Below are 286,248 nucleotides of genomic sequence, written 5' to 3' on the forward strand. Positions count from 1 at the left end.
GGGCTGACAGAATTCAGTTGCAAAACTAGAAAATATTACTTTCAGCTTCTTATGAGTAAAGCATCTCTCAACAAAACTTTTTGCTTTCTGTTTAATTTTATCAGAGTAGGGCAGTAGTGAAATTCAATTTTTTTTACTACCCGTTCTCTGGGCATGACTTGGTGGGTGTGGTGTGGCTTGGTGGGAGTGGCAGGGGAAGGATACTGCAAAATCCCCACTCCCTCCCTACTCCTGGGGGAAGGATACTGCAAAATCCCCATTCCCTCCCCACTCCAGGGGAAGGATAATGCAAAATCCCCATTCCCTCCCCACTCCTGGGGGAAGGATACTGCAAAATCTCCATTCCCTCCCCACTCCTGGGGGAAAGATACTGCAAAATCTCCATTCCCATCCCACTCTGGGGCGAGCCAGAGGTGATATTTGTCGGTTCTCCAAACTACTCAAAATTTCCACTACTGGTTCTCCAAAACCTGTTAGAACCTACTGAATTTCACCCCTGGAGTAGGATGTTTTTTGGGCCAGAAGCAGCAATTTAAAATTCTCCTGTCTCCTAAAACTACCACTAAGCCACTCGACTCCTTTCACTGAACATGTACAAACTTTAGTATTTTGAAAGAGAATCAAGAAATCATTTCTAACTACACTATTTTTTATATATCTCCCATTATTCCTTCTGCCCTTGCAAAAACTACTCAACTTACTACAGTTCGTTTAGTGAACGTTTGAAGTTACAACAACACTGAAAAAAATTAGTTATGACCCTTTTTCCATACTTAATGACCACTGCAACATCCACATGGTTACGCGATCAAAATTCTGATGCCTGGCAATTGACTCATATTTATGATGGTTGCAGTGTCCCAAGGTCACGTGATTGTCTTTTCCGAGCTTCTGACAAGCAATGGGGAAGCCAGATTCACTTAACAACTATGTTACTAACTCAACAACTGCAAAGGTTCACTTAGCAACTGTGGCAAGAAAGGTCATAAAATGAGGTATAATTCACTTCACAATTGCATCACTTAGCAACAGAAATTTTGAGCTCAGTTGTGATCATAAGTTGAGGACTACCTGTATTCTTAAAATATATATATTCAGAATGGTTTTCAAACAGGCCTACTTCCCATATGTGGTATGTGGAAATGGATTAGGGGTTGATGGAAGAAAATTCAATTTAGAAATGATTTTTTTCATGCACTCCCTATGAATTTCTTTTAATCATCATGACCTGCCAGCAACCAAAACCGAGATCACTTAACCTTCTTTCAGGTGATAATTAACTACTAAGCTGAAACTGATAAAACTGCATATGTCTCAAAAGAATAAGCAAACAGGTAAAATCCTCTAAGATACTGGACTTTTCTGAACATGCAAATGTGGCACCCTAAAGTTAGCATACACAAAAGGGAGGAAACTCCACACACTCAGCAAAATAAGATGAAAACCTTTCTACCAGAGCTGCACTTCCACCAAAATAAATATTTCAGAGGGCACATTCACACACCTCCCAAAGAACTTTTCCTATAAATATCACCTACCTCAGAACCCGTAATGGTAGCGATCTCAAGTGCTGTTTTTATGTTCTCAAATAAACTTCTTCCTTTTCATATATACTGTCCAGTGTTGATCTTATGGAACCCTGGTTCAGAACCAGGCCTCTTATTCTTCTAACAGGGTTCAACTATCCTTTTTTCTTACAGAATTGTTTAATATTTTCTCAGAGGCAAAGTAGTCCAACTGCCTATTTATTTTCCAACCCTAGCGGGTCCTATGAAATGGAGTAATCAGAATAAGTAGCATTAATAATCAGTCTTTAGTTTTAGTTTTTAGTTTTAGGAAATGGTTGGAAACAAACTATTGTTTAAAGATTCTTTTTTGGTTTTTGAAAAATGTTTATTAAAAATTATGTTTAAAAAAATAATCAGTCTTTAGTAGTCTTATCTATATACCACACTAAAACATTACAGGGTTTGTTTGATTTTGGCTTAGGATGGTACACAATGTCAGGCTCTTATGATTTTTAAGGCAAAATGTACAGCTTAGTATATTAGGCAAACCCCCCAAATTGTAGTTTATTTAATATATGCCAGTTAAGCAAACTGATAGATGAATTCAACTCTTGTGGTATTTAAGCACACTTTACCATTGCATTGGCTCAATAAATTACAATTTATTTCATCAACTATGAGTGAGCAAACTGGTATAACTCTATGTGATTTCCACAGTGTTTCAAGTATGCCACATACTAACTACCCTTTGTTAGCATGTTAAGATGATATAGAAGTGATAAATAGTTTCTGTATTTTAGAATCAGCTATCAATAGTAATTAGCAGTCAAGAAATATACCACACCACAGCATTTGGTAGAACATCTGTGAAGACCTTGGGGAAAATATTCAAATGCTGTGTCTCTACCTACAAAAATAATAGCACAAGCAGTGGCATTTCTCTGTAAAACTCTATGGAAGTGAAAGTTGGACATTGAAGAAGCAAGCTAGGACGAATATTGATGCTTTTGAACATTGGTGATGGAGAAGATTCCTCAAAACATCATGGGAAGCCAAGAAAACGATGAAATGGATTAACAAATGAATCAGACCAGAGTTCTCACTCAAGAAACAATAATTAGGCTCAAATTATCCTATTCTGGAGACATTACACAAAGATCTAGCTCTCTGGAGAAGGCTTTGATGGTAGGAAAGGCAAAAGAGAAGATGACATTAGATCTTAACCTGAAAGATCAGGTTAAAGGGAGATCAGAATTGAGAAAATCTACTGTACCTATCTGGTTGGTACGAGCTGACATTTATTTGACAGCACATAATCAACCAGCACATTGAGAGCCAATACACCTGTTAGAAGTTATGAAACTACTCTTAGATAGTAAAAGCCTCAATGACGCTTTCTAGCCAGACCACATCTTGGGCATGTTTGACCCCAGGAAACCCTAGGTCACAAAAATAAAATAAAAAAACAATTGAGTCTTTCAGCCCAAAAGTTTGATACTTTGGATGAAGCTGGTAGGAAGTTGGCAGACATCTCAACCAAAACCATTAGAAATCCCCTCAGGTTATAGAAATTCTTTATACACACACACAGGCCAAAGATTAAAGCTATTCAGGAAAACCTTCCTTTCAGGATTCCAGAGATTATACCTATTAATTAAGAGCCATGGTGGTGCAGTGGTTAGAATGCAGTACTGTAGGATACTGCCAGCAGTTCAATTCTCATAGGCTCAAAGTGGAGTCAGCCTTCCATCTTTCCGAGGTCGGTAAAATGAGGACCCAGATTGTTGGGGGCAATAGGCTGACTCTGTGAAGCGCTTAGAGAGGGCTGTAAAGCACTGCTGAAGCAGTATATTAGTCTAAGTGCTATTACTATTGCTAATTAAGGAAAGATCCTTCCTCTGACTGCCGGTGGTCCTTTTCTGCTGTCAGTTTTTCTTGCACGTTTCTATGTAATAGAGGAAAGGGGGTCTTTTGGGAGATATGTGAATGTGCCCTTTGAAATGTTTAATTTGGCAGACATGCCACTGATGGGTTGATGTTCTTATCTAACTTTACTGAGTGTGTAAGATCTTTCTCATTTTTGTACGTGCCTATGTGCTGACTTTAGGGTGCCACATTTGTGTATGTTTGTGAAAGCTCTGCATCTTGAATGGATTTTACCTGTTTGCTAATTCTTTGAGATAGATGTGGGCTTATCAGTTTCCGCCTGGCTGTTAATTATCATCTGAAAGAAGCTAAGCCTCAACATTGCTTTTTTTTTTTTGCACAACATAGTTTCTTTCAGCTACTGGCAGGTCATGTTGAAAAATTCACAGTGCATGAATAAAATTATTTCTGAATAGAATTTTCTTTCCACAGTTGACTCAGTGGACCATAACAATATAAAAGGATTAGTATTACTATGCAATTATAGGAGGAGGAGAATTATAAGAGGCGGGGGAGGGGGGAGGGTTGCTTGTTTCATTCTCAGATGGAATTTTGTTTTTTCTCTTCAACAGCTAACATCCTGAAAAAAATTCAGCCCCTAAATCGTTTTGACATCATGGTACCTGCAGGCTGAACTTCTCACCTCTAGAAGCAATCAAAAGGAAGCGCGGGACAAAGGCAGCTATTTGCTTTTTGTGAGATAAGAGAGCTTAGCGTTGCTTTTTGACTGGTGGTTAAGACAATACTTTATCTTTAAAATTGTGTAGAGACGGGCAGTGCGGTTACTTAACAATCGTGGGCAAGAAAATATATTTGAGTATTTTATCTTTCAGATAAACCGCCGTTATTTGGCGTAAAACCCTGGATTTAGGAAAGTCTCGATGGCAAGAGACACTGCACAAATTTACGTAGCTCTACGGCGCTTTTTTAGATTGAAAACTTCCGGTTAAAGAAAATGACTTCCGGCGACGGCCATATTTTAAATACGCGAAGAAACGTTTTAGTCCGGCAGAGTCTGAAATTACTTCCTGTTTTTTGAACACTTGAACCAACTTCCGGTCGAGAAAGAAAAGGGGCGGCCCCGTCTAGATTCCCATCCTTGTACAGTTCTACATTCATTATTGGGTTTTGATATATTTCCGGTTTGGTTGTTTCAGTTTCTCTATTAGCTGTTTGGGGGGGGTGGGGGGGAGAGATTAAGGAAAAGCGGACCCTCGAAAGGTGAGGCGGACGCAGATGCGCATGCGCAGAGCGGGACGGAGTGTGCTAATTCAGTCATTCTCCGGCCGAAGGGGATTTCTGCCCTCAAGCTATCGAACTGCCAAGGAAGGAGGAGCCGGTTAAGAGCCTGCGAGCTTTTCGTGCGCCTGCGCTGCGAAACCCCCTCCGTTCTCTTCCCTCCCCCCTCACGCTCTTTAGCCGGTTCATCTCCGAGGTGCGAAAAAAAAAAAAACAGAAACAAAGCTATGAGAGACAGAACGCAGGAGCTGAGAGAGGTGAGAACGCCGCCCGCGCGCCCCTTTTCGACGCACGGCTTAACCCCGCCCACAACGGTCGCGCTTGCACCTCCCTTGGCGCCACTGGCCGCTCTGGCTTCGCGTCGCCGTCCGCCGCTTCCTCCAGAGCTGTTCTCTCTTTTCCCTCCTCACACCCACTCACCTACCCCCCGTCGCAAATTGATGGCTTTTCTTACCATCCCCCTCTAATGAAACCTACGGCTCATTTCCTTTTTCCCTCATGACTCGCAACTTCCTCTCATCCTCTGGACCCCATCCACACATCCTCTTTTCCCCACTTTGACTCTGGGTGGCTCCCTCAGTTGCCCTGGGAGGTAGAAGGTCCTCCCAGGCTGACATGGAGAAATGCCTCTTCTCTCCCAGCACTGGAATGGGAAGAGTTAACTATAATCCTGTTTAAAATGGCGGCCTCCCCCTTTGCCTTTGCCTTTCCACCTGGTCTCTCTCCCCCCATCACGTCTGGACCCCCTCAGCTGCGGTTTCTGCTACCCTCCATACATGGGAGGCTGCTTAAAAAAGAAGAATTTGATGAGCAGAACTAACAGTAGCAGGCAGTTCTGGGGCAGCTTGACCCCCTTGGCTTTAGGCATGAGTGGATTTCTATAGGGATCTTAGAGATGCTCCAATGTTAGTGAGTGAGCGAGCTCTGTGCCTTTTGCAATTTTAATGGGGGTGGGTTATGTCCTAAAGCTCATGCCCTTTTTCTTAGAATTGGGGGTGGGGGTGTACATTCTTAATCCCATCAACTGGAGCGGAAGGTGTTTTATGTATGAATAGATTGGCTCAGTCTTTCTTAATAACTGCAAAATATCCCTCTCTAAAAGATTTCAGACATCTGCTGGAGGCTGTTTTCCTATAGGAGGAAGACAGGATGCTTTCTGCTTTAAGAGCATGTTTCTTCACTTCTCCTTTTAATATTCCCCAAAATATTGGGGCTTCCTACATTCCACTGTACTTCATTTCCTTCTCCCATCCTCTACAGACCTATAGCCTTTATCCCCCCCCCCCTTCTCCATAGTTACTTTTCTTGGCATGGTTGCTGGCACCACTGAACTCTCAGTGTCACTCCAGAGGAAGTTTAATGCAGGGGAATTCTGGGAATTGAAATCCACACATCTTTAAGGTTGCAAAGTTTGAGAAACTCAAGACAATGGCTGTCAGCCTGAAGTGACAGAAGTTGAAACAGGAAAGATATGGGAGCCCCGCTCAACCTGGGACATTATAATTCCCAGTGGCAGATGCTGGCTGGGCTCTGATAGGAATAGTAAAACCATCAGGTGGTACAGGCAGTTCCAGGTGGCCAAGGATCAGTTGCTACTTCCAAAGTTCAAATCTTTACTGCCAGTGCACAACATATGTACAGTGAGATTGATTGAGCTTCCTCAGTGCACGCCCCCCCCCCCTTGCAAAACAATAAAACTTACAGTGGGGACAGAAAATCCCTAATCCAATAAATCATATTAACAAAACACCCAGTCCTATTGCACCAGTGTGAATGTGTTACACATTGCACCGGCCCTGGAAGTCCATCGTATTACATAGTTATGATATTATTTTGCATTCAGGAGTCCATCTGACATGGATAAAAACTGTTCTTCAGCCTGTTTGTGCAGCTGGCTATACTTCTATATCTCCTTCCAATGGTAGGATGGTAAAGAAGTGATGACCAGGCTGAAGAGTCCCAATCTAAACTAGACCCAAGATGACTGATTAACATCAGGGAAAGTTGACCTGGATTTCAGAATAAGAATGTGAGCCTGATTGGTTCTTTTGACTGGAATTGCAGCAGAAGGGCAGATTTTAATTTTGTCTTGGAGGAGGAGATTTGCAAATGTGTTGGTATAAAATTATTTACACGTGTATTTATGCATGTTTTTTTTTGTCTCAGCAGTTGCCACTAAATTTATATTCATTATGACTGTGTTGTGGACTTTTTTTTTTTTTTTGTCCCTTTGACTCAGTCTTGTCTCCCGACAACTGTCTGGAGAAGTTATTGCAGTTTTCTTGGCAACACTTTGGAAGTGGTTTGCAAATGCTTCCTTTGTAGGCTGAGAGAAAATAACTGGCTCAAAGTCATCCAGGTATATGTGTGCCGAAGATGGGACTAGAAATCAGTCTCTCATTTTCTAGGTGATGCCTTAAGCATTACCCCAAACTTGGCTCTCTGGACTTTCCTTAATCTTCCAAAAATCTTAAATCCCTGTGTAGCTGAATTAAGTATTTTACTAAATACTGATTCAGCATGGCTGCCCTATATATCATTATTTTAAAACATCCATTTTTTAAAATATGATTTTTTAACCCCGAAGAGGACTGATTTCAGCTGCCTGTGGTTTTTGTTAGAAAAGGCACCTGTTTCACAGTTTGATGAAAAATACTTTTATCCCAATTAAGAGAGAGCCTTCTAAAAATTTGTAAAGGAAGGAAGAGAGTTGGTTCAACTATTCTCAGAACATAATTGTGGTTCTTAGAGCAAAACCCTACTAATTAAGCAGGGTTGGATAATTGTAATACATGGTTAAAGTTTTAATTGGTCAAAGCTTTTATCTCTAATTAAATAGTAGCAAATGTTTATTACTTTTTCTTACATTTTGAAAAAGGAGACTTGTTTGCTTTTGAAAACTCATTATTCCCTAAGACCTTTGAAAGTGCTGTGCCAGTTCTTGATGTCCTCTGAAAAACATGTTTTTGACGTGACCCCAATTTGAGGACCACTGAGTTATAGCAGTGACAGAGAATTTTCAAGGAAGGAAATTGTATTGTGTAGCTAAGGAGTTTCCAAACTTGGCAACTTTAAGATTTGTGGACTTCATTTCTTGGAATTCCTGAACCAGCCATGCCAACTTGCCAAGGTCAGCTTTTTCTCTCCAAATTCTATAAAATGATATACGTTAAAAGTACTGGTTAGCAAGATGGACTTTTAAAGTTAAGCAGTAGGATTAAACTCTGAATCCACACACAAAAGCCTGCACAAACCTTACAAATTATAGCTACGTCTTATACAACCAGGAAGAGGTAAACCCAGTTTCATTTCAGTCATCACAAGTGAATTCTAAATTAAAGATTAAGCAAGTAATGCCTGGGGCTGGGCTACTCTATTTGGACTGCAGAGTCTGGATAGGCATTACATGATTGGAAAGACTTTACATTTTTTGCATCCGTTGGCGTTCCAGATAGTGTAGCATTCAACTACAGATAGTCCTCAACCATTTGTTTTGTGACTGGTCAATATTTCAACAGCACTGAAAAACGTGACTTATATTCCTTGCACTTGTGTCCCTGTGGTCACATGTACCTGCCACACATGAGGTATATGTACTTTCTGAGACATACTGTACCTGATTTTCTTTTATTTTTTTCCACAGAAAGATGATGAGTCAGATAATGAAGATGTTGAACGTGTGGCTCTTGTCACACAGCATGGATTAGCAAAACACAGTAACTTCCCTGACCCTACTGATGGATTCTTCCAAATGGTATCATGATCTTCTTTCCCAGCACTTGGGGGTTGATAATCCACTTGTTTCATTCTCTCTCTGTGTGTGTCCATGTATAGCTAGATAGATAGATAGATAGATAGATAATAGTGAATGATTTTTTATATCTTCTGTAAAAACTCTCCATCTCTGATTTCTCTTCCTGTAGTGATTAAAAGTACCCACTTAAATATGTCAACTGCATTCCCTACTAAAGGTATAAGAAACCTCCTCCACTTCTACACGTGAACTGCTTAGAGTCCCCTGGCAATGAAACATTCACAGCAAACTGAATTGATCCTGGATGGCAACGGGGAGAATCAAACAGGAACCAGTAGCCCAAATAACTCAGATTATTTATATTCACTGGCTGTATCTCAAAGATAGTACAGGTAGCATGCTGACCTATTAGGAAAGGATCAGTACTGAGAAGAGCATCAAGATGTGTTTATCGAAAAACATTCCAATCCCATGCTGTAATTAACACTATGTCTTCCTCTCTCTTTATCTGGTCTTTGAAAAGTAAAAGACCAAAGGTGTATCAGCTGTAGTTCTGCTTTTGCTCAGAGCTGCTCATCAAGTAACAAGTGGTTTTCTGGAAGCCTGATGTACACTGTGGTTATGCTTAATGTTATATCTTCAAAGCAGTTTGGTTGCTCTGGTGAGCCAGGTTGTGGCCACAACACCATATTGCTTGGTATCTCCAGGGTTGCAAAAAATAACAGTTTTGCTGCTCTAATACATTGGGAGGACAAGAAAGAAAATGATACTTTCAAAGCCATACATGATGTAGGTCTCATAACTGTTGATGATCAGATAATTTTTATGGGATCATAAAGATATGGATTACAGTAATAGCTGCATTTTGTTTTTATAATTCCTTTTGAATACTAATTACTTGGAAAATTTCTAAAACTTTTAAACAGTATCCACTAGTATCTTGAATCTATTGATACACTGCATCACTGTCCTAACTGGTGGGGTGAAGGCAATACTTTGTTGGCTTGCAAGATAGTGTCTAGGATAGATAAATCTTATATAGAATAGTGATTTTAGTTGCCACTGTTAGCATATCTGTCCAGATGTTCCAAAACTTAAAAAAAAGTAATTATGCTGTTTATGAAATCAAGAGAAAAGGAAAGAATTCAGTAGACCTGAATGGATCTTGGGTGTGATCTTAAAGAGCCATGGTGATAAATATATGGATGAAAGTGAAGGGGTGGGTTTAATTATGAATGACAGAGTTAAAATGTATGTTAGCAATTATGTATTGGTATCACTGGATTGCCATCAGTAGGTATGAAAATAGCTTGCATGCTACAGTCCATAGAATGGTGATAACACAAAGAATCCAGAATGAATTTGGGGGAACATTTGAACAAGGTACATACAACACTACCTCCCCCACCAAATGAATGGACTATTCAAAGACCCAAGAATATATTAGGGAATATCTGCTTAGGAAAAGATTTGTATGATTATGTTATTTAAGAGTAGATCTATTTTTGCATATGCATGAACAAGAAATAAAATCATGGGAAATGCAGGTGAAATAAGAAAATGCTTGAAGGAGCATTTCATAGATTTGTATGGAAATTACAATAATACATTGAAGAGTTAAATGCTTTTAAAGTTAGTGCCCAAGAAAAAAAGGTGAGAAGAAAGCTGTAAATCGTTTGAGAATGTAGAAAAGTAGTGAAGCTGCCCATTAAGATGGTGTTCCTGGGAAAAATTAAAATATGACCATTCAAAATACTTAATATGTGAAAATAGCATTCAAATCTGGCTGTTAAGAAAATGTTATTGTTCTATACCTAGAGAAAAACTCAACTATGTAAATGCAATAGCCCTCCCCACAGCAGGATTAGTTTAAGTGCTTGGGAAGATGTTTAGCAGAATTTTGATAGAAAAGATATGTGAGCAAAGTGCATTGATTGCTGGGGTAAGTAGATCAGTTTTATGATTTTCAGCAAGACATTGAATAGTATGTGAATAGGAAAAAAATATGTAGGTTTAGAGAAAAGTCTTATCATAAAGTAAATAACTTGCATAATGGAATATTTTGCTTGAATGAGTCTAGCATAGTCACCGCAGTCTATTCGTGGCAAGTAGAGCATATCAAATTTTTCAGCTCTCAGTTTCCAAACATTAGGGGTGCTCCAAAGTTGTGACATGCTTTGGGGATTGTAAAAATATTTTGGTTACTTTAATGTAATTTAGATGTGCTTGGTAAGTAACTACGTAAATATTATTACTTTTTAACATTTTTTTTGTTTCAGGAAATTCAACACGGGATAATTCAAGAAAGGGACAAGTGAATTGCAGTGGGACCTGGTCTTGTTTTAGATTTGAACCTTTTCAAGTCAGACATCCTCGAGGCTGGGATAAACCAGAATGTGGAGTCACTTGTTCCTCTTGTCTCTCTCTTGAGTTATCCTGCATTGAGTTGTCCCACAGCAAGTTTTCTCACGGTGAATTGTCCCGCAGCGAGTCGGGTGGGGGCGAGTTGTCCCCTTCTTGAATATGGAGTTGCAATTTGCATGATATATATTTGCCAAATACAGTTAGAGTGATATACAATAGAAGCATGTATTTAAAAAAAAGCTTGTATAAAAAGAAGCATAAAAGCCAACACAGTTCTGGATTGCATAAACAGAGGGATAGAATCAAGAACACGTGAAGTGTTAATACCAATTTATAATGCCTTGGTAAGGCCACACTTGGAATATTGCATTCAGTTTTGGTCGCCACGATGTAAAAATGATGTTGAGACTCTAGAAAGAGTGCAGAGAAGAGCAACAAAGATGATTAGGGAACTGGAGGCTAAAACATATGAAGAACGGTTGCAGAAACTCGGTATGTCTAGTTTAATGAAAAGGACTAAGAGAGACATGATAGCAGTGTCCCAATATCTCAGGGGTTGCCACAAAGAAGAGGGAGTCAAACTATCCTCCAAAGCACCTGAGGGTAGAACGAGAAGCAATGGGTGGAAACTAATCAAGGAGAGAAGCAACTTAGAATGAAAGAGAAATTTCCTGACAGAACAATTAATAAGTGGAATAACTTGCCTGCAGAAGTTGTGAATGCTCCAACACTGTGGAAACCTTTTGGGGAAAAGTGTATTTTCTAAAACTAGCTAATAATATCACTTTTTTGGAGTAGTACCATAAAATTATATATCAATGGAAAGATAATTTAATCAAGAATGTAATGCAGTAACTTTTCTGAAGGATTTGCTATTAGAATAGCAGTTATAGTATAAAAAAGAAAAGTGAAACACGTAGAATAAATGAGATATACAAAAATTATCACCATGTCAGTTAATAGTTGGGTAACCTTTAGCATGAATTATGGCTTTACAACATCTTCCCATGGCTTGAACCAAGTCTTTTAGTTCTGCAGCTGTTATAAAGTGAAACCAAGATTAAATGATTTCTTCTATTAACTGGGTTTTATTGCTGGGTTGCTTCCAACTTAGCAAGTTTCTTTAGTCAGCTCCATAGCCTGACTTAGGTGGCTTAGTGGCTAAGACACTGAGCTTGTCGATCAGAAAGGTCAGCAGTTCGGCAGAATAAGATCAGGACTCAATAATTGCTACTGACATTCTTGTTATATCATTTATTCCCTTACAGACACGTGACATCCGTGAAGCCTTGAAGGTACTGGAATGCAAAGTGAAGGACCTAGAAAAAAATCAGACTACAGTCCTGGCTTCACCAATCCCCGATGACAGTAGGTTTCCAATGATCAAGCTTCAATCTGCCAATATATATCTTGTGGCTTAAATCTTTATGGCATTTTGCAGGCTGTTGCTTACAAAGTTGCATGTTCCAAACTTACAAACATAAAACTAAATGCTACAATCCCTCTTTAAAGTTTAGTTAAATTAGAACTGAGACTTAATTAAAATGACATGGTAAAGGTGACAGAAAATACCATCTTTGAGAAGAAATTAGTGGAAAAAGGAAACATGCTTCAAGCAGGAGACTTACACAAATGAGGCAGCAAGGAAGATTAGTCATTATTGATCAAGAAAACAAGAGACCTTTGGTCAGTTGATAGTACGAGTCAAGAATAGAAACCAGCCTATTTTAAATGTGACGAGAACTGAAAGAAAATGACTTGCACTTACTTTAAAAATAAGGGCAAGGAATTTGTGCTGTGAATAGTCAGAAGAATTATTTTGGCAGTAGAATTTGTAGTAGAGATATAAGAACTAAGGTTCGGAGAGAGAGAGAGACTACTGAAGAGAATTAACTAAAGTACAGGTAGTTTCACTTTCTGACTGCCTTTCTTTATGACCATTTAAAGTTATGACAGCATAAAAAGGTTTTGCAATCAATCAAGGCATTTATGGCCATCGTAATCAGGTGATCACCATTTGGGCATTTCAGAACTGGCTTGCAACAAGCTGTGTTAATAGAGAAGGCAGAAATAAAATGGTAAACTCTGATCACATGATATTTTGCTTAGGCAATTGCAGCACTTAGCAACAGAGCTGCTAGTACTGAATTGCGGTTACTAAGCAAGAACTACCTGTACAGAAGAAAATGAGCAGTTACGAATCAGACTTTCAGCAAAGGCATAAAGAGGTAGTTTTGCAGAATTGTTCTGCAAAACTATTCAATGGCTCTGCAGTCCATTAAAAACAATTCAATGGATTGCAGGTAACGATAGCACTTAGACTTACATACTGCTTCATAATGCTTTACAGCCCTCTCTCTAAGTGGTTTAAAGAGTCAACCTTGTATCCTTACGATTTATACTGATATTGATTGTTTCCTGATTGCTTTTTTTGTAACCTATGACTATCATTAAATGTTGTATCATTAAGTGTTAAATTTGTACCCTATGACTATCATTAAGTGTTGTAAGTGTTGTACCTTGATGAAGGTATATTTTCTTTTATGTACACTGAGAGCATATGCACCAAGATAAATTCCTTGTGTGTTCAATCACATTTGGCCAATAAAAAACTCTATTCTATTCTTTTGCCCCCAACAGTCTGGCTCCTCATTTTACTGACCTCAGAAAGATGGGAAGCTGAGTCAGCCTTGAGCCAGTAAGGATCGAACTATTGGCGGTTGGCAGAATTAGCCTACAATACTGCATTCTAACCACTGTGCCACCATGGCAGTCTTTGCTTAATAACATTCCTAACTACAATGAAAAGTAACTGTGACTAATGCCTGCATTTGCAGCTTTTACACTTTTTAGGGGTGTCCTGTATAAAATCAAACAGTGTTCAAAATCATAAACATAACAGTTACGATCACATGATTTTTCACTTTGTGACCGGTTTGCTTAATTGGGTTGATGGTCTATAATGCTGTCACTAAATGAGGACTAAATTTGTTCCCATCATATACAGATGGTTTCCCAGAAAAAAGATGGGAGGTGGGGCAGTGTAGCTCAGTCATAATGCTCGCAAGAATCAGATCTGATGAAAATTAATACTATTTTTGCATTTTTAATGTGTTTTCTAGATACGAAGCAAGGCCTACAAAAGCTGCGTGAAGAGATCAAGGAGTTGGCAAAAGACACCAGAGCCCAGCTGAAGAGTGAGTGTGTGCACAACTTATGAGGAAAACAAAGAGGGTTGTATTTTGACTCTTCAGCTTAGGAATTAATATCTAGTGCTCTGAAAATATATCATATTTTAGTCCCTGGAGGTCTTTTTTATGAAATAAGCATTACAATTTCACAATAGCTACTTCTTAATTATGTAGGAATTGAGCCTACAAAGGAGGAACAAGATGAGAACAGAAATTCGTTCAACAACCGAATGAAGAGAAATCAGGTGGGAACCAAAGCAGTTGGTTGCCTTAATGGGGAAGCAAGGTGAGGAGGCAAAAAGGGTCGGCATAACTCATTATATATATTTCTGCTTCAGCATGGAATCCTTTCCCAACAATTCATGGATCTCATCAATAAATGCAACTCTATACAGTCTGACTACCGAGACCGCAATCTGGAGCGCATCAAACGACACCTACAGATTAGTGAGTACTTGTGATTGTCTTTGTTAAGCACAGAAAATGCTGCGTTTTAATGTCAAATCATCTTGTAGAATTGAGATAGAAAGATTCAGATAGCCAAAGTTATTTGGATATTTTATGGCTAAGGAAAGTCCCAGGTGGTGGCCAGTTAGTTACTGGGCCAAATTCAAAATTTTAGTTATTTGGGACAAAGATACATGTTAGACAATCTCAGTTATAGATTATGTTCAGTCACTGAGATTATCATGCATTTATTGCGAACTCTGGCAACTGCTCACAGATGGGCCTTCTTAATAATAGTGCTTCCACTCTAGAATATTCTCTCTCTGGACATTTGAGAGACACCTGCTATAGCAATTTTTAAAGTTTTATAAAAAATACATTACATTCTTTTAATATATTATTTATCACTAAATTCCTTTTATTGCTGCTTTTGTTGTATTTTTAAAAGTAATTTTATTAAAGATTATAACTGCAACAATAAAAACTAATATAAACTGGAAGAAAGCAAAAAAGTAGAGTCAAAGTGCCAAGGAAAAGAAAGAAAAGAATAAAGAAAAAGAAGTGACTTCCAACCTTCATCATAAAAAATATAAACAATTTTAGTAATTTTTCACCTCTTGCTTTACAACCAATGATCTCTTTGTCCTGTGTTCCATTTCTGATCTATAAATAAATCCATAAATTTATTTCATTATCATTTCAGTCCTGGTGTCAGCAAAAGTCCATTAAAAGTTGACAGAAATAAACATATCTGTTTTTACCTTGATTAAATAAACCAGCTTCATGTTCCTTTCCTTTACCTTTTCCTTTACGTCTAACAGTCTTAGTTTTAATCCACTCAAGTACTCTTGTAGAACTTATTTCTTTTTTACCCTTTCCCACAAGATTCACCCAAGCTTTAACTAACCTTTTTTGTAAATCTAATATGACACAATTATCCAGATCACTTTCTTCATTTATTAATCATAATTCTCTTTTGACTTTTAAAACATCAACAGATTACATTTCTCCGTTATGGTGGAGACAGCAGTCAGAGTGGGTGGAGCTCCTCTGTTCAGATTGGATAACTGAGTCTGTTGAAGCTGAAAGTCCCGCCCCTTGCTGCTGGGAACCCCAGATTTTGACTCAGTTGTTCAGCCTGGACGGTTGCGTTGTGGATTTCTCCCTGCCTGACTTGCAGGATACATATTTGTGATCTCCCTGCCTGACTTGCAGGATACATACTTGTGAGTAACATTTTTCTTATTTTTTCTCCGCTGGCTGCAGAAGTGATTATTACTTCTGCTTCAATCCTGTTGAGCTGCAGGCGTTCCAGGATATTTTTGGTGGGGTTTTTAGCGCCCCCGAAGCCAGCAGGGATTGGATGAGTGGAGTTATTCACTCCCGGTATCGTTGGGGCAGCTTCTAGCACTGCCGAGGGCTTGCTGGGCGGTATAGAAATTGTTTGGATTAGTTTGCCGCCCGGCTTTAATTATGATCATTGAGGAGTTTGGTTTCCGCTCCCACAGGGTAGCCTGCAATTTACCCAGCCCTCCGTCTCCTATTTCGCGCGATCTGATTTTTCCCGCCCAAAACAGTTTAAATGGATTGCTTATTGCAGCTGCGGAAGGAGACGCTTAGAGCTTAGTGCTCACTCCGTCCCTCCCCTATCCAAACTCCGGCGGCCATTTTGAGCACATTTGGAGTGAGTCTTCAGAAGATTAGTCCTGAAGTTTACATTAGGCGGAGTTAGGGGCTAATTTGGGCGTGGAGCTTTGTGCTCTCATTATTTCAGCTGCAGTTCTCCTCCAGTTCGGACTTTAATAGTCAGTTTCTCCCTCTCTCTATTGGCGGCCGCCATTTTGAATTTTAAAAAAAAAGAGGAGAAGTGATTCTTTGGCCTTATTGAGGTCTAGAAACTTAATATTTCATCATGCCTAAGGCCTTGGCAAAATCCAACAAACGCCAGGGGTCTCCATTGCCGGAGGAGCAAGGTCCATCAGGAGGGGTCTCTCCCAAGGCCCCTATTGCAAAGTGCAGCCGTGTTTCCAAGCAGAAAACCAAGGCCCCACCTACTTCAGGCCGCAGTAAGTCGTCTAAAGCATCTCTGAGGGATGAGCAGAGAATATGTAGTAGGGCAGTCTCTAATTTACCCTCTTCTTCAATGGCCAATCCAGAACCCAGTACTTCTGCTGGGTCTCTTATTCGAGAGGGTATTATTTCTACCTCTCCTGGTCAAGCTTCCTTACAATGTTGCCCAGTGGATATTCCTACAGACGCATTATGGGGGGGATCCCTTCCTCCAGTTTCTCATACAGTTGATGCACCAGTTATTGAGTCTCCTGAGGAGTTTTCTCAGATAGTTCCTTCTACTGCAACCCACGTTGTTGGTCAGGGGGCAGAGCCTCTTTTGCCTGTTTCGCCACATATTCAGGCAATCATTGAACAGACGATTCAAAGGACCCTTTTATCGGGCATGCAGATATCTGAGAGGGCTTCCTTGTCCCATTCAAGGCTATCAGTGAGGGAGGAGGATCCTGAAGAGGAGGAAATGCAGTCACAGCTGGGTACAGTCTCGCCTACCCACTCAGTAACTAGCCATCCCTCTCTTTTGGAGGGATTAGAAAGGAGATCCTGATCTGTCTGAAGATGAAGGGTTATTACCTGACCAGCCGGCATTTACTGGTCTTTTTCCTCCTAGTCTTTTTAAGTCCTTGCTTTTCAAGGCAAAGAATGTGGCTCAATTGAGTTCTTCCTCGGATCAACCTGTGGCATCATCCTCCAAGGGTGCATCTGACATTCTTTTTTCTGAACCTGACCGAGTTCAGTTCTATTCCAGCACCCCACTTTTCATGGGCGTAATCAAACGCCAGTGGACAGCCCCTGGTTCTTCTACGGTTCCTTCCTCAGCAGACAAAGCGTTTCTTCAATGTGGACCCCAAATTAGCTTCAGCTCTACAGACACCCACTGTAGATGGTCCAGTTGCAGCTCTGGCATCTTCCTCATCCATTCCGGGCCAGCCTGAAGAGAACCTTCGTCCAGAGGATGAGCAGGCGGAGCAAGTCCTGCAGAGAGCTCATCTAGGTGCAGCTTGGGCAATCCGGTCGGCTTCTTCAGCATCTTTCTTTAATAGGTCCACCTTGTTGTGGCTCAGACAATTACAGGATAAACTTCCAGCAGAGGATACTCGTATCCACCAGGACCTGAATAAGATAATTGCAGCTGTTCAATTTTCGGCGGATGCCACTTTACATGCCATACGTTTTGTTTCCAAATCCATGGCTTCAGCTTTGACGGCTCGACGCTTACTCTGGCTTAGACATTGGCAGGCGGATGCCTGCCACAAATGGAGGCTGGCATCGGCTCCCTTCGCAGGGGAGCTACTTTTTGGTGCTGCGTTGGACCCTCTATTGGTCGAGACTAAAGACAAAAGAAAGATATTACCTTCAGTCTATCGCAGAGGGGAAGCCAGATTTACTCCCTTTTCTCGTCAATCTTCCTTTCGAGGTTCTGAATGGGGGGCTGGTTCTTCCAAGTTCCAGGGGTCCTGGGCTCCTAGACAAAGAGGAGGTCATGATAGAGTTTCACGGGGTAGGCCCTTTCCTTCCAAGCGGCCCTTTCGTGGAGGAGGAAGTCGTCCATTCTGGCGTCATCGATAGGTGCATTGCTAGTCCTCCCATAGGGGGCAGGTTAGCCCATTTTGCGGATCAATGGGAGTTCACTACTTCTGATAATTGGGTTAAGAATACAATTCGATACGGTTTGTCTCTGGAATTTGTTTCCTTTCCAAAAGATTTTTTCATTCGCTGTCCGGTATCTAGGAACAGGGATAAACGGGTCCATATGGCGGCAGCAGTTAAGCATTTAATGGAGATTAGGGCTATTCAACCAGTTCCCGTAAGGCAAAGGGGACATGGGTTTTATTCTTTTTTGTTCCTAGTTCCCAAATCTTCGGGGGGCTGGAGGCCCATTTTAGACCTCAAGAGACTAAATTGTTTTATTGTTTATCATAAGTTTAAAACGCACTCTCTTCGTTCGATTCTAGATGGCGTTCGGAAGGGCGACTTCCTCACTTCCATAGACCTCAGTGAAGCTTATCTTCATATCCCTATTTTCCCGGATCATAGGAAGTTTCTCCGGTTTTGTTATAAGGGGGTTCACTATCAATATAGGGCACTGCCCTTTGGGTTGTCTTCTGCCCCGAAGGTTTTCACCAAGATCTTGGCTGCTATGGTAGCTCATCTTAGGTCCATACCTATTCGACTTTATTGTTATTTGGATGATATTTTAATTTTATCATCGTCAGAGTCAATGGCCAGAAGGCTGATTGTAGTTCAGACTCTTTCTTTACATGGCTTCTCTATTAATATAGAGAAAAGTCATTTGACCCCCTCAACCTGTTTACTTCACTTAGGAGCAAATATTGATTCCATATTAGGTAGAGTCTCTTTATCTCAGGAGAGACAGAGTAGTTTAAGATCTTTAGCTGGTTCTTTAATAAAGGAAAGCAGAGTTTCCTTGCTGTCATTATCCCAACTCCTGGGAAAGATGATTTCAACCATTTCCATCGTTCCATGGGCGAGATTTCATACTAGAGACCTCCAGTGGTTCCTGTTGCCATTCCAAAGAGCGGGCACAGGCAATTCCACTTCCAAAGTCCTACTGCCCAAGGAGGTTCGCAAGTCCTTCTTCTGGTGGTTGTCATCGGCGATTTCCAAGGGATCTCCTTTGCACGAGCCTCATCGTTTGGTGGTAACTACGGATGCCAGTCTTTTCGGTTGGGGTGCACACCTCAAATCGCTGCTGGCTCAAGGGAGCTGGTCCATCACTGAACGCCGTTTTCCTATCAACCGGCTAGAGCTACGGGCTATTTATCTAGCTCTTTGTTTTTTCCAGAACCATCTATCAGGCAAGCATGTACTGGTGCTCACGGACAATATCACAGCCAAGGCTCATGTCAACCGACAAGGGGGCACCAGATCCAAGTCCTTGATGAAGGAAGCAAGGACCCTATTCCTGTGGGCAGAACGGAATCTTCTGTCCTTGACTGCAGAACACATCTCAGGGGTGTCCAATATTCAGGCAGACTGGCTCAGTCGTCAAGTCATCGACCAGGCGGAGTGGCGTCTGCATCCAGATCTGTTCAACGACCTCTCACGTCGATTTGGCACTCCAGTGGTGGACATGTTCGCAACACGGCAGAACACGCAGCTTCCTCGTTTCTTTGCCAGGTTTCCAGATCATCTAGCAGAGGGAGTCGATGCTCTTCGCAGTCCATGGCCAGAGGGGGTACTCTCGCGTTCCGCCTCTCTCAATCATCCGAGTGGTCCGTCGGATTCTGGAGGAACAGGCAGAGGTCATCTTAATCGCCCCTCACTGGCCTCGGAGGTCTTGGTTCGCAGATCTCAAGTCGCTGTCAGTGGCTCCCCCCTGGAGGATTCCTCCCAGCAGAGTGTCGTTATCTCAAGGGGCTCTGGTTCATCCAGATCCTCTATGGCTCCAGTTGACCGCCTGGCGCTTGAGCGGGGCGCCATGAGAAGAGACAATATGTCTGCCAGGCTTATCCGGACTATGTTAGCGTCGCGGAGGCCTTCCACTGAGCGCATTTACTCAGCCTCTTGGCGGGCTTTTTGTTCCTGGTGTCAAAGGCGGGGTTTCTCCACTCCGGGTTTCCATTTTGCATATATTGGAATTTTTGCAGGAAGGGTTAGACAAGGGGTTAGCTCCCAACACACTTCGTAGACAGGTAGCAGCTATTTCCACGGTTTTATCCTGTGATCCACTGACTTCCTTGTCTCAACATCCTTCTATCAGGAGGTTTTCAAAGGGCCAAAATTTATGTCCTCCCGTGGTCCACAGATATCCCACTTGGGATCTTTCGCTGGTCCTAAATTCCCTAACAGGGCCTCCTTATGAGCCATTGAGGTCTACCTCTCTGAGGCTATTAACTTGTAAGGTTGCCTTTTTGGTGGCTATCACCTCTGCCAGAAGGATTTCAGAATTAGCTGCCCTCTCTGTCCGCAGTGATCTTTGTGTTTTCCATCCGGATCGAGTAGTGCTCCGTTTGGATCCTTCATTCATTCCTAAAGTAAATTCAGTTTTCCATCGCATGCAGGAACTTAATTTGCCTAATTTTGCCCTCACCCAGTCCACGGGTTAGGCGCCGTTGGCATACTTTAGATGTTCAAGAGCTTTGAGAATTTACATTAAGAGAACAGCAGAGTTAAGGAGAACAGAGTCCTTGTTTGTGTCTTTCCTTCCTGTTTCTTTAGGGCGTAAGTGACATCGTCCACTATAGGCAGATGGATTAGGCATACGATAGCTAAGGCTTACGAGATGAGATCCTGCCTAGGCCCCGCGTTTAACAGCGCATTCCACTGCAGTGCAGCTACCTCAGCGGCCTGGTCTACTCAGGCATCCTTGCCAGAGATATGCAGGGCAGCCACCTGGTCGTCGCCCTCTCCGTTTATTAGACACTACAGAGTGGACAAGTATGCTTGGCTGAAGCTGCCTTTGGCCGTGGGTGCTGCAGCAGGTACTTGTATCTGAGGTTGAATCTGTCCAGACCGATCCCTCCCGTAGTTAGGGACACTAGGCTTTGGTATGTCCCACTCTGACTGCTGTCTCCACCATAACGGAGAAGGGGCGTTGGTACTTACCTGAGACGCACCTTCTAGTTCAGTGGAGACAGCAGTCAGCCCCTCCCTATTTCGGTCTGGATCCTCTTTTGTTTGTTTGTTTTGGATAATAAAATTTGTTTCTCTATTTTCCACGACGCATTGAGTCTGGTTTCTCGCCTTCATCAAAATCTGGGGTTCCCAGCAGCAAGGGGCGGGACTTTCAGCTTCAACAGACTCAGTTATCCAATCTGAACAGAGGAGCTCCATCCACTCTGACTGCTTTCTCCACTGAACTAGAAGGTGCGTCTCAGGTAAGTACCAACGCCCCTTTTATATCCAATGAAACATCTTTTTCCATGTCATTTTTGTAGCCTGTCATTTGTAGATCCACTTTCAGTGTCTCTGTCTTGTCAGTTAAAACTTATTTCTCTTCTTCATTTCTTCCAAATCCCCCCTTTTTTTTGACATAGCCTATCTATAGAAGCAAACATCGCTATCAAAATTGTTGGTATTAATTTCTGATTTCATTTTTCAAAAGCGTCCACAGTATTTCCAGTGTTAAAATGTTTTGCATCATTCTGTAGTTGTTAAATCAGGTTTATGTATTTTCTCCTTTAATTAAACCTTTATAGTCCAATTTTTAAAATCTTTTTTATCTCTTTATGTTCAAAACAAGTTGATTTTTCTTATGGGAGAAATTCTTATTAATTGCAAAGTATCATTTCCAATTTATCTGGATTCTTTCTAAAACCAGTTTTTTGCTGTTTATTTCAAATTCCTTAAGCTTGTAGTTAAATTTTTCTTTCATTAACAATTGAAGGCAGACTAACCCACTATTTTTAGATGTATCGATCCAAAGGTTCTATTAGTAGTTAATACATAATCACATGTGAATTTAGTATCTTTTTAAAACATACAGTTTGAGCAAAACATCTACCTCACCTCCCAGTACTCAAAACCCACCGGAGACTGTTATTTTGAGGTCTCCTCATAAGGAGCAACTGTCTGGAACACTTGTGGGAATCACCTGTCCTTTCTTTGTCTGGAGAGATTTAAAAAGCCAATGCTTCATTGTTTGTCATAATTGTCTGTTCTGTTTTTCACAGAGCCATCTTCAGTCCACCATTTTGTCCTCGAGAAGTTACTACTTTATTTGTAAACTGCTTCCAGATGCTTCAGTATAGGAAGCAGTATAAAAAAATACATGAAATAAGGGAGAATGTCCACATGTGATATCCTATTTTCTATACTGTTTCTCTTTAAAGAGATAGCAGAAAAAAAGCAGAGATCTTGTGTTCTATTCCATGAACAGAATGTCCATTAATTTAACTGAAAAAAGTTTTTTAATTCTTAGTTGTGTCAGTAAATATAGAAATAAAAAAATAATGCAGAACAAACTAGTATGCAAATGTAATGTGCATAATGCCTTTTAAATGCAGATTTTTCTTCTTCAAAAAGAGGGTTAGAACGGCTTTTTAAAAATGCATGGCCCTGTAGCCCAAGGCACAGGAACATACTATAATGTAACTCTGAGACTTATCCAGTTACATCTTCTGAATATGTAAAATGGGATGGCTAGAGATTATTTAATCCCTCCCCAAATATTAGGTTTATCTACCAAGCGAGCTGATCAGGCATTTTATGAGCAATTCTTTGAAGTACTCTTGCCAAAACAATTTGAGTCATACTTCTGAAACAGCACAAAGGCTTCCCAGAACAACTGATTGATATATTCTGAGAAATTAAGGGAACTTTCTGGAAGGAAAATGAAGCATTCCACTGCCAGCTTGTTCCATTTTGTAATTTGCTGTGAAATCCCCACCAATATAGATGTTTGGATGTACATGTGTGAAAAGAAATGTGAACTCCACAGTTGAATATCACATAATTTTCCAACCTCCTACAGCTGGCCTAAGTAGTTGGTTTAAATTCAGTGTATACATCTGATACGTTCTTTGTAGCCCTGGGTATAGTAAAAGACAAAAGAGCATGCGCAGAACAGCAACAACAACAACAACAACTGGGCACCTTGCTCCTGTGAAACTCAAACCTGCCTTGGCAGGTTTCCATTTGTAAAAATGTCATGTTCATCAGTAACCCTTATGAGGAAGAAGATAGATACACTGTTACTTCTTTGTGGCTGATTTCAGGCATCAGCCTAACAAAAATGGGAGAGTGTACCTCCTAGTGTATTCTCCATCAAGGTGAAAGGCATCAGACCCACAAGAAAAGGGTAAATGCCTGTTTTATAGTTTAGTACCTGGGATCCTCATTCCCTGGTTTTTAAAAGCAAACTAGGGAAGACAACCTAGAAGGGACCTTGGAGATCTTCTAATCCAAACCCCTGCCCAAGACAAAAATCCTTAAAGCATCCCGGACAAAATCTTTTCTAGAAAATCTGCAGCCCCAAAGTTGCATGTGCCATTAGTCTCCTATTTGTAGCCCTTGGAAGCCCATGATTTCTTGAAAACCAAAAACACTGTTTCTCTTTTGAGGAGAAAAGTAAAAACTTATCCAATGTAAGCGGTAAAAGAGAGAGATCACAATTAATTGCCTGTCCCTTCTCAAAAAGCTTGATACAGTCTTCCTGGAAGAAGTTTACTAGAGTTTACAGGGTTACCTTTTATGTTCCACCTCTGAATGTTCAGTTTTATAAAGCCCTTCAGCAATGTGTGCTATTTATATATTAACCAAGTCATTATCCCTCAAAAAGGTAGCATCTGAGGGATAATGCCATCCTTTAAAGCATGTTTCTTAACCGTGGCAACTTCAAGGTGTGTTGACCAACTTCTAGCATCAAAAGTTGAAACAACTACTAGTACAATCACATCACAGTCATTTCAGCATCTCTGTAGCAAATGGAAAGAAAGCAAACAAGCAAAAAGTTATCTGATGATATCACCTAGTTGTGAAATATGGAGGGTTTTTACCCCTAACTTTATCCGTTTCTCTGCCTTTCAGCTATGCAGTTTGCCATGAGAGGGCATTGTGGTGCCAGCACAGAGCAGATAATTTCAGAATCCCAGTGCACCCCTTGACGTTTGGGTCTTATGCTTCAGATAGAGCCCCTAAATTTTTGGATCCTGTTCATAGGCCAAAACAAGTGTCAGAGTGCTGGGAAAAAGATACTTTGAACTTCATTTCCTTTTTCTGATGGAAGAGTGAAAAAAACCCTCTTGCTAATTGATATTGACACTGTATTTTTATTCATTGCAGCTGGTAGCACAGTGGTATCTGATGACGAGCTGGATGAGATGCTGGAGAGTGGTCAAACAGAAGTATTTATTTCAAATGTGAGTATCAGAATATTGGGGCCTTTGAAAGGAGGAAAAGGCTCTAAACAAGGGGATTCATCTACATCTTTTTTGTGCAGCTCATGAAGGACACACAAGTGACAAAGCAGGCTCTCAATGAGATCGAAACCAGGCACAGTGAAATCCTGAAATTGGAGCGCAGTATCCAGGAGCTACATGACCTGTTTATGTTCCTGGCTACAGAAGTGGAGCTGCAAGTATGAAGTGGAAAGAGAAAAGCAAGGAGATTGTGCTTTGGTCAGATTTTGTTGAATCAGACAATCAGCCCAATTACCTTAGTAAGGTTTACACTGACCAGCTGTAAATCTTACTAAGGGTAAGGTAAATGACACTTTTATGGTGTCATTTCCTAGCTTCTTTAAAGATGTTAACCACTGACCTTTGGATTTCTTGCATGAAAAGGATAGGCAATACTTCCCCAAAGAGAGAAAGGAATCTTCGTGCAGTCCTCTTATTCCCCCTTTTTACCTATTGTAACTCTACAAGCATCCAGTCTCCTTCCTATCAGTACTGTTGTCAAGAAGACTTTCTAGGAAGTTTTACTCACCAAGAGCTGTGCTGGTGCAGTGGTCAGAATGCAATACTGCAGGCTACTTCTGCTGATTGCCAGCTGCCTGCAGTTCGACAGTTTGATCCTCACTCAGCATTTCATCCTTCCAAGGTCAGAAGATTGTTGGAGGACCCAGATTGTTGGAGGCAATATGCTGACTCTGTAAACTGCTTAGAGTGGGCTGTAAAGCACCATGAAGCAGTATATTTATTTATTTATTTATTATTTCAATTTCTATACCGCCCTTCTCCCGAAGGACTCAGGGCGGTTTACAGCCAGCTAAGAACAACAAATATAAACATTAAAAACAAATTTAAAAGATTAATTTAAATAGGCTGAAAATTCTAAAAACTGCTAAAAACCCTCATTAAAAAACTATTAGGCCAGTCCTGCATGATAAAATAAAAGAGTCTTCAACTCATGCCGGAAGGCCCGGAGGTCAGGGAGTTGGCGTATCCCTGGGGGTAGCTTGTTCCAGAGGGCTGGAGCCCCCACAGAAAAGGCCCTCCCCCTGGGGGTCGCCAGTCGACATTGTCTGGCCGACGGCACCCTGAGGAGACCCTCTCTGTGGGAGCGCACTGGTCGATGGGAGGCCACCGGTAGCAGCAGGCGGTCCCGTAAGTAACCCGGTCCTAAGCCATGGAGCACTTTAAAGGTGATAACCAATATCTTGAATTGCACCCGGAAGGCAACCGGAAGCCAATGCAGCCTGCAAAGGATAGGTGTTATATGGGAGCTTCGAGCCGCTCCCTCAATCACCCGCGCGGCTGCATTCTGGACCAGTTGAAGCCTCCAGGTACTCTTCAAGGGGAGCCCCATGTAGAGAGCGTTGCAGTAATCCAGGCGGGAAGTGACAAGGGCGTGAGTGACTGTGCATAGGGAATCCCGGTCCAAGAAGGGACGTAACTGGCGTATCAGGCAAACTTGATAAAAAGCTCCTCTGGCGACGGCTGTCATATATTCTAATGACAGCCGTGCATCCAGAAGGACGCCTAGATTATGAACCCTCTCCGTGGGGGCAAAAGACTCGCCCCCCACAGTCAGCGATGGCCTCATCCTTGTACCGGGATGCCAGCAACCACAGCCACTCAGTCTTGGCTGGGTTGAGCTGGAGCCTGTTTTTCCCCATCCAGAGCCGTACGGCTTCCAGGCACTGGGACATCACTTCAGCAGCTTCGCTGGGGTGGTTTGGGGTGGAAATGTACAGCTGCGTGTGAAGCAGTATATCAGTCTTAAGCGCTACCACTATTAATGATGCAAACGTTGAGCCGCTACATTTGAACAGTTTTGAACTGCCATTTGCTTGCTTTGTTTTCACTTTGCTACTAGTTGTCCCATAATCCTGCAGTGGAACCTCTTAGTCCACTGCTTTTTCTGTTCTGCCCTCCCAAGAACTGTTTATCTTCACCCGAAAGCTCCTTACCTAAATGTCCCCTTTTGATTCCATTCAGGGAGACATGATTGACCGGATAGAGAAGAACATTCTAGACTCTGGGGACTATGTCAAGAAAGGGCAACTGCACCTTCATCAAGCCCAGGAAAATCAGAAGAAAGCTCTTAAGGTAAACTGCCCCCATCTGCAGCCCTCAACTTTTCACCACAGTGGAGCCCAAAATCTCGGTTGCTAAGTGAGACAGTTGTTAAATGAACCACTGCAGTTGGTTAAATTAGTAACATGTTATTAAGTGACTCTGGTTTTCCCCATCGACTTTACTTGTCAGAAGCTGGCAAAAGGGGATCATGTGACACCCCATGACATGGTGACTGTCATAAATAGGCGTCATTTGCCAAGCATTTGAATTTTGATCCCGTGACCCTGCGGAGGCTGCAACAGTCGTAAGTGTGAAAACAGGTCGTAAGTCACTTTTCTCTGGAGTTTGAATGGTCACTTAAAAGAACTGTTGTAAGTCGAGGATTACCTGGATTCAGTACACACATTCTACCATGTTTCCCCCAAAATAAGACCTAGCCTGATTCTTACGCGTGTACCTAATAAGGGCCCTACCCCAAAAATAAGCACCCTAGTGAAGAGGGTGGCCGGTCAGCATAGGAGGTGGCAAGCACATGTGGGCCAGCGGTGTCCAGCAGCAGCCCACCGAGCGCAAGTGAGTTGATTATCTGTCCAAGCAGCAGGGGCACATGATCTGAACTCACCACAAGCCCCAGGAAAGCTGAGAGGCTGGAGTGGCAGCTGACTGCAGGAGACTTGTCTTTGTGTGGCGGCACTGGAAGCAGATGGCAGAGGCGCAGGAAGAAGGCAGGCGATCCAGATGCACTGCGGGAAAGCCGAGAGTCAGTGGGATGGAGTGGGCAGCCGGCCAAGGGAGTTTTGTTTTAACATCTCTCGACTGGTCTGTGGCCATCCAGCTTACCACCCACCCACCCCCTGCACATCTGCCTCCATCTACGTCTTGGACAGGGAATCAATTTACCTGTGCTGCATGGGCTGCACAGCCCCAGGGTGCGCCAACCATGGGACTGGCGGTCTATAGCTGCTGCCGGATACTGTCAGTCTCCGGATGCTTGCCGCCTCTTGTGCGTATGCCAGGAATGGGGCTCCCAACCGGGCTGATCATCCTGAAATTGTGTTTCCCCAAAAATAAGCCATAGTGCTTATTTTAGAGCCCAAAAAAATATAAGACTGGTTTTTATTTTCGAGGAACACGGTATAAAATGAAATACCCTTCTGCTGTATCTTACAAGAGTTAACTCCTGGGAGTTTCTGCTTTGAATTGTGGGGGGGGGGAGGCATGGCAGGGTGGGACAATATTTTGAATCCTTGCAGTCCAAAATAGCTAGTAGCACATGGTGAAGTCTCAGGGAGATGAAAAATGCATTGAACAAGTAGGCTGTGTGTGAAGAAGTTCCTTTTTTATTCCCTGAAGTTAGCAGAGAAAGAATCAGTATAACAGGAATGGAGATGTTTTCTTATCTATATTTTTTTACATTTTTCTGCCTTCTCTATTTGCCTTTGGGGCTCTGCAGAAGAAGTTCATGATTGGCATCTGCTTGACCATCACAGTAGTCATCATTATTCTCATCATCATCCTGGCCCTTACAATTTAGAAGGACTTCCCCATCCCCTTGGGTCTCCCTTCATGCTGCATGATCAAAGCCTGATGGTACGTACAAGGAGATGAAAACCCAAGGTTAAACTTGGGCTGGGTTAAACCTGGTTGGCCCACTAAGCAGGCTTGAACAGAGACCTGGTGACGAGATACATCCCTAAAAGTGCTTTATCTTATAATGTATTAAACTTGTATTTAAATTATAAAGTATATGAATATATGAGCAAAAGAAAATGGTCATAGCCATTTAACTAGACACATTGCTCCTATATGCACTTTTTCTGACAGTTAAAGGATGCAAATCTTTTTGGCATTTCACAGAGATAGAGATGCTTTCTTAGTGTCCCATGTCTCCTGGAAGGAAGTGAAAACCTTGGAAAGGCTTATTGTACATGTTAGGCAACTGGGAAGGCTATGGGATGGCCAGCATATTAGATCAGGGTGGCCCAAACTATAGCTCCCTTACAACCTATGGACTTCAACTCCCAGAATTCCATGCTGGCTCAGGAATTCTGAAAGTTGAAGTCCACAGGTCATATATTAGAGCTTTTCAGTTGGGGTCAGAATGGAAATAGTGACTCTCTGGAATTGTTTTTCGTTTCTTTTTAGGAGTTCCCTCAGGCTGCATTTCTATCCTGGAACTGTTCTCCTTTCACTGAGGAGGCCTTTGCACTACAGATGACTGGTGGGGCTCCTCCAGCCCCTCCATTCCTGGAAGCACATGCTGCCTATGCCTAGAAACCTTCCCAATGTTCAAAACCATGTCCAGGTGCCTATAACGGTCATAATCTAGAAGACTGTCTCTGCTGCTTTGATTTTGACCTTTGTGGATTATTTTTGTAAGATTTTCCTCAATGGATTCTGCAGTCCTGACACAGAAACGATGATCATGAAAGAATCCTCAAAGAAAGAACCCTTTGTTGTTGTTGTTGTTGTTGTTGTTTATTCTTGTAAAGACACAACAAAGCAACACCATGAGCAACCCTAGTTTTCCTTTACTGATCATGGCACTTTTCCCCCCTCTAGTTCTCTCCCAAATCCTGCTTCAGCACCTTCCTCAACCTATCATAGCTCGTGCCATGTCACTTTAAAAAAATAGGCTCCTCCCCACCCAAAATATTCTGTGTTCACCAGAGAGCAAAAGAAGATAATAATATTCTGCAGAGGTTGGAGCAGATCTTGATCCTTCCCATCCTATGCTCAGCCATGCAGGGGGAAGTCTACTCTTCATCCTGAGATGATCTGTTGGATTTTTCTCCTTGTTTTAGAGACACAACCTAGTTTGATAAAGATTGGAAGATGAACACATCCTGGTCCATTCTTAGCTGAAATATTGGGGTTGCCAAGCTATTTTCCAATTTCCTTTAGAGCTGTAGCTGTGTCTTTTCTCCACCTACGTGCCTTAGGAATTGTGTGCCCAACTTTTGGTCGTGACTACAGATTACTTTATTCTCTCCCTTGGATCTTTTGATCCTGATTAATATCCCAGTGCCAACTTTAAAAGGATTGAGAGTGAACTATACAAACTGTCCCTTGTGAGATTTGCACAGAGACCAAAATTTGCACAGACGGCCTAAATATGTTCAGAGGACCAGGTTAAATCAAGGTCCAAAACAGTCTAGCAAGTCGAGTCATCTGGTGTGTTTTTCCATGCAAGTCCAGCTAAATTATTTTGGGAAATCATGACGCAAGTGGAAATTAGGATCTCCTGCTCCTGTTTTTAAAAATCCAATACTTTTATATTTTGGGGGGGAAATATCAGAGAATTAAGCTTTCCCCCACCTACCCCAATTGCTTTGAAGTCTCAATGTACTCAAAAGCAGGCTGACTATATTTTGTAATATAAAATAAAAGCACTTTTAAAAACAGTTACAAATTAGTTTGTCTCTTTTCTGAAGATATGTGCTTCTTCTCAATCATAGATCTTCAGAGGCCTTGGCTTTCGGCTACTGCTACTAAATGCTAGGTTGGTCTGTAGTAAGGTCTCCCTCATCTGTGATTTAAAAATGAGATGATTTGATCATAGATGTGATGACCAACCTGGCATTACCAAGAACTATTACCAAGACCTGGCTGGGTCCAGAAGTGGGAATGGACGTTTCAGAAATGCTTGGTATCAGCCAAGACAACATGACTAGCAACGTAATGGTCATCTGGAAGTTTCTTAAGGCTCTCTGAAGCTTTATTCTACAAATTGCTGGATATGAAACCCTGTTCATTTATGTCAGGGTTTATGGATCATTTGGGATTTGTTGCTGTACCAGCTATCCTCTTGCATAGCAACCCCTGTACCTGAGCTACTGGACTCCATTGCTAGATGAAGCTTGCAAGAAGCCATAGCTGGATCTACAAATAGACATCTTGTCTTTTTACAATTTGAGCAAGATAAACTAAAAAGTATGATACAATTGCTGCATAAAAAGGCTCTCAAATTTAACAAAACATCGCCTGAACTAGATGTTGACAAATTAATTTCAAGGATAGGTCCTGGGATTTGAAAGTTACCTGATGTTCAGCATCAGTCAGAGATCAAAAGACACTTAACTGAAGATGAATGATTACTTGAATTTAGTGGCTGGGAAGGCAGGACTTCATGCCTTCAACCAGCTCCCAAGTTTTAAGATTTGGCTACTTCAGAGAAAGGTTGAATAGATCATTATAGAATGGGCTCTGCAAATTTGGCAACTTTACGACTTGTGGACTTCAGCTTGCATGCTGGCTGAGGAATTCTGGAAGTTGAAGTCCACAAGTCTTAAAAGTTGGCAGAGCCCCTGTTCTAGAACAAAATACTTTGCTCTGTAGGCCAGTAGGGATGTAAAAGGATGCTGCTAGCATACTTCATCTGAATGCAATGTTTTACATGGGATGGGCAATCTTGAGGGCTGGGACCTAAATTTATGTCGATGTACCATGGCTATGATACAAATGTGGGTGAGATCTGATATTGTTACGTTGAGTAGGTTATAGATTTTTTTTATAGATTATGTTAAAGCTATAATAGAATGTTTCCGGATCTCAAAATGCATGGATGAAATCTCTTGACAACTGTAGGCAAAGACGTAAAAGTAGTTTTGAAATTGTGCTGCACCGCACCCATAAATTATCTCCTTATTCATTTATTCCTCCTTTTGTGGAATTCAGTGGAATTCAATCTTACAAGAATCAGTGTGCATACTTTTTTTTTTTAATCCAAACTTTCCCCCTGCTAGTTAGTGATAAATAGAGTTATATTCTTAAATATCTCCCAACCTGCAAAATGGCATTTTAGTGTAATTCTGTGTGTGTGTGGGGGGGAACAAGTGCCTCTTAGAATTAATATCTAGCTTTTTCCTGTGCAGGATTGATAGCAGAAGAGTAGTAACTGGGGAGGGACTTCCAGTTGACATCGGGCTGAGAACGGCTGGAAAATAGCAGGCTCCACCAAGCACTGCAAAATCATGTAGGCAACTGCTGTTGGAAGACCCTACAGGACCCAAGCCCCCTTGTAGAGGCATCGAAGAAAGGAGAAAGTGTGAACCATGAGGAACTTGCAATTTCCTTGTTAGGTCCGAAGCAAACTCTCCTGAGTGGCAGCAGGGACAACAGCCATTTTTGGCTAGTCACAAGCTGGGGCAACTGAGACCATAAGATTTGTGCTGGAGCGGTCCATGGATAGAGCATAGAAGCTGGGTGAGATAATTTCCAACTCTTACCTTAAAGACTTACCAGTAACTTAGGTACAAGAATTTCAAAAAATACTCCAAACGTTAAGGAAGTGGCAATTAGACATACAGAGAAGATTAAAGACTGAAAATTAGGAGGTGAAATAAATGCCCAAAGGAAGCTTTAAAATATAGAAAGCTGGAGAAAAAAAACTTAAACAATTTGAAAGGTAAATTTTGGAAGAAAGTATATTTTTTATTTGTATTTTTAAACCCCCTGGATTTATTAGCGAATCAGCTGTTTTTGACATACTATTTAATGTTGGAATTGGGAGTAGAAGAGCCATCTACTGGAAGAAGAGGAGCATTAAAGCAGGAGAATTTTCAATGAAAGTGTATTATGTGTAATACACATAACACAAGAATCAGCACTTGGAAGGCAACTTGACCTTGATTTTATTTTAGAAGATGATTTGGATATTTTGAAATTCTCAGTGAACTTCTTTTCTTTTTTAAAGATTTTTAAGATGAATTGCAAATAATTAATCTCTATTGAAAGTGGTTATTGAATTGTGGATTTGAAAGATTGGAGGAAACCTAGTAGATTAACTTGGACTTCGATTATTAATGCTATTTGATAGAACATTCTACAAGGCAAAAGAAGAAAGATGACAGAACAAAAGAGAATAGAAAAGTTAAATAAGGTTTTAAAATCTGGACAATTGGGAAGATAAATGGAAAATCAAAAGGCTGTAAAATATTAAAGAACTTGAAAGATTATAAATTTAGGGGATTGGAGTAGTGCTGGGTTGTGGTGGGAGGTTCCGCCCACCTGCCCAGACATCTCTGCGCATGCACAAAAGAAGTGGCACTTGCACACCCACAAGTGAACCAGTAGAAGCCAAAATTGAAGCCCACTACTGGATTGGAGGTAGAACTATGGGATTGACTAAATCTTACTAATAATTGGCTTTGTTGGAGTTTTTAAACACTAAGATGTTGGAACTGTAAAGGGATATTGAATAATTTTTATCAAATTGTTACAAAATGGACTATCAGAAGATAATAGAGGGATATGAAAAAATAATTTTGATGCTCAAAAGCATGCATAAAACTATAAAGAACAATAAGGAGACAAAGGGATTGTCTAAAGATAAAGAAATGAGTAAGAAACTTTTCAACAACTGGGGGGAAAAGAAAAATATGATATTCAGAAAATAGATAAGAAATTAAAAGAGGCAGTGGAAAAGAAAAATCAAGAAAGAAAATGGAGGTGATGAAGAGAAACGATTGATAAGTAGGAATCAAATAGATAATTCTTTAAAAGTTTATAATAGAACAGAAAAAAGGGAAATCTCTTAAAAAAGAACGGTTTAAAGAAGTAGAAAATACAAATAGGAAAAATAGTATATATACTAATAAACAATATAATTTATTATAATTAAAAATAAGGTAAGGTTAAAAGATGAAAGTTTATAAGATTAACTGTGTTAAAATATATTGTGAATTCAAACTTTTAAGGATTAGAAATTGTGGGGATTTTAAGATATAATCCCGGGATTGATTAAATTTTGTTAATATTTGGCTTTATTAGTAGTCCTAGACCCTGCAAAAGCTTGCGGGACGGATATTATTAGTTCGGAGGTAGAAGAGGAGGCTAGAGCTTGAGATCATGAGGGTGGTTCCATCTGTACGGTAATCGGGAGGGGTAGATATGGCGGAAACGGGGGGCCTGTATCATGTTCAGGGAGTGCGTGCTCGTTGTTTGCGAACGATCACGCGCTCCGGTCCCCCTGACTTCTCCCGTGCTCCGGGTGGTCTAAATCCCCAGAGCCTGGGCCTCCAGCTGATGTTATGCAATGCCAGGTTTGTGGTTAATAAAGCCCCCCTCATTTGTGATCTTATTCGGGAGGGGGATGCGGACCTGATGGGCATTTCGGAGACCTGGTTGGGCACAGAAGGGGAGGAGTTCCCCTGGTAGAAATGTGCCCACCGGATTTCCGTGCATTTCATTGGCCGAGGGCCCAGGGTAGGGGTGGGGGAGTAGCGATTATTATAAACGAAGGCCTAGAGCCGAGGGAGATCACTGTACCACAGATAGCCAGATGTGAGACCCTCTTTGTGAAGTGGGGCCTGGGGATGCAGGTGAGTTTGCTGATCATGTACCTGGCTCCTTGCTGCGTGACAGAAACCCTGCCCGAACTGTTGAATGCGATCGCCAGGATGGCAGTTGAGACCCCCAGACTTATGGTTATGGGGGATTTCAACTTGCCGTCGGTTGGTGGGGCATCCACTTCGGCTCGGGAGTTCATGGCTTCCATGGCAGCCCTGGACCTGACCCAGTTAGTAAATGGTCCCATTCACTTCAGGGGAAACACTCTCGACTTGATTTTTCTCTCTGGACAGTGGTTGGATGGTCTGGAGTTAGGGGATCTAGTCATTAAACCCCTGACATGGTCAGACCATTCACTCCTTCAACTCGACTTTCGAACCGCCGACCCCCATCGCAGGGAGCTGGAGCCGGTTCGCTGGTTCCATCCCAGGTGCCTGATGGACCCAGAGAGCTTCCAAACGGAGCTTGGGCCACTATCTGAGGATTTAGCCCACGGCTCGGCTGGAGACCTAGTCGCCGCCTGGGAAAGGGCGGCGGCGGGGGCTCTAGACCGCGTCGTGCCTTTGCGGCCTCTGACCTGGTGCCAGTCTCGATTAGCTCCTTGGTATTCCGAGGAGCTGAGAGAGATGAAGCGCCGGAGAAGACGCCTAGAGAGTGACCAGACACTAGTTAGGTCTCAAATTCAGACCTATCTAGTGGCGATGAGAGTGGCAAAACGGGAGTATTTTTCCGCTCTCATTGCGTCGGCAGATAACCGCCTAGCCGCCTTGTTTAGGGTGACCCGCTCTCTTCTTCATCAGAGAGCGGTGGAGGACCCCTTACATGGACATGCTGAGAAGTTTGGGCAATATCTGCATTATAAAATCGCTCAGATTCGGGAAGGTTTGGATTCCGAGTGGGTAGGGTCGGGTGGGATGGCGGAGGCTGGTCTTGAGGTTACTATCTGGGATGAGTTCGATACTGTGGCTCCTGAGGACATGGACAGGATATTGGGGAGACTGAATGTGACCACATGTTTATTGGACCCGTGTCCCTCCTGGCTGGTGCTGGCCACCCGGGAGGTGACACGAGGCTGGCTCCAGGGAATTGTCAACGCTTCTTTGATGTAGGATGTCTTCCCTACCGCCCTAAAAGAGGGGGTGGTGAGGCCCCTCTTCAAGAAGCCCTCCCTGGATCCAGTAATTTTATTAAATTACCGTCCTGTCTCCAACCTTTGCTTTGTGGCGAAAGTTGTTGAGAGTGTGGTGGCACGACAGTTCCCCTGGTACGTGGATGAAACTGTCTATCTTGACCTGTTCCAGTCCGGCTTCTGGCCTGGGCACAGCACAGAGACGGCCTTGGTCGCATTGGTAGATGATCTCTGGAGGGCCCGGGACAGAGGTTGTTCCTCTGTCCTGGTCCTTTTAGATCTTTCAGCAGCTTTTGATACCATCGACCATGGTATCTTGCTGTGGCGGCTCTGGGGGCTTGGAGTGGGGGGCACCGTTTTTCGGTGGTTCTCCTCCTACCTCTCGGACCGTTCGCAGACGGTGTTGGCAGGGGGGCAGAGGTTGGCCCCAAGGCGCCTCCTGTGTGGGGTGCCACAGGGGTCGGTTCTTTCGCCCCTTCTGTTCAACATCTATATGAAGCCGCTGGTCGAGATCATCCGTGATTTTGGGGTGGGGTGTCATCTGTACGCTGACGATACTCAGCTGTACATATCCACCCCTAACCACCCCAACGAGGCCGTTGAAGTGATGTCCCGGTGTCTGGAGGCCGTACGTGTCTGGATGGGGAGAAACAGGCTCCAACTCAACCTTTCCAAGACCGAGTGGCTGTGGGTGCCGGCATCCCGGTACAGCCAGCTGACTCTATCACTGACTGTGGGGGGCGAGTCGTTGGCCCCCACGGAGAGGGTTCGCAATCTGGCCGTCCTGGATGCACGGCTGTTGTTTGAAGATCATTTGACGGCCATCGCCAGGGGAGCTTTTTATCAGGTTCGCCTGATACGCCAGTTGCATTCCTTTCTAGACCGGGCTTCCCTCTGCACAGTCACTCATGCCCTCATTATGTCCCGCCTAGACTTCTGCAACGCTCTCTACATGGGGCTCCCCTTGAAGAGCACCCGGAAGCTCCAACTGGTCCAGAATGTGGCTGCGTGGGTGATAGAGGGAGCACCTCGTAGCTCCCATGTGACACCTCTCCTGCGCAGTCTGCACTGGCTTCCGATGGTCTTTTGGGTGCAATTCAAGGTACTGGTCACCACCTTTAAAGCGCTCCATGGCAGAGGACCGGTGTATCTATGGGACTCCTACTACCACTGGTAGCCTCCCATCGACCACTGCGCTCCCACAGGGTGGGCCTCCTCAGGGTGCCGTCGGTTAAGCAGTGCCAGCTGGCGATCCCCAGGGGGAGGGCCTTCTCTGTGGGGGCCCCTGCCCTCTGGAATGAGCTGCCTCCAGGGCTTTGTCAACTCCCCGACCTCCGGACCTTCCGCCGTGAGCTGAAGACTCTTATTCCATCGTGCAGGGCTAGTTTTAATATGATTTTAAATTTTTAAATAGGGTTTTATTTCTTTTTAAACCTTATGCCACATATTGAATTAGTTTTTAAATGGTTTTTTAACTTTTGTTATATGTGTTTTATTCGGGAGAAGGGCGGTATAAAAATCTAATTAATCTAATCTAATCTAATCTAATCTAGACATTTGGGATATCAAAATTATGGTGGAATAATGAGTAATTTTAAAGTATTAAAATATTAGTGACTTAGTAGGGGATAACAAATTAATGGTGCAAAGAAATGTTATTTAGTTTTAAATGTATTAATGGGGAAAAAACGCTAAAGAATTATAAAGAGAGAATAGTATTGGTAAAGTTGAAAGATTAGGACTATGTATACTTATTTTTATACTTACTATTATTGTTAACATTGTTTAAAAAGGACATTGACCCAGTCAACACACTGTTCACAAAATATGTATGGTATGGATAAAATAAAATAAAAAACTTGGGGGAAAAAAGAGTAACAACTGGGTTATGTTGGAGAAGATAAACAAGCTTTATGTTTTAAAAACCGATTTTCTTCAACACTTAGTTGAAAAAACAATTCTTCCACCAGTAGGCTCTTGTTTTTTTGGTTTTTTTTTTTTTTTTGTATTTCTTTCCACTTCCTGAGTTGGCCTCATGCAGGATACACAAGGCGTGAAATAAAGTGTGATATGGGCTTTTTGGTTTCCATTTGATGCTTGTAAAAGAGGCACTGATAACAGTAATTTCAAATAAATTGTACTTTACCTCGCTCATTTAATGTCCCCCTGTGCTTAATGTTCAGAAAGGCCTGGATGCGTGTAATCATCCTGTATCTGCGAGGTGGTTCTGATTGTTGTCCTTCAAGCAGTTGTGTGACCTGGTTAGTATGATTTATTAATGGAGGCTGACATCAAAGAAAGATGGCAATCTCTGGGAAGTCACCGTCTTGTCATTTGGTTCCCACTACCCAAGGCAATTCTGCAGGAAAATTTGAGTAAGCACTGCTAAATGTTAAGAGCAACTGTTCTTCATAGGTTTTAGTCTTCAAGCTTTTAATCACCTTAATTGCGCTTCTCTGTACTATTCCCAAACTCTCAGCAAAAAAACTCTCATTTTTTTCCTCAGTCTGACTGAATTAATTTTAAATTCTCACACATGAAATGCAGGTTTCTGCCATGCTTCCTTCCCCATTTGCAAAACCGAATGATTTTATACCCATCTTTTCATGTTCTTATTTTGCATAATCCCTTCCATCCTCCTTCCCTCCCTCCCTCCCTCCCTCTCTCTCTAAGTTACATTACAAAAAAAAAATGCTGAGAGTTTGGGAATAGTACAGAGAAGCGCAATTAAGGTGATTAAAAGCTTGGAGACTAAAACCTATGAAGAACAGTTGCAGGATTTGGGTATGGCCAGACTAGAGAAAAGAAGGACTAGGGGTGACATGATAGCAGTATTCTAGTATTTGAGGGGCTGCCACAAAAAAAAGAGGTCAACTTATTTTCCAAAACACCAGAAGGCAGGACAAGAAATTCAGCAGAAACTTCCTAAGAGTGAGGACAATTAACCAATGTAACAACTTGCCTTCAGAAGTTGTAGGTGCTTCATCACTGGAGTCTTAAGAAGAGACTGGACAACCACCAATCTGAAATGGTATAGGATCTTCAGCATGAGCAGGAGGTTGGACTAGAAGACCTCCAAGATCCCTTCCACCTCCATTCTGATTGATGGATGTGTAGCCATGATTTTAAAAATAATGGGGAAAGCCGGAAAAATAAATATGATTGTAATTAACTTGCATTAAAATTAAATCAATACAATACAAAATTAAAGGAAGCTAAATACTCTGATGATTTAGTAATTCTCATATTTCTGTCACATTAAAAATAACCATAGGGTAACAGCTTTTGCAGGTATCTTGAGACCACACCTAAATGTAAAAAGACAAGAAATGGATGTTTAAGACCACCAGTGACCTAGATTAAATTTAGCCTATTCTGCAGTTTTTGAGTGCCCTGCATAAGCACACTGCTGATGTAGGAATTCAAAAAGGCTTTTTAAAAAAACTTTATTGAAATTCTACATATACAATAAACATTAAAAACAATATAGAACATAGTATAGAAAATTAAACCTGCAAATATAAAACTAAATATGTAACTTAGATCTACAGTCTAACTCAAGCCTTCACTTTTCTCATGGATCCATTAACCCTTTCTTATTGTTTTAATCACCATTTTACATTCTCAGTATTCTCCCCTTATTCATCTATAAACCCATGATCATCAAGGTATTTTTCTCCAATTTTGTAATATAATCCATAAATGGTCTCCAGTCTTTAATAAAATCTTCTGTAAATTTATCTCTTATTGGACATACCAGTTCTGCCATCTCTGCCAAGGGCCATAACTTTAAATATCCAATATTCAATATTTCGAACTTCTTTATTTTTTCCATATCTACACAAATAATAATCATGGTAGTCTTACACAACAATAAGTCACTGTTCTTTCTATTCAGTTCTAATAAGAACAATTCTGGTTTTATCTAAAAAGGGATTCCTATAATTTTGACCCACGATCTGTGGATCACCAACCAAAATCTTTTGGTGTCTTCACAAGTCCATCTTATATGATCATAGGTTCCATCTGCATTTCCAACAATTACTCAAAATGCTCTTATATATTTTGGTAGTTACTTTCAGAGGTGTCAAATGCCATCATTTTGCAACATTTTCCTCTTCAATTATTGCAAAGTAAAAATATTTTACCCATGTTCGCCCCCCCCCCCAAATACCATGCCCCTATCGTGCCAAGAATTTAGCATCAATGTAGCATTACATTCTTTAACTTGTTCGGCTTCTGTGTCATAATTTAACAGCAATTTATATAAATTCTTGCAATTACATGTTTCTTCATCTTTACACGATTCTATTTCAAATTCATTCATACTGCCAATCTATACCTCTTTATTTCCCATCTTTTTCAAATTGTGCCCAAAAGGGGTCAAATATCTGATGCAAAATGAGATAGACCTTTTTTAAAAAATAAAAAAAACACCTCTCAGCTGCATTTAAAGTTTTAAACATACATGTTGTACAGTTTAATCTTGATATGGTATTTTTGAAGATTCTTAAAATTTGTTTGCAGAGATTAAATGTATTATTTTGGTAGTTTACTTGGGAAAATTATTTCCCTTGCTCCTTTTTTTTTAATTGCAAAAGCTATATTTGTTGTTTCGTGTTTAAGTTTCTGACTTAAAGCACACTTTTCAAATCAATCCAGGATAAGTTTTGCCTGTTAAAATTTAATTTTCATGGGTTATCTTGTATTTTCCATTCTTTATAAATTGTATAATACAAGGGTGCAACCACCTTGAAAAGTTCAAATATTCCCTTCCTGTGATGTGCGCTTTAGAATACAACTACAAACTCATTATAAAGATGAATTTATAAAGTATATTTTCTAGATCAGTTAACTGGATCAAGTTACAAATTATTTTGTTTGAGGACTCGCAATTCCAAGCAGTATTTCATTTTGGCCAAAGCACAAGGAAGCCATAAAAAATACCTCTTAACATTAAGTGAGGCCTATGTATATTCTCCTAGCAATAAGATATCAAATATGCCTCTAATAGCTAGTTACAAAATTAGATGTCTCAGATTATAGGGAGACAATAGGTGTGAAATTTGAATGCCTGGTATCCAAAGATGAGTGGAAAGCCATTGGTAAAAAGTTAATTAATAGGTTCATCTAACTCAAAATACAATATTAGCCTGTATGATGTATTTGTGTGATGGTACGTGGCTTATTTATGGAGTGATAAGTTATTTCATACTGAGCTTTTGCCAGAAGATTTAGTTTTTCCAAATGTGATTTTTTTTAAATTACATAGGAGAGATAGGAAAATAAGTAGGAGGGCAATGAAAAGGAATATTGTGAATGAAGATGAAATTTGAAAAGCATTCCTAGCAACTATGTATGTCTTGTGCTCCGTTGGAAGCACCTTTTCCAAGAATTGCATAATTCTAATATTGCAGGCTGATTTGATTGAGACCACAACAAAAATTATTTCCATTCTCCATCATGTATACAGGACAATCTGGAAGACCTCTCTTTCTACATGCGAAAAAGCATTCAACATTGTCTCTAGGATCAGTTTTGTTTGCATGGTACATAAACCAGTGGTGGGTTGCTACAGATTTGCCCCGGATAGGGCAAACCTGTAGCGGCAGCAGTGTGAGGCTCTGCCCACCCGCCCAGACGCTTCTGTGCATGCAGAAACCCACCCCTGACATAAGCAATGTGTTCTGTTTTCTGTTCTCTGATTTAGCTTTTGTACATAGATTTACAGTAGTATAGCTCAAACTTGGTGACTTCAAAACATGTGGACTTTAATTCCCAGAATTCCCCAGCGAGCTAAGGTAATTAAACAAGAAGTTATATAAAGAAACCCAGGGCAGGCTTTAAAAATAAGCAGGAGCACGAATACAGGTAGTCCTCGACTTACAACCATTCATTTAATGACTGTTCAAAATTACAATGGCAGTGAAAAAAGACACTTATGACCATTGCAGCATCCCACAGTTAGAGGATCAAAATTTGGGCACCTGACAAGTGGCATAATTTTATGATTGTTGCAGCGTCCCAGGTTCATTTGTGACTTTCCCAGCGGGCTTCTGACAAGCAAAGTCCAGCGGGAGGTGGCGGGAGCCAGATTCGCTTAATGATCCCATGATTCACTTTACAACTGCAGAGATTTGCTTAACAACTGTGACAAGAAAGGCTATCTATGGGAGCAAAACTCACTTAACTACTCGGCGACGGGAATTTTTGGCTCAGTTTGTGGTTGTAAGTTAAGGACTACTTGCAGCCTTTTAACCCCCTTAAGCAGCCTCTTTCTAGCACGGGTTCACTTTGCTCCACGTTGTAACAAAGCAACCCTGTGTGGCTGCTGAGGGACATACTCCAAGCAGTAGGGCCCTCCTAAGAAGGGGCCACATTCCAAATTATATTGAAATTCAAGGCGTCCATGGTTTAAGTAACACACCTCGATATGAGGTTTCCCAGATCTGGGAGTTCGGTCACATGTCCCCAGCAGATCATCATCATAACGGTTGTCTTCATCCCAAACTTGTATTCGGAGCCTACTGGCTTCTCCCAAGCCCTGGACCTTCCCCAGATCCAAGTGGGCCATCCATACCGGGTTATCATTATTCCACACAGTGGATGTCCGGCTCTCAACCCCATGGAAAAATACCTTGACATAAGCATCCGTTTTTGTGGAGTAGTCTCCCCAGAGATCATAGGCACGTTGAATTGTCACCGTTAGCTTGCTCTGGCCTCGCTCCCGAGAGCAGCACATGGAGTTAGTGGTGCCGTCACTGGGACATACGCAGGAGCAGGGATCTCGGAGGCTGCGTTGGGAGCCGTGAGGACAAGGCTGGCTGCAGTTTCTCCAAAGGGCCCTTTCTCTGATGTATTCACTCACTGCCTGCTGCAAACTGTCCCGCTTTGGGTGACCCTTAGGCAGCAAACTATGAATGGGCTTCAGGGAATAAGAAAGGAGCGCAGGGACAGATTTGAGGCTTTCCAGCCACTGCTTATAACCTTCAAGGTTCTGCTCATTTGAAAAGAGCAAGTCAGTATGTTGGTCCCCTCCGACTACCTCAGTGTGTCTCTCGTTGTAGGTCTGGTGGAAGCTTCCTTTGAAAGTCTTCTTCTTCTTCAGCTCTTCACATGTGTTGTAGGCTGCACTGAGGCTTCCTTTGCCACCCCCAATGTTGGCCGAGGCCTCGAGTGTTAGGCAGTCTTTCACTTCATCAGCAGACGCACCGTCCAAAGCTGTCTCGCAGACCCGCAATGCTGTCACATCCCTCACGCGGCCCCCCAAGTGCAGATGCTCAATAAAGTGGGTCCCATAGGTGCCAATGAGCTGCCGATATTCCGGAAGGGAGTTGGATCGGTACTTGTTAGGGAGACTGTGAAGGGAGCGCTTGAAATGGCTGAAGAGAATGTACTGGTTGATACGGAAGCTGCAAAGGAAACAGAAGACCACATAGGTAGGGTAGACAGAAACAGCGGGCCTTTAGATCAAATCATAAAGGAGTGGTTTGGGATCAAAGGGTAGTAATCTTGCAGTATTGGTGAGTAAATAGATCAGGGTTTCTCAACTATACAACTTTTAAGAACGAAGCTATCAAAGTGCTGTCCCGGTGTCTGGAGGCCGTACGGGTCTGGATGGGGAGAAACAGGCTCAAGCTCAATCCCTCCAAGACAGAGTGGCTGTGGATGCCGGCATCCCGGTACAGTCAGCTAAATCCGCGGCTGACCATCGGTGGCGAGTCATTGGCCCCGATGGAGAGGGTGCGCAACTTAGGCGTCCTCCTGGATGAACGGCTGTCTCTAGAAGATCATTTGACGGCCGTCTCCAGGAGAGCGTTCTACCAGGTTCGCCTGGTGCGCCAGTTCGCCTTTCTGGACCGGGAGGCCCTATGCACGGTCACTCATGCTCGTGACGTCTCGCCTGGATTACTGCAACGCTCTCTACATGGGGCTTCCTTGAAGGGCATCCGGAGGCTACAGTTAGTCAGAATGCGGCTGCGGGTGATAGATGGAGCCCTCGTGGCTCCCGCATAACACCCATCCTGCGCAGGCTGCACTGGCTACCTGTGGCCTTCGGTGCGCTTCAAGGTTTTGGTGACCACCTTTAAAGCGCTCCATGGCATAGGGCCGGGTTATCTGGGACCGCCTACTGCAACCAGATACCTCTCACCGACCCGTGCGCTCTCACAGAGAGGGACTCCTCAGGGTGCCGTCAGCTAGGCAGTGTCGTCTGGCGACGCCCAGGGGAAGGGCCTTCTCTGTGGGGGCTCCCGCCCTCTGGAACGAACTCCCCCCAGGACTCCGTCAACTTCCAGATCTTCGAACCTTCCGTCGCGAGCTCAAGACTCATTTATTCATCTGTGCAGGACTGGCTTAGATTTTTAAATTTAGAGGGGTTTTAAATTGATTTTAATATTTATATTTCTATTTTTATTAATTGGTATTATTAATTATTGGCATTAGAATAAGTTTTTTAATGATTATTTTAATTTGTATATTGATGTTTTTATATGCCTGTAAACCGCCCTGAGTCCTTTGGGAGATAGGGCGGTATATAAGTTTAAATAATAAGTTTAAATAATAAATAAATAAATAAATAAATAAGATGTCTGGACTTCAACTCCCAGAATTCTCCCAGCCAGCACTCTGCCTGAGAAATTCTGGGAGTTGTAGTCCAGACATCTTAAAGTTGCTTAAATTGAGCATTCAGTTAGATACTGAAATGTTTTCCATAGCTGTTATCAAGAATCAAGAAAGATGATTCAATTCCTAGAGCCATGATGGCGAACCTATGGCATGGCACACGTAGCCGTATCAGTGGGCACGAGCTCAGCTCCGGCGCGTGCCACCAGAAGTAGGGAAACATGCTGTTTCCTGCCTCCAGAGGACTTGGGGAGTGGTGGAGAAGGCCCGTTTTTCTCTCTCATCTGACTCCAAAGCCTCTCTATGAGTCTGGGGAGGGCGAAGAGGGCCTTGGGGGGGATTTTTCTAACAACCGGAGAAGGATATGTTTTCCATGAATTTGTCAACTCCTTAAAATGGGGGAACTCTCAAATCTTGTCCTTTTCAACTCTATATATTGGTTTTGTTCAGTTTGTATAGATAAATATCGTCTATCTGTGCATCATCATATATGATTCAACTATTGATCACTTAGATGACGTCTGCTATATTATCAGGGGATGGATACCTTCACATGATAAATCCCTTTTGAGGTTTTATTCCAGCTTGTCAGAATTAAAACTGGTTGGCAATTTGGCCCAGGATGGATAGTAGGGGGGTGAAGGTGTTGAACAAGGAGCAGGAAGACCCATATTCTGAGCCACCTTCAACAAGGGCAACTCAGTGAATGACTTCGAGCCAGTGTCTCTCTCTCAGCTGTCCCAACCTCACAAAAATAGGTCTTGTACCACTTGAAATATAAGCATATATCAAATAAAAAATACCACGTGTTACCAAGAGATAGTGAAGGATCTGAATTCCAATGAATCTCAGGCAAGATTCATCAAGAAGCCTAATTTGAACCAAGTTTGATGGTCAACCAGGTAAAGTTGTCTGAAGGTTGAGTCAGGGCAACTGGATTTATTTTCTTGTTAGTTTGAGACCTTTTGCTGCTCATCCAAGCAGTTTCATCAGTTAGAGAGAGCTAGTTCGGCAGATTAACAAGAGAATAAGCCCAGTTGCCATGACTTCAGACAATTTAACCTGGATGATTGGAAATCCTTACTGACGTATTGCAATTGCCATGACTCAACCTTCGGATATATTTGAACCAAATCATACTTTTCCCTTTTCCTTGCTTTCTCTTTTAGTCTTTTTTACCTTTTGTACTGAAGGTGTACAGGTAGTCCTCGACTTACAACAGTTTGTTTAGTGACCATTCAAAGTTACAACAGCACTGAAAAAAGTGACTTGTGGCCTTTTTTACACACTTATGATCATTGCCGCATCCCCATGGTGACGTTATTTACATCCAGATGCTTGACAACTGACTCGCATTTATGACGGTTGTAGTGCCCAGGATCATGTGATCCTCCTTTGCGGCCTTCCTTGCAAGCAAAGTCAATGGGGAAACTGGATTCACTTAACAACCATATTACTAATTTAACAACTGCAGTGATTCACTTAACAAATGTGGCAAGAAAAATTGTAAAATGGGGCAAAATTCACTTAACAAATTTCTCACTATGCAACATAAATTTTGGGCTCAATTGTGGTCATAAGTTGAGGATTACTATATCACTTTTTTAAAGCTACCCTGGAAATTGGTGCTGTAGGAAAAGCAGCATAATTATTTTTTCAAAATAAGTAAATGGAAGCCAACACTACAATGGGACCCTGAAGTTGGGAGAGAGAAAAATACCATTGACTCAGTTTTCCACTTCTGATGGAAAGCATGTCTCATTTCCATCTGGTGGCAGAGTTATGGGTAAGACAAATTATATTATTAATTAATACTAATTATCATCCAGGCCTTAGCAGATGGAAACATCTAGCTGACTCAAGCCTGGTTAATACAGTTAGTCCTCGATGTATGACTACAGTTGAGCCCATAATTTCTGTTAAGTGAGCTTTGCCCCATTTGCGACCTTCCTTGCCATAGTTGTTAAGTGAATCACTGCAGTTGATAAGTTAGCAACCCGGTTGTTAAGTGAATCGAACTTCCCCATTGATTTTGCTTGTCAAAGGTCACAAAATGTGATCATATAAGCCTGGGACACAGAAACGGTCATAAATATAAACCAGTTGCCAAGCATCTGAATTTTGAGCACATAATCAAGGAGAGGCTATCAAGGTCGTAATGATGAAAATCAATTATAATTCTTATCTTTCAGTGCCATTGTAACTTTGAACGATCACTAAATGAACTCTTATAAATTGAGGACTTATAATACTTGGGATAGAAATTTCAGAGCTGCTGGTTGGATTAAGGCAATGTTTTTCAAACTTAGCAACTTCAAAATGTGTGGACCAACTCCCAGAATTCCTCAGCCAACATGGCCTGCTGGGGAATTCTGAGAGTTGAAGTCCACATTAGTGAGTTATGATCACTTTTCATACTTACAACTGCAGCATTCCCACAGTCACGTGATCAAAACTCGGACACTTGGCAACTGGTTCATATTTATGATGGTTGCGTGTGCCAGGGATCATGTGATTGTCTTTTGCAACCATACGACAAGCCAAGTCAATGGGGAAACCAGATTCACTTAACAACCATGATACTAATTTAACAACTGAAGCGATTCAGCTATGGGCTGTGGAAGGAAAGGTCGTAAAATGGGGCAAAACTCACTTAACAACCATCTCCCTTAGCAACAGAAATTTTGGGCTCAGTTGTGGTCATAAATGGGCTACCTGTTTGTTACCTGTCAGGCAAGAAATCTAGACTTGTACACTTCCTCGTAAAGTGCCCTCAAAATATTTGCCATACAAATGGAAGATTGTGGTAAGATTGTGACCTTTCGCCATGAATTGAAAACGCACTTGTTTATCCAAACGGGACTGGCTTAATTTTTTAAACTTTTGAATTTTAATAATTTTAATTGGGGTATTTATGAATTTTATGGGTCAAATTTGACGGTTTTAAATTTTCGGCCATTTATAGAACATGTTATTTTAATTTTTGTTTTAATTTGTATATTGTACTGGTTTTTAATCTGGCTGTAGTCCTTCGGGAGAAGGGCGGTATAAAAATCTAAATAATAAATAAATAAATAAATAAATAAATAAAGCCCTGGAAGATTTCTCAGCCATTATCCCTCATCCAGGCCTCTTTCACCTGTAATAAGAGCAGGAAATCTCATGACTTGCAAAAGTGTACTTGTCTTGGTTATTCTTCTGCATAGTGAAGTCTGCCACTGTGGAGTGAGTTCCAGCCAAAGTCATCTGGACCTGTTGCTCGGGTTTTGGCTGTACGTCCAGTCCAACTTTCCAATCATTCTTCACATCAGATGCTGCGGCATGAAGCACATCGATGCCCGAGCTTTGTAGGGAAGTGTGAACCTTCCTCTGACAACTCACTTTGGCTGCCCAGTCAGCGGCCACCAAGGGAAGTCTCTGAAGAGGCCTATCCTGCAGGAAAGGATTACGGCATAGGGTGCAAGTACCATCAGCTTTCTGCCACTGACTCAAATCCAACACCTGGGCCTTCTTCTCCAGCGTGGTGATATCAAACCCTTCTCCAGCGATGCTGTAGCCAGGCACAAAGTCCTTTTGCTCATCGCATTCATCCACTGTACCGATGTGGCAATAGGGAGAGACTCCGGTCAAGAAAAGGAAGAGAAAGAGAAATTGTAGGGTGAAGGCAGCCAAGATGGACTTGGTTCTCAGCATGGTTGATCCTACATGGGAAAGAAGAACAGATTGTGAATTCCAGAAGCGGCATAAAAATGAGATTTCGTTTGCTGGAAATGCAACCGGGCTCCAGGCACCTACTACTACATGTGGTGGATGTGTAGTAAAGCAAGAAAATACTGGAGAAAAATACATAACTGGTTGGAAATGATAACTGAGCAAAATATTGAGTTTATACCAGAAACATGCCTTTTAGGTATACTATCAGAAAGTTATGATAAAACAACCACATATGTAGTGTTACATATACTGACAGCAGCAAGATTATATATGCTAAATATTGGAAAAATGTGAACATGCCACCGGACAAGAATATAATTAGGAAAATTTGGGATTGTGCTGAAATGGACAGGCTAACTTTAAAAATTAAAAGTAAAGAAGACTCAGAATATTATCAGACATGGAATAAATTTTATGAATGGATAGAGACAGGAGGTAGAAATGAGAGTAAGTAAGATTATGAATGTTAATATTTGCTAGTATGGAAAATAAAGATATATAACTATATTAAGGGATAAAAATGTAAATAAGCTAATGCAAGAAGAAATTTAGTTTAAGGTTTTTTGATTATACTATTATAAATATTGTTATTATATTATTGTTATTAGCTTGTGTGTTAAGATTTACTATCAATTTTTCTTTGGTTTTGCCCTATTTGTAAATGTTATCTTGACAAGGGACTATTTTTCAAAAATGTGTATGAATAAAAATAAAAAAATAAAAACGAGATTTCAAAGTGCAGCAACATTCATCAGCTGTAATGCTGGGTGAAAAACACATTTTGTAATTAGTTTAAATCCCTCCCCCCAATCATGATGTGGAAATGCCACTGTTTTCAAAAGGGTCATGGGAATTCTTAATAATTATTAGGCACTTAAAGTAGGGGTTCCCAATCTTAGCCACATGTGGAGTTCAACTCCCAGAATTCCCCAGCCAGGAATTGATGTCCTTACATTTTAAAGTGGCCAAGATTGGGAATCCCTAGTCTAAAACATCTAAATTCAATCAAATGCAACCTGAACAAAACATCTAAATTCTGTCTAGATCACTGAACTTCTCAATTTTATCAGATTTAAGAGATGTGGACTTCAACTCCCAGAATTCCCCAGCCAGCATGCAGTTGCTTCCTCATTACCACCAGCCGTATCAAGTAGTTTTAAATCTGAATTTTGCACATTTGGAAGCAGAAGCTTCCATATGGAGCTCAAGAACTATCTGTAAACTCTTCCAGTTCTCCCTCCTCCTTGACTTTTTTAAAAATCAAACATATTACTAAGAATGTTCCTTGTGGGAGAAAAAATGCATTTATATATATATATAACAACAGAGTTGGAAGGGACCTTGGAGGCCTTCTAGTCCAACCCCCTGCCCAGGCAGGAAACCCTACACCATCTCAGTCAGATGGTTATCCAACATTTTCTTAAAAATTTCCAGTGTTGGAGCATTCACAACTTCTGCAGGCAAGTCGTTCCACTTATTAATTGTTCTAACTGTCAGGAAATTTCTCCTTAGTTCTAAGTTGCTTCTTTCTTTGATCAGTTTCCACCCATTGCTTCTTGTTCTACCCTCAGGTGCTTTGGAGAACAGCCCGACTCCCTCTTCTTTGTGGCAACCCCTGAGATACTGGAACACTGCTATCATGTCTCCCCTAGTCCTTCTTTTTATTAAACTAGACATACCCAGTTCCTGCAACCATTCTTCATATGTTTTAGCCTCCAGACCCTGTAAGCGAGAGGATCCAGAGAATTCAAGACCTCTGGAAATGACATCACTAAACTAAGGATAACTCCAATTCTCACACAAAGGAAATCTCAGCTACTGAGCCAATGATAGCATCATGGAATGTAAGGATTCAAGTGGATCCTGGATATCAATTTTCTCAATCTCAGCTACTTTGAATTTTCTGGACTTCAAGTCCCAGAATTCCTTAGACAGCATTGTAGGAAGAAAAATCTGGTCCAGTTCCAACCTGGGAGAAAGATGCTGGAAATAAAATGGAGGCTGGCTAGTTGGAAAGAACGTCTCTGTTTATTTGGACGCCAGAAACATCAGTGACAGCAGCATGTTTCTGGAGTGGCTGACAAAATGGCTGGATTTTATTTATTTATTTATTTATTAGATTTTTATACCGCCCTTCTCCCGAAGGACTCAGGGCGGTTCACAGCCATAATAAAAATAGAACAATATACAAATAAAACAAAGATTAAAAAACTTATTATATATTGGCTAAAATTTAAAAACAATATACCATTAAAATTAAACTCTCTAAAATTTATAAAAATTATAAAATTTAAAAATCACGAAGCCAGTCCCGCGCGAATAAACAAATAGGTCTACAGCTCGCGGCGGAAGGTCTGAAGGTCAGGCAGTTGACGTAATCCAGGGGGAAGTTCGTTCCAGAGGGTAGGAGCTCCCACAGAGAAGGACCTTCCCCTGGGGGCCGCCAGTCGACATTGTCTGGCCGACGGCACCCTGAGGAGACCCTCTCTGTGGGAGCGCACTGGTCGATGGGAGGCCACCGGTAGCAGCAGGCGGTCCCGTAAGTAACCCGGTCCTAAGCCATGGAGCACTTTAAAGGTGATAACCAACATCTTGAATTGCACCCGGAAGGCAACCGGAAGCCAATGCAGCCTCCAAAGGATAGGTGTTATATGGGAGCTTCGAGCCGCTCCCTCAATCACCCGCGCGGCTGCCGCCCCTCTCTGTGTGAGCGTATGGGTCAGTGGGAGGTATTCGGTAGCAGAAGGCGGTCCCGTAAGTACCCTGGCCCTAAGCCATGGAGCGCTTTAAAGGTAGTAACCAACACCTTGAAGTGCACCCGGAAGACCACAGGTAGCCAGTGCAATCTGCGCAGGAGTGGTGTTACATGGGAGCCACGTGTGGCTCCCTCTATCACCCATGCAGCCGCATTCTGAACTAACTGCAGCCTCCGGATGTTCTTCAAGGGGAGCCCCATGTAGAGAGCATTGCAATAATCCAGACGGGAGGTGACAAGAGCGTGAGTGACCGTGCATAGGGCATCCCGGTCAAGGAAGGGGCGCAACTGGCGAATCAGGCGAACCTGATGAAAAGCTCTCCTGGAGACGGCCGCCAAGTGATCTTCAAACGACAGCCATTCATCCAGGAGGATGCTCAAGTTGCGCACCCTTTCCACTGGGGCCAATGTTTCACCCCCAACAGTCAGCTGCAACTGCAGCTGCCTGTACCGGGGTGCCGGCATCCACAGCCACTCCGTCTTGGAGGGATTGAGCTTGAGCCTGTTTCTCCCCATCCAGACCCGTACGGCTTCCAGGCACCGGGACAGCACTTCGATAGCTTCGTTGGGGTGGCCTGGGGTGGAAAAGTACAGCTGCGTATCGTCAGCGTACATACAGATGATCTCACCCAGCGGCTTCATATAGATGTTGAACAGGAGAGGCGAGAGAATCGACCCCTGCGGCACCCCACAAGTGAGGCGCCTCGTGGTCGATCTCAGCCCCCCTGTCAACACCATCTGCGACCGGTCAGAGAGATAGGAGGAGAACCACCGATAAACGGTGCCTCCCACTCCCAAACCCTCCAACCGGTGCAGCAAGATACCATGGTCGATGGTATCAAAAGCCGCTGAGAGATGTAATAGGACCAGGGCAGAGGAACAACCCCTGTCCCTGTCCCTCCAGAGATCATCCACCAACGCGACCAAAGCCGTCTCCGTGCTATAGCCGGGTCGGAAGCCGGACTGGAACGGGTCTAGATAGACAGCTTCATCCAGGTATTGGGGTAGTTGACGTGCCACCACACTCTCAACAACCTTCGCGACAAAGCGAAGGTTGGAGACCAGATGGTAATTTCCCAAAACAGCTGGGTCCAGGGAAGGCTTCTTGAGGAGGGGCCTCAGCACCGCCTCTTTCAAGGCGGCAGGGAAAACCCCTTCCAACAGAGAAGCATTGATAATCCCCTGGAGCCAGCCTCGTGTCACCTCCTGTGTGGCCAGCACCAGCCAGAAGGGGCACGGGTCCAGTAAACATGTGGTGGCATGTAACCTCCCCAACAACCTGTCCACGTCCTCGAGAGCCACAGGGTCAAACTCATCCCAAATAATCTCAACAAGACGAGTCTCCGCCCTCTCACCTGGATCATCCCAATTTTGATCCAGACCATCCCAAAGCTGAACGATTTTATCGTATAGATAACCACTAAACTCCTCGGCCCGTCCCTGTAAGGGGTCATCCCGCACCTCTTGATGAAGGAGAGAGTGGGTCACCCAAAACAGGGCGGCCGGGCGGTTATCTGCCGACGCAATGAGGGAGGAAGCGTAGGAACGCTTTGCTTCCCTCAGTGCCACTAGGTAAGTCTTAGAATAAGACTTAACTAGTGTCCGATCAGCTTCGGAACGGCTGATCTCCAGGCACTCTCTAGGCGTCTTCTCCGGCGTTTCATCTCTCTCAGCTCCTTGGAGAAGCAAGGGGCTGGTTGAGATCTACGCCGGGTCAGAGGCCACAAAGGCACGACCCGGTCTAAATCCCCAGCTGCGGCCTGTTCCCAGGCCGCAACTAGTTCTTTAGCCGTGCCGTGGGCCAGATCCTCAGGGAACGGCCAAGCTCCGTCAGGAACCTCTCCGGGTCCATCAGGCACCTGGGACGGAACCATCGTATTGGTTCCATCTCCCTGCGGTGGTGGGTAGCGGTCCAAAAGTCCAAGCGAAGGAGACAATGATCTGACCATGACAAAGGCTCTGTTACTAAATCTCCTAACTCCAGATCATTTAACCACTGTCCAGAGATATAAATCAGGTCCAGCGTGCCTCCCCCAATGTGCGTAGGGCCATCAACTACTTGGATCAGGTCCAAGGCCGTCATGGAGGCCTGGAACTCCCGAGCCGCCGTTGAGGACAAGCCGGTCGATGGCAAGTTGAAATCCCCCATGACCATAAGTCTGGGGGTCTCAATCACCACCCCGGCCAGTACCTCCAACAGCTCGGGCAGGACTGTAGTCACGCAGCAAGGAGCCAGGTACGTGATCAACAAGCCCATCTGACCTCTATGGCCCCACCTCACAAAGAGGGATTCACAACCGGCTATCTGAGGCACAGTGGACTCCCTCGGCTGTAGACTTTCCCTAATAACAACCGCCACCCCCCACCCCTACCTTGGGCCCTCGGTTGATGGAATGCTCGGAAACCCGGGGGGCACAGCTCAACAAGGGGAACACCCCCTTCCGTGCCCAACCAGGTCTCCGTAATGCCCATAAGGTCCGCGGACTCCCCCTGAATAAGATCACAAATCAGGGGGGCTTTGTTAACCACGGACCGTGCATTGCATAACATCAACCGGAGGCCCAAGCTCTGAGGATCCTGGCTGCCCGGGGAACGGGTGAAGTCTGAGGGGCCGGAGCACGCGATCGCTTTTAAACAGCGAGCACGTGCTCCCAAAGATAGATGCGGCCCCTCGCTTCCGCCATACCTGCCTCTCCCACTTACCGTACAGATGGAACGACCCTCTAAACCAGGAACATACCCCTCCCCCCTGCCTTCGGAACCGATAAAGTAACGCCGTGAGCAAGCCCAGGAACTGTCCCCGACGAGTTACCCCCCACACCCGTCCTATCCCTCCCCCCCTTTAAAAAACCTTTTTCTAAAAAACCCCAAAGATTCTTCCTCGACGCATGCCATCTCTCTGGGTCCCAAAACCCATCAATAAGGCCGGCCCTCGGTAAAGTGGAGGGCCATTCCTGCGAGGCGGGGGTACCTCGCAGGCGCAAGAGTTCATGTGGCAAATAATGCATGAAATCGATCGACAGCTGACTGGATGGAACTTTATAGGATTCCAGGATTAGATGATTGAGATGCTCCAGGGGGTTTTGCAATATAGTGAGCCTTGTGTCTTTTACTATTCTAATTCTACAGAGGAATTATTGAATCTGTCATTTGCACCTCTATAACTGTCTGGTTCGGTTCTGCAACCCAACAAGAAAAACACAGACTTCAGAGGATAATTAGAACTGCAGAAAAAATAATTGCTACCAACCTGCCTTCCATTGAGGACCTGTATACTGCACGAATCAAGAAGAGGGCCGTGAAAATATTTGCAGATCCCTTGCATCCTGGACATAAACTGTTTCAACTCCTACCCTCAAAACGACGCTATAGAGCACTGCACACCAGAACAACTAGACACAAGAACAGTTTTTTCCCGAAGGCCATCACTCTGCTAAACAAATAATTCCCTCAACACTGTCAAACTATTTACTGAATCTGCACTACTATTAATCGTTTCATAGTTCCCATCACCAATCTCTTTCCACTTATGACTGTATGACTATAACTTGTTGCTGGCAATCCTTATGATTTATATTGATATATTGACCATCAATTGTGTTGTAAATGTTGTACCTTGATGAACGTATCTTTTCTTTTATGTACACTGAGAGCATATGCACCAAGAAAAATTCCTTGTGTGTCCAATCACACTTGGCCAATAAAAAAAATTCTATTCTATTCTAATAATGGTGGGTTAATCCTATTATGTCCTAAAGGTCGTGTCCTGTCCTTAGAATTTGTGTGGGGGAATGTAAATTCTTAATCCCATCAGATCCAGCTGTGGGAGCTGAAGGCATTTTGTTTATGACTAGGCTGGCCTGGATTTCTTAATAGGCACAAAATGTCCCTCTCTAATGACTTCAGGAGGTTCTGCTAACCTCCTGCTCAGTCTAACAGATCCAATCTCCATTGAAACATGTTTAAAAAGGTAGAGCTTCAAATTGTGATTAGCAGACTTTCTGCTACTAGAACATGTAAGCTTTTCTCTTCCACATTCAGAGTGACAGCAAGAGCAAAACCCTTGGCAGGACAGCCTAGACACATATTTTTGTTCTCCTTGAGTTTTTTTCAAGGGGAAAAACATTTTTTAAAGTATTATCAATATCCAAGATCATCAGAAGTTTTATACACTAATTTTATTTGCACATTCTTTGCCTGAAGAATTTTTGTCCATAAAACCTGCAGGGCACCCCGTCATATCCACACATGGGTCACCTCTCACCCTTAAAATTCTTTTTAAAAGAAACATAAAAAACATTGTACAATGTCTGTGTAAACTAAACAACCAGACATTGTGGCATGTCTCAGATTTCCTCCTCCTGTTTTTCTTATCACAGCCCTACCAGATAAGCTAGGCTAAAAGAAAAAAATTGGCTCCCTTTTATGCAGGTTATGGATCCATGGTTGAAGTTGGACTAGAACCCCCTTCCTAATCCAGCATTTTAACCAGCATGGCAGGTCTCAATCTGGCCAGAAAAGAAGACCTATTTTACATGCAGAGATTGGCAGATAGAATGGGGTTTTTCGCATCAGGAGTGTCAAGAAATCACCACAAAATCGCCCCAGATTGACCTGTTGCTCAAGGCACAGCTTCAAAAAGCCAGCAAAATAATTCAGCCTCACAGCAGTGAGTGGATGCTTGCTAAAACCGATCAGGATTCTCAAACTGGTTTCTGCCCATCTCAATTAGAGCAAAGTATTAGAATAATTGAACCATTCTGCTGATTGCAATGATACTTCCTTACTTCTCCCCCACCCGTTCTAACCATGGATCTAAGCATGGATCCATAAATATATCTCCATAAATACATACCTTAGCAGGAGAAGGAGAAACACATGTACACACACCCTCTGAAATCTATCTGGTGGTGACAGGCTATCACAGTCAAGAAAGCTGAAAAAGAAACTCAGGTTTTCTATGACACATAGTTGAAAGATGAAAAGCAGAGGGGGGATATGACTCTGAGGTTTGCACACAACCTCCCATGGGCGACAACAAAATTCACACCTCCGCTTGCCTTTTGCCCACCGATTAACTTGTTTATTCATTTTTTTACTCCAAAGAAATGAGTTTACACATTGTTCCCTCACATGCTTGTATCTTCACCACAAGAAAGGCTGAAAAAAGAGATTTTGGTGGAGCAGGGTGGGAGGTGGGGGCGTTGAAAACTGGTCTGAGAACACTTTAACTTTTGTTTCTTGTTTGGCCTGTGTCACGAAATACAAACCTGTTTCGAAAAGATAACCTAAACCAAATGCCAAAAGCAGAGATGTTTGCAGGATATCTTGGAAGCAACGCTTAAATGTAAATTTAAAAATAATTCTGAGACACATTAATATATATTCAAAATGCTGACAAAATAAGTAATCAGGATCGCTTTTATTACTAAAAGTATGATGAACTTATTTGCAATATCAAAAAAAGTGTTATTTTGAAATTTTCTTAGGCCTTGCAGATTGCAAGGTCTTAAGCCCTATCTTATTTAACGTATGGCTTAATCTAGCAACTGGCCACAGCATCTGGAAGGAATGATACCTATTAATCCTTCTAATGGGAATTTGCCCAGGATTAAGTTTTGCTAATCATTTCTGGGATGCAAAATTTATAATGACCACCAGATGGCAATAGAGAGATAGAGAAAGTCTCTTTGCTAACATCTCAGGCTCATCTGGAATATAACAGCCCAAAACAGAAGCTTTATATTTGGGTAGCACTAACTTCTTTTTGCTCCACTCTGCTGATCCAGCATTTCGGAGAGAACCCAGTGAGGAAAAGGAGAAGGAAGAGAAGCTGTAGAAAACAGCAACAAAAATGGGGGGGAAAAAGGGACTGTGAACTTCAGTGAAGAAGTCCGAAAGGTGCTTTTTCAGGAGGCAACTGGACTTTCTTGTTTTTTTCTTTTGAAGACGTTTCACTTCTCATCCAAGAAGCTTTTTCAGCTCTGATAGGATACTGGGAAATGGAAGGATTTATATTCCTTGCAGATAGCTGGTCATTTGTATTCTTTTAGGTTGTTGAGGCCACCTGGAGGTTTATCTGTGTCCTGAGTAGTGCTCCTGGTTCCTGAAGTTTGCAATTTTCCCATTTTTGTGGGAGTAGGAATGGATTTCCAGAGGAAAAATTGCAGACTACAGGAATGAGGAGCACTACTCAGGTCATCTGTAGAGAGGGTTATAAAACACAGTGAAGTGTTGTATAAGCCTAAGTGCTACTGCTATTTTTAGCGATGGTGCAGAAAAAAGCAACTCAATAACCAGTCTTTGCACTTACAACTGTTGTAGCATTCCCATGGCCACGGAGCAAAGTTTGTGCCCCTGGCAACAGGCATATATTTACTCTGGTTGCAGCGTCTTCCCAGGGCATGTGACTAGCATTTGCAACCTTCCCAACTTGCTTCGAACAAGCAAAGTCAATGGGGAAAAGATGAATTCACTTAACAACCACACCAACTCATTTCATGACAGCAGTAAAAAAAGTTGTAAAATTGGCCGTGTCTCACTTAATGACCAAATCATTGAGCATTACGTGTTCCAATTATGGCCGTAAGTCGAGGAGTACCTATAGTGATTCTTGTTAAATAAAAGCAGGGGTAATTTTCATGATGGTAGTTCTTCTGGGCTTCACAGAAGCACCTTGTGCTCCATCTTGTGTGGGGTTATCTATCTATCTATCCATCCATCCATCCATCCATCCATCTAATCCAATTCCCCCATTTTTCTTCCAGATCAGTCTGATCACAGAAACATTAGAGATAGCTAGTTAGATTGAGATTGATTGATTAGATGATAGATAGATAATAGATGGAAAATAGATAGATAGATCGATCGATAGATAGATAGATAGACAGATAGATAGCAATAAAGGAGAATATTTGTAGCTCAGGATTGACATGAGGGTTCCTTGGTACTCTCAGAGCTTGCTTGTTTTCTTGCAAATGTTTCATTACCCAAACTAGGTAACATCATCAGAGCTCGTAAGGAGTGGTATTTACTGTCAGTTTATATTCTGGTGACTTGCCTGTCTGAGTAGGTGGGGATGATCTTAGCTGAGATCCTTTGGTTGGGCTGTTTACTAATGGCTCTTTGGAAGTTTCTTTATTGGGGTATTGATTACTTGATTGTGGGTCTGATGTTGACCTTGGAGTTAATCTATGCTGAACTGAGTGTCGATTACTGGTGATAGACAGATAGTTAGATAATGGATGGATAGATGGATGGATTTCAATTGTACCTGGAGTAAGGTGTGTTCTTTTTTACTCCTTTAGTTGTGTAAGATATGTTTGCATACATGAACATATCTTACCATGATTTTAAAATCAATTTCCCAGTGAAGTGATGACTCAGTTATTGAAGAACAAAGTATGGACAATAAGTGTGATTCTGAGAGGTAAATTCTTATCAAACTTCACACAATTATGGAAACTTTTATTACTGTAAATACTTGTGGGAAGAGCAACAGAATTCACACTTCCAGCCTCATTAAAATGGCTTTCTTGGGTTAACTTTACTTTCTTCAAAGCACATCCTTCTGGCTCCTTTTCCGTATCTTCACAGAAACCTTGTAAGTAGGCCGAGATGATGAAGAGTCAATTGTGGCTGTAGGACAAGTACTACCTAATACACTACACTGACTCCCATAAGTGTTCTATAGATACTCATGATACTTCGGTTGTTTGTACATCATAGGATAAAAACTTCATTAAGGGCCATTCCCGTGCCTCCCTTTTACCTAACCTCCTCCCCTAGCCAATTTACACATGGCTTCCTTAATCCAATTTAAATGCTTTCTAAGTTAACCGATCCTGGAACAGCCACCATTTTGTGTTTTCAGAAGCACACTTTGGATCCAAGGCTTGTGCATGTGACATTTGGATAGTGGCCAATTTAAGTGTGGGCTGTGGTCAAAGTTAGAGGGCTGTGTGTCATGGAATCAAATTGTGATCTGTGGGTTATTGACCAAGCTTTTCTGCAAAGTCATGTGTGCAGCCTTTCAGTGGTTTATTTTTTTAACATCAGTGGCCGCCGAGTTTCAGGAAGGGTAATTGTGGGATTGATTCTCACATTCTTATTTCGATTACCCTAGAGACAGAGGTGACTAATGAAAACCATTGAGGAAGAAGCTGTCATGGTTTGTATCAGGGATGTCCTACTTTGGTGACTTTAAAGACTTAATAGAATAACAAGAATTGGAAGGGACCTTAGAGGTCCTCTAGTCCAGTCCCCTACACTATTCAAGACAAATGGCTGTCCGGTGTTAAAAGCTTCCAGTGATGGAGCACCCACAACTTTTGGAAGCAAGCTGTTCCACTGGTTAATTGTTCCCACTGTAAGGAAGTTTCTCCTTAGTTTTAGATGTCTATGGAGATTCTCATTAATCCAGGTCATGGTTATCCCAAAGGTGCTTTGTCAAGAGGCAACTGGACTTTCTGGTTTTTCGCTGAAGACGTTTCACTTCTCACAGCTTCTTATCTTCAAAGAAAAACCAGAAAGTCCAGTTGCCTCTTGACAAAGCACCTTTGGGATCCTTCGTTCTAGGTTACTTCTCTCCTCGATTAGTTTCCATCTGTTGTTTCTTGTCTTGCCTTCTGGTACTTTGGAAAATAGGTTGACCCCTTCTTCTTTGTGGCAGCCCCCCAAATATTGGAACACTGCTATCGTATCACCATGGTCATTCTTTTCACTAGACTCGACACACCCAATTCCTAAACATGCTGGCTAGGGAATTCTGGGAGTTGAAGTCCACAAGTCTTAAAAGTTGCCAAAGTTGGACACTCCTGGTTAATATAGTCTGAACCTAAGAGGAATAAAAACCTAATAAGTTGGAACAACTCTTAATGCCAATATCCACAAAAAAAACCCAGCTCCCTTCTTGGTTAGTTTCCCTATCATTCCTTACGTGGCAATTACAAGCGTGATATCTCGTCTCTGGGGGATTTTAAAGAAAAAATGGAAGCAGATAAGGTATCCTTCCCCAATAGGGTGCCCTGCCCACTGGATTTGTGAACTTAAACACCCAGAAACCTCCAGCCAGAAAGACCATTGCTGAGAATTCTGGGAGTTGAAGTCCATCCAACTGAAAGCCACCTCTTTGAAGATGCCCATTCAATCTGGTGCCCTTTAAATGGCAAAACTGTAGATGTTTATTCCAAGTTGCTGAAGACTGGGCCAGGAGTAAAGTATTCCCTTCCCCCCCGCCAGATATGTCTGAGAGTGTACTCCGTCTTCCTTCAGCCATTCCCTGGAGGACTGTCAGGTCGTGATGTTGCCATAACAAGATGACACCAAAACAGGATGTCCCAGTCAGAGTTACTGGAACTCCGTCTAAGATACCCACCCATTCCTTCCTGCCTGTATGTCAATAAAAAAAATATCTGTAGCTCAAGGACGAACTGTGGACACCTTGGTGGTGAGCTTGGTTATTTGCTTGCAGACACTTCCTTACTTGCCTAGGTAACCCCATGAGTGTTCACCCCTTCTGGTTTTGTTTCCTTACCTTTTGCCCATCTAACATTCCTCTTGGTTCCTCCTTCTGTCAATCAGCTGCTGATTCTCACATTTTATCCTGGACTACCTAGCCCATCTTCTACATAAATTTTCCCCACAGTTGGACATACATGGACACCTCCCAGCCAGAAATCGTCCAACAAATCTTCTGATCAGAGTTGAAATCAAAGATATCTCTGAAGAACCTCTTTTTGAGAAGACTGGCCAACAAGAGTATTCATCTTTTCTTGATTTCATTTTTCCCTTTTTTTCTTCTCCTTCTGGCTTTTCTTAGCCACAATTAGCATGGCTGCTGGTGATGGAAGCTATGATTCAACCACACCTGGAAAGTCCACAATTGAGAAGTGCTATTCAGCAGGTTTTGAAGAACTGGTAGCAGAAATTTTGAGTAGTTTGGAGAACCGGCAAATACCACCTCTGTCTGGCCCCAGAGTGGAGTGGGAATGGAGATTTTGCAATATCCTTCTCCCAGGAGTGGGGTGGGAATGGAGATTTTGCAGTATTCTTCCCCTGGCATGCCCACCAAGCCACACCCACAGAACCGGCAGAAACAAAAATTGAATTCCACCACTGCTCCAATTCCTAACATCTGGCCCAGTAGTGGGTTTCAATTTCATTCGCTACTGGTTCACTCGTGGGTGCGCACGCGTGACCCATCTGCACATGAGCAGAAGCTTCAGCACATGCACAGACAAGTCCACGTGGGTGAGCAGAGCCTCCTGCCGCCACCGCTACCAGTTTGCCTGATGGGGGTGAATCGGTTGCAACCCACCACTGATCTGGCCTATGCATTGCCCCCTTCTTCTGGTCCTCTTCATTCCACCATTCTGTTTTTTAATTTTTCTGCCTCTCAGAATCTCTTCCCGAGAATCCCATGGGTGGTTTAAACCCTATTCCCACTAATAAATATACCTACACTCAGAAAAGATGCAAGCGGACTACACTGAGCAAGTGAACCTTCAGTGACATCACAGCAGGCCAGCCAATCAGAGTTCAGAGGCTTCATGGACATAAATAGTTGGGAGAAGGACCAAGACTGAGGGTTTTTCCCCCTGGAAATGTAGTGGGAGAAGAAAGGAAAACAGGAAGATTTTCAAACCTTCTCCTCAGAGGTCAAACAGCCTTTATTGCTGAGAGGCTTTTGATAGCAATGGTAAATATATATAATAAATACAGGAATAAAATAAAACTTGAAATGAAATTCAATAGGCAAGATAAATTTCTATAGGTGAGATAAGGATAATATAAGGATTGTGTCCCCTACGCTAAAAAATTTGCATCTCCCACATGCAATCCAAGTCAATTTTTCCCCTTTAAAAAAGAGCAAGCCATTTATTTTAATCTTTTCTTACAAGCAAGGAAACCCTCAGATAATTTAAAAAACTCTCCAGGAAGAAAAGATCATTGTTCTTTGCTTCCTCCCTTAAAATTTCACAATTTAGTTCTTCTTGCCCTTAAAAAAAGTCCTGGAGGTTATTTTCTTTTTCTTTAAAAAAAAACACACCAGCAGTTCACAATGGTTGCAGAAACACCTCATAAGATGAATGCATCACCCTGCAAACAATAAAAACACACCTCCCCACATGCAGACATGTGCAAACTCACGAGATGTCGTCCTCCTTTTGCTAACCAAAGATTCAAAAGCATTGAGTCTGGTTCCTCTCTCTCTCTCTCTCTCTCTCTCTCTCTCTCTCTCTCTCTCTCTCTCTCTCTCACACACACACACACACACACACACACACACACACACACACACACCAGGCACATTTAATTTCCCACTGGGCAGGCAAGTGGACATCTGGTGTGGGCAACAATGGAGGGTGGGAGGAAAGGCAGCCACACACAGCCAATGATAAAGCACATCAAGCCCTACTTGGAAAGAAATGCTGGAGAGCCATGCTGGACAGGAGGGCCCTGAAAGAGCGTGGTCCACATATCACATTCACAAGGCAAGACTGAGTAATCATCAAAGTACGCAAAGAGCTTTTAAGCAACTGAGTTGGCTTCTTTTCGCCCAATGGCAGGCTGGGCAAAGGCGGGAGGGAGGCGGAGCTTACGAGGGTTCCGTGAGGGGGTCAGGCAGGCAGTCTGAGGGAGAGTCCTTGTCAGTTTCCGTCCCATCGTCATGGGGATGGAGATGAGCAGGGAGGAGGGATTCGTAGGTCATGATGGTGGCAGTCACCATGGTGTCCTCGGTGCTCCTGTTCTCTTGGGCCACATGGGTCTTGAGGTGCTTGCGCAGGTCTGAGGCACCCAGGAAGGCTTTAGAGCAATGGGGACAGGCGTGGGGACGGACTCCCGAGTGGATCCGCTCGTGTTTACGCAGGCCAGCCCGGTCTGAGAAGCCTTTGCCACATTCTGGACACGGAAATGGGCGCAGGCCAGGATGCAGCAGGCGTTCGTGGCGCCGTAGTTCTTGGGTGGAGGCAAAGACCTCCCCACACTCCCCACAGGCGGGCACCACGGTGGCGACCACAATGGCCGATGGGTCACTGAGGAATGGGTCCTGGTTGCCTGCGGGGGTGGCCTTGTCCTCGCTGTTCTCGTTGCCATGGGTGCGTTCGTGCTTCCGGAGGCTGGACGACACCACAAAGGCTTTGCCGCAGCGGCCACACTTGAATGGCCGCTCGCCTGAGTGAACACGGTAGTGTTTGGTCAGGCTGGCCCGTTCAGCAAAGCTCTTGCCACACTCCCCGCACTGGTGAGGGCGCTGGCCAGAGTGCACCAGCAGGTGGCGCTTGAGGTCCCACGAAGCCACGAAGCTCTTGTCACATTGTGAGCACTTGTGGGGCCTCTCACCCGTGTGGATGCGCTGGTGCATGGCCAGGTCGGCCGGTTGGCGGAAAGCCTTCCCACACTTGTCGCAGGCATAAGGCTTGAGGCCCTGGTGGGCTCTCTGATGCCTGCGGAAGCTGGAGGGGTCGCTGAACATGCGTCCGCACTGTGGACAGAGAAAAGGCTTCTCGCCAGAGTGGGTCCTCTGGTGGCTCTGGAAGGAGGACAGCTGGGTGAAGCCTTTCCCACAGAGGTTGCAACGGTAGGGCTTGTGAGCTGCATGGATGCGCTGGTGGCAGGCCAGCGATGAGGACCGGGAAAAGGCCTTTCCACAATCCTGGCACAAGAAGGGGCGTTCGCCTGTGTGGGAGCGCTCGTGATTCTTGAGATCCTTCAACTCAGCGTACGTCTTGCGGCACACCTCACACTGGTAGGGGCGGAGACCAGCATGGGTCCGGCGGTGCTTCCGGAACACCGAGGGGTCAGCGAAGCGCTTGCTGCATTCACCGCAGGAGTACGGCTTCTCTCCCGTATGAGAACGCTGGTGGATCTTCAGCTTGGAAAGAGTGCCATAGCCCTTGTGGCACTGCTGGCAGCGGAAGGGCAGGTCTCCAGTGTGCCGGGCCATGTGGACTCGTAGGCAAACGGGCTGCATGAATGCTTTGCCGCACTCGTGGCAAACAAAGGGTTTCTCGCCACTGTGGCTACGCCCGTGGTTCCGCAGCTCGGGGGCGGTTTTGTAGGCCTTAGCACAAAGCTGGCATTGGTACGGGCGCTCCGTTTGGTGGCTGAGCTGGTGCTTGCGAAGTTGAGCCCGGTCAGGAAACTCTTTCCTGCAATTAGGACAAGTGAGTTTGGCAGCTATGCCATCCACAGTACCAACCACGTGAGACTTTAAATGACGCAATACCCGTGGCACGCTAGGGAAAGTTTTGCTACAGGTCAGGCACCTGTAGCGCCTCCCAGATTGGATGTAGCCGGGCTCTTCATCTTCCTCCTCCTCCTCTAGCTTCACATCCACGCCAACCTCTCCTTCTTCTGCTTCAGCCATCTTTCCAGATGATGCTGCCTGAAATATACAACAATGGTCATCACCTTTACAAACTGTCTCTTTGCGTGGTTTATAAATAAAGGTGAGAGAGGGACCGGTGGGGGTGGCATGTAGCCTCCCCAATTAATTTGTGTGGTCTTTCTAGAGTCCTTGAATGTTTGTGACTGAACTCTGTTGCTTTCCTTCAGTGACAAAATAACCAGATAATACCATAAAAGAAAAGGAAGGAAATTACATAGGTAGTCCTCATCTTACGATCACCACCGAGTCCAAAATTTCTGTTACTGAGACATTTTACGTGAATTTTTCCCCCCACAGCTGTTAAGTGAATCACTGCAGTTGTTATGTTAATAATGCAGTTGTTAAAGTGAGTCTGGCTTCCCTGTTGATTTTGCTTGTCAGAAGGTCGCAAAAGGGGATCACATAATCCCAGGACAGTGTGACCGTTATAAATCTGAGTCAGTTGACAAGGCTCTGAATTTTGATCATGTGACCCTGGGGATGATGCAATGGTCGTAAATGTGAAAAACGGCCATATGTCTCTTTTTTCCGGTGCCGTTGTCACTTCAATCAGTCACTAAATTGTTGTACTGGGAGAGAGTCCTCAACTTATGACGGGTTGCTTAGCAATCAAAGTCACCACAAACCTCAAAAAAGGCACTGATGACTCAGATTTGAAGTTTCAACAGCTGCACCTTACATGACCACATTTGGGGTGCTCAGCACCAGCTGTCACATGACTGTGTTTTATATTTTTGTCAGAAACCAATATTTATTTTTGGTTTCTGGCAAAAAATGCCCATCACGAACAATAGGTTCATTTTTCGACCACCTCATTCATTTAACAACGGCTGCGTTCGTTTAACAGTCTCTGTAAAAAAGGTTGCAAAATTAGTTGTGGTCACTTGATGTGCTGCTTAACAACCAGCAGGCTTTACTACCATAACTGCAGGCTTAATGATGTTTTAGGTCAAGGACTACCTGTAGTGCAGAAACAGCAACTACATTAGCCTGTGTCCATGGGACATTTTCATTTTCGTCTAATTACACCTACCACTATTGCCATATGGACCTCAACACAAAAAATATGGCCAAAGCTTGCTCACCTTCTGGACCAAGCACTGACCTCAGTTCAAATCCTCCTGAACTGCAAGTTTTACCTCAGACCAGCAGCCCCCAACTCTTTGGGCACCAGGGATCGGTTCTGTGGAGAGGTTTTTCCGTGGATCGGAGGGAAGGTGGTTTTGCATGTTGGCTCCATTCCGCGGATGGGGCTTCGCTTGTTTGCCAGTTTCTGGCATGCTTCTGGTTGGGGACCCTTGCCTTAGACTGTTCATGAGCTCTTCATGCAAGCTTTTCTTTAGATTTCAACAAGGAAAAAAGATGGGAAAAACTTTCCTGGAGGACAGACAGCATCAGAACAAGCAAGATATTTTTTTTAAAAAAAATAGAGGACCTTCTAAAATTTGCAACCAATTACACAAGACGGTGAGATTTTGAGCAAGTGGCACAGTGATCCAGTAAGGATAAGAAAGAAAACTCCCTTACACCCAAAGAGAAGAGAAGAGCAGCACCAAACATCTAAAGTTGTGAATATTTGCAACTTATAGAACCTTCAGAAAAACTGAGGTTTCTCTCAGCTAAATTTCAGCTTCCTGCTTCATGGTCTGAGTACGCAAGCCAAAAATTGGATGTAAAACCACAACTTAGAAATCTGTCAACTAATACTGGCACTTCAGGCACCAGCTGAGTGGTATGCTAGTCCTGCACATTCAGGTGTTTCATTTTTTTCCAGTTTGAAAAGGCCTCTCCATTTATTGGAGCTGGCTTCTGTCTTTACAGACCTCCAAGTACATTCAGTTGAAGCTCAGCCAGCCCAATGGGGATGAGCTAAAAAATTCTAGATCGAGCCCCAAAGACATTCTGTAAGGCAGATTCCCTCCTCTTTCAATCTCACAGAGACAGCATTTTTGTGGGAGTCTTTGAGTGGGAACAGACAAAAGCAGATGAATAAGAAAGCTTCATTAAATAGTTATTGGAAGAGCTAAGATAGTCCTGACCAGTCTTAGGTGGATTGGGGAGAGGAAATCTATAGTTCTATTGGAGTTAGCAACTTCCCAAAAATTGGGGAGCATAACTCCCACTCTGAACATCCTGGAAGATGAACAGGAAGAAGGATAGTGATGTCTGTGTAAGGTTACAACAATGTGTTTGTTTTGTACCCTACCTTTATTATTTTTACAAACAATTCAAAGTGGCAAACACAAACGATACTCTTTCCATCTCCGATTTTCCCCATCACAACAGTCCTGTGAGGTGGATTGGGCTGAGAGAGACTGACTGGCTCCAAACTTACCCAGTTGGCTTTCATGGCTAAAGGCGGGACTAGAACTCAGGGTCTCTTTTTTTGTAGGCGGGTGTCTTAACCATTAGACTAAATTAGCCCTCTCTTCTTTGCCTCGTTTTGCTTAATTCAGGCCTATTTGGAGGGGCTGGAGGTTGTATGAGTAGGGATGAACTGCTAATCTTCTAGGAAATTAACTGTTCCCATTTCCAATCTTCAAAATCCCTGGAATTTGGTGGCAAAGTAACTATATTTTGTCAGTAGAATATTGGGAGATTGTGGGGCAGGGAAAGTATTTAGGAGTGGAACTTGGGACGATCCCAAATTTCTGTCTATGGATATTCTCAGTCATCCAGATCATGGTTGTCCCAAAGGTGCTTTTTTCAAGAGGCAACTGGACCTTCTGGTTTTTCTCTGAAGACATTTCGCTTCTCATCCAAGACGCTTCTTCAGCTGAAGAAACTTCTTGGATGAGAAGCGAAATATCTTCAAAGAAAAACCAGAAAGTCCAGTTGCCTCTTGAAAAAAGCACCTTTGGGAATCCCATGTTTTTATTTTCACCTCTGCTTTTGGTGACCTTGTGTCACCAAAACTGGGGATGTTATCAATGTCACAACTGCCTCCTCCCACCCAGTTAGCACTCTAGCCTACATCTTTTGAAGGGAAACAGCTTTGAAAGAGAAACAAAATTAAGGCAGAGGAACAGATAAAACCAAGAAGGGGGTGGTGTTTTTATATGACCCAACATACCTGGCGATCCATAGCTATTTTTCTTTTTCTTTTCCCTCCTCCCCCTCCCTCACTTCCACGTTTTACAGGCCACATGAAATGAGCCCGATGGGGGTTGTAATCCAACACAACTGGCAGGTGCAAAATTGGGAAAGCTGTCATCTCTTCTTCAGGGTTATGTGCAAAATTTCCTAAGGAGGCACCCTAATGTTTACGAGATGCAAGACGTTGTATGCGGTTTTGTTTTTAAGAGTGTGTAACTGACCGAAAAAAATCAAGCAGAAGGAAAAGGTACATAAGTCTGCTTTGCATTCCAGAATCAGATTTTTTTTTTAAAAAAGAGTCTGTAATATAAGAAGTCAGCATCTGTAACTCAGGGGTGGGGTGGGGAATAGAAAGAAAAAGCTGCTTTTTCCTCCACTCTGCCAAAACAGATAGTGGGGAAATTGCCTGCTCTTTGCAAAATGGTTGGATTCAGGATCTAGAGGGAAAAGGGGAGGTGGAGGATAAGGAAAGCCATCAAAAGCAGACAGAGCTAGAATTACAGGAGACAGAAGGTTTCGGAGGAAGGTAAAATAAAATCACAAGCCTCTTACAAGTGGAGTGCCTGGAATTTTCCAAGCAGAACTTGGAATTGTGCACCAGGTCCTTTCATTTAGCACTGAAGAACTTAAAACCTGGAGCTGTTAAAGAGGCTCTCGGAGAAAGATGGCAGGTGCAAAAACAAGGCAGAACTGTTTCCTACTAGGGTTGGATGGAGATGCTGCTGAATAAATAACAGACCGGAAAAGAAAGGTTGGCCCAGGGTTTAAAGGTACACCCAGATGCATGTCTAGGAATAGTATGCATAAGACTATGCAGGAGTGCCTCTGAGCACACCTGGACTGGTGGCTGACAGAGGAAGGGGAGAGAGAAAGGAGAGAGGGGGGAGAGAGGGAGAGAGAAAGACGGAGAGAGGGGGAAAGAGAGGGAGGGAGGGAGGGGAGAGAGAAAAGTGGGGGGAGAGAGAGACCACCTCTGCTCTAGAAGGGAACTTGGCAGTTGTGATATTAGAAGGATAGGTGTTCCTTGTTTCTTTTAGAAAGGTAAAAGAGACCACCTACAGAAGGTTTAGCAGTTATTTCTGGTTTTTTGTAATTCTAGAAAAATGAACAGCTCAATACTTATTGCAGTCTTTTGCTGCCAAGGGTCATCTTCATGGTCGATGAGGGAGTGCTTTGGGGACTGGAAAAACAAGGCTGGGCAGCAGAAGTCTAGGGCTAAGGTCTCTCTCCCCACCCCCCACCCTCGCTATGGGGTGCCTGGCCAATGAGCACACACCAGCACAATTTGGGCAGCAAAATTTGCAGAGATTCTTGCAGGGCAGCTTAGGCCTTTCCCGTCTCAGAAAAATCTATCTGAGCTTGCCTTGAAATCATGGTCCAACCCCAGAGGAAGGAAGGAAGGAAGGAAGGAAGGAAGGAAGGAAGGAAGGAAGGAAGGAAGGAAGGAAGGAAGGAAGGAAGGAAGGAAGGAAGGAAGGAAGGAAGGAAGGAAGGAAGGAAGGAACATAGGTAAGAAATAGCAGTGTAAGATGGAATATGGAGATTCTCAGTCATCCAGGTCGTGGTTGTCCCAAAGGTGCTTTTTGAAGAAGTTTCTGGTTTTTCTTTGAAGACATTTTGCTTCTCATCCAAGAAGTTTATTTGTGTTGTCAGGGTCATCTGAGCGGTGCAAACCCTTTCCCTTTATCAACAAAGAGGTCTGAAATGCTTTTCTGTAATTTCCTGTTTTTTTTAATTTTAATTTTATTTTTTTATTTTTTTATTTATTTATTATCTTTTCTATACTTTCCTTTCCATCAGAGAAGCCCAGAGCACTTCGTGTAGGAATTGTAAAAGCACAATTAAATAAAAATACTCCATGTAAACCAACCATGCTTAAAACAATTTTTAAAAGAGCCATTAGAAAGACAATTCGGTCCCGGGGCAGCCTTTTTCAATTGTCTCTAGTCTAAAGCAATGTTTCTCAATCTTGAGAACTTTTTAAGATATATGAAGTTCAACTCCCAGAATTCCCCAATCAGCATAGCTGGCTAGATGTCTGTGGAGATTCTCAGTCATCCAGATCGTGGTTGTCCCAAAAGGGAACTGGACTTTGGTTTTTTCTTGAATGTCAGCTTTGGAAGCCATACTAGGCCGAAGGCTTCCACACGCTGCCACTTTCTCCTGTGTGGAGAGGTGGTGGTACAAGGGATTATTGGACACAACAACATTCTTCCTGCTGGTCAAGATCAGGCTGGGCTCGCATCTGGAGACCGGAGTGATGTCTTGAGATGGGACAGTTGAAGATTGGAGCATGTGATCGGCAGAGGGGTCAAGGGTGTGTGTGTGATTTTGGAGTTTGTCTTACTGAGGAAAAACCCGGATCCCCAGATTGTGCTAGTAAAAGAACTTTGAAAGATGTTTGCTTCGGAGTCTTTTCTGCAAGGAGGGTTTTCTGGAACGCTGACATTGAAGCTGTTTCGCTTCTCATCCAAGAAGCTTCTTCCATTTTGACGAAATGGTGGAGGATGGAAGGATTTATATTCCTCCACTGTTTGGTCAGAGCTGAAGAAGCTTCTTGGATGAGAAGCCAAACATCTTCAAGGAAAAAACGAAAGTCCAGTTCCCTTTTTTTTTGGGGTGGGGGGAAGCAGTTTTGGGACATGAGTGGCTGGGATATTCTGGGAGTTATCTTAAAATGCTCAAGGCTGAGAAACACTGATTTAAGGGCAAAGCAGCGTGGTCAGCCACACTTCCCTTGGGAAACTGTTCCATGCCAGGGGTGCCACGACAAAGAAGATCCTGTTCCTGTCCAAAGGCCGTTGTGGCGCAGTGGTTAGAGTGCAGTACTGCAAGCTACTTCTGCTGATCACCAGCTGCCAGCAGTTTGGCAGATCGAATCTCACCAGGCTCAAGGTTGACTCAGCCTTCCATCCTTCGGAGGTGGGTGAAATTAGGACCCAGATTGTTGGGGGCAATATGCTGACTTTGTAAACCGCTTAGAGAGGGCTGTAAAAGCACTGTGAAGGGGTATATAAGTCTTAAGTGCTACTGCTATTCGTAACAAAAGGGATAGGATAGGCTGGGCATCCCCAGAGGATCCTTACTCCAGCGATCGGACGGCAGGGGTCACAATTGCGCCAGGGAGTAGATCTAGTGAAAACCGTCCCCAGGAGAAAACTCCATGTGCTGTCTTTTTTACCGAAGATTTAAGAGAAATAAAATTTCCCCCCTTTTTCTTTGAACCGAAGGGACAAAGGAAAGGCGTTGTGAGTGGATGGCTCGCAGGACACTTGTGTGTCTGCGTCTTCAGAGCCGCCTAAACCATCCGTTCAAAACGCTCTCAATTCCCATCCCGCAGGGACAACCTCCGGCACTCGCCACCCAGCTGGGAGAGCGAGGCTGCTTGCAAGACGCTTTTTTTACCCAAAGGGTAACTAACGAATTAACCAGCTCGGTCCCAGCAGCAGCAGCCGAGCGCTCGGAAGGCCGATTGCGGGTGCAGATCTGGCCGCCTTCCGCGCGGGCCAGGATCCAGCAGCTGCCCCCTCCGGAGGCGATGCCTGCCAACCGCGCCCGCAACTGCGGCATTGCAAGGAAAGAAAGAGAGAGATGCTCGATCGGCCCTGCAAAGGGAGGAAGGTTTCCTGCCGGCTGGCCGGCCGGGTGCCCCCCTTCTGCAAAATGGCTGTCTCTAGGACCCCCGACGGGAGACGGGGAAGGCCAGCCGCCCGCACCCGCTGGGCTCTCTGCCGCCTCCTCCTCCTCCTCCTCCCAGCCAAGGCGGAGATGCCAGCAGTAGCAGCATCCAAAGCAAAGCAGCTCTTTGCCCCCCGTCCAGGCAGCAAAATGGCTGGCTTTAGGACCGAGGGGGGGGGCAGCGACCTGCTTGCCAGGCGGTGTGTGTGGTGGAGGTGCATCGGGACTCGGCATTGGGAGCAGCCTCGGGGCGCTCGTCCTTCCAGCGGGAGGGAGGAGGAGAAGAAGGAGAAGCAGAGCCGGATCTCCCGTGGAACAAAGCCCGTCCACAGCGGCACCGGCGGCGGGTCCCCCTTTCGCCCCGTCCCGTCCCACCCCCCCAGCCTTACCTGCTGTCTCCTTTGTCTAAGAGCTCTCCCCTTTCTCTGCGGCTCCATGTGGCCGAGCGCTAGGACCGCGGAGGAAGGAGAGGAAATGGAGGCGCGGGGCGGGGCGGCCGGGGAGTTAGTGTGTGAGTGGGTGGGTAGGTGGGTGGGTAGCTGGAGGGAGTCCAGCAGCAATGAGCTGGAACTGCAGGGATCCCTCCTCCCTCCTCCTCTTCCTCCCGCACCGGCTGCAAAGGCATCGGCTGCCTTTGAGACGAAGGGAGGCGCTCTGGATGCCCGTCTCGTTGGATTAGAAGAGGATTTTGGGGGGAGGGGGGATATGAAAGAGGGAAGGGGAGGGGGGGGGGGCGTTGCCAGGCACAAAAGGAAGTCGTTCCCCCCTCCGGAGGGAAGCGGGCAGGCGTTGCACCACGCGGAAGAGTGGCGAAGCCGCTCCGGGGAACCTTTTGCAGGGTGCACCAGACCTGGTGAGATGGGGGTGGGAGGGGGGGGGTATATGGTATTTCCAAATACGCTGATCTTTATTAGCTACTTTGGGTAATGAAAGGAAATAAGGAAGCTTTGGGGAGCCCTCCATTTTCCAAAGAGGCAGGTTTGCCTTGTGCTTCCTGGAAGCCCAAAGGCCTTCTCTCCTCTTGGCTTGAGGGAGGAGAACTGGGCACTTCCGGCAACAGGGAGGCGGCTGGACTCTACCTTCTTCCCAGGGTGTCTCAAAGGTGCTTTTCCCCCCCAAAAAAGGCAACTGGACTGGTGTTTTTTTTTCCCTTTGAGAAAGAAGAAGAAGAAGAAAAAAACGTTTTATTTCTCATCCAAGAAACTTCATCGGTTGATGGATTGGTTGATCAACCGATGAAGTTTCGTGGATGAGAAACGAAACGTTTTTTTCTTCTTCCTCAAAGGGAAAAAAAAACATTCCAGTTGCTTTTCGGGGGGAAAAAGCAGCTTTGAGACAATTATGCGTGACTGAGAATTTCCACCGACATCTTCCCAAGGTGATTTCTTTTCCTTTTTCCGACTTCCCTCTCGTTCCGAGATTTCCGCGTGGCCTCCCATCCCAAATGCTAAGTTGCCAAACCTATCTGCGGTGATCGAAATGTGTGGCACGGGAAGAAATCCTAGAAGACACGAGTGAGAATCTGAGCCAATTCTGACAGGCTAGAGAAGAAAGCGACACTGGATCTTTTCACCTACAATAGAACCAGCTGCTTTCACGAGCTTTGCTTTGCTTTTGTTGCTGCTGTTCCTTTTCACAGCAACAAGAAATGAATGGCGCCCGTGGGTGGGGGTTCCCTGGGATACATTTCGACTCGGGAGTAGATCTGATCTTTCGTCAAGGAGAGAGAGAAAATGTGACTGTAAAGCACTATAGAGATGCTTTACAGTCCAGTCCAGGTCCCAAAGGTGCTTTTTTCCAAGAGGCAACTGGACTTTCTGGTTTTTCTTTGAAGACCTTTCGCTTCTCATCCAAGAAGTTTTTTCAGCTCTGACTGGATGGTGGGGTGGGGAATGATGAGAAACGAAACGTTTTCATAGAAAAAGCAGAAAGTGCAATTGCCTCTTGAAAACGCACCTTTGGGACAACCATGACCTGGATGAATGAGAATATCCATAGACTAGGGGTCTCCAACTTTGGCAATTTAAAACCTGGCCGACTTCAACTCCCAGAATTCCTCAGCCCTCAAAGCTGGTTGGGGAATTCTGGGAGTTGAAGTCCGCCGGGCTTCAAGTAGCCAAGGTTGGAGACCCCTGCCATAGACACTCCAGACAAAGTCTTATATGTTTGTGACACTTCAGTAGAGGCGATCCTTTTAAAAAAATAAAAAATAAAAAACCAAATATGCACACGGGACTTCTGAGAACGTTGACGCGCTTCCATTGTTCAATATTCTCTTTTAAGTGTAGATTTTTTTCAGCGCCGCTCTACCCTTTGGAATCTCTATGGCGAAATCGCTAGCACGGCGTTGGGAGATCGGACTACTCGTTCCATCTCAGATCGGAAACAGGACAATAGAGCGGTCCACCTAGAGATAGACACTCTAGAACCCTTCATGTTCGTTTCGACACTTCCTTTCTAACGAAACGGCTGTATCCGCCAACCCCCTCACCCCGCGATGATTTTCCTCATAGGCCTCTCTAGAGGATAATGGGAGATTCGTAGATGTTCAACCCCAAATATACTTATAAACATATAAATATATATGATACCGGGGCGGGTGGTGAGGGGGGGGATTGTTTTCCAAAGAACGCTTTGGCTACCATAGAGAAAAAGCGGCACCGGAAGTCTATTCCGTCTAACGAGGCAGGGGGAACGCTTTGAAGGGGTGCGCATTTCCTGTTTCCTAGCAACAAAAGGAAGTATTTGTTGTTGCCCTCTCCTGCGGGACTCCTACCAGTAAATCCCGGGGTGTCGAGGTCGGGAGGCGTTGCGGGGCCGCTCAGCCCGGCGTGCGGGACCCCGTCCTAGGGAACGGCGGGGCTTCCGAGGGGGCCCGGAGAATTTTGGCCTCGTCCGTTTGGTTCCCCTCGGCCCGATCCGTCCGTTGCTCGCCGAACGGGAGGCGAAGAGCTCGGAGGGGTTTCTCTTCGCGGGAAATGGTGGGTCGTCGTGAGGCCTCTCTTCTACCTCAGGGCGGGACCCGTCGCGGACTGTGAACTCCGCCTGGAGCCTCCCGGGGAAACGAGGGACCGGGACCCTCGCGCCTCCTGAATCCGAATCTCAGGGTTTTCAGCCCCGCTCGTAGCTGCTGATCGCGCCCGCCTCCTCCTCCTCCGACGCCGGATGCCTTAGGAAGCCTGGAATTACCTGCTGGCTGCTGCTGCTGCCGCCCTACTTGAACGGGATGCTTCCCGCTGGGATGTCCTGAAATGCACTGGATCCTGTGGTGGAGGTCCAGCTCCTCTCACTCTTTTCTCTCTCCCAGCACTCAGGGTCTCCCCCACGTGTCTTCTCGTCCTCCTCCTCCTCCTTCTTCAGCCTCTGGGGCGGAGGCTTCTTCCTGGATAACCTCCTGCTCCGAAGATGGGGCTGTGAAGGCCCGCCTGGGTCCTGAAGGAGGTCGCCTTGAATGCCTTTTGGTTCTTGAGAAAGGCAGCGCAGCTTGAAACTCGGCCCCAGAAAACCGAAAAATCAACTTAACGCTGCTCATTGCCCGACGTGTTTTGTGCAGTGTTTTAATGTACAATTAATATGTCCGGCTCTGAGCCGTATTCCCTGTTTTGGGAGGAAGGTCGTTTGTGTCGGTGGCTCCTGATAAATGAATGTTGTGCTGATCTGGGGGATTCAGAATGATCTGACAGGTGAGGAAACAACGTGTTTGTGTCCGTGCGTGCATTCATTCACTTGTATTCGATGCGTAATTCTTCCAGACTGGTTGCCATCCGAATGTTTTAAATTGCAAAGAACTCCCACCATTTTGCATGGTGATGGGCATTACAGGCCCAACCATCTGGAGCTGGGTCCAGAGTAATCTTAATAAAACCTTTGTGCACTCTAGCTCTGTTTATTATAAAACCCACGCTTTTTGTTGTTGTTATTGAATGAAAAAAATTCAGCTTAAAGTACTTCTGTACTTCCTGGATCTCTCCTTGTGCCTTGTGACTAGAATAAAATAATTGGGCAGGAGAGTTCTGTTATTGAACAGAACAAAAATAAAAGAATGACATCTGGTGAAATCATACTCTGGGAACTGAGATGCTTAGTTTATTAGACCTACCTAAAGACCTTGTTCCTTAGAAGGAGGTATAAAACTAGCATTTTGTTCTGCATCAGAAAATCCTAGATTTCTGACCTATAGTCTCAGACCTAAATTACTTTCCTATCCCTTTCAAAACACAATTCTCAGTCTTTCTGTTCTTAGAGAACGGGAATTATTCCAATGTGCTGTGTAAGGCATCCAATTGGAGAAGGGTACTCTCAGGGTTGAAATGCTCCCAGTTTGGACCAGATCGCCAGTTCCGGTAGCAATGCAGGTGGTTCGGAGAACCGGTAGCAAAAATCCCTGCCCCCACCCCGCCCAGCTGAGCTGCGCGATCATCAGAGGGTTTTTTTTACTTTTAAAAGCATTTTTTCTTCAGCCAAAAAATTGCTTTTAAAAGAAAAACAAGCCTCTGATGATCGCGCGGCTCATCTGGGATCATCAGAGGCTTTTAAAAGCATTTTTACAATCTCTTCAGCCGAAGAAGTTGTAGAAAAAATGCTTTTAAAAGTAAAAAAAAAAAAGTTGGCTACGCCCACCCACTCACATTCCCCCCCACCCCCACCAAGCCACGCCGACAGAACCGGTAGTAACAAATTTTACATTTCACCCTGGGTATCCTATGTCAATGCAATAAAAACCAGTTCTAACGCATCCCACCCACAAAGTTGAGAATTTCATAATTTGCGGTCACTTGGTTTAGTGTTGCTTAATTGTGTCCCCTCTTCTTACCTGGGTTTTAAGTCCCAGAAGCTGAAGGTTGTTGATTTAGGTTTTAAAAAGCCAGTGTGGTTCACTTAGTACATTTGTTCTCAGAACAGCTTTTATTTTAGGCAGCAGCTAACACTTACGTATGTTTGTTATAAAACCTTTCCCATCTTATCAAATTAATGCCTAAAAGAAGCAAACAACACTCATGTAATAAGAGCTCCCCCCTCTCCCGCAAAATAACCTGAGCCATAACCATTGCTATATTTTTGGTCACTGCTTTCATAATACAGTTATGTGGTAAGAACCAAAGAGTGAATAATCAATATTCTAATACCTCTCACAACCAGTCAGATAGTTCCAGGAAGTCTACAACCAGGACATAACAACATTTCCTCTCATGTCCTGAAGTGACCCTTTTCTAAGAAGCCGTCATTCAGGGATTATTCTGGTTTTCGTGACTGATAATGTTTATGATGGCTCCTTTCCTGATTTGATACTGGCTGGTTCCTCCAGGAAGATATTGCAAAAGAGGGAGGTGGGAAAATTAGAGCACATACATGTATACATACATACATGTAGCAGTCTTCTTCATAGAGGTGCCCTTCTGAGGGGGAAAATACAGCAGGTTGTCAATTTATAGTAGTTTATTTAATGACCGAAGTTAACTACGACACTGAAAAAAGTGAGCTAGGGCCATTTTTCACATGGCCGTTGCAACTTTTCCTGGTCATGTGATCAAAATCTGGTTACTTGGCAACTGGCTCATATTTATGACAATTACAATGTCCCGGAATCATGTGGTCACTCTGTGACCTTCTGACAAGCAAAGTCAATAGGGAAGCCAGATTCACTTAACAATCGGGTTACTAATTTAACAAGTGCAGCGATTTACTTAGCAACTGCGGCAAGAAAGGTTGTAAAAAGGGGCAGCATTCACTTAACAACTGTCTCGCCTAGCAGCAGAAATTTTGTGGTCTGTTGTGGTTGTAAGTTGAGGACCACCTGTGGTAGTAAATTCGTGACGAAGAGTCACACGGTCCCAACATATTGTGTAAACTGAACTACTATGGCTTGAAAACTGTGGATTGAGGTTTATTGTGGTGGGTGGCAGTATTCAGTGAATCCTGGTTAGCACGGCTAGCCAGAGAAAACCAAGACAACCACTCCAACATCAATGCCAGGAGCCTGAGCTTTTCCCACTTATGGGAACCCCAAAAATTGCTTAGAGCTTGAAGTTGACAGAAGAAGTCTGAAAACACCTTTGCAGACAAGCCAACCTTTATTAAAAGGCATGAGCTTTCATGAGCTCCACTTGGAATAACAGATTAACAGAGTTGGAAGGGGCCTTGTAGGTCATCTAGTCCAAGCAGGTAGGGTAGGAATAGGGTAGGATAGGAGAGGGATAGAGTAGGAGAGGGATAGAGTAGGGTAGAGGTAGGGTAGCAGAAGAGTAGAATAAGGTAAGGTAGGGTAGGAGAGGGAGAGGGAGAGGGTTGGGTAAGGTAAGGTGTCCAGATTCCCTGAAAGTATCTTCTCCAAGTTCTACAAGGGGATGCTTCCTGCATGATTCTCCACTTGAAATGATTATTTAGTAATGGTGTCCAAGAAGAAATCAAAACACAAAGGAATAACCTTCAACAAAAGTCTGGCAGAATGAGTAAAACAGTTCTCAGCAACATATATATATATATGGAATATTTAGTCCAACCCACTGCCCAGGCAGAAGACCCTACACCATTTCTGACAGATGGCAATCCAGTCTCTTCTTGAAAGCCTCCAATGATGAAGCTCCCACACCTTGTAAAGGCAAGCTGTTCCGTTGGTTGATTGTTCTCACTGTCAGAAAATTTCTCCTTGTTTCTAGGTTGAATCTCTCCTTGGTCAGTGTCTGTCCATTATTCCTTGTCGGGCCTTCAGGTGTTTTGGAAAATAGGTTGACCCTCTCCTTTCTGTGACAACTGCTGAGATATTGGAACACTGCTATCATGTCTATCATATCATGTTTTAGCCTTCAGTCCCCTAATCATCTTGGTTGCTCTTTTCTGCCTTCTTTCTAAAGTCTCAACATCTTTTTTTATAGTGTGGTGACCAAAACTGGATGTAGTACTCTAGGTGTCATCTTATTAAGGCTTTATAGAGTGGTATTAGGACCTTACTTGCTTTAGCTTCACTGGGAATTGCTACACTTAGGTTTTAAACTGGGATGAGGAAGAGAGAGGAAAGCTGGTTGAATATGTAGATGCAACTTAGTGATGATGGGTTTCAAGTACCTTATCTCTTAATGATCGTCATGGCATAAAAAAACCATTTTGTGTGTGTAGAGATGGGCTGAAACTATTTGCTTTATGTGAGTTCAGCAATTCTTCCCTCAATTTCCAAAACAGTCAGTGCTGTAAGACAGTGGTCCCCAATCTTTCCGGCTGAGTGGCCCGTGGGATGGAGGGGAAGATGGTTCTGTGCAAGTGGTAGGTATGTACACATGAGTGTACATTCTATTTTTGTGAGTGGAAGCGCGTGCAAAGGGAGCACGTGCAAAGGGAGCTCGAGCACCTGCAATCACACAGAGCTTTACGTGCATCTATGTGCTTGTTGCTCACAAAATGAGTTGCATGCACTTCTGTGCTCGGCCACCGTTTGCGTGGATTGGTTTTGAATGAGCCACGGCCCAGTAACAGGCTGAAGCCAGGTGGTTGGGGACCACTGCTGTAAGGTATACGGGGTGATCATGATGCAGTTCACAAAAGCTTATGCATTTTAGTATTGTCCCATCGGGGACTAGTCTTCTAGACCAGGAGTGCCGCATCAGGATTGTATTTGGCCTCGGTGGGGGATGTGGCCAGGGGGGCATTGCCAGTTCTACATCCATTTTTGGCCTCGATTACCTCCTGCAGTCTCTGCCACTAAAAATAGAACTCGGCTGGCCCACACACAGCACCCCAAGCTCCGTTTTCGCTGGCAGAGGCACCGCGAGCCAGTCCTTTGCTGCTTCCAGGGCACGGCCCGTGGGCCAGATCTAAGCATCCCGCGGGCCAGATCTGACTTGCGGACCTTGAGTTTGACACCCCTGCTCTAGACCAGGGGTCTGTGACCTTAAACACTCAAAGAGCCATCTGGACCCGTTGTTGTGTCTTCGGCTCCCGAGCCTGGCCTCCTGGCAGAGAGTGACTCAGAGCGTGAGGGGGAAGAGCCGACAGGGCTTCCCTCTGCAGGACCTTCCTCTCTGACTCCGCTCCAGGTCCCAGAGGCAGGCCAGGTGGAGGAGATGACGAGGCCTTTTTCTCCTGCACCTTCCCCCTCTCAGGCAACGCCTCAAGACTCAGCTGCCGACAATCAGTCCTGGTTAAATCCCTCACAGGGTATAAAAGCAGGAGGAGCTGCTCTATAGCTTCTTGTGATGGACAAAAACTGATTCTTGGAAACTTTGACTGCAATATTTCGATACTAAGAATTTGGTTTCTGGATTTCTGTTTATTTCTGAACTCTTGGTTGCTCCAGCAACGACCTGCAGCTATGCTAGCTTCTGAGGAGATAAGAGAATTTGGCAGGCAATCGCAGGTTCGTTGCCAGAACTGATATCTGTCGTAGGAATAAATTGCTGGCAGATATAGTCAGCTCGCATGTCTTCTTGGTTGTGCAGGGGGACAGAACACCCGTTTCCCACAGAAAAGAAACCACCAGGAGCCACAAAACCCTTCCCATGCCTGACTATTTCTTGAGCAGCCAGAAATCTAGCATATGTAGTTGAATTAAACGTTCTGTTTTCTTCCGAAACTTTTCTTGGATTTATCTATGGCTGGCCTACTGGGGGTTAAAAAGCTCAATAAATTGTGTGCCGGCCGGTGTCACACATTGGCGGTTGTGATGCGTATTTTGAGTGACAGGGAGCCGCAACAGAGGAATGAGAGAGCAGGGGTGAAATGCTCCCAGTTTGGACCGGATCATCTGATCCAGTAGCGATGGCAACAGCTGGTTCTGAGAACTGGTAGCAAAAATCCCTGCCCCACCCCACCCCCATGCCCAGCCCCATGCCCATGCCCAAAAGTAAAAAAAAAGCCTCTGATGATCGCGTGGCTCAGCTGGGATCGTCAGAATCTTTTAAAAGCATTTTTTCTACAACCTCTAAAGAGGTTGTAGAAAAAAATGCTTTTAAAAGTAAAAAAAAAGTTGGCCACACCCACCCAGTCACATTACCCCCCCCTCCCCACCAAGCCACATCCACAGAACCAGTAGTAACGAATTTTACATTTCACCACTGTGAAAGAGCCACATGTGGCTCCAGAGCCGCGGGTTGCTGCTGAGCCCTGCTCTAGACTGCTTGATCACTATGTTTTTTCTGCTGTCTTCCTGTTCCTTTTCCCCCTTTGGAGGATTGGAGCATGTCAGGGTATGAAAGAGTTAAGAGCTGTAATCTGAGTTGTAAGCAGAGTCAGCCGGAAGCTGGTGTTACAGAATGAGGCAGCAGAAGGCAGAAGCTGCCTATATAAAGGAAGCCATTAGAGGGCATTCCCTCCCTCCTCAGAAGCTTCTTCAAGCCTTCTACTCTTGTATGATAATTTATGTTATCTCCGTGTATCTGCAGCAGAAAAGGTATTTAACTACATATATGTTTGTATAGTTCTGTCGTGTCCCACTCCTCCGCTGACGGCCGAGTCAGGGAAATCCGAATCAGGCATGCCTCTGCAGCTCTGCCAAAGTCCTAGCAAAGTTCTCAAGGCAGGCAGGAGACCAGAAAGTGACTTCAGCAAGATAAGGTAGACTTTGCCTGACTCAGAGAATGCCAGAAAGCAGATCCTTTATATAGGCCATGGGGTGTGGCTCCATGACTCAGCACTTATCCAGGCCTGCCCCTCCCTTCCTTCTGTTGCCGCCGCCTATCAATTCTCCTGAAGCGAGGGTCACTCCAGTCTGCAGCTGTTGGTAATTGACCTTCCTCAGGCTCACATGCTGTGGGGGAGGGGGAGGGGTCTAGTTGCTCCGTTTGCCTGGGCATGGAGCCAGAGCTGGGGGCTGGAGGCACTTCTTCCTCCTTGGCCTGTCTGGGCATGGAGCCAGGGCTGGGGCCGGGAGGCATGCTAGGACATTCCTCAGCGTTCGGAAGCAGATAAGATGGGCCCGGCTGCAGGGAAAGCGGACGAGGCACAACAAGTTCACTGTAGATAAAACCACTGTTAACTAAGAAAGGCTCTGTGTGCTTTGTACTCTTATAGCTCCTGGGCAGTGGTGGGATTCTTCACTTCGGGAGAACCGGTTGTTAACTTCTTGAGCAGTTTGGTGAACTGGTGGTTGGAAGAAATCATTAGGGCAGAGAACCGGTTGTTAAATTATTTGACTCCCACCACTGCTCCTGGGTTTATCACAGAATACTAGTTACGTTGCCTAAACGCTAACAGAGCATTTTGGTGCATACCCTCATTAAAGTTTCGCCCCTATTTAAAAACAAACAAACATGTAATCCTCTTCTTGCAACCACAATTGAGTCCAAAATTTCTGTTGCTAAGTTAAATGAGTTCTGCCTCATTTTACGATCTTTCTTGCCACAGTTGTTAAGCAGATCACTGCGGTTGTTAAGTTAGTAGGTGAATCTGGCTTCCCCATTGACTCTGCTTATCCGAAGGTCGCAAAAGGTGATCGCATGACCTCAGGACACTGCAACCGTCATAAATCTGAGTGTCCAGATTTTGATTATACGACCATAGGGATACTGACAATGGTCATAAGTGTGAAAGATGGTCCTAGGTCCGTTTTTTTTTTAGCACCGTTGTAACTTTGAACAGCCTCTAACCAAACTGGGTTGTAAGTCGAGGACTCCCTGTATAGGTCTTGAGGTCAGCTGATGTAATGTTTTTAGGCACGAAGGTGGAAGTCTGTGAGTTAGACATGAAGTCAATGCAGTGACTTCCTCTCAGACCTACGAAGAGAGCACCAAGAAAACTCTCCTGAAAAACAATTGTCAAAAAAACTTCAGGGACGGGCCCAAGCACTCAGCAGAAGCCAAGACTGACTTGAAGCAGGAAAAAAAAACATTAATGAAGCAGGAAAAAAAAAGAAACAGATCTCTTCCTTTTAATGGTTCCTTTTGGTGAAGCTGCATCCTTGGTTGCATGTTGCACGCAGGCTTGCAGGTGTTACTAATGTTGGTTCAGACCTTTCAGATGGTGCAAAAGAGAAGACTAAAGGGATTTTTAAACACTAGTGAAGTGGCAAAAATATATAAATAGGGGAAGAAATCAGAAAAAAAAATCCAGTTAAGAAACTGCCTCTGAAGGAATCTTGAGCTAAATAAAAAGCTATCCATAATTAACATCTGCATCTTGGCAGAGTTTTTTCTTAATTAAAGAGATGTAACAGATGGGCAGTATGCTGGCTGGCTTTGAATATAGGGGGCAGGGGGGACAGGAAATGACCCAGTGTAAGAAAGACACTTGAGTTAAAAATATGAAATAAATGGAACAACAAAAGGAGTGGAGGGGGGGAACTCCACAATTACCTCATCAAGCTCTAAACTTCAACTCCCAGAATTCCCCAGCCAGCATGCTTACTCGGGAATTCTGGGAATTGAAATCCACACATCTTAAGGTGGCCCAGGTTGAGAAACACTGCTCTAGAAAGCCTTAATCTCCCCCTGTCAACTAATAAAATTAAGAGTCACTAAATGAACTGTGGCATATAGTGGTGGCCTATAGTGACAGCAGTTTGATGCTTACCCAGCCCACCGGCTGCCAATTCCTCTCAGAAAATTAGGCATCCTTTACTGAAAAAGGACTCCCATCTCTGTTAAATACTGTAAGATACTGATAAGATACCCAAGTTTTTTCATTTCCTCTCTGATTACCAGTTGTATGATTTCCTATTACAGGTAGTCCTTGCCTTACAATAGTTCATTTAGTGAACATTCGAAGTTACAGTGCCACTGGAAAAAAAGTGACTGATGACCATTTTTCACAGTTATGACCGTTGCACATGATTTACATTTGGATGCATGACAACTGGTTCATATTTATGATGATTGCAGTGTCCCAGGGTCATGTGATCCTCTTTTGTGACCTTCTGATATGCAAAGTCAGTGCAGAAGCCAGATTTACTTAACAACCATGTTACTAATTTTAAAACTGCAGTGATTCACTTAACAAATGTGGCAAGAAAAGTCGTAAAATGGGGCAAAACCAGGGGTGAAATGCTCCCAGTTCGGACCGGATCACGCGATCCGGTAGCGATTGGGGCAGGTAGTTCGGAGAACTGGTAGCAAAAATCCCTGTCCCCTCCCCCAATGCCCACGCCTCGCTGTTCCTCTTCTCTCAGTAGTGATATAGCTGCAAACGGCCTTAAATGACTGTCGCGGCACTTCAAAGGGCCGCACTACAGCTGATCAGCGCTGTAGGCAGCTAGTAGACCAGTGCCTCTATTTTTAAAGAAGGTAGACTGGTGCCTCCCAAGTTTTGTATAGTTTATTATTTTTATTACTTATTATTATTAACCATGCCCATCCAGTCACCTGACCATCAAGCCACACCCACCAATTAAGCCACGCCCACAGGACCGGTAGGGAAAATTTTCAGATTTCACCCCTGGGCAAAACTCACTTAACAAATTTTTCACTTAGCATCATAAATTCTGGGGTCAATTGTGGTCGTAAGTTGAGAACTACCTGTATACCATAGCGCCCCCTCCCTTTTTTTAAGGCAAAAGTTTGACATGAAACTTGAACTGAAATTCTGTACAAAAAATCAAAAAACCCACTCAGTCTCGACTCTGCACCAGTGTTTCTCAATCTTAGCAACTTTTAAGTTTTGTGGATTTCACTTCCCAGCATTTCCTAGCCAGCGTGCTGAGTGGGAAATTCTGGGAGTTGAAGTCCATATACCTTAAATCTACCAAAGTTGAGTACCGCTGCTGTATGCAAAGATGTGATTTGTGGCATTTGATTTATTTCTTGGTTCCAGGGATGCTGACTCTGATCACAGTGATTCCTCCTCATTACTGTCCCTCTTTCTCTCTGCAGGTCTTGGAATAGTTGGGTGAGAAGAGGGGACCTGAAGCTCTTCAATGAGAGAGCCAAATACCCACGGCTCCCTCTTTAAAGAGAGCCAGGATTAAGAAGGACATTGGACGTGAGCAATGGCTGAGGGCGACGCTGCTCTGAGCAGTGAGCCGTCTGTAGGTCAAGAGGAACGGCCCTACAAATGCAAGCAGTGCCCGCGGAGCTACCGTCACGCTGGCAGCCTGGTGAATCACCGCCGTACCCACGAGGTAGGCCTTTTCCGCTGCCTGGTGTGCCACAAAAACTTCTCCAATCCCATGTCTTTGAAGAGTCACCTGCGCACTCATACGGAAGAGAAGCGTCACAAATGTCCAGACTGTGGCAGAAGCTTCCGAGTTTCATCCCAGCTTCCAAGCCACCACTGCCCAGCTCAGGCCATCCAGGAGCAGGAGGAAGAAGGCCAAAGGGATGGGAGTTACAGCTTCCAAAAGGGCCAGAGCCCATCTTCTCTGGATGTTGACTCCCGTTCTGGGATGGAAGGCAGCAGCAGGAGTCTGTTGTCCAATCCGGAGAAGTACATTGCTGAATCGGTGGCGCCAGCTGACTTTTCTCAGCAGGAGTTTCCAATCAAGAAGGAACAGGAGAATCAGGATCTGCTCCCAGGGCACAGGGAGGGCAGAGAGGAGCCTGGGCTGCTGGCTGCACTGGAGGACGATCGCCGCTACAAATGCAACCAGTGTGACAAGGCTTACAAACATGCCGGCAGCTTGACCAATCACAAGCAGAGCCACACGCTGGGGTTCTATCAGTGTGGCATGTGCTACAAGGAGTTCTCCAACCTCATGGCCCTCCGAAGCCACACCCGTCTCCACTCGGAGTATCGGCCCTATAAGTGCCGCTTTTGCCACAAAGCCTTCCGGTTGCCCTCGGAGCTGCTGAGCCACCAGAAAGCCCACAGCCAGGAAGAGAGCAAGTCCGCAGACCCATCAGTCTGGGAGGATTTGGAACACAACGTTTGGGAGGAGGACTCCATAGAAACATCAGCAAAGTTGGACATCTATCAACCGCCTCCCATGGGCACAGGCTTCGGGGAGAGGGTGCCCTGCAGCCTGAAAGATACCTCCAAGGCCGGTGGTGGAGAACGCTGTAATCCGGATGGAGAGCTGTGTGTCCGCTGTGGCGGGACCTTCGCCAATGAGGAGGAATTGAAGGAACACAGTTGCCTTTACCCAAAGGAGGCAGATGAAGAAGAAGAGGCTGAGGGCAGCAGCCCTTCCCAAGCAGCCCCCAGCTCCAGCGAAGCTTGGGGAGCCCGTCTGAAAAGTGAGGAAGCCTTTCCCATGTCTGAAGAGCGTCCTTTCCGCTGCGGGGACTGTGGGAGGACATACCGCCATGCAGGGAGCCTCATTAACCACCGGAAGAGCCACCAGATTGGGGTGTATAGTTGTACCGTCTGTTCAAAACAGTTGTACAATTTGGCCGCCTTGAAGAACCACTTGCGGGTACACCTCAGGTCGAAGCTGAACTCCTCGGCCCCAGAAGACGCCTCTCAGCACCCGTCTGGGATCCTGGACCCACCAAAAGCGCAGGACTGCCCTGACCATTGCCCAACCCGGCCCTCGGATGCCTGGAAAGGACCAGCCATCTGTCCCAAGGAAGAGGAAGAAAGGACTCTCGGGGAGGAAGAGCGACCCTACCGGTGCGAAGACTGCGGGCGGAGTTATCGCCACCGCGGCAGTCTGGTGAACCATCGCCACACTCATCAGACAGGAATCTTTCAGTGTTCCATCTGCCCCAAGCAATATTCCAACCTCATGGCACTCCGGAACCATGTCCGTGTGCATTTGCGGGCCGCGCGCATGCTGGGCAGAGAATTAAGGGACAGCTTGACCTGCACTAATTGTGGAGAGAGTTTTGAGGAGGCCGAATTCCAGCTTCATCAGCTGCACCATCTGCCCTGCACAGAGGACATTGAGGCGGCCGAGGTACCTAGGCTTGGAGTCCTTCACTGTCAGGAAGCAGATCTTCTTCAGACTATTAAACAGGATGTAGAAGCCCTGGAGAATGGGGCAACAGTGGCTGAGGACATCCTCCCTGCCTCGGAGATGTGTCATGTTTGTCACCAGTGCGGGTTGGCCTTTTCTACAGTGGCTAGCCTGCAGACTCACGCCCTGCAACACATCAGTGGGCAGGAGCGTTTGGAAGGGGTGGCGGAAGGAACTGACCCACTTGTCCCCATCCAGCGTGCCTACGAGTGCGAGCTGTGTGGCAAGTCATATCGGCATTCGGGAAGCCTAATCAATCATAAGCAGACACACCAGACGGGCGACTTCAGCTGTTCGCTTTGCAGCAAACACTTCCAAAACATGGCCTCCCTTAAAAGCCACTTGCGTGGCCATCAGAGGCCCAGGAGAGCGCTGTCTGAGACACTGAAGACTGACATGAAGACTGACACTGAAGCTAGCGCTGCCATGCCTATGATTTTATCTTCAGCAGAAGAGCTGAGAGATAGTTGCAGCATTCAGGAAAAAGATGCCACAGCCAATGACTGGCAGTTGCAGTCACAAGCGTCTTCCCCATTGCCTGACAATCCTGAAGACCTTCTCTATCTCTGTGAGCAATGTGGGCTGGGCTTTGACCAGGCCAAGAACTTGATTGACCACCAACAGACCCATCAAGCTGGCATCTTCCAATGCTCTCTCTGCCCTAAAGAGTATCCCACCCTCCTCGCTCTAAAACACCATTTCCATGGGCACGCCAAGGCCACAACATCCAGCCAGGACAACCCCAAAGACCACGCTGAGGAGCAGCCATTCCTCTGCAGCCTCTGCGGCATGATCTTCCCCAGCGAAGAGAGCCTTCAGCATCACCACAGCCTCTTGCATGAGGAGGCCGAAGGCCGGAGTGACAGTTTGGATGTGCTGAAAAGGGAAACCGAAGAGCAGCTGGATGGTGGAGGGGATCCAGAGGAGGACCAGCTCCTCTCCCACATCTGTGGTTATTGCGGACAGACATTTGACGATATGGCCAGCTTGGAAGAGCACAGCAATGGGCATCTGGAAGAGAAAGTGGCGGCCTTGGCCGATACTTCTATCCAGCTCTGGCGAGCTCCACGCATGGAGGATGACCTGCCCCCTGGACCCCCACCTTTGGTGGAAGCACCTCCGCTTGCTGATGACCTGCTGGACAGCCGGCCTTATGCCTGTGGACAGTGTGGCAAGACCTATCGTCACGGTGGCAGCTTAGTCAATCACAAAAAGATCCACCTGATTGGCGATTACCAGTGCAGCATCTGTTGTCGGCAGTACTGTAACTTGTCCGCCTATAGGAATCACCTTCGAAACCACCCGAGATGCAAGTTGAACGGCAGCATCCCCCAACTCCGACAATCGGTCCTTGCTGCAGAAAGGGAGCTGCCTTGTGCTTACAAGAAGCTGAAGGATGAGCCATGTTGGGCTTCCCAAAATGGAGAAGCTTCTGCGAGCAATTCTTTCCTTGTCTCTCCTATAGGAAAAATAAAAGTGGAACAAGGAGAAGAGTTGAGCTCAGGCCTGTCGGAGACCAGAGAAGCTCAGGAATGTGATGTTCCTGGAGAGGGGAATGAGAAGGAGGAGGCCCACCAAGCAATACAGGAAATGGAGACAATAAAGAAAGAGGAAGAAGGAGCAGGAGAGGAGAAGGGCCCTCAGGCGGAAGAGGAAGACTCTCTCTCAGAACGCCCCTTCCAGTGTGATGTTTGTGAACGCAGCTACAAGCACGCCGGCAGCCTCATCAACCACAAACAGACCCATAAGACAGGCCTCTTTCACTGCAGCATTTGCCAGAAGCAGTTCTACAACCTAATGGCCCTCAAAAACCACAACCGCACCCACTTTGAAACCAAACGCTACCGATGTGCCGAGTGCCCCAAGGCATTCCGGCTCCAGAAGCAACTGGTCAGCCACCAGCGCGTGCATTGGGACAGCAGGCCAGAGCCTGCTTTCCACTCGGACCAGAGGTCCCTTCGGGCCAAGCGAGCTGGCAAGGCAGAGACGTTTCCGCTCCTTCCAGTCCCCGCTAAGCAGCTTCCAGATACCGAAGAGCGTCCGTACAGCTGCAGGCAGTGCGGGCGCTCATATCGCCACGCAGGCAGCTTGCTCAACCACCAGAAGAGCCACAAGGTCGGGCACTTCACCTGTGCCTTGTGCACCAAGGCTTACCCCAACCTCATGTCCCTGAAGAACCACCAGCGCATCCATTACGAAGTGAAACGCCACCAGTGTCCCGACTGCGGCAAAGCCTTCAAGTGGCAACGGCAGCTGCAGAGGCACCAGCGCCGACCCCACCCTTGCAGCAAGGTCATGCCAGGGCAAGAGCCCGAAAGAACTAGAGTGGATTGCGAGAGGGATCAGGGGAACAACCCCGGAGAGGCACTTGTTGGGACTTTGCAGAGCCCGCCTCACCCCAAACGCTTACGCAACCATGCCTCCCAAAAGAACCACAGTCGCGTGCATGCAAAGAAATATTTGGAGTGCTCTGATTGCGGCAAAGCTTACCGGGCTTCCAGGGGCCTGATGCAGCACCTGAGAAGACATCAAGCTGAGGAAAGAGGGGACAGTCCTAAAGGCAAGCTGCTGGATGACCAGCCTTACAAGTGTCATAGCTGTGAGCGGACATACCGCCATCCTGGTAGTCTGCTAAATCACAAGAAGGCCCATGCAACTGGCCTCTACCACTGCCCCACTTGCCAGAGGAACTTCTACAACCTTCTGGCTCTCAAGAACCACCTTCACATCCACACGGACAAGAGACTCCACCGATGCCCTCATTGTGGCAAGGCCTTCCGGACGGCCAAGCGGTTGGCTGCTCACACCAAGCTCCACGGCAGGTCGAAGGAAGAAGAGACCTTCTCCTGCCCCGTCTGCTCGAAGAGGTTCTTCCACCACCTTACTTTCCAGCAGCACCAGTTGTTGCACGCCAAGGTTGATGGGCACCATGCCCTTGAGGGTGGTATCACAGGGGAAGGGAACTGAGGGCTTGTTAGCACACGTGGGGAGATGCATCTAGGATTGTATGGCAGGGAGATCCAATTACAGGGAAATGGTCGAGGTTTGGGTGGGAAGCTGGCTTCATAGGAACAACGGTCCACGCATCGGGGGTGGGGGAAGGTTAAACCTGGTCGTGGATGGGAGATAAGACAAGGAAAATTGGCTCCATGATTCCCCAGCTTTTCTTCTTTTCTTTTCTTTTCTTTTCTTTTCTTTTCTTTTCTTTTCTTTTCTTTTCTTTTCGAACATAGATCAGAAAAACCGAGCTGGGATAGCTGGGAAGAGAACAGGCAAGGTGGGGCGGTGGTGGGTTTTCTCCTCTTAACGGAATGTTACGTTGAGCACATAACATAAAGCATCTCTGTGGCATCTCTTGGAAACATGTTCCATCTTTTCTGTCTTGGATCCTTTTTGGGAAACTGACTCAGAACACCTTTGGGACTTTCAGAGGACTGTGCATCGACATTCTCCTATTTGCATTTCTGAACTGTTTTCTATCCTTTTGGGATGTCAGATGAGTAGCTAACTCCATGTTTAAGCTGCATATAAGTATTTAAATTGCTGGGTTTTTTTTAATTAATGGCAAAAGTACTGTCTTATAGAAAAAGCAAGAATGCTGGGGGTGGGTCTCGGTGTCGTTCCTGAACAAAGACTTAAAGAAGAAGACAATAATCCTCGGTGTGGAGTAATCTTTTCTTTAAAAAAAAAATTCTACCTCCTTCACTAAAATACGTACACGTTTCCTTGGTATGCAAGGAAACATAAAAAAGCAGTTTAATAGGTTTCGATCGCTTTGAAAACGGATTCTGAAATGCTCACTAAAAGGTACTAGGGTTTATGTGGAAGGTTTTCTAAAGAAACTTGATTGAAAGTTTTAGGTTTATGTGGGTAAGCAAGCTCTCCTTGGCAGAACCTCTGCTGGCTGTGTTTTATCAGAATAGGTCTTGAGCAGAAAAAATAATTGGGGATTTTGTAAATGAGTCATTGAGAAAAATAATTTACCTCCTGAAATTATTGGGACTTCTTATAGGTGTATCTCTTGGGAGGAACATTCCATTTTCCTAGCCCCCCCCCATTTGATCTCCCCCTTATATCCCTCAGATGGGTTGGCCCACCACCCCTACCACCATATTGACTGAGAATGATGGGTGCTGCCGTCAAGTGCATCTGGAAGAAGCTAGTTTTGAGAACGCTCACCATCTTTTGGACACAGAAACCAGATCTCTCTGGTTGTCTGTATTTTCAGAAGAAGACATGGGGTGCCCAGCCTGAAGGGGAAGGGACAGCGATGCACACAGATCACTTTGTGATCCAGACTCCCCCTTAGGGGGATTCTCATGGCCAGACTTGATCTCACGTTCTTCATTTCTCTTTACGCCAAACTAGATTAGGTTCAGAGAGGCATCTGGGGCACTTTTTAATTTGAAGAAAACTTTCAAGGCACTCAACTTTCTGAGCTCTGCCGCATCCAGATGGCGTTTGGTTCTGCCAGTATTTTGAGGCAGCATGGAAGGCACTTAATTTATCTTTGATTTCTCTTCAATTGCCACTTTGCCTTTAAGATGCCGGGCCTGGGGGGCGGGGGGGGAGTGTTTCCCAACATAAAATAATATTGTTAGTATAAACATAATAATTGGGATTTTAGCTGGTGTAGAAAGCTAATTAATCTTGTTCTTCATGAGATTTGCACAGGGTTTGGCACAGATGGTATCGGGCCTCCTTTCTTCCCCTGATGTTTGTTTGTATTTCTTTTTAGAAGAAAACCTTTCTGTTAATGGCGGTATTTATTCTCCTATCCAGTCTGGACCTGAATTCCCCCGAGAAAGAGGCACCGAGCCTGACCTCGCACAATATGAAACAATGCTCTTTATTTCTTCCCATGTCATTTCTCAACAGGCAAGACTAACAATGCTAAGCAGCTGCGAGGGTGGCTCAGGATAATAGGCCTGGCAGTCCAACACTGGAAAGACGACAGAGCAGGAAGGGAATATTTGTCATGAGAGAAATCTCAGTTTGAGAGAACTACTGGAGGACTGCTTTGATCCCTTCATTCTGTTTTGCCCAGAGCGCTTGGATCCCTTTAGGGTTTAGGGTTGATCTGGATGCAGATCAGATGGCAGAGAAGGGATTCTAACCCCTGGGGGACTTTTCTCTACAGCTTGGAAAACAAAGAAAAGAACCAGGTTAGATGGGCTTGTTTTTCAAACACAGTGAGATTTTTATTTTTATTTTGAGACCAGCCAGAATGGAGATGTCTTGAAATGAAGCATCCCCAATGTACTTTCCCTGTTCTGCAAGGCACAGCCAGAGATTATTGGAGATGCATCTAAGAGCTGTCACTCTCATAATCCCTAGAATTTGTAAATGGTTTATAGTGATCAGCTTTTAGACTACAGGGATGCGGTGGGTGGGATTATAAAAACATTTTTAAAAAATTAAACAATTGACCATCACCAGGCTATCTTCTTCTGTTTTGGGGTTGGCACGGGTACCTGTTTCACTACTGCTCTGAGGCCAGCCCCCAGTTTTGTTCTCATTCAGGTAGAATTTGGTTCAGTGAAAGAATAAATGTTTTTAAGTAGGTAAGAGCTCTTCATTTGTGATTAAATTTTATAGAATTTCTAACATAGGTGGGTAATATTTTTCATAGGGCGTGGGAGGGACATGTGTTGGTTTATTTCACCAGCTGAAATCTGTTGTTTTTTTTTTTCTTCTGCCTTCAATGTTTATCCTTAACGATGCCCAATAACTCCAGAATGTTGACGATCAACTCCTGTATATGCTGCTGTTTTGGATAACTGACATTTTAGCTCTGGTTCAGAAAAAAAAAAGAAAGAAACCTCACAAAAGGAAAATAAATTTTGAGTTTCGTACGTTTTCAAACGCTTCCCCTCCTCCTTAAATGCAGGCACGGAATACGATTCAGGACTTTATTTGATGTCATTAGATTTGAAAGCTCCTGGCCGGGTGGGCAGTGTATGTGTGTGTGTGTGTGTGTGTGTGTGTGTGTGTGTGTGTGTGAGTGAGTGAGTGAAGAAAGGCAGAACCAAGAAGACATTTTCAAACATATTTTACTGTTCTGACATGTTCTCAAACCAATAGCTGCCACTCCCCTCATAGAGAACAGGAGACAACTGATACTCTACTCCCCAGCCTTCCCAAATCAAGACCTTCTGGATGGGCTGGACTATAGTTCCTATCATCCCCAGCCAACAGACTGTCTGGCAGGAACTGGTGCTCTAGTTCAGGTTACCAAGCAAGAAAAGGCTATTTTTCCCTGATTAGACGAAGACTTGTCCTATGTTTAGTGGCCTGAGAATTTCTTTCGAAAGCTATCTGGTGCCCCCTGGTGCCCAGACCTGAACTATGAAGCACCTCAATGGCAAATAAATTGTTTTTAATTTTTTTAAATAAAAGTGCTTTCTCTGCTATTATGAATATGGGGAGGGGGCGGTCAAATTATTTTTAGGTAAGCCAGCTGAGGTCTTCAGCAAAGCAGCGGACAGATCATTTAGTTCGATCTCGCGAAGCAGTAAATCTACCCTTGGGTGAATCCAAGGCCTATCCAAGCTGCTCATGGCCATTGCTGGCATTAGACTTCCTTTATGTCGTCTGTGCTTACTCAAGTCCACAGAAAGTCCACTGCAGCTTCCCATTTTGGGGTGTTTTTTTCCCAACACTTGGGCCCCCATCCGAGTAAGGTAGTGTTTCTGAAGCCTTATGAAATCAGTGGGATCCATGATGGTTGGGTGGATGGGTGGATAGATAAGAGAGAGAGATGATTACAGATGATAGATACTGGTAGAGATAGATAGATAGATAGATAGATACATACATACATACATACCAAAGTGGCGGGTGAGCACCTGAAGCTTGCACATGCACAGGATTCAGGTTGCACACATGAAACCATTCCCCAAAGTTGTCACCACCAGTCCTCTAAACAAAAAAAGGTTGGGGATCCCTGCATTAACGGATCCAGATCAGGGATGAAATATAAAATGTGTTACTACCGGTTCTGTGGGCGTGGGTGGGTGGGTGGGTAATGTGACTGGGTGGGCGTGGCCAACTTTTTTTTTTAATTTTTAAAAGCATTTTTTCAGCTGAAGAACTTTTAAAAGTTTTAAAAACTTTTTAAAGTTTTTTTAAAAAACCGCTGATGATCGCGCAGCTCAGCTGGGCATGGGGGGGAATAGGGAGTTTTGCTACCGGTTCTCTGAACCAGCTGCCGCCATCACTACCAGATCGGGCGATCTGGTCCAAATAGGGAGCATTTCACCTCTGATCCAGATGGCAGTTACGTTTTCTCATGGAATACATAAAATGATTACAACAACCCAGGCTTAAGAAATGCTCTAGTAAAAAAAATAAAATATAAATAAATGTTTTAAGCCCTGACCTAATTAGCGATTAGGGAGGGAGGGCAGCTCAATTCTAGCCCCAGGTGGTTTCATAATTAAAAGCCTGTCTGTGAAATGAGTAGCAAATAGGCACCACATTGAGTACCCAAGAACCTGTGATGGATTTTGTGAATCGTCAATCTGTATCCAAGCTGGGATGGCCTTTTCTTCCCAGGAACAGCAGCAGGAGGGGTGTTCCCAGATAGGGATTCAAGAAGACTTAACATGGCATCACAATTGCTCCCTTTCCCCCAAACATTTACTATGCAAGCAAAAAAGACCAGGCTTTGATCTCATGGTTGTGGCCGCCATCTTAATACTTCTTACACAAATACATATCCTGGATACACACACACACACACACTGAAGAGGATGGTGGTTCAGATGTGATCCCAAAGCTTCTGAGCGACAACATGGTAATGATTTCCAGAGTTCCTCAAAAGTTTCTTTAGCAGCGACTTTTAAGGAGGGCTTTGATCCAAGCGATGGCTTTTCCAGTGCTTGTTTTCAAAGGCGTTTTAAGATTAAATTTTCTGAAGAGCAAAAGCTCAAATCTGTTCAGATTCTGGCAAGTTTGAACTTTGCGCCAAATTGTCAGGGGTCTCCAACCTTAGTAACTTTTAAGATTTGTGGACTTCAATTCCCAGAGTTTTGCTGGCTAATGAACTCTGGGAGTTGAAGTCCACAAGCCTTAAAGTTACTAAGGTTGGAGACCCCTGGCCTAGATAAATGTGCAAATCTTCCCTTCTGTTAACAGGGGCCTTCTGTGACTGTAAGCTTATTTTGAAAGGTCCATAAAAAGAGAAATTGTCTTTTTTTAAAAAGTTTTTTATTTTTTATTTTAATTACAAAGATAAACATTCCATCTTTCCTTATGCAGCGTGTCGTCTGGGTACAAACATCTCTGTGCTACATCATTTCTTATTTGTCAACATCTTTCACCTTCACCTTCACATTTCTCTAAGATTAATATTATAATACATTAAACATTTAAACATTATAAAACTCTCCATTTTTTAGTATTTTCTAGTAATAATATCATATTAGTTAAATATCATTATTCTCTTCATACACATACTAACAATTTTCATCTTATTTATATATATCTCTTAATATATTTTCTATTTATTCTTTAGTCTTCGTCATTTCCAAACTCCATTTTTAACCATTGATAAAATACTTCCCATATCATAAAATACCAACCATTGATAAAATACTTCCCATATCATATCATATTCAGTTTGTTCTTTTTCCTTAATTGCTAATGTTAATCTGTTCATTTCTGCACATTCTAATATTTTCCTTATCATCTTTTTTTCAATGGGAATCTCTCCACTTTTCCAATGTTACGCAAATACAATTCTAGCTGTGGTTAATACATGAATAATTAAATATATATTCTCTTTATTATAAATTTCAGGCAAAATTCCTAGCAGAAATATTTCTGGTTTCAACTCAATATGTTGTTGTATCATCTCTTCCAACCATTTCTTAATTATTGTCCAATTCTTCTTTGCTTCTTCACATGTCCATCATGTATGATAGTAAGATCCAGGTATTTGGTGACATTTCCAACATTTAGCTGATTTATCTTTAAACATCTTTGTCAGTCTTGCCGGTGGTAAATGCCATCTGTAAAACATCTTATACAAATTCTCTTTATATGTAGTTGACATCATTAATTTATAATCCCTATCCCACAATTTCTGCCATTTATCTAATTCTATCGTATAACCAAAGTTTTTCACCCATACTACCATTGTCTCTTTTACTTGTTCCTCTTCCAATTTGATACCCAATAAGTAATTATACAGTTTCTTTATTAACCTTTCTTCTGTTCCTGTGAAGATTTTCTCTAACTCCGTTAATTCTTTGTAAAAACCCTGCAATTTAACATCTTTCTCATATCTAGACTGTATCTGCACATGTAAATAACACGTTATATTGATCCCTTGCTCACTCATTTCTTCTTTCATTTTAAGTCCCCCTTCTTCATTTCCAAACTCCATTTTTAACCATTGATAAAATACTTCCATATCATAAAATACCAACCATTGATAAAATACTTCCATATCATATAATATTCAGTTTGTTCTTTTCCTTAATTCTAATGTTAATCTGTTCATTTCTGCACATTTTAATATTTTCCTAATCACCTTCTCATCAATGGAAATCTCTTCAATTTTCCAGTGTTGTGCAAATACGATTCTAGCTGCAGTTAATACATGAATAATTAAATATGCATTCTCTTTATTATAAATTTCGAGTAAAATCCTTAGCAGAAATACTTCTGGTTTCAACTCAATAAATTATTGTATCATCTCCTCCAACCATTTCTTAATTATTGTCCAATTCTTCTTTGCTTCTTCACATATCCACCACATATGATAGTAAGATCCAGGTATCTGGTGGCACTTCCAATATTTAGCTGATTTATCTTTAAACAACTTTGCCAACCTTGCTGATGCAAGGTGCCATCTATAAAATACAAATTCTCTTTATATGCAGTTGACATCGTTCATTTATAATTCATGTCCCACAATTTATCTAATACTATCGTATAACAAAATTTTTCGCCCATGCTATCATTCTCTCCTTTACTTTTTCCTCTTCCAACTTTATACCAAATAAGTAACTGTACCATTTCTTTATCAATCTTTCTTCTGCTTCTGTTAAGATTTTATCTCTGTTAGTTCTTTGTAAAAACTCTGTAATTTGGCATCTTTATCATATATAGAATGCATCTGCACTTGTGAATACCATGTTATATTGAACCCTTGCTCATTCATTTCTTCTTCATTTTAAGTCCCCTTCTTCATTTCCAAACTCCATTTTAACCATTGATAAAATACTTCCCATATCATAAAATACCAACCATTGATAAAATACTTCCCATAACATATAATATTCAGTGTGTTCTTTCTCCTTAATCGCTAATGATAATCTGTTTATTTTTGCACATTCTAATATTTTCCTAATCACCTTCTCATCAATGGAAATCTCTTCAATTTTCCAGTGTTGTGCAAATACGATTCTAGCTGCAGTTAATACATGAATAATTAGATATGCATTCTCTTTATTATAAATTTCGAGTAAAATCCTTAGCAGAAATACTTCTGGTTTCAACTCAATAAATTATTGTATCATCTCCTCCAACCATGTCTTAATTTTTATCCAATACTTCTTTGCTTCTCCATATATCCACCACATATGATAGTAAGATCCAGGTATCTGGTGGCACTTCCAGCATTTAGCTGATTTATCTTTAAACAACTTTGCCAGCCTCATTGGTGCAAAATGCCATCTATAGAACATCTTATACAAATTCTCTTTATATGCAGTTGACATCATTAATTTATAATTCCTGTCCCACAATTTTTGCCATTTCTCTAATTCTATTGTATAACCAAAATTTTTCACTCATGCTATCATTGTCTCCTTTACTTGTTCCTCTTCCAACTTTATACCCAGTAAGTAATTATAGTTTCTTTATTAATCTTTCTTCTGCTCCTGTTAAGATTTTATCTAACTCTTATTAGTTCTTTGTAAAAACCCTGTAATTTAGCATCTTTCTCATATTTAGACTGTATCTGCACTTGTAAATACCACATTATATCAAACCCTTGCTCACTCATTTCTTCTTTCATTTTAAGTTCCCTCTTCATTCAAAATGTCTTTATATCTAACAATATTTCCCATATTAATAATATTTGGGTGAATCAATGCTTCCATTGTTGAAAGCCAAACTGGTATCCTCAAATAATGTTGTTCTTTAATTTTCTCCCACACCAATAATGCATTCCTTATATAGTGTCTCTGAAAATATCCTTGTATCTTATTTTTCCCATATCATAAAAATGCATGCCACCCCAGTTGCAAATCGTGTCCTTCCAAGGTCAATAATCTTACACTCCTCAATATAATCCACTCTTTCATCCATGCTAGTACTGCAGCCTGATAGTACAATTCCCAGTTTGGTAGTCCAAACTACCAAACAGGGAAATGGTCTTAATAGACATCTTGCTGAACTGTATGTTAAGGATGATAGGTAGTCTAACGACCATACAAAGTTGCAATGGACCCCCCAAAAGTTACAACTTGATTTTGAAGTTACGATGGCTGCATACTTACATACACACCCCTTGTAGTCACGTGATCATATTTTGGTTGCTTGCAACTAACTCATCTTTATGACTAGTTGCAGCATCCTATGATCATGTGACGATGGTTTTCAACAGTTTTTCCTGGTTTCCAGCAAAAAAAAATGCACATTGGCTAAAATGTATTTACTTGGCAACCAGGGCATTCACTTAACGGCTGCTTCAAAATATAACATAAAATCAGATCCAGTCACATAGTGACCTGCTTAACGACCACAACTTATAACTAATTCCAGGCTCAATTATGGTCGTTAAATTGAGGACTATCTGTAATATCATTGTGGCAATATTAAATTACAAACAATGGTAATGCTTGCCTTTCTTTTATTGTTTATATCCCATTTTTCCAAACAAATTTTCACAGTAACATAATAGAAAAACAAATGTAATAAATACATGTTATCAAATATAAATAGATCTATCTATCTATCTACACAGAGATAGAAAAGTACCGCATATTATAAATCAACCTGGGGGAGATGTTTTAAAAAGACAAAAGATCAACAATCAAATGCTTTCTAGAGTACAAGATGCTGGTTCCCAACAATTAAAGCCTATAATATCAGCAACGTTATAATGTACAAATAATAAGATGTTGGCCGGACAAAGTTTAGAAATGTTTAAATAACTTACTTCATTAAATGGAACATTAAAAATAAATACACCAATAAATCCATGTCAGTTTTATCATCTTGAAAAAAACAACAACTCAAGATTAGCTCGGAAGCTTTTTAATTCACAAGAGAAACCCAAGATTCTACCCACATCTTGCTTTCAAAATAAAGATGATTTGTAGTGAAGTGCTGAGGCTCAAAGAAAGCAAAAGTGGGGCAAGAAACCTGGATTCCTGGCTTGGCTACAAAACCCAAGGAAGCTGTAGTCTCTGCTCACATATGGTACAAAAGTTTATATATAACCATGTGTATACAGTATAACAAACCACCTTTAGGGTTTGTTCAAAAGGCTAAGCCATAGACCACAGCAGTTAAGTTTGTAGAATACCTAAAGCTGAAGCAAACAAGCCATATCATGGTTTAATGCATTGGGAGAAGTATGTCAGTTTCAATTGTCTTGTCTAATAATTCTATTGAGGTACTAGAGAATCATAGTCACTGAAACAAAATGTAAATTGTATGGGGCTGTCTGTAACTAATTGGCAAGACTCTACTTACACTAAAAAGCTCAGATTTAGTATAGAGGTTACTTAATGCATGTAGTTTGTTTTTCTTTGAAAATAATAAGAAAATTCCAAAGCACTAAAGAGCAGGAGATATTGACTATACAAGCTTCAAAGCTTTTGAAAATGGATTTTTAGGAGTGTAAAAACTGGGCAAGTCAGTTTTGATCAATTTAGTCCCAGGCTTATTTACAGATGGAAAAAAGGAAATAAATATTTGTCATCCTGATATTTCAGGATCAGAAATGGACAACCACAGACTAAAAAAAAAATGAAATGAGAAATGTAACTGTATGAACAAGGTGCTTAAGGCAGTGTTTCTCTACTTTGGCAGCTTTAAGATGTATGGCAGGGAATTCTGGGAGTTAAAGTCCACACATCTTAAAAGTTGCCACAGTTGAGAAACACAGTAAGTGAATGCAATGCTGACTAGATAATTTCCTAGGGTGTGATCGCTCTTGTAAACCTTTCTTTGTTACACCAAGATTCAATTTGCTTCAAGAAAGAGGTATACACAGATCATAAAATGAAGCAAAAGTTTGCTTTTCAATCCCTCACTGTAAGAGAAATCCTGATTTATGAGCTTGCTAGATGTTAACAAGAAGGCTACACAATCGGGCAAGTCTCTTCATCCGTGGCCTTTGGTACAGGGTTTTTTTGCACATCATAGTATGCAGACCAGGCAGCCTTCATGATCCACTCTTCGTAGTTCTTGACAGATGTGAAAACCCCTGGACGAATTATAGTTCCACATCCATTTCCAAAGCTGGAAATGCCAGCCAAGAACCACACCCCCTTGTGGCTGCAAACCAAGGGGTCTCCAATGCTTACCTAGAGATTCAAGAATAGAAAAATTACTATCTCAAGCTGACAAGAACCAAAATGGGAAGCTGTGGGGCAACATTTTCAAATCATGAGGAAGCAAACATAATGCAAGCAGAAATAAGCAATGCTATTTGGGTTATCTGGATATTGATTCTAGAAAAAAACTTAATACCAGCAGTTGTAAATCATAATTCAATTGTCCTTGATTATTAGCTTCTGCTTATAATGTTCAAAAATTCTAAGTACGTGTAAAGTAAGAATTGGGAAATCATTTTATTCCGCTTTATTCTGTGGTATTTTTTCAATGTTCCATAATAGCTTACTGGTATTCCCTGATGGTCTCCTACCAGTCACCTAACTAGGTCCAATCCTGTTTACCTTACATGCCTAGATAAGGTCATCTTATGATTTTGCTTAAGAGCTCCATTAATGGTACTATCAACAATAATACTTCTGCAGTGTCTTTTATGTGACAAAATGGGTGAAAATTCCTAAGTTACCTTTTGAGTTTCATTGGCTTAAAAGAGGAAAAGATCTAAGACAGAACTTCTGGGTTTCATCTCCAATCAACATAAAGAATTGTATATTGGATTAAAGTTAGGAAACAGCCAAAGAAACAACTTGTGAGAGTTTATGGCACTTTGGATTGCAGGGTGTTGTTCCTGATCATCAAAGGGATGTGAATGAACAGACAAAAATTGAAATTGTGAGTAGGGGATTAAGAGAAATTTTTAGGAGGGGTCCTTGACAAAAAGCACTTTGAACATCAATTGTGTTGTAAATGTGGTACCTTGATGAACGTATCTTTTCTTTTATGTACTCTGAGAGCATATGCACCAAGACAAATTCCTTGTGTGTCCAATCACACTTGGCCAATAAAAAAAAATTCTATATATATATATTAAAAAAAATGTGAAGCCAGTCACAGCCTTAGAATGACCCTGTCTTGAACATTTCAGCACCACAGGTGCTGGACAGCTCCACTGCTTTAAAAATGGATATTTTTGCCCTGATTTTTGCTTTATCTCTGGTTAGGGAATATCAGTGCTTCAGTTAATAATGTGTAAATAATAGTTATTTAATTATTCAATGTTTTCTGTCCATTTGGCTTTTTCCTGAGGCAAGGAATTATAGTTTCCTTGAAGTTAGGAAACAGTCTACACCAAGCAGGCAATTTGCATTAAAAAAGTTCTCACAAATGTTTAAGTGCACCATTTTCAACATAATTTATCTCTGAAACATCTAACAAAACAGGCCATATTTAAATCATGTATTAAAATTTAAAACATAGAGAAGACATCCAAATCAAATATATTTTCTCCTTTCATTTTTTTTTCAGAGAGAATTCAGAAACCTCAAATCCCTAAAAAGAAAGAGCCCAGTCAGGGATGAAATGTTCCCGGTTTGGACCAGATCACCCGATCTGGTAGTGATGGCGGCGGGTGGTTCGGAGAACCAGTAGCAAAAATTCCTCTCCCCCCATGCCCTGCTGAGCCACGTGATCACCAGAGTTTTCTTTTTTTACTTTAAAAAGCATTTTTTCTTTATCTGAAAAATGCTTTTAAAAGTAAAAAAAAACCAGTGGTTCAGCTGGGATCATCAGAGGAACATTTTAAAAGCATTTTTTCTACAACCTCTTCAGCTCCTCTGACGATCCCAGCTGAGTTGCCTGATCATCAGAGGCTTTTTTTTTTAAAGGCAAAAAAAATGCTTTTAAAATAAAACAAAAGCCTCTGATGATCAGGCAACTCAGCTGGGATTGTTAGAGCCTTTTAAAAGCATTTTTTCTACAACCTCTTCAGCTGAAGAGGTTGTAGAAAAAATGCTCTTAAAAGTAAAAAAAAAAGTTGGCCACGCCCATCCAGTCACATTACCCCCACCATCACCAAGCCACGCCCACAGAACCGGTAGTAACAAATTTTACATTTCATCACTGAGCGCAGTGTTTGCATAAATTCAGTCTTCTGGCCCTGTGCTTGCTCATAACAATTGTTCATGGGAATGGTCAGGGTGACGGTCCCCACTCTGATTCCATTGATTCTAAGCCCCTGCATGTGATGAAAACTTTATTCTGGCAGTGGTGTCTTTTCATAGTACACTCAACAGCTGCTGTATCGTTCACTGGTTAAATTCAATTCCTTACCTCACAACGCATGGACCTGTTATGTGGTGCTGCACAGATCATCTTAGGAATGATGGGGATTTCTCTCCCGTGCTCACTCGTTGCATTGTAGAGGCAATTGCAATTCTTTGGGCCAAGGATTTTTGCCTTCACACCTTGCAGAGGGCCTGGAATCCCATGGTCATCTGGATAAAGAGGAAATAATATTGTTAAATAGGAGGAGTAATTCTAAATGAGAGGCATGGTGGCCTAGAGGTGGAGCTCTTGCCTCACAATCAGAGACTGTGAGTTCAATGCTAAGTAGCAGCAGATATTTCTCTCTCTCTCTCTGCACGCAAAGAGAAAATATCTCCTGTGAACCCCACATAGGCATCAGGAAGGGCATCCAGCCAGTAAACGCTCAACTCCATTCAGTTGCCCCGACTCCACCCCAGTGCAAGGGATTACAGGGTTATTAAAAGAAAAAGAAAAAACAAGGGGGGAGAGAGTAATTCTAAATCTCTTGTCTCCTTTCCTCTTTCCCCTGCAAAGCACCATAGATTTCTTCAACATAAGGCAGCATCATAAGTTGTGACAACATCTCTTTTCTCCATATCTTGTATCAGATTACAAGTTCTATTAAAAGCCTATCCTAGAGAAAAAAATCCATCACTCTCTCCCATCTTGCCGATCCACAACATACCAATTCTCCGCCCGCGGGTCCAGCAGGTAGAGCCAAAGGGGAACTTGTGGGCAGGATATGGAGCACAAATGGCTGAGATGCTGTCATTGAACACCACAGGTTGTGCCAATGTGACTACTGCAATGTCGTAACCTTCCATCATGTCAATGTAGAGACCGTGAAGCTCAATGTTTTTCAGAGTTCTCTTCTCTTGCCATTTTTGTTGCCCTCCTTCCAGCTGCTCTCCCAGAAGTACTTCCCAGCCTTCTGTTTCCTGGCGTCTGGAAAACATCACGCAGAAGGAAAAAGAATGATACCCAAGTAAAACAACAATCAAAAAAAGGAAGTCTGTGCAATCAGATTGGATTGAATACATTTATGACACTTGGGACTGGAGCTTCTATCGCTAAGCAATGTGGACATTAAGTGAGTCACATCCAACTTTAGAACCTAAAGTTCTAAAAAGCGAATGTATGTCGTTGTTAAGTGAATCATGCAGGTGTTGGCAAATCCCCATTGAGTTTGTTTGCTGGAAGCCCGCGGGAAGGTCATGAAAGGCGATCACATGATCCTAGGATCATGCAATCATTGTAACTACGTGCTGGTTGCCAAGTGCCCAAATTTTGATCATGTGATCATGGGGACACTGCAATGCTCATAGGTAGGAGGCCTGTTCATGTCACATTTTTTTCAGCACTATTGTAACTTTCAATTAAAAGTTAAAAGACCATTAAAACAAATGGTCACAAGTCAAGGATTGTCTGTAATCACTTTGGACTGCAGTTTGGGGGGTTGACTTAATATAAAGAGGGAGGACATTTTTGTAAAGTCAGGCCAAAAATTCTGGAAGTTGGGATTCTACCATAGTCAGTTTGGTTTGATGGCTAAGGCACCAGGCTAGAAGTCCGGAGATGGGGAATTCTAGTCCTGCCTTAACCATGAAAGCCAGCTGGGTGACTTCATGGTTAAGGCAGGACTAGAATTCCCCCTACCAACTTCAAAGGATTGCTGTTGGGGGAATATAGAAGGGTAAAGTCATGTTGGATATATTTGCCACCTTTAGTTACTTGTAAAAATAATAAAGACAGGATACAAATAAATAAATAGTCACCATCAGAATTATGGCTGAGCCTTGGTGCCAGGTTCATTCATGTTTACAATACAGAGAAATGAATGGGTCAGGTTAGCTAAGCTTGAGAACATTCAAAGGACACCATTAGTTGAAAAGAAGTTCTCAGATCTAATCCAGAGTCAGTGAGATGAATGTGGATATTGACCAACATGGGCTCTTCCCTACTCAGAGGCTGCCTCACCCCCATCTTCCACTCACCCAATGAAGCACTGAGCAGCAGTCAGAATGTGGTGTTCCCCAATTAAAGTGCCTCCACAGGCGTGCTCTCCTTGATACTGTAGACTTGTATACCAAGGCCATTGTTTGTTCTCCTGTTTCAGGACCCCACAGCCTGGAGATCAATAAAGAACACAGGTAGTGCTCAACTTATGACCACAGTTCAGTCCAGAATTTCCACTGCTAATCAAGACAGTTGTTTTGCCTCATTTTACCACCTTTCTTGCCACAGTTGTTAAGGGAATGACTGCAGTTCTTAAGTTAGTAACCCGGTTGTTAAGTGAATCTAGCTTCCTCATTGATTTTGCTTGTCAATGTTTGCTTCTCATGCAACCGTCACAATTACTTGCCAAGCGTCCAGAATTTGATCTCGTGACCATGGGGACGCTGCAATGGTTGTAAGTGTGAAAAACGGTCGTAAGTCATTTTTTTTCAGTGTCGTCGTAACTTCGAACAGTCACTAACAAATGGGTGTAACACGAGGACTAACTGTAACATGAGGTGTCACTTCATCTTATGTCCCCAAAGTCAAGAGGTACAGTACATATATATGGCTACATCCATTATCACCTCTTCCACATTGGCAGGGGTGTGCCAGTCATGAAACCTGAACACCTCCAAGAAACGCACACATGGTGACACTAAAGATTTTCACAGTGTATTGATGGGGACAATACAATAAGAAGCAAAAATGGCCCAGTGAAAGGGAAAACATTTTTCTGTTTCTGTTTATTACACATCCTTCTGGGTGTGGCCTTTGGATGCCTAGATGAACAAATAAGCCATATAATTTCCATCACAAAAAAGGAGATGATGGGAGCATCCAGCTTTAAACCATGATATGCCCAGATAAGAAGCAAGATTCAGATGGGAATCATGTGGTCTTCCAAATATGATTGTGTTCCAATTCCCATCATCCAAGGGAACATCCTCAGTAGGGGTAATTATAGTTCAGTGTAGGAAGGACTATCGATCCCTCTTACCTGAGGCACTAAATGGGTCTTTAATTAAGATTAAAGTGTAGACTAGTGTTACTCAATCTTGGCAACTTGGAGATGGGTGGAGTTCAATTCCCTGAATTTTCCAGCCAGCTTCCCAGAGAATTATGGGAAGTCCACATCTTAAAATTACTATGCTTGAGAAATGCTGCTCTATAAGATGAGGACCAGTTTGGTGTGGTGATTAAGACAACAATTATACAGAATTGGTGACTAGTTAGAGCAGTGTTTCTCAGCCTTAGCAATTTTAAGATGTCTGGCCTTCAACATGGCTGGCTGGAGAATTCTGGGAGTCGGATTCCACACATCTCCAGGTTGCCAAAGTAAGCAGCATTGATTCTGATTTTGGCTGATAGCTGGTATTTATTGCAAAAGCAAACTCTTGCAAGTCTTTGGTTTAAACATTGGCAATGCAAACAGACTTTTTGGCCTCAACGACTGGCTTAAACCCTTCCTTCTCTGAAAATAGAAGAGGCAGAACTTAAAGCTAGATCAGAAAACAAGAGGGGGCAAGTACAGAATATCAGCAAAATCCTGCAGTGAGGCTTTGGACAGGTGGGTTGTCAATGAAGGTATTCACAATAACGAGATGTGAAGATGCCTACCTGTGCACATGTAACTGTCAGTGGTGTTGGGTATGGGCTCAATCTGATTGGCAAAGGAGGCTCCTTCAACATGGTGCTGGATCCAGTTGGCATAGGCTCTCACGTCCGTCAAGAGGGTGGGTCCGTAGAACTGGGTACAACTCAAGGAGGAACTCATGATCCCTGCCTGGAACCATCGGCCATTCTCCAGGCAAACCAGTGGGCCACCCGAGTCGCCCTGGGGTGGAAAGAGGGGGTTTTTTTTGCATTTTTTTCTGCATGCACAGTGGTGTCTGTCTCCATCTCCTCCTTTCCTAACAGGTTTTCTTACTGCATGATCCACCAGTGGGAGCTAATGGCAAGGAGATGCCTCAGGCTGAACCTCCCCATTCTTTGATGGGCAACAACATTAAATAAAGGGGTAGATAAAGGGGGGGGGAACTAGAGATAGGAGCCAAGGAAAAGAATCATGAATTCATAATTATGAGAATTATGAATTCATAATTATGAGATTCATGAATTCATAATTATGAGAATCATGCATTCATAATTATGAGAATTGTGAATTCACTGATGATAAAACCATCCAGTAGAACTGGGAAATCTGTTGGTCTTAATCACAGAAATACGGGGCTGAAAGGGACCCTGGAGGTCTTCTAGTCCAAACTTTTCTTGAAAACCTCCAGCAATGGGGCATCCACAACTTCAGAAGGCAAGCTGTTCTATTGATTAATTATTCTCACTGTTAGAAAATTCCTCCTTATTTTAAGGTTTGATCTCCACTGGTGAACTTCCAACCCATTGCTTCTTGTCCTGCCCTCAGGTGCTTTGGAGAATAAATCGAATTGGGTGTGTCTAGTCTAGTGAAAAGAAGGACTATGATGATATGACAGCAGTGTTCCAATATTTAAGAGGCTGCCTCAAAGAAGAGGAGGTCAACCTATTTTACACAGTACCAGAAGGCAAGACAAGAAACAACAGAGGGAAGCTAATCAAGGAGAGAAATAACTTAGAACTAAGGAGAAATTTCCTGACAGTTAGAACAATTAATAACTTGCCTCCAAAAGGTGTGAGTGTTACATCACTGGAGGTTCTGAAGAAGAGACTGGCAGCCATTTGTCTGCAATGGTAGGGTCTCCTCACTCTCCTGTCTTGAGCAAAGGATTGAACTAGAAGATCTTCAAGGTCCCTTCCAACCTTGTTATTCTATTAGGCTAGATCTCAAGTTATCTCAAGTTATACTTAAGGCCCACTGCTGAATTCCTTTTCTTCACCATATTGCATTCCCTCTATGCCATAAAGGAAAAAAATGGAGCGAAAAGAGGGAACTGTAAACTTCCTAAAACATTTTCTACCCTCTAGATTCAAATATTTCCTCAAGCATTGCTGCAGAATCCCAAGCTCAGACCTAGTGGGCTAGAAACTTGATTTACATTCTTGCTTTAAAATTAACAACCAATTCTTCTCTATAAAGATAGGGTCATGTGAAAATATTTAAATTTACTAGTGGGGTTGTACAATGAGCCAAAACACACAGTTGTAGTTCATCGGTTGGAAAGGGCTGGATCCTGCATGAGGCAATCTGCACCGTGATTGGTAGTTGTGGGTGTGGAGGGGCAATTTCCCCTTTTCCCTGCCTTTTTTTTGGGGTGTGTATGTGCCCTATATGTTTCTGTTTGCCTGACTATCTTGTTTGCTGTAAATATAGATGTAAAATATATAAAATTACAAGTCCATGTCAGTGCCCCTGACTTCATTTGGACAGTCATAATTCCCTGACAGATCAGCAGTGTTAGTGTTAGAAATTCTGTTTATATAAAGTACCACGCAAGTGCTTTTCATAAGAGGAAACAAATAGTAAAGTCACCCTGTGCTTTACTGCTCAACTATATTACTTTATCAGGAAACTCTACTTAGAACAAAAGAGCATAATGTATATATAGATCCAAACTTGTAAATTCTGCCATCTATTGGCTGAATATGTCTGTAGTTGTTGCAATATAAAACATCCCAACATGCATTCCAACAATTAGGAAGCAGCAGACTTCCTAAACACATGCTTCTTTAGAGGTTGGGGGTATGATGTTTGACTAACCTTACAAGGTCCTCTCTTGCGGTCAGGAGTCATGGCACAGACCATACCAGGCAAGGCAGGGTTGACGATCCGCCTGTTGCGCAGATTGCTGTAGATGCAGTTGCAGGTGTCAACAGTCAAGAGGTCCATCGTTATCTCTTGGAGGATCATGGGTTCTGGCAGGTGGACTGGAAGACAAGAAGGAATGACGTTAAACCTGCAGAAACGAGCGCATGCATGTGTGGTCCATTTGCACAACTGGGGTGTGTGCATGACCACTGCTTGTGCAAATAGGGCTGCACATGCGTATACTTCCCCGCCACTCATGCAAAACCATCCCCTTCCCCCCTCCCCACCAGTCCAAAAAGCCAGAAAGGCTGGGGAACTTTGCCCTAAAGCCTCTCCTTATTAATAAGAAACTCCAGATCTATTTTTTTTTTAAAGATCTGTTTTTTACAGATTCCTGAAGCTAGGTCTGAAGACCTTCCAGGCCTCTCCACTCTAACCCCTTCTATTCACCGTTGGCTGCGACGTCTCCCCAGCCAGTCAGCCAGCACTGGGTCCCAAAGGCAAAGCGGTGCTCAGCAAAGGGCAGGCAGATAGGTGCAATATCTCTGGTGTAGCGCACAGGTTTGGCCAGGTGCACCAGAGCGATGTCATGTCCTCTCTCGTAGCTGGTGTAGTTTTCGTAAGGGATGACCATGGAGACGTTCCATTTTGACCCTCTAGCCCTCCTGCCAATCAGCCTCACAGTTCCCAAGATCACGCTCCAATGCTCCGGGTGGATTTGTTTCCCAATCCTAGAATAAAACAACATCCGTATATGAGAGCTGTAATTCCATCCAACCTTACGCCATCTACACCTAGAATACTACATGCAGTTTTGGTCACCACACTACGAAAAAAAGATATTGAGACTTTGGAAAACGTGCAAAGAAGAGCAATTAAAATAAATAAAGGCCTGGAGACTAAAACGTATGAAAAACAATTCCAGGATTTGGGTTTGGCTAGTCCAGAGAAAAGAAGGATTAGGGATGACATGATAGCAGTATTCCAGTATTTGAGGGGCTGCCACAAAGAAGAGGGGGTCAATTTATTTTCCAAAGCACCAGAAGGCAGGACAAGAAACAATGGATGGAAACTAATCAAGGAGAGAAGCAACCTGGAATTGAGGAGAAACTTCCTAACAGTAAAAACAATTAACCAGTTGAACAGCTTGACTTCAGCAGTTGTGGGTGCTTCATCACTGGAGGTTTTTAAGAAGAGACTGGACAGTCACTTGTCTGAAATGGTATAGGATCTCCTCCTTGAGGACTAGAAGATTTACAAGGTCCCTTCCAACTCTGTTCTGACTCTGATTCTTCTTTTTTTCCTCCAAATTTTATTGATTTTTTTTATTAGTTACATTTCTTAGTGCTTAATTAACATCTTTTTGTCTGGGTATTTACCGTATATACTCGAATATAAGCCGATCCGAGTATAAGCCGAGGTCCCCAATTTTACCCCAAAAACTGGGGTAAACTGGGGACTCGAGTATAAGCCGAGGGTGGGAAATGAGGCACCTACCGGTTGGGGAAACCCTCCCTCCCTCAGCTGAGAAGGCTGGCGGCTCCCCCGCCCCGCCCTCTCACTGCACCGGCAGGGCTTCCCCGCGCCGTCCGGTAAAATGTGAAAAAAAGAAGAAAAAAAAACTCGAGTATAAGCCGTATATACTCGAGTATAAGCCGAGGGGCTTAAAAAAAAAAAAAAAAACTCGAGTATAAGCCGTATAGACCCGAGTATAAGCCGAGGGGATGTTTTTCAGCACAAAAAACGTGCTGAAAAACTCGGCTTATACTCGAGTATATACGGTAATTTGCTTAATGATTCTGTTTATATTCTTAATCTCCACCCCTTTTTTCCCAACCACTGGTAAAATAGATTCCATGTTTGATAGTATTCTGTGTCTTCTGTCTGCTTAATTTTCAATGTCAATCTATCCATTTCTGCACAGTCTAATATCTTAATTATCTCTTCATCTTGCGGTGTTTCTTCATTTCTTCACCATTCTTCAATCGGGAATGGTGGCAGAAATAGGATGAGCCACCAATGAGCCACCAGGAGGTATAAGGAACTTTATCAGGCTAAGAGGCATATTAGGGGCATGAAGAAAAGGGGTACCCATCTTCACTTACTCGAAAAAGCAGTGGGCAGCGGTGAGAACCCACTGATCATTAATGAGGCTTCCTCCGCAGACATGTTGGTTGCGATATTGGACACTGACTTGCCACCGCCACTCGCCAGCCTGGGCATTCACACCACCCGCTATCCGTAGAACAGGCCGTTGAAGTCCACATGTTAATGCTGCATGGGGAACAGAAAGATTAAGAGGCATCTTATAGAGAGGTTATCCAATTTTGTTTTGGTGTCTTGGAGCTAGTATTGACTCCTGGCAATGGCCTAGATAAGTCTCTGCAGTTTTCTTGGTAAGGTTTATGGAAGCGATTTTTTTTTTATTTGTCATAACAGCATACATAAGCATAAGCATTAAGCAACTATACAACATATAAGCATATATATGAGTATAAGCATGTAATAACTATATAAATTGGATATAATGAAAGGAAACAGTAGGACAGGAACAGTTGGCACATTTGTGCTTCTTATGCACGCCCTTTATAGACCTCTTAGGAAAGGGGTGAAGTCAATAGTAGACAGTTTTTGATTAAAGCTTTGGGGACTTTGAGAAGAGACCACATTTCCCCTTGCCTGATTCCTAGAGCTGAGAGAGAGTGGCTGGCTGGAGTCATCTAGCTGTCTTCATGCCTGAGTTGGGATCTGAACTCAGTCTCCTAGTTTCTAGCCTGGTGTCTTAAGCACCGTATTAAACTAGCGCCCACCTGATAGAATTTTTCTCAAGCTTGGCAACTTTAAGATGTTTGGACTTAAACTCCCAGAATTCTCTTTAAAATCATTGAAACTATAATCAGTTAGCCATAAGGGATTAATGGCGTTAAAGCCTTGGTCTTCTCATACTGACTTGTGAAATATACAGCTTCAGAATAGGTAACTGGGTTTTTTTTTGGGGGGGGGGCATGTTTTGTTTCGGAAATAGCCCTGATCACATCAATATGATGCAATATCAATCTTTGCAATTTAAACCCAGAAGCCAACATTTTAAGCCCACCCAAATATTGTTTGCAGCTACCTTTCAAACCTAGGGTAGAAGGGTCCCATACTAATTCATTTTCATCCCATCTTTTATGTGGTTTTATCCACTTTAATGGAAAAGAGTTGCAAAATAAAAGAGAAATATGGCATTTATGATCCTACCTGGAACTGATGATCCTCTGTGAAGAGCTGATAAAAACAAAAAACACGGTTGTGTTAAAATCCCCTTCAAAAAAATCGAGTATCTGGTTAAATGCACATATAAATCCCCTCTGCTACCAAATAGACATTTAAACTTAGTTACATATAACTAAGATAAATTATTGACAATTGGAAATGCATCCACATTCCACAAACTCTTAGTTTTCTGCAGAATTTCTAACTGGATATAAGTCAATTTATTTGATAGAGAAAAATTGCCTTTGAGATAAATGGACATGTGTTCGTCCTGGGTTATCTCTGCAGTTGAGTGTCTTCAGACATATTAGTCATGCCTGATTCAGTTCAAAGGGGCTACTCACTTGGAGAGGCAATTTCCATCTGCTTTTAACAGTTAACAAATCAAAACAGCTTCCTCAATTGCTCCTTTAGGGATTTTTCCCTCATTTCCTAACAATGAGCAATTTTGGATACAAATATTTGAATTGGCTTCTTTTTATCATTGGTTGTCACGAACATTTGATTAGCAGCAGTTGCTTAAGTGCAGGAAGTCCTTGATTTACAACCATAATTGAGCCCAAAATTTCTGTGGCTAAGCAAGACAGTTGTTAAGGGAGTTTTGCGGCATTTTATGAGCATTCTTGCCACAGCTGCTAAGTGAATCATTTCAGTTGTTAAATTAGTAATGCGGTTGTTAGGTCAATCTGGCTTCCCCATTGACTTTGCTTGCCAGAAGATTGCAAAAGGGGATTGTGTGACCCCAGGACACTGCGACCATCACATAGGCATGCCAGTTGCCAAGTGTCTGCATTTTGATCATATGACCAAGAGGAGGCTGCAATAGTCATAAATGTGAGGAAACAGTCATAAGTCACTTTTTTCAGTGCTGTTGTAACTTCGAATGACCACTGAATGAATGGTTCATGAGGGCTATCTATAGTAAAACTGATTGTTCCTGTATGGAAAATGTAAATTGCTAATTCCTGCAAATTGCCAATAAGAGCCTCAGTAAATGTTGCAAGTTAAGTAGGATGAACTCCAGTTAGCCTGTTAAGGGAATGCAGGTCAGATCTGTATCAATCTGCTCCATTGTTTTATGCATCCTAGAGACCAACCAGATGTTTTCTAAAGCAGTGTTTCTGAACCTTGGCAGCTTGAAGATATGTGGACTTCAACTCCCAGCTGTGCTGGCTGGGGAATTCTGGGAGTTGAAGCCCATACATCTTCAAGCTGCCAAGGTTCAGAAACACTGCTCTAAAACAGGGGTCTCCAACCCTGACAACCTTAAGACTTGTGGACTTCAACTCCCAGAGTTCCTCAGCCAGCCAAGCTGGCTGGGGAATTCTGGGAGTTGAAGTCCACAAGTCTTAAAGTTGCCAAGGTTGGAGACCCCTGCTCTAAAACACAACATCAGGGTAATGCTTTGCTCTTCAGATTGCCAAATATAGTTTCAACGCTTCTCTACTGCTCACTTAGGCTCAATTTAGCTTTTAAAAAATCTATTTGCTTTGCGATATAATGACATCACATCTATTCAGCTGAAATTGGGTGTGTATTTTGTTTGATGACCAGGAGCCATCAAATCCAGATGAAGCACTAAAAATGCAGGCTGGTGTGGCTTTGTTTGTCAAAGGAGAACTCTTCCCGCTCTCTCAACAGGGGACACACCAACTGCCTTGACTAAGAGTTTTAGCATGAGCTAAGATAAACTCCTGGTGGGCGTAACGCTTGCAAACCGTGACTTAATGCCTTTTATTCAGAGACCAGCTGCCTGAAGCAAGATTTTACAGAGGCAAGATTATCCCCGAAAGAAGAAATGGGGATTGCTCCCTCAGGGCCCATATCCATCTTCCCGTTCGTCATTCATGACCTCATCCTTTGAATCCAGTTCAATTTGTATGCTGAGTACAAATCAGCAGCTACTGGTAGTCCTCAACCACTTGTTCAGTGACTGTTTGAAGTTAACAACAGCATGAAGAAAAAGACTGACAGCCGTTTTTCATGCTTATGATCATTGTAGCATCCCTGAGGTTGTGTGATTAAAATGTAGCTCCTTTGTGGACTGTCCCAGGATCACGCGATGATCACCTTTTGCGACTTTTAAAGTCAATTGAGGGGAAGTCAGGTTTTCTTAACGACCACATGGTTCACTTAACAGCTGCAGTGATTCGCTTAACAACCATGGCAATAAAGGTAATCAAATGGAGCAAAATGCATGTAACTGCCTCACTTAGCAATGGAAATTCTGGGCTCAGTTGTGATTGTAAATCGAGGACCACCTGCATGCAATTCTGAGCTGCTTATGTATATTATAGTTGTTATAGAGGGTTGTGCATGTATGTGTGTGTGTGCGCGCGCGCGTGTGTGTGTGTATGGAATCCTTTTGAATATTGTCCATAAAAAGAAAAAAGAAATAGCTTTTTTTTTTTAAAGTAGCCTACATTTGGCTAAATTCCTTATTTTCTAGATGTTTGAAAAAGAATTTTAAAAAATTCCCGCTACTAAAAAAAATCTGCTGCATACGTTTCTCAGGATTTTTCTCTTTCCCCCACTTGTTTCATAGGCCAGATCCTCCTTAGAATGAAATTGTGGTTCAAAATTGAGAGGAATGCAGGCCAAACCCTTTATGTCTTGTAGACCTTCCAAGCTATACACCGGGAAGAGTCCAAAAAAAATCAAGATGGCAACCGCAACAAAAATCAAGATGGCAAACACAACAAAAATCAAAATCTCCAAAACAAAAACAAGATGGCGGCCACAACTAAAATCAAGATGGTGGCTTCAACAAAAATCAAGATGGCCGAAACAAAAAACAAGATGACCACGCCACTCTTGTTATGTCCAGATAGTTATGGCTGCCATCTTGGCTTTTGAACCCAGCTGCAGACACCCAGGATCTCTTTAGCATCTCTTCGGTTCAACTGGCAGTAGCAGAGAAGAAAGAACCAAGGATTGCCACTCTCATTTTCCACAATCTCCCAACCGCCCCTTCAATGACCACATTTACTGATTGTTTGCGAATTTGAATAACAAACCAGATTAGGAAGCCAGGTTTGAACAATAGCGGTAAATGGATACACAGCAAGCACTAATACAGAACACAGGAGAACAAAAAAGCCGGAAAATGTGGGAAAGTAACAAAAGGTGAGATAAATCTCTTATTTCAATTTTTTGTCTGCCCAATGTTTGTGACGGAAGATTATGAGGGTTGAGAAAGAAAGGGAAACCCCTGAAAAATGGTTATCCTGTTTCCCAGAAATCGAATTAACACAATCATAATGTGCCAGCACATCGAACTCGCACATCGAACTTGATACAGGAATGCTTACAGTTGGTGCCTTTCTGTCAGCTACTCTCCAAGGCCAGGTCAAAAAAAATCAAACTGGCCAATTTGGCACCGGAGGGAAAATATGTACTCCGAGTACAAAACTGCCTTGTTTTGTGAGCAGGACCGACAGTTGCCATCTTGTAGTTTTGGTCCCTTCTGAACTCCCCAGTGGATGCTGTGGCTTCCTGCACAGTCATTGCTAGAGGCCAGCCTCTTCCTTGTAAATCGCTCTGCAATCTTGGGAACAATCAAATAAAACGTTCAATTTTGAGATCTGGCATCTCAAAAGAATTCCCGCTTGTGTCTGGCGGAATAAGAATGGTGGTGGCAAACAAAACTGGTATTTTTAAACTAGCATTTCACAGGTTAAGGGGTTGGAGTTCTGACATTTAAAACAGGTTGTGCTGCTCAGCTAGAAAAGATTTATAACTCCATCTTTCCCAACATTGACATTCTTAGCAAATAAAACTACAACTCTTTGGCTTTCCCACTTCTTCAGATTCCTTCCATGAAAGAGCTTCAGGGAAAAAGCAAGGAACCTTGCCCCCAGGGAACAAGGGCAGGGTGGGTGGGTCAAGATGACTGCACAACTGAAGACACAACAGCTTTTCAATGTGACTTTTGGGGAACCACTTTACATTAGCTGAGAGCTCCCTTGGAGGGTGGTAGCTCGTTCTTCGGACTGCTTTGGTGTCTTCAAGGCACGGAATGGCAGCAATGATAACAGGCAAAAATTCAACAGGGGGAGATTTTCCCAGTATAACATCTTTTCACAAAGAGATTGGGCTGGCAGAGTGGCTATCTGGCTAGACAGACAGACAGACAGACAGACAGATAGACAGACAGTTGGAGGGAGGGAGGGGGGAGAGAGAGAGAGAGATCACAAAGTAGCCTCTGCAGATTTATCAAGAACTATACAAACAGACAGAAGAATAATGTACGGTATCTTTTCCCATCTGCAGTATCCCCAGTGGAAGAAACGTCATCCATGGGAAGTTTTACAGTGGGAATACATGTGTACTCTCCAGTGCCAAACTGGGTTCATCTTTAGCCACATATATAGAAACACATATGAAAAGTTAGCTACGAGTAGCCTAAGCTTGGCTGCTCACAGTGGGAAATAGATTAGACAAATCTAGATCAATGCTTCTCAACTTTAGAAACTTTAAGATGGGTGCTGGTAGGGAATTCTGGGACTTGGAATCCACACATCTTAAAGTGTTGCTGTGGTTGAGAAACACTGGTCTAGAACCAATAATTCACTGTACTTTCTTAAAGGCGGCAGCCGTATGTTACATAAGCATCACCAGTGGTGACCCTCCTGTTTGAAGCTTTAGCTCAGGGTCAGATGTGAATCAGCTCCCTCCATCACTACCCCTGCTCTCTTGTGAAACTGTAAAAATTTGAACATATATATTGAAATCGCCTGCTTCCAGGACGAATAGGAGCTCCTGGTTTGCAGAGAGGAAGGGATGCTCATCCTCGTTGCCACATCGGGGAAACACTTACTGATTTCTACAGATCAGCCTGGAACAGCCAGGATAGTAAAAGTCCTTGGCTTTGCTTAGACACCCTTCTTTCACCCTTTTTCCCCTCTCAAAATGAGAGATGGGGAGCTTTTGAACTGAATGCCTCCTTGGGTACCACTTCCAGACATTATTAAACTTATTCTAAACAGAGATACCAGATTGCAGAATCAGATTGCTATTAAGATTGTGTTATTGGTTGTTCCAGTTTGTCCCAAAAAGGATATGGCGTCTCCAGGTGGTCTTTTCTAATATTGAGTACACCCCATTTTTTCAGAACTAACCAGAATCAAATGAGATTGAACTGTGCAACTTTCAAGAGTTAAGTTCCAGTCCTTTATACTTTTTTGGTAAAATACAGATCACTTGGATACCCACCCTGCCTTTTGCTAATCTGTGTTCATTAGCTATATCTCCCTCCAACCCACCTCTTCCATCTCTCATGTAAAGATTTTTTATTGGTGGGGTAATGGCCCTTAATGGCCCTTATTCCCAATCATTATCCAGCCATGGCTACCATATGGCACATGGTAGAATTCTATTAACTAATTTATCACAGATAACATTTGTTTTAGCCAAAGCTGTCTGGTTGGAAATTTGGCTTTGTTTTCTCTTGCCACAGAGCAGTATCTGTGGAAAGATGCTTCATTTAACCACCCAATCACCTTTTTAATAAACAAGCTGTAGATTATCCAACCACCAAACTGAATCAAATTGTAATAAATTATAAATCAAACTACTTCTCTATAGCCCAGGCCCAGACCTGGTCCCACTAACCCTTTATCCAAGCTTTGTGACTCACCCAAAAGGACCAAGGCCAGAATCAGCCCAATGTTGGCAGATCTTATCTGTCTGGTCATCTTTGCCAAGTTATTTCTTTGCATCTGATTGTTCTCTGCAGGACTCAAGGTTTATATATATTCCAGGCATGTTGCAGGAGGAGGATCCCTGGGTCGCTCCACCCCAACCACACCTCTTCTGCCTTGCACAATCTGGCATTTTTCAGCATGTGTAAGGCTGAAGCCAAATTAGTCATCTTCCTCTCCCCCCAACTACCCCCACCAAGGACTTAATATACGTTTCCAGAATATTGACAACTGTGGTCCTACTGATTTAGGAGTGGGTGGGGGAATGAATTTTTGATCATCTTGTGGCTTCCCCCTTTCCCCTTGTAAGATGGATTCAGACAACCTTTGCTGTCAGCTTTTGCTGCTTGCAGTTCTTTGGGTCTTACATATTCAGGAATTCCTTTTCAAAGTTACAGATAGAAACAAGCCTTGCCTCCATGAGCTCTCAGTGCCCATAATTCCTGCCCGCACAGCACTTGACTCCAGCTCTCCTGGAAATAAAATTGGTTCTACCTCCAGGCTTCCCATCTTCCCCAAGTGGGGAGGAGTTCCAGGACTATAGCTGTTTTTGCAGTATTTGCTCAGTGGCATCCACACAAAAACCAGTAAGATGGCGGACAAGGGCATCGCAACGCCTCTTTGCTACTGCATCACGATGCTGCAACTGATGTCTTCCTTGTGTTGATCCCATGTGAAAGCTATTTATTTATTTATTTTGGAAAATTTATATAGACGCCTACTTGCTTACGGCATTTTAGAAAATATAAACACAATGTAGAAGAAACAAAAAAATAATAAAAAATAATAAAATAACCCCCCGCACACCCAAACCTTCAGTGACAACACACACTCATATCAGCCATTTAATGAAAACTACAATTGCTATAAATATATAAAAACCAGTAAAATGCAAATATCCACATAGGCAACTTGCTATGGTAATTCCACAGTTACATTTTGTTCCTCAAATGTCCTCAGCTTTCAGCTAATTTCCTTTCTTTGTTTTCTAGTTTTCCTGCTGAAAATCTTTTATGTGGCCCTAGAAAAATAGCAATTTGGCTATCCTGGACACACCTGGCAGTGTTGGCTTGCTGGGGGTCCTGTCAATGAATCAGTCATCTAGAAGAACCCAGGAGATGAGCTTCCTCTAACACAGCACCTGCCCTGTGGACTAAACACCCCCCCCACAAGGTTTATATGACTCTTATCCTGCCCGCCTTCAAAGGGGCCCTTAAAATGTGATTCTTTCTCCAGGATTTGGGTTAAGGTATTTGGTGGGTCTTGTTAAATTGGAAGTGACGTAGGAAATATTTTTTCTTAATCTACACCGTCTGGATGGATGACTATTCTCTTGTTTCATGTGGTCTATTCACTTTTTTTTTTAAATCCTGTGAAATTGAGTAATTTTGGACATGGGTGTCTAAGACACTTGATAAATGAATCAGTAAGGAAGACTGGACCCGCTGCAGTTCCAGTCATCTCACTGCAATTCTACGGTACCTTTTCCATTCAACCCTGAGGACCCCTGTGTCCATTTTTTACAGTGGCTGCCAAAGATAATGGAGGCCCCTTTTCTGAGTAATCTCCTTTTGGAGATTTTTTTCTGATGATTTGGTGAAAGATATCTTTTGCCTCATGGAAAACTCTACCAATGCTCCAGATACCAGCCAGTCAGAGCTGAAGACTCATGCCCTCGTGACGTCTCGCCTGGATTACTGCAATGCTCTCTACATGGGGCTCCCCTTGAGGGGCATCCGGAGGCTTCAGTTGGTCCAGAACGCGGCTGCGCGGGTGATAGAGGGAGCCCCTCGGGGCTCCCGTGTTACACCTATCCTGCGCAGACTGCACTGGCTACCTGTGGCCTTCTGGGTGCGCTTCAAGGTGTTGGTGACAATCTTTAAAGCGCTCCATGGCATAGGGCCGGGCTATTTACGGGACCGCCTACTGCTACCAAATACCTCTCACCGACCCGTGCGCTCTCACAGAGAGGGACTCCTCAGGGTGCCGTCAGCTAGGCAGTGCCGTCTGGCAACACCCAGGGGAAGGGCCTTCTCTGTGGGGGCTCCCACCCTCTGGAACGAACTCCCTCCAGGACTTCGTCAACTTCTGGACCTCCGAACCTTTCGTCGCGAGCTTAAAACGCACTTATTCATCTGCGCGGGACTGGATTAGATTTTAAAGTTATTGGTTTTAAGGGGTTTTTTATTATTTATATTGTTTTTTTAAATTCGGCAATAGAATAAGTTTTTTAATTGTTGTTTTTTAATTTGTATTTATATGTATTTTAACTGCCTGTGAACCGCCCTGAGTCCTTAGGGAGATAGGGCGGTATATAAATTTGAAAAATAAATAAATAAATAAATAAGAAGCTTCTTGGATGAGAAGTGGATATGTCGTCCCTTGGACCAGAACTTCTGGACCAGAAAGTCCAGTCGTCTCTTGAAAAAGCACCTTTGAGACAATTAACAGAACTAATTTTAGCTTCGACTCGAGTCTCTAGATCAGTGGGTGGGTTTTTTTCTCAATCTTGGCAACTTTAAGACTTGTGGACTTCAACTCCCAGAATTCCCCAGTCAGCCATGTTGGCTGGGGAATTCTGGGAGTTGAAATCTACACATCTTAAAGTTGCTAAGGTTAAAAAACAGTGTTCTACATCAGGGGTCTCCAACCTTGGCAACTTTAAGACTTGTGGACTTCAACTCCCAGAATCCCTCAGCCAGCAAAGCTGGCTGAGGAATTCTGGGAGTTGAAGTCCACAAGTCTTAAAGTTGCCAAGATTGGAGACCCCTGTTCTGGCCAGGGGATGATCCTCCCAGCAAATTCCAGAATTTGGAGCCCTTCTCTTCCCTACAAGGTACTAGACAAGCTAGGAGGAGCTGAAAATTCTGAGGGGCTAATAAAAAAGCAGAATCATGAGTTGGCTGGCTGTTCTTTGGCCTCTTCCTATCCTCTTTTTCTTATGACAATGACAATGAGTCTTTACTGATTATTCCTTGGACCATATCAAATCTTCTTATTGTGGTTGTTGACTTAGAGCAAAGGAGCTGACGATCTGTAACTATGCATGTCTTGTTTAGAGATTTATACAATTAAATCTGGAATTATAATGCCACATTCCCAGTTTGATGTGTGTTCTTTCGGCTACTTAAATCTTTTGATCCTTGCATTCTTCTCTTTTTGAGCTGAATTGTGGTATCAATCCCATCCAATTCTAATGGAAGAGAATACTGGTAACCAGTGTGGGTTTCTACCGGTTCACCCTGATTCGGGTGAACCAGTAGCGGTGGCAGCAGGAGGAGGCTCCGCCCACTTTCCTGAACATCATCATGGATGCTTTGCACATGCGCAGAAGGTTCTACACATGTGCAGAAGCACTGTGCACGAGTGAAGTGAGCGCGCACACACGCACGTTCACAGTTCCGAACCAGTAGCGAAGGTAAGTGAAATCCACTACTGCTTGTAGCTCAGGGTTAATCTGTGTGATCCTCAGTGCTCTCTGAGCTTAATTGTTTTCTTGCAGATGTTTCATTTACCAAACAGGTAACATCAGTTGAAGACTACATATCTTAAACTTGATGATGTTGCCTAGTTTGGTAATAAAACGTCTGCAAGAAAACCAACAAGCTCAAAGAGCACCAGCGATCCCATCCAATCCACTTTGGTTAGAGATCGATAAGTGAAATGAAACTGCTTCTTCCCAGCATTGGAGAACCAATTACTCCCTTGAAGGCAACCTGAGTTATTTTCTCATCTCATCGCATAAAAAGTAAGTGTGAGTTTCTTCACTCTCTAAAGTAATACTTTTCCTTCTATTTCAAGGACAGGAAGAAACAGCTCATCGTGGATATGCGGATGGACCTGCAGCCAAGTACATGAGCTCAGTCTCCCGTTAGCTGGAACAACGTGTATCTTCCCGTTCTTCAAAGTTCTCCCAGATGTAAGATAAGAAACTGTATTTTAATGAATACTTTTATAAAGCAGCATCCATGAGTCATTCTGAATCCCTTTAGCCAGGAATGATAAAGTTAGGCTGGCATTTATTACAAGATGTTCTACAACTGATAGACTGTTTTCCTTAGCAATAAAAACAACAGCAACAGCAATTAAGGTTCATTGAATATATGACAATTTGCTCTCTTTTCATGAGAACCATATTCTGCTTTCCAGGTCCCTTCTTTGAACTTATTTTTCTTTGTAGTTGCTGCAACCCTCTTCTAGATTGGATCACCAATGTTCAGATCAATGCATATATTTTCCTTTGGAAAAAACTGTGCAGGATGCACCTCCAAAGAAAAATAAACTTCTAAGCCATCATCACTGCCTTAATTCAAGAGCCTCATTCTTGGAGAATCTTCCTTCCTCCTCCTCTACTCCTGCACACACATCCCCTTCACATCCTCTTCCTCCTCCTCCTCCTCCATAGCCCAGGTTGAAAGAAAATGTAGAGATGGACAGGTTAAGCAATAAGTGTTCAGATGCTGTGTGAACTGCTATGTTGGGTGCTCAGAACTTTAGGAAAGAGAGCAAAAAGGAGAGAGGATCATAGAGATTAGCTCTCCAAGATGAAAGTGCCCACCAGAATTAGGAGAGGAAAGACGGATTAGATAGAAGAGTCAAAGAATTGATCTAAAGCATAGCTGGGGAATTCTTGGAATAGAAGTCCATACATCTTCAAACTACCATGGTTGAGAAAAAACTGGTCTAAAATGAATAAAAAGAAGGAATGGGCCAGGAGAACATGATTTCAGTGGTGACAAGGAAGGACAACAATATTATTTCAAAAAATTACCCATTTTTTGGCAATATCTGACCTTGAATGATCTCAAATAGTGAGGTAGAACAATGAAGCAAGGACATAGGTGGGGAACCATTAGAAATAAGCAGAGCTGTAGTAAGCCAAAAGGGTCGCAAGAAGCCGATTCCACAATGTATCATGAAACTACCAAGGCATGTCCATGAAGTCACTAGGTGTTGGGTTGACCAGAAGGAGACCTACTCTGCTTCTTTCACTTTTAATTCTACAAATTTCTGTAATCCTGTTTCCTTTTTTACTTAGAAAAACACAGTGGCAATATTTACAACATAAACCATGGTATAAAGTTGAGGTTCATGACGAAAATGAACAAAAGCCACACGTCTTTGGAAGGTCATAACAGTCTGAAACATCCTCATGGAGTTTTTGTTAACTTAAGGCCAATCACATGAGCTGCTGACTGTAGCTATTATTGTGTCCTACAGCATGATCTGGCAGGGTATGATGGAAGCTGTATTCCAAGGTATCAAGGGATGGGGGAAAAATACCTTACCAGGACTTGGCAATACGGCATTCCAGCACCTAGGAAGGGCACCCCAAAAGATGGATCTTGATGGACATCTGTTTTCATCAACCACACCAAGGTTCAGGTCAGGCCTCAGATAATATTCGTCAGCATTAAACATGTAGTCGTGTAGTGACTGATGCCAAGAGCACAACCCTAACATCAGGGCTCACTCCCTTGTGAGAGATCATGGCTCTCTCTCTCTTGCTTTCTTTGTCATACATGCCAAATACATGCACATTCAGACTCCCCCTTCCCCTCGGGGTTCATAGGAGGCTTGGCTCCTGCTAAAAGGGCTTCTCCTTTGCCAGCTCAGATAGCGTTGCCTGAGACGGTTGTTTGCCAGGTATGCGAGGATGACTGAGCTGTGGAAACGAGAGGAGAAGGCCACGTGTCAGGTGGGGAAAAAGGGGAGGAGTTGTGTGAATCCTTCCTTAGGCACAGGTGACCCAGAAACAGGCCTGCCTTGTCTTGCTGAATGGCTGGGAATTCCTCAGCCCTCGATAGGGCCTTGGTAAGGGGGCGCAGTCAAATTCCTAACACCAAAATCACAGAGCTAGAAATGCTGGATCAAGCATTTAGCACCTATGGAGTCACTCCGGATGGTTACAAATCTTGTCTATTGCTAATAATGCTAATGGAGAAATTCTGGCATCAAGAATATCATAGCCTGGGGTTCACATCTGGTGCACAGCAAGGGCTGGTTTAAGATGAAACCAGAAATCATGATCCATAAACCCACAGCTGGGTTCAATGTGGGTTGCCATGTAATATAAGTGCTTCATGAGGACTAGTTCATTACCAGACCGTCGCAACACTGAAGCTTGTTCACACATTGACAAAAAAGAAGTTTCACCATATAATCTTTTAAACATCCCAAAAGTGCAGGGAGGTGATTGTGACTCAGCCTCTTTTTAAAGTGCATGTGCAACATACCTAAGACTTCCATCACAAGGCTATAGCCACCGTTTTGACTTTTTGGATACCCCCTTCCATCCCTCCAAAAATGTTCCTGATTAATTAAATGCTCCTATAGTTGATTCCTGGAGTGGGCAGAGGATTGGACTATATGAGCTCCAGTGTCTCTTTCCATTCTGTCATTATATGCTTCCATGATTTTATTCATGCCTAAATCGGGGTGTCCAACCTTGGTGGTTTTAAGACTTGTGGACTTCAACTCCCAAAATTCTGGGAATTAAAGTCCACAGGTCTTAAAACCGCCAAGGTTGGACACCATTGGTCTTGATGCTCCGGGTTGCTTAAACTGAAGATCTATCCTGCTTTTTAAAAGAAGCTTAAATATCCTGTCAACGGGAACTATAATATGCAAATATGATTGCCCCACATTAAGTGCATTATAATACTTGGCAGACTAGGTGGCTCAGTGGCTAAGACACTGAGCTTGTTGATCAGAAAGGTCGGCAGTTCGGTGGTTCGAATCCCTAATACAGGTCTCCTGCGTGAGCAGGGGGTTGGACTAGATGATCTCCAAGGTCCCTTCCAACTCTATTACTGTTACATTCCTAACTTTAGTGTTTATGGCTTAATAAAAGCTAGCTGGAAGTACACTATTTGCTGCTGTTAGATCCATGTCACCAAGAATGACATGTCACCTTCTCCTTCACCAGGGGAAGGGCCTTCTCTGTGGGGGCTCCCACCCTCTGGAACGAACTCCCCCCAGGACTCCGTCAACTTCCTGACCTTCGAACCTTCCGTCGCGAGCTTAAGACACATTTATTCATCTGTGCAGGACTGGCTTAGATTTTTAAATTTAGAGGGGTTTTAAATTGATTTTAATATTTTATATTTGATATTTATATTTCTATTTTTAATAATTCGGGCGCTAGAATAAGTTTTTTAAGGATTATTTTAATTTGTATATTGATATTGATGTTTTATATGCCTGTGAACCGCCCTGAGTCCTTTGGGAGATAGGGCGGTATATAAATTCGAATAATAATAATAATAAGAAGAAGAAGAAGATACCAGATGCTGAAAAATGATTGTTTAAACGTATCAAAAGTCAATGGCTTCATATTAATTGGGTCTCAGCCCTCAAATCTCTCCAGGAAAAAAAAATCTTTAAATCAGCAGTTTGGAAGAAAAAGGAAGTGTCAGCCTTTCCAGGTAGACCAGACTGGGAATACGATCAGATGTGTTAATACTATTTTTTGGTAAGCCTACATTAACAGAATCTTGCAAGTCTGAAAGTACAAATCTTCTACTGTCTCCTTTACAGCCTGAGCAGTTACGAAGGGTTCCTGTCCTTTTCAGTCTCTTTCTCCACCCGTTATGCAGTTGCAGGCTACACCTTCTCTTATCTGACCATTCCTAAGAAGCATCTTTTCTCAAAATGTTTCTCAGGAAGAAAATGAGCAAATATTGCTAAATGCCAACCAGGAACTGTCAAGAGGATTCATAGGGAGGAACCTTGGATCAGGGTGTGAGCTGCAGGGTGTGGTATCATTGTGCCAACCTTTTGGCTAGGAACAAATTCTAATTGGTTAGACCAGTGGTCAGTCTATTTGTAAAATGGGAATCAGGATAGAAAGAGCACTGATGGGAGACTAAAATATATACAGAGATTCTTCCACAGATCCTCCTGAATGGTGGAGAGAGAGAGGGAGGGAGGGGGAGGGGGAGAAAATAGATAGAAGACAGGTAAATAGATAGAAGAACAGGTAGGCAGGCAGGCAGACATGATGGTATTATCCATTCAGTCATGTCCGACTCTTGGCAATTTCCTATACCATCAGGCTTGAAATTTTAGGTCTAGATAGCCTCAAACTACATCGTCTACCATTCCGACCTATGCTTAGTTCATAAGATTATTTACCAAAACGTTCTACCTATAAATGAGTAATTTAATTTCAGCCATAATAACACAAGGGCGATCAATAGATTTAAACTCGATGTAATTCGTTCTAAACTTAATTGTAGGAAATATGACTTTTGCAATAGAGTAGTAAATGTCTGGAACACTCTACCTGATCCTGTTGTTAGTCTCTCTAATCCCCATACTTTTTACCTTAAACTGTCTACCGTGGACAGTTTTTCATGTTTCTTAAGAGGTCCCTAAGGGGGCATGCATAAGTGCACCAGCATGCCTACCAGCCCTGTCCTACTGTCCCCATTTATATGTAATCATTCTATGTGTTTATGGCTATGTTTTGCCTATTTATATCCTTTTATTTGTACCAATTTTTTTTCATGTGTCCATGTCTATGTCTATACTGTTACTTGTTTCCTTGTACTTGTCGACAAATTAATTAATTAATTCATTCATTCTATGGATGAGGTCTCTCCACATCTTCCAATCTTGCACTAGATCGATCGATCGATCGATCGATAGATAGATAGATAGATAGATAGATAGATAGATAGATAGATAGACAGACAGACAGACAGATGGATGGGCAGACGGATAGAAAGATGGATGAGAGGGAAGAGGGAAGAGAGATGATTAGAGATGATAGATGCTAATAGGTAGATATCCTGTTTTTCCCAAAATAAGACATCCTCTGATAATAAGTCCAATCAGGCTTTTGAACATGCATGGCAATAAGGCCAAATTTCAGGGTTCAAAAAAAATAAATAGACAGGGTCTTATTTTCAGAGAAATACGGTAGATAGATGATAGGTAATAGATAATAAATAGATGGATAGATGGATGCATGGATGCATGGATGGATGGGAAAGGAGAGATGATTAGAGATGATAGATACTGGTAGATAGAAATAGATGATAGATAGATAGATAGATAGATAGATAGATAGATAGATAGATAGATAGATAGATAGATAGATAGATAGATAGATAGACAGATAGGATGGGTGGATAGATGGACGGACAGATAGATGGATGGATTGAAGGCTGATAGATTTCTGTGTGTGTGTGAGAGAGAAAGAAATATGAGATGATCTGATTAAAGATGATAGATACTGATAGACAGACAGATGATAATAGACAGATGAATGAATTTCAGTTCTCTTTAACTTATAGTGTAAAAGGGGATCTTATATTAGATTTTTTGGGATGTTTTAAGGATTCGCATCAGCACCCCCTCCACCCACCCACCCCATATTCCATCCCCTGTCTTTCAGCTAGCCAGAAAACACCTCTGAGGGGTATTTGAGTTTGTTTTCCTTTCTCTTGGGGTTCCTTTCTAATTTTTATGATTCAGCTCATCGGCCAACTCTGCCATGCAGTTTCCTCATTTTTGCCCAGTAAAAAAGGCCCACTTCCTGTCTTTCTCATAAATGTTTGAGCAATCGCTTTTATTTCCAATTGCCATCACTTCCTGAACGGTGGTTATGGAGTTCACAGAGGGCTCATTTTCTTTTCCATGACAGAACAAAGAAAATCGGCAAATGTTGGTGAAATAATTTTGACTATTTGCACATCATAAAGAGAGGGACATCCCCGTCCGCTTCTCCCATATAATGCAAATGTGCAGTTGGCCTCTTGTACTCTACTGTTAATTGAACCAGAGTGAACAGGTCTTTGCAGGAGTTTTTTCCAATCATGTGTAGTCCTCGACTTATGACCACAATTGAGCCTAACGTTTCCAATTCTGAGCAAGACAATTGTTAAGTGAGTTTCGGCTCCATTTTGAAATTGCCACAGTTGTTAAGTGAATCACTGCAGTTGTTAAGTTTATAATACAGTTGTTAAGTGAATCTGGCTTCCTCGCTGATGCTGCTTGTCCAAAGGTCGCAAAAGTTGATCACATGACCTCGGGACACTGCTGCCATCATACATATATGCCAATTGCCCAGTGCCCGAATTTTGATCACCTGACCGTGGGGATGCTGCAACAGTTATTAGTGTGAAAAACAGACATGCCATTTTTTTGTATGTTGTTATAATTCAAATGGTCACTAAATGAATGGTTGTAAACCAAGGGTTACCTGTAACAAGTTTCATTAAAAGCTTTTAGGAATTGGTTGGTCGGAAAATGGACACGAGACTTCTGATGTTTTGGCACCAAAGTCTATTATAGTTTTCCCTGGGTCCCTTTTTTTAGATGATCTTCTAGACTTTCTCAATTATAGAAAACCTATCCATCTACTTCCAATTATCTTCTCTACTACCTACCAACTTCTCCATTCTCCCCTTTTGAAGGTTTTTTTTTTTGCCCTAAATAAAATTAAAGAAACAAAGTGAAGTGCAAAGCAAAATACAGCTTTTAATGTCAGCTTTATTTACAGCAAATATACTGTATTTAAATCATGCTTACGTGCAAAATGGGAGCAGAGGGTGTGCTGATGGGCATTCTATCCGTCTGCCTTTTCGACACTTATGTAAAATGGCTTCGCCTCTCCTGTCGGCCATTTTGCAGATGCATAAATCACGTCCCCAGCCGCTATAAAAAAATGAATCACCAGTGCGGAAGGGTTACTTGACCTCTGATCCTGACTAAGAGAAGGAACTTATCTTATGAAAACACAATCAAATGTGCTGTTTGTACAGTACACTTCATTATGGTGTTAGTCCCAGGAACCTGCGTTTGGTTTCGGAGTGGTGAAATATTTAGACAGCTTGACAAATAGAAGGGATGTTAAGCAGAACAGATTACAGTCAGGGTAAATGGTGGGTGGCAGCCATTTCGGTTTCGTTTGGGGTAACCAATTTTGCATTCTCTTTCTTTTCTTATAATATTGCAGAGTTCTGATTTCCTGAAAGTGGTCCATGCAGTTTTAGGAACCACTTCTGTATCAATTAATTCCTGTCTTCTGGTCAGTAATTATTAGACTTGCAGGTAGTCCTTGACTTACAACAGTTCATTTAGTGACTGTTCAAAGTTACAACATCACTGAAAAAAATTAACTTATGACCATTTTTCACACTTACAACCATTGAAGCATCATGATCATATTTATGACGATTGCAGTGTCCCGAGATCATGTGATCCTGTTTACGACTTTCTGACAATTCAAGTCAATGGGGCAGCCAGATTCACTTAACAACCATGTTACTAACTTAACAAGTGCAATGATTCACTTAACAACTGTGGCAAAAAAGGTCGTAAAATGGAGGAAAACCCATTTAAGAAATGTCTCGTTTAGCAAAATAAACTTTGGGCTGTATTGTGGCCAATAAGTCTAGGACTACCTGTATAGTTTTTAGAGATCCAGTTATATGCAGAAGAACAGGAAGGGTGACTGTTCTGTCAGACCAGATCTTGACCTTTTCTTCCTAAAAAGAAGCACAAAATGAAATGAAATGAAATAACTATACTACAGGTAGTCCTTTACTTATGACCACAATCAGGACCAGAATTACCACTGCTAAGCAAGACAGGTGTTAAGGCCGATTTTGCAACCTTTTTTGCCACAGCTGTTAAGTGAATCCAGCTTCCCCACTGAATTTGCTTGAAGCTCATAAAGTTAACATAGCAACCACGCCAAGCACCTAAACTTTGATCATGTGATTGTGGGGATACCACAATGGTTGCTAAGTGCGAGAACTTTTTTCAGTGCCCTGGTAACTTCAAATGGTCTCTAAACAAATGGCTGTAAGTGAACCCTACCTATACCTCTGTTCAGAAAGAATTAGGTATTACCTAAGTATATGCATAGTGAATTCTACATCGAATATCAAGACTAGCTATTATTTTGCAGAAAAATAAACTTTGAATAGCCAACCAGCTAGAGCAGCGATGTCAAATTCAAGGCTCAGGGGCTGGATCTGGGCCGCAGGATGCTTAGATCTGGCCTGCGGAACTGCCCTGGAAACAACAAAAGACCGGCTTGGGGTGCCCCTGCCAGCGAAATGCCACTCTATTTCTGGCCCATGGGCAGCCCTCATGAGCTCCATTTTCACCAGCAGAGGGTTTCAGGAGGCCATAGCAGCCAGAAATGGAGCTTGGGAGCCTGTTTTTGCTGGGAGAGCGCTCAGGCTTCCACAGGCGCCCCAGACACAACTGGGGCGCCGTGCCCACCCTGGCCACGCCCACCCCAGGCCCCTGAGGTCAAGCACAACCATGATGCGGCCCTCAATGAAATCCAGTTTGGCACCCTTGAGCTAGAGTGATGAAGGAGTTTAAAGAATGAATGAATCACAAGATCTACAAAAAAAAAATATTCCCAATCTTTGTTGCCGCCAAATAGTTTTTCTGGAATTTTGCAGATCTGCTACCCTTAAAACAGATTGGTTTTCTTGGTTACTCTTTAAATGTGCTTATATTGTAGAAATGAGAAGATGGAACAGTGCCTTGTGCTATATGGTTCAAATGAGCATTTTTCACTGGGATCCAAGGGTGGGATTCAGCCGGTTCGGGAGAACTGGTAGTTATAGCCAACTGCTAGGCCTGCCTACTCGCCCCGATGCTGTCCCGTCTTATACAATTGCCGTGTTTTTGATGAAGTGTGCATGTGTGCAAGGCACGCACGAGAGTGAAGCTACCCCATCCTATACAATTGTTGTATTTTTGACACAACACACATGTGCGCAAGGCACACACACACATCTTTGATTCTGGGCGAACCGGTTGTTAAATTATATGAAGCCCTCCTCTGCTAGGATCTGAAATCCACAAATCAAGTTGCCAGGTTTGAAAAACACTGGTTTCCTGAAGAATTTGATCCAACCTACATATACTCTAGATTTCACAACATCTTAAAGGCCTGAACTAGTTAATGTTAATTTGAAGTTTCTACTCTTCCTTTTTTTTAAAAAAGTTTCAGTTCAGTTTATCAAGTGGTCCTCAGCTTATGACAGTAATTGAGTCCAGAATTACGATCGCAAGATGTGTTGGGTTATTAAACAGGTCACCACATGACCATACATGATGATCTTTTTTTGCCAGAATTGTTAAGTGAATGCCGTAGTTGTTAAAGAGAATGCAGTGATCGTTAAGGAAACATGGTTGTTAAGCGAATTCATTGCTCACAATGGGTGTCTTTTGTCAGAAACAGGAAGTAAACACCGGTTTCTAGCAGAAAACGTGGAAATCCTGGTCATGTGACTGGGATATTGTAAATGGATGTAAATGCAAGCAGGTTGCCAAGCCACCCAAAATGTAATCATGTGACCATGGGGGGGGGCAACCATCGGAACAGTCCTAGGAAGATCTGTCGTAACTTTATATAATCACTAAGAAACTGGACGCAAGTCAAGGACTACCTGTATATTATTATTCTTTCTATTGCACAATTACTATTGTGTTGTTTTACATACTATAGTGATGACACAATAAGATCATTTTTAATCAACACTCATAAAATCACTTCTGTTAAACATGATGCTGCAGTCTTTCTTTGTTCCCAACATGTCAGCAATTTTTTTTTTAAAAACACTCAAATTGAAATGCTGACATAAAGAAAACAAGAAGCGGAAAGAAATAAATGCAGGGAAGTAAATATTAGCCAATTTGATTTCATAGTTAATCTTTAATTGTATTTTGCGACTTCTAGAAGAGGAACTGACTTTTTCCAAGTATATTGAGAACTGACTTTCCCTTATAAATTTGGGAAATACTTCTATTTCTGGTTTGCACTGTTGAAATTTTAGAAAGAAAAAGATCACTAATGTTTCATCACTCTTCATTGTGAACTATGGCCCGGTTTTGTCACTCCTTTGTGTAATATTTGGCTGCTATCTAACATTTTTTCACCCTTTCCTTTCTGTCTTTTGCTTTCCCATTCCTTGAACTTGGCCTGAAGTCAAACAAGATTTGGAGCTTCCTCTATTGCAGCTTCTTTGCTAGTATTAAGCTCCATGCCTGCCTGACTACAATTAAGAGTCTCCTTGACCAATTTCCTTTTAGGACAATTTCATTGACATTTCCTTGCCACTCACTCTCACAAGCTCATTGTTTAACTGAAAACTTCAGGGAACTTCTAGACTTCTTCAGAAACTTGGGTTTCTGAAGGACCGATAGATCCAGAAATGAACGTAATGTGTATGACCAGAAGGAATCAAGTTCTGCTTGATTTGGAAGAGTGCTCAAATCAGGGGTGAAATCCAGCAGGTTCTGACAGGTTCTGGAGAATCGGTAGCAGAAATTTTGATCAGTTCGGAGAACCGGTGGCAGATATTTTGATCAGTTCGGAGAACTGGCAAATATCACCTCTGGCTGGCCCCAGAGTGGGGCGGGAATGGAGAGTTTGCAATATCCTTCTCCCAGGAGTGGAGAGGGAATGGGGATTTTGCAGTATCTTTCCCCTACAGAGGGGTGGGAAAGGAGATTTTGTAGTATCCTTCCCCTGCCACACCCACCAAGCCACACCACGCCCACCAAGCCACACTCAAATGTTTTACTGGTGAAAATTGCAGCCTGATTTCTACAGGGTATGCAGTTGGTGGAACAAAAACCATAATGGTTGAATCATTGAACACTGACTTTAAATTGAAACCTTCTGCCTTCGCCGCACTGAACTTTTATCTATTGGCATTGGTATGTGCTGGTACCTCATGACACCTTGGGCTGCAATCTCCCAATCCTCTCTGAAAGGTATGCAAATTTTAATATGGCAAAAAGTACACATGAAAATATGGAAAGTAATCATATCCCATTTAATGCAGTGTTTTCCAACCTTCGCAACTTCAGAGATGTGGACTTCAACTCCCAGAATTCCCCAGCCTGCATGTTGATTGAGGAATTCTGGGAATTGAAGCCCACTTAAAGTTGCTGAGGGACGAGAAACATTGATTTAGAGTAGATGCACGATGCCCATGTGCATGCACAGTGTATGCCAGACACATGCTGCGTGTGCGCATGCACATGCACAATGTGCACCAAATGCACACTGTGTGCGCATGCACAATGTGCACAAAATGCACTATGCACACATACGCAGTGCACACCAAACACAGTGCGCACATGCAAGTACACTGCAAACACACTGTGCGCACATGCATACACTTCATGCAGAAAAAGCAGCTGTTTGAAGATAAGTGGAACAGTGAGGGGGGGGGAATAGCTGTGCCATGCGATTTAGATTCGCTAGAAAGCAGGATAAATCATGCGGCACAGCTGATTGTCGGAAATACTGGTTTGGACCAACCAGTAGCTTTTTTTTACTACTGGTTCACCGAACCGGTAAATTTTATCACTAACGGTTTACCCGAATCGGTGCGAACCGGTAGGATTTCACCACTGATATATTTGATATGCCAGAGAAAGAGCCCCAGTTGATAAGGCTTCCAGCTCTGCCAAATTTCAAGCTTGTCTCCTCTTTCCATCTCATCAATTCCACCTCATTAAGAACCAAATAAAGCTTTCTTCCATGCAAGCTCTTTACAGTACTTTACTCTAAACAGGTATAAAAGTAAGTTATTTTTAAAAGAATTCTAAGTGTCATTCCCATAACCTCATTCTTGAGGTTTCCATAGGGTCTTCCTGCCTTATTTTCATACCGGATACTGGAAACAATCCAAATGCGTGCTGTTTTTTAAAATATGGGCTGACACAGCACAATGGAGGTTTTGGCAAGTTCTCGGTTACTCATCAAGGGGATGTTATTCATGCTTCGTTATGTTTGCTCATGAGAAGAAAAATCAGGTGACCATATCAGCCCAGTAGAATTTTTTCTCCTAAGTGAAGCCCAACCTCATGCAGAGAAATTTTGATTGATAAAATGAGGCAAGGAGAAATGAGTAGACCACTTACCCACCCACCCATCCATCTACCCACCCATCCACCCACCTCCCCACCCCCCACCCATCCATCCACCCATCCATCCATCCAAACATCCAGTTTTAATTCAGAAGTTCCTGTTAAAGCAAATGGCTTACAGGTAATCCTCAAACAAAAAGCATTTGTTTAGTGACCTTTCAAAGTTACGAAGGCACGGAAAAAGGATATTTATGACCATCCTCGCACTTACAACCGTCACAGGGTCCCCACGGTCATGTGATCGCAATCAGGGTGTTTGGCAACCAGCTTGCACTTATGACAGTTGTAATGTCCTGTAGTCACATGATCACCATTTGTGACCTTCCCGGTCGACTTCCAAAAAAAGCAAACTTGCAGGAACTCACAAGCCTCAGACTTGTGATGCCTCACTTAACGACCATAGCAAAATACCCATAAAATAGGTCAAGATGTTTCACTTAACAGCCATATCACTTAACGACAAATTTTACAGTTACACATCATTTGAGGACTACCTGTACTGGTGATATTGCTTTGCCCTTGAAATTGAACGGAGAGAGAGAGCACAGTCTCAGTTCCGCATGGCTGGTGGGAGATTATTAAAATGATGACTTCCAGCATTTTTTAACCAGTGTAGATAGTTTACTCTATGGCAAAAAGTCCTGGCCATACAGATAGCCCTCAACTTACAACCATTCATTTAGTGATCGTTACAATGGCACTGAAAAAAGTGACTTATGACCAGGGTTGAAATCCAGCAAGTTTTGACAGGTTTTGGACAACCAGTAGCGGAAATTTTGAGTAGTTTGGAAATATCACCTCTGGCTGGTCCCAGAATGGGGAGGGAATGGAGATTTTGCAGTATCCTTCCCCTGTCATGCCCACCAAGCTACGCCCTCCAAGCCACACTATGCCCATCAAGCCATGCCACAGAACCGGTAGTAAAAAAATTTGGATTTCACCAAATTATGACTATTTTTCATACTTATGACCAGTGGTGGACTCCAAATTTTCTAGCAACTGGTTCTCTGCCCTAATGATTGGCTGGGTGGGCGTGGCTGGGATGTGTGTCGTGTGACTGAGTGGGCATTGTCAACTCTACATCACTTGTGTGGGTGGTACCTGTATGGGACAGGCAGGGTTGGGAAGGGAATCCAGGGGTTCCGTGGGAGGGGCGGGCAGGAGGAAAGAAAGATCCAACCTCTCTCTGTGTGTGTGTGTGTGTGTGTGAGAGAGAGAGAGAGAGAGAGAGAGAGAAAGAGAGAGAGAGATATTGTGTCAATCAATATCTCTCAGAGAAGGACTTCTCAGGGTGCCGTCCGCCAGGCAATGTCGGCTGGCGGCCCCCAGGGGAAGATCCTTCTCTGTGGGGGCTCCTACTCTTTGGAATGAACTTCCCCCTGGTTTACGCCAAATACCTGACCTTCGGACCTTTCGCCGTGAACTGAAAACATATTTGTTTGTTCGTGCGAGGCTTTCTTAAATTGTCTAGATTTCGGATTTTTAAATTTTATTTAAGTCTTAAATTGGGGTTTTTAGATTTTTAACCATTTTAATTTTCGGCCACACTGTATAATAAGTTTTTTAATTTTACTTTTAATTGTACATTGTTTCTTTTTTACTTTGGCTGTACACCGCCCTGAGTCCTTCAGGAGAAGGGCGGTCTATAAATCTAATAAAATAAATAAATAAATAAAAATAAATCTTGACTGGGAAAGCTTGCTGCAAGAGGAAGAGAAACTGAGTAAGCTGGACCCAGATACTTCCTGGGTCCTCTCATCCCAGAAGCAACAACCTCACTCTCTCCCCTCTCTGCTAGTTCCCTTCTTCGCACAGGATCACCCAGCAGCGGAGATGAAGAGGGAGAAGAGGGCAGAAGTGGCCGCTAGCATTGAAGGGAGAGTGCCACACAGAAACGGGAGCACACTGAAATCCTGTGCGAAGAAGGGGGATAGCAGAGGGGAAGAGTGCGAGGTTGCTGCTTCTGGGACGAGGGGACCCGGGACACATCTGGGTCTGGCTCTCTTCACCCAGCTTCTCTTCCTCTCAGAGCCAGCTTTTTTGGGCCATTTTCAGGCCATTTTCCAGGCTGTTTTTGGCTGGAAAAATGGCCTGAAAAAGCCCCAAAAATGGCCTGAAAATGGCCCAAAAAATGGCCTGTTTTTTTTGGGGGGGTGTTCAGTGGTGGGTTTCAAAACTTTTTGGTGGGCATGGCATGGCTTGGTAGGCGTGGCTTGGTGGTTGTGGCAGGGGAAGGATACTGTAAAATCTCCATTCCCACCCCACTCCAGGGGAAGGATACTGCAAAATCCCCATTTCCTCCTGATCAGCTGGGACTCAGGAGGCAGAGAATAGATGGGGTCAGGGCCAGTCAGAATTTTTACTACCGGTTCTCCAAACAACTCAAAATTTCCACTACCGGTTCTCCAGAACTGGTCAGAACCTGCTGAAACCCACCTCTGGGATGGTTTTTGGGCCACTTTCAGGCTGTTTTTTAGGCCAATTTTGGCCAAAAGAATGGTTGAAAGCGGCCCAAAAACGGCCTGAAAACTGCCCAAAAGACAGTTGAAAACGGGCCAAAAAAGGGGCTGGGCGGAGCCAGCCGGTGGTTCGATTTGCCGGTTCTCCGAATTGCACAGAATCTGAACAACCGGTTCAGGAGAACCGGTCTGAACCAGCAGCAACCCACCTCTGATTATGATCACTGCAGCATCCCCATCATCACCTGATCAAAATTCACTCTCTTGACAACTAACTCATATTTATGATGATTGGGAGTCATGTGATCACCTTTTGCAAACTTCTGACTAGCAAAATCAAGGGGGAGGCCAGATTGACTTAACAACTGGGTTACTAACTTAACAACTGCAGTGAATCATTTAACAACTATGACACAAAAAGTCATAAAATGAAGGAAAATTGACTTTAACAACTGTCTTACTTAATTTTCTGAATTAATTTTCTATCTTAGCTTTGTAGGAAGGCCGTCTCCTCCCCAAATTAAAATATTATTTATTCTTATTATTCTTACTATTAAAAAGAGGCCAGTTAGAATATTTCCCCTAAAGGAGAAATAGAGAAAAATCTTAACAAAGACAGGAAGCAGTCCCAGTCTTCCTGCTAAAGGAAAACAACCTCAAGCAGAACCATGAAGAGGCCAGTTTTTAGATTTTGTATCCATTCCGAAAAATTGGGCTACTCTATCCATAAGCAAAGAACAAATGGAGATTCCAGATAAGCGACACAATCAGATAAGCCAAAGCTAACAAGATTCGCTCAGATAAACGCCTAGGATTTGCATTTCCCCTTTTTCCTGTAAAGCCAGCCATAACCTCTAACGACCCCATAGGAATCTGGCAACAGCCATTAGACTATTAAACATGAACAGACATCTCAATCACGAGGCTCCAAATAATGTATAAAAACCCATCTATCTCAAACCCATTTTGTCAGCCACCTCAGAAACTAAAATTTCTGGCACTCAAATAAACAGAGAACTTCTTTCCTGCAGCCAGCCTCCATTTTATTTCCAGCGTCTTTTTCCCAGCTTGGAACCAGATTGGATTTTTCTTCCAACAGCTTTGATTGGGGGAAAGTTACTTTTTTTGCAAACAGTTGTTGGCCAAGTTGTTTTTCCTGTTTAGTTCAGTATTTTTGGAATTCCAAAATTGTTGGAATTTTTATTTGTTCTTAGATCTTGTCTACATGTCTGCTTTTAAAATAAATACAGTAGATACAGTTTTTAAAAAATACACAGTAAAGGTAAAGCAGAACTGGTAGTGTGGGACAGTGTATCTCATGCCTTTGTGTTTTTCTGCCAAGTCAAGGATGCAAAAGAGTTTGGGTGAGTTTTACAGCTACTTTAAAAGGAAACAGCCAGTTAATTCTTTATTTGCTTTTCAATAGAACAACAAACAGATGTTTCATCATAGTTTGCTTTCATTTTCAAATCTGCATCTAAGCAGCGTATCAGATCAAGTAGCCGGGTAATAAACATGAGCCTATTGTTAAAGGATTTTGAAAAAACCTTGATACTTACGCACTTTCTTTTAAAGAATACTTTTTAAAAAATCAACCATAATGCTTGACCAGTAGAATCACATCTATGCAATGAGGAAACAATTGCTTTGTGTTTGTATGTATTCAATAAACTATTTGCTGTGCAACTGGGAAATAATCTCTTGATTATATACAAACACAAGGAAAGGATTATTGAAATATAATAATATTTTTGCTGTGCCTTCACAGTGTAGTGAACAGATAATAATATTCTAATAATGGAAAAGTGGAGAATGAATTTTCCGCAAAGAAAATAGCATCAAATTAATATTAGCCTCACTGAAAAAAAATATGGGTTTTGTTCAGTGGTGGGTTTCTACCGGTTTGGCCTGGTTCGGGCGAATCAGTAGTGGCGGCAGGGGGGAGTCTCCGCCCACCCGCCTGGACGTCAACATGGACACTGCACCACGTGTGAGTGAAGCTAGCATGTGCATGTGCACACTCACAGTTCCAAACCAGTACCAAAGGTAAGTAGAACCCATTACTAGTTCTGTTGATTTCCTGTCTTGGAAATCCTGAGAACTCTAATTGCAAAAGCTGGCAAGGAAGTGGATCAAATGATTGCATATGCTCTAAACCTGACATTTGAACTCTAGCCCATGGACAATAAATCAATGCAAAGTAATTCCATTAATTAACATAACCTTGTTGTTATGTATCTTTAAATATTTTGGCGGGAAACAAGCACGTTGCTGATTGGTTGAAGCCGCCGGTTAAACAGTATATAAAGGGTTGTTTTTCCCCAGCTTGGCAGCTGGGTTCACCATATATTAAAGAGCTGTTGTCACTACCCTGGTCTCCAGCCTCGTTACTTCCCGAACTTAACACTGGCGACGAGGGTGGGATACCGAGGCTAAGGAGCACCAGAACCGAGCTGAAGCACGGAAGAACCGAACCCAGCAAACACAGGGCAGAAAAGCGGAGATGGCCAGTTACACTCCGCCCGCACCGTTTGACCCAGCTAGAGAGAAATGGGGAACGTACATGACCCGTTTCGAAAGCTTTCTAGAAGCCAACGAACTGCAAGGAGTTCCAGACAACCGCAAAAGGGCATACTTCTTGAGCCACTGCGGTCCCGAGGTCATCGACATCGCGGAAGCCCTGGCAGAGCCAACGCCGATACAATCGGTATCGTGGCAAACTCTGCAAACCCTGCTAAAAAACCATTTCGCGCCAACGCCGTCCAAATACGCGGCGTTTTGAATTTGGAGAGGCCCGGCAGCTAGAGGGCGAATCCATCGGCGACTACATGGCCGCCCTGCGGAAAGCCTCCAAAGACTGTGGGTACCGAGACCTGGACGAGGTGCTGCTGGAGCAACTCATCAGGGGGGTCCGAGACATGCGATTGCGGAGGCGGCTGCTATCGAAAAGCAATCTGACGCTGGCAAACGCCCTGGACGAAGCCAGAGCGCATGAAATGTCCACCCAAGCGGCGGAGACACTGCAAAAGCCTCTCACACCAAAGGCGAGCACAAAGTCAACCCCGGTGCACCAAGAAGAGATCCAGACCGAATCCGACGGAGAGGATGAGGAAGGGGTCTGCCGAACCGAGAAACGCGGAAAAGAGGACCGGGACGAATGCGGAAGTTGCGGAGGTCAACACCAGCGCCAACGCTGCAAGTTTAAGGACGCAACATGTCGGCGGTGCGAGAAGAAAGGGCACCTAGCTCAAGTCTGTCGAGCTCCCCAACCTTCCCGCCGAAAATTCAAATCGGCCAATCAGAGCGCGGGATCGGCAAGGCGACCCGCGATTGGCTCAAACAAAAAAGGCGCGGATTCGAACCAAACGACTGTGGTCATAGGCCGCGCCTCAACCCGAGTGGAGAAGAAGATCTTCACCAAACCCAAAATAGAAGGAGTACGGTGCCGACTCGAAGTGGACACCGGGTCAGCAATCACCATCATGTCCTGGGACACTTTGGCGAAGTCACTGCCATCAGTCGCGGCGCCACCTGCAAACACAACGGCCACGAGTCCACGACTACCAAGGGAATCGAATCCTGTTCGAGGGACCACCTCTGTCCGAGTCGAGCACGGACCACACAAGAAGACCCTGCCCATCACGATCGTCAAGGGACCCTGCCTAGTTTGTTGGGACTAGACTGGTTTCGCGCACTGGGCATGGGCGTGACTGGCATCTACAGAAGTGACTGTAACCTGAAAGACATACTCATGAATGAGTTCAAGATGTCTTCAAGGACTGCCTGGGCAAGTACAAGGGGACCCCTATTTCCTTCAACTTAGACCCCCAGGTAGCCCCCATTAGGTTAAAGGCAAGGAGAGTCCCTTTTGCCCTCAAACCTAAAATTGACAAGGAGCTAGATAAGCTCATAAATCAGGGGATTTTGGTGCCAGTCGATCACGCAAAGTGGGAGACGCCAATCGTCACCCCAGTAAAACCAGATGGGTCAATTAGAATCTGCGCTGACTACAAGGCGACGCTAAACAAAGCCTTACAGAAAAGCGCTTACCCGGTTCCCGTGGTGCAACACTTGCTGCACTCTTTGGGGCAAGGGCAAGTCTTTGCAAAGTTAGACTTGGCCCAAGCCTACCAGCAACTGCCCGTAGACGCCAACACAGCCGAAGCCCAAACGATTGTAACTCACAGGGGTGCATTCAAGTGTACCCGATTACAATTTGGGGTGAGTGTGGCACCGGGGCTGTTCCAAAACTTAATGGAACAACTTCTGCAAGGGCTCTAGGGTAGTTCCCTACTTCGATGATGTATTGATATCAGCCGAAAACGTAGAGGAATTGGGGGAGCGTCTGAGAAAGGTTCTGGGCATTTTCCGGTCAGCCGGACTAAAGGTTAAAGTGAACAAATGCCAGATAGGGGTAGAATCCGTCGAATTCTTGGGCTACCGAATAGACAAGAAAGGAATTCACCCCACTGAGAGCAAGGTCAAGGCAATTAGAAAGGCTCCAGCGCCCAAAAACAATACAGAGCTACAGGCATTCCTGGGGCTAGTGAATTTTTACGCGGTTTTTTTAAAAAACAAAGCGACCGTTGCTGAACCGCTGCATAAGCTTCTAGGGAAAAATACTGTTTGGTCTTGGGGAAAGTCAGAAAGTAGGGCTTTCGAAGCAGTAAAAAACCTGCTCTCGAGCGATAGCCTGCTCATCCAATATCATAGCTCATTGCCCTTAGTGCTGGTTTGCGATGCCTCCCCTTACGGGGTGGGGGCTGTGCTCAGCCACAGACTTCCAAACGGCACAGAAGCCCCTATAGCCTTCTACTCCAGAACGATGTCCTCCACAGAGAGGAACTATAGCCAGTTAGATAAGAAAGCGCTAGCAATTGTGTCAGGGGTAAAAAAATTTCACGAATATGTTTTTGGGCGAGACTTTGAAATTGTAACTGACCACAGACCGCTGTTAGGAATACTGGCAGGTGACCGCCCAACGCCTGTGGCACTTTCGCCACGATTGACCCGATGGACTATTTTCTTAGCCGCTTATTCCTACAAGCTGCAGCATCGACCGGGAAAAGAAGTGGGGCATGCGGACGCGTTAAGCAGATGCCCACTGCCAGGGGCGATCAAGACCCCACCGGGACGCCCATCCTGCTGATTGACTCTTTGACTCTGGCCCAGTCACATCTAAGGAAGTGGCTCGGCATCATACCGGGACATTATGCTAAGGACTGTACTCGGTTGGGTACAAGAGGGTGGCCGCTGCCGGGAACGGTTTAAGGAATTTGTAAAAAAACGTGAGGAGCTCTCGGCTCAAGGGGGGTGCCTGCTATGGGGTGATCGAGTGGTAATCCCGGAGAAATTGAGGGGAAGGGTATTGGACCTCCTCCACGAGGGTCACCCAGGGATCGTAAGGATGAAGGGGCTAGCAAGAAGCTATGTGTGGTGGCCACTCATGGACGCAGAGATTGCTGAGAGGGTAGGAAAATGCCAGGCTTGCCAAGAGTCCAGACCTCTACCCCCAACGGCCCCAGTCAGGGAATGGGAAAAACCCCAAGGGCCCTGGTCGAGAATCCACATTGATTTTGCTGGCCCTTTCCACGGCCAAACCTTCCTAGTGGTTGTCGACGCTTTCTCTAAATGGTTGGAGATCATACTCATGAAATCCACGACAGCCGAGGCAGTAATCGCAGCCCTGCGCCACCTATTCGCAACCCACGGGTTGCCTGACACGCTGGTATCCGACAACGGCCCGCAATTCACGGCAGCCCAGTTTGAGGAATACTTGGCAGAGGAGGGCATCCGACATGCCCTCTCTGCACCTTTCCACCCGCGCCGAATGGCCTTGCAGAGCGTTCCGTCCGGAGCGCTAAGGAGGCATTGTCCAGGCTCAAGCCAGGGGACTGGCAAGCAAAGATAGATTTCTTTCTGGCCGTTCAGCATAGAACCCCAAGCACGGCTACAGGCAGAAGCCCAGCCGAATTATTGATGGGACGGAAACTCCGGTGCCCACTTGACCGTTTGAATCCCCATTACACACCAGAGGGTTACAAGGGGGAACTAGAAAAAACGAGAGAAATGGGCATAGGCGACCGAGTGTGGGCCCGCAACTATGGGGATGGCCCAAGTTGGCTAGCAGGGCAAATCATAAAAGCAACCGGTCCAAAATCATACTTGGTTGAGTTAAAAGACAACCGAGTATGGAGGCGCCACATAGATCAGATAAGGAAACGACTAGCTGAACAACCCGGGCTAAATGAGACAGATCATGACCACTCATTATTTGATCCCACAGCTGACCATAACCCGGGGGAGGCGCAAGACTTAGCTGAGGTCCCGGAGGTCCAGCGACGCCATCAGGTTCCCGTTGGAAACAGCAGGGAAAATTCAAAAAGTAATCCAGGGCCGGATGGCCAAGAAAAAGAGTCTGCAAGTAATCCAGGGCCCGATGGCCTAGAGGAAGAGCTGGGAGGAGAAAACAGCCCCTCCGACCAGCTCAAAACACCACCCAGGACTGAACCGCGCAGGTCCGAAAGAATTAGGAGACGCCCAGGTTATTTGCGTGACTACGTCGAAAAATAACATGTAAATAATATGTAAATAGTGGTAAAGTGTTTTCTGGGAAGGGAGGAGTGTTATGTATCTTTAAATATTTTGGCGGGAAACAAGCACGTTGCTGATTGGTTGAAGCCGCCGGTTAAACAGTATATAAAGGGTTGTTTTTCCCCAGCTTGGCAGCTGGGTTCACCATATATTAAAGAGCTGTTGTCACTACCCTGGTCTCCAGCCTCGTTACTTCCCGAACTTAACACTTGTATTAAAAAAAAACCCTTCCGTTAAAAATATTGGGTATCTTTCATCTCTCTGACCATAATGATGAAGGGGGTTGTAAAAACTTTCTTTAAAGAACTACATCAGGAGAATAGAGCCAGGATGGTTTAATGGGGAAGAGTCCAAGTTAGAAACCAGGAGATTATGGGTTCAGCCTTAGCCATGAACGCTGGCTGAGTTATTTGAGCCAATAACTGGGTATGTCTAGTTTAATGAAAAGAAGGACTAGGAGAGACATGATAGCAGTATTCCAATATCTCAGGGGCTGCCACAAAGAAGAGGGAGTCAAACTATTCTCCAAAGCACCTGAGGGTAGAACAAGAAGCAATGGGTGGAAACTGATCAAGGAAAGAAGCAACTTTTAACTAAGGAGAAATTTCCTGACAGTTAGAACAATTAATAAGTGGAACGACTTGCCTGCAGAAGTTGTGAAAGCTCCAACACTGGAAATTTTTTAATCAGGAGACTTTGAGTTCCAGTCCTGCTTTAGCCATGAAAACAGGGGTGAAATGCTCCTGGTTCTGACCGTATCTCGCGATCCAGTAGCGATCATGGCCGGTGGTTCAGTGATCCGGTAGCGATGGCAGAGCGAAGCTCCGCCCGCCCCCCCCCGGGTGTCATTACTTCCTGGTTTTAACCAGGAAATAATGTGTTTTTTACCTTCTGCGCATGCGCAGGTTTTGCGCGTGCGCAGAAGGTCTGCACACACATGTGACAGGGCATGTGCACTTCTGAACAGGTAAGGAAGGTAAATAGATTTCACCCCTGCATGAAAGCCAGCTGGGTGACTTTGGGCCAATCATCAGGAGACTGTGGGTTCTAATCCTGACTTAACTATGAAAGCTGGCTGAGTGATTTGGACCAATAATGAGGAGACTTTGAGTTCCAGTCCCATCTTAACCATGAAGGCCAGCTGGGTGTCTCTGGGCCAATCATCAAGAGACTGTGAGTTCTAGTCCTGCCTTGAGCATGAAAATCAGCTAGATGACTTTGAGCCAATCACCAGGAGGCAGTGAATTCTAGTTTCACCTTAGCCATGAAAGCCAGCTGGGCGATTTGGAGGCCAGTCACTCTCAGACCAGAACATCAAGCTGAGGCAATTAAGCCAGTTAGTCAATTCCTGTTGCAACCAATGGATCACCACTTGCTTGACCTGAAAAAAAAGTAAAAATGTGAGAAAGAAAGAACAATCAGGAGAAAAAACTCTGCTCTCTTGTATCAGACAGGAGTCTCTTCATGTAGGGTCAAAGTCGAAATTGCCAACCATTTAGTATCTGCATCACAATAGGCCTAAAAAACAGGCAGAGTTCCAACCAGGGGTGAAATCCAGCAGGTTCTGGCAGGTTCTGGAGAACCGGTAGGGGAAATTTTGAGTAGTTCAGAGAACCCGCAAGTACCACCGCTGGCTGTCCCCAGAGTGAGGAGGGAATGGGGATTTTAATAATAATAATAATATAATAATATTTTAATTTATAGACCGCCCTTCTCCCGAAGGACTCAGGGTGGTGAACAGCCAGTTAAAATACAAAGCAAATCCATACAATAATTAAAAAACTACCCCTAAAAAACTTATTCAATTGGCAAGACTAAAATACAATTACACCCTATAAAATCACTAAAATTTAAAACCCCAATAAAACCATTTAAAAGTTTTTAAAAGTTAAGCCAGTCCAGCAAGATGAAACAAATAGGTTTTAAGTTCGCAGCGAAAGGTCCTAAGGTCGGGTAGTTGTCGAAGTCCAGGGGGAAGCTTGTTCCACAGGGTAGGAGCCTCCACAGAGAAGGCCCTCCCCCTGGGGACCGCCAGCCGACATTGTTTGGCAGACGGCACCCTGAGGAGACCCTCTCTGTGAGAACGCACTGGTCGTTGGGAGATTGAAGCCGGCAGAAGACGATCCCGTAAGTATCCCGGTCCTAAGCCATGAAGCGCTTTAAAGGTCGTCACCAATATCTTGAAGCGCACCCGGAAGACCACAGGTAGCCAGTGCAGTCTGCGCAGGATAGGTGTTACGTGGGAGCTCCATGATGCTCCCTCAATAACCCACGCAGCTGCATTCTGAACTAACTGGAGTCTCCGAGTGCTCTTCAAGGGGAGCCCCATGTAGAGAGCATTGCAATAGTCCAAGCGAGAAGTAACGAGAGCATGAGTGACCGTGCATAGGGCATCCCGGTCCAGGAAGGGACGCAACTGGCGGATCAGGTGAACCTGATAAAAAGCTCTCCTGGAGATGGTCGTCAAATGATCTTCAAAGGACAACCGACCATCCAGGAGCATGCCCAAGTTGCGTACCTTCTCCATCGGGGCCAACGACTTGCCCCCGATAGACAGCCGCATCTGCAGCTGACTGTACCGAGGTGCCGGCATCCACAGCCACTCCGTCTTGGAGGGATTAAGTTTGAGCCTGTTCCTCCCCATCCAGACCCATACGGCTTCCAAACACCGGGACAGCACTTCGACAGCTTCGCTGGGGTGGCCCGGGGTGGAAAAGTACAGCTGAGTATCATCAGCGTACAGTTGGTATCTCACCCCAAAGCCACTGATGATCTCTCCCAGCGGCTTCATATAGATGTTGAACAGGAGGGGTGAGAGAATCGACCCCTGCGGCGCCCCACACAGGAGGCACTTCGGAGTCGATCTCTGCCCCCCTGTCAACACCGTCTGCGTCCGGTCAGAGAGGTAGGAGGAGAACCACCGATGAACGGTGCCTCCCACTCCCAACCCCTCTAACCGGCGCAGCAGGATACCATGGTCGATGGTATCAAAAGCCGCTGAGAGGTCTAATAGGACCAGGGCAGAGGAGTAATCCTTATCCCTGACCCTCCAGAGATCATCCACCAACGCGACCAAAGCCGTCTCAGTACTGTATCCAGGTCGGAAGCCGGACTGGAACGGGTCTAGATAGACAGTTTCATCCAGGTACTGGGGTAGCTGACATGCCACCGCACTCACTACAACCTTCGCCGTAAAGCGAAGGTTGGAGACTGGACGGTAATTACCTAAAACAGCTGGGTCCAGGGAAGGCTTCTTGAGGAGAGGTCTCACCACCGCCTCTTTCAAGGCAGTGGGAAAGACCCCCTCCCGCAAGGAAGCATTTGTAATCCCCTGGAGCCAGCCTCGTGTCACCTCCTGCGTGGCCAGCACCAGCCAGGAGGGGCACGGGTCCAGTAAACATGTGGTGGCATTCAACCTTCCCAGCAACCTGTCCATGTCCTCAGGAGTCACAGGATCAAAACTATCCCAAACAACCTCAACAAGATGGGCCTCGGAACTCTCGCTCGGATCTACCCAATTTTGATCCAATCCATCCCGAAGCTGAACGATTTTATCGTATAGATAACCGTTAAACTCCTCGGCACGCCCTGATAATGGGTCCCCCCGCCCCTCCTGTTGAAGGAGAGAGCGGGTCACCCGAAACAGGGCAGCCGGGCGGTTATCTGCCGACGCAATGAGGGAGGAAACGTACGAACGCTTTGCATCCCTCAATGCCACTAGGTAGGTCCTACTATAGGACCTAACTAGTGTCCGGTCAGTCTCAGAACGGCTGGATCTCCAGACACTCTCTAGGCGTCTTCTCCGGCGTTTCATCTCCCTCAGCTCCTCAGAGAACCAAGGAGCTGGTTGAGATCGACGCCGGGTCAGAGGCCGCAAAGGCACGACACGGTCCAAAGCTCCAGCCGCGGCCTGTTCCCAGGCCGCCACTAGTTCTTCAGTCATGTCATGGGCCAGGTTCTCGAGAAACGGCCCAAGCTCCGTCAGGAACCTCTCCGGGTCCATCAGGCGCCTGGGACGGAACCAACGCATTGGTTCCGTCTCCCTGCGGTGGTGCGTAGCGGTCTGAAAGTCCAGACAAAGAAGAGAATGATCTGACCATGACAAAGGCTCAATAACTAAATCATTTAAAACCAGATCATTCGCCCACTGGCGAGAGACAAAAATCAGATCTAGAATGCCACCCCCGAAGTGGGTAGGGCGGTCCACTAACTGAGTCAGGTCCATGGCCGTCATGGAAGCCATGAACTCCCGAGCCGTCGAGGATGCCACACCATTTTGCAATACCCTTCCCCAGGAGTGGAGAGGGAATGGGGATTTTACAGTATCCTTCCCCTGCCACACCCACCAAGCCACGCCCACAGAACCAGTAATAAAAAAATGGATTTCACCACCAGTTCCAACTATATTGTGAGGACCACTATCTTGACTTATCTTTTTACCATATCCTGGTAATCCCGGTATAATGTGCTGACTGGCTTCTGATTCCCATCCTCCTCCTCCTTATCTAGCATACTCTGTGTCTTTTTGGGTAAGGACTGTCCTGTAAATGCTCCAGATGGAAGCTGAGTTATGTTCTCAATCGGTTGGCTTTGTCGGAACTGAAATGGTGAAACAAATGTCTACGTTACTTCTAAGTTTCTGACGTTATTTGGGGTGAATGTTTGACTAAGGTGGACACAGGTGAACGGCATCTGAGCAAATACTTCAAAGTGAAGAAACCAAAAAGAAAACAAAAACCAAAAACCAAATGCAGTCTAGTACTATATCTATGGCACAATCCACCATTGCCCACAATCCTTTTCAGGATTATAGATAATCCTTCACTTACAACCATTCTTTTAATGATCATTGGAAGTTAACAATGGCTCTGAAAAAAGTGACCGCTTTTCACACTTATGACTATTAAAGCGTCCCCATAGTCACCTGATTAAAATCTGAAGACTTGGCAACTGACATGTATTTATGATGGTTGCAGTGTCCAAGGTCATGTGAGATCTTTTGCAACTTTCTGACAAACATAGTGAATGGGGAAGCCAGATTCACTTAACAACCATGCTACTAATTTAATAACTGCAGTGATTCACTTAACAACTATAGAGCAAAACTCACGTAACAACTTGTCTTGCTTAACCACAGAATTTTGGGGCTCAGTGATAAGTCAAGAACTACCTGCATAATTTTTATTTATTTCTATGGTTTTCATGTTACTCAGTTTCAAAATCAGAATCTATTTTCACTAACTGGTTCAATCTGATCTCATCTTCATTAGCTGTAAAACTCAAAAGCAGTATAGGTAGCACTTGAGTTATGACCATAATGGAAACTGCAGAGTTATAGATTGTAAAGGTTGTAAAAACAGGGCAGTCACATGATTGACCTGAATGTATAAGTTTTTTTGTGGTGATTGTTAAATGAACATCTTGGTCATTAAGCAAACCAATGGTTTGTTATGGGAACAGTTTTGCCAAAATCCAGTACTAAAAGCCGATTTTCAGCAAAACTGGTATAAAATGCAGTCATATGACCATGGGACACTGCAAACAGCTGTAAATGCAGCCCAGCTTCCAGGTCACATGACCATGGGGCCCCCAAGCATCATAACTTCAAATCCAGGTGATTAGCCCCCAGGTAACTTTAAACAGTTGCAAGTAACTGGTTGTAAGTTGAGGACTCCCTATAGGTATTCCTGTGTTTTTGGTTCTAAAGTAACTCCTTAGATGGGAATATTGTCTATATTTTCCCCCAATGACACAGTTGCAAAATGAATTGAAATGTTACGTTTGTAGCAGCTTATTATATAGGCTACCCAAAATCTAACCCTGAATGCCCTGAATGCTGGTTTTCATATTATTGATCCATTGAGTGATTGATTTGATTTATATGGCCTCCCGTCTCACACAAGCAACTCTGGGTGACAGAGTTACAAACACCGAAACAATGCCAAACAATAAAGAGAATGAAAATATACGCCCAACAAGAACAAAACTAACACAATGGCAGCTGGTGATAACCATCAGCAGTTAATCAATAGTATCTCACTGGCTCATCTAACCTCCCAACCACATGCCTGGGAGGACAGCCAGGTCTTAAGGCTCTTCAAACACCCATGAAGGTTAGGGACAACCTAATCATGGATGAAATGGACAGGCAGACTCAGCAATAGAGAAAACTCACTTCCTTGGTCTTAGAAGATGGCACTCTTTAAGACCGAGGTCTTCAGACTTGCAACTTTAAGACCTGTGGATTTCAATTCCCAGAATTCTCCAGCCAGCTATGCTAGGAGTTGAAGTCCACAAGTCTTAAAGCTGCCAAGTTTGAAGACCTCTGCTTTAAGAGATGGAGCATGACTCTCCTGCTGGGCTGTTGGATAATCAGAGAAAGGGGTCCCTCAAATTTTCTGGCTCCCTATTTTGAAGGTTTTTACAGAGGGCCACCAGGAACTTGAATTGTACCTGTATGGTTCTTATTTGGTTTTCCTTTTTATTACCATCCATTATACCAGGGGTCTCCAACCTTGGTCCCTTTAAGACTTGTGGACTTCAACTCCCAGAGTTCCTAAGCCAGCTTTGCTGGCTGAGGGACTCTGGGAGTTGAAGTCCACGAATCTTAAAGGGACCAAGGTTGGAGACCCCTGCATTATACTGATTGGGAATATCAGCATAAAAATCCAGTAAATATTGTAAATTGCAGCGCAGACATTTGGCGCTGAATGGACAAATCCAGCTGTTGAAAAGAACAGTTCTTGGCTTCCATAGCTGCACATTTAAACTACTTAACAGTCCAAGGTCAATGGTTTTCTCCCAGGTATCAGAAGAGCCATATCACGGTTGAGAGTTTTCTTCACTTTCTATCTTTGGAACTGATTCTGTCCAGAATGACATCTGCAATGGGATTGCTTAAAGGAGGGGTGTCAAACTCAAGGTGCAGGGGCCGGATCCGGCCGGCGGGGTGCTTAGATCTGGCGCGCAAGGTGCTTAGATCTGGCCACCCTGGAAACAATAAAGGACCAGCCTGTGGTACCTCTGCCAGCAAAAATGGAGCTCAGGAGGGCCGCATGCGGCATTCCTAAGCTCTGTTTTTGCTGGCACAGGATTGCAGGAGGCTGTCGCAGCTGAAAATGGAGCTTGGGAGCCCATTTCGCTGGCAGAGTGCTCAGGCCAACACAGGTGTCCCCGACATGAATGACGTTGAGCTGGCCACACACCCCCTGCCCCACTCATTGAGGTCAAACACAACCCTGATGTGGTCCTCAGTGACATCGAGTTTGACACCCCTAGCTTAAAGCTTCAAAAACCAATAAAAATATATTTTTTCACAGGCCCTCTGAAGTTGCTTTGAAAAAAATCTATTAATTTGAATCAATAGATATTATGGTTGTACATCCTGGGTCTTTTACTTTAGAGCAGGGGTAGTCAACCTTTTTATACCTACCACCCACTTTTATATCTCTGTTAGTAGTAAAATTTTCTAACCGCCTACCGGTTCGGGGGGAGATGCGCGAGCTATTCTGGGACGAGGCTCTTTTGTCTGCGGTCGCACTAGAGCGCCATTTAGTTTCACTTACGTAATGTGAACTAAACTTATGCACGGGTGATACAAATAGCATATTTTCAGAAATTTAAATTGTCATGGGGAATTTTATGAAAACCTAATGAAAATGTTTTTAAATAATGCTATGAAATTTTTTTAAAAAGTCAATTAAATTTTTAAAAAAGTGCTTATCGGACAAGCTCCTACTGCCTACCATGAAAGCTGTAACGCCCACTAGTGGGCGGTAGAGACCAGGTTGACTACCACTGCTTTAGCGGCTTCTTATGTTATATAGTCGTGCTATAATGTTAGCATCATGTTAGCATTGTTGTTTACTCTCTGTCTCTATTCTGCATAATTCTAAGCGCAAGATTACACAATGTAAGCCACCCTGAGTCTTCGGAGAAGGGCGGGATATAAATGTAAATAATAAAAAAAAAGATAAGTAACATTACTATTAGTAGTATATATTTATGCCAGGTTTTGTTTAGGAGCTCAAGGTATCATAGTGTTCCTTTCCTTATATTTTCCAAATAGTATAACACTGCGAAGTAGGTTGCGGCACAAAGTTGTCCCATTAATTTAAAGAGTATGGGTTATTATAAAGAAAATGACCACTAATCCACTATCATTAATATTGCACAGGGAGTCCAAGACATATAGCCCATTATGATTGTATATTTAATGGACATACAATGGGTCGGACATGCAATTTTACAACCTTTTTTTGCAGCAGTTGTTAAGCGAATGCCGCGTTGATGGTTATTAAGTGAATCAATAATTTGCTATGGGCGCAGTTTTGCCAAAACCCAGAAATCTTGGTTTTTAGCAAAACTGTTGTAAAATGAGGTCAATACAACATCCATTTTGTCATGTGATTTATATTCAGATGGTTGAAAACTGACTCACATTTATGACAGCTGCAGTGTCCTAGTGTTATACGATCACCTTTTGCAACCTTCTGACAAGCATAGTCAATGGAGAAACCATATTCACTTAACAACAGTATTACTAATTTAACAACTACATCGATTCAGGTAACAAATGTGCCAAGAAAAGTTCTCTAAGTGAGAAATTTGTTAAGTGAGTTTTTCTCACTTTGTTGTTGTTGTTAGTTGCGAAGTCGTGTCCAACCCATCGCGACCCAATGGACAACATTCCTCCAGGCCTTCCTGTCCTCCACCATCCTCTGGAGTCTATTTAAACTCATGCTGACTGCTTCAATGACTCCATCCAGCCACCTCATTCTCTGTCGTCCCTTTCTTCTTTTGCCATCAATCTTTCCCAGCATTAGGTTCTTCTGCAGTGAGTCCTTCCTTTTCATTAGGTGGCCAAAGTATTTCAGTTTCATCTTCAGGATCTGGCCTTCTAAAGAGCAGTCAGGGTTGATCTCCTCTAGGACTGACTTGTTTGTTCGCCTTGCAGTCCAAGGGACTCACAGGAGTCTTCTCCAGCACCAGAGTTCAAAGGCCTCAATTCTTTGGTGCTCAGCCTTTCTTATGGTCCAGCCTTCACAGCCATACACTGCAACTGGGAAAATCATAGCCTTGACTATACGCACTTTTGTTGGCAGGGTGATGTCTCTGCTTTTTAGTACGCTGTCTAGATTTGCCATAGCTTTCCTCCCCAGGAGCAAGCGTTTTTAAATTTCTTGGCTGCAGTCCCATCTGCGGTATCTTGGAGCCCAGGAAAATAAAATCTGTCACTACCTCCATTTCTTCCCCATCTATCTGCCAGGAATTGAGAAGGTCAGATGCCATGATTTTAGTTTTCTTAATGTTGAGTTTCAAGCCAACTTTTGCACTCTCCTCCTTCACCCGTATCAAGAGGCTCTTTAGTTCCTCTTCGCTTTCTGCCATTAGAGTGGTATCATCTGCCTATCTGAGGTTGTTGATATTTCTCCCGGCAATCTTAATTCCAATTTTTGATTCATCTAGCCCCGCCTTTCTCATGATGTGCTCTGCATATAAGTTAAATAGACAGGGTGATAGTATACAGCCTTACTTATATTTATATATTTTATATTTATATTATAAATAATAATAATATATTTATTATTATTTATATATATTTATATTTATATTTCTCACTTATGCAATATAAATTTTGTGCTCAATTGAGGTTGCAAGTCGAGGACTACCTGTATTAATTTTTGCCTTGGGAAAACTCAGTATTTTATTTTTATTTTTTAAATGTACATACATCAGACTTTTAATCTGCCTCTAGATGCCAATTCTCCTTTTACTTTTCCATTCAAGTCATGCTTTCATAGCATGCTGTGATTAAAAAGAAGAAGCTGCATATTCATGGTGCTACTATGGATATATATAAGGGGCATGCATAAGCGCACAAAACGTGCCTACCGTTCCTGTCCTATTGTTTTCCTTTTCTTCTTCCTATATACATATATGCTTATACATCCTTATATTTACCCATATATGTGTGTATATATAATCTTTTTGTATGATACCTACATATATTGTTATGACAAAATAAATAAATAAATAAATATTTAAAGCAAGTTTTTCGCCAAGAATTGTTGCAGAAGGATCTAAGCAATCAGAAAGAGAGGAGTTGCACAAAATGCAGGATTTAACATTGTTTTAATCATATTTGCCTCTTTTAAATGTTAACTTTCATATACTATTTTTAATCTTTTGAAGTATTTTATTGTACACTGCCCAGTATTCCTTTGTGAAGGAAATGATGGGCCCTTCCAAATTGCAATAAATAAAATGAAATGAAAATATATTAAAAAAGAAAACTTAGGCAGTACATTGTTCAAAGTTAAATTTTAATAAAAGACAATTTGATTAATAAAAGACAATGTAGTCTTCTAACATTTGGCTATAAAGATCAAGTGTTTGTTTCTTTTCTGACAGAGCATTGGAACACCCATTTCAGCTGACACCTATAAAATGGGACCTGGGGCCAAAAATTGCAATATTAAGTGCTCCTATTAAACGTGCTAACCAACCAGTTATCCCTGTTCTCTGAAAATGAGATCATACAAGTTCACAGACCATAAGAAAGCTTTTTTCCTGTTAGGATAGCTTTTGATTGCTTTAAGGTGCCTTCTATCCTACCTCATCTCACATCATTTAAATCAGTGGTATCCAACCGTGTCAACTTTAAGACTTGTGGTCTTGGTTGGTTGGCTGCGGAATTCTGGGAGTTGGAATCCACAAGTCTTAAAGTTGCCACGGTTGGACACCCTTGATTTAAAGATTTTTCTTGCTTCCTGCTTTTAAAATAAACAAGTATTTGGCTAGCAGAGAAGCAATTCCTTTGGTCCTATCTTTTTAGGCCATTATAGAACTAAACATTTTCTTTCCCAATGTTACTTAACCATTTGTTTTTTCTCTAGGTAAATTTAACTAGGGCAAGTTCTCCCAAGTTTGGATCCTAGTCACATACAGGCTTATTGTCCTGTTGATATAAAAATAAAAGAAAGCAATGCATTAAATGAAATAACTACAGGTATTCAGGTAGTCCTTGACTTAAAACCATTTGTTTAGTGACTATTCAAAGTTACAATGGCATTGGGGAAAAAATGACTGTGACCGTTTTTCACACTTACAGCTATGATTACATGATCAAAATTTGGACTTTGGTAACTGGTTCATATTTTTGATTGGTGCTTTGTCCAAGGGTTACGTGATCAATTTTTGCGACTTTCTGACAAGCAAAGTCAGTGGGGAAGCCACATGCACTTAACAACTATGTTACTAACTTAACAAGTGCAGTGATTCATTTAATAACCGTGGCAAGAAAGGCCATAAAATGGGGCAAAACTCATTTGACAATGTCCTGCTTAGCAACAGAATTTTTAGGTTCAATTGTGGCCGTAAGTCAAGAGCTACCTGTATATTTAAAATTATCTGGGCCTTGGCAAATTCCCAGCTGCATTACTTTGGTGCGTGGTCCATGAGATTTATCTCTGTAGATTAGTTAGACATTCCTGTTTATTTAAAACAAAGCTTGCGTGGTTAATCATTGAGGCTCAGCAAACACCAGCAAGTCATTTTGAAATGACTGAATTAGCTAGTTGGGATCACCTTCTCTTCACAGCTCAATCTGAAGTGCTTTGGAGCCTTAAAATCTTTCACAACTTGCTCCCCAATGCCTCTAAATCAGAGTTTTCTGACTTTGGCAATTTTAAGGCATGTGGATTTTAACTCCCAGAATTCCCCAGCCAACATGTTTTGCCACAGTTGGGAAATTCATTTGATCAAGATTTTAAGATTTTCTTTTCCGGGTTCCTCTATTGGGAAAAAACCATGAACCCAAACAACTGTTTTATCAGAAACTCCCAGCTAAAGAATACTCCTCCTGAGAACTATACCCAGAATTATTTTCATGCTGCTTTGGCAATGACGCGGAAATCAGTTTATTTTAATTTGGCCTTAATTTGCTTTATCCAGCTTATTGTTAATGCTATTTTTCCATTTTGTTTTAGTTCTGATTGGCATTTATCTTTGCTGGCAGTTGCTCTGAGAACAAAAATAAAGTTTTAGAGAAATAAACATTTGAATATGACTCTCCATCAGTTCTAAGATAATGTAATGTATAAGCTTTAGGGTAAACTGCAGAGCACGTAATAATCTACTGGTATTTTTCTTCCCTCCTCCCACCCCCTCCCAATCAGTGTACCTGGGTTTTGCTGACCTGTTTGGGCACCTAACTGCAAACCCCTCTTTTGGGGTAGCCAAAATGCAGGGCCGTTCACACCAAATTAAATAAATAATAACATGTAGTTGTTTTCTTTCTAGCCACACAACTCCACAGCCCAATGGCAGCAACCAGTCAGCTTTCTGATCTGGGCCACAAAGAATCTGGATGACTACTGGCCAGCAGCAGAGACAGAAAACCCTTAGCATTTTTGCCTTCACCTACAAATGTCTTCAAAGAAAAAACAGGTCCAGTTGCCTCCTGAAAAAAAACATGACCTGGATGACTGAGAATCTCTACAGACTTTTATCTATACAATTTGGAATGAACACCCTTTGAATGGCATGGGAGTAGAATGGATTGCCAAAGAAAAATTGCAGACTAAAGGAACCAGGAACACTACTTGGGTGACCCTGAGGACACAGATAAACCTCCAAGTGCTTTAAGGACCCTCTAAAACAGGGCTGTCAAACTCGTGGCCCGTGGCCCAGATGCATCACATGCTGGCCATGCCCATGGTTTAGTGAAGGGGAAAAAAGTCCTGATATGTCACAGGACGCTGCCATGATGATGCAAGTTTGACACTCCTGCTCTAAAAGGATGCAAATGACCAGCTCTCTGCAAGGAATATAAATCCTTCCATTCTGTACTATCCTGTCAGAGCTGAAGAAGCCTCCTGGATGAGGAGCAAAATGTCCTGAAAGAAAAAACAAAAAAATCCAGTTGCCTCCTGAAAAAAACACCTTTGAGACAACCATGACCTGGAGACTCCATCTACAAAGTTGTGGGAAGAGATATCTATCACATCAAAGCCCCAGTATACCAGTCCTCTTAGAATTGCTAAACAAGTTGGCATCTGGTTAAAACAGCTGTTGCGTGAAAACATCAGGGCTGCACTGTAGTCTTAATATGGAAAAAAAATCCCTAAAGGGCAATTTCTGTATTGTTTCCGTATTATTGCTCTAATCAAGGCATATCCATAGGATTGCCGGAGTTTCGCCGGACTCAAGCAAGCCCTTGCCTTTTAAGAGCCCAGGTGGCACATTCTCCTAGACCAGGGCTCTCCAACCTTGACTTGTCTTAAAAGTTGCCAAGATTGGAGACCCCTGTCCTAGACCTAGTCTATCATCATTCCTAATCCTCTGCCAACCTGAGATGCTCAGAAGGAAGGCCCCTATTTAGAGAATGCCAGAAGACTACAGCCCCCAGCATGCCTTGCTCCTTTTCCACCTCCACTCTCTGATTGGCTGGGGTGCCTGTTCGAACGCCCGCAGGCCGGCCAATGGGAAACGGCCTAGTGTCCCAGGGCCAGGCTGGAAGAAGCAGCATTGGCTCCAGCGGTCAGTGTCCTCGCCTCGTGGCCGACGGCAGGATGACGGTGCCCAGGTGGGAGCGCGCAGCCCGGGTGCTGCTCTGCGCGGCGGGGCTGGCGCTCTCTATTTACGCGTGGCACGTGGAGACATCCAAGGAGCGCGACGCCGCCTACCGGGCTATGTGCGACATCAGCGCCGACATCAGCTGCTCCCGGGTCTTTACCTCCAGGTCGGTGGTGCCCCACCCCACCCGCACCAGCTCCGATCCAGCGGATCCCAAGGCTTCTCCGCCCTCTAAGCTTGCATCTCCTAAGCTCGGGTTCCTTTAAGTGGAAGGGGCTGGGGTGCGGGGGGGCTGCGGGTCTCCGAGGAGGGTTCGTATTGAGGAAGCGCGCAGAAAACCCGAGGACTTCCCTCTAGGTTTCTCCCATTTCCAGGTTGAGACGTTTATTCCGGACAGGAGACCACCAGGAGATCCAGGATCTGCAGGAATTCAAAGAGTCTGGATGTTGCAATATTCCTGCGCGCCTGGGAGGTGGTTAGGGCCAGGACGCTTTCAGAGCCGAGCTTGGGTTTTGGACATCCTGTAATTTTCCTAGCAAAAATCCGGAAGTGGCTGGTCTTTTGCTTCCTTTAAGGAGTTTTTCTGCCCTCCCAATGGAGCCTGCAGCCCTCGGGTCCTCTGATGGCCTCCTGCTCGTGTACTGCATGAACCTGGCCTTGTCTTAGCCCAGGAAAAGCCAGTGGGGTTCTGCTGTTGGGGAAACTGGCAGCGCAGCGGTTCCCCATTGTAGGTTTACCAAGAACAGGATCAAAATGCCATCCCAGCACATTTGATATTATAGAGCTGCCTAATGTCTCTTGTGATCTGGGCTTTCGGTCTTCTTTCACTACAGATAGCTTTTGACTTACAACCATTACTTTATTGGCCGTTTAAGGTTACAAAAGCACTGAAAAAAAGTTATTTATGACCAGTTTTCACACTTACGACCGTTGCAGCATCCCTGTGGTTGTGTGATCACAATTTGTGGACATAAATGTATTTATTAGGACAGTTGTATTGTCCTGGGTCATGTGATCACTGTTTATAACTTTCCCAGCCAGCTTCCAACAAGCAAAGTCAGTGGGGGAAGATTTGTTTAATGCCTGTATGGTTCACTTAAGATTTGTCTAACAACTGTGGGTAAAAAAGGGATGTAAAATAGTGCATAACTCGTGTAGCAACTGACCTGCTTGGTATCAAAAATTTTGAGCTCAATTGTACTCCTGAGCAAAGAATTACCTGTACAGAAAAAAAGATTCAGAATTACCCAATGTTTAGGTTTCATTCTCCCTGGGATAATGTTCTGTTATCAGCTGCAAGGGAGAATTTGTATTTTTTAATCATTTGTAAAAATAAAAGCAAGATGCAAATAAATAAAAATTCTCTATGCAAATGAAAAGGACAGCCCTTCTGTTCAGAAAAAGTTAATTATGGAGAAAGCTAGTTTTATCCGAGGCTGGAATAGAACCAAACTATTTGATATTGTGGTTCCTATTTCCCCTGTTTTGTCTCTTCATCCACGTTGTGTTTGTAAGTAAATCTGTGGCTCCTGGCCCAGGACTCGCTTCTCCACAATTTAGCTGAAATGCCCTTGTCATTTTGGTCTCTGGCTGCAATATAATTCCCAAGAAATTTGGGGAGAAGGGGGAAGAGAGACAGTCTTTCCCATCAGAACCAGCATTTGAGCTGTGATGTGAACTCCTATCTTCCAGTACCACTGAAGAAGACTTGATTGATTTTTGGATGACTTTGCCTCTCAATTCCCAGTGAGAGATGAGTGTCTTCTGGAGGCCAAGAGAGAAAAGATCTGAAAAGGAGTTGGCAGAGTTTCTTATCGTTTTGCAAATATTGCATGAGCTGCACTGATTGCCAGTTGATTTCTGGATGCAATACATGGTGCTGGTTTAAAGCCTTTGCGTAGCAAAGGGCCTGGTTAACTAAACCTTGGCAACTTTAAGCCTGGAGGACATAGCTTGGCTGTGGAATTGTGGGAGTTGAAGTCCACCAGGCTTAAAGTTGCCAAGGTTGGAGATCCCTGACCTATGGGACTGTTTTTCTTTAGTTATCTCTGCTTCTCTGGATCAGTTCAGCAGGTCGAGTGAGCTTTGGGGCTTGCCAATTAAATAATGTCATTTTTTTGACCCAGGAAATGGGCCTAGGCTGTGGGCAGTTCCTGCCCTCTAGACCAATTTCCCAACAGCAGTTTATGGAGCTTCCAGCCTGATGGCATTCTGGAAATTATAGAAAACTCCCAGGCCTTGGGGTCAGAGGGACTGGGAAGCCCCCTTTTTATTTTTACTGTGTTTTTGGTTTTCATACTTCGATCTTCTGGTTCATTGTTTAATTTTTCATTTAATAAGTTGGGTTTTTGTTATACGTTTTTTAGAATCGTGGGAGTTGATCAGCCTGTAAAACAAAATAAAATATGAGGCAAGGGAGGGGCAGAGTCATACCTTCACCCCATTCAAGCATTCACCATCTTTCTGTAATTTGTCCAAAGTAAGCTTGTTTAAACATGGTCATTTGCAGAACTCTCTTAACAGCATTATGGATCCCAGGCAAAGCACTGTACTGGAGCCCCTACAACAACTACTCACAGGAATAAAAATGTAAATTTAAACATATATTTAAAATTAAACATATTTATTTTATTGGCATTTCCCATAAAATCGGTGTTGAAACATTAAAAACATGCTGTGCAGCAACAATTAATCAACATGATAAACATTTGAACAATACAGGAGGCTTGAAAAACACAATAATACTCAGTAAGCCATACAGTTGCTGTTTTTATATGATACAAGGCGCATGGAAAGGTTAACATACACAGATTAGTATGGGGCCCCTATCCTCGTGGGGCCCACGGGCAAATGCCCATCAGGCCAATGCGTTAAGACAGCCTGATCATTTGTGCCTTGAGTGAGAAAGCTGGGCTGGTTTGTTCAGTGAGGCAGTCTGCTTGTTTTCTTGCCTGTCCATGGTATTCTCAGAAATCTTTTCCCATGACAAAGTTGAGAAGCATCAATACAATTCTTGACTCTCAACCATTTGTTTAGTGACTGTTCAAAGTTACAATCGCCCTAGAAAAACTGACTTACAACCGGTACAAGGCAGAAACTGAGGGCAGAGTCAAGAGAGGAATTAGCCTGGAGGTTTTGTTCCCACAGACGTTCCCACAAACAACCCAAGTCCCACCCTCCTTAAATTCCATTAAGTCTTACCTAGCACCAATTTAGTGCCGACTGTTAGTTGATTAGATGCTTGTATACAGACATAAGCTATATGTCAGTTTAACAAGAATGTATTTTTTTTTAATTTACATTTATATCCCGCCCTTCTCCAAAGACTCAGGGCGGCTTACACTATGTTAGCAATAGTCTTCATTCTATTTGTATATTTATATACAAAGTCAACTTATTGACCCCAACAATCTGGGTCCTCATTTTACCTCCCTTATAAAGGATGGAAGGCTGAGTCAACCTTGGGCCTAGTGGGACTAGAACCTGCAGTAATTGCAGGCAGCTGCTGTTAATAACAGACTGCATTAGCAGTCTGAGCCACAGAGGCCCCATGTATTGTGTGTGCTCCTGATTCTTTACACACTTAACAACTGTCTTTAGCCTCTCCAAGCTCAAGTGATCAAAATCCAGGCGCTTGGTGAGCAGCATGTATTTAGGATGGTGGCAACGTCCCAGGATCATGTAATCACCATTTACAATCTTCTTGCCCAGCTTCCAACATGCAACATCAATGAGGGAAGCAGATTTGCTTAATGACTGCATGATACTTAATAACTACAATGATTCACTTTACAGCCATAGCAAAAACAATCATAGAATCAGGCATGACCCACCTAACAACCATCTTGCTTAACAACAGAATTTCTGGTCCCAGTCACAATCATAACTCAAAGACTACTCGTACTCTTTTTCTCCTGTTGCTTCAAAGCCCAATTTCTCTTCTGTCAAGTATTTCACACAAAAATTGTTGAATGCATCTCTTTCAGGACTGTGTTATTTTTCAATTTCTCCATCTAGCTTCAGGCTGAGATTGCTTGGCATTCCAAGTCCCAACCTCTGCTTATTGCCGCTGTAGTCATTACCCAGCATTATTTCTTCCAGGTGGGGTCGTGGTTTTGGCTTGGTGGCAGACCTTCTGGGACCTCACAGCCTCTTCAATCAGCCAAACAGCATTTTTGGGATTATTTTCTATATTTTGCAGATACTTCTGGGTGAGTAAGAGGCACAGAATGTGCAAGAGAAAGCATGACGGAGAGAGGACCATCCTTTTGTCCTCTTTAGATCCAGATTGCCTCACAATTCTGTCATTATTGGTTAGATGTATATCTTGTTTTTTCTCTCAGAGCTTAGAATGGCTTACATTGTGGGGTGGGTGGGTTTGTGAGCTAGGTTGCCATCACAAATGGTCATCCAAGCAGGTTTAGCTAGTGCAGTTTCTTCACATGGCTTACTAGCCAGCATTAATTTATTATCTTCTTTAGTGGAAGAAACCAGTTGGCTGATTTATCTTCAGGCTTGCTCAAATATTTATAATACAGGTAGTCCTCAACTTATGACCATAATTGAACTACAGTTGTAAGTCATGCTAGTCATTAAATAGATCACCATGTGACTAATTTTATAACCTCCTTTGTCGGGGTGGTTAAGAGAATCAATTTTAGCCAATAGGGTTGTTGTTGTTGTTTTGCCAGAAACTGGAATAAATGCCAGTTTTTGGCAAAAACATTGGAGATGTAAGTTAAGGACTGCCTGTATTACTCTTGCTTGTATCATGAACCTCAATAGAAGAGGATTTGGAATAGGAAGGGTGGGAAACAAATGAAAGATGATAAATACTGGATAAAGTTCCAAGTCTGCAGAAATGTAAAAAAGGAAAAATCTTTATTTTTTATTTTTTTTGCAGGACATGTGCTTTAGGTAAGAGATATGACACAGTGGTTGCACAAGAGTTGTACCATGGGGACACCAAAGAAAAAGAACAGGGAGTGATTTTTCAGGGGGAGTGATTTTATGGGGATAGGTGGGGATTGGCGCGCCATAGTTAGCATAGGAAAAGGAGGTGAGAAACAGATGTACGATGGGTTTACATGTTACAATAAACCCCACCCACATGTTCCTTAACCATAGTTTGATCAAGCACGAAGTAAGTTCACACAACCATGCTAAGTCCTGAACCATGATCACACAAACCTTTGAGCCAAGCCACTTTCTCTAGTGCAGTGTTTTTCAGTCTGAGCAACTTTTAACACTCTTTTTGAACCCTGAAAACTTTAAGATGTGCAGACTTCAGCTCCCAGAATTCCCCAGCCAGAGGGGGCGGAGGGGGGGAATTCTTCCTGCAGGGGGGAATTGTGGGAATTGAAGTTTGTGTGTCTTAAAGTTGCTCAGATTAAAAAGCACTTCTCTCTAGTGTGTGAGCTCCTTGATCAATTCATGTATTTACTATTAACTCTTGACCAATAGAAGCATTTCTGTCAAATTGCTGAAGAGAAGTTAATCCTGGTTCGTCCTCTTAGGTTTCTTTCACCACAACCTGGCGGCCATCGCTCTTCTGGGCTCTTCGTTTGTCTCCATTGCTGGATCTCTCTACTTGGCCTACATCCTTTTTTATGTGCTCCACGACTTCTGTGTCATTTGCATCAGCACCTACATCCTCAACTTTGCCCTCCTGTTTATAAACTACAAACTCCTGGGCTACCTCAACCGTCCACCCCCACTGAAGACAAAAGCCAAGAGGCACTGAACACCATGTTCTTTTGAGCCTGCACAATCCCTGGACCTTGTATTTGAAGATGACCAAGTAGACAGTTTATAGACACCACCTTCATCTTCTTTGCCTAGGAGTTGTTCTTCAGCATGTCTCCCATCATCTTTCAGACTTCAAACATCTCAGAAATCATAACCTGATTTCTATTACCCAGAATTAAAATGGAAGCTACCTTGCACGGTGCAAACCAAAATTAAGCTGTTTTGATTTTAACAATTTTTTAAATGGCATTTTTCCTTAGCTCTTTTAAATTGTTTTATGTATGCTCGTTTTGTACAATTACAGGTTATCCTTCATAACTTTAGACTTACGGATTCTATGATCCACTTTATAAGTGGATTAAGGTGTAGTGGGAGGTTTAATACAGGGGTAGATAGCATCAACATAATATGGGCAACCAAGTCATTGTTACCTGCTCTTTTTTTCATATGCATGGCACATATCACATGCATGTAAAAAGAAGAAGGGTCTTCTCACCAGTTATAATTGCCATTTTCATGCTGTTGGCATCCATCTTTCAGAGATGCCATGCTTAATATAAACTTTTAAAGATTTTGGACTATGATATTAAAAGTGACTCTCCATTGAGCAGTGGCTGCTTAAATTAACACCATTTCACACTGATAATCAGGCCTGGTTTACTTTTCCCATCATTAATTTCTTTTGCTTGGTGTTCCACCATATCATTTGGCAAACCGAAACAGTGTTTCCCAAATAGGAGATAGTGATGCATAGCTACGGAAAAAGAATAGCAAGTTGCAGATAATTATTTTTATTAGAAATAAAACACTACACATTGTAGATAAATTAAAACGGAGACTGGTCTAGATCCAATTAGGTAATACCATCAGTCCTTTAAATACTGATGATGTTACCTAGTTGGGTAACGGAATGTCTGCAAGAAAAAACCAAGCTCAGAGAGCACCAAGGATCCTTCATATCAACTCTGAGTTACAAATACATTTTGTTGGTAGCAAAAATAAATCCAAGAGCATTGTTCTTCAGTTGTGAATTTACAAAAATTGAATTACGACATATTCAGCCACTTAAAATATAGCTAACATGTTAGACTTAAATTTTACAAGGGTAGTTTGGATAACAATTATTTTAAACACTGATTTTGATTTTCTGTATTGGGCACCAAAAGTTCCTGAGCCATTTCTATGTATAACAAAATATATTTGCCAGCCATCGGGCTAATATTTCATTTTGTTTTAATGGAATCGGTTTCTAGCTTCTCATTCCTGTGGCAAGAAAAGAAAGTTGGTCAGAAGGGACCATGCAGGTTCCCTTTTTGTACATTAGAATTATGTTTGTAACAAGCAACATTTCTTCCCATACGTTTTTTAGATGAAATAATGGAGATTTGAAACAATGGAGGAATTGTTCTCTCAGCTAGCAGCAGGGGACGCTGTTTTTCTATTAATACAACCAGCTCTGAATTTAACTCTTTGTAATGTTTTATCCCAAAAATAAAGAGGACAAAGACAAAAATTCAGATTGGCTTTCTGTCTCTAATTGACTCAGTTAAGACTTGTATGATCATGAAGTATATGCTTATGTAAAAGCCAACCCTGTTTTCAAGTTACATCAGTATCTTTTGACTATTTTCTTTCACATAAAGGAAAAGTAATACCTTCTAAAATTCCACTTTTCATTTTTTTTAAAAAAAAATAGTTCTACTGATATATTTTTTAAATTTCTCCTAGAGACGTCTTGATTTATAAATAGAACTTTTTTTAAGAGTGAAGAATATTTGCATAAATTGATTATGCTAAAAATAGCTGTTCAAGGAAAAAGAAATCTTGGAATGATAATGAAAGCAGAATCAGAAACATGTAAAAGATGGGGGGGAAAGACTTGGTGATTATTTCTATTTTCAATTCTGAGTACTATTCAGAAATCTCAAAGACAATTACGTCTTAAGTGCTTCTTTGCATCAGCATTGTAATGCAAAGAAAAATGTAGAGATTAATCCTGTATTTTTTTTAATCTGCAACACGCTTTTTCCAGGGACTGGGGATGCCCCTGGATAGACAGATATATATATATATATTTCTACCGCTTTTGAAAGTTGATGCATTTCACGGCGAGTTACGAGTTATTGAAATAAACGCTTGTTTTATTATTCACACAATCATCTTTTGCCTACGTTACAAAGAGTTATCTGATGGTCTTTAATACCACATTTCCCGTCAGGCTCCTCCCATTTGTCGCGCGAGGCTTTCTGGGATTCGTATTTCCCAGAGCTCCTGTCCAGCTTCGTGGAAGCGCATTTGCTGGACTGCATTTCCCATGCGGCATTGCTTTATCTCCGTCAAAAAAAAAAAACCGCCTGCCATCAGTTCCCCCTTTTTCTCCTAAGAAAAAAAGCAGCTGGTTTAGTCCGCTCCCGAAGTGTGGAAACTGCGGCGGCGTTTCGGCTTGGCGGTAAGATGTCATTTAATAAGGAACATACCATTGTGCTTGCGCAGACGGGGGGGAGGCTTTAGACCCTGCTTTCTTGTTGCCCCAGCACGGAAGGTAGGAGGCAGGTTCCTGGTGTTTATTACGGGTGGGGAGAGGGGGGGATGCAGGCGCTGGGGCGGAATTGGGGTTCGCCTTTCGGCCCCAGGAAACCGCTTGATGGGTTTGGCAGAGTGGGTGGGAGAGAGGATTCAGGGCTCCAGGTGCCCACCCTGGAAAAAGACCCGAGTGGGCGCGTTGCAGCCTTAAAGAAAAGAGGGTTTTAAGAATAATCGTGGGTTATGAAAAGGATATGGGGTAGGAAGGAAGTTGGAACACAATTTTTTTGTGTGTAAAAGCAAAAAACAACAAAACAAAACCTTGCTAGCAACCACTGCAGGGCCCAAAGTGAAACATCTGGAGCAGAGAATGGATGGTGATTCTCCTTTTTTTAAAAAAAAATATATATTTCTGCTTCCTTAGTTGCTTCCAATGAATAACATTCAAACAGTAGGCTCCTTGGGGCAGAGATTGGGATGTGGGAGAGAAGGGCAGGAAATTTTGGTCTCGCCCATGTTGATGGCACCGGTAGTTCTCTGGCGTCTAGGAATCCAGAGGTTTATAGGAACAACTCTGAAAGTGTTTGCATTGGTTTAATCCATTAGGTTAAACCAGGACCAGAATGACAAGAGTGGTGATTGGCAGAAGTCACCTGGTCCCCTTCGGGTATTAGATCTCTTTGAGCTGCCCTCCAAGACATCCTACCTTGTTCATTTTCCCTTACTAAAACTTTAACCTGGAAATGTAAACAGCTAGACATGGCAAGAAAGGGGTGATGATCCCCCACTTCTGGGGATGTGGCAGCTGTTCCAAAAAATGCAAACAATATAATATAAAGTAATAATAAAGAGTAAAGACTGGGGGAAAAAACCCCTCAATTAGTCCTCCCCATGTGGTGCTAATAGTTATATATATTATATATTACATATAGAATTACCTGACAGACTAAAAAGCAAATGTACACATGATTATATCAAACCTTGGAAGGTTTTGATTTGAGATCTGTGGGCTGATACTGGCAATGAATTTTCATAATAAAATATGTTGTTTGCTGCCTTAAATCGCTTCTGAAAGTCAAGATATAAACATTGGAATATATCAGCCACATTTTCAAGTTACTTGGCTTGGCATTCAGACTATGAAGAAACGATGAGATGACATTGCAGTAGATTTCAGACTAAAAACTAGCCCTGAAGCTTGATTAGCAGGTATTCTGAATGATGAATTATGGCAGCTAAATTACTCTGAAAAACATGTTGCCCAGCACTGCCAAATATCTCAGGTAATGAGCATCAAAGGAGACCTTTAGTTCAAGGAGAAGGCAAAGCTTGTGAAATTTGGGACTTGCATTATATAATGTGTTTCTGGGAACGATCTGTTAATGTTTTATGACAATGTTTCTCAACCCTGGCAACTTTTAAGATGTGTGGACTTCAATTCCCAGAATTCCATGGCCAGCCTTCCTGCAGGCTGCAGGAGGAATTTCCCCCTACTGGCTGGGGAATTCTGGGAGTTGAAGTCTGCACTGCTTAAATTCGTCAGGGTTGAAAAACACTACACTTAGATTCCTTAATAGAATATGCTGAAATCCTGTGATTAATACATGTGACAATGTGCCTTTGATTGCTGTCATATTAGCCATGGTTTTGACCATGGGAAGAACAGTGTTGGGTCCTCTAGTCTCTTTACTAGAATTTTGTCCTTGTGACTATCAATTGTAAAATGAGAAAAATTAACAAAAGAGATAATAGTTTAATAGGCTAAATTTTTCTGAGGGTTTCAAAGTAATTTCTAGTTAAATATTTACTATCCTAGAAACAGATGGCTTCTTGAACTATTCTGGAAGCAGTGGCCTGTTAACCTTTCTGTTACAACAATCTTAATTCCTGAATTCTTTGGAATTAGGCACACTTCCTGTTGAGACATTTTCAAGGAAACTAGCCAAGTTCAAGAATTTAGGGAGTGGAGAAAAAGCACTTTCCTTTTTCTGATAATCATAAACCTCTTGTTGGTCCTTATAGGAAGCAGGAATCTGGAACACAGAAATGCTAGAGTAGATCTTACAGCAACACTCCTGCCCCAAAATAAATTATAAATGTAAGATAGAAATTTGGGGCAAATGCAAGGAGGAAGAACAACATGTTATTTAGAAAAGGTAAATAAACTTTTCTCAGTAAAACAAAGAGTAAATTCAGATATCATGCCACATTATTGGTTGTTTTACCCTGGTTGTTGAAAAAGCCATAATCGGCTGGATTTACACATACTACTTAATCCAAACCACATAAATCAACTTTTTGCTTCATCACCCTTGATGTGTGAGTCCAGCCAGTATGAACTGAAGATAAAAGAGTGAAAAAAAGAGATCCAGAGTGTTGAACAACTTACCAGAAGCAAGTCCCTGAAATTCATTTGCAAGAAAGCACGCTTAGTGTCATAAGTTTCATGTAAGTGCTGTGCTTAAAAGTCACCACTAAAAATGAGCTGGCAGATTCTTGAGTAATACCTTCTGGTTTTTTTTTCTCCCCATGTTGCTGCCTAGTCCACATTTTAATGGCTTCCTGCTGATTGACTGCAGTCCCTAACAAGCTTGCAGATTCCCCGGGCATCAGCTGACAAGACAGTTGCCGCCATAATCATTTCCAGATTCCAAAAACTTTACCGGCGCTCCGGGATTTCATAAGCCTGTTTGCCTGACGCCTTTCTAGTCCTGTAGCCTTACCCCTCCCTGCAGGTTTCAGCTGCTTGGGGTGAAATGAGGCCAAAGTCACAGGCAGAGCTCAGCTGTCTTATATGTACAGGCATTGCCGAGAACATGAAGGTTGTGGAGAGGGGCCAGTCAGAATGGTTGTATGGAATTACCTGGGGGGGGGGACTTAATGGATCTGTGGGGAAGGGAAATCTGCCAGACCTGGAGAAGAGGTAGGTGCATTTGCCACTCCTGAGCTTCTGCTTTGAGTTGTGGCTTCCAGGGTCACCAAGCCATAAGATTTCCTTCTGCACCTCAAGCCAGGTATCCTGGTTTCCTGTTGCTTTAATTTCTCAGCCTTTTGGCTAGTTTGGGATAGAGTTGTGGGCCACTATTTGACCACCTAACATTAACTGTGAATGTCCTGTTTTTCAAAAGTTCTTAGGGCAGTGTGTTCTCAACCTTGACAGCTGAAGGTGTGTAGACTTCAACCCCCAGAATTCCCCAGCCAGCTATGTGGCGTTGAAGTTCACACATCTTCAAGCTACCAAGGTTGATAAACATTGCTTTAGGGTTTATTGTCCTTCCAAATTTGGAAAGAACTAATAATGCTGGTTCACTTTCCACCTCTTTGCTTGCCCTTCTCTAAAGCTCTGTTGGGTCTTGTCTATTAGGCATCAGCTCCCATTGTTTCTGATTGATTACTGGTCATGAGGGGTAACTGTTCAAGAACATCTGATATGCCATCAGTTCTCCATCACAGTACACCAAACTAAGAAACCAAAGTTAGGAATGCTAATACTGTACTATTATTATTATTTATAAGGCTGCAGCAACAGAACCTTGCAAGTCTGAATACGCTTCTCCCCTCCCTCCTTTTATCTTGATGAGAACTAGGCAAGGTCTTGCAAAGATGCTTTCTCAGGTTACAGTTCTGGCTCAAACTCAGATTTCCTTTATCTGACTGTTGTCTTGGTTGTGGCTCTTCCTCCTGTTCCTCAGGGTTATTCCTTCTGCCCTTCACTCTGGTCTAGATTCTCACCAGAGTGTCTCACTGTAGACTAGGTGTCAAACTCAATTTCATTGAGAGCCGCATCAGGATTGTGTTTGACCTTGGGGAGGGGGCGTGGCCAGGGAGGATGTGGCCAGCTCGGCGTCACTCGTGTTTGCGCATGTGGTAGCCTGAGCACTCTGCCAGTGGAAATTCCCGAGTTCTGTTTTCAGCCATGCCGGCCTCCTGCAACCCTCTAGAGGCCTGCGAAAACGGAGCTCAGGAGGGCTGCCTGTGGCCCTCCCAAACTCCGTTTTTGCTGACAGAGGCACCACGGGCCAGTCCTTCATTGTTTCCAGGGGAGCCCCGTGGGCCAGATCTAAGCACCCTTTGGGGCAGACCTGGCCCGTTTGACACCTCTGCTGTAGACATTCAAATGGGGGCTTCCTTGCTGGACTTTTTTCCTTTTTGTTTTCTTTTACTGAGGACATCAAGGTGGAAGGCAAACCTGGAATTCATTCCCTACCATGCTTTGTTTGCACCTTCAGGGATTTACTTTGTATGGAGGAGCCATCATGTCTGTGTGATCCTAAAACAAGATTAGATTAGACTTCCGCCTATCAAAAGGAAGGCAGTCATCCTATAAGGTTGTCTGGAAAATTATGTTGGTTCATTACAAAACATCCCCAAATTGCAAGAGAATATTTGGGGATCAGCTTCTCTCTTTCTCTCTCAGCCCAAGCCACCTTGCAGATTTATTCAAAGGATAGAAGAAAATTACTAGCATCCCCTGGACTGAGAGAAGAATACCGTGGGTTCCAGTGATGTTACTGTCACAATATTACTATTTTGTTATAAAATGGTACCTAAGAAATTTTTATTGAAGGCCTGTAGAAGTCGCGGCAAAGAATGAATATGTCTGAGCATGAATGCAAAATTCTTCTTTTTTTTTTGCTCTGGAGGAAAGATACAGATACAGATCGATCAGTACTACACAAAGCAGGTGAATAAGTGTGTTAAAGTTTTACTCCGGAGTCTTCAGCAGTTTTAAGATGGAAGCTTAAATGGAGATACAGTAAACAGGTAGTCCTTGGCTTGCAACCATTTGTTTAATGACCAATTGAAGTTACAATGGCACTGAAAAAAGTGACTTATGACCGTTTTTCACGCTTACAACAGTTGTGGCATCCCGTGATCACGTGGTCAAAATCCAGATGTATGACAACTGGCATGTATTATGACGGTTGCAGTGTCCCAGGGTCATGTGATCCCCTTTCGTGACCTTCTGACAGCAATGGGAAAGCCAGATTCACTTAATAACCAATGTTACTAACTTAACAACTGGGGTGATTCACTTAATGGCTGTGGCAAGAAAAGTCGTAAAATGGGGCAAACCTTACTTAACTACTTGTCTTGCTTAGCAATGGAAATTTTGGCCTCAATTGTGGTTATATGTTAAAGAGTGCCTGTATTTGAATAATTTATTCTTTGCTGGGTGCAAAACAAATTTAAGTCTGCATTGGGACACACCAGCCATAACTTTTGCATAGATTTTGAGAAGTAACTACTGAGTCTCTAGCACTGATCAGAACGCAAAGATCTGCTTTGGGGGCAGAGAAGGCAAGAAAAGAAAATATATATTTGTTTTGGGTGGCTGATTAGTGAAAGAACACATAGTTGGAAGTGCACAAAGTAATCTACCCAAATGAAAAAAAGAACGTAAATGCTTTTTTGTCCCAAGCAGGCGTAAATCTTATAGACCAGGAAACGATTTTTAATGTTTCTCCTCATGCTGAGAAGAGAGTGGAGCAGAAGATAGAAAATTCTAGAAATAATTGAAATTTCCTTTTTTTAATTAAAGTTTTTTATTTTATAAACAAACATTTAGTACTTCAGTCATTCCTTCCGTGTGACTTCTCAGTGTTTTCTTCATGGCTCCAACTTTTTGTTGTTTTTTCTTTCTTCACTTCAATTTAAACTATTACCATTTTTCCACAAATACACTGTTCTAATTATACCATTTTCTTACTAAACCTTTTTTCTAACCAATGGTAGAATTTATCCCATATCTTAAAATATTCTGAATCCTTTCTTTCTCTAATCATCAAGGTTAATTTATTCATTTCTGCACAATCTAAAAATTTTCTAATAATTTCTCCTTCCAGGGGTATTTTCTCTGCTTTCCAATTTTGTGCAAAAACAATTCTTGCTGCTGTTATTACATGATATTTTCTCTGGTAGAATCCCCAATAAGAACAGCTCTGGTTTTGAGTCAGTTTGTTGTTGGGTCATTCCTTCTAACCAGTCCTTTATTTTCTCCCAATAATTTTTGTCTTCTGGGCATGTCTACCACATATTTCCTATTTTTGATAACAGGTCAAATAGAACAGTATTTTTCAACCTTGGCTGCTTCAGGAAATGCTGGCTGGGGGATTCTGGGAGTTGAATTCCACATATTTTGAAGTGGAAAAGATTGTAAAATAAGGAAGTAAACATGAATACTAATGTCCCATAACCCACCTTGTATTTTATGATAGGTGTGTGGGGAGGGAAAATGTAATTTAGTAATTAACAAAGGGGGAGTATTCTTGAGCGTTTCCCTAGTCTGAAGAAGGGAGGGTCCAGAGCAAGAGAAATAAGAGGAAGGGACCCAAATATAGAAAAAAAGTGGGTGTGTAATATCTCTAGAAGAGATATTACAAACAACGCCAGCTGTTGTAATACACAGGGTTTTTTTCCTCCAGTGAAATTATTTCTACAGGCCTCTTAAATATTTCTTGGTTATTACATTTAAGAATGCCTTACTGTATAGGTAGTCTTTGACTTACAACAGTTCATTTAGTGACCGTTTGAAGTTACAACAGCACTGGAAAAAGTGACTTATGACTGGTTTTCATACTTAACAACTGGTGCAGCGTCCCCTCTGGCCAGGGGATCAAAATTCAGAAGCTTGGCAATTGACTCATCTTTATGATGATTGCAATGTTCTAGGGTCACGTGATCTCACTTTTGCAACCTTCTGACAAGCAAAATCAACAAGGAAGCCAGATTCGCTTAACAACTGCAATGATTCACTTAACAATTGTGGCAAGAAAAGGTTGTAAAATGAGGCAAAACTCACGACTGTCTCACTCAGTCCCAAAAATTTGGGGCTCAAATGTTGTCATAAGTCAAGGACTATCCATATAAACAAATCCTTTAGAATATATAAAATTTGAATCAGTAAATGGATTTTCCTTTTCTTTCTGTCCTTCCCTGATAGAAACAGAGGGTACCAATCATTGTAGAACAAGGAAGTTGGCAGGCAATAATATAGTCTATTTGAGGAGAATAATTCTTTTCAATTTCTGTTGGCTTTGGGTGGAGACTTGCTTTCATTTCCCCCCCATTATGCTCTGTTAAACAAATTCAGTCTTGAAGCTGGTAAAACTATCCAGTTCCTGAGATTGTTGTATTGCACGGTTTGAAGGGAGGGTAATTGTGCTGTGAAAGCTGTTTTAATATCTTTCGGAGGAAATTTGCAACTTTAGACTTTGAATGACAGGCAGTTTTTGACTAATTTAAGAACTGTGCCAAGTTATTACTCAGAAAGTTTTGGAGCGTTTTGCTGTTCTACGTGGCTTTTGCTATGAGACAATTGGGCAAGATCTAGTATACTGAGAGGATGCAATATCTTTTTTAAAAAAATAGAGGAAGAAAAACAATTTTCTAGGTGTAGGAAGAGGTTTTTGCCTCTTTTCCTTCCTCTCATTTAAGACGAAAAAGACATTGTGGAGTCCTTGGTGTTCTCTGAGCTTGGTGGTTTTTTTGCAGACGTTTCATTGCTAAACTAGGTAACGTCATCAGTGTGCACTGCAGACATTACATCTTTTTAGTGTGCTGGATCTCCTCTCAGATGCTCACAGTTTGCATGTATACATCAACCACCTTACAAAGGTACTCCAAGTAGAGTGTTTTTCAATAGCATCCATCCATATTTTTAAGATTGCTAGTTCAGCTATCAAGGAATAAAGCAGTCATGCTTTAAAAAGGTAAAGGTAAGGTTCCCCTCGCAAATATGTGCTAGTTGTTCCCGACTCTAGGGGGCGGTGCTCATCTCCATTTCAAAGCTGAAGAGCCAGCGCTGTCTAGAGACGTCTCCGTGGTCATGCGGCCAGCATGACTAAACGCCAAAGGCACATGGAACGCTGTTATCTTCCCACCAAAGTTGATCCCTATTTTTTCTACTTGCATTTTTTACGTGCTTTCGAACTGCTAGGTTGGCAGAAGCTGGGACAAGTAATGGGAGCTCACCCCATTACATGGCAGCACTAGGGATTTGAACCACTGAACTGTCAACTTTTCGATCGACAAGCTCAGCGTCTTAGCCACTAAGAAACCGCGTCCCTAGTCATGCTTTAGATGAGTGAATTGGGTCATCTCTTGTCACATTTAGGGAATGCACAAAGGCCCTGCCAAAGGGGACAGCGACCAGACGTGGGAAAAACGGAAGCCTCCACGGAGAGATCTGTGTGACTTCTCATCTTAAGAGTAAGTACTGCAGAGGCCAAGGAAGGCTGAAGTGGGATTTTGTTACACTTGAAGGGATAACCTGGTGATTAAAGCGAGGTTTCACAGTCGTGGCATTTTCTAGGCATGTGGACTTTAAATTCCAGAATTCCATAGCCAGCATAGCCACTGAGAAGAATTCTGGGAGTTGAAGTCCGCACAGCTAGAAGTTGCCAAAGGTGGCAAATACTGGATTAAGGCATTGGTGAGTCCCAAATTTGAATCAGAATCTTAGATGTTCAAGTTCCCTGGGTGACTTTAGACCAATCCCTGTCTCAATCCAGGAGCTGGAGCGGTGAAGATGATGGATTGAGAATGGGGAGGAGACCCAAGTTGACCAGGTGACTTTGGGCCAGTCCTGTTCTTTCGGTCAACTGACTTCTCAAGGTTGTGTTGTGGGGATGAAACGAAGGTTTCCCCTAGATGTAGCCTTCAGTTCTTAGAGGACAGATGGAATATTAAACTTAATAAATAAACAGAGGTGTGAATCCAGTCGTTCTGCCTGAATCTATCTTCAGACCCAGTTTAGCAACTATCTTAGTTTCCTTCCTTGTTTAAGGAGCCTGCTGAATTTTTACTCATGAAATGTCTACTGTGCAGTTATTACCCAGCTGCTCAGAAGTTGTTCCTGACTTAATGTCCTGAACTGGAAACATTAGGCTTCCATTTCAAGGGAACTTTTAAAAAATGGAAACAAAGTACAGATAGTCCTCGACTTACAATCATTCATTTAGTGACCTTTCGAAGTTTCGACAGCACTGAAAAAAAGTGACTTATGAGCATTTTTCATGCTTATGACCATTTCGCCATCCCCCCATGGTCACGTGATTAAAATTGGGACGCTTGACCATTGCTTCACATTTATGATGGTTGCAGTGTCTGTGTGTGTGTGTGTGTGTGTGTGTGTGTGTGCCATGTGATCCCCTTTTGCGATTTTCTGACAAGCAAAGTCAATGAGGAAGCCAGATTCACTTAACAGTGTTAATAACTGCAGTGATTCACTTAACAACTATGGCAAGGAAGATCATAAAATGAGGAAAAACTCAACTGTCTTGCTTACCAACAGAAATTTTGAGCTAAACTGGGATTGTAAATCGAGGACTATCTTTAATCTGGTTCCCCCCCCCCCATGAGGTATGCCCAAAAGAGCGTCCTCAGGGATATATTTTGTACATCATTAAGTCTGATGTTTGTTTATCAAGCTGTGTTTGGTTATGCTGCCCTATATAGATTTTTCTGTTTGTGCTGCACTTAAACCGCACCTTTAATTTGTCCTCTGGGACACCTTGTGTTCAGATCACAATTTTTTTGGTCAGGCTAAAGGTTCAATAAAGGAAAGCAAACAATAGCAACGGCACAGAAATATTCAATTGGTCACGACTGCTTCTGTTTGTTTCTTGTTATTATGCACCGTTCCTCTGCCATCACGGTTAAATAATTCCAGGCAGCTTACGGAGGTAAAACAATCACAGGACCATTAGAACAATAGGCACAAGCACAATAAAACACAGCCAGTAACGCAACATGGCTTCTTGTTGTTATTCCCAACAGATGAAGATCTGAAAACCATGGCTGCTGTTCTGCCTGTTTTGACACCAACATATCACTGCCCAGCCTTATGGAATACATTGCACACACACGCACGCACCCTATGAAAATGGATCCTTCCTCATTACCATTTAGGAGAAAAATACCAACAACAATCCAAAAGGACTGTTATCATTTCTCTTCTCAATATCTCAATATCTATGGAGATTCTCAGTCATCTAGGTCATGGTTGTCCCAAAGGTGCTTTTTCAAGAGGCAACTGGACTTTCTCTTCTCAGTGCTAACAAGGAGGGAGCCATCTTTGTATGGGGATACAATGAATTCCACAAGGCTGGGCAGTGACATGTTGGCGGGGAAGGGAGTCAAAACAGAGTAGGTTGCAATCACTGCATCATGATTGTCACTTTTCTATGTGTGCCATCGCTCGTACAACAGGTCAAGGCTTCCATCTCAATGCCATGGCTGCCACGTTGCCTGCTTTGACCTGCCCTGTAGAGGAGGCTGACAAAACTACAAAGATGGGAAGTTCATGGTCCTAACTCCCCCCCCCCCGGATTTGCAAGAGAGAAGTGGTGGTGGTGTTATGCTTTCATAGTTGGTAATTTGATAGCAGCTGATCCAGAAGTTGGCCAGGACTCAGGGGTCAGTTTGATACAAGAAGGACTTCTGAAGTGAGTTAGCACATTTTTTTCTCTCTTCAGGCGTCTATGGTAAAGAGAATTATGTGGAAAACACTGCTGCGGATAGAGCTGGGACCAGCAGGGAGCCAGGCCCCTTGCGTGCTCCCCTTCCTTCTCCCTGGACTCCGATATGGTTCATCTTCAGCTATCGATCAGCATCACGAGCTGGCCAGGGAGCGATCCAAGACGGTCACCTCTTTCTACAATCAATCTGCCATTGATGCAGCCGCTGAAAAGGTGAGTGTAAATAAATAGTTACGTTTATTGTTTTGACTCCAGGTCATAACATAGGGATGTCATAATATACAATAAAATAACAACAAAAGAGTGAAATTATAAGATTAGAGTACAATACATAGAGTACAGTGGCTCAATATATAAGTAGTCCTTAACTTGCAGCCACAATTGAGCCCAAAATTTATGTTGCAAAGCAAGAAATTTGTTAAGTGAGTTTTGCCCCATTTTATGACTTTTCTTGCCACATTTGCTAAGTGAATCACCACAGTTCTTAAATTAGTAATGCTGTTGTTAAGTGAATCCGGCTTCTCCATTGATTTTGCTGGTCAGAAGGTCACCAAAGGTGATTACATGACCCCGGGACATTGCAACTGTCATAAATATGAACAGTTGTCAAGCATCCAAATGTAAACCACGTGTCCATGGGGATGCTGCAATGGTCATAAGTGTGAAAAATGGTCAACAGTCACTTTCTTCAGGCCTGTTGTAACTTTGAACGATCACTAAATGAAGTGTTGGAAGTCGAGGACGACTTATAATAGACGTTCAGGTGCTCCTCGACTTACAACCATAATGGAGCCTGCCCATTTGGGCTTGTCAGTCATAAGCCGGGTCACCACGTGAATGGATGCATTTTTACAATCTTTTTTTTTTTTTTGCAGCGGTTGTTAAGTGAATCCATTGTTTATAGGCTGTTTTTGCCGAAAACCAAAAGTAAATGTTGCTTTTTGGCAAAAATGTGAATTGTGGCCATGTGACACCAAAAATGCATAAATGTGGACTGGTTGCCAAGCGCCCACAGTGGGAGGGGCAGCCATTGGAACTTCAGAACCTGGCTACAAGGTGGTCCGTCATAATTTCAAATTATCGAATGTCGCTAAACTGCTGCTCATAAATTGAGGATTACCTACATTAGAGGTAAAAAGGTTGCAACCTAACAAAGCCCAAGCTATAACGAAGGACTTAAACATTTCTTTCTAAGATGAAATGAACCAAAGTCAAGATAGCAACTTGGTTGCTGACAGATAGAAAAACATCTGAAGAGATGAAAGATGGGCAACTTTACAACTCGTGAAATTCTGGGAATTGAAGTCCACAGGTCGTGAAGTTGTCATAGTTGCCCACCCTTATGCAAGAAGCTAATTCCATTTTTCAAGGTCACAGCCCTTGAGTTCATCGGCCATTAGTGATTTAGCTCTGAGGTTATTTGCGAATGGGGCAGTGAAGGCCGTAACGGAGAACGTCCTTCACCTGGCCACCACTGAAAGGACAGAGGCCTTGTCCAACAGGGAGCTTACAAAGCCTCCCTCCCAGATACAAGGAGAGCGTGGCCTGTAGGCGAAGGGATATTAAAGTCCTTCAAAAGAGGACTGAGGATAGATATTGCAGCCAAGTCCCCGTTCATAGCTCAGACATAACCCGATGAAGCATAGATCAGACATAACCGGACGGGACAGCCATTCCTGTTTCTCCACCACCTTCCGATAAAACCTCGGCCTTGAGACAGGACCAGGACTAGGTCGAGCACCCTGACGGCAGGAGCATATTTAACCCCAGGACTGAAATAAAAGGACAGGTCCGAGCAGGCATGTTACATTCCTGAAGGGTGCCTGACCTAGTTGGCTACAGATTTGTTAGTTTTGGCATAGTTAATGCCCTTTCGGTGTTCATGGCGAGGAGTTTGGGTGGAGTTAGACTTAGCAGAGTTTCTCTGTTATTTCATTTCCTGGGAAGACAGCCAGTGTGCTTTGAATGCCGCAGACACAAAGTCTTTGGATCCTAATTTGCTCATTCCTGGTTGAAATAATTCCCTCAGCACAGTATTCCTCAACCTTGGCAGCTTGAAGATGTGAGCACTTCAACTCCCAGAATTCCCCAGCCCACTTGCAATCGGCAACCAGCAACTACATCTCGATGTTACAAACCATGTTAGTTTATCAGAAATAAGAAACACAAAGAAAAACGAAAATAAAGGGACAGTACAGAAGGAAAAAGAAAAGAGGGAAAAGCAGACTAAATGGGAAAAGAAAAAAAAAACACCATTTTCCGTCTCTCTTTATTGTGGGACCATGCAACTTAAAGTTGCCAAAGTTGAAAAACTGCTCTCATGCAGGGGTCCTCAACCCCCGGTCTCTGGACAGGCACTGATCTACTGCATGACAGAAACCGGGCTGCACAAATAAGGAGTTGCTGGCCATTATAACTGGGTTTAGTTTGTGTCTGGAAATTTTATTGTTTATTTATTTAAAACATTTATATAGCTGCCAATCTTTCAGCCAGCTCTGGGCAGCTACCAATCAAGATTTAAAACACATATAAAATAGTTTTAAAAACTATAAAATACTATCATGTGTTTTTAAATGTTAAAAAAATAACAAAAACCAGGCGGCAGTCCATCTTAACATACCCTCATGGAATGATTTCTAATTCTGCATGTTACGAAGAGGATCACCAACAAAACTTTGGAGGGCATCATGGATTTGAGAACTACAGCAGGGGTCTCCAATCCTGGCAACTTTAAGATTTGTGGATAATACCTAGAATTTCTCAGCCAGCCATGCTGGCTAGGGAATTCTGGGAGTTGAAGTTCATAGGTCTTAAAGAGGCCACATTTGGAGAATCCTGGGCAGGCAATAATGATTTTTTTTTTTGTTATAGGACGCTGTGCTTACTGGCACTCTGGGAGCCTCTAGAGGTTTTGTGAACATGCTTTCTGTTCTCTTTGCAGCCTTCTGTGAGGTTGACACCTACCACCATGTTGTATTCTGGACGTTCTCAGGATGGCAGCCACCTTTTGGTAGGTGTGAGATTACCTCCATGATGTTACTTCCCAAATATCGAAATCTGCTTTTCATTTTTTCCCTTCCCTGCTTGGAATTATGGGGTTTATTCAGTGGTGGAATTCAGCCAGTTTGCACCACTTCGGGAGAACCGGTTGTTAATTTTCTGTGTAGTTTGGTAAACTGGTTGTTGGAAGAAATCATTGGGGGCAGAGAACCGGTTGTTAAATTACTTGAATCCCACCCCTGGGTTTATTGCTGCCTCAGGGGCTGTTCTACACATTGAGAAATCTTGGTTTGTATGCTAACTCTTTAAGAGCAGGAAGTATCTTTCGGGAGGCTGGATCCAAGAGTGTACACCTAATAGGTGTGACCTAGAAAAGGTGCATCATATGATTCTGTTATATGTCTAGAATAAAAACATGCTTTTTTTCAGGTGACACCAGTGGTGGGCATTCAGGCGAACTGGATGTTAAGATACTGCTTAGTTCGGCAAACTGACAAATCCCACCACTGGCTGGCCCCGCCCTGTCCATGCCCCCTGGGGTTGCCATTCAGCATGGGGAAGTTGCAGGGGCCTGATGGGAGGCGCACTGATCAGCTGGGAAGCTGTGAAAGTGTGAATGAGCCTGCAGCGCCGATCAGCTAGGAGGCTGTCACTCCCCTGCAGCCCAAAAGAAGACCATGTGACCACCAGTGTTAAAAAAAGTTCAGTCAGACTTTCCAACTTCACGAAGTTCTTTCTTCTTTCCCCCCTCCCACCCCCAGAAGTTGAAAAGTCTGACTGAACTTTTTTTCAAACTGGAAGTCACATGGTCTTTTGTTGCCCCACACACTGGAGAACAGAGCTAGAAGGCAGGTTAGTCAGGGAATGGGATGTGGCAGGAGTGAGGATTTTGCATTATCATTGATCTGGAATGGGGTGGAAATCAGGATTTTGCATTATCATTGGTCTGGAATGGGGTGGAAGTGAAGATTTTGCATTATGATTGCTCATAAGTAAGAAAGAACCAGTAAAAGAGAAATGAAAAAATCCCTATCTGTAGATCAGCGTTTTTCAGTCTTGGCAAGATTAAGATGGGCAAATTTCATGCTGCCTTGGAAATTCTGGAATTGAACTCCATGCACCTTAAAATTGCCAAAGTTGAGAAGCATGGGTCTACACTACAGCTTAGGAGTTTCCATTCCTGATTTATTTAGAGTTTGGTGCAATTAAATAAATCAGTTGTGGTTTTCCTAACAAAAAGTGATTAAAGCGATATGAACCATTACTGGACTTTTTGTGAGAAACTGAATTAAAAGTTGATCTGGGCTTTGATGATTAGATATGGGATTATGGAAATAATGTAAACAAATATTAATCTTGGAAAGAGTTTGATATATTTTTACTTTTATCTGTACCAAAAAAAGTTGAAAGTATTCTTTTTTGGTTTTCCTTCTACTCCTCTTTCTTTCTTACACTTTCACTCTTTTTCTTTCCAGAGCCTTTCTTTTTTCCAAATCTGTTTTTTATTCATTTATCCCTTAGCTTTGTATTTTTTTGATGTATGAAGGATCAAATACTCAGCCATTATAATTCTATATTATAAAATCATATCAAGATTTAGACTGAAAACCAGTGGGAGCCATCTCATATAAGGCAGGCTCTGAGTCTCTCTAACCAAAAAGTGTTTATCAATAGAAGAAAATATTTGTAGCTCACTCTTGAACTGTGGGGTCCTTGGTGCTCTCTGAGCTTGATGGTTTTCTTGCAGATGTTTCATTACCAAGCTAGGTAACATCATCAGTACTAGAAAGGAGTGGAGTTTGCGCTTATTTTCATATACTAGTGCAGGGATAGTCAAGCTTTTTATACCTACCGCCCACTTTTGTATCTCTGTTAGTAGTAAAATTTTCTAACCGCCCACCAGTTTCACAGTAATGGTGATTTATAAAGTATGGAAGTAACTTTACTTTATAAAATTTATAAAGCAGAGTTACAGCAAGTTAAAGCATATAATAATAATTACTTACCAAATACTTTGTTGGACTTTTGCTAAGATTGGCAGAATAAATCTTTATAAAACAATTTACTGTAGTTAAATCTATCTTTTTATTTATACTTTGCATACATAGAAGCATGAAGTCTGATGAAATTACATTTAATTAATTAAATTATTAATGAGATCCTGAGGCTGAGGCTGTGAAACTAAATACTGAGTACCTGGCTCAATTTTTTTAAGGAACAAACGAAAGTCTCCTCTTTCGGAAATGTTCAGAAGGTTTCTTTCTTTAGTCATAATATGATTAACAGCACTAAAGCCTGATTCCACAAGATATGAGGTAAGGAAAGGTATTTTGCACATATTTGGATATAAGACAGGCATTTTTTTATTTTGCCATAAGTTTTCATATCCATCACTATCAAATTTATGTTTACTTTCTTCATCATATCTAATTTCTAACGGTTCTTCTTGGCAAGTTGTATCAGCCTCTTCAATATTTTTGGTAAAAGGATTTTTCATCCAGTCATACACCTTCAATTTCAAAATATCTTCAAATCGTTTTTCCATGTCCAATTTAAGTACATTGAGGTGGCTACTGAATCTGTCAATATCCTCTGGAGTTACATCATCTTTTATAGGTGATAATTCAGGAAACTGATGAAATTCTCTCTTCAATAGATTATATCAAAGTAGTTCAAGTTTGTCAATAAATAATGACCCAATACTTTGGCAACCTATAAGAGTTATATTAGCTCCTTGAAGCTGCAAATTGACATCATTAAATCTCTTGAAAATATCTGCCAAATAAAAGGCATCATTCTTTACTGTTTTTAACTGTTGACACAGATTGGTCTCATTATTACTTTCAAAAAATTGTATGACACTATTATATAATGCTACAAAACGAGCCAAAGATATACCCTTTGACAGCCACTGAACTTCTGTGTGCAAAAGTAACGTAATAAAATCTTCATTATTGTCCTGGCAAAGCTGTCGAAACATTCTATCATTTTTTGCATTGGATTTGATCTTTTTTACGGCTCAAATTATTATAGTTAATGATGAATGGAAACTTGTACTTAGATGTTTTCCTACAAGATGTTGTCTGTGCACCACACAATGAATACATAAAACATTTGGCACTTCTTCCTTCAAATAAGCAACAAATCCACGATAGCAACCTACCATTGATGGTGCTCCATCAGTAGTGTATGCAACAATATTATTCAAAGAAAAAATTTTTTTTAATTGAAAAAGTTTTACAAAAACAATTAAATTTTTCCCCTCCCCTCCCCCGTCCCCCCTCCCTCCCCTCTCCCTCTAAAACCCCCCTCCCCCCCAACTTCCCGGAGCAAACACAAGGTATAGTTCAATAAACAAACAGTCATACATTAAATTTTTAAAATCTAACACAATTATAATCCTTCTCTTTCACATAACCTGACTTCTTCCATTAAAATCAAAAACAACATCCTTCATTCAAAGGCAATCTGAAATTTCTTAATCTGATATTTATTTTGAATATAATCAATCCAATTCTTCCATTCATTTAGATATTTTTCTTGAGTACTGTCTTTCAAGAAGGCTGAGATTTTAGCCATCTCAGCCAAATTAGAAACTTTCCATATCCATTCTTTTATTGTGGGTACTTCTTTTTTCTTCCAATATTGTCCAATTAACAGTCTTGCTGCTGTTATTAAGTTCAAAATCAATTTCGGCTCAATCACTGTACAGTCTGTTGTTATTCCCAAAAGGAAAAATTGCAGCAGGAGCTTTATCTTCTTCTTCAAAACATTTTGCATAATCCACCAGATTCTTATCCAGAAAGACTTAATTTTCTTACAAGTCCACCATGCATGAAAATATGTAGCATCATCACAATTACATCTCCAACATTTCGCTTGCATATCTGGATACATACATGATAATTTCTTAGGATCTAAATGCCATCTATAAAACATCTTATAAAAATTTTCCCTGAAATTCTGCGCTTGCGTAAATTTAACATTTCTAACCCAAATTTTCTTCCATGTGTCCAACATTATTGGTTCCTGAATATTCTGTGCCCATTTTATCATACAATCCTTTAGAATAGAATAGAATTTTATTGGCCAAGTGTGATTGGACACACAAGGAATTTGTCTTGGTGCATATGCTCTCAGTGTACATAAAAGAAAAGATACGTTCATCAAGGTACAACATTATTAAAATCTCTTTCAGAGTCTATTTCTATCAATCCATTATACAATCTCTTTATATGCCCTTGGGTTTGATTTCTAATTTGTTTAACCAAATTTTCTTCATTTTGAATAATACCAATTTTCTGATCTTCTTTCCATCTAGCCTTTAACTGCCCATATTGAAACCAAATATAATTCCTCCCTTCTTCTTTTAATGTATACAAAGATTTTAGTTGTAAATTTCCCCTCTCATTATATAAAAGATTTTTATAAGTAATAAATTCTTGTTCCTGTTCTATATTTATATTCTCTATTGCGTGCCGAGGACTTGCCCATATAGGAATTTTATAGTTTAACTTATAATAATATTTTTTCCAGACACGCAAAAGAGAAATTCTCAACATATGATTCTTAAAAACTTTATTTTCTTATCATACAATAAATATGCATGCTAACCATATAATAAATCATAACCTTCTATATTCAAAATCCTTTCCTCCTTCAAATTAAACCAATCACTTATTACAGAAAGAACAACTGCTTCAAAATACAATTTTAAATTAGGCATTTTTAATCCTCCTCTTTCCCGTGTATCTTGCATTATTTTCATTTTAACTCTCACTTTTTTCCTTTCCCATATAAATTTATTAATTCCGATCTGCCATTCTTCCAAATTTTTATCTTTCTTAATTATTGGTATCATCTGAAACAAGAACAAGAATTTAGGCAAAACATTCATTTTTATAGCTGCTATTCTCCCCAACAAAGATAATTTTAATTTTTTCGAAGAATTCATTTCCTTCTGAATTTTTTGTCATAACACATCGTAATTATTCTTATACAATTTTACATTTGATGAAGTAAGAAAAACTCCTAAATATTTAACCTTTTTTACAATTTCAAATCCTGTTATTTCCTTTAATTTTTCTCTCTGATTCTTAGTCATATTTTTGGTTATCACTTTTGTTTTATTTTGGTTCACTTTAAACCCTGAGACTTTTCCATATTGATTAATTACTTTCAACAAATATACACGTGAATTTATAGACTGAGTCAACATAACGACCAAATCGTCTGCAAATGCTCTGACTTTGTATTCATGTCTTCTAATTCTAATACCCTCTATCTCCCTTAACTCTCTTATCTTATCCAATAAAGGTTCCAAAGACAAAATAAACAATAAAGGTGATAAAGGACACCCCTGCCTCGTTCCTTTCACAATTGTAAAACTATTTGTCAAACTACCATTAATTATTATCTGAGCTGTTTGCTCTCCATAAATTGCTGTAAGTATTTGGATAAAACCATTTCCAAATTGCATTTTGTCTGTTAATTTAGATAAAAATTCCCAATGCAAACGATCAAAAGCTTTCTCTGCATCCAAAAAGATAAACACTGCCGAAATCTGATTTTTCTTTTCCAAATATTCCAATAAGTTCACTATCTGCCTAACATTATTCCTCATTTGTCTCCCTTTTATAAAACCAGACTGGTCAGTATGAATCCTTTGTTATACAATTTCCATTAACCTATTTGCCATTATTTTCGCAAAAATATTATAATCATTATTCAAGAGTGAAATTGGTCTATAATTCCCAGGCTTAGTATAATCCTGATCCTCTTTTGGTATCAATGAAATAAAAGTAGTTCTCCATGATGGTGACACTCCTCCTCCCATCTGTATCTGATTAAATAACTCCTTAAGTGGACCAACTATCTCATCCTGTAAATTTTTATAATATATTGCTGTACGTCCATCTGTGCCCGGGGATTTCCCTACTTTTAATTGCTTTATCACCAAGATAATTTCTTCAGAAGTTATAGGCCGATTCAACTCTTCCCTTTGTTCATTAGTTAAACCTTTAACCTTATATTCTTTCAAATAAATATCAATATCCATATTCAATATTGTATCTCTAGCGTATAAATTTGTATAATATTCCAGGAAAGCTTTTTTTAATTTTATCCTGTTGAAATATCTCTTTACCCTTATATTCAATTCTTTCAATAGTACGTGCTTTCTGTTTTTTCCTTAACATATAAGCCAGCCACCTCCCTGATTTATTGGCATTACAAAAAGTATTATGTTTAGCATATTGTATGTTTGTTGCCACCTGATCTGCCATTAACATATTAAATTGACTCTGTAATATCCTTATCGCATCCCTAATTTTTAAATCATGTGGATTATATACCAATAATTGTTGTTTCCTCTGAATTTCCTCTTCTAAATACCTACGCTGTTTTTGTAGCTTTCTCCTCTGTCTATTGTTCATATATATTTAAAATACCTCTCATAAAGGCCTTGCTAGCGTCCCAAACCATTTCTATCGAAGTTCCCCTATTCAAATTATAATCAAAAAATTCTTTCATTTGTTTTTTACATTGATTTACATTATACTCATATTTAAACAAATTCTCATTTATTCTCCATGATCTTCTACCTTCTTCTTGTTGCAATTCCATCCATACTGGACTATGATCAGTTAAACAGCTTGGAAATATCTTCTTTTTCTTAACCCTAGAAAGCAAGTCATTAGTAATTAATATAAAATCAATACGTGAAAAAGATTGATGTCTATCCGAAAAATAAGTGTAATCTCTCTCTTCAAAATTCTGTATTCTCCAAATGTCTCTCAGCTCAAGATCTTCCATCATCTCAAAACAAGATTTGGGCAATTTTGCATGCGTAGAAATATTCTTAGAAAGAGTTTTTTTGTCTTTTTTAATATCCATTACACCATTCAAATCTCCTAATATAATAAACATTTTATAATCCCAAGAAGTCAATTTTTCATGTAACAATTTATAAATTTTTTCTTGTTGATTATGTGCATAAATACCAATTAAAGTTTCTTTTTTCCTTCTAGTACCAATTCAATAGCTATATATCTTCCTTGAGTATCCGCTTCAATTAATTTAGCTGGTATATTTAATTTCAAATATATCACTATACCATTTTTCTTATTCGGAGATGAAGAAACAAAATGTTTACCTAATTTTGAGTTAATCAAATATTTCTGATCTGATGATTTTATATGTGTCTCTTGCAAACAAATCACATCATTTTTAAATTGTTTCAAATAATGAAATATTTTTTTTCTTTTCTGTGCTGAATTCAAACCATTAACATTCCATGTCAGAAATTTATTTGCCATCACTGGCATCTTGAAGCCTTTGAGCAATCAGCTGAAAACTCTCACTCTTCGGCCTAGCTCCTCCCACAGCTTCAGAAGTAGTATCCCGTTCCTTTCTTTGTAGTTGTTCCTCTTTCTCCTTACGCTTAATAGCTCTCCTTGTCATTCTTTGTTCTTGAGGTTGTTCTTGAGATAATGACATCACAGATGCCATTTCAACTTCCTCTCTCATTTGTCTCTCTTGAAGGCTTTTATTCACTGCTTCTACATCCACTTTCAACACATTAAAAAGAAAATATTTTGCTTTAAGCTCTGAATCAATTCGATATCTCCTGCCCTGAAAAAACACTGTTAAACCAATTGGCACCTCCCATCTGTATTGAATCTGATGTTTCTTGAGGTCTTGTGTAAAAAATCTAAAATCCCTCCTATCCTTTAACATTTTAGCAGGAATCTCTCTCAGGATCAACACCTCCTGTTCTCCTATTTGTAATTTCTTTTGGTATGTAGCTCGCAAAATCTGATTTCTCATTGTGGTAGTCAAAAAATAAATTAAAATGTCTCTTGGGAGCTTTTTCTGCCTCACTACCCATGAATTAACTTTATATGCCTTATCAATTTGAAAAGCAACATCTCGAGGGTCCAATCCTAACATTTCAGCCAGGACTTCTGAAATAACCTTTTAAAGATCTTCTTCATTCTGTTCCTGAAGGCCCCTAATTCTCAAAGCCTTCTCCATCGCCCTCTATTGTAACACCACCACATAATCTTCATTTTTATCCATTTTATTTTGCAATTCTCCCACTTTATTTTCCAAATACTGATTCGTTTGGCTAATTTCCTCCACTTTGTCTTCTATTACTTCCAAATTTTTTGCCAAACCTTGAAATGAGATCAATAAATCTTCTCTAATTTGTTCATTATTCTTCCGGTGGCTTCCGTCTTCCCCAGAGGATGACTGAAAAGGCGCCCCGAACCGAGACCCCATAAAAAGCCGGCGAAACAGCGAAGAACAGCTGTTGCCGGCTTTAAAGCTTTCCCTGGGTGAAAGGGAATAGCGAAGAGTGGCTGGAGAGCAGAAGATCTCCCCAGGGGCTCTGCTTTGTTTAGCAGAGCCTTGGAGGGGAGCCTGCCTAATCCAGCCCTGCTCCGGACTCGGCGCAATCCTGCTAATTAGGCAGGACGCGAGGAAGACTCCCACCTCTGCTCAATTGATTCCGTTTTGAATACTGGACGCAGACGGGACAAATACAAGTGATCGATCACTGGGGAAGCAAGAAGAGAGCTGACTTCTACTTTTTTCAAAAAAAGGAAAAAACTTTTTCTCACTTTAAATTAGTGAAGGAAAAAAAATGGTGTCTGAGAGGAAGTGGATTGGAGGCTGCTTGTGAGAGAAAGTGAAGTGCGTCTTTGTGGATTCCAGCTGAACTGAAGCTCTCCATAGGAAGCAAGGTGAAAGTTTTTATTTTACAACCTTAATTTGAGACTTCATTTAAATCAGAATGGCTTCTAAGCCACCTAAAGTCCCTATAACGAGGAGGGGGTCTGATTCTAACCTGGAAGGTATGTTAAAGGAACAGAACAGAGTTTCTGAAGAAAGATTTAAGGAACTTATGAATAATATTTATGAAGTGAAGGACCAGCTTAGAGAGGAAATTAAAGAGAAAGGAATATTATTTTTTATAAAGTATGATTTCACAGTATTAAATATAGATAATCCTCTTGTATCTGTAATGAGATTTATTGCGAATAGCATTTCTTCTCATAATGTATTGTTTTCATCAAAATAATGTACATATGCCATCAATAAAGCATTATTATCTGCAATAGTAGACTCATCCAATTGCATGGAAAATGAAGCATTTTGGAGAATACTTATAAGTTTTTTTTCATCATTACCTGCCATTTCTTCAATTTGTGCAGCATTTTTAAAATTTCAGGTATATCCTGATACATTACTGTTGAGATAAATTCTTTTATAGAGGGTATTATTACAGTTTCTTCAATATTATAGCTTTTACCACTTTTTGCAATTAATTGTGAAATGCGAAAAGCGGCAATTAATCCATCTTCGTTCGCTGCATGTTGTTTCTTAAATGATGCAATGATTGTTAAACGATTTAGAAATTTTTTATATATTTCCTAAAAATATTCAATGGGCTTGTCCTTATCATTTGGATGCTTTGTAGAAAGATGTTCTCGCAATCGACTTGGCTTCATTGCCTCATTGGATAATGTTTTATGACACAATAAACACATTGGATGTTGTTTATTTACAACAGATTCTATGAAACCCATCTTCAGATATTCTGGCAAATAGCCATGGGCGTATTTCTTTTTTTGAGGCATGGAATCACAATATTTCACAATATTTTGTTTGAAGCTGTAGGCACATGCTCACTCTCACAAATCTAACTGTGTACTGACCAGTGCGACCGCAAACAAAAGAGCCTGCGCCGTGTATCATCGTCTGCGCATGCCTGTCAAGCAACTGGATATGGCTAGTTTAGTGAAGAGAAGGACCAGGGGAGACATGATAACTGTCTTCCAATATTTGAGGGGCTCTAACAGACAGGAGGGGGGTCAGCCTATTTTCCAAAGCACTTGAAGGTCAGACAAACAATAATGGATGGAAACTGAGCAAGGAGAAATTCAATCTAGAAATAAGGAGAAATTTTTCGACAGTGAGAACAGTCAACCAATGGAACAGAAGTTGCCTTCAGAAGTTTTGGCAGCTTCATCACTTGAAACTTTCAAGAAGAGATTGGACTGCCGTTTCTCAGAAATGGTGTAGGGTCTCCTTGCTTGGGTGAGGGGTTGGACTAGATGACCTACAAGGTCCCTTCCACTTCTGTTAATGTAATCCTGGGAGTTGAAGTCCACAAGTCTTAAAAGTTGCCAAGGTTAGACACTTCTGGTTTAAACCTATACTGTAAAAGGATAATATTGCAAGTACAACTGAATGTCCCTTCCTTCTTCTTAATTGTGCATGTTACTTTGTTAGTTTGAGAATCTCTCTTTTCTCTCCCTTCTATTTCTATTTTGTGTCTTCTGCAGCATTGAGGTAAAGAAAAGGCCCCCAAAAGTTAATTGCCCCGCTCACCCAAATCTTTTAGAATGTAGGGCATATGGAAACCAATCCTTGGTTTAAGGCAGAGGGTGTTTGAAATTAAGACATGTAGCTACAGTAACCTGCGAACCAGGTACTGGGCTTGACTAAGGGCCCTTAGGGGAAAAGTGGAATTAAGTCTGTGCTTGTAAGCTTAGCCTTCTGTACTTTGAGGGAGCTAAGCTGTTTCTGGACAACATTGTGATGTGTCTGGCTTGAATGACAGAAGACAGACTTTCTATTTATTTATTTTATGCTATCTTTATTACATTTATAAATAATAGGCAAAAATATCTAATATAATAAGGGACGTGGTGGCTCAGGGGCTAGGACATTGAGCTTGTCGATCGAAAGATCGGCAGCTCAGCAGTTCGAATCCCTAGTGCTGCCGTGTAACAGGGTGAGCTCCTGTTACTTGTCCCAGCTTCTGCCAATCTAGCAGTTTCAAAAGTACGTAAAAATGGAAGTAGAAAAAATAGGAACCACCTTTGGTGGGAAGGTAACAGTGTTCCATGCGCCTTTGGTGTTGAATCATGCCGGCCACATGACCACGGAGACGTCTTCGGACAGCGCTGGCTCTTCGGCTTTGAAACGGAGATGAGCACCCCCCCCCCCTAGAGTCGGCAACGGCTAGCATGTATGTGCGAGGGGAACCTTTACCTTTTTTGTTGTTAGTTGTGAAGTCGTGTCCGACCCATCGTGACCCCATGGACAACATTCCTCCAGGCCTTCCTGTCCTCTACCATCCTCTGGAGTCCATTTAAACTCATGCCTACTGCTTCAGTGACTCCATCCAGCCACCTCGTTCTCTGTCGTCCCCTTCTTCTTTTTCCCTCAATCCTTCCCAGCATTAGGCTCTTATCCAGTGAGTCCTTCTTTCTCATTAGGTGGCCAAAGTATTTCAGTTTCATCTTCAGGATCTGGCCTTCTAAAGAGCAGTCAGGGTTGATCTCCTCTAGACCTGACTTGTTTGTTCGCCTTGCAGTCCAAGGGACTCGCAGGAGTCTTCTCCAGCACCAGAGTTCAAAGGCCTCGATTCTTTGGTGCTCAGCCTTTCTTATGGTCCAACCTTCACAGCCATACATTGCAACTGGGAAAACCATAGCTTTGACTATATGCACTTTTGTTGGCAGGGTGATGTCTCTGCTTTTTAGTATGCTGTCTAGATTTGCCATAGCTTTCCTCCCCAGGAGCAAGCGTCTTTTAATTTCTTGGCTGCAGTCCCTATCTGCGGTGATCTTGGAGCCCAGGAAAATAAAATCTGCCACTACCTCCATTTCTTCACCATCTATCTGCCAGGAATTGAAAGGGACGGATGCCATGATTTTAGTTTTCTTAATGTTGATTTTCAAGCCAACTTTTGCACTCTCCTCCTTCACCCGCATCAAGAGACTCTTTAGTTCCTCTTCGCTTTCTGCCATTAGAGTGGTATCATCTGCATATCTGAGGTTGTTGATATTTCTTCCGGCAATCTTAATTCCAATTTTTGATTCATCTAGCCCCGCCTTTCTCATGATGTGCTCTGCATATAAGTTAAATAGGCAGGGTGATAGTATACAGCCTTGCCGGACTCCTTTCCCAATTTTGAACCAATCAGTGGTTCCGTGTCCAGTTCTCACTGTGGCTTCTTGACCCACATACAGGTTTCTCAAGAGACAAATAAGATGGTCTGGTACTCCCGTTTCTTTAAGAACTTGCCACAATTTGTTGTGATCCACACAATCAAAGCTTTAGCATAGTCAATGAAGCAGAAGTAGATGTTTTTCTGGAACTCCCTAGCTTTCTCCATGATCCAGCGTATGTTGGCAATTTGATCTCTAGTTCCTCTGCCTCTACAAAATCCTGCCTGTACTTCTGGTAGTTCTCGATCCACATATTGCTGGAGCCTAGCTTGTTGGATTTTAAGCATAACCTTACTAGCATGTGAAATGAGTGCAATGGTGCGATAGTTTGAACATTCTTTGGCATTGCCTTTCTTTGGAATTGGAATGTAAACTGACCTTTTCCAATCCTGTGGCCATTGTTGAGTTTTCCAAATTTGCTGGCAAATTGGGTGTAGCACTTTTACTGTGTCATCTTTTAAGATTTTGAATAGCTCAGCTGGAATACTGTCTCCTCCACTAGCTTTGTTGTTGCTCAGATTTCCTAAGGCCCATTTGACTTCACATTCTAGAATGTCTGGCTCAAGGTTAGTGACCACCCTATCGTGGTTATCAGGGATGTTAAGCTCATTCTTGAATAGTTCTTCTGTGTAATTTTGCCACCTTTTCTTAATCTCTTCTGCCTCTGTTAGGTCCCTGCCATTTTGGTCCTTTATCATGCCCATCTTTGCATGAAACGTTCCCTTCATATCTCCAATTTTCTTGAAGAGATATAGAGTCCTTCCTATTCTATTGTTTTCTTCTATTTCTTTGCACTGTTCATTTAAGAATGCATTCTTATCTCTTCTAGCTATTCTCTGGAATTCTGCATTCAACTGGGTGTATCTTTCTCTTTCTCCCTTGCTTTTCGCTTCCCTTCTTTCCTCAGCTATTTGCAGAGTTTCCTCAGACAGCCATTTTGCTTTCTTGCATTTCTTTTTCTTTGGAATGGTTTTAGTTGCTACCTCTTGTACAATGTTGTGAACCTCCATCCATAGTTCTTCAGGCACTCTGTCTATCAGATCTAATTCTTTAAATGTATTTGTCACCTCTACTGTATATTCATCAGGGATATGATTTAGTTCATACCTGAGTGGCCTGGTGCCTTTCCCTACTTTCTTTAGTTTAAGCCTAAATTTTGCAAGAAGAAGCTCATGATCTGAGCCACAGTCAGCTCCTGGTCTTGTTTTTACTGACTGTATAGAGCTTCTCCATCTTTGGCTGCAGAGCACATAGTCCATCTGATTTTTGTGTTGACCATCTGGTGATGTCCATGTGTAGAGTCATCTCTTGGGTTGTTGGAAAAAAGTGTTTGCTATGACCATCGTATTGTGTCTTTACCTTTACCTTACCTTACCTAATATAATATTCCTTCCTCCTCTTATTGTCCCCCGCAACAACAACCCTGTGAGGTGGATTGGGCTGGAGACAGGGACTGGCTTAAAATCCCCAGCAGGCTTCATGCCTAAAATGGGACTAGAATTCACTGTCTCCCAGTTTCTAGTCTGGTGCCTTAACCACTAAACTTAAACTGTCCAGTTCTGTCTGAACTGAAAATAAAAGCCACATACAAATGTTCACATTTTGAGAATCATAAAATCATAGACTCACAGGACTGGAAAAGGGCCTTGGAGGTCTTCGAGTCCAACCCAGGGCTGTCTTAACACATGGGCCTGATGGGCACTTGCCTGTGGGCCCCATGACCATAGGGCCCCCATACTAATCTGTGTATGTTAACCCTTCCATGCGCCTTGTATCATATAAATACAGCAACATATTTATTACATTTTAGAGCAGAGGTTCCCAATCTTTTTCGGTTTGCGGCTCCCATAACACTTCGGATTTTTTCCGCGGCTCCCTTAATAGGTACATCCGATTTTTTTTTTAATTTTTGTCTTTTTTTCTGAATTTTTTTCTGAAAGCTGAAATCTTTTCTGTTAACTTTAAAATGTGCATATTGCCTCCTTGTAAAGAGAGATTCAACACATTCAACTTTTCAAAGATATCACATAGGTATGTGAGTTTAATCAAAAAGTCTGTTTCTACAAAGTGTTTGGCATACTCATGTTTTGCTGATGGACGCGCCGTCTCCTTTGATGGGAGCGGCCTCTGTGGAACTTTCCCAGGCGTGGGGGTCCCTGCTTCGGTCTCGGAGTTTGGCCTCTCGCGATCCCCTTGTTCCCTCGGGTCTCCGCCTTGTGGAGGAGGTGGCTGTTCTCGCCTCCAGCCTGGCTCACCTGGGAGGAACCAACGGGGTGGTTTTGCTATTTTCTGCGCAGCCCCTCTTTCCCGATGCCGTCGAGCGTGGTGGCCGCGGCCGTGTTGGGCAGCGTGTCGGGTGGTCTGGGAGGCCAGTGGCGTCACGGGCAGACTGGAGGGGAGGTGCGCCATTGCTTCGTCAGGCAGCGGGTCTGGGCGGGCGCTGTGGTTCAGGCGGGCGGGCGGGGCCGGAGCTCGCGCTTCTCCTTTGGTCCGTCGTCGGCGTCTGCCGTCTTCCTGCCTGCTGTGGCCTGCCCGGGGTGTGGTGCGCTGCGTGGGGGTCCCTTGGCTTTTGGAGTTGTCCCGAGTTGCGGTGTGCGAGTCCCGGTTGCTGCGGCCGTGTCCAGCTTTGTGCGTCTGGGATCTCGCGGCACCGCGTGTGGAGCGGACGCTGCTTCTTCGCGGCGCCCTTGTGGCAGTGGCGCGGCTCCCTGGGGAGCCGCGGCTCACAGTTTGGGAATCACTGTTTTAGAGCATTTTTAAATGAATACTAACATGCAAATATATGTTTAATTTTACTGACCATTTACATTTTTATTCCTGTGAGGAGGAGTCGTAGGCGCCCAAGGACACTCCTTTGCCCAGAAACCCATAATTCTGTTAATACGATCCTGGTTTGGGTGACAGATGAAGTTCTGTACCCCACTGAAAATACTCCTTGTCTGTCTGAAAGCAAGTCTAGCAGGTACACAAACCATCAAGACTAACATTGCTGGCATTCCTGTGTTGTAGCCCTAAACTTCCTCTAATGAATATTAATCATAGCTTTTAAAAAATAGTTCCTTCGGTTTCTAATCTACATTTCTAATAGGAAATTTTCTTTCTTTCTTTTTTTCTTTTTTCTTTCTTTCTTTCTTTCTGCCTACTTACTTCACTTTACTTTTTACTTTACTTTTTTACTTTACTTTACTTGCTTTTATCACTTTATAGATGGAAAACTTACCCAATACTCCTTTCTCCTTCTATTTTTCCCACAACAACAACCATGTTAGGTGTGTTGGACTGAAAGAGAGGAGCTAGCCTAAAGTCATCCAGCACGCTTTTATGCCAAAGGCGAGATTATAACTCACAGTCACTTGTTTTCTGGGCCAATAGCTTAACCACTACACCAAACTGCCTCAATAATTGTTCTTCTATTGTTTTCCTTTCCTATCTCCGTCACCTTGTGATGCATAAGGTTTATTGATTGTTTTACAGTGTTTTATTACAGTGTTTTATTAAGCAATAAGTTTCTCCTGGGCAGTGTGGTGGCTCAGTGGTTAAGATGCCTGGGTTGTCAGCTGGAAAGCTGGCAGCCCAGGTTCGAGACCCAAGCATCACGTGACCGGGTGAGCTCCTGTCTTCATCCTAGCTTCTGCCAACCTGGCAATTCGGAAGCATGAAAATGCGTGTAGATAAATAGGTACCACTTTGTTGGGAAGGGGACATGCTGGCCACATGACCATGGAAATGTGTTCTAGGTTCAGTGGACTAGAAATGGAGATGAATACCACCCTATAGTCAGTAACAACTAGCAGAGTAAACTCTACGGGGACTCCTTTACCTTTTACCAGGGGTGGGCTTCAAAAATTTTAGCAAGGGGTTCTCTGCCTGGTTGCTGGGTGGGCGTGGCCATGGTGGGCGTGGCCTAGAAGGCTTCCTACACTCACAGCAGGGGGGGGTTGCCCTCCCCAGGCTCTGGAGGCTTTCCTCGAACTTCGGGGAGGGCGAAAATGGCCTCCCCAGGCTCTGGAGGCCCTCTGAAGGCCGGAAATGCAGTGGTGAAATCCAATTTTTTAACTACCGGTTCTGTGAGCGTGGCTTGGTGGGTGTGGTGGGGCTTGGTGGGTGTGGCAGGGAAGAATACTGCAAAATCCCCTCCCCATTCCAGGGAAAGGATACTGCAAAATCTTCATTCCCACCCCACTCTGGGATCAGCCACAGGTGGTATTTGCCAGTTGTCCGAACTACTCAAAATTTCCGCTACCGGTTCTCCAGAACCTGTCAGAAACTGCTGGATTTCACCCCTGCGGAAATGGGCCTGTTTCCGGTCTTCCCGAACTTCCTGTAGGCCCGTTTTTCGCCCTCCCTGAACTTCCGTGCGCGTCCTGCACTTACCTTCATTCAAAGCGGGCCACGTGGGGACTCCTGGGAGGGGAGGGTGGGTGGAGCCAGCCAGGAGTGGGATTTGGGGGTCCTCCAAGCTGCACAGAATCTTAGCTAGAGGTTCTCTCAAATCCCTGTGAACCCCCAACAGCCCACCCCTGCATTTTACCCTCTGTAAAATGCTTCAAGATGGCAAACTGTAATATTATAAATTGTAAATAAGTTTGGATAGCTACAGTGAAGCTACAACGAATTCCCTACTTATAAACGCAGGCAAACTAGAGTCTGATTCTTATGTGGCTCAGAGGCTATCATGTGAATGATGTTATACGACACATACACACAATATACCTCCATTGTGGCATAGCGGTCACAAAGCATAAATCATGCTTATACACCTGACTGATTCCATATGTGTTCCCTTTAAGCAAGCTCCTGTTATTTGATGTGATTTGGCAGACTGAATTTTCAGGCAAACCTCCATCCAGGCTATAAATTTGGCATAGCTCTGTCCAGTTTCAACAAGACTGTTGGACTTTAGATCAATCTTTATGATACTCTGTGGTGTTTCAGTTGAGTTGCGTTATGCCTTTGGCCAGGTTGGCTGGGAATAATAAGAGATGCAGCCCAGCTTGTGTCCATCCATGGAGAACATTCCTGGCAAGCCCTTTAAGTGGAGGGCATAATCCAATGAGTTTTAATGCCAAAACAGAGGAGCTAGCGCAGAAAATCTTGAGAAGCGAGATGGAAACTTTCCAAACATCCATTATTAGTAAGTGCATTGAGTCTCTTTGAAGCTTTTGAATCTCATTTGTTTCAGCTCTCTATGTATTTGATACCCTCTAATACAGTGTTTCTCAACCTTGTGTTCTGACCCAGCTTTCCAAACATGACAAACACTGACATGAACTCAAAAGATTCCATAGTTAGGAGTGCCAGCAGCCCCGTCAAGAAGTTTCTCTCACAGGCTAACAAGTCTGTCCATCCGGAAGTTGAATAGTTGTCTGCCACATCGATTCATCTCCGCCCCCTGCCTTTTATCCCCAGAGCTAGGATGGGGCTTCCCTAGGAGCAGTGGCTCTTCCATCCCCAGGATCATCCCATGGCTTTCTACTGCTGTCCTCTTCTCTGTCTCCTGCACAACTGCACCTCAGGCACTGGACCCAGCTGCTCCTCCTCTTCTTCATCAGCCACCTCCAGATCTGGGGGATGCTGATTCTCCATCTGAGGGCTGATGGACGGCCCAGGCTCCGCCTCTCCCTCCCTCTCCCCCTCTCTCTCTCCCTCTCTCTCCCCCTCCCTCTCCCCCTCCCTCTCTCTCCCTCTCCCTCTCTCTCTCTGCCAGCTCCCTCTTCCCTCTTGGAGTTCTCAGGTTGCCTTGATGCTGATCCTGACTCCCATGCCTCCTCCTCATCTGATTCGGCTGCTGGAGGGGCCGGTGGCTGACAGGCCACAACACCTTTGCAACTAAGATGTTTTTCTTCTGCCAATGCATACTGGACATAATCAGGCAGCAGAATGAAATGATGTACAATAGGGGTCCCCAACCCCCGGGCTGCAATCCACTGCCGGGCTGCGGCCCGTTTGGAACCGGGCCATGGAAATGATGGGCAGGTGCACACAAAGCTGCATTTGTGAAAGCGGCACATGTGTGTGAAACCATCCCTTCTCTGTCTCCCCCCCTCCCCCCACCACCTCCGGTCCAATCCGCCAGAAAGATTGGAGCCTGCCGATTTACAATCTCCCTTTTGTGTTTTGGCTACAGAAAAGCTCCCGTTACCTGCACCATGAGCTGCCGGTCCGTATTGCTCACCGCATCAAAGGGTTTCGAAGCCTTCCCTTCATCATTGGCTGCAACCCCACCATCCTCCATGTGGTAGGCGCACGAAGGACTGAGGGGAAGCATCGGAAAGAGATGACCCATAACTGGCGTTGGATCTAAAGCAGGGAGACGGACGAGGCCATTAAGGCCGTGTGGACATTCTGATCACCCACCCTTAAAGCCGTATCATAATTGCTTCCTTCACATTATATAGCAAGGACCTCGTTGCCTGTTTTTTTGAGCAGCTGTTTCCCAAAACAACAGTAGTACAGGTAGTCCTCGGTTTATGACCAGAAAAATCGGGCCCAGAATTTCCATTGCTAAACAAGGCAGTTTTTTTTTTAATTTGCATTTATATCCCGCCCTTCTCCAAAACTCAGGGCGGCTTACACTATGTCAAGAAATAGTCTTCATCTATTTGTATATTATATACAAAGTCAACTTATTGCCCCCAACAATCTGGGTTCTCATTTTACCTACCTTATAAAGGATGGAAGGCTGAGTCAACCTTGGGCCTGGTGGGACTTGAACCTGCAGTAATTGCAAGCAGCTGCTGTTAATAACAGACTGCATTAGTCTGTTGAGCCACCAGAGGCCCTTGTTTAGCAAGCTTAAAAAGTTGTTAAGCGACTTATACCCGTAGCCTTTATTGCCCTGGTTAAGTGCCACTGTTAAGTGAATCACATGGTCATTAAACAAATCCAACTTCTCCCCTTGATTTTCCTCGTTGGAAGCTGGCTGGGAAGGTGGCAGATGGCAATCACATGAGCCCAGGATGCTATAACTATCGTAAATGCATGCTGATTGCCAAGCACCCTAATTTTGGTCATGTGATTGGGGATGCTGCCACGGTGCCAAGTGCAAGCACTGGTCATATCTCTGAACAGTCACTAAATGAATGGTTGTCTATGGAGATTCTCAGTCATCCAGGTCATAAAGGTGCTCTTTCAGGAGGCAACTGGACTTCCTTGTTTTTTCTTTGAAGATGTTTCGCTTCTCACCCAAGAAGCTTCTTCAGCTCTGACTGGATGGTGGGGAATGGAAGGATTTATACTCCTTGCAGACAGCTGGTCATTTGCATCCTTTTAGAGGGTCCTTGAAGCACTTGGAGGTTTATCTGTGTCCTCAGGGTCACCTGAGTAGAGCTCCTGGTTCCTGTAGTCTGCAAAGTCCAGTTGCCTCTTGAAAAAGCACCTTTGGGATAAATGAATGGTTGTAAGTCAAGGACTATAAGTAATGCAGACTCAAAGGGAATTTATTTATTTATTTATTTATTTATTTATTTAAATTTTTATACCGCTCTTCTCCCGAAGGACTCGGGGTGGTGTACAGCCAAGGTTAAAAACAATTAAATATACAAAATTAAAATATCAATTAAAATACATATTCAGTAATGGCCAAATTAAAACCGTCAAATTGACCCAGACTAAAATACCCCATATAAAATTACTAAAAATTAAAAATTTGAAAATTTAAAAATCAAGCCAGTCCTGCTTGGCTAAATAAATAAGTTTTTAATTCACGGCGAAAGGTCCGAAGGTCAGACAGTTGGCACAAACCGGGGGGAAGTTCGTTCCAGAAGGTAGGTGCTCCAACAGAGAAGGCCCTTCCCCTGGGGGCCGCCAGCCAACATTGCTTGGCGGACGGCACCCTGAGAAGACCCTCTCTGTGAGAGCGTACGGGTCAGTGGGAGGCATAAGGTAACAGCAGGCGGTCCCGTAAGTACCCGGGCCCTAAGCCATGGAGCGCTTTAAAGGTGGTAGCCAGAACCTTGAAGCGCACCCGAAAGACCACAGGTAGCCAGTGCAGACTGCGCAGGAGTGGTGTTACCCGGGAGCAATTTGTCAATTTGTCTTTTGTGCATGGCAACTGGACTGGAAAAAAACAAGAAAGTCCAGTTGCCTCTTGAAAAAGCTCCTTTGGGACAACCATGACCTGGGTGACTGAAAATCTCTGCAGACTTTTAGTTATACCATTTGGGATGAACACCCTTTGAATGATGTGTGAGTAGGAATGGATTTCCAGAGGAAAAATTGCAGACTACAGGAACCAGGAGAACAACTCAGGTGACCCTGAGGATACAGATAACCCTAACCTCATTTGCCCTCAGAAGCAGCATTATAACAGCAGTGACTACTGTTTTATAGCAGCCCTGCACCATCATTTTGTGAGCTAGTCTGAGCTTTCATGAAAAGCCCCCAATACATCCCACTATGGCTGTCTCTCCCCTTGTGTTAACCTATTTTAGTTCTTTCTTTCTCAAAATCTAACGGGAGGCTAGGAAATTGGTGAGTGCATATTGCCTGGTTTTGTTGATTGTCCTTCCACTTCACTCATTCCTGCCTTTTTTTCTATTTTCAGCATGAGCTTTACATTCGAGCCTTCCAAAAACTGAGTGAATTTCCCCCAGTAAGTATCGTTGGAAACAAAAAAGTTTATTTTGGCCATTGTGAGGCTGATATAAATTCTTCAACTCATCGACCCCTTTCAGGAAGTTTCAGATTGTTCATTGACACTCCCCCTCCAACATTTATTATAAGAAATTAATAATTATTACTTTAATGAACAATCCACAATTCTTCTGTATTGACAGTTCTACAGAGACATTGACCACGAGTTGATTTATTTATTTATTTATTTATTTATTTGATTTTTATACCGCCCTTCTCCCGAAGGACTCAGGGCGGTGTACAGGCAACAATAAAATACAGAACACCACAATATACCATTTAAAATACGAATTAAAAAACTTATTATAATTAGCCTAAAACCTTAAAATTTATAAAACCAAACCCCATTTAAAATTAATAGAGAATTTAAAATCGATAAAATTTATGTAATTTAAAATTTAAAATTTAAAATATAAAATTTAAAATTTAAAATTTAGGCCAGCCCCGCGCGAATGAAAAGATATGTCTTCAGTTCGCGGAAAGTCCAAGGTCAGGTATTTGACGTAAGCTTGGGGAAGCTCGTTCCAGTGTGGAGCCCCACAGAGAAGGCCCTTCCTCTGGGGCCGCCGGCCGACATTGCTTGGCGGACGGCCCCCTGAGAAGTCCCACTCTGTGAGAGCGTACGGGTCGGTGGGAGGCATGTGGTAACAGCAGGCGGTCCCGTAAGTACCCAGGCCCTAAGCCATGGAGCGCTTTAAAGGTCGTAACCAGCACCTTAAAGTGCACTGAAGGCCACAGGTAGCCAGTGCAGTCTGCGAGGAGCGGTGTTACGTGGAGCTACGAAGCTCCCTCTATCACCCGCAGCTGCATTCTGACTAACTGAAGCCTCCGAGTGCACTTCAAGGGGAGCCCCATGTAGAGAGCATTACAATAATCCAAGCGAGAGGTAACGAGCGTGAGTGACTGTGCACAAGGCATCCCGATCAAGGAAGGCGCAACTGCGAACCAGGCGAACCTGGTGGAAGGCCCTCCTGAGACGGCCGTCAAATGATCTTCAAACGACAGCCGGTCATCCAGGAGGACACCTAAATTGCGCACCCTATCCTTTGGGGCCAATAACTCGCCTCCAACAGTCAACCGCGGTTGCAGTTGACTGAATCGGGATGCCGGCATCCACAGCCACTCCGTCTTGGAGGGATTGAGCTTGGGCCTGTTTCTCCCCATCCAGACCCGTACGGCTTCCAAACACCGGGACAGCACTTCAACAACTTCATTGGGGTGGCCCGGGGCGGAAAAGTACAGCTGGGTGTCATCAGCGTACTGTTGGTATCTCACCCCGAAGCCACTGATGATCTCACCCAGCGGCTTCATATAGATGTTGAACAGCAGGGGCGAGAGAATCGACCCCTGCGGGACCCCACAAGTGAGGCACCTCGCGGCCGACCTCTGCCCCCCTGTCAACACCGTCTGCGACCGGTCGGAGAGATAGGAGGAGAACCACCGATACACGGTGCCTCCCACTCCCAATCCCCCCAACCGGCGCAGCAGGATACCATGGTCGATGGTATCAAAAGCCGCTGAGAGATCTAATAGGACCAGGGCAGAGGAGTACCCCCTGTCCCTGGCCCGCCAGAGATCATCTACCAATGCGACCAAAGCTGTTTCCGTGCTGTATCCGGGTCGAAAGCCGGACTGGAACGGGTCTAGATAGACAGTTCCATCCAGGTATTGGGGTAGCTGCCGCGCCACAGCCCCCTCTACAACCTTCGCAACAAAGCGAAGGTTGGAGACTGGACGATAGTTACCCAAAATAGCTGGGTCCAGGGAGGGCTTCTTGAGGAGGGGTCTCACCACCGCCTCTTTCAAGGCGGCAGGGAAAACCCCTTCCAACAAAGAAGCGTTGATAATCCTCTGGAGCCAGCCTCGTGTCACCTCCTGAGTGGCCAGTACCAGCCAGGAAGGACACGGGTCCAGTAAACATGTCGTGCCGTGAAGCCTCCCAACAACCTGTCCACGCCCTCGGAGCCACAGGGTCAAACTCATCCCAAACCGGTTCAACAAGACATGTCTCCTCTCTCTCGCTTGGATCATCCCAATTTCGGTCCAGACCGTCCCGGAGCTGAGCGATTTTATCGTATAGATAACCACTAAACTCCTCGGCACGTCCCTGCAAAGGGTCATCCCGCACCTCCTGATGAAGGAGGGAGCGGTTCACCCGAAACAGGGCGGCCGGGCGGTTATCTGCCGACGCAATGAGGGTGGAGGCGTAGGAACGCCTCGCCTCCCTCATTGCCACCAGGTAGGTCCTAGAATAGGACCTAACTAGTGTCCGATCAGCTGAACGACTGGACCTCCAAGTGCTCTCTAGGCGCCTTCTCCGCGTTTCATCTCCCTCAGCCCCTCAGAGAACCAAGGGGCCGGACGAGATCTGCGCCGGGTCAGAGGTCGCAGGCGCGACACGGTCCAGGGCCCCAGCCGCGGCCTGTTCCCAGGACGCGACTAGTTCCTCGGTCGTGCGCGGGCCAGATCCTCAGGAATGGCCCAAGCTCCGCCAGGAACCTCTCAGGGTCCATCAGGCGCCTGGGACGGAACCAACATATAGGCTCCGCCTCCCTGCGGTGGTGAGTGGCGGTCCGAAGTCTAGGCGAAGGAGAAATGATCAGACCATGACATAGGTTCTGTCACTAAATCACCTAACTCCAGATCATTTAGCCACTGTCCAGAGATATAAATCAGATCCAGCGTGCCTCCCCATGTGTGTAGGGCCATCATTTACTCGAATCAGGTCCAAGGCCGTCATGGAAGTTTGAACTCCCGAGCTGCAGTCGATAACAAGCCGGCTGATGGTAGGTTGAAATCCCCATGACTATAAGTCTGGGGTCTCAACCGCCACTGCGGCAAGTACCTCCAACAGCTCAGGCAGGGCTGTGGTCACGCAGCAAGGAGCCAGGTACGATCAACAAGCCCAACTGATTCCTATGGCCCCACCTCACATAGAGGGATTCACAGCCGGCAATCTGAGGAACAGTGACCTCCTCGGCTCTAGATCTTCCTTAATGACAACCGCCACCCCCACCCCTACCTTGGACCTCGGCTGATGAAATGCTCGGAAACCTGGAGGCAAAGCTCAACAAGGGAACCCCCTCTGAGCCCAACTAGGTCTCCGTAATGCCCATAAGGTCCGCGGACTCCCCTGAATAAGATCGCAGATCAGGGAGCTTTGTTAGCCACGGACCGGCATTACATAGCATCAACCAAGATCCAGGCTCTGAGGATCATGGCCTCCTGAGGAACGGGTAGGAACTGAGGGGCCGGAGCACGTGATCGCCTTCAGACATCGAACACGTGCTCCCAACTCTCACACGGCCCCTCCGCCATATCTGCCTCTCCCACTAACCACACAGATGGGACCACACTTATCGTCAGGAACTTCACCCTCCCCCCAAACCTTCGGACCTAAAACCCGCGCAAACACGCGCAGTGACTGGCCCCTCCCTCGGTGGGCTACCCCCAGCACCCGCCCTTACCCTCCCCCCCTTTAAAAATTCCCTATCTAAAAATCCCCACAAGTTCTTTCTACGCGCATGCCACCTCTGTGGATCCCAAGACCCGTCATTGAGGCCGGCCCTTGGTAACATAGAGGGCCATTCCTGCGAGGCGGGGGCACCTCACAGGCGCAAGAGTTCAATTGAGGAATATCGCATAATAAAATCGGCGAAAAAACTAGCTCCATCTCGGAATTGGCTAAGATGGTAATATAAAATAGTCCTCAGTTAAGGACGGACGTATAATAGTCCGGTCAATGGACAGTCATGATGAACCTCCTGGTCTGTATCCAGGACCCAGATCTTAGTTTGGTCCAATAAATATAAGTTCTTAAATCCAGGGTAGGTAGTCCAAAGCCAAAGTCCTAAACCTGAGAAAACAGGGTGGGGTTGGTGTTTCGCGTCCATTCGATGAAATTTGCTGATCCTGGACAAGTCTCCTCTCAGTTCAGTTCAATTATACCTCTTTTATTTAAATTTCTGGGACACTTCGATAATTTTTATCTACACTGCCCATAAAATAATCAAAAGAAATGTATTTCTCTAAAAATAGCCGAATTTTACTACATGATGTGTAAGTTTTGCCCACAGATGGTTGCTAGTAGTTTTTGTTGGTAGGGAATAGTTTTGTGCTGTTCATTTTACTGACTGTATTTATCTTAGTCCATGATCAAAATAGAGTTTTGCCTGCCTACTTTAATTAATAGTACTTAATAATAGTAAGTTCATAATGACTATTGATATTAATAATAGCAGTAATATTGGATCCTTAGTGTCAGTATGGTCCACTTTGGGGAATCCTGCCTTAGAGCCATAAGAAGAAACAATATATATTTCAAAATAGATAAAAAGACAGATGACCAAAGTCACTTGATAGTGATACAAGGAGCAAATAAATCTAATAAATGACTTTGGTTAAAATGAGTTGTCTATTAGAATACGTCATTCAGGAGCCCCAGTTCCCTTATTTAATGCTTTTCGTCCATCTTTTCTTCTGCGTTAAAAGATCAAAGACCAAGAATCAGAGGCCCAGTACTGTAAACTGGTCCGACAGCTCCTGGATGATCACAAGGATGTTGTCACATTGCTGGCAGAAGGCTTGCGGGAATGTCGCAAACACATCCAGGTAACTGGTGAGGCTGTTTGTCCAAGCTGGTGAGGCCGTTGTGCAGCAACTAAAGAACTTGGTGGCTGAAGGCCTGTTATTTTGAGAGGGATGGAGATAAGATCATCGTGATCATTGTCACGGTTTCAGGATATTGTGATGTCAACAATTAGCTTCTCTGTTGTCAGTGAAGAGATTATGGGAAGGATGTTTGGAAGAAATTGTAAAAATCTTTGTTCCCTCATGAAAACAGAGATGTAAAGAGTAGAATTGAATGGAATTAGAACTAGAACTAGAAAAGAATTAGAACAGAACTTTGGAGATCTTCTACTCCAGCCCCTGTTCAAGCAGGAGACCCTGTACAATTTGAGACAAGTGACTGTCCAGTCTCTTCTTAAAAACCTCCAGTGATGAAGCGCCTACGATTTCTGAAGGCAAGCAGTTCCACTGGTTAATTGTCCTCACTGTTAGGAAGTTTCTCCTTAAATTCCAGGTTGCTTCTCTCTTTGATCACACTCTCTTTACTTCAGGTGGGAAACAGTTGGGTTGATGGGATTCTTGGAAGCCTATCCAATAAATTGGGTTTTCTTCTCAGTAAAAGTTCAAAAGAGATTTCCATGAGAATTGGGCTTGAAATCCCTTTCAGAGGGAGTTCTGATGAAGCCTGATAGGAGATTAGAAGAATTAGAGCAATGCTTCTCAACCGTAGCAGCTTGACGATGGGTGGACTTCCACCCATTGTCAAGTTGCCAAGGTTGAGAAATGCTGAGTTGAAGAGTAAGTTTGTGAGGAGAGACTATTTATCCAGGCCTGCTCCATGCTATGAAACCTTCCTAATTTCACTCCTGTCACTATAATCATCTGAACCGTGGAGTTAGTTTTGGAGAAATGGATAAATATGGCGAAGGCAGCACATTCTTGGATCTCACCTGGAAGGAAAATGTTTCAATCCCATCTGCATCCGTTAAAAAGCAAATACCCCTCAAGGGGAAGGACATTTGAGGAAAGCTGGGTGGGAAGAAAGGCTTTGCAGTTGCTTTGAATCTCAGGAGGTGTTTCTTTCTAGGATGAGAAGATGATCCGTTCGTTTCTGGACAAGACTCTCACCTCCCGCTTGGGCATCCGGATGCTGGCTACTCACCACCTTGCCTTGCATGAGGACAAAGTACAGTCTTTCTTGAATTGAACTGAGATTTTACAATCAGGAAAATTAGATCTGATTTGCAGGAGTCAGAACTTCCTTGTTAATAAGCTAAACGTGATTTTGATTCATGTTTTTGGGGGCTCTGAAGCTGTTCCTCCAGGGGTGGGCTTTAAAATTTTTAGCAAGGATGGGGGAGGGGGCATTTTTGCCGTAGCTGGGCTCCAGAGGCTTTCCTTGAGCCTCTGGGAGGGCGAAACTGGCTTCCCTAGGTTCCGAAGGCCCTCTGGAGACCGGAAACGGGCCTTTTTCTAGCCTTCCCGAACTTCTGCTAGGTCCGTTTTTCATCCTCCCTGAGCTCCGTGCACACCTTGCACTTAACCTGCATCTAAAATGGGCTGTGTGGGGACTCCTGGGTGGGGTGGGCGGGGCCAGCCAGGAGTGGGATTTGGGGGTTCTCCGAACAGTGTAGAATCTTAGCTAGAGGTTCTCCTGAACCCCTGCAAACCCCCAGCAGCCCACTCCTGTGTTCCCCCCTCCAAGCCTAAAAAAAAAACCCTTTAATCTAGGATTGGCTGCAAACACGGGGCTTTCATTTTGTGTGTGTGGTTTAACTTTTTATTAGTTTATCAAAGTATAAAATACAAAAAAAAAACATGGAAAAGTAAGAAGAGAGGAAGAGAAAAAGAAGGGATATAGTGTAACGAGAGAAAAAAGAAAAGAAAAAGTTAATCCTTGTGAACTGTCCCAAAGGAGCTTTTTTTCAGAAGACAACTGTTTTTCTTTGAAGACATTTTGCTTTTCATCCAAGAAACTTCTTCAGTTCTGCCAGATCACAGGAGGTTGGCAGCACCTAACCAATCTTGGTTGATCTTTGCAGCTAAGCCAGGTTGGATGGGAGGCCACTAGGAAATCTTAGGGCTGTAACCCAAAACAAGAATATAAAAACTGCTGGAAGAAGCAGTAGCGACTCACCTTTGTATCGCTGCCTAGAATACTCAGATCAAGTCCGATTGACTCAAAGTTGCCTCCTTTTTTAAAAATTCACATCGCCATTCAATCTTCTCACAGTAAACTTGACCTCAGACAAGTTTCTATAAGGCTTCCATCTCTGATCATCCCCACTAACCTTTCCTAAATCTGTGCCATTTGCCATAATCCTTCTTGTGCTGTGGTTCCCAGACTATCGCAAATTAAATTAGAAATATTATTTTCCCCGATTCGGAAATTCTACCCTATTTCCCCTAAAATAAGACATCCCATGATAATAAGCCCAATTGGGCTTTTGAGCACATGCGGTAAAAGAAGCCCCCCCCCTCCGAAAATAAGCCCTCTTTGAAAATATTTAAACGCATGTGCAGCCAGTCCCCTCCATTTCCTCTGGTTAGGGCTAGGGAGACATAGCTGGAAATCAGGTAAGACTGCAAGAGGAGCCCCATCTTGCTCCACACGCCCCAGAATAATAAGATCTCCCCAAAAATAAGGCCAAGCACTTATTTTGGGGTTCAAAAAAATATAAGACAAGGGTCTTATTTTCAGGAAATAGACACCTCCAAAAGCATAGCAATGAATGGGAATTGGCCATTGATAGCAGTTTGCATACCTTTTCAGCAAGGAAGAATTCAGAACATGTAGATTTTGTAAAGGTAAAGGTTCCCCTTGCACATATGTGCCAGTCGTTCCTGACTCTAGGGGGCGGTGCTCATCTCCATTTCAAAGCCGAAGAGCCAGTGCTGTCCGAAGACATTTCCATGGTCATGTGGCCGGCATGACTAAACACCAAAGACGCACTGAACACTGTTACCTTCCCATCAAAGGTGGCCCTTATTTTTCTACTTGCATTGTTTACGTGCTTTCGAACTGCTAGGTTGGCAGAAACTGAGACAAGTAACGGGAGCTTATCCCATTATGCAACACTAGGGATTTGAACCACTGAACTGCCAACCTTTCTGATTGACAAGCTCAGCGTTTTAGCCACTGAGTCACCACATCCCTATTGAGCCACTGTGTCCCTATTTTGTTATAGATTTTGAGAAGTGCAGAAAACAAAAATCGATTCTGAGGGCAGTTTGAGAATAGGAAGGGGAAAAAAGTGAAATTCCAAGTTCATAGAAAATCATGAAAAAGCAGAGTAGAAGAGAAAAGAGCAAAATAAAATAAGAAAAAAATTGATGTATTTTCCCTCTACTGTTCCAAGCAGTTCTTACAACTTCTTCACTTTCCGATTCTCATAAGGACCCATCTTTTCTTCTCTTGCAGTTTTGTTTTTATTATTTATTTGTTTTACCTCTTTTCTTCATTTCCATTTCCCCCCAAGATCCATTCTTGACAGTACATAATGATCTCTTATGCTTTTAGATTTGTATTCATTTCTTTGTTTTGTGTACCTGTGAGTAGGACAATGCTTAAACTGTATATTTGTAATTGTCTATTCTCTGTCATTTTGACTCCTTCATGCAGCTTCAAATGACCCAATCACTGTTTTTGTATTTCTTTGCTCTTTTCCTCATCCATTGATTCATATCATCTAACAGACCAATTTTGCCTCAAGTACTCATTAAGAATATTACACAATTTCCCCACAATTTAAGTTCAGTTGTTCCATTATCATCAATCTTCGGGACGTAATTTGCTTGCCTCACTAACCTAAATATCTGTTTTTCATGCCAGCCACAACAACCTAGATAACATCAGTTGTTATGTACTGGGACATAGTTTAACCTTTTCGTTCATAATTACACAGGCTGTATATCTTCATGTTCTTTCAGGCATTTCTCAACCTGACAAAATCAGGTCACCTTCATATAGCTCTATTACTTCCTTCCCTTTTTGGTTTCACAGACCCAAACCATCCTTCCTTCCTTCCTTCCTTCCTTCCTTCCTTCCTTCCTTCCTTCCTTCCTTCCTCCCTCCCTCCCTCCCTCCCTCCCTCTCTCCCTCCATGTCATTTCCTTCCTTTCTCCCTTCCATCCCTCCCTCCCCTTTATAAGGGGACTGGAAACCTCTTATCAACTCTTTGCATAAAACAGGAAAAAGTGCACAATTAGTTTTCTGTTAATTAGAAAAAGAAACCCAGAGAATAGAAAAAAGATGAGGTGGTTCTCCCCACTCCCCAATTCTCTGATTTTCCACAAAGTAAGAGATATTTTTGTAATCATACTTATAGTTGCCACAAAGGAAACCAGAAGCTTCTTCTTTCTGTTTATTCTTATTGCACTTTTGTTGTTCTTTTTTTTCTTTCTAGCTTCTGTTTTATATTGGCTTTTCTGTTATCTTTAAAAAAATTAATTAAAAAAATTCTATATAAAAAATAAAGCATTATGGGAGGCATACCAAGAGAGCATCTAACAATGCAGTGTTCCAAGGTGCCCTAATTCAGGCAGGATTCCTTGCTTAACGTTCCTTCCTCCAGCAATAAAGAGAGAAAACCTTTCCTCTGACTGGCACAGATTTAGATTCCTGAGTAACCGAGAAATTGTGTGGCAGGAGATATTAGTAACCAGTCATCAAGGTTTTGCTGACATTGTTGCTTTTGACTCATGGCCCACAGAACTTGCAGGCCCAGCCCAAAGTCTTTTAGTATTAGCTTTTAGATTTTGGCCTTGGGGTTGAGGGAAGACAAATATTTCATTGGAATGAATGATGTTAATCTGATGCTGAAGCAGCATTATTATTATTTTTGTATTTTCTTGCAGCCAGACTTTGTTGGAATCATCTGCACCCGCTTGTCGCCAAAGAAAATAATTGAAAAATGGGTGGATTTTGCCAGGTAATTTAATTATTGCTGCTGATCTGGTTTCATACTCCCTACACAGGTAGTCCTCGACTTATGATCACAATGGAGCCTAAAATTTATGTTGCTAAGCGAGACATTCATTAAGTGCGTTTTGCCCCATTTTACAACCATTCTTGCTACAGTTATTAAGTGGATCACTGCAGTTGTTAACTTAGTAACACAGTTGTTAAGTGAATCTCGCTTCTCCATTGACTGCTTGTGAGAAGGGGATCACGTGATCCCAGGGACACTGCAACCATTATAAATGTTAGTCAGTTCCCACGTGTCTTAATTCTGATCATGTGACCATGGGGATGCTGCAACGGTCGCAAGTGTGAAAAACAGTCGTAAGTCACTTTTTCCAGCGCCATTGTAACTTTGAACAGTCACTAAATGAATGGTTGTAACCTGAGGACTACCTGTAGCATAATACAGGTAGTCCTCGACTTGCAACAGTACATTTAGTGACGGTTCAAATTTACAATGGCATTGAAAAAAGTGACAGGATCATTTTTCACACTTACGACCATTGCAGAATCCCTCATGGTCATGTGATCAAAATTCAGATACTTGGCAACTGGTTCATATTTATGACATTTGCAGTGTTCCTGGGATCATATGATCTCTTTTGGTGATCTCCTGAGAAGCAAAGTCAATGGGCAAGCCAGATTCACTTGTGTGAATATAATTATAATTCAACTTCAGTGATTCACTTAAAAACTGTCATAGGAAAGGTCATGAAATGGGGCAAATCTCACTTAACAAATGCCTCACTTAGCAACATAAATGTTGGACTCCATTGTGGTCGTAAGTTGAGGACTACCTGTATGCTGCAGTCAATAGCTCCATCTAGTGTTCATACTAGATAGTTCATTTTTTTTTAGGCTTTGTAAGATTACAAGTAGTTCTCCACTTACAACCATTCATTCGCTGACCATTTCAAGTTACAATGGCACTGAAAAAAGTGACTTACGACCAGTCCTCACACTTATAACCATTGCAGCATCCTCATGATCATGTGATCAAAATTTGGGAGCTTGGCAAAGGGCATGTATTTATGATGGTTGGAGCGTCCCAGGTTCAGGAAATCGGCGTTTGCGATCTTACCTTCATGACTCATTTAACAAAGGCAGTGATTCGCTTAACATCCATGTCAAAATGATCATCGAAACTCTCTCTAGCAATCATCTTATTAGCCCCAGAAATTGTGGTTCAATTGTGGTCATAAGTCGAGGACCACCTGCAACTGTTGGCTTCCCCCACCCGGAAATTCTTTTGCTAATTGCAGATCGATCGGAATCATGCAGTAGCAGCATCAAGTGTTAAATTAAAAGGCATTTAAACTAAATAAAAGCACAAAATAATCCAAAATACATTGAATTGGATTTAAAAAATAGTTTAGAATCCGAACATTTGGATGGTGTAACTGGAGACTGATTAAAAGATGGATCCTATCTGATTACGATAGAATTTCTTCAGTATATGGGTGAGAATTTGATTTGTGCCTGTTGTCTGTGGAGATTTTCAGTCATCCAAATCATGGTTGTCCCAAAGGTGCTTTTTCATGAGCAACTAGACTTTCTGGTTTTTCTTTGAAGATGTTTCACTCCTTATCCAAGAAGCTTCTTCAGCTCTGACTGGATGGTGAGGAATGGAAGGGTTTATACTCCTTGCAGACAGCTGGTCATTTGCATTTTTTAACCAGTCGTTAAGGCCACCTGGAGGTTTATCTGTGTCTTCTGGGTCACAAATCAAAATTGAACAGCCCTCTCTCAAGGGAAAGGATACAACATCATCTATCTCTAGTCTACAACACAGTCATTTCAGCAGTTCCAAGAAGACTTTGCACCCATTTGCATTATTCGGGTGACCCTGAGAACACAGAAAAACCTCCAAGTGGCTTCAACGACCCTCTAAAAGAATGCGAATAACCAGCTGTCTGGAAGGAGTATAAATCCTTCAATTTTCCACCATCCAGTCAGAGCTGAAGAAGCTTCTTGGATGAGAAGCGAAATGTTTTCAAAGAAAAACCAGAAAGTCCGGTTGCCTCTTGAAAAAACCACCTTTGAGACATTTGTGCCTGATGATTGAAAGAATGCTGTTACTGTTCCATTAATCTAAGAGAAAAGAATTAAGAGGGAATGCAAAAAGTACAGGATTAGTTTAGTCAGTTTGCCTGGAAAGATGGGAACGAGTCAGTATTTTCCTAATGCAGGTTGTTCCCAGAAACATCACTCAATAAGAAATTCGGGTCTCTATTTAACCCCTTTGTGATTTTTCCACAGGCGCCTGTGTGAACACAAGTATGGCAACGCACCTCAGGTGCGGATCAACGGGCACGTGGCAGCTCGCTTCCCTTTCATTCCAATGCCTCTGGATTACATCCTTCCAGAGTTGCTGAAGAACTCAATGCGGTGAGTTCTGTGAGCGGAAGGGAGATTTTGTCCTAATTTGGTGGATTTGAATGACAGGGCAGGGATGTCGAGAATGTAAACAGGCATCTGTCGTGGACAGATTCCATGAGGAAGAGTAAACGGAAGAAATCCAGCATACGAAGGTGACATTCAAAGAGAGTGCATAGTAGGTGAAGTCAAACCAGGTTTTACATTTAGGCAGGAAAAATCAAAGGTATAAGTATAGATTAGGTGAGACCTGACTCAAAAACAGTAACTGTGAGAGGGACCTTGGAGTGCTAGTTCAGGGGTCAGCAATCTGCAGCTCTGGAGCCAGATGTGGCTTTTTCACCCCTCTGCTCCCCTGTCACTCAAAATATGCGTCACAACTGCCAATGTGCGATACCCACTGGCATGCGATTTATTAAGCTTTTCAACCCCCCGGTAGGCCAACCATGAATAAATCCAAGAAAAAAAAAAGTTTCAGAAGAAAACAGAACGTTTAACTCAACTACATATACATATATGGCCGCTCAAGAAATAGTCAGGCATGAGAAGGGTTTTGTGGCTCCCGGTGTTTTCTTTTCTGTGGGAAATAGGTCCATATGGCTCTTTGAGTGTTTAAGATTGCAGACTTCTAGTTGATCAGACTGCTGATCATCAACTAGACTGCTAGTTGATGATCACTTGAATATGAGCCAGCAATGTACAGCAGCAGCCAAAAAACTAATACAATTCCAGGTTGTATAAACAAGAGGCATAGAATCAAGATCACACAAAGTGCTAGTACTACTTTGTAAAACCCTAGTAAGACCACATTTGAAATACTGCAACCAATTTTGGTCACCATACTACAAAAAAGATGTTGAGACCTTGGAAGAAGTTCAGAGGAGAAGAACTAAGATGATCAAAGATCTGGTGACTAATACATATGAAGAACAGCTGCAGATTTTGGGTTTGGCTAGCTAGTCTAAAGAAAAGAAGAATTAGGAGTGACATGATAGCAGTATTCCAGTACTTGAAGGGCTGCCACAGAAAGGAGTCAAATTATTCTCCAAAGCACCAGAGGGCAGGACAAGAAACAACGGTTGGAAACTAACCAAAGAGAGAAGCAACCTGGAATTAAGGAGAAACTTCCTAACAGTGAGGACAATTAACCGGTGGAATAGCTTGCCTTCAGAAATCGTGGGCACTCCATCACTGGAGGTTTTTAAGAAGAAACTAGACAGCTGTCTAGTTTCTTCTTAAAAACCTCCAGTGATGGAGTGCCCACGATTTCTGAAGGCAAGCTATTCCACCGGTTAATTGTAGCTACTTGTCTGAAGTAGTATAGGTTCTCCTGCTTGAGCAGGGGACTGGACTAGAAGACCTCCAAGGTCCCTTCCGCTCTATTCTATTCTAACAGGTCTAAATTCTGAACCATCCTGACAGGCAGGAAAGATCAGGCCCACCGGTGAAATTCCAATTAAACGGATTCCTGTCTATGCCCAGGAATCTACTCAACTAATGTTAGCATGATCTTGGCGTTAGATAAGGGCTGGGTTCAAGAGAGGTTGGACTAAGTCCTTTTGTGGCTGCATAAGGATTCTAGGCTGATTCCTCTTTTGACTCCACCCTCAGCTTCTGCCACTCCTTCTACACATCCTTCCTGCTTGCTGGGAAGAACCATTATATGTTGGTTCCAGATCCTGGAATATAAATACTACATTCAAGTAGTCCTAGACTTACGACTGGTAAGTTTTTAAGAAGAGACTGGAATGGTTTAACGACCATTCAAAATTACGATAGTCTCGGAAAGCGTGTTTCATGGCCCCGCAAAGCACTTCTGGACATTGTTATCTCACACTTTCCCCCTTCTCATTTCAGGCAACCGGCTTGCATTTTCAGCCAATTGCAGGGTCCCACAGTCACATGACTATTATTATTATTATTATTATTATTATTATTATTATTATTATTATTATTATTATTATTATTATTATTTTGCCTGTGTTTGGCATTTTATGTAGATTCAAGGAGAATGGGTTCACTTATCAACCGTGTGGTTCGGATTTACAACCGCATGTTTCGCTTAATGAACATCCTTAAAAGAGTTGAAAAATCATGTCCAATCACATCTTGCCTCAATTTATAACCGCAGTGATTTACAGCTGAAATTCTGGTCCCCTTTGTAGTTATAAATTCATAAATTTATGTAGTCATAAATCTTTGAGGGAGGGAGTTGATTGCCACATCTTTTTCCCTGTTCTCTGTGGTAAAAGATGATCAGCATTAGGTGTTGAAAGAAAACAAGATTTCGTGGCCTTGCATGAGTATCCATTTTGTTTTGATAGATAAGCCCTTTCTAGTTTCTTGAGATTTCTTAGAAGAACTAGTTATAACATAAGAAGGAAGGAGACAGTTGGCTTAGAGTAAAAGAGCCAGTTTACGGGCTCTATCTTGACTGCACAACTTTCAACAGTGTAGGTAGTCCCCAACTTACAACCATTCATTTAGCGACTGATCAAATGGCACTAAAAAAATGCTAATGGTGTTAGCAGGTTGCCTGGTTACTCCACTCAGCCACCTATTTGAATGAACTTGGTTCCCACAAGAAAAATTTTTATTTTGACGGAGAAGCCGAGTTATCTAAAATTCCCCCCTCCCTTTCTCCCCCTTTGCTTTGTGGCAACCATGAAGCCTCAAAGATGGCCTCAGCCAGGCTCACTTCAGGGTTGACATGTCCAAATTCTTGGATACTATGTCCAAATTCTTGCAATCAGCCGAAATGCTGTTTTAGTGGAATAATAGCTTCATGGCTTTGATTCTTCCAGAGCTACGATGGAATCTCATCTGGATACCCCATACAATGTGCCAGACATTATCATCACGATTGCCAACAATGATATTGACCTCATCATAAGGTACTTTGCTGCAATATTTGCATACCTAAATGCTTGTAAAACTCTCTTGTCAATTACAAGACAAGAAATTTTTAACTGGGCGAAACAGTGCAGGGTAGGGCTACAGTTTTTGAACCGAGGCACCTGAAATGAGTTATCTTACAGATTGTGTCCAAAATCCAGGACCCATGAATCCTATCGACTTGAAATCTGGCAAATTTTATAAAACATTTACCATAAAACATTTAATGGCATAATACAAAATGTCATAAATCATTTCCTGTGGTCAAGTGTTGGATGTTTGACTGTGTTGTCCAGTTCAACATGAGTTGATGTTGAGGCAAACACATGAATAAATGACGGGTCCTTGGTGTTCTCTGAGCTTGCTTGTTTTCTTATAGACGTTTCGTTACCCTAACTAGATAACTTCATCAGGATAGTAAGATGTGCTGTTTGCTGTCAGTTTATATGCTGGTGATTTGCCTAGTCTGTGTCGGGGATGGGGGGCTATCTTAGAGATTCTTTGGTTGGGCTGTTTACTGATGGCTCTTTGGCAGTTTCTTGATTGGGGTATTGCTTACTTGATTGTTAGTCTGAAGTTGATCTTGGAGTAAATTTATGCCAGTGATGGCTAACTTTTTTGCCATCACGTGCTAAAAGCGGGGGGAGTGCGGGGGGGGTCACGCGCACACATGCCCACACCCACAATTATATGCACCCTGCCCCATGTGCATGCATACATGACCCCCACGCGTTCCTCCCCCCCCCCCTTAATGGCACGGTGGGCCTGGTAGGCCCGTTTTTTGCTCTAACAGGCTCCAGAGCCTCTGTAGGAGCCTGAAGAGGGCGAAAATGGCCTTCCCCACTCCTCCAGACTTCCAGTCCCACCAGAAGTTGACAAATGGGCCATTTCCAGCCTCCAGGGGGGTGGGGAAGGCCGTTTTCGCCCTCCCGAGGCTTCTAGAGAGGCTCTGGAGCCTAGGGAGAGCAAAAACCGCACACACACCCAGGACCTCAGGAGGCAGGAAACAGCCTATTTCCCTACTTGTGGTGGGCCCAGAAGGCCCAAAAATCAGCTGGCCGGTGCCTGCATGCACACCGGAGCTGAGCTCGCATGCCCACTGATATGGCTCTGTGCGCCACCTGTGGCACGCATGCCAGAGGTTCACCATCACAGATCTATGCTGATCTCAGTGCTGATGACTGGTGGAGAGTGCTGGAGTCTTTTTCTCTTTTGTGCTGGTTGATTATCTCTTTTGCATAGTCTATAGATGTTGTTAATGTTTATATGTCTACAAGGTCCCTGGCATTTTTGGACTTGGCCTGATCTAAGATTGTCACATTTTCCCAATTGAAACTATGGTTAAATCTGTCTATATGTTGCGAAATTAAAGAATTTCCATCATGCCTTCTGACTGCCACTGATGGTGTTACGTAGTTGGGTAATGAAACATCTGCAAGAAAACAAGCACACTCAAAGAGCACTAAGGACCCCTCAATTACAACCCTGAGCTACAAATATTCCAAATTTTCCAATGAAGACAGTGCGTTAGAAGTTCCGTCATTGTTGTAGACATTGAAGAACCTGGTGAGGAAATATCTCTGAAATGATAACCCCAACAGTTCATGGGTTGTCTTAATCTCTACTAGAGGCTTAAGGTGGCCACTGATAACTGCAGACTTGATGGGAACTTTGCCTTAGAGTAGAGGGGGTATCCAACCTCGGCAACTTGAGGACTTGTGGACTGCGACTCCCAAAATTCCCGAGCCAGCATGGTTGGCTGAAGAATTCTGGGAGTTGAAGTCCACAAGTTCTAAAATTGCCAAAGTTGGACAACCCCTACCTTAGAGACTTATGAATATACTGTATTGAGCCCTTCTCTTGAGGTTGATTAGAGGAATATCTTTATGATGGGGCAATGTATTTATTTATTAGTAACGTTTTACTTCATCTTTCTGTTTCTGCTAATGCTTGGAGTGGTTTCTTCGAACAAAAATCGCAGAGCACTTTTTCCCCTTTAATTACCGTATTTTTCAGCGTATAAGACACACTCCCCCCCCCAAAAAAAGGGTGAAAATTATGGGTGTGTCTTATACACTGAATGTAGCCCTGTCCACCTGCCGGCCTCCACCCTTTTGGAGCTTTACGGTGCAGCCTCCCAAACAGGGAGTCTCTCAAACAGCCTTCAAAAGGCCCTTTTGAGAGGCTGCCTTTCCAAAGAGAAGTTCCTTTGCAAATGGAGCTTTTGGAGGCTGCAAATGCAGCCTCTCAAATGGAGAGCGTCTCAAGCAGGATTTTTTTTTTTTTATTTTACTCCCCCAAAAATAAGGTGCATCTTATACTCCAGAGTGCCTGATACTCTAAAAAATACAATTAGATAAATTAAGTGGAACAAAGTGAGCAGAAACTAGATGAACCTGGAAGCCACTGAGGAGAAGGCCTTGGGCCTCTGACTGAGAGACATCTTACGATTGCAATCAAGGGGTGGGGAACATCTGTAGAGCCACCAGCTTCAGAGCCATCAGTGGGTAAATTCACTCCTCACCGCAGCTGTCATTTGGAAATCCAGTGACAACTGGGGATGAAGGACCCCTCGCAAGCTGGTCTTTCTGGGAGAATGCAACCCAAGCAGATCCCACCCCAATTCTGGACTCCAGCTTTCTGCTTACCAACGGTGCCTCCATTTTGTCTAAATTTTATTTCAGCTTATTTTTTCTTACCCAGCCCATTATTGAGGTGGGCAACTGAAAGTATAGATCAGGGGTCCTCAAACTACGTCCCCACGGGCCACATAAAGCCCCTGAAGCCATTAATCTGGCCCATGCGGGACCACGAGGCTACCCGCCACATAGCCCCACCTATCCACTGGCCCTCACTCACCTTCTGGAGGCCAAAAATGGGACACACGGAGGCCCTGAGAGGCCAAAAACGGATCTGTTTTTGGCCTCCCCTGCCAAAAGAAAGAGAGGGAGGGGGGGGAGAGAGAGAGAAACATATACACACAGAGACACACTGCAGCCACATCCCTTCACTAACCTGCTTTCCATCCCTAGAAGCATAACAAAGTTTAATTTGTGTGTATTGGATATTGGACTGCTAAATTGGCCATGCCCATCCAGTGACATGACCACCTAGCCACGCCTACCCAGCCGGTCCAGCCCCCCAACAGTCTGAGGGACCGTGAATTGGCCCCTTGTTTAAAAAGTTTGAAGACCCCTCAGGAGTGAAATGCTCTCGGTTCTGACTGGATCTTGTGATCCGGTAGCGATCGTGGCCGGTGGTTCGGTGATCTGGTAGCAATCGCTGAACCACCGGTGACACCCGCCGCTCGGGTGTCATTAATTCCTGGTTTTAACGAGGAAGTAATGTTTTGCGCATGTGCAGAAGGTCTGTGCGCGCATGTGGACTTCCGAGCCGGTAAGGAAGGTAAGTCGATTTCACCCCTGGGACCCCTGGATTAGATTATTTCCTTGGAGTTAGACCAGCGGTGAAATCCACTTATCTTCGCTACCAATTCAGGAATAGGAGCGCACGCCCGCTATGTGCGCACGCGCCTCTTCTGTGCATCCACAGAACCTTCTGTGCATGCGCAGATGGTAAAAATAGGGCCGTAATGATGTCCCAGCTGGTGGGCAGAGCCTCCTGCCGCCGGCGGTACTACTGGTTCGTCGAGCCGAATAGAACCGCAGGGAATTCACCACTGAGTTAGACAGTTGGGAGTAGCAGAGCTGGGTATCACCAGCATCCTGATAGCAATCCACTCCAAGATCTGAATGATCTCCCACACACCTCTAGATGTTAGATAGGAGACAAATAGAATCCCTTGGGACTTTATAAACCAATGTCGAAAAAAACATTATCTTCTGAGCAAGTCCCGGTAGGCGGGACCAGAATTGCTGCAAATTTCTTCCTAGGTTGAATCCTATCAGATAGCAATAACAATAGCACAGGCTTATATATTGCTTTACAGCCCTCTCTAAGCAGTTTACAGAGTCAGCATATTACCCCCAACAATTTGGGTCCTCATTTGACCCACCTCGGAAGGATGGAAGACTGAGTCAACCTTGAGCCAGTCAGAATCAAACTGCTGGCAGTCGGCAGAATTAGCCTGCAATACTGTCTTTTAGCACTGCACCACCATAAATGACCCAGAAGATACCATGGTGGGTGTCAGAAGCTCCTGAGAAACCTAAGAGGACCAGTGGAGTGGCACTCCTTCCATCTAGTCTTCTACCAAGAAGGTCTTCTACCAAAACAACCCAAACAGTCTCATAAGTTTGCAATGTCAGGAATGGCTTCTTCTGCACGTCTCTCTTCCCGTTGGCAGGATTTCGGACCGAGGAGCAGGAATCCCTCACGACCACATTGACAAGGTCACCGATTACCACTTTACCACTGCCGAAGCGAGCAATCAGGATCCCCGCATGAACAGCCTCTTCGGGAACATGGTAGAAATGGGAAACAGTGCCCAGTCAGGCCCCATGCATGGGTGAGCACAGTACATAGATGGGGGAGGGAGGTGCTTGGGATGATCCAGACATGGTAGGCCACAAAAAAAGATTGCAAAATCAAATCTGGTCATATGGTGACCCACTTGATGATTGTCACGACTTATGACCTTAATTGCAGGACTCAATTACGGTGGTAACCCAAGAACCACCTGTATAGTCATTGCTCAGTAGCTTGGTTGCGTTTGGAGGGGGAGGATGGCTTACCTTTCCTGAAGCAGTGACGCTCCATGAAGCAAGGGTGTCAAACTGTCCCATGGGGCCAGGCCACTGTGGAAACAGCAAAGGACCGGCCCACAGTTCCTCTGCCAGCGAAAACGGAGCTTGGGAGGGCCGCGCATGGTACCCTCGAGCTCCGTTTTCGCTAGTAGGGGGCTGCCGGAGGCCTTCCTGGTGGTCTCCCATCCGATCGCTGAGGATGCTTTGGTTACAAAGCTGGGTCTCCTTGCGTGGAAAGGGTGTGGGCCTCCCTCTGACCCCCACACTTCATCCTCCTGCACAAGCCATGAGCAACCTGACCAAGGGGAGCGAGAACAGCAGCAGGAGCCTCGAGGAGGAGGTAAGTGCAGCCGGGTACTCCCTCTGGGAACTGGGGCTGGCCTGGGCTGGACTGTGGGGTCCCAGTGCCTGGGAGCTTAAGGGCTGGGCTGGGAGCTTCCCCTCTGCTGCCTAGGGCTCTGGACTGCCTGCATAGCTATCAGGAGGTCCTACGGGTGGTCTGGACAAGGGTTTGGCCCTCTCCCTGGTCTCGTCTTCCTTCGCTGGAGATAATGGATCCCCCAGCCACGCCTGGCTCACGAGTGATGTTGAGCTGGCCTCACACCCCCAGCCAAACATCACCCCCCCCCCCAGGTCAAACATAGCCCTGACGCAGCCCTCAATGAAATCGAGTTTGACACCCCTGATGGAGCCTTACCCATCTCCTAATAGGAGGGCATGCAAGGCAACCTGATGCACAATGATGCTAGTTTGCTGTGAATAAGCCATGTAGGGTTTCTCAGATGCTTCTGTCCCCTCCAAAAACTGGTTCTCGAAGAGGGGACCAGCTGTAGCTTGTAGCTGTGGAAGACACTGAAACCAACCAACCACCCCTTTTGATTCTCTCTTCCACAGGTTCGGATTTGGCTTGCCAACTTCCCGGGCTTACGCTGAGTATCTGGGTGGTTCTTTGACCCTCCAGTCCCTGCAGGGCATTGGCACAGATGTCTACCTCCGTCTCAAGCACATTGATGGCAAAGAGGAAAGTTTCCGCATTTAGAACGTTCCCCCCCTCCCCCGCGATGAAACTGACTTACCCCTTCCTTGCTTCTGGAGAAAGCTTTTAATACCCACACCAAACCCACATTGGCATGGATTCCATCACCGTTTCTTCTCATCTGGATTCCTAAGCATCTGCTATGCTCCCCCACTCACGAAGCGTTTTGATCCTTGTGGACACCTAGATGTGAGAAAGGAACAGAGGGCTATTTCTCCTGTGTGGTTGCTGTTCAGAACATTGCTCCCTGATGCATCCTCTGATCCTGCTGCGTTGGTGCATCTTCGGTGGTCCTTGAGTTGGCCTCTTGAACCCAAGTAACCCAAAGCATATCTCTCCCATTCCCACATGGAAATACTCAAGGCCACCAAGAGCATCCGTGCTAAGCAGTGTTGTTTCTCCATCATTTTTCTTGCACACTGCCAATCCAACCTGTGGCCTTGTCCCAACCTCCTTCGGTTGACTTCTGATGCATTTGAAGATGCATTTCCTCTGTCATATGTCACGTACAGATCCCAACCTGTTGGCCATTCAGCACTTCTTTCTCTCTATGGATCGACTCTGATGACAGGATAGGGCATCTCTTGAAAAGTTCTCCCTTGCTGCTGTCTAAGATTTGGAGGTGGGTTTCCTGTTTGGGAATTAGAATTTATCTGTTGGTCAGCAAAGAGACTTTTCATGGTGCACAATGGTGAACGGCCTAGGGGGGAAAAATTACCACAAAGCTCCCTTTTGGAATCCAGACTATAGATTCCACAACATTCTGCTTCTTCCCGAGGTAATGTATTTTATTGGCATCTTTCTTCTCTGCCCTTGATTTTGCGGATGTCACTCAGCTGACTTTTTAATTCAAAATCGGAGTTTGTTGTCTGCTCTTCCCCCGTTCCTTTCCATTAGAGGGTGAAGATTCAAAATGAAAAACCATGATTTCTTGTTACAATACTTAAATAAAAAAAGTGCACACTCAAAAATCTAGCATGTCCGTCTTTTCTTGAGGGATACATGTAGCTTATCATTGTGTACATTTTGGAAATTGAAATATCTACGGGTGTTATCTGTTATTTATTAAAACTTATGTTTTATTGTTCATAGGGATGAACAGATTCGAGTTAATCTCAGCGTTCCAGAAAAAACCCCAACTCCACTCCGAAGCAAGCATTGTTCAAAGTTCTATTTACTAGGATAGGTAAACTGGCACATCTGGGAAAATCCGAATCTGAGAGGTCCAGGTTTTCCCTCAGTAAATCAACCCCTCCCCCCAAACCATCCCCTGACTCCTCAATTGATCACATGCTCTAATTGCTGTCCCATTTCAAGACAATACTCCGACCATTCCTTTTCCAGATGCAGGATCAGCCTGACCTTGACCGGCAGAAAGAATGCTATTATGTCTAAAGACAACCCCTTTACTAAATCCCCTCTCCTACTTTCCCACACATGAGAAAGTGGCAGCACAGAAGCTTCCGGTCAAGTATGGCTTCCAAAGCTGACAGCCCCACCACCCCCCGCAGAGAAAAAAACACCCTGAAAATAAAACAGATAAAACAAAAGATGGGGTTAATGCCTTGTACATAACCTCTTAACTCCTTCTCACCTGCAGGACTCATGTACACAGGTACAGCCTGTACTTCTGCTATGACAAAGCTAACCATGTTACTCTAGCTAGTCCTTAACTTAAAACTGCAATTGGGACCAGAATTCTGCTGCTAAGCAAGACAATCATTAAGTAAGCTACACCCAATTTTATGACCACGGTTGTTAAGCAAATCACTGTGGTTGTTAAATGAGTCATGCGGTCATTAAGCGAATGCAGCTTCCCTCATTGATTTTGCATGTCAAAAGCCAGCTGAGAAGGTCGCAAATGACGATCACATGACCTAGGGATGTTGCAACTGTCTTAAATGCATGTTGGTTGCCAAGTACTCAAATTTTGATTACATAACTGTGATGATTCTGTGACAATCAAGGGTGAGGACCAACCGTAAGTCACTTTTTTCAGGCCTGTTGTAACTTGGAGTGGTTGCTAAATGGATAATTTAAAGTCAAGGACCGCCTGTGGTTAAGCTGGGGATATCAGGAGTCGACACTGGCTTGATGGCACATATTCAGTCAACCACAGAACAAGAGAGCCAGCTTAGTGTAACGGTTAAAGGCGTCAGGCTAGAAACCAGGAAACTGATTTCTAGTCCTATTTTAGGCACAAAACCAGCAAGGGGACTTTGAGCCTGTTATTCTCTCAACCCTGTGAAGAAAGTGGCAGTGACAAAAAGCAGGTGTTTTTTTTTTCTTTACAAGAAAACTGCAGGGACTTGTCCAAGCAGTGGCCAGAAATACTTGAACACACACACACACACACTGGGGTGGGAGCGGGGAGGGAGCATTATGTATAATCTCAGTGCTGATGTTTTGAAAAAACATTTTCATTTTTTTAAAAAAAACTCATTTTTTCCCCCTGAAATTAGACCTTGCTTACAGGAAGAATACTTTCCCTAGCGTTTGTTTTTTTAAAAAAAGAGAACCTGAAATTGGTGTGTGTAAACAGGACAGCAAACGGGAACAAGGGAGGGCTACCTATTTATTTATTTATTTAGCCATTTGATGTAGGGAGGTACTTTCTTGGAGAAGCTGAGTTCCTTCTACAGTAGATGCAGGAGTCCTTGGTGCTTTCTGAGCTTGGCGATTTTAGAACAGAATAGAATAACAGAGTTGGAAGGGACCTTGGAGGTCTTCTAGTCCAACCCCCTGCCTAAGCAGGAAACCCTACACACTTCAGACAAATGGTTATCCAACATCTTCTTAAAAACTTCCAGTGTTGGAGCATTCACAACTTCTGGAGGCAAGTGGTTCCACTGATTAATTGTTCTAACTATCAAGAAATTTCTCCTTAGTTCTCTTGTTGATTGGTTTCCATTCATTGGTTCTTGTTCTGCCTTCAGGTGCTTTGGAGAATAGTTTGACTTGCCCCATTTCTTTATGGCAGCCCCTGAAATATTGGAACATTGCTATCAGGTCTCCCCTAGTCCTCCTTTTCATTAAACTAGACATACCAAGTTCCTGCAACTGTTCCTGTTTTAGCCTCTAGTCCCCTAATCATCTTTCTTGCTCTTCTCTGCACTCTTTCTCAAGTCTCAACATCTTTTTTACATCGTGGTGACCAAAACTGAATGCAGTATTCCAAGTGCGGCCTTACCAAGGCATTATAAATGGATTATCTGCATTTTCTTGCAGATGTCTCATTACCAAATATGATGCTGCTAAGTAGCATCATCATGTTTCTCTTCTTGCTGGAGAAAAAAGGCACAAGGCCTTCTCCGAGATTCCTCAGAGAGGGTAAAATTTTTGTTCTTCAAATAAATATTTAACAAGGAAACATCCAAGCCTGTATATGAATAGCTTTATTCTTTAGCTGGCCGTGCCAAACTGCCTTAATAAAAACTGCTGTCTTCACATAATAGCCTGCTAAGGTTGGTAGCACAAGGTCATCAAGCTCCTAATATAAGCACTCCTCATAAATACCCCACGACTCAAAACTAACCTGATCACTATAAAGAGTACCAGATTCTGCCCAGGGAGATGGATCCTCACAAGATCATCCCACTGGAAATAGAGCAGAGCTCCCCAACCTTTCCAGCTTAGTGGACCAACCCAGGGGGGTTGGGAGAGGGGATGGTTCCGCACACTTGGTGGGCAAGCACGTGTGCTCAATCCCATTTACATGAATGGCAGGTATGTGTGCCCGCTGCACATACACGACTAGTGGGGATACATGTGTGCTTGCCCACCCTTCTGCAGTCCAGTTTCCCAACTGCTCAAGGCCCAGTAATGTGCCATGGCCTGGGGGTTGGGTACCTGTTGTGACTCCAGCCCCCGAACCTGGCCCCATGCTCGAAAGTGACTCCAAGATTAAGGGGGGAGGACCGGTAAGGCTTACCTCGGGAGCACCGATGCATTTGGCCCGGCTCCAGGAGCCAGAACCAGGCCAGTTGGAGGACGTAATGAGGCCGTCATCCCCTGATTTCTCCCTTCCTCAGGCTATGCCTTCAGACCCAGCTGATAATAATAATCAAGCTTGGATTAACCCGCGCTTCAGAAGATTAGAGAGGCGGCATCATCAAAAGGAAGGGTGGGGCAGGAGCCCCATCCCACAGGATATATAAGGAGCTTTGGGACTGGGGAGCAAAAGATTAGCTGAACCATTTCAAAGAGAGCTGAAGTCTTACTCTGCGAGTCATTTGTTTGAACTTTGGCAAGCAGCTGTGATTTCTCTGCCAGGACTGATAGGAGCCATGAATCCACTGGCTGAAGGCCAGCTCGTTGCTCCGAAGTGGGGAAGGAGACAGAACAGGTACCCCTGAAGTAGTAGATAAAAGAGCCAGATTGGGTCTAGCAATTAAAGCCCCCTCTTAGTCATGGGTAGGTGGCTCTCTCTCAGTCCAACCCATTGTTGGAAAAAAAAATTCCCTGGTTCATTTCGCAGCTGGGAAGCAGTCACTGATACTGAGAAGAAATAGACATGGAAGCCAGCTGCCAGAGAAGGGATCCTTTAATTCAGGAAAGTAAGGAAAGTAGTGACACAGCTTGAGCATTCTTGGCTTGCAAGCAGCTTGGGGGGGATGAATCTGAGCCTTTTATGGTTAATTCCCCTTTGAATTTATGCAGCTTGATGGGTTTATTTGTATGCCTCTAGTTAAAGTGATTGCCTTGAATCCTGTCTTCCTGCTTTAATGGAATAATCCTGTTTTGTCTTTCCTATCCTGGGGGTTGGCCAGGAAAGGAAAAGGGGAGTTCCGGGTGAGTTATTTTTAGCCTGATTCCCCTTATCTTAATGGCTGTACTTAAGTGTTCCTTTCAGCTGGTACTTTTGCCTGGGGTTTTCTTAAAGAGGGGAGGACTCTCTTGAGTCTCTTGGCACTGTTTTCTGAGGTTTCTGGTGCTATGAAAGTTCTGGCGCTGTCCTTTTGGGGTATACTTCAGGGGTGGGTTCTACTTATCTCCGCTACTGGTTCACAATGGGAGCATGCATGCAGAAGCTTCTTCACATGCGCAAATCGTTCATGATGATGTCCAAGTGAGTGGGCGGAGCCTCACACTGCTGTTACTACCGGTTCACGAGAACCGGACCAAACCAGGAGCAACCCACCACTGGTATACTTCCCACAATATCTCACGGGGTTGTTGTTGTAGGGAGTATAGGAGGAGGCAGGTGTGTTGAATATATTTGCCATCTTGAGTTATTTGTAAAAAATAATAAAGGCAGGGTACAAATAAATTAAAAAGAAGTAGGGCAATTTTGAGCAACTGTTTGCAAAATCTAGACAGAGAAGTTGAACTGTAACCAGATCCTAATCTAGAGCAAGAAACTAAATCTATAGTCATTAAGTGAATGCAATTGGTCATTAAGTGAACCTGTTGTCTGCAATGGCAGTTTTTACCAGAAACCACAAATTGCTGTCATGTAACTGTGGGATGAATGTGGGCCAGGTGCCAAGCACCCAAAATACCATCACATGACTGGGAGGTTGAAGTGGCAGCCACCACAACTTCAAATCCAGTCGAAGTAAGTTTTTTGGGTCTATTGTAATTTTGGCTACTAAGCAACTGGACATAAGGACTGCCTAATATACACTGTTTTTAAAAAAACTCTAGATATTTGCTGAGGCAGGGATTATCTTTCTAAGGTAAACATAGTTTGCAATTGAAACAAGAAACTCCATTTCAGCTTGGCTCTTGCAGGTGTTCCCAGTCTTTGTCAACTCCCTTAATGCTTTCCAACCTCTTAGTAATACTTGTAAAACAAGATATCTTCCTTTCAGAGCAAGGATTTTGTCCTGCAGACCTGTATGTTTGTTCATTCCTATGATAAACTCTGTAATGGCTGTTTCAGCTATCTCATTCAGCCATGCCCTGACTTATCAGAACTAAGACAAAGTTTCACATTGTACCAAAATTCCGTTTGCTTTACACATCAAATACTTTTCAAGCTCAGGTTCGGTTTGATAACATTGAAAATGTTTAATGGTTTTCTTACAAAACTATTTTCCCACATTGTATCTTTTATATGGGAGTGCAAGCAGGGGTGGGTTCTACTTACCTTTACTACCGGTTCACAACGGGAGCATGTGCATGCGCAGATTGTCCATTATGACGTCCAGGAGGGTGGGTGGAGCCTCCCGCCATTTTTACTACCAGTTCGCAAGAACCGGACAGAACTGGGAGCAACCCAGCACTGAGTGCAAGTCATACCACAGAAACTCAAGCCAGAACTCATTACTAAAAAGATGAATGTTCTCTCACAACATACAGGTAGTCCTCACCTAATGACCACAATGGAGCCCAACATTTTGTTGCTAAGTGAGACAATTGTTGAGTGAATTTTGCCCCATTTTACAACTTTTTTGCTATAGTTGTTAAGTGAATCCCTGCAGTTGATAAATTAGTAATACAGTTGTTGAATGAATCTGGCTTCCTCATTGACTTTGCTTGTCAGAAGATCACAAAAAATGATCACATGACCCCAGGACACTGCAACCATCATAAATGTGAATCAGTTGCCAAGCATCCGAATCCATGGGGAGGCAGCAACGGTCATAAATGTGAAAAACGACCATGCCACTTTTTTCAGCACCATCATCAACTTCAAATGGTCACTAAATGAATGGTTGTAAGTCAAGGACTGCCTGTATTTCTCTCTCAGCCCAACCCATCTCATGAGATTGTTCTTGTGGGGAAAATAGGAGGAAGAAGAAGTATTAAGCTATGTTCACTGCCTTGAGTTATATAGGAAAATAATAAAAGCAGGATTTAAAGAAATAAAATAAATCTCAGTCTGCCATAAAAGCATAGCTTTTGTAGACTCCCCTTTTTCCAAAAGTCTGTTGAGATAATAATTACCATTTCACTGATCAAATAGTTAAAACAAATGGACTTTGGAACCAGGTACTGGCTCCTTTAAGAAGGTGCTTGGATGCTGAAAATATGATTGCCTTATGTCGACAACACTCTAATTACTTACACCAAGTTGGGCGGCATTATTTTGTGGAAGCAGCACCTGAGCAGGTTCCCGTTTCAAGTGATCCTGTCCTGTTTGATTGTCACAGAAGGCCAGGTAAGTCCATGTCTCCAGGCTTTATGTTAACTGAAGAGTTATACTTTTGCAAACTGAACTAAAGAAGCTTCTTGGATGAGAAGCGAAAACATTTCCTCCTCCCCCCTGCCCCCCCAAAAAAAAATATCAAGGAAGTTCAGTTGCCCTTTGGAGAAAAAAACACCTTTGGGACAACCATGAGCTGGATGATTTCATAGAAGCTGAACTGCATTGTGGAAAAGATTGTAGAGTTTTTCTCTGTTGCTTCATACTGACTTGGGACAACAGTCAACCAAAGATGAAGGTAGGTAAGACACAATGAAATCTACTGAGAGGAAGCTTCCCAATACCATAAGAGACCTAAAGGACTTGGAGTGACATGATAGCAGTATTCCAGCATTTGAGGGGCTGCCACAAAGATGAGGGGAGTCAACTTATTTTCCAAAATACTTGTAGGCAAGACAAGAAACAGTGGATGGAAACTAATCAAGGAGAGAATCAACTTGGAATTAAGAAGGAACAGTGAGGAGAATTAACCAGTGAAACAGCTTGCCTTCAGAAGTTATGGGTGCCCCATCGCTGGAGGTTTTTAAGAAGAGACTGGACAACCACCAATCTGAAATGGTATAGGGCAGGGGTCTCCAACCTTGGCAACTTTAAACCTGACAGACTTCAACTCCCAGAAAGCCCCAGCCAGCAAAGCTGGCTGGGGCGTCCTGGGAGTTGAAGTCCTCCAGGCTTAAAGTTGCCAAAGTTGGAGACCCCTGGTATAGGGTCTGAGCAAGGGATTGGATTAGAAGACCTCCAAGGTCCCTTTCAGTTCTACTCTGATTGTTATTCAACTATAATCTATAGCCACTGTGGCCAAAGGAATATCAGGTTGATAAAAATTGGGTGTACATTGAGGAAACAAGTACAGTACTCGGTACTGGAATGGAAGGTCAACAGCAGCAGTATACATTTGTAAATATCTTTATATAGGAGGAAAGTCTCTAAGGCAGGGGTCACCAACCTTGGAAACTTTACGACTTGTAGACTTCAATTCCCAGAATTCCTCATGTGCTGGCTGAGGAATTCTGGGAGTTGAAGTCCATAATTCGTAAAGTTGTCAAGGTTGGAGACCCTTGCTCTGAGGTGACTCCTGGTAATTTCATGGATTTTGCCAGATAGCTATGACCACATCTCTATTGCTTCTACAGAGGTTGAAACTTTAGGAGAAATTACAGAAAATCCAACTGTGGTGTTCCAACACTGTAGGTTTTTAAGAAGAGTTTGGATAACCATTTTCCTAAAATTATATGGGGTCTCCAGCTTGAATAGAGGGTTCGACGAGAAGACCTCCAAGGTCCCTTCCAATTCTGCTCCACTGCTCTATTGTTCTGTTCTAAAAGATGGGGGAGCTATGGAAATATTTTGAGCATAGAAGAAAGGTGCATCCACTTTATGTGGAAATATATGTGGAATTTATGTGGAAACTAAGGAGAAATTTCCTGACAATTAGGACAATTAATGAATGGAACAACTTGCCTCCAACACTGGAAGTTTTTAAGAAGAGATTAGATAACCATTTGTCTTAAATGGTGTAGGCTTTCCTGCCTAAGCAGGGGGTTGGACTAGAAGATCTCCAAGGTCCCTTCCAACTCTGTTATTCTATTATAAATATAATTGATGGTTGGTTAGGCTTTTCATAAGTCAGATGAGAGCAGCCCTCTGCTGGTTGAAGGGCACAGTGCCTAGGGCTGTAATCTTCCTTTTCTTCCATTTTTGAGGCAATAGGTTTTTTTTCCTCCTTATTGTTTTAAAAAATGCTAAACTAATTGAGCTTACATTACAATTTCCATAAACTTCCAAACTTTGATGCAAATAATTAATATGTTGGTGCAATAACATATAGGGATTCTAGGGAATACGACATGATTTGATCAAAGAGGAGTCAAGGTTAATCCTTGATCCAAAATTTATCCATTCTTGGTATAAACTCTGTTGAACGATATTTGGAAATTCCAGTAGAACAAGGGACACATTCTGTTCATAGGAGGGCCTTTTAATAAAAAAAATATGTTAGCTGGAAAAAGTGCTACCAAGCTCTTTTTGAGTTTTGATTAATTGATTGATTGATTGATTTTGCAACATTAGACTAACACAGGTCTCCTAAAATGTGACGGAAAATCAGCCAACAGTTGTACTAAAATGTACCCAACTAAACTGAAATTGCCAATAAATTAAATGTAGATGGGAGGGACTTTCTAGACATCTAAAGCAATAATTATTTATTCACAAGGGAGAGTCAGTAACTAGGTTGCTTGAGATAAAACAGCAAAAGAAACAAAGGTAGAAATATGCATATGTACTTATGAGATTAAAAAGTACATGGATATCTTGAAAGTTATTGACTTTGGGAGACTGAACATTTCCCAGCAGGGTGGAGAAAGAATTTAGAATTAGAATTAGAATACATGGCTAAGTATTGATTAAGCACACAAGGAATTTGCCTCTGCTGCAGAAGCTCTCTGTACATGCAAAGCAACAGGATAATAATAATTATCATAATAACACTAATATGTGGGGACAATAAAGAAGATAAAAAGGATAATAATAATACTACAGTCATGAAACATGGGTAAATATTTGAGATTCAGACTTTTGCTCAATGTCTTGAGAGGCTTTCAAAACACTAAGGAGACTTTTTTCCACATTAAACACTGGATGAGTCACAACACATGTGATGTAGCTGGTGTATGTAAGGAAAGTTATTTATTTATTTCTTTTATTTTATTATTTTGTCAACAAGTACAAGGAAACAAGTATCAGCATAGACCTAGACATGGACACATGAAAAAATGGCACAAATAAATGGATATAAATAAGCAAAACATAGCCATAAATACATAAAATGAGTACATATAAATGGGGACAATAGGACAGGGACAGTAGGCATGCTGGTGCACTTATGCTTATTTGCAAGCATGTTCAATTTGCAAATTACTCTGAAAGTTATTTGCAAGCAATTTGTGTTCTTTGCAAATTACTGTTTCACACATGAGCCTAAAAAAGGCATTTACAGGTAGTCCTCGACTTATGGCCACAACTGACCCGGAATTTTTGTTGTTAAGTGAGACATTTGTCAAGTGAGTTTTGCTCCATTTTACGACTTTTCTTGCCACTGTTGTTAACTGAATCACTGTAGTTTATAAGTTAGGGACCTGGTTGTTAAGTGAATCTGGCTTCTCCATTGACTTTGCTTGTCAGAAGGTTGCAACATGACCCTGGGACACAGCAAAAATCATAAATATGAACCAGTTGCTAAGCATTTGAATTTTGGTCACATTATCATGGGGATGCTGCAAAGGTTATAACTATTAAAAGTTGTCATGTCACATTTTTAGTGCCTTTGTAACTTTAGTGTCTTTGTAACTTTGAACGGTCACTAAGTGAACTATTGTAAGTCAAGGACTACTTAATTTCAAAATCGAAGGCACTTCAATCCCCTAAAGTTTCAACCCCCAATAGCAGGCTAAAAATGGCACATTTTCATGTTCATTTTGCCAATCTTGCAAGGTAAAGAGAACCCAGAGGATGCTTCAAGCCATCCTCGTTTCATGACTGTGCTATTTAGCAATCATTCAAAATTACAACACTGCTGGAAAAAAAAGGAACTTTATGGTCAGTCCTTGCACTAATGACCATCACTGCTGCATCACGGAGTCACTTGTTCACTATTTGTGCACAGCTGGTTTCCGAGAAGAACCATGGAGAAGCAGGCAATACACGACAATTGTGGATGTTAAGCGAGGACTACCGATATAAGAATCCAAAGAGGATTCAGCATCTGGCTGCAGAGATGGAGGTCTTAGGGTTGGGACTCCAAGCTTCCTTCAGACCTTCTTCCACATTTACCTCCCAAATTCCTTTCCCCTCAGTTCCCCCTTCCTTCCAAAATCACTGGGAGTAGGAACTTGTGCACCTGCTGTGATTGACAGTTCTAGCAGTTTTATTTTAAAAGGAAATGAAAGAGGAGAAGAGATTAGGTAAGATGGTACCACATTCATCTTATAGACAGACCACAATACCCTAAATTTAAGACAATTTGCCCCCAAAATGATGGTTAGTCAGAAAACATTTTCTAAGCACCTGAGTGAGGTGTAGTTTTGAAACCTTGGCTAGCATCATAGATCTGAACTGCATAAAGCTGGCCACCCTGAAACTTTGCAAACATACAAACTGAAGACAAACTGATTTGAATACACACAATTTCTTCCTTCACGACTTGAGGAAAAATATAGTAAGATTATAGAATGATGCCTTTAGGGAAAATGGGGAATAATTTAAATCCAAATGTATTTAAAATTATTAAATTTATCCATTTACATAATCATCTTCATTTAATGACCCTATAATCCCTTGCGGGGTAGAATCTGGGCAACTGAATGGAGCTGTGTGATTACTGGCCAGATGCCCTTCCTGTCGCCAATGTGGAGTTATATTTAGCAGATATATCCTCATCTTGCCCAGAGAGAGAAATATCTGCCTCTACTCAGGATCGAGAGGGACATGGTGGCTTAGTGGGTAAGACGCTGAGCTTATCGATCGAAAGGTTGGCAGTTCAACAGTTCAAATCCCTAGTGCCTCGTAACGGGGTGACCATGAGCTCCCATTACTTGTCCCAGCTTCTGCCAATCCAGCAGTTCGAAAGCATGTAAAAAATGCAAGTAGAAAAATAGGGACCACCTTTGGTGGGAAGGGAACAGCGTTCCATGCGCCTTTGGCATTGAGTCATGCCGGCCACATGACCACGGAGACGTCTTCTGACAGCACTGGCTGTTTGGCTTTGAAACGGAGATGAGCACCGCCCCCTAGAGTCGGGAAGGACTAGTACGTATGTGCGAGGGGAACCTTTACCTTTACCTTTTACTCAGGATTGAACTCACAGCCTCCTGTTTGTGAGACAAGAACTCCATCTCCAGGCCACTGCACCACTCTACCCATGTACATAATTACATTATATAATTACATAAATTATAAATAATCTGGGCTGGATTTAATTATGCGGACTTTGTCCACTAAATAGAAATGATTGCTAAGTGCAAAGAAAGATTTTTCCCTTAGATGTGAAATCTATTAAACTGAAGTCTGTTAAATCAAGATTTTTATTAGTAATGTAATTTCTCCAGTAACACCGAATCATAGAGTTGGAAGGGATCTTGGAGATGATCTTCTCTGACATCCTGTTTATGAAGGATTGATTAGAGAATGTTTAAAGATTTCCAGGAAAGAATTTTTTTTGTTTTCCCCAGATTTTTTTGCCGGTCTTGTCCATTTGTTATAGCTAACGACCATGGAGCAAGGAAAAGATCCCATGTCAGACACCCGGCCTGGACTAGGCGAGGTGGAAGGGATTCCCTTACCACAAAGCACTTGTAATGAATGGGACCGGATCCAGTGCTTCCAAGCCAAGCCAGATGACGTACTTCTTTGTACTTACCCCAAATCAGGTAAGAATCTAGGGGTGAAGTCATGTCCAGTTTGTGAATATATACCAATAGGACCGTAAAGTACCTATAGAGCAGAGGTGGGTTTCAAATATTTTTACTGCAGGTTCTGTGGGTGTGGCTTGGTGGCATGGCATGGCTTAGTGGGTGTGGCTTGGTGGGCGTGGCAGGGGAAGGATACTGTAAAATCTCCATTCCCTCCCCAATCCAGGGGGAGGTTACTGCAAAATCCCCATTTCCTCCTGATCAGTTGGGACTTGAAAGGTAGAGAATAGATGGGGCCAGGGCCAGTCAGAAGTTTTACTACCGGTTCTCCGAATTACTCAAAATTTTGGCTACCAGTTCTCCAGAACTGGTCAGAACCCGCTGAAACCCACCTCTGCTACAGAGGAAAATAAACTCCTCACGACTTTGGACAGATCCCATTATTAATCCACTATAATTCTGCTCTCTTTTCCAAAAGACTCTGTTCAGCTGTCTGGGACAGCCATTAGATTGTGTAAGAATGATCTTGCATGGTCAGAAAGAATTCAGTCTGGTTTGGTGATCCTTTGCAAAATCCAGTTCCCAACCTTTCCTAGCTACTGTACAAGCTGAAATTGTTCTTGTGATGTTTTGCTAAAACTTTCTGAGGGTAATGAAAGAGAAGGTTTCTTGAGTTGCACAATTCCTTTCCCCATTTGGGGGTTGGCAGAAGTGAGAGCAAACCTGCAAATTATGAAAAATTTTGTGACAGCAGACTTCAGCTTGTTTTGAGGGCCTTCAGGCATAGTAGATTGCTTATGCATAGCACAGAATAGATAGATGTTGATCCCTCTCTCTCTCTCTCTCTCTCTCACCCCCCCCCCCGGTCCCTCCCTTCTTAGGTACCACTTGGTTACAAGAGATAGTGGATATGATCCAACAAGAAGGCGACCTGGAGAAATGTCAGAGAGCCTCTGTGCATCATCGACACCCATTCATTGAATGGGCAAGGCCATTCCAGACCTTAGGTAGCCTGCCTTTTCTACACAAAAGTCAGGGAGCAACTGTTTATCAGGGCAGGGGGAATAGCTAAAGATGTCTAACCACAGATCCTCAGCAAAACTATATAAGTATAGTTCCCAGACATGTCCTGACCATCAATTCAGGTCCTAATATGGATTCTCACTCCTCTGGTCTTCTGTGTCCTTTAAGCAGGAGTGGACCAAGCTGATATGATGCCTTCTCCAAGGACCCTCAAGACTCACCTTCCTGTCCAGCTGCTCCCTAAGTCCTTCTGGGCAGAGAACTGCAAGGTATTTCTTGTTGGGGCCAAATCTTCTCTGGAAGATCTCAAGATCAAATTAAATATGAACACCTTCGTACATATTGCCATTATTTGTTAGAATGATCTCTTACCTCAAGACAGCATATATCCTGGTTGCTCCTATCTTAGTCCCCCACCACACACACACACATACACATACACACAATAATTATGTGAAGTAGGCCAGGCTCTAAGTGGAGCAATCCCTCCACATTCCAGTTTGTTTGTCTGAATGGAGTGAAATTCTTCTTACCTATGTGGCCAATTGTATACCTTTGGCGAAGGGGACAACATATCTCTTATCTGCTATCTCATGGAAACAGATTTCTTGTCAGGACTGGATTAAGGCCAAATGATGCCCTAAGCAGAGATCAACAATGAGTTCCTTGACCCTTCCATTGCTTAACTGACATTAACACTCAATCCGTGTTGAAAACTGGAGTTGAGCATGGCAATGAAAGAGTTAAGGCATGATACAATAGGAAGGAAATCTCTGCGTGCCTTCCCCACCTTCCCTTGATGCTAGTGTTTCTCAACTTTGGCAACTTAAGACATGTGGACTTCAAATCCCAGAATTCTCCAGCAAGAATTCTGGGAGTTGAAGTCCACATGTCTCAAAATTGCCAAGATTAAGACACATTGCAAGCACATGCTTCTTTTATTTATTGTTTCACCCGAGACTGTTTCTTCTGCTGCTTCTTCACCTTAGTTCATTTACATGGCAAGAAATCCCAAGGATTGCCTAGTGTCCTATTTCCATTTCCAAAGAATGAACAAAACGTTACCCCATCCTGGAACATGGGAGGAATATTTGGAGATTTTCATGGCAGGCAAAGGTAAGCCAAGCACCCCTTTCTCATTTTTGGAAAGGAACAGGTCATTCAGAGGTGGGGATTTTCAGTAAAGTGTAGGAAGAAAAATCCAGTCCAGTTCCAAGCCAGAAGGAAAGTACCGGAAATAAAATGGAGACTGATTGCAAGGAAAGATTTCTTTGGTTTCCAGAAACTTCAGTGACAGCAGCAAAGTTTCTGTGGTGGCTGACAAAATGGCTGAGTGAGTGGATGGATCTTTATAGGATTCTGGGGTTTTGTGTTTGAGATGCTCCAGGAGCTTTTGCAATGTAGTAAGCCTTGGGTCTTTTGCTATTCTATTGGTGCTGGGTAAATCCTATTATGTCCTAAAGGTTCTGTCCTGTCTTTAGAATTTGGGTGGGGTTATGTAGATTTTAATCCCATCAGATCCAGCCTTCTGTGCATTTTGTTTATGAATAGATTGGCCCAGTCTTTCTTAATAGTTACAAAATATCCATCTCTAAAGATGCTTCTGCTTGAGGTTATTAAGAAAGGCTGGGGCTGCTTTCTGTCTTTAAGAACATGTTTCTTTACTTTTCCTTTGGGGAAATATTCTATCCTGCCTCTCTTAATGTTAAGAATAAAGAATATTTTAATCTGAGGAAGCGAGGAGCTTCCTACAATGGTAAAGAGCAGATTCCATGAGGGAAATGTTCATTAGGCATATTATTAGTAAGCCTTACATTACAAGAAAGTAAATTGCATTTGGACGTTAGAGGGAAAATCTGCATCTACAGCAAAGGCAGGTTGATGATGGCAGAAGCATTTGTGGGTTCCTTGGTGCTCTCTGAGCTTGGTTGTTTTCTTGGTGACATTTCATTACCCAACTAAGTAATTTCATCAGTGCTACAAGGGGATAGGATTGGCAAATTCCTTTTTATCTAGTTGGCTAATGAAACGTCTCCAAGGAAACAACCAAGCTCAGAGAGCAACAAAAGCTCAGTTCAACCCTGAGTTACAAATATTCTCTTCTAGAAGCAGTTGCCTAGGTGAGCTCAGCTCTGTTGGATCCATTCTAGTATTGGTTAACTAGACATCTATCTGGGATGCTTTAATCTGGATTCTTGCAATTTGAAGTGAGTTGGACGTGTGTCTGTGTGTGTCTGTGACTGAGTCATTTTTTTTACTCATGGAAACTGCCTACACAAGTCCCTCTTGTCAAATTTTTGGAAGAGATCTACCATTGCCTATTTCCCAGGGCTGAGAGGGAGGGGCTGACTCAAGTTCATCCAGCTGGCTTTATGTCTAAAGCAAGACTGGAACTTACAGTCTCCTGATAATTGGTGTGCAAAGTCAGCTAGTTGACTTTCATGCCTAAGGCAGGATTAGAACTCACCATCTCCCAGTTTCTAGCTGCTGCCTTAAGCACTACAGCAAACTGACTTTTAAATTGGACTCAAGGAGCCTTAAATGGCTCCGACGAATTCTGAGCTGTGTTGTTGAGAAATGCAGTGGACCACATGCATGTAATTTCCACCTTTCTTATGGTGAATGTCAAGAGGATTGGGAGCCATTTTACAAAGTTTTCAGGGTCTGAATGGAAAAGAGCAGGGGGCACCAAAGATTTGGGAATATTGTTGTGTGTGTCACTAGGATCTTCACCCTCGACTTGATCGCTTCCTACCTTTCTCTGTTCCAGTGGCGTGGGGCTCTTGGTACAATCACGTAAAGGATTGGTGGAAAGCAAAAGATACTTACCGTGTCCTGTATCTCTTTTATGAAGACATTAAAAAAGTGAGTTCTGGAAGGAAAGTCTGAATGGAAATAGGGCTGGAAAATCATGGTTTTTTTCCTGTGGCTTCTTCTCCTGCAGGGGTGGGATGAGATGAGTAGATTGTCCTCATGTTTTTATGCAATCCAATGAAAAATTGGGATCTTAAAAATGAAAGTTCTTTTCCTCCTTATGGCATCCTAGAATTTTATTACATTTTTTATAAGGCAACAATAATCTCCCCTTTTAGGAACAATTGCTTGGAAAATGTTATGAAAATAAACTGTTAGAGAGCTTGAGTTGGGTTGGGTTGTAGCTTTGAAGATTTGAACATTGTTTTCTTCTTCCTAGCATTTTTCCTGCAAATGCAGGCCTCTTTTTTTTTTTTAGATCAATGAGTGATATATTTTTGGTTGGGACAAGAATTGATCAATTGGCTTGTTGCTTGAGCCTGATGTAATGGAGTGAGAGGAGAATGGCTGGCTCAAGGTCACCCAATCAGCTTTCATGCCCAAGGTGGGACTAGAACTCTTAGTTTCCTAATGGGCCAAAGTCACCCAGTCATGCCTAAGGCAGGACTAGAACTCATAGTCTTCTGATTTCTAGCTTGGCGCCTTAACCAATAGACCAAACTTTGCAATTTGCTTATTGTGACTGGTTTTTTTAAATTAGAATGAGAATGAATTGCTAGTGGGTTGGCAATGTTTTTCTTGGACAGCCAGGGGGCAGCACTGTTGCAAAATGATGGTGGTCAGGTCATGATGGCACACCTTGAATCAGTTTGGGGGGGTTTGGTGGGTGGCGCCCTAGGTCACCCAATTTTCCAAGCAGACTTTATGGTGCAATTAGCTTTCAGTCAGTGACTGAAAGAATCAGTTCACAGTGGCTCAAAATGAGCAGTTTGATGAAGTCTAACAAAAAAAAAAAAGTTGGATATTGACCTGACTTTCACTATGGAACACTTAAGAATCCATTCTTTTCTGCTTCTCTTTTATCCATCTCCACTATGCTCCATCTCACACAGGACCCAAAGAATGAAATCCAGAAGATAATGCAATTTATAGGGAAGCAATTAGACATGGCAACCCTAGACAAGATTGTGCATCATACCTCCTTTGAAGTCATGAAGCAGAACCCCATGGTCAACCGAGCAAATGCACCCCTGTCCGTCATGGACCAGTCCATTTCTCCATTCATGAGAAAAGGTACGCTTTCTCCCCTGTCCAGTCACTAGAAGTGAACTGTCTTTAGGTATCCCACATTGCAAGAATTTTAGAGGAATCCTAGAGAAATACAAGTTTGTTTTGGAACATGCATGCCGTGCAAGGAACTGTAGTATTCCTCCATGATGATTTATCGGGATCCGACATTGTAGGTCATTAAACAGGCCTAGGCATTCAGGAAATAAAAAAATGAAATTATTAAGAGCCAATCAATAAAATATACAGGTAGTCGTCGACGTATGACCACAATGGAGACCAAAATTTCAGTTGTTAAGCAAGGCGGTTATTAAAGGAGTCGCACCCAATTTTATTGATTTATTTGTCAAACATAGACAAGATAACAAGTATAAGTATGAACATAAACATAAACAAAGGGAGTAAATAAAAATAAATGGGGGCAGTAAGGCAGGGACGGTAGGCATGCTGGTGCGTTTTACAAACTTTTCTCTCTTTTTTTTTTTTGACCACACGTGTTAGGCGAATCATTGCAGTTAAATGAACTGTGCAGTCGAATCCGGCTTTCTCTATTGATTTTGCTTGCTGGAAGCTAGTTGGGAAGGTGATAAATGGTGATTACATGACCTCAGGATGCTACCACCAGGGGTGAAATTCAGCCGGTTCTATCCGGCTCAGGTGAACTGGTAGCGGCGGCTACGAGAGACTCTGTCCACCTGCACGGATGTCATGACATTGCTTTTTTGTGACAATTTTAAGCCTCTGAGCATGGGCAGAAGACTTTGCACATGTGTGGATGACGGCGTGCACAAACGAAGCAAGTATGCGAGTGGCGAGTGCACATTTGTGAACCAGTAGGGAAGATAAGTGAATTTCACCCCTGGCTACAACCATTGTAAATACATGCCAGATGCCAAGCAATTGAATTTTGATCACATGAATGTGGGGATGCTGGCTGCGTCGGTTGTAAGTGCAAGGATGCGTTGTAAGTCACATTTTGCAATGCTGTTATAACTTTGAATGGTCACTAAGTGAATAATAATAATAATAATAATAATAATATTTTAATTTTTATACCAGCCTTCTCCCGAAGGACTCAGGGCGGTTAACAGCCAGATAAAATACAGTACAATACAATACAATAAAATCACTATTAAAAAACTTATTCGATATGGCCAATAAAATTAAATTATAAAATACATATCGAATGGTTACATATCGAGAATTACCTGTAATGCTGTTCGAAAGGCTGAATTTGCAAAGGCATCCTATTAGGATTCAGGTAGTCAAAGTTAAAACATGACTGAAAAATGTGACTTACGACTGTTTTTCAGTCATGACCTTTGAAGCATCCCCAAGATCATGTGATCAAAATTCAGATGCTTGGCAACTGGTTCATATTTATGACCCTTGCAGCGTCCCAAGGTCACACGATCCCCTTTTGCGACCTTCTGACAAGCAAAGTCCAAGGGGAAGCCGGATTCACTTAACAACCAGGTGACTAACTTTTAACAACTTCAGTGATTCACTTAACAACCGTGGCAAGAAAGGTCATAAAATGGGATGCAACAAATGTCTCGCTTAACAACAGAAATTTTGGATTCAATTGTGATCGTAAGTAGAGGTAAGTAGACTGCCTGTATTCTTGTCTCTTGTAGATAATTGCAGTTCAGTGGAAATTAATGTCCAGGGTTGCTTTTCTGACTACCTCTAAGGGTCTTGTAGAAAGTATCACTTAAAATTTCCAAGCAGACTATATGGTGTGATTGCTTTACAGGAATGGTTGGTGACTGGAAAAACCACTTCACAGTGGCTCAAAATGAATGGTTTGATGAAGACTACCGGAAAAAAATGTTAGATACTGATTTGACTTTCACTATGGAACTCTAAGGATCCTTCTGATTTTCATTTCACTTGTTTTCCTGCTATCCCAGTCTCATTTGGTTCTCCTCCTCCAGCCTCCACAGTGCTTCGGTCACACTTTCTGGAGCCTCGCTTGTTCTAGTTTTCTGTAGATCCTATATTTTGTTAAATTGATTAAAAAAAACAATGACCTTAAGTTGGAATTTCTGATCATTCTTAAAAAAATACACTGACTGCTTCAATTAATTTTGATTAGTTTAATTCTAAATGAAGGACAAGCATAACATGGACCATATGCAGGCCCCCAGTGCCATTGTGGGAAGCCTCTGTCTGAACCACTTCACACCCTGCTGGTGAATCCGTCTGCAGTGAAGTAAAGTTTCATATTGTATTTTAATGAGGCTGCAAATTTCAGAATCACTTCTTCTGGTGATTGCATAGCTTAATTATCATGCTTCCTAGGCAGTGGTGAAATTCAAAAATTTTTTATTACCGGTTCTGTGGGCGTGGCTTGGTGGGCGTGCTGTGGCTTGGTGGACATGGCAGGGAAAGGATACTGCAAAATCTCCATTCCCACTCCACTCCAGGGGAAGGATACGACAAAATCTCTATTCCCACCCTACTCCAGGGGAAGGATACTGCAAAATCCCCATTCCCTCCCCACTCTGGGGCCAGCCAGAGGTAGTATTTGCTGGTTCTCCGAACTACTCAAAATTCCCACTACCAGTTCTCCAGAACCTGTCAAAACTTGCTGAATTTCACCCCTGTTCCTAGGACTCTTCATGGTTGAAAAATCTACAGAGTAGCGTTTAGGAGTTCCTATCCCTTTTCTAGATTATGAGACATCATCAGAATTGTTTTTATGTTTATTACAAAAACATAGAAACATATTTCCAAACAAAGCATTCTTGTCAGAGGTGGTATTCAGCCGGTTCGGACCACTTTGCTCGAACTGGTAGTCCCAACTCTATGCCATCTTATTTAGGCACATTTTTTGAGGCCGGGCGCATGTGCAGAAGGCCCATGCGTGAGCAAAGCACATGCGTGGAAGATAAGTGCGTGCATGAACTGGGCACATATCAGTGGTGGGTTTCAAAATATTTTATTACTGGTTCTGTGGGCGTGGCTTGGTGGGCGTGGCTTGGTGGGTATGGCAGGGGAAGGATACTGTAAAATCTCCATTCCATCCCCAATACAAGGGAAGGTTACTGCAAAATCCTCATTTCCTCCCTATCAACTGGGATTCGGGAAGCACAGAAGAGATGTGGGTGGGGCCAGTCAGAATTTTTACTACCGGTTCTCCAAACTACTCAAAATTTCCATTACCGGTTCTCCAGAACTGGTCAGAACCTGTTGAAACCCTCCTCTGGCACATATCTGCATGTAGTGAGCGCACGCACGTGAGGCGAACTGATGATCCCTGCCCCACAAAAACCTTTCAAGAGGCGTCAACTTTTATTAAAGGTGAACACAATCTGCACATAGGCCCAAGAACAATGGATCTGAAATGAACCAAGCCAATTTTGTAAAATAGGGATTATATTCTTGTAACAAAAGCCAGTATAATTCCCTGTTCTTTAATCATCTGAGCACTGAGGTGGTGATTCCATTTCAGTGCTCTCCTGGTGGTCTCCTTTCTTAGCTTCTGCTTCCCTATTTCTAAAGTTTTGTCCTTGGTTGGAGACCAGGTTAAAGTTCTTCTTCCGGTTAGCCGCCTCGTTTGCCCATCTTTGCAGCACTGCTTGTGGCCAGTTGATTTGATGATTGCACTGTTCAACCTTGGGGGCATGCGGAGGCTCATTCTCCTTATGAACATTGGTAATTATCTGAGGTTGAAATACCAGAAGACTGCGGTGATTCTTCACAGGCGGTACTTCTTGGTCATATTTTTCTGGTTCTTCGGCAAGGACCTCGCCTGCATCTTTTGCGGGAATTAGAGGCAGCTTTTGGGCATCTATATCTGTGGAGAGGTGAAAAGAGAGCACAATAATGTCTTAAGACAAAAAGGAAGTGTTGGAAGAAACATCCTTCTGGGTTCAGTTCCAAGTGGGGAGAAAGACACTGGAAACATGGTGGCTGCTTGGAAAGATGGTTTTAATGGTGGACAGGACCACATGCCTTGAAGATCTTGGGTGAAGAAAAAAAAAAGGGAAGAGATCCTGAGAGTGCCTGGGTTTTATACCCTCTCTGGGCTTTTGAATTTGAGCTTGTATTCTGATTGGTTGTCAGACTCCCATGGGGCCATGCAGGGGTAACTTTGTAGGTTGTGTTTTTGAGTCCCAAGTTTGGTTGACTCTTGTTGGATGACGATGTAATGAAAGGGCTTTGGGATTCCTACTATGGCTCTGCCTGAAGGAGGTAGATCTTCATTATATAGAATAGTTTCTGCCTCCCTTTTAGGGGAAATATTCTGCTCTTGTAATATTTCCTAAAATATCTCATTTTCCTAAGAGAGGGATGGGTGCTAACTTCTACAGAAGAATCCTCCATATTACAACCCACAATGGAAGCACCTAATCAACCTTGGCTGATCTTGAAAAGCTAAGTAAAGATGAAGTTGATTAGGTCTTTGATGGGAAACAACCAGGAATTATCAGGTTTGTAGATGAGGCTGGAAAGTTAAAAAAAAATCTTCAAATGGATAACCTTTTGTCTGGAATGGTATAGGTTGAGTCTCCTACCTCAGCAGGGGGCAGAAGACCTTCAAGGTCTCTCCCAATTCTGTTCTGTTCAAACTACTCTTTAACCTTTTTAGTAGCAGGAGGAAATGGGCTTAGTAATAAAAGTGTGGTTTTCAGTGGTCTTCTGAATTTGATATTTATGGATTTCAGAAAAATGCCCCTTTTTGATTTTCTTTTTTTAAAAAATCAGCTGAGGGAACGGTCTGGAATTAAATTTGGAAGGAAACAAAATCCTATTTGGAAACAAGTAAGGAAAGATACAAGCCAACATTTGCACTAAGGTATCTACAGTTTTAAATACAAAGCAGAACAATATCCATGGAATAGGACAGTCTTCCTTTCCCTTCTGTCCTCCAGGCTGTACATATTCAGTTTCTCCAATCTCTCTTGATATCTATACAGGTAGTCCTCGATTTACGACAATTGAACCCAAAATTTTTGCTGCTAAGTGAAACATTTGTTAAGTGAATTTTGCCCCATTTTACAACCCTTTGTGCCAGAGTTGTTAAGTGAATCACTGCAGTTGTTAAGTTAGTAATATGGTTGTTAAGTGATTCTGGCTTCCCCATAGACTTTCTTTGTCTCAAAAGGTCGCAGACGGTGATCACATGACCCCGGAACACTGCAACGGTCATAAATATGAGTCAGTTGCCAAGCGTCCAGAATTTTGATAACACGCAACGGCCATATGTGTGAAAAAATGGTCACAAGTCCTTTTTTTAGCGCTGTTGTAACTTTGAACATTCACCAAATGAACTGTTGTTAATTCGAGAACTACTTGTATACACACACACACACACACACACACACACAATCAAAGATATATATGATCACAGCTGATATATGTATATAATTTTTAAAAAAGCAATTTTGTCAAAGCAATCAGATTTGCTCATTCAGTCACAAAACTATTCGAGGCAGATTTGTAAATTATATGAAGAAACAAAACCAAAACATTCCCAGCACTTCAGTTTTTAATGTTTGGCGTGAAGCCACTGTCTCATGGAAAGCAGCATAATTTATAGACTATCACGTCAATTATGTCAGATCTGCAGAACATATAAACAGTGGTTTATACTCCTCCTTTGCTATTTTCTCCCTTCCACAATAGGAGAACACCCGATAATTCTCCACTAATCTTTCGGTTCCCTGCTTTCATTCTAATTTGATTGCTAACTAAAGAGACATACATACCTATGTTAAATGATTTGCAAGAGCCATTCCTAGCACTCCCAAGGCCATCCATGTGCCTCCAGAAAACAGGCTTGTTTTAAGTTTTTTTAAAAAAGCCGTGTGGGAAGGCAAATCTAATAGGCAGCTCATACTTTGTTGCCAAGACAACTGGAGGTCTTCCACCTGCTGCCTAGGCAACTAGAATTCACCTGAGGTTGAAAATTCCACAATCCAATCAAAGCAGAGGTGGTATTCAGGCAGTTCGGACCTGTTCAGGCGAACTGGTAGTGGAAATTTTGAGTAGTTCGGAGAACCGGCAAATCGCACCACCGAGGGGGCGGGCAGTGTGGGCGCAGAAGGGCCAAACCGGTTTGGGAATGGACCAGATGGTGATGCTTACCTGCAAGAAGTCCCACCTGAAAACCACTACAGCGGAGATCTTGCAGCTGCTTCTTCCATCCCTTGCTGAGCCTTAGTTGCTCGTGGAGACACTCCATGTGCTTCTCTCTGCTGCTGCTCTTGCTGGGAGAGAATCTTGTGCAATTTAGCAGCTGTGAGCTGCTGCTTTCCTCTAAATCCCATCCAGAAAGTGCTGTGGCTGAGACAAACAGCATTCAACATGGCTGCTGCTTCTTTGTGCTGCAGCGCTGTCCAGATGGGACTTAAGAGGAAAGCGGCAGCTCACAGCTGCTAAATTGCACAAGACGCTCTCCCAGCAGTGTGGAGAGAAGCAGCTGCCGCCCCGGAGAGCAGAGATAGAGGAGACCAGGGTTGAGCCTTGCTGTGTGGTGGAAGCCATACATGCATGCATGCGTGGAAGCCATGCGCACACACATGCATGGAAGCTGTGTGCACACACTCACATTTTCGGTGAACCGGTGGCAAAAGTATTTGAAACCCACCACTGACAAAGCAAACCTCTTTATTTAAAGAAAAGGAAAGCCCTTGGCTAAGTATTTTCAGATTATGAGCCTATTTCAATATTTGTTTTTATTTTTAAGAAAGTTGATTGCTCTGTAAAATGGAGAAATCCCCCCTTTTTAAGCTTTAGTGAAATGGGCAAATAAGGGGTACAATGCCTACAAGCATGTTTTTTTTAAAAAGGCAAGATGGAGGCTATGGCATTGTGATCTTTGTTTTATTTGTACAAGAAAGGTCAGAGCGTCAATTGCAACACCATCTCAGTTTTAATTGGGTTATTTTAAAAAAAGGATGGATCCCTTTGTTGTAATGTTCTTTTTTTCTGTGAGATTATAGATGAGAATAACAAAGACTAGTATTGAAATCAACCTCACTGGAATAAAAAAACCCTCATTGGAATACTATTTTAAAGGTTTCCCAAATGTAGAAAACTTTTGTATGAGCTTTGAGAGATATTAATATTAACCATGTTTATTAACTAGAAGGCCAGATCCTAAAGATGAAACTGAAATACTTTGGCCACCTAATGAGAAGGAAGGACTCACTGGAGAAGAGCCTAATGCTGGGAACAATTGAGGGCAAAGGAAGAAGGGGGCAACAGAGAACAAGATGGCTGGATGAAGTCACTGAAGCAGTAGGCGTGAGTAGACTCCAGAGGATGGTAGAGGATAGGAAGGCCTGGAGGAACGTTCTCCATGGGGTCGCGATGGCTTGAACACGACTTCGCAACTAACAACAATATTAACCATAGTTAAAATTATTAGGAGTAGAGTAAATAGAACAGAACAGAACAAAATAGAACAGAACAGAGCTGGAAGGGACCTTGGAGGTCTCCTAATCTAGCCCCCAGCTCAGGCAGGAAAATCTATACCATTTCAGATTAGTGGATGTCTAGTTTTTCTTAAAAACCTCTAGTGATGGAGCTCCCACAATCTCTGGAGGCAAGCTGTTCCACTGGTTAATTGTCCTCACTGTTAAGAAGCTTCTCCTTAATTTCAGGTTATTATTATTATTATTTTTATTATTATTATTTATTTGATTTTTATACCGCCCTTCTCCCGAAGGACTCAGGGCGGTGTACAGGCAACAATAAAATACAGACACTACAGTATACAATTTAAAATGCAAGTTAAAAAACTTATTATAATTCGCCTAGAACTTTAAAAATTTATAAAAACCAAAACCCCATTTAAAATTAGTAAAAAATTTAAAATCGATAAAATTTATGTAATTTAAAATTTAAAATTTAAGCCAGCCCCGCGCGAATGAAAAGATGTGTTTTCAGTTCGCGGCGGAAGGTCCGAAGGTCAGGTATTTGGCGTAAGCCCGGGGGAAGTTCGTTCCAAAGTGTGGGAGCCCCCACAGAGAAGGACCTTCCCCTGGGGGCCGCCAGCCGACATTGCTTGGCGGACGGCACCCTGAGAAGTCCCTCTCTGTGAGAGCGTATGGGTCGGTGGGAGGCATACGGTAACAGCAGGCGGTCCCGTAAGTACCCAGGCCCTAAGCCATGGAGCGCTTTAAAGGTCGTAACCAACACCTTAAAGTGCACTCGAAAGACCACAGGTAGCCAGTGCAGACTGCGCAGGAGCGGTGTTACGTGGGAGCTACGCGAAGCTCCCTCTATCACCCGCGCAGCTGCATTCTGGACTAACTGAAGCCTCCAAGTGCACTTCAAGGGGAGCCCCATATAGAGAGCATTACAATAATGCTTCTCTCTTTGATTAGTTTCCAACCATTGTTTCTTCTCCTGCCCTTTGGAGAATAATTTGACCCCCTCTTCTTTGTGGCAGCCCCTCAAAGTTTAATTGAGTTTAGTTCACAGTCTGAAAGGATAAATGCCCACTGTCTCAATATCTCCTTGGCAGCAATTTGTAAAAATAGCAAGGGCATTTCAGAGACCAAATTATGCCATCTCTCTGCCAGATCTTTTTATTTCCCTTCATCTTTGCTTAACACAAGCCCTTTTTTTCCTAGTCTGTCAGCCACTTGCATCAAATAACCAACGCATGTGAGTCTCTGCTTGCTAATCATGGCCTCAAGGCAGGGGTGAAATGCTACAGGTTCGAACCAATTCAGCTGAACCAGTAGCGGCGGTGGTGCATGTTCAGAGACCCAGTAGCGGAGGCAGCGCAAGATTCTGCCCACCTACCTGAACGCTGTTTTTGACCCTCTGCACATGCGCAGAAGGCTTTGCATATGTGCAGAGGGTCCTGTGCGGATGTGATGTGTGCGTGTGAGCGAAGCACTTCTGAAACCAATAGGAAAGGTAAGTAGATTTCACCACTGCCTCAAGGGAACAGCCAGCTTTATTACATCCAGTGCTAATTGATTGAAATTCATGAAACTTGTTTGATGATGTCCCACGGTGCCAGTATTCACGTCTCCAAATCCATAATTTAAAATCCTACTTTTTTTTCTCTGATGAGAAAAAAGCTGGCAGAAATTTAAGCTGACAGGAATTAATTTATTAAGAAAATTCATACTGTGGGAAGCTTCTCCTCCAAGAATGAAGTATTTTGGGGAATATTAAAAGAAGTAGAATATTATATTTCCCCAAAGGAAGAAATGGAGAAAAATCTTAAGAAAGGCAGAAAGCAGCCCAGTCTTTCTTAATAGCCTCAAGCAGAAGACTCAAGTCTTTAGAAATGAATATTTTGCACCTATTAAGAAAGATTGGGCCAATCTATTCCATAAACAAAATGCTTTCAGCAACAGCTCCTACAGATGATGGGATTAAGAATTTACATTCCCCCACCCAAATTTTAAGGACAGGACATGACCTTTAGGACATAATAGGATTTACCCAGCACTATTAAAATAGCAAAAAGACACAAGGCTGACTACATTACACAACCCCCTGAAGCATCTCAATCACAAAACCCCAGAATCCTATATAGACCAGTGATGGGATTCAGCCAGTTCGCACCTATTCGGGAGAACCAGTTGTTAACTTTCTAAGCAGTTCGGAAAACCGGTTGTTGGAAGAAATCTTATTTTGTTTTTTTCCACTTTACAGGACTAATCCTGTAAGGAAGGCAGGAAGGAAACATTCTAGTATTATTTCTAGCCTAATCTTTATTGCCCTGCTTACAGAATCTACCTCACTGGTTAACCCTTATTATATTGTAACAGCTAAGGTGAAGCGCCCATCAACGCGAGTGACATTGAGTTGGCCATGCCCACACAGTCACATGACTACCAAGCCACGCCTACCCAGCTGTTCATTAGGGCAGAGAACCAGTTGTTAAATTATTTGAATCCCACCACTGATAAAGACCCATCCACTCACTTAGCCATTTTGTCAGCCACCCCAGAAATATTGCTGCTGTCACTGAAGTTTATGGAAACCAACCCTCCCCCTTCTTTCTTTGTAGTCAGTCTCCATTTTATTTCCAGCACATTTCTCCTAGCTTGAAACCGGACCCGATTTTTCTTCCCACAATATGGTTGGCCCACTCACTCAGAGTGACTCTGGGGGGCTTTTAAAAATAAAATTGCAGTACAAAAGCCAACAACTCCCCCCGCCCCAGATGACAACAATCAATCAAAAACTAAACCAACCACCTAATGGGCTCCATGTTATCCTGGGGTCCCTAAGCCTGTTGGCAAAACCAGGTCTTCAAGGCCTTTCAAAAGAGTCAAGGTAGGAACCAATGTTATTTCCACAGGGATAATGTTTCACAGGAAAGGAGTCACCATGCAGAAGGCCCTTCTTTGTGATCCCACCAGATGGACCTTCTTAAACGAGGGGACCCCTAACGTTTCCTGCCTCCCCTCTCTGATGGATTGGACATGTAACTGGGAAAAGGCATTCCTTCAAATAACTTGGTCCCAGGGCATTTACGGTTTTAAAGGTGACAACCAGCATCTTAAATTGGATCCCAAAGTGAATTGGCAGCTAATGCAGTTCTCGCAAGAGAGATGACATGAGTCTAGACTAGGGGTGTCAAACTCAAGGTCTGGGGGCTGGATCTGGCCCACAGGGTGCTTAGATCTGGCCCACGGGCCATCCTAGAAACAGCAAAGGACTGTCCTGCAGTGCCTCTGCCAGCAAAAATGGAGCTCAGGAAGGCCATGTGCAGCCCTCCCGAGCTCCATTTTCACTGGCAGAGGGTTGCAGGAGGCCGCCTCAGCCGAAAACGGAGCTCGGGAGCCTGTTTTCACTGGCAGAGTGCTCTGGCCACCACAGGTGCCCCGACATGAGTGACGTTGAGCTGGCCACACCCACCTTGGCCACGCCCACCCCACCCACCCAAGATCAAACACCACCCTGATGCGGCCCTCAATGAAATTGAATTGTGACACCCCTGGTCTAGATTTGCACCGTATCATGTAGGCTACCACTTTTTGAGCCAATTGAAACTTCCAGATACTTTTCAAGTGCAGCCCCATGTAGAGCACTTTGCAGCGGTCAAGACAGGAGATGAGTAGGGTGTGATGACTATGAATAGAGATTGTTGGTCCAAGAAAGGGCATAACTGATGAACAACCCACAGTTGCGTAAGGGCTCTCAAGTTGGAGCTGGGAATCCAGGAGAACCCCCAGATTACACACTGGGTCTGTCTGGGGCAATGCCACTCCCATTCCAGGCCAGAGATGGTAATTCTCCATGGACCAAAGAGCCCCAAATCTAGAGCTATTCTGTCTTGCCAGGATTCAGTTTCAGCCCGATGGTGAATCTAATCTTCAATACAGCATGAATTGGGGAAATTATTTGGTAGTTTCTGGGAAACTGCCTTTGTGACTAGAGCTGTTGGCCTGCTAGGAAATCAGCAGTGGAAAATGTAAACGGTGAGGCAGGAATTTGGAACGAATGCTGGATTAGCATGTCTTCCAACTTTGGTTGCAGCAGCCTACACCATAGTTGTTGCAGAAATGAGGAACAATGTTAAAAATAGAGCAAGGTGTTTTGATAACTCTTCAAAGTCCAGTACCGTATAAAGGCCAGTAACCCTCCAAAGGCCAGCCAGTGTGTGCTTGGATCGGGACGTGTGCAAACAGGGAGGCATGCAAAGCACAAATCATGGGAGTGGGCTTGAAAATGGTGGAGCAGTAAATTCAGACACAGCTCTGTGCATGTGCCTTCTTGTCAGTGGTGATGTCGTGTCCCCTTCCCCCTCCGACGACCAGGCCTGGGAAGTCTGTATCAAGCGTGGCCACAAAGCCTCTGCAGCTTTGCCAAATTCCTTTCAGATTTCTCAGGGCAGGCAGGAATCCAAGGTGTGACTTCAGCAAACCAGATGAGACTTTGCTTGACTCAAATTGCTTGACTCAAGCTAGTCCTTTATATAGCCATGGGGTGTGGCTCCATGACTCAGCATTTATCCAGGCCTGCCCCTCCCTTCCTTCTGCTGACCTCTCAGATTTCCGGAAGCGAGGATCCTCCCACTTTAGATTGTCTTCTGCTGTTTGAGAAAGGGAGAGGTTGGAAGGAGCAGGCCCGGGTAATTCCAATCCGTGGCTGACTTCCTCTGATGGCTGCGTGTGAGTGAGGTTTGTTTGTTCATTCCTGACATCCCCTCCAGGCATGGGGCCAGGTGTCGTGTCCCACTCCTCCGCTGACAGCTGGGTCTGGGAAATCCGAATCAGGCTTGCCTCTGCAGCTCTGCCCAAAGTCCTAGCAAAGTCCTCAGAGCAGGCAGGAGACCAGTAAGTGACTTCAGCAAGATAAGTTTGACTTTTGCCTGACTCAGAGACTGCCAGAAAGTAGCTCCTTTATATAGGCCATGGGGTGTGGCTCCATGACTCAGCACTCATTAAGGCCTGCCCTCCTTCCTCTGTTGCCTCCGCCTCTCCAATCTTCTGATGCGAGGGTCACTCCAATCAGCTGTTCTTGGGAGTAAACCCTCCTCAGGCTCACCTGCTGTGGATGAGGGGGAGGGGTCTAGCTGCTCCGTTTGCCTGGGCATGGAGTCAGGGCTGGGGCAGGGAGATGCTCCTTCTTCTGCAGTTTGTGGGGGCATGGAGCCAGGACTTGGGCCGGAAGGCATACATTCCTCAGTGTTGGGGAGCAGGTAAGAAGGCCCCGGCTGCTCTGAGGGCGGGCAAGACACAACACTATCCCTCACCGCAGGGCCCTTCCCCCGGGGCTGACGATCGGGATGCGGTCGGGCCGGGTTCTGCTCGTGGAAGGCCCGCACCAGGTCCGGGGCGTGGACGTCGGAGGCGTTGACCCAGGTGAACTCGGTCCCGTACCCTTGCCACGCAACCAGGTATTGGAAGCGCCCCTTCAGCCAGCGGGAGTCGCGTATGCTGTGCACCTCGTACTCCTCCGCCCCGTCCTCGTCGACAGCGACGGGTGGCGCCGGGCGCCGAAGGGGAGACGGCGGGGCCTCAGGGACCAGCAAGGACCGATGGAAGACGGGATGGATCCGCATGGAACGCGGCAGGGTCAATCGGTAGGCCACCGGATTGATGACCGCCTCGACGGGGAACGGACCGATGAACCGGTGGTCCAGTTTCTTCGCCGGCCGGTCGGACGGGAGATGCTTTGTGGAGAGCCACACGCGGTCTCCGACCACCAGTGGGGGTGTTGCCCGTCGGGAACGATCGGCGACCCGCTTGTAGTCCTCCTTCGCCCGATTCAGCTGCCGACGCACCATCTGCTGGACCGCGTGCAACTCGGAGAGAAAGGACTGTGTCTCGGGAACCGGGGAGTCCGGGGGCGCCAGAGGGAAGAGCCGCGGATGGTACCCCAAGTTGGCCAGGAACGGGGTGGTCTGGGTGGAGGTGTGTTGGGAGTTGTTGAATGCGAACTCCGCTAGGGACAGGTAATCGGCCCAGTTGTCCTGCTGTTGGTTCACGAAGCACCGGAGGTACTGTTCCAGGACGCCGATGACCTTTTCCGTCCCGCCGTCGGTCTCCGGATGGTGCGCCGACGACAGGCACACCTGCACCTCCAATGCGGCCATCAGGCTCTTCCAAAAGCGGGCCGTGAACTGCACCCCACGGTCCGACACCACCCTGTCCGGCAGGCCGTGGAGGCGGAAGACGTGCTGCAAGAAGAGACGGGCTGTCTTGGTGGCGGTGGGCAGCCCGCGGCACGGGATGAAGTGTGCCATCTTGGTGAGCATGTCCACCACCACCAGCACCGTGGTGAACCCCGAGGACGGCGGCAGTACTGTCAGGAAGACCATGGAAATCGCCCCCCAGGGTCTGTCAGGAGTCGGCAAGGGCTGGAGGAGACCGAGGGGCCCCGTGGCGGCCTTGGCTTGCCGGCACGGCACGCAGGACGCCACATAGGCATGGACATCATGCCGCACCCGGGGCCACCAGAAGGTCCGCGTTACCAGGTTGAGAGTCTTGAAAAACCCGAAATGGCCCGCGGCAGGGTTGTCGTGGCACTGGGTCAGGACGAGGGACCGGAGCGGCCCCATGGGCACATACAACCGCCCCCGGAACTTGAGTACGTCGTCTTCCAATGTCCACGGAGACGTGGGGCCCGCCTCCGCTCGCCGCTGCTGAGACCAGGCGTCGTGGCGCTGCGCCTCGCACCGGGCCCGTAAGTCCACGGTTCCGGCGGCGCCAAGGCTTCCGCCGGCAGTACGGTCCGTGGAGGAAGAGGGTCTTGGGCGCTCAGGTACTCCGACTTCCGGGACAGGGCGTCCGCCCTCCGGTTGTGGCCACTGGGGATATAGGTGACGCGGAAGTTGAACCGGGCAAAGAACAGCGACCACCGGATCTGCCGCTGGTTCAACTTCCGAGCCGTGGTGAGATGTTCGAGGTTCCGATGGTCCGCTCGACCTCCACCTGATGCCGGGCTCCTCCAGGTGGTGCCGCCACGCCGAACGCGCCTTGATAGCCAGCAACTCCTTTTCCCAGATGGTATAGTTGCGCTCGGAAGGGTTGAGCTTCCGCGAGTAGTACGCGCAGGGAAAAAGAGTGCCGCCATCCGCCGGGGCCTGTAGCAGCACCGCTCCGAGGGCGACGTTGGAGGCGTCCGTCTCCACCACGAAAGGCCGGTTCGGGTCGGGATGTCGCAGGATGGGCTCCGTGACGAAAGCCTTCCTGAGAGCCGTGAAGGCTTCCTCCTGCGGGGACCCCACGGGCAGGACCTTCTTCTGAAGGAGCTGGGTGGCGGAGCCGTCAGCGTGGCGAAGCCCGGGATGAAGGTCCGATAGTAATTGGCGAAGCCCAGCAGCCGCTGGACATCCTTCACCCGACGCGGGGCTTCCCAGCTGCTCAGGGCCTCCACCTTGCGCGGGTCCATGGCGATCCCCTCGGGTGAGAGGATGTGCCCGAGGAACTCAATGGACGACCGGAGGAAAAAACACTTCTCCAGCTTGGCGTAGAGCTGGTGCTCCCGCAGGCGCTGCAGGACCAGGCGGAGGTGCTGGAGGTGACTTTCCCTGGACCGGGAGTAGACCAGGATGTCGTTCAGGTAGATCACCACGAACCGATCCAACATGTCCCGGAACACATCGTTCATAAAATGTTGGAAGACGGCGGGGGCGTTGGTCAGCCCGAACGGCATGACCGTGTACTCGTAGTGTCCGTACCGGGTGCCGAACGCCGTCTTCCACTCGTCCCCTTCACGCATCCGCACCAGGTTGTAGGCCCCCCGGAGGTCGAGCTTGGTAAAGATGGAGGCCTTCCGCAGCCGGTCCATCAGCTCCGGGATGAGCGGCAGGGGGTAGCGATTCCGCACCGTGATGGCGTTCAGCCGGCGGTAGTCGTAACACAGGCGCAAATCCCCCGTCTTCTTTTTTACAAAGAGGACCAGGGCCGACAGAGGGGACTTGGAAGGCCGGATAAACCCTCGGGCCAGATTTTTGTCCAGAAAGTCCCTGAGGGCGGCCAACTCGGGCTCGGACATGGAATACAGGCGTCCCGTGGGCAGCGGGGCGCCGGGTTGCAGGTCCACGGGGCAGTCGTAGGGCCGGTGCGGGGGTAAGCGGTCCGCCTCCTTTTCGCTGAAGACGTCAGCGAAGTCCTGCAGCTCCGGGGGCACGGCGACGGCCGGGGTGAAGACGTCCTGGCCGGCGCAGGTGTGGCGGATGTGGTCGACACACTGCAGGCTGGGAAACGAGATGGCGTTCCGCGACCAGGCCACCTGAGGGTCGTGCGTCCGCAGCCAGGCCAGTCCGAGGATCACTGGGAAGTGGAGGTCCGCTGTCACGTAGAAGCGAATCGCCTCCTCGTGGTCCCCGATGGCGAGGCGCAAGGGCTGCGTGGCGGTTAATGGGTCCGCCACCAGCTCCCTCCGTCGATGGTCTCGACGCTCATCGGAGGGTCTACCGGAACCAAGGGACACCAAAATGGTCCACGAAGGCCTGGTCCATAAAGTTCGTGGTGGCCCCTGAATCCACCAGCGCGTGTGCCGATCCTTCCGCCGGTCACCCACCCACACCCGGTGTCCAAAATCAGGTGCCGAGGGGCCCAGGGTCCACGCCGCCATGTCTGGCGGGGCTTGGTCCGTGCCCGGCCTAGGGTTTCCCTGGGCCGGGCCTGCCCGCTTCCCGACTGGCCAGGCCGGATTCGGGACGGGCGTCGTGTTCCGCCGCTTCCTGGGGCATGCGGCGCGAAATGGCCGGGCTCCCCACAGTACAAGCACAGCCCCTTGGCGCCCGGCCCGCCTCCTGGGCCGTCAGGCGAGGCCTGGCCGCTCCTAACTCCATGGGCTCCTCGGCAGCAGCCACGGCGCGGGTGGCCCGGACGGGTCGGCACGGGTCGAGGAGGCGACGGTCTTTGACGGTTGCGGCGGCGACAGGACGGGCGTTGCTGGAGACGGTGTCGAGGCGCAGGCAGAGGGGCACCAGGTCAACGAGGGTCCGCGGCGCCTCCACCCGAGCCAGCTCGTCCTGCAGCTCTTCCGAAAGGCCCCTCTTGAACGCGTCCGCTAGTGCCGTGTCGTTCCAGTCCGAATCATGGCACAGCAACCGGAATTCCGCGATGTACTCCCGGAGGGGGCGGGGCCCTTGTTGGATCTCTCCCAGGCAGCCGTCTGGGCCCGCACAGGGTCTTCATACATCAGGCGTAGTTGCCCCCAGAACCCCTGGTAGTCCGCCAGCAAGGGGCTGTCCCTGAGCACCAAGGGCGTGGCCCACTGCGCAGCCTGGCCAGACAACAGGTTCATCACGAAGGCCACCCTGGCCCGGTCATCTGGAAAGTCCCCCGGCCGCATTGCCATGTAGGTCTGGCACTGGGCCATGAAGGCCGGGAACATCTCCATCCGTCCTGAGAACTTCTCCGCACCGTACGGGGCTGTGGCGCTGAGGAGGAGGAGGAGGAGGAGGTTGGACTGCTGGGGCATTCCCAGCAGCCAGTTGAGCAGTCAGCTGGGCGACTTGCTGTTGCAGTTGCTGGTTGTCTGTTTGTAGCTGCTGCACAATCAGCGCCAGCTGTTGCTGATCCATCTTGTAGATGTGTCAGGAGTCAGGCAAGATGTCGTGTCCCACTCCTCCGCTGACGGCTGGGTCCGGGAAATCCGAATCAGGCTTGCCTCTGCAGCTCTGCCCAAAGTCCTAGCAAAGTCCTCAGAGCAGGCAGGAGACCAGTAAGTGACTTCAGCAAGATAAGTTTGACTTTTTGCCTGACTCAGAGACTGCCAGAAAGTAGCTCCTTTATATAGGCCATGGGGTGTGGCTCCATGACTCAGCACTCATTAAGGCCTGCCCCTCCCTTCCCTCTGTTGCCTCCGCCTCTCCAATCTTCTGATGCGAGGGTCACTCCAATCAGCTGTTCTTGGGAGTAAACCCTCCTCAGGCTCACCTGCTGTGGAGGAGGGGGAGGGGTCTAGCTGCTCCGTTTGCCTGGGCATGGAGTCAGGGCTGGGGCAGGGAGATGCTCCTTCTTCTGCAGTTTGTGGGGGCATGGAGCCAGGACTTGGGCCGGAAGGCATACATTCCTCAGTGTTGGGGAGCAGGTAAGAAGGCCCCGGCTGCTCTGAGGGCGGGCAAGACACAACACCAGGGCTTGGGGCTTGAGGCATGCCAGGCCGTTCCTCTTCATTATCAGACTCTGAATCTGATAGCAGGCCCGGCAGGAGATGGGAGGGGGCCCGGCTGAGGAGAAGAGGGAGGACAAGGCAAAACAGGTATTCTCCATACCTGGTGCACATGCCTGTCTTTTTGTCTGAAGGTGGGCACAAGAGATCCAGAGCCATCCACCCTGGCAGAAGAGGGAAGATCGATCTCTCTCTCTCTCTCTCTCTCTCTCTCTCTCTCTCTCTCTCTCTCTCTCTCTCTCACTCACTCTCACTCTCGCTCTCGCTCACTCGGCATCATGGGTACCAAGAGTTCAGGAGAGGCCGAGGAGTCTAAATATTAAGCGGGAGGAGTGTGGGAGCGTTACAGTATTTAGTCACCGGGAGGCAAAATCACAAAACTGTTTCTCACTTATTTTGGCCATGTTATGTGGAAGAATTCACTGGAGAAAGCAATTATGTTAGTGGTAAAAGGAAACCAGGCCACCAAAGAACCCAATGGCTGGGCTTCTGGGTGGCGCCACCCTTCTCGCTGGGTGCTAATTTATGGCACTCCGCATTGAATATGGTAAAAGCCGGATTTAACAACTGATCCCGGCTTCATTTCTCTCTCTGGTTGAAAGAGAGAGACAGAGCAAGGGGGAGGAATTGGGTAGATTCCCCTAGGGGCTTTGTTTTTGTAATACAAAGTCCTGAACGGTCGAATCCCCTTATTTACCCCTCCCCCAACCTCCAGTATTCTCTGCGCTCCTGAAAAAGCAGGAAAAGAGGAAGGTGTCCACTTCTGCTAGCAATTGATTTCTTTTTGTGGATACAAAAAGCAGGCGGAACGAGTGTGAGGAACAATTATTGGTTTGCAAGTATTTTTGATTTTCTGACTTCTACCCCTTTTTTTTTTTTTTTTAAAGAGGAATTTCCGCCCCCCCTTCAGTTTCGTTTTAGAGAAACTGAAAGCAGAGCGATACATCAAAGGGAGCTTTGCTGTTGAATCGAAACTGAATGGAGATTTTATCTTATTGTGTTTGACTGTGGACTGTTGGATTATATTACGCTGTTTAAGTACTTTACAAGGGGATTCTCAGCAGGAATTTTGTTATGGAGGTTCTTTCAGAAGAATGGATTCGTGACTTTATACAGGACTACACAGAAAGTATGTATTTAATTATTCAAAAATACGAATTGATAAAAAATGGGGACGTTTTGGATGAGAGTTTGGAGCAAATTAACCAGTGCAATTATTCGGAAAATGGAATGGAGGACATACAAATAAAAGTGGATAAATATGAAGATTTGATCGTGAAGAAACAAGGTGATCTAAAGAAGTTTTCTTTAAATAGTTTGGATGAGCTGCCTGAATTTGTGCTACAGGAGATTGTCCTCAAATGGAAAAGACTCACAAGCTTAATGTTTCCCAAGAGTTCTCTTTTGGACTGATGGAATATACGGCAGTAATTTTTGGATTTCTGGACATAAGGAATTACTAGGAAATATTGTGATTGACTTTTAAAAGGAGCAACGAAGGAAAGACAGAGATTAATGCACCAAAAAATGGCAAGAGACAAAAGTATTATTTTGAAACAAGGTTTTTAAAATATTAATAGACAAAATATTAGTGTCCCGAAAGACAATTTGTGATTATAAGAGACTAGATATTTGGATATACTGGATTTTGATGAGGAAGGACTAAAGTTGAATAGATATTGTAATTAATTAAATAATATTGTAATTTTCTCTATTGAAATTTTATAAATTTTATAATCTGTTGTATTGAATTTTAAATAGAATATTCTTGAAAGATCTTATGTAAGAAAGACTTGGGGAAATTATATGGTTATATGGTTATAGAAGCTATAAGAGAGATATTCTCTGAACTAGGTTGGATTTTTATGCTTTAGCTGGTTTTAAATATTTTAGGATTAATTTGTTCTACTGATTTATATATTTTATTACTGTTTATTGTTAATTTTTTGAAGGATTTGGTTATGTAAGGAGGAAGTCAGAGCTAGAGAGGGAGAATTGGTATAATAGTTTTGGGAAAAAATTTTTTTAGCATATGTTTGTTTTATTTTTAACTATACCTTGTGTTTGTTCCGGGAAGCCAGGGGGGGAAGGGGGAGGGGGTTTGTGAAGGGAGAGGGGTTGGGGGGAAAGGGGAAAAAAAATTTTTTTTGTAAAACTTTTTGAATAAAAAAAAAAAAAGAACCCAATGGCTGGACACCATCAAAACTGACACTCGCCAGAACATTGAAAAACTCAAAGATGTAATGCAAGATCGGAAGATGTGGAGAGACCTGGCCCATACAATTGCCAAGAGTCAGAGACGTTTGAATGTATAAGCCCACCAATATCATCATTTCATTAGGGAATGTGCACTCTTATTAAGGCTCAGAAGCCATGTCTAATTTTTTTTTCTTTAAGATTTGCTAGCCTTCTTACTCTTCTTCGCTATTCACAAGCCTTGAAAATAGCCTAGATTGGCAGAGAAGTGAAATAGGTATCCTTTCCAATGATAGCTTTTGTATTTTCAGAAAGCTTAGAGAGGCCCTGGCATGGGAGGAAGAAAGTTCTTTATATGGGATGATGGAAGGATGGAATTGGGTGAATGGGGAGTATTGTAAAGGAGGGGCTAATTGTAATGTATATAACTTATGCTGGAAGGAAGGAGGTCGTTGCAAGCTGCCCCACTTAACAACTTGCTCTTTGGAGAAGAATAAAGAACTTAATTTCATGCAGCTGGCAGGTGTGTATTTCATCCCAACTCAGAAAAGACTTGTTAAGACTTCCGGTTGATATCGTGGAGAGATTGGAGACGAGGAACGGGTTTCCGCATGCCTGTGCTGAGTTCTCCCTGTTGATGGGCTCCAAAAGGAGCCAAGACCACCCTGTAGGGGCGTTGAAGCAAAGAGGGGTGCCCTGTGAGGTCACAGAGAGTCATAGCTCTCCTGTCTGACCTGGGATTCTTTTTCCCTCTCAGCCATGGCAAGGAAAAGAGGCAGCCCATAGATAGCTGACACAAAGCTGGGACAACCGAGGAACAACTAACATTGGTGTTGGAGCGAAGTAGGTGAACAGTGACAGGAATTGGGGGACAGGATTCTTTTTCACATAAAACCTAACCCCAAGGAATAATTTAGAACTACTTGCTCAGAATTATCTGTTAAAGCAGAGATTAAGCAATCTGAGAAAAATACAAAATCGGAAGGAAAAGATTTAAAGAGAGAAAAACAATAAATCTTTAAAAATACAGAAAATTGGACTTAAACTGGGAAGATGTGGTAATGGGAAGGCATTTTAAAATGTTGGAATTATTGCCTTAAAAAACTTATCCTGCTTCTAAAATTGAATTACAATTAAATTACGATCAAAATAATTAAAATTAGACTGACTAGTGGCAACACTGAAATTTAAGTTGCGATTGCCACCTGCTGACAAAAGGAAAATATGCAAGTCTGGAAATACTGATATGAAGGATTATGAAAATATTTACTGGGTTATATCTAATTAACCCACGACTACTGGAGACTTAAATATGAGAACAAGGAAGTTATTTAATTAAAGTGACCCCTGAATGTTATGTTAGAAGATTGAATCTATAAAGGAGACATAAAGAGGCTTTTGATAACTTCTAGAACTATTTAAATGGAACTGATTGATTTCCTATGGGATACTAAGAACTGTGATTAGTGTACTTCCTGAAGGGCAATTTTAGGTCGGAATAAATGGTTCTTGTACTACTGGACAAAAGTGGGATTTTTAAAAAATAAAATAAGATGCTTCATAAGGAAGAAATGAGTGGAACTTTGAAGGAGATGGTGTTAATTTTCCAAAACACAAAGGACATCATGGAGAAAGAGTTTAAGGAGATTTTGGAAAAAAAAGAAAAATACTACATGAGGGATGATGAGTAAAGATATAGACGCTCAGAAAAGGGAGGAGCTAACATAAGGAATGGAGGAAAAGATAGAACCGAAGAACCAACAAAGACAAGGAGGAGATAATAATAAAAATAACAGTGATTGACGAATTAAACCAGGGGGAAAATATTTTAAGAGAATTGAAAAAAGAATTGGAGATACAGGAAGATACTGTTGAATGGGAGATAGGAGTTTGGGCAGATACCTTGGAAGTTAGACAGTGGAAGAGGGTAGAGATGGGAGAAATACTTCGATCAGGGTAGTCAACCTTTTTATACCTACTGCCCACTTTTGTATCTCTGTTAGTAGTAAAAATTTCTAACCGCCCACCGGTTCCACAGTAATGTGCCTGGTATCGTCGTCTGCGCATGCGTCTTGCGCATTGTAGACTGGGTTTGTGGGGGGTGCCGGCTATCAGCTCTGCTTGTCTGTTACAGCTGGGTGGTGTGGGGGGAGAGGAGTGAGCTATTCAGGACAAGGCTCTTTTGTTTGCAGTCGCACTATAGGGCCCTTTAGTTTCACTTACATAACATGAACTAAATTTATGCGCGGGCAATATAAATAGCATATTTTCAGAAATTTAAATTATCATGGGGAATTTTATGAAAACCTAATGAAAATGTTTTTAAATAATGCTATGAAATTTTTTTAAAAAATCAATTAAATTAAAAAAAAGGAAACTGCTTCAGTATTGGACAAAACCCCTACTGCCCACCATGAAAGCTGGAACGCTCACTAATGGGCAGTAGGGACCAGGTTGACTACCACTGACTTAGACTGAATAGCTAAGTATAGATGCAGACGGAGATAAAGATCCAAGAGAGGAATATGGGAGGCAAGTCAAAAAAAGCATAGCAACTCAAATACTGAAGATTTGCTTTCGCTCACTCTCTCTCTTTTCCTTTTTTTTTTTTTTTTGGAATGGTGGTATGATTAGAAGTTAGGCAGAAATAAGAGAAGGGGGAAATATTTGTATATACATACCTTTATATAATGGAATAAAAGTAACAATAAAATGGGAAAACTAGAAATTGAACGATGGTATTATTAAGTATATTTTAATAATATTGTGATTGGCATTGGAATAATATATTGAAACATTGAGCAATTAAAGAATGAAAGAACATACTTTAATATAAACATGTATATTACTATCAGAATTGTATAGATTTGATTATTGTAAAGAATATGATTAGAATAATTTTGTATGTCGAAATAATATTGGGATTGGTATTAGAACTGTGTATTGAAACATTAAAGAATGAAATAATAAATGATCGTGTCTTAATACAAATACCGTATATACTCGAGTATAAGCCGAGTTTTTCAGCACGTTTTTTGTGCTGAAAAACGTCCCCTCGGCTTATACTGAGTTCACGCCTCGGAACCCCCCACAGGAGGGGGTACCGAACGGACTCCCATGGGAGGGACGGGGAGCGGGGCCGCCGAGGTCTCGCGGGATTTGTCGCCCCCAGGCCGGCCCCCATTCCCGTGTCTGGTGGGCGGACGGCGCAAACTTGGCGGGCTGTGCATTGGCGCGGGGAAGCCCTGGTGGTGCAGTGAGAGGGCTGGGCAGGGCCGCCAGCCTTCTCGGCTGAGGAGGAGGTTTCCCGACGCGAGGCTCGCCGCGAGAGCCACCCCAAAGGCCAGAAGAAAAGGTCATTCCATCGGAGTAACGGAGCAAAGGCTCCTTCCTCTCCCGCCTTACCCATGCTGTGCGAGCCCGGCTGGGCTGCAACCCCGCTGCCGCCGCTCCTTCCTCAGCCTCCCGGGGCTCGCGCTCTAGCAGCCGCCAAGCTCAGGCCGGACTCGGCAGCTCCCCATCAGCACTCGCACGGCGCGATTCGGGCAGGAGGAGTCGGGCTCGCTCCGTGGCGGTGCCGCCGCCGCCGCCGCCGCCGCCACCGCCACGGAGCGAGCCCGACTCCTCCTGCCCGAATCGCGCCGTGCGAGTGCTGATGGGGGGCTGCCGAGTCCGGCCTGGGCTTGGCGGCTGGTAGAGCGCGAGCCCCGGGGGGCTGAGGAAGGAGCGGCGGCGGCGGGTTGCAGCCCAGCCGGGCTCGCACAGCATGGGTGGGCAGCTCCCCATCAGCACTCGCACGGCGCGATTCGGGCAGGAGGAGTCGGGCTCGCTCTGTGGCGGTGGCGCCGCCGCCGCCGCCGCCACCACCGCCACGGAGCCAGCCCGACTCCTCCTGCCCGAATAGCGCCGTGCGAGTGCTGATGGGGAGCTGCCGAGTCCGGCCTGAGCTTGGCGGCTGCTAGAGCGCGGGCCCCGGGAGGCTGAGGAAGGAGCGGCGGCGGCGGGGTTGCAGCCCAGCCGGGCCCGCACAGCATGGGTAAGGCGGGAGAGGAAGGAGCCTTCGCTCCATTACTCCGATGGAATGACCTTTTCTTCTGGCCTTTGGGGTGGCTCTCGCGGCGGCGAGTTCGCGCGGTCGGGGAAACCCTCCCTCCCTCAGCCGAGAAGGACTGCACCGCCAGGGCTTCCCCGCCAATGCATAGCCTGGCGGGAGTTACTGCAGCTCACCGGCTCCCGCCCCAACTGGTGGTGTTGGGGCAGCCGCTGCCGCTTAGCAAAAGGTCGCCGCCCAAAACTCCTCGCCTTCTCCTGGGAAGGGCTGGATGGCTAGCCGAAGGGTTGAATAAGCAAGCCAACCTCCTCCCTCCCTCCCTCCTCTCCTCCATAGCGAAAGAGCGTTTTCCCGTTGGAAGAGAGAGAGAGAGAGAAAGGAGGGCCGTTCCTCCTTCTTTCATTCTTTCTTCTCCTCCGTGCTTCAGAAGCTGGGCGTGTGTGCGCGCCTAGTCCCCTTCTGTTCCGTGGCGCTGGAAGAGAGAGAGAGAGAGAGAAAGGAGGCCGTTCCTCCTTCTTTCATTCTTTCTTCTCCTCCGTGCTTCAGAAGCTGGGCGTGTGTGCGCGCCTAGTCCCCTTCTGTTCGGGCGGCGCTGGAAGAGAGAGAGAGAGAGAAGGAGGGCCGTTCCTCCTTCTTTCATTCTTTCTTCTCCTCCGTGCTTCACCGTGCTGGGCGACCTGGAGCAGCTGCTCTTCAGCCAGATGCTCGGTGAGTCAGCCCGTCCCTTCCTTCCCGTGGGGTCTGCCTTGCTGGTGAAGGTTATTGGGGCTTTTGAGCAAGGGAGGAGGAACGCGAGCACCGCCTTTCGCGCTGGCATTCCGGGATTTCCCTTTGTTTAGAGCTGGGAATCCTCCTTCCCCCTTGTGCACTCCTCCCTCCCTCCTCTCTCTCTCTCTCTCTCTCTCACACACACACACACACACACAGACTTCTAAAGTCGATTGGCACAATGCTAAGCAAACACAGCAGTGGGTCAAGGGTGAAGGCTAGGAACCTGGCAGGTGAAAGGTTGAGCGACATGAAAGGCAAAGACCACAATTGTTTTAAGAAAGAAGCTTTAGCAGGGAGGGGGGGATGGGAGGGTGTTTTAAGTTTTGGCAAACAGCCAGGCCAACTGTATTGGAGAAGGTCACACAACTGGCCTTAACATTTTAGCTGCTGTCTTTTTCCTCACACTTGGGTTTAATGATATTAGAGATCCTTATTGCCCTGCCAAAAAAAAAGAGCCACCCCAACGTCTATGAAAATTAACCTTCTCTGCCAAGAGACACTGTGCAGGGTATTTTCACTATTGGTGTGCATACAGGCTTAGATTTGTGCTGGGTTCTTAGTGCTTAGAGCACTGACCTTCAGAGGCACCCTGGTCCCTTGGAAGCTAAAGGAGGACTCATTTTCATGCTTGCAGTTGTATTGTCAATTTCTGTGAGACAATGTTGTTGAAGTAACTCACTCACTCATTCATTCATTCATTCATTCCTTGTGTGTCCAATCACACTTAGCCAATAAAAATTCTATTCTATTCTATTCTATTCATTCATTCATTCATTTTATTTTGTCAAATACATATTAAATAATTATATAAATATAAGCATGAATTGAATACATAAAAGGAATACAACTAAAGGAACATTAGGACAGGGACGGTAGGCACGCTGGTGCTCTTATGCACGCCTTACAGACCTCTTAGGAATGGGGTGAGGTCAATACTAGATAGTCTTTGGTTAAGGCTTTGGGGATTTTGGGAAGAGACCAGAGTCAGGTAGCACATTCCAGGCATTAACAACTCTGTTACTGAAGTCACATTTTCTGCAATCTAGATTGGAGAGGTTCACTTTTAAGTTTGAATCTATTGTGTTCTCGTGTATTGTTGTGGTTGAAGCTGAAGTAGTCATTGATAGGAAGTACATTGTAGCAGATAATTTTATGAGCTATGCTCAGGTCATACCAAAGGCGGCGTAGTTCTAAATTTTCTAAAGCTGGGAATCCTCCTTCCCCCTTTTGCACTTTTATTGTTTTTCGTTCAAATAAATATTCATGTTATTTTACTTGGCTCTATCTTTATTTTTTACATTGACCAGTAGCTGCCTCATTTCCCACCCTCGGCTTATACTCGAGTCAATAGTTTTTCCCAGTTTTTGTGGTAAAATTAGGTGCCTCGGCTTATATTCGGATCGGCTTATACTCGAGTATATACGGTAGATATAAAGAGTAAAATATGGGAACTAAGTTAAAAATGAACAGGATTCAAAGCACCAAAGTGGGTGAGAGATGTTGGATAGAAAGAAAACGTCTTTTAATAAAAGGGTGACATGATTAAAAGTTAGAATAGAGATAGAAATAAGAGAAAGGGGGAATATTAGTGTATACATTTTTACATAATAAAATAAAAGCAATAACAAGAGGGAAGCTTAGAAATTGAATGGCGGTATTATTATGTATGATCAAATAATATGGCGAATGTTATTTGAGCAATATATTAAAACATGGAATAATTAAATGATAGACTACAACTTAATATAAATGTGCATTATTATTAGAAATATAAAAGTTGATTGAATGTAATAACCATGATTATTTTTACTACTTTTATTTGTATTAGAATGTATGACACTCAGGTTCCACACTGTTCATGCATTGATATCTATATATAAAATAAAATAAAAAGCTTGAAGAAAAAAAGGACTTGTTAAGGAATAAAAATATTCTAGCAGGAGGCTGCAAGGCCCGAGGCCCCTTCTATTATTGCAAAAGTTTTCTTGGGAGAGAAAGTGGACAGCGACGGTGGATTGAAGGATGAGAAAAAAGAAGCTGTATCTGAGGAACAAGATGCTGGTGGTGGAAGAGAAAGGAGGCCGATCGACTCTGCTTGTATCGTGCTGGCGTCATCTCTGCCCAGCAATGCATTTTGCAGTCATAAACTGTGCATGCCCTTAAAAGCAACCCAAAATACTGCAACCTGCGAATGCCCCAAAAATTTTTTTTTATTTTTTTTATTTTTGTCACAGCATTATATACAAGCACATATAATGAAAGAAAACAATAGGACAGGAACAGTAGGCACTTTTGTGCACTTATGCACATTTCCTGCTATCTCCCAAATTAGCCCAATGGGGTGAGAAAACCACCCAACATGGGTGTGTGTGATGACAGAGCCAGTGAGTGATCCTGTCCATGCTTCAAGCATTTCATTGAAAAGTCTCTTTTCCTGGCCTGTTGGCCTCATTTCCAGTGTTACCATGGCAATGCTCCAGGCCATTCATAAATTCACAGGGTGCGGCTCAAAACTGGCTTGAGCTGGTTTTAGGAATAGAGACAGGGAAAGCCTTATTCCTGGGAGAAACCATTCCCATGAAATGGGGAAGGAAGCCTGCAAGTCCCTAATTCTGAAATTTTGGCAAACCAAAGAGAATTGGAGAATTGCTAGTGCTGTAGAAAATTGTATCTACTCATTTTTGCCCAAAGTTAATTGCAATATATTAGATTATTAAGCAGCCACACATTAACATTGATGCAATGAAAATAGGCAGGCTTTCTTTAGCTAAATCAATTCTTCAAGGTATCCAGGCAGACTATCTACCCAATAGATGAAAAAAAGTTTCTTTAGCAGCGTTTCTCCCTTTTGCATCAAACAGTCCAAGTTAGCATGCTTTTGTGATGTTATGAAAACTGCCAGTCAATGGGAGAATTTGAACAAAAGGCAGGATACGGATGAAAAATCCATCAAATGAGGGCAGCTTTCTATTAGATTATTTTACAGCAGAACTAACACTTGTGCAAATGCATGCATTTCTGTTCATGGGTTCAAATCTAACAAAAAAAATATCAGAATCAGAACTGAGCTGGAAAGGACCTTGGAGGTCTTCTAGTCTAGCCCCCTGCTCAGACAGGAGACCCTATATCATTTCAAACAACTGGCTATCCAGTCTCTTGTTAAAAGACTCCACTGATGATACACCCACAACTTCTGAAGGCAAATTGTTCCACCGGTTAACTGTTGTTGGAAGAAATATCCATCTGGATTCAGTTCCAAGTGGGGACAAAGACACTGGAAACATGGAGGCTGCTTGGAAAGATGGTTTAATGGTGGTTAGGATCACATGGCTTGAGTTCCTGAACAGAAAAGGGCTGAGATCCTGTGTGCTCCCTGGTTTTATGCTTTTTCTGAGCTTTGAACTTTCTGGGGCACAGGAAGAGTATCCTGATTGGTTGTCAGACTCCCAGGTGGTCTAGGGGTCTTAGTTAACAATGTAGGTTGTCCCTCAAGCTTGCCTGAGCCTTGCCATGTGGTGAGTTTCTGTTCTATTATGATGCAGATGATGGTTGACAAAGGTAGGGGGATTGAGTGAGCTTGGCTGAAGCCTTAATTGCCCATTGACAAAGGTGGGGAGTGGCAGGAAGTTGCAGGGAGCTGCTTTGTCTTTAAAACATGTTTCTCCATTTCTCATCCAGGGAAATATATTCTGCCTTTTAAGTATTTTCTAAAATATTTCATTCTTCTAGGAGGGGTGGTGGTGCTAAATTCCTACACTGTTCTGTTAGGAAGTTTCTCCTTAATTCCAGGTTGCTTCTCTCCTTGATTATTTATTTATTTATCAAATTTTTATACCGCCCTTCTCCCGACTCAGGGCGGTGTACAGCCTAAATAAAACACAATATATATACAATTAAAATCCCAATTAAAATAAAGCATATTACAAAAAGGCCAATGTATAAAAATTTAAATTTAAAATTTAAAAAATTTAAAACCCCACCACAATAAAACCCAATTTAAAATGTTAAAAAACCATTATGCCAGTCCAGCTTGAATAAATAAGTATGTTTTTAGCTCACGGCGAAAGGTCCGAAGATCAGGCACTTGGCGTAGGCCAGGGGGAAGTTCATTCCAGAGCGTCGCTGCTCCAACAGAGAAGGCCCTACTCCTGGGGGCCGCCAGCCGACATTGTTTGGCGGACGGCACCCTGAGGAGATCTTCTCTGTGAGAGCGTACCGGTCGGTGGGAGGCATAAGGTAACAGCAGGTGGTCTCGTAAGTACCCGGGTCCTAAGCCATGGAGCGCTTTAAAGGTGGTAACCAAAATCTTGAAGCGCACCCGAAAGACCACAGGAAGCCAGTGCAGACTGCGGAGCAGTGATGTTACATGGGAGCCACGAGCGGCTCCCGTTACTACTCGCGCAGCCGCATTCTGGACTAACTGTAGCCTCCGGGTGTACCTCAAGGGCAGCCCCATGTAGAGAGCATTGCAATAATCCAACCGAGATGTAACCAGAGTGTGAGTGACTGTGCATAAGCATCCCGGTCAAGGAAGGGACGCAACTGGCGGACCAAGCGAACTTGGTAAAAGGCCCTCCTGGAGCCGACCGCCAGATGTTCATCAAAGGACAGCCGTCCATCCAAGAGGACGCCCAAGTTGCGAACCACCTCCTTTGGGGCCACTAACTCACCCCCAACAGTCAGCTGCGGGTGCAGCTGACTGTCCCGGGGTGCCGGCATCCACAGCCACTCCGTCTTGGAGAGATTGAGCCTGAGTCTGTTTCTCCCCATCCAGACCCGTACGGCTTCCAGACACCGGGACAGCACTTCGATAGCTTCATTGGGGTGGTCCGGGGTGGAAAAGTACAGCTGAGTGTCGTCAGCGTACAGATGATAACTCACCCCGAAACCACTGATGACCTCGCCCAGCGGCTTCATATAGATGTTGAACAGGGTAGGCGAGAGAATCGACCCCTGAGGCACCCCACAAGTGAGGCGCCTCGCGGACGACCTCTGCCCCCCTGTCAACACCGTCTGCGACCGGTCAGAGAGATAGGAGGAGAACCACCGATAAACGGTGCCTCCCACTCCCAATCCCTCCAACCGGCGCAGCAGGATACCATGGTCGATGGTATCAAAAGCCGCTGAGAGATCTAATAGGACCAAGGCAGAGGAGCAACCCCTATCCCTGGCCCTCCAGAGGTCATCCACCAACGCGACCAAAGCCGTCTCCATGCTATAACCGGGTCGGAAGCCGGACTGGAACGGGTCTAGATAGACAGCTTCGTCCAGGCGCCGAGGGAGCTGCCATGCAACCACACTCTCTACAACCTTCGCCACAAAGCGAAGGTTGGAGACTGGCCGGTAATTCCCCAAAATAGCTGGGTCCAGGGAAGGCTTCTTAAGGAGGGCCTCTTTCAAGGCGGCGGGGAAAACCCCTTCCAACAAAGAAGCATTTATAATCCCCTGGAGCCAGCCTCGTGTCACTTCCTGAGCAGCCAGCACTAACCAGGAAGGGCATGGATCCAGTAAACATGTAGTTGCATGTAACCTCCCCAGCAACCTGTCCACGTCTTCGGGAGCCACAGAATCAAACCCATCCCAAGTAACCTCAACAAGACACATCTCCGTCATCTCGGTTAGATCATCGCAGTCTTGGTCCAAACTATCCCGAAGCTGAACGATTTTATCATATAGATAACCGTTAAACTCCTCAGCACATCCTTGCAAAGGGTCATCCCGAACCTCCTGATGAAGGAGGGAACGGGTCACCCGAAACAAGGCGGCCGGGCGGTTATCTGCCGATGCAATGAGGGTGGAAACGTAAGAACGTTTCGCCTCCCCCATTGCCACTAGGTAGGTCTTAGTAAAAGACCTCACTAGTGTCCAATCAGCCTCGGAACGGCTAGACCTCCAAGTGCTCTCAAGGCGTCTTCTCCGGCGTTTCATCTCTCTCAGCTCCTCGGAAAACCAGGGAGCCAATTGAGATCTACGCCGGGTCAGAGGCCGCAAAGGCACGACACGGTCCAAAGCCCCAGACGCGGCCCGTTCCCAGGCCGCAACTAGTTCTTCAGTCGTGCCGTGGGCCAGATCCTCAGGAAACAGCCCAAGCTTTGCCTTATACACTGTAAGCCGCCCTGAGTCTTCGGAGAAGGGCGGGGTATAAATGTAAACAACAACAACAAAAAAAAGCTCCATCCGGAACCTCTCCGGGTCCATCAGGCGCCTGGGACGGAACCAATGCATTGGCTCCGTCTCCCTGCGGTGGTGGGCGGCGGTCCGAAAGTCTAGGCGAAGGAGAAAATTAGGGAGAAGATTAGTCTCCATCCATTGTTTTTTTGTCTTGCCTTCTGCTGCTTTGGAAAATAAGTTGATCCCCTCTACTTTGTGGCAGTCCCACAAATATTGGAACACTACTGTCATGTCACTCTGATCATTCTTTTCTCAGCCATACCCAGTTCCTGCAATCGTTCTTCCAATGTTTTAGTGTTATATTTATTATAGAATCATGTTTTGTATGGATGCATCCATTTCTGAATCAGGCTCTTCATAAAAACAGGTCACAGTGCCAATCTGCAATACAAATGCTGCTTAGATTCCATGTCATCAATGAAATGAAATGCAATCAACTCTGAAGTTTATAGTGGCAGGAAAGGATGACAAGCGAAATTGTGCAAAATAGCATTTATTACACATGGGAAATACAGCAATGAGGAAGCTTATGACAACTATGATAACTAGACACAAGAAGTTTTTTCCCAAACGCCATCACTCTGCTAAACAAATAATTTCCTCAACATTGTCAAACTATTCACATTAGTCTGCACTACTATTAATCTTCTATCATTCCCATCACCCATCTCCTTCCACTTATGACTGTATCTTTGTTGCTTGTATCCTTATGATTTATATTGATATTGTATCCTGATTGTTTATTTGTACTGTATAACTATCATTGTGTTGTACCTTAGAATTCTTGATGAATGTATGTTTTCTTTATGTACATTGAGAGCATATGCACAAATTCCTTGTGTGTCAAATCACACTTGGCCAATAAAAAATTCTATTCTACGCTATTCTACTGAGGTGCTGCCCAACTAGGGACCATCACCAAAATGTCCTGCCTGCTCCAAGTACTTGCAATGCTCCAAGGCTGATTCAACAAGGCTGATTCAACATTATGCGTACATTTATACGTGAGACAAGCTGATCTCAACCGGTTTCACAGCTGTCTGGGTCAATAAACTACTTTCAAGAGCCAGGAGCCCAACTGAGAAACCCCGAAATTGTGCATCCAGGTTTCCCCGGGGTAGGCTTAGTAAACTCGGGGGCTGAGCTGCCAGATTTTTTTTGCCCCAGTTTAGAAACCGTTTTCAGAAGAGGAGCGTGCAAAATTGCGCCAGGCAAGAGGCGAAAAAGGATGGTCCGCTTGGCCAGATCTTCTTTCCCCCTCCTTCCCAAAAACGATGGGTCTGAAATGCAGCAATGCATCTTTCATCGGTGCCTCTGTCCTCCTGGAAGCGACCGATGCTGGCTTCCCAGAGTAGCTCAGAACTAGATTTCAAATGTGTTACTCCCTGCAATCTACTAAACCCGTTTTAAAATGACTCCAGATTCCTCTGACAAAATCCATAGGATTTTTGCAAAAAAGGCGCCATCCCGTCCCACAACAGAGGCCCAAAGGGAGAGCTGCTCTCGATTTCTCAATCCCCCCCCCCGCTTCCTCCTTTGGTTGCGCCCAGGCTGCCGCCGTGATCTCATCCCACCCAGCATGTTGGATGGATACCATTTCGATTGGGGGGGGGAGAACCAAAGACTTTCTAAATCTCTCCACACGGAGTGCGGCCTTAGAGTTATTTCAAAATAAAGAAATTCCTAGTGTAAGTTTGTACATTCATCGGCGAGCAAGATAATCTTTGGGGTTGTTTTTTTTAGACCGAAAAGCAATCGGCCTCATTCAAACAACTCTCCCGGCCACCCCTGTCATCTGAAATGGTGTAGCCAAAGGAAAGGGGCGGGGCAGATATATTTGCCGCAAAGGGAGCGGCCGGGACAAGGCGGAGAAGGTGACGCGAGTGAGTTTGCCGGGAAGGTGCAGCGATGGCATCCAACGGTGAGATGGGTAGGGGAGTCGCCGGGGAGACTCGAATCGAAGTCTCCCCGGAGAGACCGCGAAGGGGACGCCGGGCCCTCCACAAGCCGCTGCAAAAAGGGGCGCAGGGGTTTTTAATTCGATTTCAGCAGGATCAAGTCGCTAGTCCTCGTGGTCACGGAACGTGCGATGGGGCATTGGGACAAATTGGCTTCCGCCAGGGGTCAAATCGGGGAATCCATTGAGGTAGAGGGAGAAAGGCGGACGTGCCTCAACCAGAACCCGGAATAAGAGAGGATGGCTCGCCCTTTCATGCTTTGGGGGCGGTTGAAGAGAGCAAGAGAGAAGGGTGCGGATGCCCCAACCGGGGGAGGGAGGGTGAACGAACGGCTGCTCTGTCCCTTGTCCGCGTAAAGGTTTGCGCATCGCGTCATCGGTCTCAACTGCGCCATTCGCTGCGGCCATTTTAGGAAAGCGTGAGACCCGGTACGGGGGGGGGGGCAAAGAGCGAGCGAGAGAAAACGGGGTTTCCGATGAACTCTTGAGGGGGCAGGGACAAGCACGCATGCGCGAGACGGAACCGCTGAGGGAAAAGGGGAGAAGCGGGGTTTCTGAACCGGTGATCTGACAATACGCATGCGCCGCCTCGTCTAACCCGCTTCACTGTCCGTGGGCGCGTGCATGTAACCCGCTTTTTTTTGTCGCAGTGCAAAATCCGGGTTCTTCCATTCTGCGATTGCGCAGAATAACTCTTTTAGAATGGCCTCTCGCCCACGCGCTCCCAACGGCTGCTTAGTCGCTTGAGGGAGCGCGCGCTCTTCCCCGCCCGTCTTCGCTAGTGGGCCGTAAAAGGAGCGGCTGGGCTTCGGTCCTAATACCAGGCGCTCCCTTTCTGGCTAACCTAAGTCTATTTAAGCTCTTAACAGCTGTTCCTCTCCATGGGTAGGTGAATTATTCCTCTCTCGATCCCTGTTAAACTACATTACTCATTTTCACTGCGCGGGCTTTTTTTTTCCAATCGCCATTTTTTTTTTTGCCGTCATTACGGGCTGTTGGATTTTTTTTTTAAAAAAAAATCGGCCTTTGGACGAGGAGAATTGGAGAGCTTCATAATTGCCTGCTGTCCCAGGCTAGAGCTGAAGAAGACCATATTCACTGAATTTGGAAAACACTTTTACACAATGCAAAGGTGGTCTTTTCACCGACCCGAAAATCCTAAACCCAGAGTGCAAGTAATTCAGGCAAAGGGTGGGGGGGAGAAAAGCATTTACTGTTAGGCATCTAGTTATGATCACAATTGAGCCCAAAATTTATGGCTAAATGAAACATTGGTGAAGTGAGTTTGCCTTACTTTGCGACTTTTCTTGTCACAATATTGTTAAAGCGAAGCATTGTCTTAAGTTACTAACAGGGTTGTTAATGACTCTGGCTTCCCTGTTGACTTTGCTTGTCATAAAGTCGGAAAACAATCGTGATCCCAGGATACTGCAACGGTTGTAGATATACAGCAGTTGCCAAGCACCTGGATTTTGATCATGTGACCATAGGGACACTGTAATGGTCATAAAGTCACTTTTTTCAGTTGTGACGTTGAATGGTCACTGAATGAACTGCTGTAAGTCTAGGACTACCTATATTAAGGAGGATCAGGTATTTTTATAGGGTACAGAATCAAATGTTGCATACATTCAGTACATGTGATACACCAGTAAGTAAGTGATCAAACAATAAAGACATTGATTATATGTGAGACTTGAATAATAGAAAACATTGATTCTCATATATTCCACAAGTGACAGATTTATGGGTTATATACTCACTGTTCCAGTGAAGATTGATATTTCTGTCAACACTTAGTGCAGTATATTTAAGGACTTCCAGAATACACGTGTAGTTGCTGAAAAATCAAATTCTTGGCATATGAAAAGAAATGGCCTTGGCTAGGAAGAGAAAAACATACTTTTTTAAAAGTTACAAGAAGAGGGTTAGATTGCAATGGTTAAAAATTCTGATATTACCCTTTTAAAAGTTTAATAATGGAGTCTAACATTCCAGGTAACAGTTTGTTCCCTCAAACTCCTTAATTCCCAATCCCTCCCCTTCTGGACTGAAAGGATGCTTGAACTTTGCCAAAAAAAAAGTTCTGTAAATCTGATTAAACAGCACCAGAAGCATCCCTAGCTGCTTGCCTAAAACTCAAGCATCAGATTGGTGTAAAGATGAAAAGAATATGATCACTGAATTTGGGAAGAGACTTCACTTTGCAAAATGGGCTTTTTCACAATATGCATACCATCATGGATACTTCAGGCAAAGCAAAAGGTGTTTATTAAAGGGGGAGTGTCATGTTTTTTATAGGTTACCGAAATAATGCATTCAATATATCTGATGCATTAGAAAGCAATAAATCAAACAATAGAATACATTATTTAGACATGAGAAATAGTAGAAAAGCACTGGTTTTAGGTAACATTTCACTAGCGGCAAATTTATGGGTTACATCATTCCTTTTCTGAATCATGTTTGTATGTTTTTTAATACTTGCAAATGTATCCAAGGACTTCCAGAATATGCTCTCCATTTAGTTGTAAAAAAATTTTCACATTGAAAATATTGGTTTGGTTAAAAAGAAAACATGGTTTCTGAAACTTCAAAAAAAGACATGTATGCCATATTTAAATGCTAATATCACCATTAAAAAACTAATGAAACCTGAAATTCCAGGTAACACAGCTACAGCAAAGTTAAATCTGCTCTTACAGGGGAGGCTTTACTTTTTCACATTTGTGTTGTGCATAAGGGGTAGTATTTGAAGTGTAACAATATAATTGTAACATTCTGCAGATTTCATGCCATGGTGGCTTAGATATATTTTTACACATTTTATGCAATACTGTGTACCAACACTACGATACAGCTCTTCAGCTAATGTATCCATTCTGAGCGGCAGCCATGGCTGCAAAACATTTTCAGTTACAGGCTTAGGGCCGATACTATACAACTTGGGACATCTCAGAAATTGCAATAAAACTGGGCATCTATTGGCCCTGATTCTTTGGGATGCTGGGAGCTGTAGTCATGCAAATTGGGGATTGCTTTTCACTGTGTTATGTTCTCACAATTTGTTCAGTGGATCTGTTTTAATTTTTCCCCAATTCTTTTGCAGATTATAGCCAGTCAGCAGCACAGAGGTAAATGACTGGAATTAATTTTCCATGCATGAGTAACATGTTTATTTATTTTATTTTGTTTACCAAATTTAGGTACTGCCCATCTCTCTCAGATGTTTTGATGTTGTGCTTTCAATAGGCAATAGTTTTTTTCTATAAGAAAAATGAAGGTGATGTGGCCCTGATTTGTTCAGAAATCTTGTGGATTTGCATTGAAGCATGCTAATAACCATAATTCCTTACAAGTATTATTTCTAGACCAGTTACCCTTAGGGGTTAAAATACAGAAAGTTGTTTAAATTAACAATCAACTGCAATACAATTCAGTGTGTATCAAATGCATTAAAGTAGTGTGTATCCACATAAAAACATCTTATTTGTCCTTAGGGAATATTGCTTAAAATTCTTTTATTTTAGATATTCATTAAATTTTCCAAAGCAATTTGACAACAGGATGACCCCATAATGCTCAAATTTTCAAGGGCTGTTGGAAAGTCATTAAATTGTCCAACCATAAAGAATATTAAAGCTATTTTAAAAATATGTTTAATATATTGCTTATTTCTGAGTATTTCCAGTAAGTTGTCAGAATTACACAGCACAGTTTCCATATTTGTGGGGTTATCAGCCATCTTGGAAATAACATCTGAAACTTCTGTAATTTAAATGGAGCACACTAGACATACAATAAAAAGCAAAAATCTGAAAGTTCATTGTGGAAATAAGTTCCTTGGCTGATTTTTATCTCTTCTTTTCCATTAGTTATGGGGCCTACCCAACTCCACCCACACAAAGTTATTCTCAACAAACTAGCCAGCCATATGGACAGCAGAGTTATGGTGGCTATGGGCAATCAGCAGATACTTCTGGATATAGCCAAAGTAGTTACAGCTCATCTTATGGCCAGACACAGGGCTGTGAGTACACTAATCTTATTTTTGAACTTCATAACTACATAGGAAAACATGAGAGATCAGCTGACCTGGAGGAAATGAGTTATTCTGGCTTGTCAGTTCTGTGACACACCAACATACAGGCTTGGTTTATAGTAGCAAAGATATAAAAATGACGCTGTTGCATCCCATCCCATGAAAGAGTTCGGTAATAATTAATGGAATTTCTTTGCTTATTAGCTAAAGTTACAGAACTTTATTTGGGATTAGGAAAACAACTACCGTGTTTCCCCGAAACTAAGATCTCTCCGGATAATAAGCCCAATCAGGCTTTTGAGCGCATGTGCTAAAATAAGACATCCCTGAAAATAAGACCTAGTAAAGGGGGTGGGCATGGCTAGCACAGGAGGCAGCCTTTCTCTTCCCTGACCACCTCATGGCCACTCACCCCTTAATCATGGCCCGCCAGTGAGGGTTGCTATCTGCCTTGTAGTTTCTCTGGCCGCCTGGAGGTGTTGCCAGCCTCAGACCTGCCTGCAGTGTGTTGGGATTGCCTGCTTCTCCCTTCCCCTTCTGCACCTACTGCTGCTGGCCTTGCGAGGGCGCTGTTGTCCATGCTGGGGTTTGCACAGTGGCAGAGAGAAATTGCAGGATTTTAAAAAATCTCCCTTCCAAAACATGCCGGAATGGTGTTCTTCGGGCCTTGGCCCTGGTGAGCGCTAGCTCTCATGCTGGCTGTGCACTTGTGCAGGCTGCTGCTACAAGGCAGAAAGCCGTGGCGCGGTGGATTGCCTGCTCCATCTCCTGATTCTGTCCGGCTGCACCTGTTGCTGTTGGTCTTGTGAAGGCTTTTCGCCCTTCTGGCCGTGCTACTCTTGGCCATCCTGTAGCTTCAGCGGGCAGGAGCTCCATGGTAGCCCTGCAGTGGGATGAAGGAGGGTGGGAGAGATCACCCCTTCTTCCATCCATCTGCTCCTGCCTGGTGCAGGGCAACTTTTGGAGTGCAAAACAAGGAAGGGGTGATCTCCCTGCCCTCCTCCTCTGTCTGTCCTGCTACAGCACTGCCATGGAGCTTCTGCCTGCCGAAATGGTACCTCACCCAACCCAATTCTGTCCCCTGGCCCCATCCTACTCATCTAAACCAGATTCCCTCTCCCCCCTCCCCCAATGCTCGTCAGCCCTGTACACATGCACATGCATAGTTTTGGCATAAATCATCCCAAAGGAAAGAACGATCACTGGGAAAGTGGGGGTGGATTTTGCCTCTTATCCTGTTCAGAATAACAGAAAAGGGTGAGGGGTAGGAAAATACCCCTCCCCATTTTCAAGCCATTTACAAAAATGCCCCATTCCGAGCCTTCAAATGTTGCATTCCTGGCATATGCTGAAGGCTTGGAATGGGTGTTTTTGCAAAAGGTTTGAAAATGGGGAGGATTTTTTTTTTGCCTCTTACCCTGTTCTGAAGCTCAGCACAGACTGAGAACAGGATAAGAGGCAAAAATTCCCCCTCCCCCCACTTTTCCTGGCAATTGTTCTTTATTTGGGATCACAGCACAGACAGACATCCACAAAATGTTCTATCCGAAGCCTTCAGCTTTGCAATCCTGGGATGTGCATCTGTGCAGAGCTCCCAAGGAAAGGACGGGGTGTGTGTGTGTGTGTGTGTGTGTGTGTAAGAAAGAGAGATCCCTAACCCACTCCCCCACCCCTTCCAAGGCAGCCACATCCCTTCACTAACCTGCTTTCCAGCTCCACTGGTATTTTTTTTACCATAGTCACACAGACTACTTTTCTTGTCCTGCATGTGCAACAGAGAACAGAGCTGGAAAGCAGGTTAGTGGAGGGATATGGCTGCCTTGGGAGTGGTGGGGTTAGGAACCTGTGTGTGTGTGAGAGAGAGAAAAAGCCGCCAACCATGGATAACTCTCCGAGTTTGGATCAGTTCTCTCTCTTTATCACTCACACACAGGTCTCCCCCCACCCTTCCCAAGGCAGCCACAACAAAAGGTGTTTGGGGTCGAGGAGAAGATGGGTAAGATTTGGCAAAGAGCAAGAGAGAAGTGATGACCACCTCCCAACTTAGTGCTCACACAGCCCATCCTCCCCCACCCACAGCTGTGTTGGGTTACAATAATAGATGAAGGGCAGGATCCAAGGGAAGGAGTTTGCCTCACGGTTCTTGGAGCCCGCTGCAGAAGCACACTGCAGATCAGCTGTTTTGCGGAGGCATGTCGTGCTGCTGCTTTTGGAGCTGCACTCCTTGGAGACAGGAGGAATCAGCTGTTTTACGAACCAAGCTGCTGGTAATGCTTAGGCAAGGAGGCGCAAGGGGCCGGTCTCCTTGCCCCCTATCGGTAGATGGGGGGAAGTAAGACACCCCCAAAAATAAGGCCAAGTGCTTATTTCGGGGGTCAAAAGAATATAAGACCCTGTCTTATTTTGGGGGAAACACGGTATCTGTAAGGTTGTGAGACCTTTTGTATTTCCTAACTTGACAATTGTATCTGTTCATTAAAACATCAGTGTGGAATATTTCAGAAGCAAATGCAGTACCCTTCATTGTGTTGTAAATGTTGTACCTTGATGAAGGTATCTTTTCTTTTATGTACACTGAGAGCATATGCACCAAGACAAATTCCTTGTGTGTCCAATCACACTTGGCCAATAAAAAATTCTATTCTATTCTATTCTATTTTGAGTTACTAAAGCAATTGTCATTTTGCAGGATAATATAGCTCTTGTTGCGATGCTGATGCAGCTTTGCGGTCTTGGCAACAAATAAATCTTTAATGGATTGCAGGCATGTGTTGAGTTACATTTTCCTGCATGTTTCAACATACTTTCTGAACCAAAAGCAAACTTTCATTTAATTCAAAGCTATAAGTAATGGTGGGAAATCCTGCAGGCATTGATATGACACCTGATTTGATGCTGATTTATTGCCCTCCCCCCTTTAAAACATAACAGCTGGATATGGCACTCAGTCCACACCACAAGCATACGGCTCATCCACAGCATATGGCACTAGTCAGACTTCACAGTCATCCTATGGACAGCAGTCGTCTTATCCCAGCTATTCTCAGCAGCCAACCAGCTCCAGCACTGGAAGGTAAATGCTGCGGGTGGAGCCTCCTGGTGTTTTTTTTCCCCCCCAGAGTTGTGGGATGGGCTTGGAGAGGGGAACCTGAAGAATCCTAATAGGATAAAGCCAGTTTAATGGACGTACTTTGCACGGCTAGAGTAGTAGTAGTTACGCTTGTTCCTTTGTGAAATCTGCAGTTATGGCACCAGTTCCCAAACTTCCAGTTACGGGCAGCCCCAAAGTGGGGGTTATGGCCAGCAGTCAAGCTATGCCAGCCAGCAGCAAAGCTCCTATGGGCAGCAACCTTCCTACAATCCACCTCAGAGCTATGGTCAGCAGAGTCAATATGGCAGCAGCAGCAGCAGTGGAGGAGGAGGTGGTGGTGGTTGTGAGTACATGTTCTTTTCAGCTCATCTTGATTTAAATTTTGGCAAACGGGAAGTCTACGAAATACAATGTCTGATTCTGGTGGAACACTGCAAGAGTTTTACCCTTCCTACTCATGCTTTCTTATTGTCGGAAGTCAATGGTCATGTTTTATAATCTAAGTGTTTTTTTGTTTTCTGTTTTTCATTTTTTTCTCCAGCTGGTGGCTATGGCCAGGATCAATCCTCCATGAGTGGAAGTGGTAGTGGAGGAGGCTATGGCAGCCAGGATCAAGGTGGATACGGGGGTCAACAGGACCGCAACCGTGGCAGAGGCAGCGGAGGAGGAGGAGGCGGCGGATATGGTAGAGGTGGCTTTGATCGGAGTGGTGGTAGAGGTGGCAACAGAGGTGGCCGTGGAGGTGGCATGGGGTAGGTGTCTAATAGGTTGTTGTGGTAGAGGGAGTGGGTTTTTAAAAAAAATTCTTAGTACTTGAAAAAAGTAATTTTTCTGGGAGGGCACAAAATTTAAAAAATGAGCACTTTTTGGTGAATAAGGCTGGGGAAACCACTTTGTACACAATTGGTGTTTTTTTTCTTTTCTTTTTTTTTTCCTTTCCTTTTCTTTTTTTTTGAACGGGGTGAATTCTTAATGGGTGTCAAAAGGTATTCTGTTACCTGCATGTGAAGGAGTTAAAATTACTTTCTTGACAAATCAGTCATTACAATAACAAGTTGGTGCATGGGGTGAAATATGGCATTTTCATCTTGTAATCCTACTTGGATTTGTTGACAACCTCAAAGGTGCACTTGATATGAATATCAGTACTTTTCCTCGAAGGTGAATTATACTTCTCTGTGACCCATGTTACAGTCGTGTACAAGAACGTAGAGGATTCTCATACTACAAAGTACCGTACTACTACAATTTTTGCAAAAAGGAGATTGATAATAAGATTATCCTTCAATTCCACCCCAGTGTAAACCTAATGAGGGACATGGAAGGGGCATGGTTTATATGCTGATAGCAACTTGAAGCTTCTATTATTGTTTCAGCAACATGCTTCTGGGCAAATTGTAAGCCAGTTTTTCCTTGGGGTTAATGTTATGGTTTAGCCATGTAATGGCTGTCAAATTGGGTTTAAATGGATGTGTTCATGTTTACTCATTTCTTGCACTTGTTGTTTACAAGCGACCATGTAGGATCCTCAAACTGTTCTTGGGTTACTTGTACTGCCTCCTTTTTTTTATTGAGGGGTGACTAAAGTTGGTATTTGAAAAACAATGATTGCTAAGCAACATTGACCATATGGGTTTCTGATTGGGGGAGACAAGATAGAGAGGTGAGTATAGACATGGGTAGTTGAAGGGTTGTTTGCTTATGAAAAGTTGTTGCTCTGTTAACAATACCTGTTCTGTTAACAAATTCTGCATTTTGTGTGCCACAGGTGTGAAAGTCAATGAACTTTAATCAAATCTCCACCTTCCACATGTTAGTTAAGGGTCTGAGGAAGGGAGAGAGATCTTTAATGGCAGGCAGATAATGCAGTTTTTAGTGCTGAGTGATTTAATATGAGTATTCTGATGAAAGAATGGGTTTTTATACATGCTTTCAAAGCAGATATCTGCATGTAGGATTGTATGCAACAAAAGTTTTGCAAAAACAATAATTTGAGAAAAGTGACCTAGAAATACAGTGTGCACGGTATGCGATATTTTACAAGCTTGGTTCACCAATCCATGCCAAGAATAGAACACCTACAAGGAAAACAACTTTGTCCCAAAAGCTGCATCAGGACGCAACATGTAACGGTTCAAGATCGGAAGCAAGATTGACTAAACATTAGCAATTGCAAACCTTCTCAAAAGGGTATCATGCTTTATTTTTTTAAAAATGCTGAGGGCAAGAAAAAGGTGGGAGGTTGTCTTTAGATCTTCAGGAAGAATCAAACATAAGTGTTGGCCAGCATCTTAATGGATATGGTGTAGTTTCTAGCAACAAACCTTTTTAGCCATGGAAAAAGCATCATTATCTTCTAACTTATCTCCTCAGCGGTGGTGAGCGAGGTGGTGGCTTCAATAAATTTGGTGGTAAGTCCAAAGAGTTCAAAAACTTGAACCACAAAAGTGTATTTCTATTATATTATTTTTCGGAGATACTGTTTGTATGCCAAAGAAATGAAAAGCCACCGTTTATCAGATAAAAACCTATGGGAGCACTCCCTGTTTCTGGCACATATGCCAAAATGGTTGGTTGTATCTGTGGTGCTGATTTCCACGTTCTGGGTTTTCTACTTGGCCAAGTTCTTCGGGCCAATTTTGGTTGTATGTTATGCAACAAGACTGGGGAAAAAATGAAACCTAGACTTTGTTTTGTGGGAGAACACGTGGAAAATTCACTTCATAAATGTTGGGCTTGTGTGTTGTCCCTTGCTAAAAACACACATGCAAATGTTGACTTAAAAGTATTAATGGAAGTGCATGCAGTCCTGAAGAAACATGGTAAAATGAAGGTTTATGTTACCTGGTTTAAAAAACTACTGGTACAGGAAAGAAATGCAAGAGTCCACTCCCTTGAAACCGGAATGTGTAATTTTGTCTGTATGAAACTCTTAAGAGCTCTTTGACAAATAAATGTTTTCATGGGCTTTTATTTTAAAGAAAGTTTGGTTTTAATATGAAGTTTCATAAAAGGTGGTTTTTTTTTTTATAATGTGAATGTACCAAACTTAAACTAATTGGTTTTAAGGAACGTTCCCATAGGGTTTGCTGAAAAAGGCTTGGCACAAAAATTTTAAAATGGTCTACCTAGGATTGTTAATACATTTGAGACCAGTGTTGGGCATACGCTTTCAAAAGTAATTAAGATTGGATGTGCTGAAAGGTATCAAAATGCTTTTTTAAAAGAAATATCTGTGTATAATATGTTAATAGAATGGTTGATGCAAGTAAAGAACCTGATGGTTTCTCAAAACTAAAGATCTAATCTTGTAAAAGGACTTACTCAAAATGTGTTCTGTGGTGTAAGGTGGTTTCTACTTAACACATAGTTCTTGTGTTCAAGAAAACAAAAATGGAATAGGTTGCAGAATTCTGCCTCAGGCCTCATGTGCTGGAGATTTAAAAAAAAAAAAACTGATTGAGGGTCAATACAAGACTCTGTGTATGCTATGAAAGTGGAAAAATAGATTCCTCCGGGTGGTTGTCCCATGCTGTTTTGAGTGTGTATCTGGAGGCCATGCTCCTCCCTCCAAAGCTGCAAAAATTAGGGTTCAGTATGACCTGGCGGAAAGAATGTTTAAACTGGTTATGTAATAAATAATCTCATTAAGACATGGAGTGCTTCTCACTGGGTGGGTATGTTTTTTTACATTCTAATTGTGAGGCTGCATATGTTCAACACTGGCCTGTTTTTAATGTGATCGTGATGGTGATGTGAAAAAAGGGGGAGCCCACTCTGTCTAACGGAACCTTTCCTTCCTTATTTTCATGTGACAAAAGGACCACGGGACCAAGGCTCACGTCATGATTCTGGTAAGTGATTGTTTGACTGGTTTGATACTCATTCCACTTAGTAATCAAAACAAACCTTTGATTATTTATCATAAGTGTTCTGTCTGTTCCCAAAGACCAGTGAAGCAATCAATGCTCAGGAATAACTTGAGACTTTGATGGGCGTCTTCAAATCTGCTTTTTGACCTCTCTTGGGATTCTTGTGAGCACAAAACAACTATTAAACTAGCTGATTTCAATTGTGTTAAAAGCACAAACTGAGTTGTAGGAGAAATGAACTTCAATATCGTAATACAAGATTGAAGATTTGCTCTATTTAACCAAAGAAAAAATGTTCACTTTGATAAAATGGAATACAGAATTGAAAATTTGTACATCCCAGAATGGTTCAATACTAAAGTGTTGTTTGGGAATTTATTTTGTTTAAAACTCTTAATTCTTCTCTTGCAGCTAGTGAGCAGGATAATTCTGACAATAACACCATCTTTGTCCAAGGACTTGGTGAAAATGTAACCATTGAGTCGGTTTCGGAATACTTTAAGCAGATTGGTCTCATCAAGGTAAACAAATTCTTGGCACTATCATGGATCCATTTAGCAATACGCTAGTGGGAATCCAGAGGATCCTCACATATAAAGACAAAAATTGCCTTGAATTTTTGAATTGAAGGAAGAAATTAGTAGAGTCCAAGATGATTTCAGATTTTTTTTTGTTTGTTTTGATTTCAGTTTTATTTGTAATGTATCTTTCACTTAAAGGCTAGTTAACATTTTTATACTTCAGAGGTAAAAATTACATAAAGAGAAAAAAGGCCCTAAAGATTAGTTCTGTGATCAAGCCTGGGATCCAAATGCATGATGGGAGCCCTCCTGTTTGTTTGTTTGTTTGTTTGTTTGTTTAAATGATTGCTGTTCATTGTTAATACAGTGTCAGCAGTTATTTGTTTCATGTTTTTATTATTTTAATGTAAGCTGCCCAGAATCCTACATTTGAGATGGGCGGCAGTCTCCAGAAATGAGCAGCAAACAAATATCATCACTAAATACTTGTATGAGTAGCTACAATAACATGAAAACTTTATTTGATCAGAATGTCATCTCGTGTGTCTTTTAGATGAATAAGAAAACTGGGCAGCCTATGATTAACCTGTATACAGATCGTGAGACAGGAAAACTGAAAGGAGAGGCCACAGTTTCTTTTGATGATCCCCCATCAGCAAAAGCTGCCATTGATTGGTTTGATGGTAGGTTGCTGATTTGGAACAGCGTTTTTATTCCTGGGAATTTCTATGGCTGTGTTCAAAGTGTTAGGATATTGTTTGTCTCTGTGCCATTGGAATTTAAATGAAATAAAAAATAGTGATGAACACAGTAATGGACAAAAGTGTTTCCCCCCCAATTCTTTAGGGAAAGAGTTCTCTGGCAATCCAATTAAAGTTTCATTTGCCACTCGGAGAGCAGACTTCAACCGAGGAGGGGGGAATGGCCGTGGCGGAAGAGGCCGTGGCGGTAGAGGAGGTGAGTAAGAGTTATCTGTAGAATTGAAAAGTAATGGAGCATCTGCTTATCCATCTTCCTGTCATGCTATTTTAGAAGAGTAAGAACTGGTCTTTCAGCAAAGCAGTGAAAGTAAAAGAAGGGCCAAGTTAGGTTGGAGAACATGGAGATAAAATGGATAGAAATATTTTATGCAGTATTTCTTAACCTCAGCAATTTAAAAATATGTAAAATTGCTGAGATTTGAGAAATAGCTGTGGATGAAACAGTAAATAGTGCCAAGAAAACGTTCTTAGTTGCGACCTTGAATTTTCTTCAGGACCAATGGGCCGTGGTGGATTTGGTGGTGGTGGTGGCGGCGGTGGCAGCAACAGTGGCTCCAGTGGAGGCAACCGGGGTGGTTTTCCTAGTGGCGGAGGCGGCCAGCAGCGTGCCGGAGACTGGAAATGTCCTAATCCGTAAGTAAAATCTGTAGCAATTTGTGTGGCAGGGAAGATGGTAGTTAGAGTGAATTTATTTGATTTGTAATTGCTTTCTTTCTTCCTATCATGTCTGTTATAGGACATGTGAGAACATGAATTTTTCATGGCGCAATGAATGCAATCAGTGCAAAGCACCCAAACCAGACGGGCCTGGGGGACCACATATGGGTGAGTATTAGAGAGTTCATCAACTGCACTTAGCTGCAATTCTTACCACAAGAGAAAAATCATTTACAGGAGTGAAATTTCTTGTGTGCTTTGCATGGGGGAAGGACACAAATGTACAGTGGTCTTCTGCCGAGATCATTTTGTGAAACACATACCTTGCCTTTTCATGTAAGGGTCTGAATGTAAGAAGAGAAAACTGTAGTTGTGCTTAGAGTTGAGTAATCTATTCTGTTTTCCTAGGAGGCGGATTTGGTGAAGAACGACGTGGGGGGCGGGGAGGCTTTGACAGAGGTGGTTTCCGTGGAGGTCGAGGGGGAGACCGAGGTGGATTCCGCGGTGGAAGAGGCGGAGACAGGGGCAACTTTGGACCAGGAAAAATGGATTCCAGGTAAAATTTATTTCTAGGAGTGAGTAGATAATACCGTATTTCTGCATCTGAATAAAGTTTCCCAGAGGCTATTAGGACCTGTACCGTGCTTTTCTCTCCTAAATTCCTATCAGTTTCACCCATAATAGTTTATCTCTGGAGTACTGCTAACAAAAGCCAGTAGTCACAATCTAATTTTAAATTTAATTCTTTTTCTTTTCATTCTGCAGAGGGGACCACAGACAAGACCGCCGTGAGAGACCTTATTGAGCCAATATAGGATCCCATACCATGTGAATTTATAAACATTTTTTATTTTGTATGATGTCTAACTTCATTGCAAATTGTGTACCCCATGTTGAGTTTATGTACAGACTTTGTATGCCTGTCTTATTTTTTGTTGACTGTCCTTGGAGTAATCCCAGAATTCAAAAATATATTTTAGTTGTGTGCTTGTAATTGCAAAGTGGGGGCGGACATAGAGCTAAATAATAAAGATGTTTTCAGTCAATTCTCAAAATGATTGTATTGATTTTATGTCATACAGAAATACTATGCCGATGAGATTGTTTTAAATTCAATTTGTCATTCAGTCTGAGCTAAGAGACTCCCAGGCCTAATTTTGTTAATTTTAGTACATTTTTCCTGTAAAAAAAACATTCTGAGTAAAAACCATTGTAGAAATGTTGGCCGTTATTAGTGAGGCTCATTTGTTTTCAAAATCTGATACGTAAGAATACAAGGAACAGTCTTTTTTTAAGAGTCTGTTGCTGTTCTACTTACATCATTGAAATTCCCATGAATTATAGATAGCCTGTGTTTAGCAGCCACAATTGGGACAATCAGCTTGGTCATTAAGCAAAGAGGTCACTAAGTGAAAGTGCAGTTGCTTAAGATGTTACTTCAATTGTTCTTAGCTTTACAGACCTGCAAAAGATGTAAGTGTGAGGACTGGTTACAAAATTAACTTTTTCTGTTGCTATTGAATGCAAAAGCTGGCCTTCACTGGCCTTATAGTCTGGAAGCAAAAGATGATAACAGAATCTAAAAAGGAAGAGAGAGAGAGAGAATCCAGATTTTTTTTTTGACACAAGTTATCAATGAGAAAACAGGATAAAATCATTATTGATATTTTCCGTTAAGCACCAGGGAAATCGGGAGATCCATGTAGTTCAAATGGGTATAAAGATTTATTGTAAATTTAAGCTTTTTACAAGAATCTGAACTATGGATCAATGGCAATTGGTGGGAGTTAACAGAAAGGAATTCAAGGTGGGCTGGACTTAGATCTCTTGTGCGTGTGAAGGGATTCATGACTGATGACACTTTTGACCTTTCCCTCAGGCTCAGCCTGGATAGCTACACTCCCAATATCCAGATGAATCAATTTCAATTCCCAGAATTCTCAGCAACAGTCAAGCCATCTGGGACACTAATCTCAACAGATTTACAGTACAGCATAAATCAGTGGTGCCCATGGTCCAACTGTTCTTACCAAAGAAAGTTTATGGCTTATAGTTGTTCGTATAATTATAGGTGTTGCAATTGAACATTCTAGACCTTAACAGTTCTTGCCCTTGTGTTAGTTTTTCATTACCTCCATCCATCCATCCATTTATTAAGTTTATATGCTGCCCATGTCTACAGGTGATTGGGCAGCTTACAAACATTAAAATGATTAATAATGACCTAGACACTGTTCGGTATGTAGACGTTGGCTTAAGAAAATAAGTTGCTTGTAATCAATTGAGAATTTGGTTTCATCCAGATTCTGGCTACCTTCAGTAATCTTTTCAGTCTTGCATCACTGCTGATCAACCCATTATTTAAAACCCTTCTAAATGATCCTTTTTCAAGCCAACTATCCTATTGGTCCAGATCAGTGTTCCATTTCTCTTATTTAGAAAAGAATTTCAGAAAAAGTCAAGCTAAAACATCCTTGATTCCAGGTATTCGGGCATGCATCAGATAAACTTAGTGGAGCTCTTTCAGACATATTTTAATATATGGTACTAAGGGCTTTAGCCTGTAGTTTATTTATAAATTATTCGACATTGCTTTCACACCTTCCTTACTGCATAAATTTGATATGTAGTAATACAGCTCAGGAGTAGGAGATCAAACTGGGCCATACAAATGGGATAGGGGGGAAAAATGACATAAAATTTGGTTTGTGGATGGTACAGAATTTTTCCCTGAGGCAACATCCTATTCTTGAGTGCGCACACATACATACACATGCACACTTGTAAGTCAGCCTGATCTCACCCTGGAGATAACTGCATTTCAATGTTAAGAACAGATCCTTTCTTAAGTACTGGTTTCCGTCCTTCAGGCTTAATAAGATACCATATAATTGTCAATTATTCAATTACTGGAGGCCACAATGTTCTGTAATGGTGGATTTCCGGCTGTCGGAGAACTTGGAGACAAGTTACGATTATGTAACAACATTAAGGATGTCACCATATTAACCCTGTGCATTCCATCAATTCCCTTTGTGACTAACAGCCGAGTAAGGGGAATCGTGGCAAAGCAGGTGCTGCTTTGGGTTACTCAAGGGTGAGGTGGAAGATGAAAGGGCAGTGACAAGCAGAAGTGTTGACAGCAGAAGAAAATCAATTAAACCCAGTAATCCAGATTTACATTCTTCAGCACGATCACATTAAACCAGCTTGGAATAGTCCTTTATCTCCTTCAAACATTCTTTGCTGTCGAGAAAAGCTACATTTGCCCTGAGCACCTTGAAGGAAATCCAGGCTCTCAATATATAATAACCCAGATCTCTGAAATTTTGATTTATCCATCTTTTATAAGGAGGTTTTCTGAATATTAAATCTTGGGAGAACCAGGTGAAACTTTCAGACTTAATCTACCTTGGAAAATTAAACTGCTTGGGAAAGGCTGATAGACTAATTACAAGACAGCCAAAGAACTGGGTGGGTGGGGAAATAAAAATTGGGTGAGGGACGAAACCATGCACATAACATTAAAATTGAATTCCTTAATTGATATACATCAGCTCTCAACAAATACCTTTTTTTTTTTTGGCAAGCCACCGAAATAGAAATTTCATTCTTTTCTATTTTTTGCTTGATCTTTCAAGTCCCCTAAGGCCAAAAGAAACTACCAGCTGTAGTAATTACTGAACTACCCCAGATTATTTTCCCCCCAAAGGGATATTCCTTGGACATAAAGCTCCAATCTCCTGGTCTTGTAAAACCAGTTTTTGGTGACCATTCCCTCCTAGGGGGAAAAATGCTATTCTTGGTCAAGATCAAGATCTGAGATAAATCCATTGATCTCAAGTCAAAGGTTTCTTTGCATGAGAAAACTGGATTGGCCAGTTGCTATTTGCATATAATCTGCAATAGGTAAGGCAGTGACCCCTTTATGTCAAGAAGTTGAAAGCGGAGAAACAGTCAGTAAATATAATACTAGAGTCCCCAAGAAACGGGAGATAAATTCATTCACACCTGTTCATTTAAAACAAAAGACTCTTTGAAATTTTAGTTCGTCCTATGACAAATCATATTGTCCAGCTAAGAAGATAAAGTTATCTTGGCAATAGAAGTTTATTGTCTTTTCTTCCCAGATACACAAGTCTGAAATGTCAGCCTCAGCTGAGAAAATTTAGGCAGTCCTTAACATAATTGTAATTTTTATTTTATTTTATTTTATTTCTCTTTGTCACTCAGACAAAAACGTCTATCCGAGCCAGCTCTGGGTCAAAGGAGGCCTGGGAACTTCAGAGAATGCTCCAGCTTGGTTTTGCAGCTTCCAAAAAGAGTAAGAAAGCACACCCCGTTCCTGTGCTTTTTGGAGTAACCAGAAGGCATTTTGAGAGGAGGGCCCTCACCTGTGACTTCCAGAGGCCATGAGAAAGCACGCTACATCATCATCAATATCAATACCAATATTATTTGTTTATAATATAAAATAACAAATAGTAGGAAAAATAGGGGAGAAAAAGGGAAAGGGAAGAGTGCAGAAAAGAAGGGAAAAAGAAAAAAAGAAGGCATTGACTTCCGACTCCCTTCGGTGCAATAAAATAAGATAGTAACATCAAACCGCAACTTTCTATTTTTACATAGTAGCATAAACTAGCCATTTCTATATCAACAAATCTATTTAATCTGTAAAACCCAAAATCAAAGTTTCATTTTTTCCCACCTCAAGCACAAAGTCCAGAAGTTTCCAAGTAGAAACAAAAGTACTTACGTTTTTTTTTCTTTTATCAATTTAGCCATCTCTGCTAACTCCCATTAACTTTTGGAGCCATTCCTCCATTGTAGGGATTGAAATAATTTTGCTGCCGTCGACATATTTAACATCAAAATTTCCCCCAAGTCTTTTTCCATTAAACCCAAAAGAGAGAAAGCATGCTACATTCTTGTGTGACCTCTGGAGCCTCTAAAAAATGTGCAATAACTACTTGTGCTTTTAGGAGGCTGCAGGGGCTACATAAGAATGTAGTGTGCGTTTGTGCACACTCCAGATTCTGCTACAGAATGGGACAACTTTCCACAGCCAACTCACTGTAACCAACTTGCAGTGGGACAACTCATCGCAGGACAATTACACACCAAATACAAAAGTTAATTTCAACGGAATGGATAAAGTATATAATAAAATATTATATAAAAAAGAATAAAATACAACAGTTACAATAATTTTGATGGAAGCATGGGCACCAATAATAAAAGTAATTGAATGAAATGTCTATGGAGATTCTCAGTAACCCAAGTCTTGGTTTTCCCAAAAGTGTTTTTTTCAAGAGGCAACTGGACTTTCTGGTTTTTCTTTGAAGACATTTTGACTCTCATCCAAGAAAGTCCAGTTGCCTCTTGAAAAAGCATCTTTGATACAATTGAATGAAATGATTAATACCATGTTGAATTTTGGAGATTGGCCCTGTGGAGAGTCGGTCTTGGCAAGTTGTCCTAGATCCCTCTGCTAATCACAAAAGAGTGCCCTTTTCTTGTGTGGCCTCTGTGACCTCCAAAAATAAATTGACAAAAAATTGTATGTTGGATTCATGTGAAAACTAGGAAGGGAATTAGCTGGCTGGTCGATTTTAGTTTGCTGTGATTTGTGAGCTCAGCTGTTGTGGCCTGTAAACTGCAGTTTGTAACTTAATGCAATATGTGGGCCTATCCAATTGTAGATTGTCCAATAAGCCATGATTTAATATAACTTAACTGATCGCAGACACATTTCTGGCCTCTGCTTAAATGCCTCCAGCAAAACAAGGGAAATCTACTATAATATGGAACAACTCTTAACTAGTAAGATGTTTGTCTATCCAAAAATGGGTGACCTCCAACACCTACTTTTTAAAAGATAAATATTTGCTTCCAATAAGATGGCAACTAAATTAGTGATTCTTAGTCAGGGACTGTATGGTCCTCCAAAAGCTACAGGTGAAAAACATGTAACTGGGGGAGACATAAGAGTAAAGTGTATTATATTGCAAATGCTGTCTCATTGACACCAAAACTGCACTAGCTATTGACTCATGTCCATATTTAGTGATAGGCCTGTTAGAAGGGGGGCAGAAGGGAAAAAGTTGAGAAACATTTATCTATGTTTCCCCAATTTTATTATTCTTCTATCTCTCTCTTCTTAGTAAAGGCTCGAAGTGATATAC

The 286,248-nt window shown here is 43.4% G+C and overlaps 10 protein-coding genes across 20 annotated transcripts; 7 read left to right on the forward strand and 3 right to left on the reverse strand.

Annotated features, from left to right (window-relative positions):
* The first annotated feature begins 4,587 nt into the window (after positions 1-4,587).
* STX4 (syntaxin 4) lies at positions 4,588-53,333 on the forward strand. Of its 5 annotated transcripts, none has more exons than XM_058183512.1 (11): positions 4,605-4,930; positions 8,317-8,427; positions 12,060-12,159; positions 13,914-13,988; positions 14,157-14,227; positions 14,321-14,429; positions 24,246-24,322; positions 24,403-24,540; positions 26,345-26,455; positions 27,879-28,015; positions 28,571-29,829. In XM_058183512.1, exons 1-10 carry the CDS (start codon positions 4,901-4,903, stop codon positions 27,957-27,959), a joined length of 903 nt encoding a protein of 300 aa, XP_058039495.1. In that variant the 5' UTR covers positions 4,605-4,900; the 3' UTR covers positions 27,960-28,015; positions 28,571-29,829. The 5 variants fall into 5 exon arrangements, with proteins under 5 accessions (XP_058039497.1, XP_058039498.1, XP_058039499.1 ...); XM_058183517.1 differs by lacking the exon at positions 4,605-4,930 and adding an exon at positions 7,328-7,966; XM_058183514.1 differs by lacking the exons at positions 27,879-28,015; positions 28,571-29,829 and adding an exon at positions 26,615-27,648 and having other exon boundaries at positions 4,588-4,930.
* Positions 29,973-36,852, forward strand: LOC131198648 (uncharacterized). The gene is made up of 2 exons (XM_058183511.1): positions 29,973-30,358; positions 31,300-36,852. Exon 2 carries the CDS (start codon positions 33,586-33,588, stop codon positions 34,822-34,824), a length of 1,239 nt encoding a protein of 412 aa, XP_058039494.1. The 5' UTR covers positions 29,973-30,358; positions 31,300-33,585; the 3' UTR covers positions 34,825-36,852.
* On the reverse strand, positions 36,916-70,592 carry LOC131198643 (perforin-1-like). 3 transcript variants are annotated; one of them, XM_058183496.1, is made up of 3 exons: positions 70,495-70,592; positions 46,609-47,170; positions 36,916-42,256 (listed from the first exon to the last, which is right to left on the reverse strand). In XM_058183496.1, exons 2-3 carry the CDS (start codon positions 47,160-47,162, stop codon positions 41,134-41,136), a joined length of 1,677 nt encoding a protein of 558 aa, XP_058039479.1. In that variant the 5' UTR covers positions 47,163-47,170; positions 70,495-70,592; the 3' UTR covers positions 36,916-41,133. The 3 variants fall into 3 exon arrangements, with proteins under 3 accessions (XP_058039479.1, XP_058039480.1, XP_058039478.1); XM_058183497.1 differs by lacking the exon at positions 70,495-70,592 and adding an exon at positions 54,794-54,867; XM_058183495.1 differs by lacking the exon at positions 70,495-70,592 and having other exon boundaries at positions 46,609-53,050.
* Positions 58,551-70,684, reverse strand: ZNF668 (zinc finger protein 668). Of its 3 annotated transcripts, XM_058183492.1 has the most exons (3): positions 70,495-70,684; positions 64,471-64,668; positions 58,551-63,328 (listed from the first exon to the last, which is right to left on the reverse strand). In XM_058183492.1, exons 1-3 carry the CDS (start codon positions 70,540-70,542, stop codon positions 61,538-61,540), a joined length of 2,037 nt encoding a protein of 678 aa, XP_058039475.1. In that variant the 5' UTR covers positions 70,543-70,684; the 3' UTR covers positions 58,551-61,537. The 3 variants fall into 3 exon arrangements, with proteins under 3 accessions (XP_058039475.1, XP_058039476.1, XP_058039477.1); XM_058183493.1 differs by lacking the exon at positions 64,471-64,668 and having other exon boundaries at positions 58,552-63,328; positions 70,495-70,683; XM_058183494.1 differs by lacking the exon at positions 70,495-70,684 and having other exon boundaries at positions 58,552-63,328; positions 64,417-64,612.
* Positions 70,685-70,863: 179 nt separating this feature from the next.
* On the forward strand, positions 70,864-90,785 carry ZNF646 (zinc finger protein 646). Its single transcript, XM_058180273.1, has 2 exons — positions 70,864-70,958; positions 82,897-90,785. Exon 2 carries the CDS (start codon positions 83,013-83,015, stop codon positions 87,885-87,887), a length of 4,875 nt encoding a protein of 1,624 aa, XP_058036256.1. The 5' UTR covers positions 70,864-70,958; positions 82,897-83,012; the 3' UTR covers positions 87,888-90,785.
* VKORC1 (vitamin K epoxide reductase complex subunit 1) lies at positions 72,820-161,108 on the forward strand. Its single transcript, XM_058180275.1, has 5 exons — positions 72,820-73,788; positions 119,082-119,199; positions 152,558-153,998; positions 157,934-158,043; positions 159,349-161,108. Exons 3-5 carry the CDS (start codon positions 153,739-153,741, stop codon positions 159,573-159,575), a joined length of 597 nt encoding a protein of 198 aa, XP_058036258.1. The 5' UTR covers positions 72,820-73,788; positions 119,082-119,199; positions 152,558-153,738; the 3' UTR covers positions 159,576-161,108.
* LOC131196865 (serine protease 53-like) lies at positions 95,964-115,319 on the reverse strand. The gene is made up of 10 exons (XM_058180274.1): positions 115,217-115,319; positions 109,564-109,590; positions 108,426-108,594; positions 106,771-107,051; positions 106,273-106,439; positions 104,199-104,415; positions 102,578-102,710; positions 101,269-101,528; positions 100,608-100,771; positions 95,964-98,470 (listed from the first exon to the last, which is right to left on the reverse strand). The coding sequence occupies exons 1-10, from the start codon at positions 115,296-115,298 to the stop codon at positions 98,246-98,248; spliced, it is 1,725 nt and encodes a 574-aa protein (XP_058036257.1). The 5' UTR covers positions 115,299-115,319; the 3' UTR covers positions 95,964-98,245.
* Positions 161,109-161,877: 769 nt separating the features above from the next.
* BCKDK (branched chain keto acid dehydrogenase kinase) lies at positions 161,878-217,754 on the forward strand. 2 transcript variants are annotated; one of them, XR_009154911.1, is made up of 14 exons: positions 161,878-162,029; positions 170,220-170,314; positions 172,582-172,797; positions 175,526-175,594; positions 193,738-193,848; positions 196,156-196,203; positions 200,736-200,855; positions 201,901-201,999; positions 205,671-205,744; positions 208,036-208,164; positions 210,957-211,046; positions 215,354-215,515; positions 215,656-216,093; positions 216,648-216,786. XR_009154911.1 is itself a non-coding variant. In XM_058180994.1 (13 exons), exons 3-13 carry the CDS (start codon positions 172,588-172,590, stop codon positions 216,790-216,792), a joined length of 1,257 nt encoding a protein of 418 aa, XP_058036977.1. In that variant the 5' UTR covers positions 161,879-162,029; positions 170,220-170,314; positions 172,582-172,587; the 3' UTR covers positions 216,793-217,754. The 2 variants fall into 2 exon arrangements, 1 of the variants encoding a protein (XP_058036977.1); XM_058180994.1 differs by lacking the exon at positions 215,656-216,093 and having other exon boundaries at positions 161,879-162,029; positions 216,648-217,754.
* A 126-nt stretch (positions 217,755-217,880) lies between these two features.
* LOC131197221 (sulfotransferase 1C2-like) lies at positions 217,881-236,431 on the forward strand. The gene is made up of 8 exons (XM_058180995.1): positions 217,881-217,975; positions 229,168-229,365; positions 230,229-230,354; positions 230,542-230,639; positions 231,360-231,486; positions 233,141-233,235; positions 234,237-234,417; positions 236,168-236,431. Exons 2-8 carry the CDS (start codon positions 229,209-229,211, stop codon positions 236,278-236,280), a joined length of 897 nt encoding a protein of 298 aa, XP_058036978.1. The 5' UTR covers positions 217,881-217,975; positions 229,168-229,208; the 3' UTR covers positions 236,281-236,431.
* Positions 236,432-266,988: 30,557 nt separating this feature from the next.
* On the forward strand, positions 266,989-281,118 carry FUS (FUS RNA binding protein). 2 transcript variants are annotated; one of them, XM_058181286.1, is made up of 15 exons: positions 266,989-267,083; positions 270,229-270,253; positions 270,995-271,149; positions 274,093-274,234; positions 274,405-274,595; positions 274,794-275,004; positions 276,626-276,663; positions 278,074-278,106; positions 278,536-278,645; positions 279,199-279,328; positions 279,492-279,602; positions 279,901-280,039; positions 280,143-280,231; positions 280,472-280,619; positions 280,829-281,118. In XM_058181286.1, exons 1-15 carry the CDS (start codon positions 267,071-267,073, stop codon positions 280,866-280,868), a joined length of 1,575 nt encoding a protein of 524 aa, XP_058037269.1. In that variant the 5' UTR covers positions 266,989-267,070; the 3' UTR covers positions 280,869-281,118. The 2 variants fall into 2 exon arrangements, with proteins under 2 accessions (XP_058037269.1, XP_058037270.1); XM_058181287.1 differs by lacking the exons at positions 274,093-274,234; positions 274,405-274,595 and having other exon boundaries at positions 267,056-267,083.
* Positions 281,119-286,248: the final 5,130 nt, after the last annotated feature.

Source organism: Ahaetulla prasina, chromosome 4 (assembly GCF_028640845.1).
Source record: "Ahaetulla prasina isolate Xishuangbanna chromosome 4, ASM2864084v1, whole genome shotgun sequence".
Classification (NCBI taxonomy): Eukaryota; Metazoa; Chordata; class Lepidosauria; order Squamata; family Colubridae; genus Ahaetulla; species Ahaetulla prasina.

What these genes read in the sequence shown, in the direction of transcription:
- LOC131198643 (XM_058183495.1), bottom strand. Translation starts at nt 47,318, where the DNA reads ATGTATTTTTCTCCAGTATTTTCTTGCTTTACTACACATCCACCACAT. An exon ending in ATTTCCTGCTCTTATTACAG is followed by an intron (nt 42,257 to 46,608) that starts GTGAAAGAGGCC and finishes TTTCCTTTGCAG; the next exon opens with CTTCCGTATCAACCAGTACA.
- LOC131197221 (XM_058180995.1), top strand. Translation starts at nt 229,209, where the DNA reads ATGGAGCAAGGAAAAGATCCCATGTCAGACACCCGGCCTGGACTAGGC. An exon ending in TTGTACTTACCCCAAATCAG is followed by an intron (nt 229,366 to 230,228) that starts GTAAGAATCTAG and finishes CTCCCTTCTTAG; the next exon opens with GTACCACTTGGTTACAAGAG. An exon ending in AAGGCCATTCCAGACCTTAG is followed by an intron (nt 230,355 to 230,541) that starts GTAGCCTGCCTT and finishes TCCTTTAAGCAG; the next exon opens with GAGTGGACCAAGCTGATATG.
- STX4 (XM_058183512.1), top strand. Translation starts at nt 4,901, where the DNA reads ATGAGAGACAGAACGCAGGAGCTGAGAGAG. An exon ending in TTCACCAATCCCCGATGACA is followed by an intron (nt 12,160 to 13,913) that starts GTAGGTTTCCAA and finishes TGTGTTTTCTAG; the next exon opens with ATACGAAGCAAGGCCTACAA. An exon ending in CAAACGACACCTACAGATTA is followed by an intron (nt 14,430 to 24,245) that starts GTGAGTACTTGT and finishes TATTCATTGCAG; the next exon opens with CTGGTAGCACAGTGGTATCT.
- FUS (XM_058181286.1), top strand. An exon ending in AGGAGGAGGTGGTGGTGGTT is followed by an intron (nt 274,596 to 274,793) that starts GTGAGTACATGT and finishes TTTTTTCTCCAG; the next exon opens with CTGGTGGCTATGGCCAGGAT. An exon ending in TGGCTTCAATAAATTTGGTG is followed by an intron (nt 276,664 to 278,073) that starts GTAAGTCCAAAG and finishes ATGTGACAAAAG; the next exon opens with GACCACGGGACCAAGGCTCA.
- BCKDK (XM_058180994.1), top strand. Translation starts at nt 172,588, where the DNA reads ATGGTAAAGAGAATTATGTGGAAAACACTGCTGCGGATAGAGCTGGGA. An exon ending in TTGATGCAGCCGCTGAAAAG is followed by an intron (nt 172,798 to 175,525) that starts GTGAGTGTAAAT and finishes TTCTCTTTGCAG; the next exon opens with CCTTCTGTGAGGTTGACACC. An exon ending in TTGCTGAAGAACTCAATGCG is followed by an intron (nt 208,165 to 210,956) that starts GTGAGTTCTGTG and finishes TGATTCTTCCAG; the next exon opens with AGCTACGATGGAATCTCATC.
- ZNF668 (XM_058183492.1), bottom strand. Translation starts at nt 70,542, where the DNA reads ATGGAGCCGCAGAGAAAGGGGAGAGCTCTTAGACAAAGGAGACAGCAG. An exon ending in TTAGACAAAGGAGACAGCAG is followed by an intron (nt 64,669 to 70,494) that starts GTAAGGCTGGGG and finishes TGAAATCTAAAG; the next exon opens with AAAAGCTTGCATGAAGAGCT. An exon ending in TTGGGGGCTGCTGGTCTGAG is followed by an intron (nt 63,329 to 64,470) that starts GTAAAACTTGCA and finishes TGTATATTTCAG; the next exon opens with GCAGCATCATCTGGAAAGAT.
- ZNF646 (XM_058180273.1), top strand. Translation starts at nt 83,013, where the DNA reads ATGGCTGAGGGCGACGCTGCTCTGAGCAGTGAGCCGTCTGTAGGTCAA.
- LOC131196865 (XM_058180274.1), bottom strand. Translation starts at nt 115,298, where the DNA reads ATGCAAAGAAATAACTTGGCAAAGATGACCAGACAGATAAGATCTGCC. An exon ending in TCTGGCCTTGGTCCTTTTGG is followed by an intron (nt 109,591 to 115,216) that starts GTGAGTCACAAA and finishes TGTTTTTATCAG; the next exon opens with CTCTTCACAGAGGATCATCA. An exon ending in GACCCGCGGGCGGAGAATTG is followed by an intron (nt 100,772 to 101,268) that starts GTATGTTGTGGA and finishes CTCTTTATCCAG; the next exon opens with ATGACCATGGGATTCCAGGC.
- VKORC1 (XM_058180275.1), top strand. Translation starts at nt 153,739, where the DNA reads ATGGGAAACGGCCTAGTGTCCCAGGGCCAGGCTGGAAGAAGCAGCATT. An exon ending in TCCCGGGTCTTTACCTCCAG is followed by an intron (nt 153,999 to 157,933) that starts GTCGGTGGTGCC and finishes TATTTCTTCCAG; the next exon opens with GTGGGGTCGTGGTTTTGGCT. An exon ending in TATTTTGCAGATACTTCTGG is followed by an intron (nt 158,044 to 159,348) that starts GTGAGTAAGAGG and finishes TCGTCCTCTTAG; the next exon opens with GTTTCTTTCACCACAACCTG.
- LOC131198648 (XM_058183511.1), top strand. Translation starts at nt 33,586, where the DNA reads ATGTGCCCACCGGATTTCCGTGCATTTCATTGGCCGAGGGCCCAGGGT.